Genomic DNA, 284,282 nt, shown 5'->3' on the forward strand with positions numbered 1-284,282 from the left:
TAGTTTTCCATTGTGTGGGTGTACCGTAATTTATTTAACTAGGCCCCTAACAATAGACATTTAGATTGTTTTCAAATCTTAATGTCTGTAAAGTTTTAGCAACCCTACCGTTACTCCAACCCCCACATAGCTAATCTCAAATAAAGAAATGCTGTTGGTATTTTTGCTGGAATCTTAATTTATAGACAATTTCAGGGATAATCACCATAATGGGAATCATTCTAGCTTTCATTCTTTAAGCATGTCACTAGCTTATGGGTTGAGAGAGAACTCAAATGTGAGTTCTCTTCTCTGTTTTGCTTAGAGAAAATGTTGGGGAAATACTCTTGGTGGTCCCTTCCCTGTAAGTGAGAGACAGTCTGTTGGGATTTGAATTTCTCTCTTTGCTGTCGCTACCCTATCAATTGGAAATTGGCCTCAAGATTCTTCTCTCAAAGTAAGGGTTACTCCAAGTGAGTGGGGATACCTAGGCTCTAAAGAGAAGGACTTTTCCCTACCCGGGGAGTCCAGTCTTTGTGGTGATTGTGTCATCTCTGACTTTGATCAGGATGAGAGAGGCCAGGTAAACTTTCCAACCTGCTCAAGCACTGGGTTGTTAATAATTGCTTCTCCCTATGAGGAGCAGGTTTGGGAATGAGGGGAAGGGGCTGGTGTGTTGATGAGAAGGACTGAAAACACAGTTGACTTAGGGGAAAGTTTGCTGAATTGCAAGTCACCCAGACCTGGGCTCAAGTCTCAGCCTCTGTGATCTTAAGCAAGTCATTTTCCTTCTCTAAGTCTCAGTTTCCCATCTATATAATGCAGATGATGATATGTCCTTACAAGGTTGTAAGGTTCAAATGAGAGGAGGTGTATAAAGGCTTTTGGTAAATTTATAAACATTTGAGATTGAAATTCTCTTAATATTTATTAGGTACCTGCTTAATGTGTAGCACTGTGCTACAGTCTTTTTTTTTAAGAGCTATTTTTTCTCACTCCCCACCCCCCCCCCATTGTCTGTTCTCTGTGTCTTTTTTTTTTAAAGATTTATTTATTTATTTCCCCTTCCCCGCACCCCCCCCCCCCCGTTGTCTGTTCTCTGTGTCTATTTGCTGCCTCTTCTTTGTCCGCTTCTGTTGTTGTCAGTGGCAGGGGAATCTGTGTTTCTTTTTGTTGTGTCAGCTCTCCGTGTGTGCGGCACCATTCTTGGGCAGGCTGCACTTTCTTTCACGCTGGGCGGCTTTCCTTACGGAGTGCACTCCTTGCGCGTGGGGCTCCCCTATGCAGGGACACCCCTGCGTGGCATGGCACCCCTTGTGCGCACCAGCACTGCACATGGGCCAGCTCCACACGGGTCAAGGAAGCCCGGGGTTTGAACCGCAGACCTCCATGTCGTAGACGGACGCCCTAACCACTGGACCAAGCCCGCTTCCCATGTGCTACAGTCTTTAACACACTTTTTAAACCCTTAACAATAGCCCATGAAACTATGTCCATTAGGCACATGAAGAAACTGAGGCTCAGAGAGATAGTGGTTTTACTAAGGGCCCAGGGCTTGTCAGTGACATTGCCAGAATTTCCTCCAGGCTTTTCTTAGTTCAGGTCAAAAGAGTCCCTAACACCACTGTTGCCTCTGCCAAAGGAGGCAAATACATCCATAATACCTACTCAGCTGTAATAGGAGTTTGGTTTTCTGAATATTCTGCCCAGCATAGGACAAGATTCCTCCAAACACAGGTGAGTGCACCGCTAACCTGATCTGGTATGGCAGTGGCACATGAGGTATCCAAGACTTTTCCAGGGCAGCTGCAGTTTTGGAGTGAATCCTGGGGCTGTCTGCCAGAGTCTTACACCTTTACCCTTTATGCCAGGGGCTGGGAGGAGAAAGCCTGTACTTTTTAAGGAATGATAAGGGGGACCCCTTCCTCCCTCTTCCCCATCATTCCTGGGAGGCTCCTCCTTGGTTTCTATGTAGTGCAAAGGAAAGTTATTTTTCTAAGGCTGATACCTGGTCCAGCATATTAGGGCCCCAGCCTCAGCGATTCCAGTCCAGTTACGGGGGGAGGAGCCTGAGTATACGCATTCTTAACTAGTATCCCTGATTCTGTTGCAAGATCAGTCTTCAAGGAATAGCCTTAATTCTGAGAAAAAGAAGAAGCAAAGAGAGATAGCTGGGTAGAGCAGCCACAAAGATTGCCCTTCTCTGGGGAAGAAACTGGCCTTAATTTACTCATTACTCCCCTCGTTCCCTATTTCTTGCTTTCTACCACTCAGCTATTCCGGGCTGTTTTGAGCGGGTTAGTGATAACGTATGTATCATCTGCCACATCATATTCATTCAGAGGCCTCCCTGTGTGCCCAGCACAGAACTAGTTACAATCAATACAAGGATAACTAAGAGTGCATAATTTAGTAGGTGACGCAGATAAGCCCATTGTGAGGAGTGCTATCGTGGAGTGTGCAGGGAATGCAGTGGATGGACAGAGTGGCTAAATTATTTTGTGGGTTTTAGTGGGGGGCAAGGAAGAGGAATGTAAGAATATTTTTCCAGCACCTTAATTTCAGGGAGAATCCTCTATCTGGTCTCTAGTAGAGTAAGTAGGAGAGGGTGGTCAGCTTGGCCCATTTGGCCATCTTGTGAGCAGGGAGACAAACACTGTGCTCTGGCTCGCCTTCCCGATTCGAACGTGCAGAGTCGTTCTAAATTCTCACAGAGAGCCCAGACTCATAAATCCACTTCTCAATTGCAATCCCCACAGTGCATTTATAGGCAGCAGCTGACTTTTATCAGCTAGTTTGTTCTTTCATATAAGCAGAGTTTTATGAGGGTCTCCTGAGCTGGCTCGTAATGTGATGAAACGTCTGCAAAACTCAACCATAAATCCCCAGCACCTGCCAAGCAGAGGATGCTGTTTTCCAGGCACATTTTGTCCATCTGGCAGCTCTGTCCCCTTGCCCAGTTTGCATTTTTGCACTTGTCTCTTTAAACTTGGATTTGTTTTTCAGCTCTCTGCGGCTTCTTTAAAGGCAACTGAAAAATGAAGGGTAGGAAAAAGGAACTAGAAAGTTACGTCTGTGCTAAAAATTACTGCCGGCTTATGTTGCTCTGAAAGCTGGTTTTGATCCCATTGCTGTAACAGAGACATCAGGCTTCCCAGCCACATGAAGCTCAGGGCGGGGGACTGGAGGACAGTGCCAACCAAGCCCGTTATTAATACTTTGATTCTTTTCTGGGCCATCACCCTTTGTACTTGCCAGAGGCCCCTAGCCTTGGTTGTCAGTTTCTTAAATTAAAGGAACAACTCCAGAGGCCTTTTCCCCACATGGTCTCCAAGCATGACATCTTTTCCTAGCATCTCAAGCTCTCCCAACACAGAGATGAGGTTTAAATGCCATCTCTCCTCCAAATAAGGCAAGACTGCAACTCTTTGAGGATGCTGGTTGGCTGAGGTGGACTGGTTACTTGCAAATGCTGCAGACACGAGCTGAGCGTGCTGTGTATCTAGGAAACGTTGAATGTGGCACCAACTGTGCCCTCAGGATCATTCACCTATATTTTTTTCTTTTTAAAGATTTATTTTATTTACCCCTTGTCCCCATTGTTTGCACTCGCTATCTGCTCTCTGTGTCTGTTTGTTGTGTGTTTTTCATGTCTGCTTGTTTTCTTTTTTTAGGAGGCACCAGGAACTAAACCTGGAACCTCCCATATGGGAGGGAGGCTCCAATCACTTGAGCCACCTAAGCTCCCTGCTTGTTGTGTCTCTCATTGTGTTTCCTCGTTGTGCCTCCTCATTGTGTTGTATCATTGCATCATCTTGTTGTATCAGCTTGCCATGCCAGCCTGTCACATCAGCTTGCTGTCTTGCTCATCTTTAGGAGGCACTGGGAACTGAACCTCAGACCTCCCTTGTGGTAGGTGAGTGCCCAACTGGTTGAGCCACATCTGCTTCCTATATTTTTACAGGTTCTCTTTGTTTGGGGCAGGAGACTCCAAGACCAGAAGAAGATGCCTGTGGCTGGCCTTCATGTGGCTTCATCCTTTGTTCATGTTCTCTAGACCCCACTTCAGGGATGGCTTCATGAACCTCTATGTTTGGTTTTATGCTCTGCTGTCACCCTCTTGAAACTCTGAACAGGTTTTGAACAAAGACCCCCCCATTTTCATTTAGCACTGGGCCCTGCAAATTATGTAGCCAGCCCTGCCCTGCTTCCCTCAAGTCCTAGTGCACATAGCTGCCCCAGAGCTGTGGATAGACTCTGGTCCTCTCTCCCCCTGAGTCCAAGTCCAAGCCTGCACAGAGCAGGTTTCTTGACTGGCAATGAGGGATCTGGCCTTGCCCTATTCCCAGAAGCTCCCTGTAATCCAGTGTCCTGGTTACAGCCGGCTCCTACTATGTGATAGTATCTCTAAAGCCCTAAAGAGATGCCTGCCAATCCCAGCACATTAAGTCCTTCTCAGCTGCTCCTGGCTCCTTATCACCTTCCAGAAAAGACTTCCACTTAACACGTTCTACTCTGAGGAAGCTGCCGGCTCCTGGGGTCTCTGCTAGAGAAAATTACCCTTAAACCCCACCTCCACCCCAAAGGCAAGACACTGTTCCCTGCAGTAGGAAATGTGACACTTTCATTTTTCCAAGCCCAGTTCAGACATCATCTACTCCTTGACGTCTTTTCTTATTTCCCTAGTCAGAATAATCCTTTCATAGCAAGTTACTTGTATTTCTCTTTAGCACTTGGTTTTTTCTTATCCATCCTTACTTTGCAGGCTTAGTGAGGGAGCTCAGCACATCTGGGAATGGAACCAAGTGGCAGACATGGTGCAGATCTCTTTACAGCTGCCTGGTTTGGAGACAGCAATCCTGCCTTACCTGGTGGTGATGGTGCAGGGGTGGGGGTGTGGTCTTTAGCTGAGCTGGCTGGCTCCTGTGGCCTCCTGTAAAGCCCTGGTGTCCTGGGAAGATCACAAGCTTTGACATAATCCCAACTCTCCCACCTGGGACTGGGACCTTGGACTTTACTCCTTTTACCCCTAGAATGGGGATGATCATGCCTATTCATTGGGCTATTATCAAAATTAAATGAACTAATTCATTTGGAGCACAGAGGAAAAGCCCCAGCATACAGGAGGTTCTTAAGGCATTGCAGATTTTATTATTTCCCTTCACCACTCTCTGGAGGAGGACTTGAGCCTGAGATCCTGTTTCCTCCTCTGCCAGGTACCTGCTGAGCTTGGGGCATGGTTCCCTGGCTGGCTGGACCAAGGAGCTGGGCCAGAAAACGGAAGTGAAGCAGAGGGCAGGAGCAGACCCCTACCCCAATGGCAAAAAGCCACAGGCCTTGCCAAGCAGAGCATCCTCCCTACCCCAACTGCGCCTGGCTTGGGCTCCCTCCTGACCAGGCTGGTGGACCCAAATCCACCCAGCATTGCCCCACCAGCGGAAATGGTGGTTGCTGTCCCAGCCAAACCCTAGGATTGTGGCCACAACCCAGACTGGGCACAGCCACCACATCAAGGACACAGCTCCACCCTCCTTTCAGCACCCCCTCCCACCCTGGGCTCCCCCCCCTCTTTCCTTCCCAGAGAATCCAGGGCGGAACCTCTCCTGGAGGCGGGGGTAGTCCACAGGCCTCTGTGGCTGCTGCTGTGTAGTGGAGAACGTCCTGGGCAGGGGCTCAGGATATCTGAGTTCCTGACCCCGTTTTGCCATTCACCCCTGTGAGACCTGAGCATGTGACTTCACCTCTCTGGACCTCCATGTCTTCAACTTAAAAAACAAAACAAGAAAGAGGAGTGCATAGACAAAAATTTCTACCTCAAAGGGCTGTCACAAAAATTAAATGGCCTAATAGGTGTAAGAGAACTTTAGATCATTTTAAGCAAATGTAAGTATTAATAATGTTCCTCTGAGAAGCAGTAGGGTATAAGAGAAAGAGGAAGGAGTTGGGAGCTAAACAGTAAGAATAATAGTATAATTACTATTTATTGAACAGTTTCTCTGCTTCAAGCTTACTGCTGAATGCTTTTATATGCGTTACAATAACTCTGTGAGGTGGGCACTGTTTCCCCCTTCACTGATAAGGAAACTGGTTTAGGAGGGTCAAGTGACTTCTCCAAGATCACATAACTGAGCTGAGATTTTAACCCTGGATGGATGCCAGAGTCCCAATATGTGACACAGCTAGGACAGGTGTCCCTAGGCAAGCCACCCAACTTCTCTGTGCCTTGGTTTCTTCTCCTGCACTATGGAGAAGCTCTCCACTCTTGCAAACCTCTGTGATGAAATGAGGCCATGTGTGGAGGCACCTGGACCAGTGCTGGGCACATTTCTCCTCTCTCTGGGTGCCAGGAGCTGCTAGGTGCTCTAGCCTCCAGTGTTGCCTTGGGTTGGATAGTGGCTGGTTCCAGCACAGGCCTGAGATTCCCTGAAGCAGACAGCGTTCATGTGACTGCTCAGTGGAGGAAGCATTGCCCAGGTGACATTTCCTGGTTATACTTGGCGATACCTCAAAGGTGAGGCAAGGGAAACGGACTTGGCCCAGTGGTTAGGGCGTCCGTCTACCACATGGGAGGTCTGCGGTTCAAACCCTGGGCCTCCTTCACCCGTGTGGAGCTGGCCCAAGTGCAGTGCTGATGCGCACAAGGAGGGCCCTGCCACGGAGGGGTGTCCCCCTTGCGCATGGGGGAGCCCCACAAGCAAGGAGTGCACCCGTAAGGAGAGCCGCCCAGCATGAAGGAAAGTGCAGCCTGCCCAGGAATGGCGCCGCCCATACTTCCCGTGCCGCTGACGGCAACAGAAGCAGACAAAGGAAGAAGACGCAGCAAATAGACACAGAGAACAGACAACAGGGCGGGGAATTAAATTTAAAAAAGAAAAAAATGGCGAGGCGAGGCTGGCAATCTAGGGACCTGCTTCGTTTCTCTCTCTGCCCACTGAAATCATCATCATTCCCCACAGGTCACAAAACACAGGATTCCACACCACTGCATGGGGGAAGTGCAACCCACACAGCAACGCAGCAAGCCCTGAGAAGCGCTTGTGAGAATGACCAGAGCCACCTGTGTGAGCTACAGATTAGTCTCTTTGATCTAAGGCCTGGGGACTGAGGAGGGTTGTTCTCCCCCATCCATTAGCCCTTGGACCTGGTTGCCTGGGCCAGTGGATACAGGCAAACCACCACCATTCATACTCTGTCTAGCTATGACCAAGCAAGGAATAAAGTGTGTTGCCACTGGTGGGATTTAAGAATTTAGGTCCCTGGTTCTTGGTCTTGGCTGCACATTGGAATCACTTGGGGAATTTTATTAAAATACTGATGACTGGGTCCCAGTCCCTGAGATTCTGGTATAATTGGCTGGGATGCAGGAATTTTAAAAGCCTCCCAGTGAATTTTAACATGCAGCCAAGGCTGAGAAAAACTATTTTTATACCATTGATTCAATTGAAAATCTTGTTTTGAGTCTCTGTGTCATTCACTTTGCAGGGCTCCAAGGTGAACAAAAGAGTCAAGATTCCTGCCCTTAAGGAGTTTGCATTCTAGTGGGGAGTAACAAACAAACAAAAAAAAAACACCAATAAAAAGAAAACAAACAAGAATAAAGTATAGAAAATAAAAGTAGTAATGGGATAGAATGACTGGGGTGGAGTGGCAGATAAGAGGAACAGAAAAGGCTTTCTGAGGTGACGTTTGTGCTGGAACTTCAATGAAGGGGAAGAATGAGATGTGTGACTATCAGGTGCAGCTGTTCTCATTGTCTTGTCTGGGGACCCAGGGCTCTTTCAGGGGATCTTCAAGGTCAGAATTTGTTCTTTCACAAGTGTATAGTGGAGTTTCCCAGAAGTTTAATGATAAGTGGTGACATCACTCTGACAGCTAATGAGATATGTGCTAGTGCATTCTTTTTTTTTTTTTTGGTTATTTTTTTCTTTGCTTGTGTATTCTAATGTTTTAAAATTTTCTCTAATTTAATTTCCATTTTGGTAAATATCAATAGGTATAACCCACATGAGCACAAACAGAAGCTCTTTGGGTCCTCAGTTTTTAAGTGTGCATCGGAATCCTGAGGCCAAGCATTTTGAGAAATGTTCATCTGGTGGAAGACTTCTGGAGGGTCCTGAGGTGGGAGCTAAGTTGGTGTGTTAAGGAAACAGCTGCAAGTCAGGGTCCCGAGAGGAGAGTGAGCAACAGGAGAGTCGTTGGCAGAGGCATGCAGAAATGGAGGGAGGGTTACTCCAGGCAGAGGAAGACTGGGAGGCTGTCCAGGTGTAAGATAAAAGAGACCAAATCAAGGCAATAGCAGTGGGGATGAAGAGAAGTAGATTACAGAGATTTGGAAGGTGGAATCAACAGGCTCTGGTGAGCAATTGAATCCAGGGAGGACAGGAGGAGGTCTCCTCCAGGTTGTTGAGCATTTACCAAGATAGGGGCACACTGGAGCTGGAACAAAGTGGGAGGAGAGAAAGTAAGGGGCATTCTGGATCTGTTTTTTTTTTTTTTTAAAGATTTATTTATTTATTTAATATCCCCCCCTCCCCCGCTACCCCGGTTGTCTGTTCTCTGTGTCTATTTGCTGCGTCTTGTTTCTTTGTCCGCTTCTGTTGTCGTGAGCGGCACCATTCCTCAGCAGGCTGCACTTTCTTTCACGCTGGGCGGCTTTCCTCACGGGCGCACTCCTTGCGCGTGGGGCTACCCCACGCGGGGGACACCCTTGCGTGGCACGGCACTCCTTGCACGCATCAGCACTGCGCATGGCCAGCTCCACACGGGTCAGGGAGGCCCGGGGTTTGAACCGCGGGCCTCCCATGTGGTAGACGGACGCCCTAACCACTGGGCCAAAGTCCGTTTCCCTGGATCTGTTGAACTTGAAGTGAGGGAGGACCCATTGAGGCTGGGTTTCTGGATAGATGGATTGGAGATCGCTGGTGCAGACAGGGCTGAAGTGATTTGGGAGAGTGTGTGCAAAGAGAAAGAAGGCATCTGAGGAGCTTTGCTGGGGAATCCCAATCTTTTAATAACAAGGCCCAAGGAGATGTTAGAGAGATCCAGCAGGTACCAGAGGCCAGGAGCCAAGAAAGAAGACAGTTTCAAGAAGGAAGAAAGGGTCTGGGGCGACAGAGGGGTCACTTAAGGTGAAGCCTGACCTGCACAGGCTATAACCTCAATAAGAATAGTTTCCTGGCGATAGAGGAGGCAGAAGCTAGCTCCCAGTGGGTTGAGGCATAAAAAGAGGTCAGGATATGGAAATGATGGGTGTAGAGAACCTTTCAGGAAGGAAAGGGAGAAGAAGGTAGTAGCTTGAAGGAGAGGCAGGGAGTCTTAAGATAGAGGAGATGTGAATCTGTTTTGTAGGCATAGGAAAAGGAGAGGGTGGATACGAAAGGGGATGGTTGACAGTGCCGAGTCCCTGTGCACAGGGGGAAAGGCTGACTCAGATAGTATCACAGCCAGTGTGAAGAGGGTAGGGAATGGAGAGCATGCCTTGTGGACCGCAGAGAGGAGGCAAGGTCATCTGCAGAGGCGGGATGGGGTGGGGTGGATGGCTTGAAGAGGGGGAATGTTTGGAATGGTCACTCAGGATACTGGATGAGGAAGCTACCCTGGGCCATTTCACCTCGTCCTGGACAGGCATGGGTGACCCCAGAGGCAGCACTGGCAGTGGGAAAGGGGGTGGGAAAGTCTGCTAAAAGGAGAGTGGGGTGCAGAGGAAACTCACCCTGTGAGTTAGGAACACTGCGTGTCAGGACCCAGAGTGAGGGCAGGTAAGTGAGAAAAGGGGTACGTGATATCAGCTGCGGGGCTGACCGAGTTTACCAGAGGGGTTGTTTTTTTTATAATTCTGCACAGAAGGGGTTGGAGATATACTGTATCTGTGTGGAGATACACTGACAAGCTCATCCAACTTAGAACATCCCAAGCTTGTCAGTCCAGCCTAGAGCAGAGCTGCATTTGCTCTGGCTGAGAAGGGTGGAGACTTTGAGTCCCTGTCCTGGCCCTGGTAGCAGGTAGGAGAGATCCTAAGCCAGAGTCTTTGAGGCAGGGAGTGAAGCACCGGTCATAGATGTTCCCTGGCAGTCTGAATCTGCAAATGCTAAAACCACCATTTCTACTACCATTAAGTGTCTTCTGTCACAGATAGACATGCAGCTGGGCTTGATGGGAAGCCCAGGCTTGGGACTTTGCTTCTGCTCCTCCACCCGTAGTAGACTTGGCGAGTTGAGAAAATGTCAAATATGCTGGTTTTAGACAGTGATTCCCCTTCCTCTCAAAGAGCTCCCACACCATCCCCCAATGCTTCCCAGTTATCTTCTCCATAATGGGAGGAGTGGATGGAAGAGGGGAATTGATGTGGGGAAACAGATGCTGAGAGTTGAGGCTCTTGTAACACTTTGGAAAGCAGCCGTGATGGGAACCCAGAGCTCCTGACCTTGGGGCTGCCGGGGCAGGACCTTCCCCCTGCTCCTTCTCAGAGGTTCTCTCTTTCACCTTCCACCCAGGCTCAACTCTGGAAACTCTGGGGTCCTCCTTGACTCCCCTTTCTTGGCTCCCTGTTTGCCCCTCTCCTTGCCAGTCAGTCGCGAGGTGGTAAGACTGTCCCTCCTTTCCCAGTGCCTAGTCTCTCCAAACAGCTGCCTACTGGTCTCAGCCTCCAGCACCTCTCCATTGCTCTAAAACATAAATCGAACCAGGCCATCCTCTTAACCCAAAAGTCTTTCAGAGATTCCCAGAGTCTCCAGGGGAAGACCCACAGCCTCCAGTGGTGGTCAAGGCGCCGCATCAGCTTGTCTACCCACTTTCAGCTCCCAGCACTCCTCTCAGGCAGCCTCTGCCTCTGGGCCTTTGTGCATGGGGCTTCTCCTGCCAGGCATGTCCTTCTCCCCTTCTCCGCCTGGGGAGCTTCTTTTCACCCTGTATGCCTCAGTTTAAACATCGCCTCCTCTGTGAGGTCTTTCCTAATCACCCAGACCTAGTCACCACCTTCGTCTGAGTGCCCATGGTTCCATGTGCTCTGCTATAACAGCTGGTGACACTTCATGGTAGCTGGCTGCTTTATATGTTCATCTCCTTTTCCTGGACTGTGAGCTCCTCAAGGAGAGGAGCTAGGTCTGATCCTCTCTTCTGTCCTAAGCAATGAACAGAGTTTGGAGCCTTGCGGCGCCAGAATGAATGAATGAATGAATCAGTGTTCTCCTGGATCCTGTGTCTTCCATGTGGGAGGCGCCACTGTAGCTGTGTTTTTAAAGGTGCCCCCACAGAAGCTTTCCACAAGGACATTAGCCAGAAGTCCCACTGGGCCTCTGGACAACCCAAACCCAAGAACCACAATGGCCAGGAGGCCCAAGAGAGGTAGCAATCTCTCATCAGCTTGGGCTGGCACAGATCGGCCCTGCTCAAGGCAGGGGCCTGCATGGAATGAACCCTGCTCCAAGAGGCTCTGTCTCCCCAAGCCTGCGTGACAGCCCAGACAGTCGAAATGGTTGTGTATAGTCACATCTGCAGGTAATTTCTTCGTCCATCTGCACTGGAACAGATCTCATCCAATTAATTAGAACAACACCCTCTGTCCCAGCGCCATCTCCCAGGCAGGAGGGGCCACCGTGTCCCCTGGAGAGCACGTTGCTCAGGCTCTGGGTTGGAATCCTCTGTCTCCTCGTGGACTCTAATTGCATTAGGAGTAACTATGAGGTCAGCGGGCATGCTCATTACGGGCAGCCTGGCCTCCAGCCGCCAGGGTGCGTGCGCAAGGAGCTCCCAGGCCGTGCTGCCTGACATTTGCAATCATTTAATGGGAATAAGTTCCATCTTTGAGCTCTGCTCAGCCTTTCATACAGCAGCCAAACTGTCCGCCCCTAACAGGACATAAATCTTGCTGGCGAGTCACAGGGCCAGCTCTCCTCCTGAAGCTGCTTCCTTCCCCAGGCTTACCAGGGGCAGCTGTTTTCACCCTAGTCTGGGAAAGGTCCCAGGGAAGTGATGGGGTGCAGGGGCTAGAGAGCACTGTATTGGGAGCCAAATTCCAGAGGAGCAGCTCCCATGCTGGGCAAGTCACTTAACTCTCTGAGCTTTAATTTCCTCATGTGTAAAGGGGATGATTTCTGCCTCTTGGAATTTTTCTAAGAATTCCTGATACCCTGTAAATACACAGAAAGTACTTTCTTTTTCATCTCTGTACTAGCTGTGTGTCCTTGGGCAAGGTACATAACTGTTTCAATGATGGTAAATGCCCATCTTGCATGGTGGTTGTAAGAATTAGGGGAGTTAATGTGGGAAATGATCAGAACGGTGCCTGGCACATGGTAAGAAGCACTCAGGAAACGTTAGTGGCCACTGTTTCTCTTCCTTTGTAAGATAGGTTATGGGCGAGAGACCTGGTACTGTATCACTTGGGCTGGTTTGCGGGCAAGGCTAATCATCTTTTTTTCCCCTTATTTATTTATTTATTTTTAATGTTACATTAAAAAAATATGAAGTCCTCATATACCCCCCACTCCCCTCACCCCACTCCTCCCTCATCAACAACCTCTTTCATCATCGTGGCACATTCATTGCATTTGGTGAATACATTTTGGAGCACTGCTGCACCATATGGATAGTGGTTTACATCGTAGTTTACACTCTCCCCCAGGCTACCCCGTGGGCCATGGTAGGACATACAATATCCAACCTCTGTCCCTGCAGTACCACCCAGGACAACTCCAAGTCTTGAAAATGCCCCACATCATATCTCTTCTTCCCTCTCCCTACCCTCAGCAGCTACCGTGGCCACTTTCTCCATATCAATTATCAATGCTACAGTTTCTTCAATTACTAATCACAATAGTTCCATAGTAGAATATCAGTAAATCTGCTCTAATCCATACTCTATTCCTCCAGCCTGTGGACCCTGGAATGGTTATGTCCACTCCCCCTCTATATCAGGAGGGGGTTTAGATTCCACATAGATGATGGATGCAATTCTCCTGCTTGCAGTTATAGGCACTCTTGGCTCCCTGGTGTGGTGGTTGATCCTCTTCACCTCCCTGTTAGTTGGCCAGGGTAAGTCCAATAAATCAGACAGTAGGAGTTGCAAGTCTGCTGAGGCTCAGGGCCTGGCTGTCACATGGGCAGTCCGGAGATTCAAGTCTTTGATAGGTTCTAGATAGAAGCAGGCTAGATTGTAGTTTTGGAAGAAAGGAGAGAGCCCGTGGGAGGGCTGAGGACCAGACTGACCAAATATTGTGTTTATTTAAATATATATTGAGGTCCCATTGTGTGCCAAGCACTGAGCTAAAAACCTAGAGCTGACAGGGACATGTTCTCAGGGCACTGGCCATCCATGTGACCTGGTGAGTTTACTTTCCCTTCACAAGGTAATCTGTTTTTCAAAAGTCACCAATTGGGAAGCGGCTGTGGCTCAATCAGTTGGGCTCCCATTTACCATATGGGAGGCTCTGGGTTTGCGTCCCACGGCCTCCTTGTGAAGGCAAAGCTGGCCAATGTGCCGCGGAGAGCTGACGGCCCAAGAGCTGGCGCAGCAAGATGACGCAACAAAAGGGAGAGAAGCAGATAAAGAAAAACGCACAGCGAATGGATACAGAGAAGAGACAGTAAAGAATGGAACAAGCCACAAAGGGAGAATAAAGAAATAAATAAAAATAAATCTTAAAAAAAGAAGTCGCCAATGAAGGAGTTAAGGTGCCTTGGAGTGTTACCTTTCATAAATCTATGAGTTTTCTGCAATTTGTTCTCATCTGTTAGTCTAGTTTCCAAGTTACAGACTCACAATTCATTTGAGAGTGAGTCAGTCTCATTATTTATTTCTCTGACATTTCATAATGAATAGGTAAAATATAATGAATCCTATGGGTAACCATAATGAAGATAAACTCTGTATAGTTTTCACAAAATAATATTTCTGAATTACTCTGCTTTTACTGTTTTCATATTAGATATTTAACAAGAACTAGAGAGCCAAGTTTTCTGAGGCACACAAGTCCTTTACCAATGATAGATAAGGCCCCAGGAGTAATCTCACTTGTGCAAAATAGAATTTTTGACAAGAAATTATTTGCTGATAATTTTACAACCTTCATTATAGATAGTTATGGACTCCTTACTCCAAGTCAAAATTCAAATTTTAAGAGTGAATTCTGTACTCATAACAGTGACTTAAAGTTCTACCCTAGATTCTCAGTTTCTGGAAGGCAGTCTTTGTACCCAGTGCCTGAACAAAGGAGGTCCTCCAAAAGTGTTTACAGAATTGAATTATGGTCAACTGTCGTTGTGTAGTATATTTTAATCAACAACAGCTTATTGTATGCCTGACATTCTGATAAGAGCTATGTATATTAATAAACAAAAAAACAAGCAAAAAAAAAAGGTGCCTTGGCCCTACCCCAGCTGAACCTCTGGGTGTGCCTCAAGGGCACAGACCTGGGTGGCATCTTCCCATGATCTAAGAACCCAGCTGCACCCTCTGTTTACCACTGTGCCATGTTTTCTGGTCTTAGCTGAGACATCTCTTCCTCTAGGAAGCTTCTCCCAATCCCCTCCTAGCCTGGCAAGGTATCCTGTCCTTAGCACCTCATTCTTTGTCACAGCACAAACAAGACACTTAAAAAAATAAATAAATAAATTTTATTGATACATATTAATAAAGAGTAAATCCATCCAAAGTATACAATCAATGATATTCAGTATAATCACATAGTTGTACACTTATCACTTCAATAATTTTTAGAGCATTTTCATTATTCCAGTAATAATAATGCTAAAAAAACAAACTCATCACCTCTCAAACTATGCTTCCCTTTCCATAAATAGCTGCTATTCTGTTTCCTTCTCTGTTTTATTTGTATATATCTTGTAAAAACAGTCTTGTATGTGCAATATCACCCATATTTGTATTTTACATGAGGTTTCACTGAGGTTCACATGAGGTTTCACTGTGTTATACAGTCCCATGATACATTTTTTAGCTATCTGTCTAGTAATATAAATGTCTTCAGCTACTGTCATACTCATATAATAGCTCTGCTAGTCACAACCACCATGAGGTGCTCTCACCATTTCCATTCATTTCCAAAAATTTACAAACAACCGTTTAACCAATTCTGCACAGATTAACCCTCAGCTTTCCATTCTATACCCTCATTCTATTTTCTGGTGACCTATATTCTTATTATTAATTCCATGAGTTCATGTATATATTTAGTTCATAATAGCACAATCATACAGCATTTGTCCTTTTGTGAAACGAGACACTGTCTTGAAGTGGCCTGGCCCCTCCTTCATGGCCTGGATGGCTGGATGCTCTCCTCCAGAACTCAGCATGATGCCAGCCAGAGAAGACACCCAATGTATGTTTGTCACAAGAGGGCTGAAGCAGGGACTTTGGGCCTGGGGCCTCCAAGAGCTAACCTGCCTCTGCCTTGGCTAGCCCTCCAGGCCTCCTCCACCCCAGGCCCCAGAGCAAATGATTCCACTGTTTCCTCTGGCTCTTGTTCTAGGTTCTAAGCTCCTGTCGGTCAGGGTGTTCGTCCCAACATCTGCCTAAATCTCCAGGAATCACGTAAGCTTGTTGTCCTAGGGTCTGATTTCTGCCCACCAGGCAGCGTGGAGGCAGGCGGGGTCCTCACTGAACACCATCCCCGTGCTCCTCCGAGGGAGGGATACGCTAGGGACCAGAGCAGGAAAGTGTGTGGGGATGGGGGGCAGGGAGCAGGTTGAACTGGAACTGACAGATGTCAAGCACATGTTCCAGGGGAAGTAGAATGTAGTTGTGGTGAGCGAGGCTTGGCGCAGCAGGCCTGTGTCCGACAGAACCTTAGAGCTCGTCTGTGGCGAGGGCTGTCCTAGCGGAGAGGTTGGCAACTCTCAAGTCATGGACATCCGGGCCTTCCCCATGGTTGGCAGGGGCATGAGGAATCCTGGACTCCTGCCCAGGATGTGGTGGGGAAGCAGTCAGGGTGAGAGTCTGCAGGCCCTCTGCCTTCCTGGGCCCGCTGAGGTTGAGAGGAGAAACCCTGGAATCTGCGGGAACACCCGTGGAGGCTGCCTGGCAGGAAGGAAGGACCCCATCTGCAGCCTGGGCCAATCCCAAAGGCAGGGGACCCACCCCGCCCTGCTGCCCGCGCCCCGTGCTCACCACCGCCTAGTCTACGTAGCCCTGGGCTGGGCCCAGGGAGATCGAACACCTCTGTCATGGCCTGGGAACGCCAACCCAAACCCTTCCTCCGCCTTCCTGCTGCCTAAAGGGCTCTTTCCTAGTCTCTCTGGTTTCCCTGAACTCACGCTGGTCAGGCCAGCAGAGGGCGGTGGGCCCAGCTCTGGGCCAGGAGGCAGGTGACTTGCCGTGTGTGACCTTGGGCAAGTCCCTTCTCTCTAAGCCCTGAATTATTTCATCAGCACGGAGTGGGGGAGGGGCAAAGGGCATGACCCATGACCTCTGAGGGGCTTCTTGGCCTCTAGCTCAGTGGTGGCTTCTAAGAGGGTTAAGGTTGGGAGGCCCAGGGGCTATGTTACTGGCTGGAAGGATTTTGACGACTTGTTCAATACTGGGGCAGGGGAAGTTCAGCCCATTGCATCTGGCTCATGAGAAGACCTGTCTCAAACAGAGCTAGCTTCCTGGGGCTGGCCCTGGCCCCAGTGGAAGGAACTGTAGGAAACACCTGCCTCCACCTGAAGCTGCACGTGGACGGAGACAGTTACCACGAGGCTGGTGGGGACACAGTGGAGGCAGGAGACAGATGGCGTGGCCTCCCAGGGGCCGGCACCATGAGCTGGGATGGCAGGAAGCAGGAGTCGGGGATAGCTCCTAGCGTGACCCCTCCCCATTTCAAAGAGCTTGAGTCTTCCGGCCCAGACTTGCTCTCTCGAGAGGAAGCAGACTTTCAGAGCACCAGGCCAGGTCCCGCCTGCAGCCTCTGCGCGGGAAACCCCTCATTCCATAGTGTCCGCTTAACCCCTGCTAGCAGCAGACTAACCTCCCGCCTCCGTGGCCTCACACCAGGCCCGCCCCAGAGCCTCACAGGCCTCTTTCGAAAAATAAATAAATACTTTACCCATTATCCCATTAGCAGCTTCACAGGTTTTTCTGCTATTATTTCCCAGCTCCAGCGAAAGTGGAAACACGTGTGCTAAAGAGCCTCCGCTTGCCCCACTAGCGCTCCCGGGCTGGTGCTAAAGTCAAGGTGGGAGCTATACCTGTCCCCTGCACCTGCCTCTGTGTGTGGGCAGGGCTCAGAACAGCTCAGTTCCCCACGAGCTCTGCCAACTCCGTCATACACCAGGGGTCTCCACACACCGACCAAGTGGCTGGGAGATACAGCTTCTGCACACTGCTTCTAGGAACTCTGTAGCTTCAGGCAAAGCTCTTTACCTCTGTGGACCTCCATTTTAAAATGGAGACTTATAATCCCTGTCTTGAAGGGACGGAAAAAATGTGAAGGGAAAAGGTAGGGTTTCAAATAGGCACAAAATGCTTTGCCAACTGGGGAGAGGGACAGTATTTGGGAAATATTTTACTTTTCTAGCCTTTGCTTCCCATTGACCCTCTTACAGATACAGGAAAAGCCTTCCCTCACCACATTGCTCTCTGTCCAAGAGAGGCCTTGGCAAGCCCATCTGTCTTGGGTTGGTCTGTGTGCCTCCCCTGCAGTGCCCCCTGCACTCACTGCTCCACTGCCACAGCCCTCTGAGGAGGTTCTAGGACACCAGATCATTGGCTCTTCAAGGGGGGGCAGGGACCTGCACAGTTGGCATCATCTAACACCCGCAGAGTCCCCCGCTCTAGCCTTGGCACAGAGCAGTCAGGCTGGGAGCTGGGTGTATGCTTGTCTCCCCATTCCATCTCTTAGCCCCTTCTCGCTTCTTCTGGCCTGGAGGGGCCAGGGAAAGTCAAGTCCAACCCATGAGCCCAGGTGTGCAGCAGTGGGGGCCGTTTCTGGCCATGGACGTGGGCGAGTGGACAGACTGGAAGCAGCTCTGTTTAGTCTGAACAGCGCCCACCAGCAGCCTATCTATCGGTGGAGCTTGTGCAGCCACCATTCTCCTCTCCTGCAGAGTAAGTCCTAGCTCAGGCCTGGCCTCTGAAGCCCTCTGACCCTTGGCTCCCGCCCCTGGTGGCTGTTCCATCCCCAGAGCCCCAGCCTGCCTTTTATCTTCTCTAGTCTGTAAGTTTATTGAGACGGGAAGGGTGTCTGAGTTAGCCCAGGACCAGCCAGTGCTGCCCGACCTTGGAGTCAGCCATATCCTTGGCTGGCCATGCAGTCTTACAGTAGTGACTCAGCTTCTCTCTACCTCTAATTCTCTTTTCTTTAAAGGGCAGATCTAGTGAGATGATGCATTCACAAAGCACTGGGAACTTTGTAAGCCCTCAAAAGAAAAAGCTGTTAGCATTACTCTCCCTGTATCTCTAGCACTCAGCAGGAGGCTTGGCCCGCAGAGTGGAGCAAATGAGTGTCAGTCCCAGGCCCCGGCTCTCCAGCCCTTCCCTCCGGTTCTTGGCCAGGTGGGTGATGCTGCCCGTTCTACCAGAGTGTGTCTTCCTGACCTAGGAAAGGCTGTTCCGACACCTGGGAGCCCCAGGATGCCTATGCCCGGGCCTCTGCCCGCAGCCTCTCTGGGCAGACAGGAACCTGAGGCACTCTTGGGTGCAGAGCTGGATTTGTCTACCTGCACCACCGGACTTGGCCTCAACGTCTGCCTCGTGAGTTGGCTCAGTCTTAGCAGCCCTGCTGCTCCTCACTGTTGATCAATTTCAGGGGCACAGCAGCAGCTAGACTGCCTTTCTGGGAAGCCCCCCTCACCTGTCCACCAGCTGCTCCCCCCTTTGGCTGGAGGTTAGACCAAGGCCTTCTTCCAGCTCTGACCTGCTGAGCTCTCCTGCCACTGTCTCGTTGGAGGGTTCTATTTTGGCCGAGGCTGGTCCTCAGGAAGGCGGAGGCTGAAGGGCTGAGCCTTCTCCCTTCTGGGATGCTGGGCTCTCTCTGGTCACAGGCCATGTTTGGAGAGGACCTTGGCGCCAGCTGAGCACTTTGGCATCCGGTGCCCTGCAGGCCATGATGCGGGTGGCAGGCACGGCCTTCTCTCGCCAGATTTTGGTGGGGGGCTGGGCCCGGCCTCGTGGGGAGCTGGCCCGGGCTGCCTGACCTCCTGTGAGCCCAGAGCCTACAATTCTATGATTGATTCTCCCTCCTGAGCAGCTCTCCTGGGAAAGCCGGGGTCTGGGTCAAGGGGAGGGAGTCTGCTCTGGACCATATTCAGGGCCGGATTAGCTGGGGGAATTGCTCCCACCAGCAGGGAGGGCAGAGATAAAGCCTGTGAGCTGGAAAAGGGGGGCTCAGCCCCGAGTCGCTTCCTCCCCCGACCCCAGACCCGTGCAGAGCTGGTGTCTGTGGTGGGGGAGGGGGCCGCCCCCTTTCCCAGGGTAGTGGCCGGCAGTGGAGCCCAGCACTTTCTCAGGCCCTTTATTAAATTTCTCAGGGGTAAGAGGGGAGGTTATCCCTCCCCCTTTTCCCTGGGCTCCCCTCCTTTTGTCTCCCTCCCCAGGAGGGTCGGGAAGGAGCTTTTCTCATTACTGTGGTTATTAAAAAATAAATGAGCCAGAGACAGAGACACAGAGAGAAAGACAGAGAAAGAGGCTGAGAGACGGAGGCAAGCAAAGAGAGACAAAGAAAGGGAGAGAGATAGAAGAGGGAGCTGGGAAGACAGACATGAAGAGGGAGACGGAAGGACAAGAGAGACGCATGGAGGAGAGATTCGCGAAGCCTTGTGCGGTAGGAAGAACAAAGGCTTTGGGACTTTCAGCTGCCTGTCACATCACACCTGGCACTTAGCCGTGACCCTTGGCAAGCTACTTCTTCTTGCGCCTCAGTTTCCTTGTTTATAAAAAGGAAATAACTCTTACTTTATTACAACTGTGAAGTGTTCAAATAATGTCTGAAAAAAATAGAGTGTCAAGTCTGGAACTTCGTAGGTGCTCACAGCATGGCTTTCTAGGTAATACACCTTGTGTGTGTGCATGCATGTACACACATATCCATACGTAAATACAGAGCACGCGAGGACAATGGGCAGAGACCACAGTGCCTGCGGCAGCCCCACTGCCCACAGGCAGAGGTGTGAGTGCCAGGAACCCTTCTCTGGGGAATGTCTGGTTCTGGGATCCAGCCCCTTGCCCAGGCCCTCACTTCTGTGAGCCAATTCTTGGCTACTGAGTGGAAAAACAGCCTGGAGTTAGAGGATGCCCGTAACACATGGCTTTCCTTCTCTTATCTCCCAAATTAAAGGACTTGAGCATGGTCTTTCGAGGGTAACAAACGTGGCATTGAACTCTAGAAATTTACTACAAATTTTTCAACTGCTTTGTGCCTCGGTTTCCTCACATGTGCATAACAGCTTATGTTTATCTCAGGTCTTTTTTGAAAAATAGCTTTTTTGAAGCTTAAAAGACACCAGTAAAATTCACCCAATTTTAAGTGTATGAGCCCATCAGCTTTAGGAAATTTATAGAGTTGTGTGACCATCAGCACAATCCATTTGTAGAATATTTCCTTCACTCCAGAAAAGTCCTGTGTGCTCATTGTAGCCACACCCCTTTGCCACCCCCAGCACCAGGCAACCCCTAAGCTATTTTCTCTGCATATATATAGATTTGCCTTTTAGTGGAATCATACAATATACAGTCTTTTGTACGTGGCTTCTTTCACTGAGCATGTTTTGGGGTTCATCCATGCTGTGGCATGCATCAGAAGTTGGGTCCTTTTCCTTACCGAGCAGTATTCCATTGTGTGGATGTACCACATGTTGTTTATCCATCCACCAGTCTTTGGAAATTTGGGTTGTTCATAGGATTTCTTCGGGGTTAAAAACATATAAAGTGACTAGATCAGTAAATATCAGATAATCTTAAATAGCTTAAGGAGAGAAAAAGAAAGAGAAATTTCTTTGGAGGCTTCCTATGTGCTGGGCACAGTCCGAACCACTTTACAGGTCGTTACAATCTCACACCACCACTGTGGCGTGGGCAGAATAATTATTCCTCTCCATTTTACAAAGGAGGAACCGCGGTGTCCGAGCTCACACCCGGTAAGCGTGGGGCCGGGAGCCTAGCCCAGGCGGCTGGATGCGGCCCTGCAGCGTCAACCCCGCCCTCCCCCGGCAGAGTGGGAGGGAAGGACCTTAGACTTCGGTCTCCCTGGGGGCCCAGACCTGCCCACCGTCCTGGGGGAGCCTCTGAGGCCGAGCTGGACCTCGCGGGGCCTCTGGTGCCAGCCCCGTGCTCCCCTCCCCGCCCAGGGCCTCTGCTGCCTCAGCTGCTCCTCCTCCGCCTGAGCTAAGAAATTCCCCTGCGGTCTTCTCCTTCCTTTGCTTCCCAGGGGAGCTTCCCTGGGTGGAGCACCTACTGGGTGTCAGGCACTGCTCCCCAGGGATTGTATTAATGATCTTAATGCTTTCATCCTTGGGGCAACCCTTCGTCCTGGAGCTGTTGGCATGAAGGCGCAGAAAGCTTCGGAAACTTGCCCAAGCTCACACAGTTCGTGTGCAAGTGGTCGAGCCCAAATTCCAATGTCTACATCTGTTTGACTCCAAAGGCCAGACTCCCTCGCTCTCCCCCGTTCCCCTCCCTTGCGGAGGCTGGAGCTCCACATCTGGCTCCCAAATGACCCCCCCAGGAGGGAAGGAGAAGCCCGGAGCCTCTGCCATAGAAGAGTGGGGCACCGCAGGGTGGGGAGGGCAGAGGGCCTGGCCGGCCTCCTACCCTCGGAGCTCGGAGGCCCCCTAGCGAGGCGGGGTGCTGGGAGCTGCCCACGGCTAGGTCGCCCTTTCCTCTCTCCTCAGCCCCTTCTGGGGGACAATGTGCTTCTCATTAGGCTGGCACTGGGTTTTGCAAACCGCACGTGTAATTGTGAAGGCTGGCGGGGGGGTGAGTAACTAAGCGTCTCGTGTGAGGGGGAGATCAATCAGGCCGCTTTCGATCCCCGGGCTGACTCCCAGCCCATCTGGAGACAGCTCAGCCCCAGCCTTTAGCCAGTGGCACCACAGAGGGGGCAAGGTGCAGTCACCCTCAGAGGAATCTCTAGAGGAAGGGGCAGTCAGGGTTCAGCCCAGTCCCCAGCACCTTGATCTGCTTCCTGGGGGCGGCTGAGCCATCCAGCTCTATCGCCTCATCTGGCTACCTCCCCTCTGACTAGCTCCCCGAGGCCAGGGCTGCCTCCCCAGCCAGGGGACCCCCAGGGCTGGGTCCCTCCACCCGTCTTCCCTCAGCCTCCCCATGCCCAGCAGCAGGGCAGCTTGGGGCTGCAGAGCCGGGCGGGGGCACGCTGCACCCTGCCTCGGGCCCAGCAGTGTTGGGTTCACTGTGGAGAAGCTGTGTAATGAGCGTGTAACTGAGTTAGGCCCACGGGAGCCTCCAAAGGCTCTGGTTTCCTCCCCACCCAGCGGGTCTGTCTGGGTGACTGCGAGGGGCCGGGATGCCGACTTCTCAAACGTTCCGAAATCCTCGCTGAGAGTCTGAGCCAGGCCCGGGGCAAGGCAGGGGCCGCCAGGGAAGAGTAGGGTGTGAATGTCAAGCTGCTGGAGCTCCCCGTCTTGTCCCACTCTGCACAGACACGCCCATCTCGGCCACAGGGCACATGGAGACCCACGTGACACCCCCCCCCCCCCCCCCCCGCTCTGGTGCTGACCTGCACGCCACACACTCTCACTCACCCTCTCCCAGACACCACAGACACACAGATGTCTACTTCTAGCCACACACACACACCATGTAGTGACACACAACCGCACACAGAGGCAACCCCCTAGGTAGGCACTTGGAGCCCCGCACTGACACACACTTGTGTGGCATGCATATGCTGATATGCACACTCACAGACACACACATGCTGACACACACCCTCGTGGCTTGGACACGTTGTTGCAGGCACACTTAGGCCCACAGGGTTAATGCAAAGAGCCCTACGCTTCCAGGGCTGGAAGGGAATTTGAAAGTGTAGTTGATCCGTCTCTGCCTGGACGCGTTCTCATCCAGCCCTCCTATCACCCAGCAAGAGACCCAGCTCTTGGTCCAAGGCGCAAGATGCCCCCTGTCAAGGAGTTCTCATAACCTCTGACTTCTGCCCTGCATGCTGCAGATGGACCTTGTTGATCTGGTCCTTTAGGAACCATCTGCAGTGACTCAAACCTCAGGTGCTGGAGCCTGAGCCTGGCTCTCAAGGCAAGGGGCCCTAGGGAGGGATAGGAAGGAAGGGTGCCTCTTAGGGCGCCCCTGCCGAAGAGAAGCGTTGGTTTGGATTAGGGAGGACACCTTGTCCCATGCCGCTGAGAATGTTTGCTTGTTTAAACCAAAGGAGGAGGAGCAAGATGTGCAGCTGCTCTGTCCCCCGTGCTTACAGCAGCCTGGGAAATGCATGGGCAGTGGGGAATCTGGGTCTGCCCCTCCTCACAGGCTGCCTTCTGGGGGTGGGGGTCCTTGGTTTTGAGGAAGAAGATGGAGAAGGCCTGGGTCATGAGAAGGAAGAGAGGCCTTGTCCTGTGGGCAGCAAGAGTCACCAGAGCGAGTACCTTGAGAAGAAGCTGAACAAGATTTGCCTCTGCTGGGGCCTGAGGGACAAGCTCTAGGTCATCTGGGCCCCATTCATTTACTCACCTCATTCATTCCTGGTTAGAGTCATTCCTCGGCTCCCCAGCTTCTGGCCTGCAACTTGAATTGTAACCAATCACCTGCCTCCCTCACTAGAGGGTGAGCTTCCTTTATGTCATCCATCCATTCATTCATTCATTCCTAGTGCCATAACCTGGGACAATTCGTTATCCTTTCTAAAATATGAATAAAGCACAGCTGAGGACTGCCAAGAAGATTAAAGGAGGGAAGCGAATGTGGCTCAAGTGGTTGGGCTTTGGGCTCCCATCTACCACATAGGAGGTCCAGGGTTCAATGCCCAGGGCCTCCTGGTGAAGGCAAGCTGGCCCACGTGGCGAGCTGGTCTGCACAGAGTACTGCCCCACACAGGAGTGCTGCCCCATGCGGAGAGCTGGTGCAGCAAGATGACACAACAAAAAGAGACACAGAGAGATACAGCTGATCAGGGAGCTGAGGTGGTGCAAGAGAGTGATCACCTCTCTCCCACTGCAGAAGGTCCGAGGATCGGTTCCCGGAACCGCCTAATGAGAATACGAGCAGACACAGAAGAACACACAGCAAATGGACACAGAGAGCAAGAGAGCAGACAATGGGGGGTGTGGGGGAGTGGAGGGGGCGGGGGGGAAGGGATAAATAAATAAATCTTAAAAAAAAAAGATTAAAGGAGTTACTATGTGCAAAGCTTGTAGGCCACCACCTGCACAAAGTAAATGCCATGTAAGTGTAAGCATAAAAAAATTAACAACCACCTTCCATACACCAAGAGGTACATAGGGAGGGGAACACAGTAGTGTGGGATTTTAGGGGGACCTCAGACAGGGGTTCCTGACCCCGGGGTCTCCTAGGCGGGGTCGTTCATGGTGAGATGGGAAGGGTGAGTAGGGGTGGCCAGGTGCAAAGGAGGAGGACGGGTGTTCAGGCAGCGGAGCAGCATGTGCGAAGGCCTGCGGGCAGGATGTCTAGGTCGGCGTGGACGCTCCAGGGTCTAGCCCAGCGCCTGGCACAGAGTAGAGCCTCAGTGGCTATTTGCTGAGTGGCGCATTGACTACCTACATCCCCTAGCAGCGAACACTCACACCTCATCCCACAGAAACTTTGCAGCAACCTTGTGAGATTGGGGTAAACGTACCCCCATTTCACAGAGAGGGACACTGAGGCCCAGCTGCTGACATAAGGTGGCCAAGGTCACACGGCCTGTGGGTCAGTGGTAGAGTCAGGCCTTCTCTTTCATCTGGGTTTGGAGGTTCAGGGGAAGGTTTCTTTTTTTTTTTTTTTTTCAAGGTTTTATTTATTTATTTATTTAATTCCCACCCCTTCCCCGGTTGTCTGTTCTCTGTGTCTTTTTGCAGCGTCTTGTTTCTTTGTCCGCTTCTGTTGTCATCAGCCGCACGGGAAGTATGGGCGGCGCCATTCCTGGGCAGGCTGCACTTTCTTTCGCACTGGGCGGCTCTCCTTACGGGGCGCACTCCTTGTGCGTGGGGGGCACTCCTTGCGCGCATCAGCACTGAGCATGGGCCAGTTCCACAGGGAGCAAGGAGGCCCGGGGTTTGAACCGCGGACCTCCCATGTGGTAGATGGACGCCCTAACCACTGGGCCAAGTTAGGGGAAGGTTTCTTCAGGGCTTCTGTGGAGGATTCCTGAACAAAGAGCCAAGGGTAGCCCCTGAGGCCCTCCACTTTGAACCGCAGGCCCCGCGGTCTTGGAGATCAAAAATCCATGGAGCCCCATTTCTGGCAGATTCTTGCCCATGACGAGCCTTGGGGGCTGCTGCCGGGCCCCCTCCCACGCAGCCTCCTGAGGGCCTGCGGTGGAGAGTCGGGTGCCCTGGGCCCACCTCTGCCCCTCTCTCCCTCCTGGCGCTCCTGGGCACTACATCCGGCTCCCGTCAGAACGAGGCCTCTGGGCCTCTCTTCTCTGGGTGTCCTCGGGGATGCACAGCTGCAGCTGCCGCAGAGGGGGGCCTGGGGCGAGGCCACTGTGGGGTGGGGGCGAGGCCTGCCGGGACACCCCGTGTCCACACCTAGCTGAACTCCCCTCTCCAGGCCCCCAACTACTCCCGCCAGCCCATCTGTGATCGTCTTCCCAGACTCTGCAGACCAACTCACCTGGGGTCAGGAAGGAGGACAATGGCTCTCCTTTGGAAAGTTCAAGGACAGTGAGCTCTGGGGGCCAAGAAGGCCTCCTGTGTGTCTACTGGGGGTGGGGTGGGAGTGGGGGCGGGATTGCGGGGGCCACACCCCAGGAGAGGCAGGGCCAATGACGGAAGGCAGCAGAGCCTGTGTGGGGTTGATCAGACCCACCGTCTAGCCAACTGTCAGCCTGTTGTCAAGGTAAAAATGCTTCTTCCTGAGGGTGCCAGCCTCAGAGCCCAGAACGAGCACCACGCGCATTGCATGGATGGGAAAACTAAGTCCTGTGGGTCCTCGGAGGGGCTGCGGCAGGCCCATCCTCCCGTCCTCCCAGGCAATCTGTCCTCCTTGGGAGATGGGGAGGCCAGTCTGTCAGTTCCTCTACCCACCCACCCTTGGGTCACTCTTAACCCCCAACCACTCTAAATGCTCCCTGGAGCCTGTCCCCAGCGACCCCCTTCCAGGGAACGTGATGAAAGGTCTATTTATTATACTTCAGCTCGGACAGTCATTTCAGATGTTTCCAATTCATCGGCCTGCTCAGACATCTGTTCCTGGTTGAAGTCAGAGAAGAGAAGAAAAAAGGAAAACCCGATGCATTTCACACACCCTCACTCAGATGCACACCGACTCACACATCCACTTCCTGTCTCACTGTCTTGCCCGCAGACTCGCTTGATGCTCTCCCCAGCCTCACCCACACTCAGCCGTCTCTCACCTTCATTCCGACACACGTGTGCCAGGGTGCACGCTTGCCACGGCTTCCACCTATGGGCTCACACCCCTGAACCATCCAATCTACACAAATCCCTAACGTGCACACACTCACACCTGGGTGTCCCCTGACACCACCCGCTCGGGGCCTCACACGCCCTCCTCCCTCACTCCCTCATGGAGGCTGGCCCGCAGGGAGCATCCCAGGGCAGAAGGTGGGGGCGGAGTGGGGAGGCCTGGGGGGAGTCTTGGATTCCAGTCCAGACTACGGCATCTGAGTCACGTGTCCTTGCTAAAGTCCTCTGAGCCTCAGTTCCCTTGTTTGTATATTGGGGTAAGCACCTTTGTTACCTCCCAAGGCTATTGGCAAGAAGCTGGTACACGAGGAATGCTGGTCATTGCCACTGCTAATCCACTCACACATATGCATGGACATACACCCACATACAATTTGTTCCTAGGCTGGGCAGGATGGGACTGAAAGACCTTTAAATACTTGGATGCAGGGTACAGTTGAAAGGCATCTAGGGCCGCCAGGAAACTTGAGGTTCTGTGATTCTTGCCCCCACACATGTACACAGCTGCTTGTGCATGAAAGCTCAACAACCCAGTCCAACATGCATATGTGCAAATACACACACATATGAGCAAATACATGCACACTTAGAAGCAAAACTCCTACATACATTAAGGGAGAAGCACACTCCCTTAAAGCACCTATACACACTTACCTACACACTTGCACATAATGCCATTGTGTACACTTTGACTTGCACTTTCTCACTCACGCATGGGATACTCAGGGAGGGGCTGTGGACAAGTTAGGGGAGGGTCTGGGTTCACAGGGACCAAAGCTGGACTTGCTGTGGTAACTGGGGGGAGGCAAACACCCCCCAGCTCCTGAGCAGTCTGAGTGGTTACTGCAGGGAGCCAGCCCACCTGGCTCTAGGCCTGGGGTGGGGGCTCTTCTGTTTGGTAGTGCCCCCAGGCTACAGGAATCCCCGCATGCCCCCACCTCTGGAGGAGCTCCAGGTGGAGAGGGTTTTGGGGAGTGGGAGACTCAGTGGGTGAAGTCGGGGTGATGATCCCTCTGCCCAGATCATTCACTGGGTGGCAGCTCCTAACCCTCAACCCCAGCCCCCAGATCCGGGCCTCAGCTTGGAAACCAGATCACCACTCTCACTCTCCTCGCCCCTCTCCCAGTTCCCACCATCCACAGGGGGCTTCCATCCTGGCTCTATCAGACCAATCTGGGACCCCTTCTGCCTGGGGCATTCCAGGTGGGCTCAGGTGACCCCTCCACCAGGGCCTGGAGCCCCAGGAGGACTGGCATGGGGGAGCACCCCTACAGGAGCTGAGACTCTCCTGAGAACCAGAGAGCAAGGAGAGGGGTCCTCGGCAGGACCCACCCCGCCCTTTCTGTTTCCCCCAAGCATTGGGGGTGACTGACCTTTCAGCTTCATGCCCCCACACCCGCTGCCCTGAACCTCCAAAGCAGGTGGGCAAAGGGGTTTTCCTTGTGTTAAATCTGCCCAGAGGGAAGCGGACATGGCCCAGTGGTTAGGGCGTCCGTCTACCACATGGGAGGTCCGCGGTTCAAACCCCGGGCCTCCTTGCTCCGTGTGGAGCTGGCCCATGCGCAGTGCTGATGCGCACAAGGAGTGCCATGCCACGTAGGGGTGTCCCCCGCGTAGGGGAGCCCCACACACAAGGAGTGCACCCATAAGGAGAGCCGCCCAGCGCGAAAGAAAGAGCAGCCTGCCCAGGAATGGCGCCGCCCACACTTCCCGTGCCGCTGACGACAACAGAAGCGGACAAAGAAACAAGACGCAGCAAATAGACACAGAGAACAGACAACCGGGGGTGGGGGGGGGATTAAATAAATAAATAAATCTTAAAAAAAAAAAAAAATCTGCCCAGAGATAAGCTTCGGAACAACTGGGGAACCCCCTTCCCTGCCAGCCAGCTCAGTATATGTGTGTGTGTGGGGGGAGGGGAGTGCTTCCCCAGCTCACTTCCTTTCCCCTGCTTGTGCGTTTGGCTTTTAGGAAAGTAGGGTCCCCTCCTTCCTTTCTTCTGTGTTCTTGGAATCAGAACAGACTTGAGATCAGCTCTTCTCAGCTGTTGATTTGCTGTGTGACTCAGGGCCAAGTATTTAACCTCTCTGAGCTTTGGCTTCTTCCCTTGTGAAACAGGCAGGATATAGGCTTTGTGGTGAAGATCCACTGAGGCAGTGGCCACAAAGGGCCTAAGGCATGGTGGGTGCTCAGTGAACATTTGTTGACTCCATCCTGGAGCCAGGTGGCCTATCCCCACTCTGGGGTAGGCTACAGCCTTTGGGAAATGCCCCCAGCAAAAGACTCCCCTTTGGGCCTTTGCTTCAGTGGGAGGGGTCTTACTGGGTGAGGAGGGCAGCACCTCCCCACAAGACCAGGAACTACCTTCTTGCCTTCCCTACCCGCTCCAGTTTTCCTGTCAAATCCCCTGCCTCCTAAAGACCACAGGGCCCCTGGTCCTGCTGGGTGACAGGGGGTGACTGGGGTGACACTTGGAGCTGCCCAGTGCCCTCGGTTGGAGATCTCCTCCCAGCCACCAGGGGAACCCTCTTCCCCTCCTCATCCCAAGGCCAAGGACAGCACTTGCTGTTGCTATGCTTTTAATTATTGCACATCTGCAGTGTTTGTAGTCAGGCTGCCCCCCCTTCTCACCATCGAAGGAAGACCCGGAGGCTCCTCTGCAAGTTGTTTGGGCTGGAATCCTGACCTGCAAAGGGAGAGACAGGAGAGCAGAGGGGCTCCTGCTGCACCCTTCCCCCAGGAAATGAAGCCAGGCGGGAGGAGAGGGTAAGAAGTTACCATCTACTGAGCACCTACGGTGTACCAGACTGCATCAGGACAACGTGCATGTTAGTGCTGATGTGCCAGAACATCAGCTCTGTGAGGGCAGAGATTTTTCTGTTTTGTTCCCTGTTAAATCCCCAGTGCCTGGCACATGGTCTTTCTCAACATGACTCTGCGAGTGGGTTCAATTATTATTATCTTCATGTTACATGATCTTCACCTGAGGCTCAGAGAGGTTAAGTGGCTTCTTCAAGGTCGCACAGCCAAGTAATTGGCCGTAAAGCCCTTGCTCTGGCTACTGTACCCCTGAGCAGACTCGGATGACCAGGGCTGCTTTGGGTGTGTGGGAAAGTGCCTGGTGTGGGAGTGTCATATGATGGGGTGCATTGCCCTCACAGGCACATGGACACACAGAGAAGTTCTCATGTGTTCTTGTGCCCCAGTGCACTCTTCATACAGAAACCTGCCTCTCTGCCAGGCCCAGTTTACCTGGACACCCACTGCATGTGGCCACAACATGGGCGGCAGGATGTAGGGCACACGACAGGGCCCCCAGGCCTCTTTGGGGTGCACCATGCCCTACTTGACTTTTTCTGTCTCTCTGGGGCCAGAGCCCAGAAGACATGACTGTGCGTGCATATTCACTCTCCTGCAGGGTGTGCATGTATGTGCACACGTGTTTGTGCACGTGCATGTGGGAGGGTATGTGTGTATGCACGTGAGCCTGAGTCGCTTCTGCCTGAGGGCCCAGGCCTGCCCCACCTCAGGGTCTGACTGTTCACAGGCAAAGCAGGGTCCTGGGAAGGCTGGACAAAGGAGCTGGAAGCAGACAGCTGGTGCAGCTGGGTGCCCGGGAGGGCATCACAGAGGGGGCTGCTGGGGGTGAGGACAAGTTGGGTGACCCCTGGGGGTGGGGTGGGAATGATGCTTGGGCCTGGTGAGCACACCCCAGTCCTTCTCAGAGGAGGAGGGCCGAGGATCAGCCCCAGGTGTGAAGTGAGACCGCACACACACTCAGGTACACACAGGCACATGAACACATGAGGAGAGCACCACTGGTTCACACACATGAACACACAGACACATGTGGATTCATACCCACGTGCTTGCACACACACGGACACAGGCTCTTTCCACACAGGACAGGCTCATATGACTGACAGCAGGTGGACACACACACACACAACTGACAAACGCACAGATTCACAGACAGACACGTCACAAAAACAGTCAGGCTCAGCTGGAGCCCCTGCCTCACTCCTCTCCCTCCCCCTCCTACCCTGCCCCTCCACCAAGGCCTGCCTGTCCCCCACCTGAGCTGGGGAAGGGCCCTGAAGTGAACCAGAAGGCTGTGCTAAGCTGAGCAGAGGGGTGGGTGGGAGGCTCTTCATTGCCCACCCCTCCCCACAGAGGCCGGGGCCTGCAGCCTCTGAACCGAGTTAGCTGTCCAGCCTGCGCTGGGTAACTCCCGCATGGGGCCAGCTGACAGGAGAGGCTGTCGTGCAGAGCCAAACCCACAGCAGAGCAGGCCAGCGCTCCGGCTTGGCCTGCAGGGGACCCCGGGACCCAGGCTCCACCCTGCTGCCTGGGGCCCCTGCTTCTCCCTGCCCTGCTTACCCGCCTGCTGCCCCCGCAACTTGTCCTCCACACTGCAGTGAGGGGGCCTGACTCTCACAGAAATCTGACCTTGCTATACCCTTACTGCCAAATAGAGGGTGCCTACTTGCCCTGAGGACAAGCAACTCAGCCCTCAGCGCGGCTCCCAGGCTCCTTGGCCCGCCTGCGTTCCCAGCATCTGGGACCTGGGATGCAGGGGTGCCAGTCACCTGCAGGACTTCCCGCTGGCTCTGGCCCTCGGCAGGAGCCCTCCTCCCCACTCTTGCCTGAACCAACTTGCACCCTTCCGGTCCCAGCTGACAGGCACCGTTTCCAAGAAGCTTCGCAGCTCGTCCACCTCCGCTCAGGCCTCCCACTGCCTCCCACACATCCCAGAGGAGCATCCTTCCTCTGAAGTGTAATTGCCGCGTCACTCGCCCCTCTCCTCCACCGCCTGCCCCCCCAAGGCCAGGGGCCAAGTCTGTCTCGTTTACCATTTTTTCCTAGTTCTTGTTTTGTTTTAGTTTAGAACTTGGCACATAGCAAGTGCTTAATAAATATTCATTGAATCCTTGAAATGAACGCATGAGAACTTTGCCCCGGTCTCCTCATCGACACCTCGGCTTTGCATGGAGAGGCTGAGATTAGGAGATGGATGGAGTCTTCGGCTGGGGGCGGGACCCCTGGGCTGCAACCCCGAAGTTGCGCAGTGACCTACAGCAAGTCAGCTGCCCTCTTTGGGCTCCCTCCTCTGTGAGGTGGGGGAGAGCTGATGCCACGTGCACCCTGAGGCCCTTTCAGCTCCGCCGCCTCCTGTGCTGAGAGTCTAGAGCTTCCCAGTCACCGGCCCTGCGTTGGGGTGGGGCTGGCCCTTGTTTTTGGCAGGGGGTGGGGGGGGCAGAGGACATTGATGGAGAATTTGTGTTTCCTGTTGCCTGCACAATAAAGTCTGACTCTCTCTGGCTTGGCATTGAAGGCCCTCTGCAATCCTCTCATCCCAACTGCTTCCTTATTTCATTCTTGCCCCTCAGCACATGCCACACACACACACACGCTCAGAGACCACTCGACGAAACAATCATTAAGCAGAGGCTATACGTACAACTCAGCAAGGAAAAAGGCCTGGGCCCTGTATGAGCTGGGCTTTCTCCTTAACAACGTGGCATGGCAGAGGAAGCATAGGATACAGGGGCAGACAACTTGGGTTCAAATCCAGCTTGGTCACTTACTTGTGGGCAAGCCAGCTACCCTCTCTGAGCTTCAGTGTCCTCAGCAGCAGAATGGAGATGGCAATACCTTCCCTGAGGCTGGCCTTGATAAAACAGATGGGGGAGTATCTACAAAACACACTAAATGGGAGCGATGTAGCTCACGTGGTTGAGCACTTGCTTCCCACATACGAGGTCCCGGGCTGGATCCCCTGCACCTCCTAAAAACAAAACAAGTAAACAAAATTGAGAAAACCAACTTGGGGGAGCCAGTGCGGCTCAGTGGTTGAGCACCAGCTTCCCACATATGCGGTCCCAGGTTTAATTCCTGGCCCCAGTACCTCAAAACAAAACAAAACAAAAATACTAAATGTCATGTGAGCACAAAGAATGATTTACTACAAATTCTCTTGGTGCTTGGGCCCCTGGCAAGGATCTGAGAAATATGGGGAAATTCTGAGATCCAGTTGCTGCCTACTTTTTTGAGCCTTCTGGTCTAACTAGGAGAATGATTGTACACTTGGGAGCTCAGTGGGACAAAATCATGTCCTCTTAAGTAAAGGGCACTCAACAGACTGGGGAAATCATTGCAACGAATACGACAAGAAAACAAATGTGCCAAGCAAGTAACTAACATCCTTGCCGTAGAGCGAGCTTATACAACCTAAGGAAAGAAAAAAAGAAAACACACAAAGACTCCAGTAGACGAATGGGCAAATTATATGAATACATAATTCATGGAAGAGAAATTATAAATGTTTAGCGGTAGACGTTTGTATGACCTATTCCCTCTTTCCAGTAATCAAAGAAAGGCAAATTAAAGCAATGATAACGTTTCTGGCTATCAAATTAGCAAAGGTATTTTTTAATGAGAATCAGCAGTGAGGTGATAGCATAGTGAAAAAGGCAATCTCATACGCTGCCACCTTTTTAAATTCATCAATTCCCTGTTTATCTGGCATATGCTACGTGCTGGGCACTATTCTGGGTGCGGGAAAGCATGTGGGGAGGAAGAAGGAAGAGTCTTCAAAGTATTTGCAGCAACGACACAACAGAAGTTGAGCTGTTGGCCCTGATGTGGCCGAACAGTGTTATGGTCGCAGAGAGCGGCTCCAAATGCCCTCTGCCGTCGGTGACTGTGCCACCTCGGGGGAGTGGCTGAACGGGCCATCCATCTCCTTGCTGCGCGAGGGAGACGATATCCAGCTCACGGCATTGTCGCCAGCACTAAGTGAAACAGCAGGTCTGAAGTGAGTGCTCAGTCAGTGTCAGGACCTATTGAATAAAGATGCTCATTGTGCATAATTTGTCATAGTGAGAAAAGTCCGAAAGTGACCACCCAAGCCCCTAACAGTGGAGCCGGGATAAACGTATGTTGTTACATTCACCACATGACCTATATAAGCCATTCAAAATGAAACAACAAAGGATCTTTATTTTATTTTATTTTATTTTTATTGACTTTGTAATAATATTACATTAAAAATATATATGTGAGGTCCCATTCAACCCCACCCCCCCACCCCCTCTCCCCCCCCCCAGCAACACTCCCTCCCATCATCATGACACATCCATTGCATTTGGTAAGTACATCTTTGGGCACCTCTGCACCTCATGGTCAATGGTCCACATCATGGCCCATACTCTCCTCCATTCCATCCAGTGGGCCCTGTGAGGATTTACAATGTCCGGTGATTGCCTCTGAAGCACCATCCAGGGCAGCTCCATGTCCCGAAGACGCCTCCACCTCTCATCTCTTCCTGCCTTTCCCCATACCCTTTGTCCATTATGTCCACTTTTCCCAATCCAATGCCACCTCTTCTATGTGGACACTGGATTGGTAGTGTCCATTGCACCTCTATGTCAAGAGGAGGCTCAGATTCCACATGGATGCTGGATGCAATCCTCCCACACAAAGGATCTTTAATGACATAGCCAAACACTTGCAAAATAACATTTGACACAGATTGTATGTGATGTGTGATCCAATTGTTGCAAAATCACAACTGACTCAGTCTGTATGTGATGTACAATCCAATTGTTGCCAAGCAGCATACCTGGAAGGACTGAGTTCTCCCACAATACGAGGGGGTTAAGGGTGATTCTAATCTTCCCTCATGTTTTTTAAATAACCATAAGTTGTCTTACAACTAGTTATATATAATGAATACTATATAATATATATAATATAATATATATAATGAATATTATATAATATAATTAATGGTAAATGTATGGCCAGAGGGACCTTGTCAGGCAGGGGATCAGAGGGCTATTATAGCTAGGGACACAGACCTGTCCAGAAACCTCAGGTTTCTTAAAGCCAGGAGCCATGTCTTATTTGCCTTTGTCTTTCTTGCACATTGCTGGCACCTAAATTCATGATCAATCAGTTGATAAATCAAGTAAATGAGAAAGCATGTGTATGCATACTTCACGTGCTTATGCTAATCCTCAAAACAACCTTATAAGGCAGGAACTATAATTAGCACCATTTTACACATTAGGAAACCAAGGCTTAGGAAATTTAATAGATATGCCAAAATTGAAGTGGCAGAGTTGGGATTTGAACCCAGTTTTGTCTGACTCCAAAGTATTGGGCTTACCCCCTTTGCTCTTCGGCACTGTGGGTTAGGATGCTCAATAACTCTTCATTGGTCAACACAAAAGGTGGTGAAAGGGAAGTGGCCTTGGCCCAGTGGTTAGGGCATCCACCTACCACATGGGAGGTCCGCGGTTCAAACCCCGGGCCTCCTTGACCCGTGTGGAGCTGGCCCATGCGCAGTGCTGATGCGCACAAGGAGTGCCCTGCCACGCAGCAGTGTCCCCCGCGTAGGGAAGCTCCACGCACAAGGAGTGTGCCCCGTAAGGAGAGCCGCCCAGCACGAAAGAAAGTGCAGCCTGCCCAGGAATGGCGCTGCACACACGGAGAGCTGACACAACAAGATGATGCAACAAAAAGAAACACAGATTCCCGTGTCACTGACAACAACAGAAGTGGACAAAGAAGAAGACGTGGCAAAAAGACACAGAGAACAGACAACCGGGGCGGGGGGTGGGGGGGAAGGGGAGAGAAATAAATCTTAAAAAAAAAAAGAAGATATAGGGAGAAAAAAAAGATATAAAGACTTAAAAAAAAAAAAGGTGGTGAGAAGACTACACATAGGGGAAGAGGACAGGGAGGCATGGACCTCTTCCAAGGCCCAGAGATGGGTGATGGAAGATCCAGGGGTTCAGAGCTGAGAAGTCTGGAAGAAGTCAGGCTTGCGTCTGAGGCAGGAGAACTAGGGAGATGAGCTAATTCCTGAAGGAAGATTTACATGGCTTTTTGTAAGCTGACTTTGAAGAGATGGTGGGATGCACATTGGAAATATACTGCAGGTCCCTTGAAGTATCGAGTGGTGTGAGGATAAAAGCTGGAGGTATATGTTTGGGAGCCAGAGGATTACAGGCTTGTAGACTGGAAGGGTGGTTGGGAAAGGGAGAAGGAAGTAACGTGCCAGGGACTGTGCTAGATGGTTTGCACTGTAGCAGACTTGTTCAGTCCAATTTCTTTGGAATTGTTCCCCGATCCACAAGCCCTCCTGAAGGTACAGACCTGGGCGGTGACACAAACCTCATGACCTCACCGTCCCACCTCACACCGATGGCACCATGCATCAATACCTGACTCATTCTGGGTCAAGTGGATTCTCTTTCTCTGGAATGGAACTTGGGACTCTGGGAGACTGAAGCAGAGTGTGGAGAGTGGAGGCCAGTGACCACGCTGAGCTATGAATGGTAAGGTGTGAGCAGAAGACAGTCTTCAGAGAGAGGAGAAGGTACAGCTGTACAGAGAGGAGTAGTGATAAGGGAAGAGATGGAGAGCAATGTCCTGGGAACCAGAAGGTCCCATCCCTCCTGCGTTTTGTGTCCTTTCCTAGGATGCCTACTAGATTGTCTGTTGTATCCTTACAATGAGCTTCTTTTTCCTAGACCTGACTTGAGAGGGTTTCTGTTCCTTGCAACTTAATGACTTTGAACTAAGAAGACATGAACATCATGTCTTAAATGAGAAGTTTTTAAAGCAATTCCTGGCCCATTATTGGCAACTAAAAGTGATAGTTATTATCTCTTTAATTCTGAAAGTAAACTAATGAGATAGGAAGTATCATTATACCCATTGGAAAAATGAGGAAATTGAGACTCACTGATTCATTCAACAAATACTAGTTGATTCCAGTGCTGGGAGATATAGAAGAGACAAGGGCCTGGCTTTTGACGATACCTACATCCTTATGGGGGACCCAGACAAGAAACAAATAAATAATTAAACAGGAAAACATCAGGTAGAGATAAAGTGCTCTGAAGAAAATAATACAATACTATCCATTTCAGAGTTACTTTAGAAAAGAGATGGCCTTTCCAAGGAGGTGACATCTGAGCTGAACTGGCCAAGAATATACAGATCTGGGAGAAGAACATTCGAGGTGGAAGGGGAAGCAAGGGAATGGCTTTAAGGCAGGATTGGGTTTGGTGTATTGAAGAGACAGTGATGAGAGGAGCGGATGTGGCTCAAGCACTTGGGCACCCACCTCCCACGTGGGAGGTCCAGAGTTCAGTTCCCAGTGCCTCCTAAAGACGACAAGCAAGACAGCAAGCTGATGTGAAGGGCTGGTGCACTGAGATGACACAATGAGATGACGCAACGAGGAGACACAATGAGAGACACAACAAGCAGGGAGCGGATGTGGCTCAAGTGATTGGGCGCCTCCCTTCCACATAGGAGGTCTGGGATTCTGTTCCCAGTGCCTCCTAAAAAAGACAAGCAGACACAGAAAGCACACAAAGAGCAGACAGCGAGTGCAAACAACAGGGACGAGAGTGAGAAATAAATAAATATTAAATGAAAAAACAAAACACAGTGATGAGGACACTGCAGGCTGAGTGTACAAGCAGGGGCAAGTCACTGAGGCCAGGTGAGATGTTTGGCTTTTCTTCTAAGTTTTGTGGAGAACTACTGAAATGTTTTAAGAGTGCAGTAGTAGGCAGAATGGTGATCTTCCAAAGAGGCCTACGACCAAATCCCTGGAACTGATGGATACATTACTTTATATGGCAAAAGGGAATATTGCTGCAAGAAGGGCAAGGCAGCTGAGGGTCTGTGCAAAGGCCCTGAGATGGGAGAGAGTTTGGAGTGATCACAGAATTGAAAGAAGCCCAGTAAGGCTGAAGCCAAGAGAGAGGTGATATATGGAACTGGTGGGATGTGACTCTATAAGGGATGGTGTTTGGATTTGATTCTAAGTGCAGTGGAAACACGCATTAGCACATTTGATTAAGTTAAGGCTCTTTAGATGGGAAGATTATAATGGATTATCCAGGTAGACCCAATGTAATATCAAGGATCCTTGTATGAGGCAGGCAGGAGGGTCAGAGGCAGAGACATTTAAAGACACTTCATTACTGGCTTTGAACATGGGGGAAGGGGCCCAGAGCCAAGGAATGACGGCAGCTTTTAGAAGCCAAAAAGGCAAGGAAATGGATTTTCCCCTAGAGCCTCCAGAAGGAACACAGCCCTGCCAACCCATTTTGGATTTCAGCCCTCCAGAAATGTGAGAGAATCCCTTTGCACTGCTAAAAAGCCACTAAGTATGTGTGCAAGCGCCATGATCTGGTCTCTAATTTTAAAAATTCCCTCTGGTTGTTGCAGATTGTAATGGCAGAAGGGGAAGCTGGGAGACCGTCAAGGAGTCTGAGTCATCACCCAGGCAGGTGGACGAGGGTGATGGTGGAGGGGCTGGAGCCCAGCACGTGGGTCCAGGACACGATCTGGAGGTAGAATCGAAACAACTTGCTGGTGCAGCAGACACGAGCAGTCAAGGAAAGCTAGCAGCCAAAGATGGCTCTTGGGGTTTCAGCTCAAGCAGGTACAAGTGGCAGACCTGGGACCAGAACCCAGGTGTGCTGATTCGGAGGTCCGACTTGTTTGGATCTGTGAGAAATGATCTCACTGGGGAAAAGAGGTTTTTTTTAGTTGAGACTTACTGCCTGTATTAGCTCAGCATTGAAGAGAAGAGCAGTCCAGGAACAGCTCCGGGATTGTCCACAGTTAAGAGCTGGTAGGAGGGGTAGCAGAAGTACAAGGAACAGGAACCAGGAGAGTAGAAAGAAGAATCCTTGGAAGGAGGAAGATGTCAAGTATTGCAGAGGATAGAGAAGGAGGAAGACAAAGAGACTACAGAATATGGAGACTAGAAGGTTCATGGTGACCTTGGCAATGGATCATGCAGGATGTGAGAAAGACATGGAAAGACAGAAGAGCTCTTCTACGTGCAAGTACTGGGAACTTACGTCTAGTGAGGGAGTCGGCAACAAGCAAGGAAACGATTGCACAATACATCATATACTAAAACAGAAAAGGAGCTGTGATAGACAAGAATGGGGAAACTATTTAGATGGAGAAGTCTGGAAAGGGCATTCTAACAAAATGATGTTTAAACTGTGATTGGAAGGAAGAAAAGAAGCTACCCATGTGAAGAGTCATGGGAAGGACAAGCCAGCCGAGGGCCTGTGCAAAGGCCCTGAGATGGGAAAGAGTTCAGAGTGACCAAAAAAATTGAAAGAAGCCCAGTAAGGCTGAAACTCAGAGAGAGAGGCGATATATGAAGCTGGTGGGATGTGACCTTATAAGGGATGGTGTTTGGATTTGATTTTAAGTGCGGTGGAAAATCACTGGAAGGTTTGAGCAGGGGAGTGAGTGATGGGCTGTGCTTTGTGATTTCGAAAGTTTATTCTGGCTACTGTGTGAAGCACGTTGGTGGGGGGATAGAGTGAAGCAGGGGAATCAGGAAGGAAGGCCCCGCTTACACTAGCTCAGGTAAGCGGCAAAGGAAGCTTAGAGTAGTAGCAGCGAAGTGAGCAGTAGATGGATTTGGACAATGTTCTGGAGGTAGACTCAGTAGAATTTGCTGATGGAGTAGATGTGGGAGGTGAGAGACAGAGAGAGAAAGAGAAAGGAATGAAAAGCAATTCATTTCCTGCTTTCTCAGGTGCATTGCTATTTACCAAGAAGGGAAAAAATCTGGGGAGAAAGGTTCTGGCAGGGCTGGGGAGGGGGACCAAAATTCTAGTTCCAGGGGCAGGAAACTGTAAAAGGGGACCCTGGGCTGTCTTGATGGTGAAGGCCGGGGGTGAGGAGACTGGGGCCCAGGTGGTTGGAAAGGTTGGGGCAGGGAAGCCAGAGGGGCCGTCGACAGTGGTGGCTGAGGGCCCCGCTGAGGCTGGCTGTGGCTGTGTAGCAGAAGGCAGAGCATTTGCAGGGCAGTTTAGATGTTAAGGCAGGGCCTGGGCAGAAATCATTTTCCATAGTCAGAATGTCAAAGAACTGAATAAGGAGGAAGTGAGCAAGAGATCTGGAGCAGGAGGTGATGGTGGGTGCCCGAGGCTCCTCGAGCCTATGACTTCCACAGAACGGAAGGCTGAAGTGGAGTGGACTAGAACACTGACACTGCCCAGGCCTTCGAGGAGGTGTTAGGTGTGGCACACATGGAGAAGGAGGTCCCCCAAGATGATGCCTGAACTTGCCGTGGAGAAGAAGACACCTTGAGGCAGATGGCCAAGTCCGGTGTGAGCAGAGAAGGCCCCAGGGGGAAAGCTGTGGCTAGAACCCAGGTGAGGAGAAGAGGGAGGTAGACGAGCACGAGCAAGAGACTGCAGCGTGGTGAAGGTGTGGGAGGGGGCCAGAGCGGCAGGAAAGCTGGTCTGCAGCTCAGGGAGGAGATGAGGGGCTCTTGCCAGCGTCTGCCAGGTGAGGGGTGCAGTGTCCCAGCACGAGCCAGGCAGGACAAGGCGGACACCCGGGCGAGTGTGCTTGCGGGGGCACTGGGCTTCCAGAGGGCACAACGGAAGGTTGAGAGAGAGGGAAGGATGGTGCTGAGCACTGCCGTCAGGAACCTCCAGCTGCGTTTTCCCTGGGGCTTCTCACTCCCTCCGTCTCCCCGTCTCCCCGTCTCCCCGTCTCCCCGTCAAACCCAGCCTTCACAAGAGCTGCCAGGTGCTCCTTCGGAAGCACGGCTCCCCGCCTGCCTCTTGCCTGCCTCAGAAGCCCTCCGGGGGTATTCACTGCCCTCAAGGTCTTGCTCTTTAGCCTGATCCCGAGGCCCTTCCAGAAAGCCTTCCCCCTCATCGGTGCCCTCCTCCCCTCCTCTTCCATCCTAAACCCCCACAAAGCAGAACTGCTTACGCCTCTACCGCACCCCGATCGTCAGGTCTCTGGGTCTTTGCATGTGCCTGGAAAGTCTTTTTCATCTCGTATGCTAGGAAAGCCCAAAGCATCTTTCAGGCATCTCCTGGGGAAGCCTTCTCTGACTCCCTCAAGGAGCCACCATCATGCCTTCCTTTGTGCCATCCCTCTACCTTACCTTCCTCTTCTTGCTGACTTTTATGAGCCTGTCTCCTCGACTAGCTCTTTAGAAAGACAGTGTGTCATAGCTAATAAGAAGGGCGAGCATGCACTAAGTGCTCACTGTGCGAAGCTCTTTAAATGCATTATCTTATATTATCCCCAGAAGAGCCTTGGTAGGGAAGGTATTATTCTAATATCCATTTTACAGATGAGGAAACTGAGGCTCAGAAAAGTGAAATGACTTGCCCAAAGATGCTAAGCTAGTTGGTGGTACAGATGGGCTTTTAACTCAGACCAGGCTAATCCTGGGTCAATGCATGTCGTCACCTATTTTGCCTCCATGAAAGAAGGAAGAGATCCCAGGGGACAACAGGGTCATGGAGACCTTGGTTTGCAGTGGAGTCTGTGGAAAATTGACAAAAACAAAGCCACCTTTTCCCAGAGTAACAGTGATGGCCACAGTTGCCGTTGGTTGCCTACCCAACAGCCCTTTCCCCTCCTTTGGTGATGACAGAGTTTCATCTGTGAACACCTTCTCCCAGGTAATTCAAGCACATCAGACCTGACTGGTCTAAACTAATCTTACTGGCACTCTTGTCTGTGATTGGTTCACTGGTGGGCATGTAGCTCTTGAAAAGAAAGGTGGGCTTGCTGCTAGGTTTGGGAGTGAGGATGTGGTGCCTGGAACTGCTGCAGCCAGCTCATGATCATGAGGTCAGTAGCCAACACACTGAGGATGGCAGAATGAGAAGATAGAAAAGAACCTGGTTCTTGGCAGGGTTGCTGAGCTGTTAGATTATTCTTGTCTCAACCCTTCTGGAGACATGAGATAATAAGTCACCTTATTGTCTAAGCTATTTTGAGTTGGACTTTGATGCAGTGACAATGAAGGTGATAGAATAGTTCTTGCCTGGTAAAGGGTGGCATGAAGATAAAGATCTTTGCTAATCTGTAGGTGTTACTGCCCTGGCTCAGGTGCACTGACCTGTGGCCTTCTAAGAGAATGAGGGTCCTGGGTGAGAGGTGACAGTGAGCTGGGATATCATCTAAGAAAGGTGACTGTACCTACAAATGGTACAATGCTGGCCTCCTGGGGTCCCTGGGGCCAGGCCATGCTGGATGGTGGGTCATAAGGATGAATCGGACACAGTCCCTGCCCTTGAGAAGCTCACAGTACCACGGGAAAGATGATGACAGGCCAGTGATGAGTGATGCACAGGTCTACACAAGGTAAGAGGCCGGCTTGAGAGATGACTGGGAGAAGCTTCCTGCAGGCGTTTTGAAGGATGCTAAGAGAAGGGCAGAGAAAAGGCATTTCTAGGCAGAATGAACTGTATATGCAAACTCAGGGCAACATGGCTCCCTGGTTATCCTTTAACCAGAGTAGGGCTGGCCACTTATAGGCTGTGTGTCTCTGAGCAATTCACTTAGTCTCTGAGGCTCTGCATTTACATTTATAGAAAAAGGGAGAAAAGAAAAGAAAAAGAAGAAAGAAAGGAATAAAGAAATGAATAATATGGTTGTGAAACTAAGTAACAATGCAGGCAAAGTACCCAGCACAGTGCTTGGCCTATATTAGGTGCACAAGTAATGCTCTTTACTATCCATGCTCGTTGTCACATGGTTCTAATTCATTATCTGCCCTGACCCAGGTGGCTTTCTTCTCTCTCGCACTCATTCCTGAGCCTAGTAGCAAGGCCCCCCAACTCCCACAGACTTTTCCTCAGGCAGGAAACCCGAGCCCACTGCCTGACCTAACACAGCTTCTAGGGCTGGGTGGTTTGTATTATTCCTTCTTTTTTTTCTCTCTCCTTCTTTTTCCCTAAATGCAACAAAATAAAACCAAACAAAAAGCCCAGTGCCTGGCGTGGCTTGTCAGGGAGTTATGCAAGTGTGTAAAAAAAAATAAAATAAAATAAACATGGAGTTTTCGGCATTTCGGGCTGTTTGATTAGGCACGGCACAGAGCCAAGGGTTGGTGAGATGCAGGGAAAGCTCAGGGCAGAGGGGAGAGGAGAGGGGCCTGGGGGGGGTGGAAGAGGGTCCGGCACCAACTCGGAAAAGGCTGTTTGCCGCCTGCAGGCTTGGCAGCCCTCTGGCTGAACGAGCCCAGGCATTGGGCACTTGGGGCCCAGCTGCTGCGTTTCCTGTGGCCATCCACTCCGCCTGGGCCCTGGTCAGCAGGACGCTCCAGGGATCATTTTGTCCTTTCCGCAGCCACTGGAAAAGACCTGTGCCCTTGTCTCGATAGTCAGGGCACTTCCCTCCCCTTCTGAGAGGGAGATTCCACAGCCTGTCTTGATTATTCACCCCCGCCCCCCCCCCCAATCAGTACATCTTTTCTGCTCTAACTTAACTCTCCCTCACTACAGTTTTACAGTTTAGTCCGTTTTCCTTTATCGATCTGAAGTGAAGCTGCGCAATTGCTGTTTGACCCCCTAAGGGGGAGCCTCCTTCCCTCTCCTCTTCAGGCTCGGCTTCAACATCATCTGAGTCATCTGCACCTTCAGGACTCATTCCACAACACAGATTGAGCCCCTACCTTTCAACACGCATTTGCATCCTTCACCTCACCCAACCCTCAAAACAGATGAAAACAGTAAGGCTCAGAGACGTTAAGTAACTTAGGCATGGCCACACAGCCAGAAGGAATGAAGCGGGGATTTGGAATCTAGGTTTTATTCCAAAATCTCCCTCATTCTCTGGCATCAGCTGCTAGGGGAGGTGTCCTCACCTGGGTGCCCAGATCTTAGAGCCTGGATATTTCCCCTGAACTGGGAAGATGTGCTGAAGCCTTGATCCTGAAGGTGGAAAGGGGGTGCCCATAGCCAGAAGGCCCTGCCGAGCCTGTTGCTTGCCACTTTCCCCAATGGGGCAAGTGATGTTTGGGATGGTCCTCGGCGCTTCCGGACCCCGAGACCCGCGGAGCTGCAGCTCATTTTCTGGCTGCATGCAAATCCGGGGATGCCGGGGTAAGGCAGCGGGTCTGCGCCAGGGTCCCGAGGACGTGTCGCGCTGCCAGCCACGCACTCAGAGCGCAGCATCCCAGCTGCGGTCAGAGGCGTGCGGGAGGGGGCTGCGGGCTCCCGGGCCCGGCGCTCCAGTCCGTTTTTTGCTGCGGATCCCGGGAAGGGGGGCCGGCTCCAGGGTGGGACTGGGAAGGGGGGAATTCCCTCCCTCGTGCGAGCGGAGGACTAGCCCCTCTCCGGGCTGGGAACTCTGGCCCAGCGGAGGCGCGACGGAGAGCCCGGGTCAGGCAGCCAGAGGAGCGCGCTGAGACTCGTGTGCGGCCGAGAGTGAGGGCCCGACAGAGCCGCCCCCAAGGACCGATGCACCGGGTGGGGCGCGGGCCCCGGAGGGCGTGAGCCGCCCGCAGATTGAGCAACTTGGGAGCTGGCGGGCGGAGCGCCGGCGAGCAGGGCGCGCAGGACAGTCCTGCGGCCGCGAGCGAGCGGGCCGCGCCCTCGCCCCTCCCGGCCTGCCCCCGCCGCTACCGGCTGCGCGGAGGTGAGTCCCTTCTCAGCCGCGGTCGTCCTAATCCCTAAAGCCCCCTGTGCCAGGACCTGGGCCGCCGCGGGCCCTCCCGTCGGGGCTTGGCCGAGCTGAGTGCGGGGTGGAGAGTGGCGGGTGGAAGGTGGAGGGTGGAGGGCGGATGGCGGGGCGTGGGGGTGGGGGTCGGGGAGACAGCGAGAAGAAGAGGTGTCCGACTGCGCCCCTCTCCTCTCGCAAGTCCTGCTGCCTCCGTCATCCCTGAGCCAGCGGGCACCCCCCTCCGGGTTGCTGCTCTGGGTCTCCCCAACCACGCAACCGCAACCCCCGGTGGCCGCCCCCACTCCCAGCTCTGAATTCCCCCAAATTCCCCTAGTCCTGTCCAGTCCCGGTCCAGAAGCTCTGGATCCCTGGTCCCGCAGCCTCGGCTTTCCCTGAGCCCCACGCCCCCGCGTTACTCCACCACCCTAGTCCCGCAGCCCCTGCCCGGGTCCGACGTGGCAGGCGGAGCGCGCTGCGGCGGGGTGCGCTGCGGGGTGGCGCGGCTCCCCGGCCCACCGGCTCGGGCGCTGCGGAAATAATGGTATCGCTTGGGTGGGGAGAGGTGGGAGCTGGCTTCGCCCGGGGCTCCCAGACTAGTCAGTACGGGGGAGGGCCAGGGCAGAGGTCCTCCGGGGAAAGCGGCCTCTGAGACCTGGGAGGCTCTCCTGGATCTCGAGGGGCACCCAGAGTGGCGTCGGGTCCGCCTCCCCTCCCCCGGCACCTGCTGGACCTCTCCGGAATAGGAGGGAGGGAAGAAGAATCTGCGCATTTAGGGCGGTCGTGGAGCTGCGTGCCCGTGGTGTTGGCGGGGGCGGGCTGGGGGTGGATTGGGAGCGGGCGGCCCCAGCACCTAGTTTGGCTCTGGCCATCACGCTAATCTCGACGCGACGGGCCGGCGCGCACATATTTGGTCCCGCCCCCGGCCCGGCGATCCTGCCGGGGCCGCTATCTCGGCCGCCGCATCCCTCCAGCCCGGAGTTGGTCTGGGAGAGGAGCGTGAGAAATTACCGGGATGGTTTTCACTGGGGTCTGCATCTGGCCCCAGGCGCTGTACCAATTTATCCTGATAGTGTTGCAGAGCTAGGTCTGATCCCCACCCTGGGCCCCTCCCCCAGCCATGGCCCCTCCCCCGACCTCCTAGCACCTGTAGCCTCTCTCCTGGGCTGCCCCAGCTCTGCTTCTGTCCCCATGCCCTTCCCCACTTCCCCCAGTCTCTTCCTCCATCCTGGTGCCACCTCATGTCACCCAATCCCGGGAAGCAAAACCATTAGTCTCTGACCACATCTGTACTTGGAGACCCTCAACCTCTCAATGCCAGGTTTCCCTCTCTGGAAAATTGGAGGAGCTCTGCCTTGCTTCTTGAATTTTAGGGGGCAGTAAATGAGGCCCTAGCACGTGGCCGATGTGAATCCCTGACCCTGACAGCGATGTGGACACCTGCCCTTCTTCACCCGAGGACACCTGAGGTCTTGGGCGGCATCCTCATTACTGCCTCTAGTTGGGTGTGTATGGGGGCGGGGGCATAATGGGCTGCAACAGAGGAGCTGCCTGGGCCGTAGAGCCCCAGGCCCGGAGGAGGTCAGACAGAGGCAGCCACTTAGGAGCACAGTCCTCGGCTTCTCTCCCCTCTCAGCCCTTGCCCAAGGGTACGGGTGGGTGCTCTGCGACCAGGACTAGTGGCCCTCCGGGGCTCGGTGCTAGGCCTGTCCAGCATTTAAAATCAGATCTCGCATACAGTTCTGAATTTTCAACTCTTTTTAAAACATCAGAAGATCTGGCCACATTGGGCTACAAGGTCTGTCTGTCACCAATGGGCTGGAGTTGAGTCACACAGGCCCCCTTTAGATGGGGCATTTGCCCTCCGGTTTGCCCCTTCCATATCCAGCTTTGGTGACATAGCTTGGACCCCCCTGGTGTAGATGAACCCTTAGCTTTTCAGGGCTGACTCGATCTACATTTATATTTTTAAAAAGGGTTTGAAACTCTTCCCGTCACCGCAGGGAGGGAGTCCGATGTCACCTGCTCCAGTGAACTTCAGATCCTTCCCATTTTCCAGCTGAGGTGGTTGCTCCCTGGAGATTCAGGTGGGAGCAGGACAGAAGGTCCTTGCTGGCAAGGACTGGGTGTGTGTGGCAAGGGTAGTGCCGAAGGCCAAGAACTGGGAGATCTGAGGGGGAGTGGAGGGTGGAAGAGGGAGGGAGTAATGTTCGCTGAGCACTAAGCTCAGCATGCCAGGTGTCTTGTCCCGAGGGGTGCAGAGAGGCACCGGAAAACTTTCTTCCCCAAGGGTCCCAGGGAAAATGGTCTCTCAGTGAGCCCCAAGCTCACAGACCTGGGACTGGACCCCAGGTCAGAACTCAAGGATCCCTGAGAATCTCAGGCCTCGGTTTGAGGAATGCTGCACTTAAAGGTAAACCATATTGTTTTAAGTGATTACTTTGATGCCCAGACAATCTACCAAACAGATAAATGCAAAACATGGAAATTACATAGCAGTTCTCAGTATTAAGGTTAGTATCCAGATAATACAGAAAATATTTAGATTGCTTTTCAGATGACCATGGGAATGTAGATATAAAATGGAGCCTTGCTTATAGAAAATACAATAATAGTATGTGCTAGGTGTCGTTCGTAGCACTTACTTGTATTAATTCATTTATGCTATACAAAAACAACCACCTCTTGTAGATAAGGAAACTAAGGCTCAGAGCAGCTAAGCAGCTAATCTAAAGCAACACAGCTTATGAGTAGCAGAGCTGACATTTGAAGTCAAGCAGTCTGACTCTGAAGTGTATGCCTTTAAACATGTTATACAGCAGACCTCTGAAACGATATCATTGGGGCCAAAGAGTTTGAGAAACGCAGCCAGACATCCACGCTCTGGGGTGAAGAAAGTGTGTGGTGGGGGTTGGGGAGGATGGGAAAGCATGGCAGGTCGTGCGGGGAGTGCTGGAAGGGAACGTAGGGGCTGGCAGCTGGCGGGGCATTTGGGGGTGGCTGGGGGCATCTCTGCTGGCTCTGGCTGTGCTACCAGGTGGGATCCATCAGTCTCATGTAAACACTTCTCACAGGCAGCTTAACCACTTGAGTGTGTCTGGCCTTCAAAGCTGGTGGGAGAGGCTGCGGAGGAGGTGCTGAACTCCCTTGTGGGATAATGATTTATCTCCCATGCAGGTGGGCTCTAATGGGGCCTGCCTGGGAGGTAAGGGGCAGCCTGGCCCCTGAGGAGCCTAGAGGGGAAAGGATTGGGAGAGGGGGCGGAGGAGGCGTCCCCTCCAGCATTTCAGGTTTCTCATTAGTAGGCCCAAACTCACCCTATTGTCAAAGCAAGTCTGTGAAATAGGCTTATTTCCCCCCAAGTTATAGAGTAGGACACTGCAGTTCAGAGAGGTTAAGAGAATTCTCCAAAATCACAAAGCTAGCGGGAGGAGGGTGATGCTGCCCTGGCACCTACAAAGATTCCCGTGCTACAAACCCGAAGGCTTGCCGCGTCCCCTGCATGGTATGGACGTGCGTGCGTGGAAGTGCGTGGGGTGATGAGTGGGCGGGCCTCTTGTGAGAGTACAGCGGGCACCTCGGAGCGTGCACTTAGAAAAGCGTGAACTGGGGTTTTGGGCCCTGAGGCTCAGATGTCCAACCTCCTAGACATAGCTCCCTGGGGGAGTGACCATCTCCCGCTGCCCCCGTCACCCCGGCCAGCAGGTCCAGAGACCTGGCTCTCGCTGGGCTGGGGGATTATCCCCATTCTCTGTGTCTCTGGCCAGGATGGGCATCACTGCCTCTTTTATCCTCTCACAAAGGCCAGGCCCATCGGGCCTGCTGTGTCAGAGTTTCTGTGGCCCCAGAGAAAGCCTTACTTCCTTTTCTCCCACCAAGTCCACAGGGCCATGCAGAGTCTGCCAGTTTGCCGGGTGGCCAGCGCTCTAGCTCTAGGACAGGTGAAAGGTGCAGGGATGACTCAGCACTGGGAAGAGAAGGCTGAGGGGTCACTCTGAAAAGGACAGAGAGCACGCCTCCTGAAGAGAGAATTTTACTGCAGCATGCAGTCTGTAGGGTAGACTTAAAGAAGGGCTTCCAGTTAGAGATGGCCGGCTGAGGTGAGGCCAGCTGGTTCCTAGTATTAAGAATTTACTGGTCATTCTTAAGTTTAGTTTGAATGTCCACCACGTCTCAATTGCTCGGGTAGCCAGATTTAGTACCAGTGAGGGAATTCTGCAAAACAGGAAAGGGAACAGATTTCCTTCTGCAGAGCTGCCAGTCGGGTAACTTGCAGCACCCAAACATTCTGAGTTCCCACACTCCCCTGAGTAGAGGACGCCAGTGAAAGGGTAAGAGGTTGGGGGAGGGGTGTCCCTCTGGTACCATAGACTTAACCCTTCTCTCTCTTCCCCCAACAGGTTGGTTTTTGGAGTGGTTCCCACTGAAGTGACAAAGAGTTCTCCCATGTGACACCCCAAGGTGCCTTAGAAGAAAGCTCTCTGGACCTCCTTATGGCTGATGGAGAACTGGGCTCCCCACATGCCCTCTGTCCCCAGCTGAGATTATGGTGGATTTGGGATACATCCCAGGCCTGGGCCCCCTGCTGCTGACCCAGCCCCGGAGGCGTTAGCAAGAGCCCTGTGGCCCACCCCCCCCAGAGCCCACCCCCCTCCCAGGGGCCCGGAGCTGGCGAGTGACTATGCGGCTTGGGCTGTGTGTGGTGGTCCTGGTTCTGAGCTGGATGCATCTCGCTGCGGGCAGCCGGGGCACGAAGGGCAAGAGGCAGAGGAGGAGTGAGTAGCCAGGGGGCTGGACAGGGCCAGCCTTGGGAGTGGGCGGGGGCTGCCGGGGGGCCTGAGGGCCTGAGGGGTTGTTATTCTCAGTGGTGACCCTTGCAGATTTCGACTTTCTCTTTTACAGCTTTGTAGATTGCTCAGTAGATTATCCTGTTGGTGGATTATCCAGTGGGTGCATTAATTTGTTGAGATTACCCACCCTGTAGGTTAACCCCGTTCTTGTGAGGATCCAGTCTGTGCATTACGCCTTTTGGCGTAACACCAGCTTTGTGTGGTATCGTGGTATCCATGGAGATGCTCCCACACCGGGCCCCTGCCCAGCATGGTCGGGGGGCTCGGGGTTCCTTTCTTCTAGTGGCTGGAGCGCAGGGGCTCTGCACAGCTTGGCTGTGGGCAACAAGTCTTCCCCCACGAAGCAGGGAGGCCTTGAGACTGTCCATTCTGTGGTCTTTAAACCAGGCCTGGTAGGATCCAGAGAGCTACAGTGGAGGTCAGGGGAGGCAAGGGGGCAGGGGGCCGGCCCCACCAGCCTTCAAACCCGAGCAGCTTCACTTCAGTTGTTTTCAGTAACGTACCTCCATGTACCATGTTGTTGGAAGAAAGGGGTCTCGCCACTTTAAAAAATATTACATTCTATCATTGTACAGTTGGGGAAACTGAGGCTAAGAAAGGGGAAGAAACAAGCCTAAAGGTACATAGTCAATATTGGAACTCAGGGGTCCTAATTTCTGTGAGCCTTGTTTCCTTGAAAACCAAGTTTCATAGAATGTACAAGACCACTCTGTCCCCAGCCCCTCCTCTGTCCTCAGACTCCTGCCCTTGGCACTCCTGACGGGCCCTTTGGCCTCTGCCTCATGTCTCCAGGGATGGGGAGTCAGAACCCCCCAAGCCTGCCCATTATGCTGTGGAACGGCCGGGGCCGGTGCGTGCAGAGGCCCGCGCTGGGAGCGGGCAGGAGCCTGTGCCACAGACACGACGCTGGAGACTCCCAAGGCCTCACCTTTCTGTACAGATCTGTCATGCCTACAGGCAGGAGGTTCTTCCTCAGATCTAACCAGACTACTGCTCGCTTCTCTCTGGAGGCCTTTCCCTTCAGGCAGAGGCCTCTGGTGACGGGGGAGAGGCAGTGGGGTCTTGTTGGGTCTCCGCCGGAGCTGCCAAGGCCAGAGCTCTGCCTGGGAGAGAAGCTCAGAGGACTGGTGAAGCTGAAAATCCCCGGCTTAACAAACAATTAGAGACGGTTAGGTTTAATCAGCAGCAAGGCCTTGATGTTCTCCCTTCTCATCTGCTGCGGCTGGTGTTTTGGAGTCCCCAAGCCAGATGCGGTTTAGCGGTTTGTAATCATTCTCCTCCATTTCCGAGATGAGAGAGGGAGAGATACTGAGAGTTGCTGCTCACACTCACACAACACACACCCGCCGGTGTGCTTACACTCACAAATACGGGGTCCGCACCTGGACCGGGGGCGTTCGAGACTGCTGCTGCTGCTGCAAAAAAAAAGTACCGCCCTGGCCATCAGAAAGGGCCTGTCCCTGCCAGGCCATTACTTCATCCAATCCAGAACAGCAGTCTTGATGGGGCCACTTTTGATACAGCCACATCCAAAAGCCTCCGCTAGCTTGTAAACCACGGTTTTTAAATTTTTATTGTGGCAACATATACAACACAAAATTTCTCATTTTAACCACTTGCACGTGTATAGGTCAGTGAAATTAATTACCTTCATGATAGTGTGCTGCTATTACCCTCATCAAAACTTTTTCAGCCTTTCTTTTTCTTATCATATGACGTGGGCAGCAGACATTCTTGATGGTGAGAAATGCTGGGTATGGGAAAAGACTCAGGTACAAGGAGAGTCCAAAATGGTCCCAAGGTTCAGAGAGGGATCAGATTATATGTGGCTAGGTGATACTTACCAAATAATAATCTTAATCCTGAAGTTTAAAGTGTAATTGTATAGGACTAGAGTAAAACTTCCATGATGAGATAATGGATCTATACTTTTTAAAACCTTTGTAAAATATCCAGCTCTGCGTAGACCTGGGCATGCATATCAATGCTCTGTAAATAAACAATGTATGACCCATTGTGCCCTAGGGTTTCCCGGGCAGCGGGCACAGGAAGGAGGAGGGCTGAGACGGTTGTGTGTGGCACAGAAGGGCACCGGGTGGGCTTGCTGTGTGTAAGAACCTCAGGTCTGTGGGCTCTGTCCATCCTTCCGATGGCCACATGTCTGTAGGGTGGCCAGAAGCCACCCAATATAGCTCTGACACTGAGCTGTAGACTGGTTTTGGCCCTGGAAATGGCTGATCTTGGGGTCCCAGTGCTGGTCTTGCTACATGGATGGAGAAGTTGAGCAAAGACCTTTTCTTTATCTCTAAGTGATGAGCCCTGGCAAGGCACCCTCCACCTCCTCCACTCACTGAGGATGCACCTGAGCCCCCTCCTCCCTTGTTAAGCCCCTCCCCTTCTCATAAAGCCCTCAACCCCTTGTGAATGCCTTTCCCTGCCTGGATTCCCTGCCCCTCACTGACCCTCATCCCCTCACCGTCCCTTGCACTGAGTATCCCTGTCCCCTACAGAGACCCTTCTCCTTTCAGATTCCTGGGCCCCCTCAATCATCCTATCCCCGCTGAAGCCCCCATTCCTTCACTGAGCCCCAGCTCCTCCAGAAACTTGGATGCCCTTTGTGTCTCTCCTCCATCTGGGGCCCCCAACCCCCACCCCCACCCCCACACTGATCGTCCTTAGAATCCCTCTTCCCTTCCCAGATCTTCATTCATTCCTTCAGTCATTCAACAAATGTCCATCGAGAACCCACAGACCCTGGCCCTGGTTTCCAAAGATGAACCTTGAGAAACCCATGGTCAAGTGTAGGAAAGAGACCATTTCAATCAGGGGCAGTGAAACCTGGGGAGCTGGGAGAGCCCAGAGGGAATGACTCCTGAGTTGTACTTTTTAAAAAAATGTAGTTTAATTTTTTAATTATCTTTTTTTAAAGTTAATAGATCACACAAAACATTACATTAAAAAAACATAGGAGGTTCCCATATAACCCTCTCCCCACCCCCCACTCCTCCCACATCAACAACCTCTTTCATCATCGTGGCACATTCATTGCATTTGGTGAATACGTTTTGGAGCACTGCTGCACCACATGGATAGTGGTTTACATTGTAGTTTACACTCTCCCCCAGTCCATTCAGTGGGTTATGGCAGGATATATAATGTCCAGCATCTGTCCCTGCATTGTCATTTAGGACAACTCCAAGTCCCCCAATTGCCCCCACATCACATCTCTTCTTCCCTCTCCCTGCCCTCAGCAACTACTGTGGAGTTGTATTTTTAAAGATGAGTAGGTGGTCTCTAGGCAAGGCACAAGGGGGTAGGTGAGGGCAAAGGCCATTCCAGACAGAGGGAGCAGCATTGCCCAAAGATGTGGGAGCCAGGAGGAGGCATGGAGTGTTTGTTCAGGAAATGGGGTACAGCCGAGAGTAGCCGTAGGGTGTTAACGGAGTGGCTGTGCCCACATATGTTGGGATCTTGTCTATGGAAAAGAAGCGTTCTGCTGCTGAAAGCAAAAAGCCTCACAACCTCAGGATAGAATAGAAAAAACTGTCTGAGGCAGAGGAAGGGGGGGTGGTCCGAGGAGATGATGCTGTGGTAGTGGGTAGAGGCGAAGCTCTCTGCTTTTGCCAGGCCGAGGAGTTGGGTCCTGACCTGACTTGATCTGCAGGTAAGGAAGAGCCTCAGAGAGGTTTTGATTAGGGGAATGGCATTGTCCAGCTGCAGCGGTGATGGAGGCAGACACTCTGTTCCTTGGCATGGTCATTGTCCATCATCATCCCCTTGTGTGTTGTTGTTCTGGGTGACTCCAGTGAAGTGGAGAGTAGGTGTTGCAACTCGGTTGAGGCAGAAGGCAAATGGACAAGTTTAAAGACATATTTTGGCCCTAGTGAGAAAAAAATTGAAGGTCTAGACTAAGCTTATGACTGAGAGAGAGAATCGTGGATCTTCCCGCGGGACGTGCTTGGCTTGTTGAATCTGCAGCCAATGAGTTTGGGTGCCAGGAAGCTGCAGGAACAGACCCAGCTCCTGGGAGGCAGCAGGCCTCAGGGCCCTTGCCGCTTCCTGGTCTACCCCTGAGGCCCCACCCCCAACTCCAGCTAAGTCAGGTCTCTCTTACCAAATCTAGAGCCTCTGAGGCTAGAGACCACCCCCAGCACAGGGTCCTCACTCCCCTGTGTCATGGCAAGTTCCTCTCTACCCCACTGACCCTAATGCAGCCCCACCCGAGCCCCCATGCCTATCCAGCCCCACCCTCTGCACTAGTGGGCACTGGTTGAGCGCCACCCCCTCCCTGCACCTCTGTCTTACTCCCCACATCCTTGACCCTGCGTGTTGGAGGATCCCTGTCCCCTTGTGGAGACTCAACTCTCCACCTGGACTTTCAGAAATGACAGACCCTATTCTCCAAAGCTCTTTCTAGTGAGAGGAAAAAGCATGCTAACTGACAGTAACACAGGAGACAAGTTCTGCCATGAGGGATTCAAGTACTGGGGGCCTGGGAGCCCTCACAACACTCCATCCAGACTCTTTGGGAGGTGAGATCAGGGAAGGCTTCATGGAGGAGGTGACTTTGGTTCTGAGGCTTGAAGGAGTTGGTCAGGCTCAGAAAGAGTGTTCCAGGCAGAAGGACCAGCTTAAGCAATGGCACTGAGGTGCACAGTAGTGTGGTGTATCCAGAGAAATAAACAGTTCAGTGCAGGAGAAATGGGTGGGATCTGCTCATGATAGTTTTCAGGCCAAATGAAGGAGCTGGGCCTTAATTCTGTAGGCCATAGGGAGCCATTGATGGATCTTAGGCAGGGGTGTGACATCATCAGATTTTTGTTTGTAGGAAGATTCCTGGAGATGAGGAAGCTGGGAAACTGGGAGAAGTGAAGGCTCTGGGGATGAAGGCAGAACTGGGACTGGGGGAGCGGGGAGGGGGAGCTGTGAGCCAGAAGCCATTCTCCAGGGAGTAGAGTGCATGGTCTACTCCGGGGTGTTCCCCAGCAACTTGGAGGTGAAGGGGTTTTAGACAAGGATGAAGGAGGCGTAGAAGCGGCAGAGGGGAGTGGTGGAGGGCACAGTGGCTCCTTCCTGGCTCAGGGAGTGAGCTGGGGTGGCGGGGAAGCAGAGAGTGCTTGGGAGCAGTGGGGTGCAGGTGGGGAGAGGGGCTGGGGAGAGGGGGAAGACAGCCAGGTGAAGAAGGTGGGAAGGTGCCTCATCCCCAGCCACCCCCCACCCCCCACTGATCCCACCCACCCTCCACCCTCCTAGAGGGAACTTTCTCAACTGTAAATCTGATCGTATCACTGCCCTTCTTAGAGAGTTTTTTCTTAATATATGCTTTAATTTTTTCCCCAAAAGATACTTAAATTATATAGATGTTACATAAAAAATATGGGTGATTCCCATATGCCCTGCTCCCTACGCCTCCCATATTTTCCCATATTAACAACATCCTTCACTAGTGTGGTACATTTGTTACAATTGATGAACACATTTTGGAGCATTGTCACTAAGCATGGACCATAGTTTACATTTAGTTTACACTCCCACAAAATTTTGTAGTTATGGTCAGATATATAACGGCCTGTATCTGTCTATTGGAATGTCATTCAGAACCATTCCCAAGTCACAAAAATGCCCTCGTAGTACATCTTTTTTCCCTATCCTCCCCTCAAAACCTGTGACCCTGTCTCCACTTCAGCGATATAAATTCTTCCATTGCTAGAATCACAGTATGTCTATAGTAGAACACTTAGAGTAGAGTAAGTCTACTCTAGTTCATTATTTAGTCCCCAATCCTGAGGATTCTGGGATGATGATGCCCACTCCACCTCTAATTGATAGTAGACTTAGATCCCATGGGGCAGATGGATGGTACTATCTTGCTTGCAATTGCAGACACTTTGTTCCTGGCATGGTTGTTGTCCATCATCATCTCCTTATTAGTTGTCCTGGGTGAGTCCAGTGAACTGGAGGATGTAGGTGTTTCAACTCTGTTGAGATTCAGGGTCCAGCTGGCAAATGGATGGACCAAAGATTTAAATCTCTTGGACATATACCTATCAACCCTAATACTAACTATAAGTTCAAATAGAAGGGGCAGAAGAGCCATGTGTAGGGAAACCACAACTGAGTCCAACTCTGTCACGCTGGGGAGCATAAATTCCAGGGTAGGGTCCACTGGCTGGACACCAAACTCATGAGCTATCTGCCCTGACCGTAGTGTCTCAATGTCCTTCCGGGAGCCTTTTTGTTGTCCCCTTCTTCACCAATTTAATAAAACCCTATTTTCCATTCCATGGATACTCTAGGACATCCAGTGCCTCTGAGCCTTGCAGAGACTGTCCCTCCCGCCTAGCACGTCCTCTTCAGCTGGCCTGCTGGCTCAGGGAGAGCCTTCGCTTCCTCCATGAACCTGTCCCCTTCCCTTGTCCCAGGGTGGGCCTTTGCCGCTGGACCTCCACATCCCTAGCTCCTAGCAGGATTGGCCCTGTGTTAGTTGTGCAGTGAATGTCTAGGGAATGAATGGACCTCTGTTTTTCCATTGAACCATTATTTACCCTGCCCCCTCAAAAGCACACCACCTTCTTTGGATACACCATTCAAGGCCACATACCTGTGACTGAGCCCCATCTTCCTTGGAAAGCTCCCCCCTACACAGAGGCCCCTCCCCTCTCCATCCCCATCCCTTCCTTCACTGCCCACTCATTTGCCTTGCTAAGCCGAGCACACCCTTTGCTTCCTACCCCCTCAGCAAGCATCCCTTTCCTTGTTAAACTGACCCTTGCCCGTCACTGCCTGCTCTTCCTTTCTGAGCCCTCCCTACCCTTCTTGACCCCCCAAACACCTCACTGACTCAGCCTCCTCAGTCCCCTGACCCTGATCCTGGGCTCTGGTCCCTCCCCTAACCAAGGCCAACCCCACTGCCTGAGCTCTGTGTCATTGCCTTCCTGTATGCTTGGGGTCTTCTCTCCATTTATTTACTTAGCCTCTGGGTCTCCTCGCATGCCCCTCTCAGCTCCTCTCCTCTAAGTTTCTGTTTTCTGACTTTCTGCCCCTCCTCTTGAGTTATCCCCACTCCTTTCCTTCCACTTTCATCTCAGTCCACCCACTTTGGCTTCGATCCCCATCATTCTACCCAAACTGCCCTTCACAAGGCCACGCCATCATCTCCCAATGGCCAAGTGTCATATATTTGCCTCCGAGCTCACCGGCCTTGACCTCCGCCCAGCCCTTGGCACTGCAGATCTTTCCCCTTTTGACTTGCTCTCTGTTCTTCCTCTCCTTCTCCCTCTCCCTCTCCCTTTTTTCTATTGGCAAAGAAGGAACCACAAAAGGCTCCAAGAGGGGCAGTGGTACAGTCAGATTTACAGTTTTAGAAAGTTCCCTCCAGCTTCTGTGCCTTAGTAGGATGGACTCTCTCTCTCTCATCTCCCAGCTCTCTGATGATTCCATTTCAACTTCTCTCTTGCATCTCTGCTTGCCTGATGAGTGCAGGTGTTGCCCAGGGCTCAGCCCTTCTCTTCCTGAGGATGCTCACCCCTTCCACAGCCTGAACTTCCAATGGCAGCTCCCACTGACTGGCCCCTGAGTTCGCACCTCCCCTGCACAGCCAACCTGAATGAGCCAGCTCTTCGTCCTCTTTCTGCTCCTTACCTTCCCTTACTCCTCAACCACTGCCACTGGCTCTCCACCCCACCACCCCACTACCCCACCAACCCACCACCCCACCAAAGATGTCCTCACCAGAGTTGCCAACAACCAATTTGTCAAGAATTCTTTATGTGACACTTGGCAGCATTAGGCACATTGATGCCTCCCTCCTCCATGGAATGGACTCTTCTCTTGGCTTCCAGGATGCAATATGCCCTTGAGTGTCCCTTACCTGGCTGGCTGCGCCTCCTTGACCTCTTAGCCGGCCTTTCTTGTTTATCGTTCTCTTACGTGTCTAGTTCCTCTTCTCTCACTCTCTGTATCCAATGCTCCTTGCCATCTCATGAATGCCCATGGCTGGATGGCTGTTCTCATGTTGAAGACTCCCTGTCTCAAACTCTAGCCAAAATGTGTCTTTTGCACTCGAGACTGACCCTCATGTTCAAAGGCTTGATAGACTCTCCCCTGCATGTCCCACAGGAACCACAGACATATCATAGCTAAAACATCACTACTCATTTTCCCCGCTCAAACCTCCTCCTCCTCCCTTGGACCCTCTTTTGGTAAAGGGTCCACAGCCATCCTGCTACACTGGCCAGACACTTCGTGTCATCCTTCACTGCTGTCCCTCCCTCCCTCACCCAATTCATGGTCTTATTGATTCTACCTTCTGATCTTCCCATCTTCTTAGCAAAGGTTCAAGACCCTTCCTTGCCTGGCCCCTGGTGCCCTCGCCAGCTTCATCTCTGGCCACTCGCTCCATTCACCAGCTGTCCTGAATGAATATCAGATCCCCGAGCATTGCCACACTGTCTCTTGCATGATATTGGTAGAACCAAAGAAAAATGCACACAGAATTGGTGCTGGTTGAATGGGAAGTGGGCCTCAGGAGTCTCCCTTTGAAAATCTGTGCTTAACAAAGATGATTAAAAAGGCATAAATGAGTGTGGGAACACAGCTGTGGAGGCCTGTGACCAGATCACTAAATCCCGTCAGTTGTTGAAAATAAGGCAAAAAGCTAGAATGAGTATTCATTTCAGTAACGATATGAATGCTATATTTAATGTCTTTGAAGGAGAAGTGGTACTCAAAGTTTGCAATGATTTGTTAACTTATAATGCAGCTGAATAAAAACCCAAAGGGGAAAAATCATTCCAAGGATTCCCTCATCACTTCAATAGACCATTTGGAGTAGTTTTGCTCTTACAATGACTAAACCAAGAAGAATGGTAGTAATTCTTTAATTTATTGATTAATTAAATATTAAGTTGACTCTGTACAAGTAAATTCTATATTTAAAAAATATCAGCTAGCCATTCTTCCAGCCTTCTGTTTCTTGTTCCACCCTTGACCCGCATATATTTTGTTCCTTTTGCCTGGAACGCTTCGCTGACAGTGAAACTTTGATCAAGTCATTGAATCTCTTCATTTCCTTAGGAAAAGGAGGAGAATAATAATCACATCTCCTTCACAGGGTTCTTGTGAGGAATAAATGAGTTAATTCTTGTCCAGTACTGGAAACAGTGCCTGCCATGTAACAAGCGCTTGGTATTGAGTCACACTCTTGCTGCTGTGGTGGCGGTGGTTGCATTTGTCATTCTCCTCCCTCCTGCTCACCTCCTTAACTCTTACTCATTCTCCTGTCCTGAAGTGGGGAATCGTCCTTGGAGTTTCTGCTCCGCAGTAGCCATCTGGGGGGGGGCGGGGGGCATCCTCACCTCCTTCTTTCAGGGATGGAGAGGTCCCCATGAGGTGCAAGGTTTTGCTGGGAATTAACTTCAGGTCCAGGTGCCCCTGCAACCTGAGCCCTGGGTTCCCTGGGCTGAGCCACCTGCCACTTCTGTTCTGATCTCCCCAAATCTCTGTCTCTAGCCAGTACCTATGGCTCCTTGCTGCCTCTTTCCTCCCAAAGCAACACATACTCTTCTTCCTCTCCTTCCTGACTCATTCAGCTTCCCATGACCTCTTTCAGAAACTCTTTTCAGAAATGCCATTCCCGCATTCCCTAGCTCAGAAACCTGGGAACCTCCCCCGTGTCCCACCCCACTCTTCCTGTGGGTCTCCATGCCCGATGGATTGCGTTCCCTGAACATCTCTCAAGTCTGTCTTTTTCTCTGTCTCCACTGAACAGAGCACTGTTTAAGAATTCCTTACCTTTCTCACCTGGATGATCATGTCAGCTTCCTCCCAACTGGTCCTCTGTTTCTGGTCTCCACCCCAGCTGCCAGAAGGATCTTTCCAATAAGTAAATCTGACCAGATCCCACCCTGGCTTAAAACTTTCCAATGGCTCCCTGCTGCCTAAACAGCTCCAAGGAACCCAGGGACCAAGAAAAACTCGCTAAAACACTTGGGTTCTGTGACCAAAATGTTTAGGAAATGCAGCGCACTCTATCTCTGTCTTAGAGACTTACTCTGCACAGAAGCACAATGAAAGCTGGGAGAAGTCCTGCAGCAAAGAATCCTGTCTAGATTTGTCTGATACAGCGGGTCCTGGTCTTACTTGATGCAGTGCCCTTTTTCTTCACATCTTCCTGTTAGCATTTGGGGGAATCATCTTTCCAAGGAAGACTCTTTGGGAAATGCCGCCTGTCAGGATAAGTTCAAGTTCCTTAGCATGACATAAAAGGGCCTTTAGGATGGGACACCTTATTTTTCACCGCTTCCCTCCCCTCCCTCCTCCACCCCATCTGCCACACCCCTTGTGGCTGTTTTACACCTGCATTGCCCTGCTCCTTAGAGTGCCCTGATCTCTACTTCCTGAACCTTTACTCACCTTCAAGAGGTGGCTCAAATAGCACCTCCTCTCTGAAACCTTTCCCCCTCTTCTTTGTGGTTCCACTGTTGCTTAGCCACATGGCTGTGAGAGGTACCTGTTTGTGGATCTGTCTGCTCCACTGGAAGAGCCAGTCCTCTCTTGGGTGGCTGGGCTGATTTGCCTCCATGTCCCCTGCACTCACCTGTGCCCCATCCTTGGGAAGGCTCAGCAAGTGTTGCTTGAGCAAGTGAATGAGAGGATAATATCAAAGGTCCGAGACTCATGCTAGGGTTGGAGACTATACTGCCCCAAAGAATGGCTCTAAACAGGTGTCTTGGACATTTTGAACAAGGTAATTCCTTGTTGGGCATTTTCCTGTGTACTGTAGGATGTTTAGCACCTTCCCTGGCCTCTACCCACTAGATGCCAGAAGCCCTTCCCCTCCTAGTTCTGACAATCAAAAATGCCTTTGTGTCCTGGGGGCCAAAATCATCCCAGTTGAGAACCACTGGTCTAGACATAGGTTATTCCAGTTACTTTCCTGTCTCTGGGCAGGTGCAGCCCCAGCTGCTTCCCTGGGGATGGTGGACAAGCCTGGAGGGTGAGCTTGTGTTGTATCTAAGCTAGGGATGGATGGAAGCTCTTGGTCCAATTGTCTGTGCTAGTTCCATTGAGAGAGACTGTACTGGAAAGATTTCTAAAGCCGCCTTGCAGAGAGCTGCTGGTCTGGCCTGTGCTTTCTGAGAAGGCCATTGGTGTAGAATGGAACTCAAGTGATGCCCTTTGGGAACCTGGGAAAGATGGGGGTCTCTCCTGTGGCCTTCTCACCCTTGCTCCACCCCTGCAGTCAGTGTGGAGGGAAGCCAGGCCTGCGCCAAAGGCTGTGAGCTCTGCTCTGAGGTCAACGGCTGCCTCAAGTGCTCGCCAAAGCTGTTTATCCTGCTGGAGAGGAACGACATCCGCCAGGTGGGCGTCTGCTTGCCATCCTGCCCTCCTGGATACTTCGATGCCCGCAACCCCGACATGAACAAGTGTATCAGTGAGTGCGGGCAGGGCTGGAGAGGGGCACCAGAAGCTCTGGGCACTGGGGGAGGGTGCTTTGAACGGTTTGTGCTGGAGGGAGGGGTAGATGGAGCCCTGAAGAGGGGAGAGGAGGCTCCCTGAGCTCCTGATTCACGTATCCAGCCCCTCCCCAGATATCCCACCCACTCTTACAACTCAGAGTGTCTATGTCAGAACCCCATCTCCTCCGTCCAAACCTGCACCTACCTCTATCCCTTGTATTCTCAGTGATCCCAACCTGTCACCCAAGCCAGTCTTGTGCTGTACCCCCCCATCCATCCGACAACCCGGCCCTGTATACTCCACCTTCGTTCTATTCCTCTGCCCCTGGATGACGCAGGTTCCATGATGTCTCTCCTGGGCCATGGCAATAACCTGTTCATTTGTCCTCCACCCCATCTTGTTCCTTTCACCTGCCCTCCATGCTGCCGTCAGCAGGATGCTTCTGAGATGCACAACCCATCCCATCCCATTTCTACTTAAAAACCACTGTGGGCGCCACACTGCCTGCAGGGAAAATTCGCGTCCCTACTCAGTCTGGTCCCTGCTGCTCTTCCACCCTCTCTTCCTGCTTGGTCTTCTCCCTTGCTCTCACTCTCCCACACCAGCGACAGCTCCTCACATAAGGCTTGTGCTGTCCTATCTCCATCCCTGTCTCTGTAGCCATCGCTGTGACACGCTGGGGGACATGCAGTGAATACGCTCGGGTGAGCAGTGCCAACGCTTCTTCCCACATGTCCTGTGCCTTGGAGTTTAGAACCCCTTTCCATATCTAATATCATTTGAGCCTCACAGCAGCCTTTAGAGGGAGACAGGACAAAAGTCATGATATCCTTTTTGGAGCTGATAACGTGGAGGCTGATGATACTAAGTTGCCAAGTCAGCAAACTTGGGCTCTAATCTCAACTCTGCTACTTATTCAGTGAGTGATCTTGGCATGTTCCAACCTCTCAAAGCCTCATCTTTAAAATGGGAATATTAGATTTTCCTCCCTGGAATTGTTATGAGATGCAAATATAAGGCCCCGAGTACTTGGCACTCAAGAGCTGGTAGCTGCTCTTGTTCTTATTTTCCCTGCAACTGAACCCAGGAGTCAGAGCACCGGGGAGGAAGGTGAGGCTGAGATAAAGCCGGAGAGGCCCAGAGAGTAGGTGGGGATGCAGAGCTCATGAAGATGGAGGTAGGGCCCTGGGCCTGCCCTCCTGGTCCTCTCGGCATTTGGGGTAGGGAGTACCTGGCTGTGCCAGCTCCTGGGAAACTGGCAGCCTGGGCTTCAGGTGCCAGAGGCAGGGAGGAAGTCAGCTCTGCCCACAATATGGAAGGTGGAGATTGTGAAAGACCCTGGTTGCTTTCAGCCAAGCCCAGCACAATCCACCCTCCTCCAGTTTCCCAGAGTGGGGAGAGCTGGCAGGAGGGCATCAGGGAGGGACCCAGGTATCCAAGGTGGTTCCAGGAACTCAGCCTTGCAAAGAGAGAGGAATTTGCCCTGGGATTTCCACCCCCCTCTTCCGAGCAGATTCTCTCTGCCCCTGGCAGGAGGAGGGCCAGGATTTGGGATGTTGTAGTTATCCTGTGGTGGAGGAAGAGGAGACCCACAGACACTCGCAGGGGGTCATGGTATCCCTAGCTCACCTCTGATCAGGGCGGTCCCCTGGGATGCCATCGGATGCTGTGACACTCCTCTCCTTCCCCCATGAATTCCAGAGGGCCCCAGCCTCCTCCTCTGTCACCTGCTCTCTAGGGCCTCACCTGGGGCCTGGGGCCTGCCATCGGGTTTGGGTTAGGGTTGGCTGACTGGCAATGTTCCCCGCCAGCCCTCAAGAGCAGCCACTCCAGCCTCCTTCTCCCTGCCCTGCCCTTCCTTTCCCTCCCCTCCCAAGACTCCTCTGCAGTAATCGCAGCTCTAGCCATTCTCCTGCCCCCAGTGGAGGTGGGCATGATGGCTGGGTGTTGGGATGGGGATGAGGGGAAATGTCCCCTTCCAGGCTGAACCAGAGGCCCCCAATCTGGTCCTCTCCTCAGAATGCAAGATCGAGCACTGTGAGGCTTGCTTCAGCCACAACTTTTGCACCAAGTGTAAGGAGAGCCTGTACTTGCACAAGGGCCGCTGCTACCCAGCCTGTCCCGAGGGCTCGGCAGCTGCCAACGGCACCATGGAGTGCAGCAGTCCTGGTAAGTGTGGAGGCTGCTGCAGGCGGAGGGCGCTGCTGGAGGAGGGTGCTGCAGGCGGAGGCACTGCCGGGCAGCGGGTGCAGGACCCGTGGGGGCGGGCCTGGGCCAAGGCACTGTGCGACCACCTTCCTGCTTTTCTCTCAGGACTTTCCTGCTCTCTGGACTAAAGATGCCTCTGGCCTGAGTTCCAGGCAGAGAGCAGGTGGGAGAGGGTCTCCCCTGGGCTCTTCTTGGCCAGCGGAGAAGAGGTGACACAACCTCCCCTCCCTCTCTTCCTCTCCCCTCCCTTCCTGCCAGCACAATGTGAAATGAGCGAGTGGTCCCCGTGGGGGCCATGCTCCAAGAAGAAGAAGCTCTGTGGTTTCCGGAGGGGCTCCGAGGAGCGCACGCGGAGGGTGCTCCACGTCCCCGCGGGGGACCATGCCATCTGCTCCGACACGAGGGAGACCCGCAGGTGCACAGTGCAGAGGACACCGTGTCCTGAGGGTGAGCGGCAGGCAGCCTCCCAGGGGTGGGGATCAGGCACCAGCCATGGGGTGACACCTCTGCTTCCTGCCCATTGCCCAGTAGAGGGCCTCAGAGCAGATGGGGAGTCCCTAGCTCAGGACCCCACGCTGCTGGAGCAGGGTGCCATGTCCCAGCAGGGTGCAAGACATAGGACTCCGAGTGGCAGGGTGCAGAGTAGCTGTGGTCACTATCCCTTCAGTCTCCCTGTTTCTTCTGAGTCTGTGGATGCTGGAGCTAGAAGGGCCCTTGGAGGACAGAAGGGGGAGGGAAGGGGGCACCAAGACCTAGAGAGGTCTAGTGATTTGGCCAAGGTCACACAGCCTGCAGCTGGCAATGAGCTTACAGCTTCTCATGGCCTCACTCCGGATGGAGGTGCTGGGTCGGAAGTGGGGAGCTGCACCGAACACCTGGGACGTGCCGTTGGCCCCTTGGGACCAGCACGGGGAAGAGAGGATCTGGTGTGCCTCCCAGGGTGGGAGGTGGGAAGGCTCTCGGCTCGCCTTCTTGGACCCCGAGTGGGTGTGGAGAGGTGGTCTGCAGGTCAGAAGAGGCCTTGCGAGAGCCCGACTGCCTGAGGTGGTTCTCCTGGCCTCCTCCCCGCTCCCCCTGCCCAGCTTCCTCACCATTCCCCTCCTGGCCACGCCCAGGGCCTCCCTGCTTGGGGCAGGACGTCCTCCGTTGATTCTTCCTGCTGTTGGGGTTGCAGGGCAGAAGAGGAGGAAGGGAGGCCAGGGCCGGCGGGAGAAGGTCAACAGGAACCCGGACAGGAAGGAGAGCAAGGAGGCGGGCACTGGCTCTTGGAGGCGCCAGGGGCTGCAACAGCCGCAGCAGCAAGGGACGGCGGGACCTGTCACATCCGCGGGGCCCACCTAGGACAGTGCTCAGCCTCCAGGCCCGCGCAGAAAGTGTCCAACGCCGCTCTGTGAGGAAACCTTCACTGAACTGGAGCATCTGGGGCAACGTGCACACACACTCCACACCTCCTCGCGCTCCCAGAGAGACACATCCATGCAAAGCCCACGTCCAAGAGTGTGGTCACACACGCACGCACATGTGCGCATGCGCACACGCACACACCGTCCAGGCCACCAGAAGAAACTTCCACGCCTCGGACACCACCGTGTGGAAAGTGAAGGAGGTGGAAGGGTCAGCTCTGCTCTGGCAACGGGTCCTGCAAGTGGTTTAAAATGCTTCCAGGGGACGTGTCGGAGAAAGCATCTCCCAGCATCCAGGCCGGAACCTGGCCAAGTGGGAGGCTTCTGGGGGAGCACGTGGGGTCCACTGGGTGTGGCAGATGGGAGTCACGGCAGCTGTGCGACTTTATCATTGGAGAGTGTCTGTTACACACCCACCGTGGATGGGCTGACCTGACTCTGAAAACTGCTTAAAGATTTATTTCAAATTAAAAAAAGGAACAAACATAGCGGTCTCCGTAGACACCACGCCCCTGTTCAGGGTGCATGGATCGGTGGGACAAGCATGGGAGCAGGAAGGGCAGAGCTAAATTTCATGAGACTCCTAATGGCCTCTTACAGAGGGTCCAGAGCAGGAAGAAAACTTTGGGAATACTCAGAGTGGAAACCAGGTTCTTGGCAGCCTTGTTACTCAGAGTGTGGCCAGTGGACCGGCGGTGGCATTATCACCAGGGAGTTTGTTAGAAATGAGAATCCCAGATCCCATCCCAAACTAACCCACCAGTGCCTACATGTTTAATACAGTTCCCAGGTGAGGGGCATACATGTTAAAGTTTCGGAAGTGCTACCCTGATGACCTCTAAGGGTGGAACTAGAGGGCCTTGCCCAGCTTGCTGGAGGAAGGGAGTCTGATTCGCTGTACAAGAGGACTTGCTGTCTGGTAGAGATAGAAGCTATAGATTCAAGGGCTACAGGGGCACTCCTGGCGGGGAGCCCTCTGACTCTCTGAGGCAGTTGGGACCACCCTACCCAAAGGCAGTGCATTGGATGTGTCGACCTCTCGTGGCATTCTGAAGTGTTCGGGGACAGCCTTCCTGCACAGGCTCTGGACCTTGTGTTTGGTTTCCAGTGGGAAGCCAGGCAGATATGGGCCTTGCTCACAGAGCTTAGAGGTTGGTGGGGAGATGGGCATGAATCAAGTAATCATATAAACAACTGTATCATCACAAATGGACAGAGGGAAGGGCAGGCGACTGCTGGCACAGGCATGTGGCTATGAAATGAATAAAAGCACATAAAAAACAAATAACTCAGGGAAACTTCTCAGAGGAGCTGATATTTGAGCCAAGCTCTGACAGAGGAGTAGGAGTTAAAGAGAGGAGGAATGGGCATTCTAGGCCAGCACTGTCCAACAGAAATAAATGCAAGCCATCGATGTAATTTAAAGTTTTCCAGTAGCCACATTTGAAAGAGGAAAAAGAAACAGATGAAGTTCATTTTAATCATTTTTATTTAACCAAATATATTCAAAATATTAACTTTTCTACATGTACTCAATATAAAAATCATTAATGAACTCTTACATTCTTTTTCCAAACCAATGCTTCAACATTCTGTGTGTATTTTTACACTTATAGCATATTTTGATTCGGACACTACATTTCCCACCAGAAATTCTTGATCTATATTTATATTTTATAAAAATTGGAAAAAACTTTTTGAAAAAGTAGATTCACATATGCAAGTTTTTCCAGGCATACTTAACAGTTTTCCCACAACTAAATTGAATCCGTTTTTTTAATTTTAAATTTAATTAAAATGAAGGGGAAAGGATGTGGCTCAAGCGATTGAGCTCCTGCTTCTCACATGGGAGGTCCCAGTTTTGATCCCCATATACCTCCTAAAAACTAAAGGAAACAACAAGCAAATAAAGGAAACAACAAATTCAGGAAACTATGTGGCTCAGTGGCTGAGCTCTGGCTTCCCACATAAGAGGTCCTGGGTTCAATCCCCGGCCCCATTACCTCAAAAAAATTTATATATATATATATATAGGGGAATGAGCATAAGTCAGTGGTTAAGAGCCTGCTTTGCATATACTAGGTGCTGGATTCAATCCCCAGTACTTTCTAAAAGAAAAAAAAATTAACAATTCAATTCTCCAGTTGCACTAGCCACATTTCAGAGCTCAATAGCCACAAGTGGCCAATGGCTAGTGTCTTGAACAGCAAGTACATTTCTGTATGTATAGCAGAAGCAGCACATATAAATGTCCTGTGGCAGAAAGGAATATGGCTGGTATAGTTGAAAGACCCAGAGGGTAAGTGAGGCGAGGTGATCCCAGAAAGGTTTCCTGGAGTTGAGTCTTTACTCTCAGAGCCAAAGGACTCTACTAAAGGGTTTCATGCAATGGCCAGCATGATCAGATTTGAATTTTGCAAAATTCTCTTTGGCTATAGTATAGAAAGTAGTTTGGAGGGAGGCTGGTTAGGAGGCCATTGCCATCATCCATGTGAGAGGTGATGAAGGCTTGAACTAGGATGGTGGCAGTGAGAATGGAGAGAAATGTGCAAAGCCATTTAGGGATAAAGTTGACAGAGTTTGGTGAGAAATGAATATGGGAGATGGGAGTGAGGGAGGGAGAGGTGTCAAGACTGACATCCCAGTTTCTGGCTCCAACAACCAGACAGATGTTGATGCTGTTTTCTGAGATGGGGAAACCGTGAAAAAGACTGGTTCAGAAGGAGACAGAAGAACATAGGTTTGGTTTTGATCACATTGAATTTGAGGTGCCTAGTGAAGATGGTGAGTAGACACAAATACGGGTCCAGAGTGCCTAGGTGATGTCTGGCCAGAAATACAAATTAGTGTAGAGAAGATACCTGAGGTGTGGGTTAGGAAGAGACCAACTGAAAAATGAGTACTGGGTGAAGGGAGGGCTCAGGTCCCAGCTCTGAGGCTCTCCAAATATAAATGGAGGATGAGATGGTGAAGGAGTCAGAGGAGGAGCAGGCAAAGAGGTAAGAAGAGAACTGGGAGAATGTGATGTCCCAGGTGCCAGCAAGGAGAAGTGGAGATCAAGAGCATCAAAACCTGCTAAGAGATCAAGTAAAATAAGGACTGGAAAACGACCATTGGGCTTAGCAACATGTACACCCATGGTAACCTTAGCAATAGCTTTTTGGGAGAGCAGTAGGGCCAGAAATAAGTATATACCAAGGGTTCTTAACCATTTTTGTTCCATGACCCCTTTGCCAGTCAGGTGAAAACCATGGGCCCCTTACTAAGTCCACACTATACTGTGTATTATTTAATAAATATATCATACCCACACCAACATGACCCAACAAGAATAATGATTTTTTGAATTTCAGTTCAAGCTCACAGACCCCTTACTAAGAACCTGTGGAATAGACAATCCCTTCAAGAAGTTTAACGTGACAAGGAGGAGAGAAATAGGACAAGGGCTGGAAAGAGATGTGGGGCCAATAGAAGATATATATATATATATAAGAGAAGGACTTGGACATGGTTAAACCTTCCTGGGAAGGGTCTGGTTGAGAGAAAGAGATTGACTGCACAGAAGATAGAAGGGGAAATCAGTAGTGGAAAGTTTCTGAGAAGACGGCAGGAGCACAGGGACTGCTTTCCAAGACACAGGTTGGAGGTCAGCCTCAGCCATGCTATAGGAGCAAGGAGAGGATGGGGCAGGTGTGGGAAGGCTGATGGTTTGAAAGGCGAGCCATCTCACCTGTGCACCTGCCACTCCACATGTCCTGTCCCACCACATCTGTGAACCCCTTCACTGCTGGAGTCAGAGTGGTCACCGGCTGCCCACAACCAGCTCCTACCTCTCTCCCTTCGCCCCCACCTTGCCCCTCTTCCTGACTCTGGTTCTGTCATTGTTAGTCTCTCTCTCAGGTTTTGGTCTCTCTCTCTTTGTCTCCCTCTGTCCCTCTCTTTCCCCTTCTCTGTCTCTCTTTCTGGTCCCCTGTCTTTCTCTGTACCTCAGCCCCTGACTTTGTGTTGCCATTGCTTCTTTCTGCTTTTCCCTCTTCCTGGGTACTAATCCTCAGTCTCTGCAGGCCCTGACTATCTCTGGCTATGATTTTCCCTATTCTTCCAGATTCTTTTGTGGCCAAGGGACAGCAACCATGGCATCATTTGGGACGTTGTTAAAAATTCAGACTCTCAGGCCTTATCCAAGACCTAATCAATCTGACTGCCTGGTCATGAGACCCCCAGGTAATTCATAGGCAAAGTATGAGAAGCACTACCTCTTTCCTCTAAAATAATAACATCAACCAGGAAAATTCAGAATATTAGCCACATTAAAGAAAGAGGCTTCTGGTTCTCTGCATCTCACCCTTGAGCCTCCCAAGCCCTTGAAGCTCTAGGCAGCCAAGCAGAGGAATACAATATGGGCTCCAGGGTGTCCCAAGTCCTCTGATATTAGACACCTCACACCTCCACTTCCACATCTGCAAAATTTTTGGTGGGAAGGCATTCTGAGTATTCTGGGTGCTTCCAGGTGAGCTCCCAGGGCAGCTCTAAAAACATCCCACCTGGACCTACTCCTAACTGTCTCCCCCTGTCCTTTTGAGCCTAAGAATGTTTTTTGAGCTTGTGGGTGGGTGGTGGTAGATTCAGGGGGGCAGCAACCTGCTCACCTGTGCTAGAAGTGTCCCACCAGAGGCAGGAGGCAATAGGCTGAAGGCAGCCCAGAGTTGGTCCAGAAGTAACACCTTGTGCTTTTCAGAGCGAGTGAGTGTCGGAGAGTGAGAATCCTGCTCCCAGGTTTAGGCGACTGCAGCATATGATTTGTATGTGGCTGTTATCTGCCCACATTGTTATTTGGAGAATGTCCGCTTTTTCCTCTACAGGGTCAAAAACTTGCCCAGACGAACACATTTCTGGCCACCTTACCCAGTTCCTGCTCTGGTATGTTTCAGACCAAGTCTCCAGAGAATGGATTTGTTTTCCATTTCAATATTTTGGGTGACAGGGTTGTGTTTTCTGGATTTGTTTTTCTAAGTGGTTTTTCCCCCTGGTTTGTTTGGGTTTGGTTTTGTTTAAGAGGACTGAGAGGGAATTTAGGAAAAAGGTCAGTGTCCTGGGCCCTGATGCATGTTTCTGATATGGAGCCAGGAACTCAGGTGCTGGCTTTTTTGCCCCTGACTCCTCCAGCTGCAGGTCAAACAAGATTTAAATGGTCACCAGGCAGAAACCTTGATGAAAGGTGGGGAACTAGGAGGAAAACAACCAGAGAGAACAGTTTTCAGTTTGCAGGACTAGATCGATTCATTGCTAAGGGGTTAGAGTACAGGCTGGCTAGTGAAAATGAACCGGAACAAAAGCCTAGTTATAGGGGAGTAGAGAGGATCCGAAGGGGCTGCTGAGATGGGAGCATGCCAGAGTTGGGTGCACCTGCTTTGGCTTTCCCCAGGGAAAGAGCCAATCCAAGGTGGAGAATAAACAGGTCTTGGCTAGAGACTTGGTTGATGCTCCTTCCGCATCAAGAGAGTTCTACACCAAAGAGCCCCTTGGGGGTGCAGGCACTGACAGTGATGGTGAGAGAACTACCTTGCTCTGGCATTCTCTAGCCTACCAGGTTGGTGGAAAGGGGGATAAGAGACCCAGGCCAGGGCTGGAGAAGGTGGATTGGGTTCTGCCCTAGAGCCTTCCAGAACTTAAGTAGGAAATTGCGAAACAGGGCTACATTTTGAAAGAGAAAGTATGTGAAAAATGGTTCCTCCCTCGCCTGTTTGCTCTCCCGGAGCTTGGTGCAGAGAGGTGGGTGAGATGGATTTCTGGCTGGACTCAGTCTTGTGTGGGAAAGAGGGCAGAGCCAAGCCCCCTGAGGGCCCCTCAGGCCAGACCACGGCAGCTGCCAGCCTTTGATTATTGATTATTGTTATTGGGATGCACTTTTTCCATCTGTTGAGCATCAGCTTGGCCCATGGAGAAGGCCAGCTCCTTCCTCTGGCTGAGTTTTGTCTCCTGAAAGGACCGACTTCTGAGGGCTCCCTCTGCAACCCAATATGTACCATGGGCTGCTGATTAAATACTTGGAATGTCTTCAGGTCGAGCCAGGCTTGTCCATAAAATGGGAGGCATTTTGGCAGTTCCAAAGCCCCTGGCACCCAGTCTTGGCACTGGCCTGGCTGTCTTCTTCAAGGACCTGGGGTGGGCCTCCCGCCAGCACGCTTCCCTGGGAAACATCGAAGTGAGTTAAAGTCAACAATGAGTTCATCTCTAAAAGGAATAAGCCGGCAGCCTTCAGGGCAGGGGAACAGGAGGAGGGGGAGCAGGGATTTGAGGCAGGGGAGGGGGTTAGGAGATGCTGGAACAGCCTGACTAGATTCAAGCCTGTCAAGCAAGCTGGCAGCTCAAGGAACACATGGGGATGCTTTCCCAGGCCAGCCCTGGCAGTCTCACTGGGCAAAGGTGGTGACAATGAGAGTTCCACAATCCCAGGGGCCATGGGAAGTGTCCTCTCAGACTTGGGAGCTGGAGCAAGACACCAAGATAGGAAGAGGCTGGGGCTGTTGGGTTGGTGTGAGCTGTGGTTCTGCCGGCCCCAGGTCTACCTTGTGGACACATGAGGATGGCCATTTGGGCAGTCGAACTCCACTGTCTCATCCTGGAGGATCCTCAGGGGGAGGACTTAGTATCAAGGCCAAGTGAGGAAGGCCCATGGTTGCAGAACCCAACATTTTAATCTGGACATCTGCACCATTCGATTTCTCTCCGAGGGCTTTACATTCAGATAATGATTGTTCCTGATTTGAGCCAGTGTTTTGCTTCTGTGCTCGTCACCATCTGAAACATGAGGAAACCACATCTTAGTGTCCTTAACTCACGGTGGAACTCTGGAGACCAGAGCAGAGCAAGTACAAAGGGAGAAGTCCCTGGGACTGGCCTGAGGCCAGAGCCATGTCTCTGTGGCCACCTTGAGGGCTGGGCCAGGGTGGAGGGAGGGTGTGGCACCTCTCCACGATGGACGGACGAAAACACCTGATAACGGCCCAGTAGCTGCTTGTGCCAGGTTGAGACACACAACCCATTTGGTTCAGACTTTGGATATGCCCTAGGGGCTTAGGGACTCTGGCAACAAGTGCTCTGAATATATACTTGGCCTTTCTCCCATGGGCAGGACCATTGCTAATAGACTGTGCTTGATTTCTCACATGCCCTCACATAGGCATTTTATTGTGCAAAGTATTTGCCTACCGCACATATTTACCATTCTTTTCACTCCACCAAACCAACAAAATGTCTACAGATATTGCATCTAAATTCTCACAAATTTTCCCGTGTTTTATTCTTCTACTGTTTCCCTCCTCTCTCTCTCTCTCTCTCTCTCTCTCTCTCTCTCTCTCTCTCTCTCTCTCTCTCTCTCTCTCTCCCCGCACCCCCATCCCTTCCACCACCATCCTTTGTCTTCCTTTTGATGTGTGGCCACTGGTTCTTCACAGCCATGGCTTGCTTTGTCCATATGTCCCCTGGATATTTGTCCAGTTGCTTTTGTCTTTGTTTTCACAGGTCAGATGCTTTTTGAATGAAGAAAAGATGAGTGAACAAATGAAAAGGTCTGCTTGAATGGGTTTATTCTCATATTGCCCTGGAGATCAGAGTTATTGATAGTGTTACTCCTTTCTCCTTTTGGGAGGAAAAATGAGGCCAGCATCAAAGTTCGCTGGGGCCTTGGGGCAAAAGCATCCTGACCTTCATCTTTTAGTCATTTGACCATAATTGGTTGTGACAACCGAGCTTTCCAGGGTCATCTCCTGCCCCTCCTACCCCCCACCCCATCTACTCTTCTACTCAGAACTACTCACTGGTGCCCAATACAAGGAACTTTTAAATGTCAGTGCCATCACCTATGCTGGGCCCTCTCCCTAAAATGCTCTTTCCCATTGGTGCAACTTCTACTTATATTTCACACCCAGATCAAATTGTTCTTCCTCAACAAAGGAACTCTTCTCACCAGGAGTTGCTCCCCTCTCAATGTTTCTATGGACAGTCAAAGGTGAGCTCTTGAGAGCAGGGACTTGTGGGAGTCACTGTGACATTCCGGCCCTTCCCAAGTCTCAAGAGCCTTGTGGGTACAGTTGGAAACATCCTTGTAGCAATTGTGGCAAACAGTGTGCCAACACTATCCTAAGCCCTTTACTTACATTACCAGTCCTGTGGGTGGACAGGCCAGTGCTGCTTCCCCAAGACCCCTTTTTCTCCTTGAGCACAGGCTCCCTTTGCCCCCTCCCCATGAAATTTAACTTTTGCCAAGTGCCCCCTGCTGGCCCATCAAAGCCTCAGCTATGCTCAGATGTGTAGCTTGGGTTTACTCTGGACCCCTGCATTTGAAACCCTAGGGCAGAAAAAAATGAAATCCTCTTCCATATTGTGCTAGGCCACAGAGGGCAATGGAAAATAGACAATCTGCTAATATTCTGTTACACGCCTATTCAACATACAGAACACACACCAGAACCCAAGACAGGGGTCTGCAAGCATTCTCTATAAAGGGCCTGGCAATAGATATTTTAGGCTTTGCAGATCATGCAATGCCTGTCACAGCTACTCATTTCTGTCTCTGTAGCAGAAAAATAGCCATAGATGACACGTAAACAAATGAACATTCCTGTGTTCAATAAAACTTTATGGACACTGAAAGTTGAATTCCATGTAATTTCATTTCACAGAATATTCTTATTTTTTCAAACATTTAAAATGTAAAAACCATTCTTAGCTTGTGGACTATACAAAAACAGGCAGCCTGCAGACTGTAGTTTCCCTGCCTCTGCCCTAGGAGATAGGCTACCTGGTTCATGCCTGTGTGTGTGTGGAGGGTGGAGGGAGGAGATACGGCAGAAACCTGAGTCTCCAAGTCCTGGGCACTGTGGCCAGTCATCCAGGGGATTTGCTGGAAGCAAACACCTCTTATCTAGAAGGAGTTAGAAGAGTCTTCCAATCTGGGCTACATGGTAAATTGAAAGAATTGCTTTTTCCTGGGATGAGGGAGTGGTAATATAATAGAGTTCTCCTGGGAAACAGAACTAACAGGATATTTATATATTAAAAGGTTTATTATAAGGAATTGATGCATACAACCATTGGGGCTGGTAAGTTCAAACTCCACAGGGAGGCTGCAAATTGGAAATTCTGATAGAGGTGATGGTGGAGTCCTCGGTCCGAACTCCCCTGGGAAAGCTGGCTGGCTGGAAATAAGTGCAAGAGCTAATGCTGAAGTTGAAGCCAAAATTCTTCTAACTCCTGAAACCCTCAGTTCTGGCTTTTAAGACATTCAACTGATTAGATGGGGAGACTACCCACATTGCTGAGGGCAATCTCCTTTGTTGGTTGTAGATACAATCGACTGACTATAGATGCAAATCTCATCCACAAAAGACCCTTACAGTAACAAGCAGGCCCATGCTTGACCAGACAACTGGACACCATAACCCAGTCAAGTTGACACATGAAATTAACAGATAGACTGGTGTTTTTCTAATCAGGGCTCTAAAAAAAGGACATAAGTCAAGCATTCAACCTGTTTTCCTTTGCTGCTTGAGAAATATTTGTCCTACCTTTCTTCCACACCTCAGCCTGAGTCTCCTTTATTTTTGAAATAAGATTTTGTCCCTAGACTAGACTGGAAAAGGGAGCAAGTGGGAGAGAGGAAGCAGGGAAACCTCGGTGTCTTGCTGGGCAGAAGATGCCTCTGGGGCAATGTTGGCCCTTCTGAAAGACAGAGCTCCCCTTGACACATCGGTTTCAGGAGTTGGCTTTTCAAATTTGTTCAAGTGACATTATCATTCTGGAAGCAAGCCAAGGGACCCGGTGAACATTTTTAAAAAGTGTTTTCCTAAGGAAAAAGGGGAGAGGTGGGCAGGAGATGAGGGAGTAAAGAATTACACAAAGATTTAGTCTAACAACTTAAAAATCGAAAGGCTCCCCAGACTGAGCGATATCAAGTGTAATAGGAAACACGCTTGTCCTGGGAAGATGACTTAATATGGGCCCTCCAGCCCCCTTGGACTTTAAACAATTAGCTACAATTTGGAATTGCATTTTAAGTTCCCACGATGGTGTGTGCTCTGGATTCATTCCTCAGGACACAGCCAGTAATCTTGAGTTATCTAAACCAGGCTGAAAATTAGAGGCCATTAATAGCATATCATAAAATTGCTTCTCAGATTTTCTTAAGAGGGATATGCTGAGGACCACAGGGCTTTGGTGATGGAAAGGAGGAAAATGCTGCTGGTGATTTTTTCCAAGGCTTAATCTAGGGATCTTTTTGAAGCACTCCTTACCCTACAATGAGATGAATGCCAAGACTAATAAGACTGTTTTTCCCACTTAGAAGTGGTGACCAGATACAACATCTATGGAGAAAAGTTTAATGGAGTTCCCAGAGGTAAGCCTTTCAGCCACTTCTCAAACTACCCAGCTCACTAGTGTGATATATCCTTGTCCAAAAACTTCCCAGTGGCCCGGAAGGACACAGGCACCCTAAACTAAAGACTGAAGGCAATCCGACCCATGATGCTCCACTTTGATACACCTTTTTTTCTTGTATTTGCTTGTAAACCTTTAAGGTTTACCCTGAAAATATATTCCAGGTTTTTCCCTATTTATCCAAGCTCCCAGAGCCTCCTGCTTTGGGACTAGGAACTGTTTCCTATTGAACAACAGCCACTCTAGGGACCCAGCTGTGGGCCCCTGCCGGCAGGGGTCAGTTCATCATGGACTTGCCATAGGAGAGACATAAGGGGAAGGAATAGAGGAGCCTCTGCTCTCAGTTCAACTGGGAAGCATAAACCAACAAGCTGGCACTAATTAAGAGCTGATGGCCTTACAATGGAGCGGTGCCAAAGGATAATGACCCTCCAGCTACAGCATAAATATCAAGGCATTTGGGGCAGAGCCAAGACATATATTTTCAGAGTGTATTAGACACTACTACAGGCCTCCTCACACGGGACCTGCTGAGAAGAGTGAGAGGATTTACAGTAAGTGGGAAAGGAGCTGGATCTTCTCTGGTTGCCTGCTGCTCAGCTGGTCAGCAAGCCTCAGGGTGACTTTTGGGAAAGACTTTGCTGTTCGGAAAAATCTCAAACTTTGTGTTAAAAAGAATCACCTGGGGAGCTTGTTAAACTGTAGACGCTCTGGGCCCCACCCCCAGAGGGTCTGATTTCCAGAGTTTTGGGGTACAACTCAGGAGTCTGCATTTTTGACAAAACACCCCAGGCGATTTTGAGGCTGGTGGTCCTCAGATCACCCTTCGAAAAATGCCACTTTATATATTGCTGCTGCTTGTCCATTAGACTCTAATAACAAAGGTTTTACTGCCTGAAGAAGAAAGTGAGGTCAAGATTCTCTGCCCCTTGTGAACACACCAGTCAGCTCTTTCCTGTTAGTGCATGGCTCAGGGTTGTTTCAGGAAGGTGGCATTTTCAGCTGATCAGTGCCTGGGACCTTCCCATTCAAACAAACTTGTGGTTACTGGGAACAAGGGTCCAGCAAAGGAGGAGCCAACCAGGGGCAGGAGAGCACACCGTACCTGAATGGTGTATATTGTACCTGCAATGCTTTCATGTACCATGATTTACCTGCTCACTACTGTGAGGTTTCGGGGCAGTCAGATGATTATGATTGCTCTAAAGCTGAGGAATTGAAGGTCTGGAGAGTCTCTTGCCTCCTCTAGGTAGCATGACATCAGGAAGGAATATGAAAAATAGTCACTGTAGCACAATTGAGGTAAGCAGGGCAGGCAAACTAAACCAATAGCTTTAGCTTGACCTACCTCCATCAGGCGTATTATCTGCTGGTAGCACTGACTTGAGTTGCTGGGATTGGCAAATACTGTTGTAAAAGGATTGATGACTCAGATAAAAATAGATGGAGAGGTTGTATGATAAATATAAGCAGAGTATGAGAATAGGAGAGAAATAACCCACCATATCATCTGGGAAAATGAAACTCCTTGGCAAGACTTCACAACAGGCTGATTCGAAATTTCATAATGAAATTATGTCTGTGATCAAAGCCTGAATGAGCTCATGAGCTGATTTTTTGCCATTTGTGTTTGTTCTGTTTGCACCAAGATGAGGCATCAGAAATACATTAACTTCTTCTTCTCTCTGGGGTTGGGCTATTGTACCCTCTTTTGGGGGACCAAAGAGACAATGTGGAGGAAGGGAGCATAGTTGGATCCTCACCAAGCATGAAGTTGTTTCTGACCAGCTCTCAGAAATGTCTTGGACACCGGGTCAGGGTCAGGGTCTTCCTAGCAAAGTTGTGTTTAATTTCCTGATACTTGCCCTTGGGGCAATAAAAGTGAGACTCAAGGGAACAAAGATCTTTCCAGCTCATGTCTAGGACATGGCCTGTTTTTGCTCTAAAAAGAATTTTTGAGTATGTTTGCTTCAGAGTCAGAAAAATAAATACGTAGTCATCCCTCTCTCAATTAGAGCACCTCACTTTATAACAAGTTGTTTGTTTTATGGAATAAGATTCCAGGCCCGAATCTACCCTTCCTCCTGACTGACCATTTCTTCTCTGGCCTGGTCTAAGGACACAGTGATGGGCACTTCTTAACACCTTGAGGTACCATAAAAGAAGAGAGGGCTTTTGTTTGGAACACTAGCATCTAAAGACTTTGTTTTGGCTAGTATAAACAGAACCCACTGGATCCTATTGCCTTCATTCCCCCCTCAGTTCAAGAGGCAATTCCATCTATAAATTTCTTCATTCAACAAATGTTTATTGAGCCTTTACTGTATTGTGTGCAGTTTCAAGTACTGGGGACATAGCAGTGGACAAGCTTATAAGGTCCCTGCGCTCAACAAGTTTGCATTCTATTTTAGGAGAAGCAGCTGGTAAACTTGCAACCAATAAAATCTCAGCTAGGGATAAATGCTATGAAGTAAATAAAACAGAATAATTTAACAGAATAACCGTGGGAGGGTAGTGGTGGCTGATTTAGACAACTTAGACAGGAAGGGCTTATCCCAGTAGGAAGAGCTGCCATATGAAATACAGGACGCCCAGTTACATTTGCATTCCAGATAAACAACAAATAATTTTTTTTAGTGTAAGAATGTTCCATGCAATATTTGGGACATACTTACATTAAAAATTATTTGTTGCTTATCTGAAATTCATATGTAACTGGGCATCCTGTATTCTTATTTGCTAAATCTTACCCTATCAGTAGGTGATATTTGAGCTGAGAACTGAATGAACAGAAGGAATCAGTTATGCAAAGATTCAGGTCCTGATCCTGACAGAGAGCGTAGAGTACAAATGTCAGAATAACCGGAGGGAGGGAGGTACAGATGAAACAAATAGGCAGGAGCCAGATCAGACAGAATTCTGTAGGGATGGTAAGGAATTTAGTTTGTTTTATTTTTCCTTCTTCTCTTTCTTCCTTTCTCCCGCCCTCCCTTCTAAATTCTGAATGATGATGAGCTGATGGAGTTTTAAGAACAGTGATTAAGTGGCGCTATCTGATTGATACTTGGCTGTGAGGTAGGTTACTTTTACAAGGGCTTAGAAGACAAATTCAAAAGATAATTAAACTTTAGCTTGTGCCACTGGCCTGGCAAGACGCTTCTTTGTTCGGGGGTGGACGAAACTAGGAGCGCTGAGCCGCGCGTCCAGGGTTACTAGGCGGTTGCTATGGAAGGACAGCTTGGCGGTTGCTTGGGAGAGAGGGGCGGGGACTAAATGCAAGACGAAGACGAAGTAGCAGGGGCGGGGGCGGGGCCAGGGGTGTGGCGGCGTACGACACGCACTTGCAGGAAGTGCACAGGAACTGGGGATGGAGCGAGCGGAAGTGACGCGAGCTTCTGCACACGAGGTCCTGCGCGGTTTACGCGGGTCCTTTCGGCTTCGTTTGCTCTGTTTACCCGACGTAAGACAGACACAGCGCTCTGCCCCGGCTCGGCCCTCCGTCCCACCGGCAAGATGGTGAAGCCTAAGTACAAAGGACGGAGCACCATCAACCCCTCCAAGGCCAGCACAAACCCCGGTACAGGCGCGGGGTGGGGGGGCGCGCCGAGGGTGGAGCTTGGAGGAAGCCTGGAGGAGGGCTCCAAAGGGAGCGCGGGGGAGGAGGGGCACCTCAGTGGTCCTACTTGGCGTGCGTCGAGCTGGGTGGCTACTGAGGATGAGAAGAGAAAGGAAAGTTACATTTAGGGTAGGAACACAGGAGGGTTGACATCTTGCACGCCTGTCAGGCCGAGGCGCAGACACTTGACGGGCAAAATGAGCACCCGGACTTTTCGGTCTTGAGGCCTCCTGGCCTTGAGATGCAGAGATTGGGAAAAGCTGCACGCGGCCCTGTTAAACCTGCCCTCTGTTTATGTTCCTATATTGGGTCAGGGGTCGAAGTCCCTTTGCCCGGTAGATATCAGTGTTAGATGGTTCCAGCTTTCCTCCTTGAGGAATTTGCCAGATGTAAGTTAGGTAAAGTCTGCTTTAAAGTGTTGTAGGCCAGGCCGCAGGCCTTTTACACACAACACCTGGTCTGTCACCTTAACTTTGATCGTCTAAATGAGGAGATTGTAGATTTGGCTCTTGGAATCATCCATCCACACATAGAAAACTCTACAGAACAAATATAGGAAAGATACTTTGAGGGTTGTGTATTGGTTTTGACAGGGTTCCACCCAGAGGATGAGTGGATGAACAGATCTCCTTTGGGGAACAGTCCTTTCCATTCAACATGATTTAAAGTTTTTTCCACATGTTTTCCTTGCTTGATGAGTATTCAGTTTGTGTAGACTGGAATCTTAGGATGTAAGGCCCAGGAAGGCCCTTAGCAATTATTGTTTTATAGATGAGGAGACTGAGCCAAAATAGGGGAAGTGAGGAGCAGAGCCCCTGGCTCTCCTGTCAGTTAGCCTGCTTTCTGAATAGATGAGTGTTTTGAAGGGCTCTCAGAATGAGATACCAAGCTAATGTGACCTTGCTTATTAGTCCTCCTCTCTCTGAGATGTAAGGCAAGAATTGCTACCTATTTAACAGTTGGTTAAACTAAAACGTATACCTTCATACCAAAATTGGAGTCTCCACAGTGCCTTTGCACATAGCACATCCTCATTATCTTTAAGTGAGGCAGGTGGGTCGCTTCATGATTATGAACACAAGTGGTGACCGACCAACTGCTTGGGTTCAAATTCTGGCTCTGCCATTTAGTAGCTCTGTGATCTTGGGTAAGTTATCTGACTACTCTGCCTCAGTTTCTGAGTCTGCAGAATGGGGATAATCTATCCACCTTTTTAGGATTATTGTTTAGAGTAAATGAGACAAGGCCTACAATGTGGGTAGCATAGTGCCACAATTAGTGCCCCCAAAATACTAGCTTTTGCCATTACCAAACACAATCCCATTAAGATAAAAGATTGTGTCATTTTTGTAGTACCTTGTAGCTTTAAAAATAATTTTTTGGGAAAGCGGATGTGCCTCAACGGATACAGCATCTGTCTAGCACATGGGAGGTCCAAGGTTCAGACCCAGGGCCTCCTGACCTGTGTGGTAAGCTGGCCCATACGCAGTGCTAATGCGCACAAGGAGTGCTGTGCCACGCAGGGGTGTCCCCTGTGTAGAGGAGCCCCACGCGCAAGGAGTGCACCCCGTAAGGAGAGCCGCCCCATGCCAAACAAGTGTAGCCTGCCCAGGAGTGGTGCCGCACCCATGGAGAATTGACGCCCCAGATGATGCATCCAAAAGAGACAAAGATTCCCAGTGCCGCTGACAAGAATGTAAGCAGACATAGAAGAATACACAGTGCATGGACACAGACAGCAGACAACAGGCAGAGGGGGGAGAAAGGGGGAGAGAAATAAATTTAAAAAATAAATATTTAAAAATAAATGAAAATAAAAATAATTTTTTGGAGCAAAGTAAGGAGAAAGTAGAGATTTTGTGGTGAGGGGGCAGCTTGCCAGGTTTGGGTGAGCTAGTTAGTATGTTTTAAGCAATGACCATGGTTAGTCTTCTTGGTTGTCAAATTTCTGCCTCTCCTAGATCGAGTGCAAGGAGCAGGAGGCCAAAACATGAGGGACCGGGCCACAATCCGCCGCCTGAATATGTACAGGCAGAAGGAGCGCAGGTGAGCATTGGCTGCTGCTGTGCTTTTCCCCTTTCCTTCATGCCCTTAGCTGAGACCTTTTGATGTTCCAACCTAACAGTCCCCACATAGAGTGGTATATTTTCAAATATCATTACCCCCAAAGTTGTATGTGGGTATTATTAAACTGTTAATTGTTGGTTAAGGACACAGGTAGTGGGTGGTGAAAAAGTGATGGTGTCACAATACTCCATAATAATGGGAGGTTTCCTTCGTCACAGGGTTGGCCTCACCAATGGCACATTAAATCTCAAGGTTAGATACTGTCAGATTCAGATTTGTTTTTCTTTAACAAAGATTATAGGACTGTATTACAAAAGCAACCGGAAAACGTATTCTTTTAATGCAAAACTTTAGATCACAACTTTCTGGCAGTTGGATACTCATTGCAACTCTGGAGTTCTGCTGAGGCAGCCTCTAACAGGGACTTGCTGAATGTGGCATTTTACTGGCTGCTCTTAATTTGTTTGATAATTAGATTCTTCAACCATTCTAAAAGATGTGTCTAAACACACAAACGTCAATGAACTTAATCTGCCTTAGTCACCTACTTTGCAAGTTTGTTTTAAAATTTTGAGTTCTATCATAAATCATCCTCTACTTAAAATTCATTTAAACCAGTCATCATATAATTACCCAAAAAACTCAAGTATGTGATTTTCTTTTTTTAAAGCAAACAAACAGTAAACAGATTTTTAAACTCAGCATTATTTGTTATTCATCTCGCAGAAATCATTATGTGCTCTGTTGCAAGAAGTTAAATGTCTTTTGGGCAATCTGTTTCAAATATAGAAGTACTTTTTTGTTTACTGAAATCTGTATTTCATGATCATTTTTTTTAAAAGTTCCTTTTGATGGAAAGCGTTTTCTGTAAACCAAACTTTGCTGTTGCCTTTCTTCTGTCTTCAACCAAAATCTGTTATTTCCTCAATTTAGGAACAGTCGTGGTAAAGTGATTAAGCCCCTGCAATACCAATCAACAGTGGCTTCTGGCACAGTGGCAAGAGTGGAGCCGAATATTAAGTGGTTTGGTGAGTATTGTGCCCTGTTGTTTTTGTTCTACAAAACATGTGCTTTATGGCAAAAAGTACAATGTTCCTGTATTTAAAGGGCAGGAGTTTTCGATGATTGAAACTGTCAAGGATTATATGAGAAAGTAATGGGGTTAGTATCCATAGTGAAAAAAGTGCTGAGAAAAGTAGTGTAGGTGGATTTCATAAATAATCTCTTTTTGAAGAGAGCTCATCGTTGTTAGTCTTGAGATAAGGCCATCTTTAATGACTAGCATTAACAGACCTTGGCATTTTCATTTCTTAATTTTGGTTGTTTGGAGAGATTACCGTTTGAGAGGTGGCATTGCAGGCATCTTCCTGCCTTTAGTTAGCAGAGTAGATGCATTAGCTTGAAGTTCTTTTGGAACACTTTTTCTTAATGGGGCTATGTTCGAGCTGAGTGACAGGATCTCCAGAGGTTCAACTGGGATCAGGGCTTGTTCCTTTGGAAGCTCAGCCTTCATTTCATTCTGGCTTTTGACCTTTTCCTTAGTCACTGCTAAGTGTGCTGGCACTTCATCTTTTCATAGGATACCACCCAGCACATTGCAACACAGAAAAGTGTCAAAAAAAATTCCAAAGACAGGCATTTTGCATGGTGGTTAGGAGCTCTAACTCTAGATCCAGACTGCTTGGGGCTGAATCCTAGTTCTGCCTTTTAAGTGACTGTTCATCAATTTCTTTACCTCTAAAATGAGGATAAATATAGTATTGTTTAACAGGACTGTTATGGTACTTAAATGTGTTAATACATGGAAAGTGCTTAGAATAATTCCCAGCCAATAGTGAGTACAATATACACATTAACTTCTCCCATTATTACCACCACCATCATTATCATCCTAATGTTTTGCATTTATGATAAGCTGTTTAACTGAATATATATTTTTTTCAGGATCTCAAATTTATATGGAATTCTCTGGGTAGTATTATATGTCTGGATTTTGTTCCCTTGCTTAGATTTTTGGTTACTTTAATAGTTCCTTCAGGTCCTCAAAACCCTAAAATAGTAATTAAGACTTTGCTTAAAGTTTCTGTGCTTCAGAATTCTCTGTCCCTACTAACCATTCGGCTGTGATTGGCTCCAGATATCTCTGCCAGATCTGGCAGGAAATAGGACATTTGTCAAATCTCATTTCCATTCAGTGATGTTTATTTTTCACTTTCATCCAGTTAAATTGGGCTAGGAAGCCTTTTGAAACCTTTTGTGTGTTTGGTTTTGGTAGATTGGTTCATGGTGTATGAATGCAGGAGAGGCAGTTTTTTTTTTTCTCCTCTTTAGTGTGAAGTAGGGCGGATGGATCAGGTGTTTGGATGAACGAGGGTAATTTAAAATTGCCTTTCACTGTGTCCTTGTGAACATAAATGCAAAACTAAGAATGGATTACTTATTAAATGGCAACATTCTTTATTTGTGAAACAGGCAACACACGTGTGATTAAGCAGTCATCGTTACAAAAATTTCAAGAGGAAATGGATACAGTTATGAAGGATCCATACAAAGTTGTCATGAAGCAAAGCAAGTTACCAATGTCCCTTCTCCATGATCGAATCCGGCCTCATGTAAGATGTCGAGTGCCCCTGGCAATGGAATTTCTTGGGGGCACCCCACACACATCTCCCCCTAATATATTTGTCTTTTGTTTTTCTTTAAAAGAAAAGTGGTTTTACTGTAGTAGGGACAAATTTTTCTGAGACTTCTATTTTCACCTTTAATAGGGGATTCACCATTAGTATGATTCACCTTTTGTCAGAGCAGTGCAGTAGCCTAGTGGGTAAAAGCAGACGTTTTGTGGGTCAGACTTGAAATTCAATCCTTGCTCTACCCTTTCCTATGGCCTTAGTTAGGTTTCATCCTGAGCTTTAGTTTCCCCAATTGTATAGTGGGTTAAATGTCTGTAAAGCACTTGGCCCATAGTAAGCACATGGCATGTCACAAGATAAAGAGCTAAATAGATACTAACTACTAGTGGTAGTGTTGTTTCTTATTATTTTTGAGGGGGTTTGCCAACTTGTTTCATTAAATGGTGATTCCATCAAACTCTCAGAATAGGAACAATTAGGATTGGGTTGGTAGGAGACCTTTGGAGTTGTGTGCTTTCAGCTTTCATCAGGTCCTTGGTCTTTCCATTTGAAGGCAAGGGTGCTGTTCAGCTTGGTTGTGATTGAAATTCAGGTACAGTAAGGATTGAATCTGGCTTGCATGGAGTTTCACAGGGAACCAAAGAAATGGCCTAATGTTTGCCTGCGTGTTTTTACTTGGATTGAATCATAATTCCCGGAAATGTAGTGAGTACGTAAGCTTTAGTTCCATTATAAGGAGCAGAAGGAAACATGTACTACATACATGGATTAAACAGTTCAAAGAAAAGTGTTTACTTGCAGAACAAAATAAAAATCAAGGCCTGATTATTGCGTCAGGTTTTGTCAGTTATGCTTTTGTTTTATGATGAACTAGAAGAATGGCACCTATTAGTGGAATGACTGTTTTCTCTCAGGGAAACACATGAGTGTAATTCATGAACCACAGACAAGTTGCTCATTTCCCTTGTTCTCTTTGTCTCTTCTCCCTAAAGCAATATTTTGACAAACTATTGAATTCTGTTTATGAGAACAGAGGTTCTATATGAATTTACTGCTTTGTTGCCCCTTTTAGTTGTTCAGTGCTTGTAGATTTCAATGCTTAAGTAGCCCATAAGTTTCATGAAGCAGTGGTCAGCTAATATTTTGTTACAGAAAGGTACTCAGAGTGAAGTTTGCTGCTTTGACAGTGAAAAAAATCTTATTTTAGTGTGCTATTACGCGTTATAAAATCTAATTCTGAGACTTTTTGCACAATGGAGTCAAATCAGATATGATTTTAACTTTTGCACAGTTAGCTATATGTGTATTATAATTCCGTATTTCCATAGCCATATAGTAAAAATACTGTAACATTTCCATATATACATTATTATTATATATTAGTGTATTACTACATTGTACATATTAACATATAGGGTTAAAGACACAAAACCATGTATAGTGTACATTATAGGTTATTTAAGGGATTTTTCCAGGATAATTTTGATTATACTTGTTTTGACCCAGTGACATTAGAATCTAATTGTATTGTGAAATGTGATTCTTCTGTTTGGGGACATTCCTTAGATGGAAGGGTAGCAAGTAAAACAAAACTTAAGAGCTGGGTTGGAGATCTAGCTGAGAAGACATTACTGGCTTAAGGATCTTTAGATGTTGGAAAGGGAGTCTGTTAAAGTTCAGCAGCCGTGGTGGTTGCTCTTGCCTCCTGTGTTTAGTAGCTGGTGCTTACAGACGAACTGCTACCCAGGACCAGAGGATTCTTTTTTTGAGGATCTTCTCTGCCGGCTGTTAACATTCTGTTACGTGATAGATCCTAACTCAAACTTTGACTTTTATCCTGCTTCAAAAATTCCTATGCCTATAACTCCTTTACAGGCACATCAAGTTCCAGTTAGTATCAGGTTCCTTTTATCACATCTAAACCATTATTTTGGACTTTTGCTAGATGTTTTTCATTTGAAGACTTTCCATGTGCGTTTAATAAAAATGTTACCTAAATTAGGAAAAAATGTTATCTGAAACTAAAATGCATCTTACAAAACAAGCAATTCCTTTTAGCCATGAAAGAAATGAACTTCCAAGAAAAAGCTGGCATTTACAGTTGGTTTAAAAAAAAAACACAAATTTGAGTATGATTGTCCTTGACAAAATCTGTGAATTTGGCGAATTTTATGCACTTGTTTGAAAGCTCAAAGAAGTGATCAGAAAAGATAAGTTAATTTTCATCATTGTAGCCTTAATTACATTTGACTGAAGTTTATGATAAATGAAATAAAGCAGAGTTTTTGGCAGGTCTTACACAACTATTCATATTTGCTTTATTTGCATTGCTTTTGTATTTTTCCAAGGAGGCTTACAGAACTTCATAATAGAAGAACAAGTGCTTATGTTATTTAAATAAGCATTTCTGATTTGAAACCAGGCTGAATCCATGTTTTTATAGATTTTGGTATGGGTTGAGCTTTGGGAAAAATAAAAGCAGAAAGCCTTTCCCTGGTAGGTTTTAAGTTTTTGCTTTTCCCCAGGGCTTTCCTTAGTTTTACCTATAATTCTCCTTTTCTCTTTAGAATTCAAAAGTGCACATTCTTGATACTGAAAGTTTTGAAACTACATTTGGCCCTAAGTCACAGAGGAAGCGACCAAATTTATTTGTGAGTGATATGCAGTCTCTTATAGAAAATGCTGAAACGTCATCTGAGAGTTACGACCAGGGCAAGGATCGTGATTTGGTGACTGAAGACACTGGTGTGAGGTACAGTTTTAAAGTTCATGCAGATCTCCTTATTTGCTCTTCTACAACAAAACCTTTTCTTTTCTTTTTTAGCTTAAATAATGGGCATTTATTAGCTCATGGTTTTATAGCTAAGAGAAAGTCCAAATCAAGGTGTCATCAAGGCCATACTTTTCCCCCAAAACTGGCGTTCTGGGGCTGGTTGCCAGTGGTTCTTGGTCCTTGGCACCTGTGTCACATCATAAACCACATGGCCTCTCAGTTCTCTTCCAGGTTCCGTTGAATTTTAGCTGCTTGTTTCCCATGGCTTTCTTTCTATCTGAGATTCATTCTGCTTGTAAAGGACGCCAGTAACAGGATTAGGATTAAGACACATCCTGGGGCACACCTTAACTGAAGTAATCACATCAAAATGTCCCTTTAACATGGTTTCCAGTCCACAGGAATGGATTTTCTTTAAACTTATTTTACCAGTGTGAAGCTCAGCAATTTAACTCATAAATGTAGAGTTAGTCTCTTTCCTGAAACTAAAAATATTGATGATATAGGAGCAGGCTGAAAATAATTTAAGGTGGTTTGTTCGCCATTTGTTTTTATGATAGGCTTGATCAGAGACATATCAGAAAATAGTTAGATGGGAAAATGCAAGAAAAAAAGAATAACAATTCATAATTCCTTAACTGGGTGGTGTCTAGAACTGTAGGGGTTCATGTTTGGGCTTTGAGGTATCTGAAGATAAAATAGAAAATTTATATTTACCAGCATAAAGTGGTGGGTTTTAGTTGTTTAGTTTTGTTTTGGGAGAGGGAGACAAAGAACCATGCTTTCACCATATTCTCGTAGGGATCTATACCCAAAAGAAGGTTAAGAATCACTGATCTTTCTTACACTCGTTTTTTATTTAAAAATATAATATCTTAAGACAGTATTTTAACTTGCCTTTCGCTTTTATATATTTTCCTAAACTCTTAATATATTTCCCCTTCAGGAAATAATAATGTAATGGTTAATGTCTGAATAGTATTTTATTGTAGCTGGTTCATTGTTGGACATTTATTCTGTTTATAGTTTTTCCCTATGATAAACAGCACTAAGGTGAAATGTTAAAGGGACTGAATCTCATCCTTAATGATGCCTCAGAAATTCTTATGGGGAAATTATTATATCAAAGAATAAGCATGTTTTTTTGATAAGCAGCTCCTACATTGTCCTCCAGAAAGGGTTTACCTATTTAGTTTCCCACTAAGCGTGCTGGAGAGTCCCTATTCTCATTCACATATTCTTAAATGATACAAAGGTTTTACCCTCTTAATGAAGAGACATTGTCTGTTGACTGCAGATGTGTTCTTCAATGTTGTCAGCTCATCACAAGCTTTGGGCTTCTGAGAACTAACGTCATGCCAGACAAAAAGAGGCGCAAGTTTATTTGTTCTTAGGATTATTTGGACTTTCTTAAGTTGGCTTTTCAGCTTTGTGCTGATTTGAATTTTTTGCTTTTCTAAAAGGGTCCTGTAGATTAATGGGGAAAAAACAAAACTATTTTTTTATTTCATTTTTCTGTGGGTAAATGCCTTTGAGGCTAGTAAATAAATAGATTATAAGCCTTATCAGAAAAATTTCACTTTCTTTACATGGGAGCTGTAGAGCATAGGGTATGGTTCAGATTCTGCCAATTCCATTTCATGAGTCTCTGTGATGTATTGTGTAATTATAGTCACTTAAATTCAGTTTGTTTTCAATCTAACACTGACTGGTTTTGATACTCTTTACCGAGGTACCTGGTTGACTTTTCCCTAAAGCATCCTTTTCATCTTTTGTTGTTGTTGTTGTTTGTTTGTTTTTCTTTTTTTTCTTTTCATCTTTATAGTGTTTCAGTTGCTCATTTTGGGTGCTTTCTTATTTAGAAATGAAGCCCAAGAGGAGATATATAAAAAGGGGCAGTCTAAAAGAATATGGGGTGAGCTCTACAAGGTGAGGCTCTTAAATTCTTGCTCATTGAGTGGTTCCTTTCATGTCCTTATATGAGAAAACTGATTTTGACTTTTTGAAGCTCTGTCAGATTACCTGTTAAAATGATGTACCTGTTTAGATGTATCATATGTAGTTAGAACCATATGAGAACTGTTATTTCATCCAGCCTTCTTAATTCTATAATGTTAAAGGAAAAAATGGTTAATAAGGTTGATACCTTACCCACACTCACCCAGTTTGTTAGTGGAAAAGGCTTTGTATATGCTGAGACCTGAACCAGTGCTCTTCACATGGCTGAATTTTATGTCCACACGCTAATACAGGCATACCTTGGAGATATTGCAGGTTTGGTTCGTGACTACCACAATAGAACAAGTCACACACATTTTCTGGTTTCCTGGTACATAGAAAAGCTATGTTTACACTATACTGTAGTCTATTAAGTATGCAACAGTATTATGGCTAAAAAAGCAATGTACTTACCTTAAATAAAATGTGACACTGAGACACACAGTAAGCATATGCTGTTGGAAAATTGGAGGCAATAGATTTGTTCAACACAGGGCTGTAACAAACCTTCAATTTGTAAAAAAGCACAATATCTGTAAAGTGCAATAAAAAGAACAAGGTATACATGTAATATTTTTGGAAACTAAGACCTTCAAGCACAGACATAACTAAACAGTAACATAATAAAGAAAACTAGTACCATAAAAGTAAACTATGTTTTCTTATAGTACACAGACTTACACAGGAGAAACTTTTAGAAGTTAAAGAACTAAATGATTCAGAGCATAGTATTCATGGAGTAGAATAGTTTTCATGTAAATGAGCTAGTTTTCCTCTTTGAAAGTCAACACGGTTCACATACCCACAGGATGAAAAGACGTTTAAATTCTGATCACTGGGCATTGAGATTGGCCACAGCTTACTTTCCTCAAGACTGTTTTGAAATTGTCTCTAAATATTTTCTTTTTCCCAGGCTCCCTTAAATATCATCCCTTTTTCATTTTATATTTGTTCTATAGCAAACCATTTTGCCTCTCTGAATTTGCAGGTGATAGATTCATCAGATGTTGTAGTTCAAGTTCTTGATGCTAGAGATCCAATAGGTACCCGTTCCCCTCACATCGAGACTTACTTGAAAAAGGAAAAACCCTGGAAGCATCTCATTTTTGTTCTTAACAAATGTGACCTTGTTCCAGCCTGGGCAACAGTAAGTAAAGCTGCTAATCCAAATCCTGACTGTGGAAGCCAATCAACCCATGTTGACTTTGAATTATCAGTTAATAAGTCAGATTCATGGTTTCTGGGATTTGGGACATTAAAGTGTTGCACTCTTGAAATTGGTTTCAGTTATTGGAGTGTTCTCAATGAAAACAAAACTAAAGTGTGTTTTGTTGATGATAGGGAGAGGCACTTTCTAATCCCATAAAGAGACAGCTGTCACAGCCACTGGTCTGTTTTATGTTGTGTTAAAATAATTGCATTTACCTAGCAATGAAGGCATTTTTAAAATATTGTTTTGCTTTTATGAAGCAAAAGATAAAGTATTAACTGTCATACTTAAAAAAACATTTCAAAGAATTATAGCTAACATTTTCCTTGGACAATTGTTTATTTGAAAAAATATCCTGTAATTCAAGCTCTCATTCTTCCATGTATTGTAAATAAACAAGTTATAGCAGTTTACCAACATCATCTTTTTTTCCCTTTAGAAACGTTGGGTTGCTGTCCTCTCCCAGGATTATCCAACACTTGCTTTCCATGCAAGTATTACTAACCCCTTTGGCAAAGGAGCATTTATTCAGCTTTTACGGCAGTTTGGAAAGGTATGAGACCTGTTCTGTTTCTCCTGGAGTTGTGTGGCTGTGGTGTGTATAAAAATTGATCTTGGCCATCTGTGTGTCAGAAAGTTACCATCCTCATTTTCCATATTTTCTTTGTATTGAGAAATGTGTGTTTTAGAGATGCAAAGGCTTGTAGAGCCTCAGATTATAAAGCATTCTGAAATGTTTTCTAGCTCGACCTTTCCCTACTTCACGAACAGCATTGCTTCCCTTGGCCATCTTCCTAGCACCTGAAGGACCAGCCTTGGGTCCTCCCCTCCAGGCCTGCTGCCTTAGTCCACTTTCTGGGGTGGCCTAAAGCCATCATTCTGGGAATTTCCCATGGTTCTTTTCCTATATTGGAGCCATGGCTCATTGGATTCCTTTTCTTTGTTTTTCTTGTTTTTTTCCTTCCTATTGATGGAATATATTTTCCAAAAGCTTCCTGAGAAGGGGTGTTTGGAAGGAATATTTTTGAGACCTTAAATTCTGAAAATTTCTTCTTTCTACCCTCACATTTGATTGGTGGTTTGGCTGAGTGTAGAACTTCAGGCAGGAAATCATTTTTCCTCACAATGTTGAAAGTACTACATTGTCTTCTGGTTTCTGGTGTTGTGGTTGAGAAATCGGAGCCTACAGTCTGAAACCTGACCCTTTGTGGCTGTTATCTTTTTTTAATCCCTGTTCTGAAATCTCAGTGATATGCCTTGGACTGGGTCTTTTACTTCATTGAGCTAGGCATACAATGGGACTTTCTTATGTTATTACTTTGAAATTTCCTCTTCCCCTCCATCAACTTCATTCTCTCTCAGGAGTTTGACTTTACTTCCTGGTTTAATCCTTCAGTTTTCTTATCTTTATTTTTGTATGTGTGTGGCATTTTGCTTTACTTTCTAAGCGATTTCCTTGCCTAGATTTTCCAGCCCTTCTATTGCAAATTTTATTTTGCCCATCACTTTTTTTTTGGAAGTACCATGGATTGAATTTGGAACCTTGTATATGCGAAGCAGGCGCTCAACCACTGAGCTACACCTACTCTCCTTGCCTATCATTTTTATCTTTAATTATTGAGAGCTGTGTCTTTAACTCTGAATTGTCCTGTCCCCCTTTGCAGCTGTTCTTATTTCAGGAATGCAGTGTCTTCTTTGTCTCTGGGAGAAGGTTAATGATATTAAGTTTTGAAATTTTTTTCTCTTCCTACAATGATTGTTTCCTGCAAACTTTTTTTTCTCCATCTTTTATGTTGGAGTCACAGTTTACAATGCCTGGTTATCCATTTCTTTCTTTTTTTTTTTTTTTAGGTTCTGGGGCTAGAGAATGAAATCGGGTCCTCATATGTCAGAAACTGGTGCTCAACCACTGAGCCACATTGGCTTCTGAGTTGGTTTTTTTGTTTGTTTTGCATGGTTTTTTTTGTTTCTAAGGAGGCACTGGGAACTAAACCCAGGATCTCCCATGTGGGAAGCAGGTGCTCTCCTCTCCATTCATATTTAAAAGTGAGGCACTGAAAAACAAAGCTGATAGAAGTTTTATGCCTGAGGATTTGCTTGTTGACTATAGACTTCACTGTGGGAACATGGTTGGAAGATACCGTAGGTGTCAGTGTCTATACTTTTGGTTTTGTTTTGTTTTTTCCCTCTTGGACCCATGAATTTCCCCAGAAAGGAATCTTCCGATATCCAGCTTTGGGGGCAAATAAGCCTGGCTACCAGGGTTCCAGAAGCGTGAGTAGGGGGCTGGAGCCTCACTGTTTAATATTTAGACTTTCAGTTAATCTTTCTTGGAACTCATGCCATCAGCTACTGTTATCTTTCAGTCTAGGCTCCCTTTAGAAACATGCAAGATTTGGAAACAAAAGTTATCTAGCAAGTGCCTTTCTCAGGAAGCTTTGGGAAGATACTTTCATGAAAAGGAAGGATTAAGCTGTGAAAGAGAAGGAAGAGGGACCTAAGGTTCTGGTTTTCTGTGGGAGGAAGGTATAGAAGTGTGTGGCTGTTTCTGCAGACTCTCCCAGTCCCCTTGTATTCCACCCTTCCCCCACAAGTATCTGGGACTTCCAATTCCTGAAGTTTTGTGCATTCATTGGCATTATTTTGTTTGATTTTTGGCTTTGAAGCCACTGCGCTTTCATCTTTAGTAGTGGACCAAGTCAAATACATCTTTTTAGCTTCTAATTTTTAGCATTACATGTTAGTTTTTATTATCTCATCTCCAGCTTGTTCTTTGACCTGTTTTTTTTGTTTTTTGTTTTTTTTTAAGATTCATTTTATTCCCCCTCCTCGTTGTTTGCACTCACTGTCTGCTCTATGTGTCCATTTGTGTGTGCTTTCTGTGTCTGCTCTTCATCTCTTTAGGAGGCACCAGAAACAGAACCTGGGACCTCCCATGTGGGATAGTGGCACTCAGTTGCTTGAGCCACCTCTGCTTCCTTCTTTGTTTGTGTCTCTCTTTGTGTCTCCTTGTTGTGTCATCTTACTGCGTCAGCTTACTGTACCGGCCTGTTGTGCCAGCTCACTGTCTTGTTAGTCTTTTCTAGGAGGTATTGGGAATTGAACCTGGGACCTCCCATGTGGTAGGCAGGAGTTCAGTCGCTTGAGCCACATCTGCTTCCCCTAACATGGTTTTATATGTGTTAATTCTCATTGCTGTTATTCGGGTGGAATTTGGAGGAGTGAGTTAAGCAGGTACGTTCTTTCTGTCTTTAAACAGAAGTCCCCATCTGTTTGTGGACTCCTTGAGAAGAAGATGATCTCTGCTTCCTTGAGGCTTTCTGCCAGTGGTGTAACTTTCAGTATGACTCTTTTTTTTCCAAAATGTATGAAGAAAGGGGTGTCTTTTGAAATGGGTCTTGGATTTTTTAAGGTTATCTCCCCTAAAGACATTTTATTAGATGGTGTTCTTCTAAATTGATGACTAAGAAGCTGTTCTTTTGTTTTTCGCCCAGCATACATCAGGTTTGCACTGTATTCTTTACTTGGAAAGTGAACACAGTCTGTCTGTGGGGATATTCAAAACTGCATGTATGCCCTATATATTCCTTTTTTCAACAGTTGCACACTGACAAGAAACAGATCAGTGTTGGGTTCATTGGCTATCCAAATGTTGGCAAGAGCTCTGTGATAAACACATTGCGTTCCAAGAAAGTTTGCAACGTGGCCCCTATTGCAGGTGAAACGAAGGTACGTCTGGCTTGGGGGACTCTGATTTACTTCTACATATTTTATTTCTGTGGATGGTGATTGTTTAAGACAGAAACTTCCAACTGTTTCTCTTGATTGAAGACCACCAATGGGAGTTGAGCTCTCTAGATAGTAGTTTGGAATGCACCACAACTATTCTACCCACTTTGATAAGATTAAGAATACTTGGGGGAAACGGACTTTGGCCCAGTGGTTAGGGCGTCCGTCTACCATATGGGAGGTCCGCGGTTCAAACCCCGGGCCTCCTTGACCTGTGTGGAGCTGGCCATGCGCAGTGCTGATGCGCGCAAGGAGTGCCGTGCCACGCAAGGGTGTCCCCCGCGTGGGGGAGCCCCACGCGCAAGGAGTGCGCCCGTGAGGAAAGCCGCCCAGCGTGAAAAGAAAGTGCAGCCTGCCCAGGAATGGCGCTGCCCACACTTCCCGTGCCGCTGACGACAACAGAAGCAGACAAAGAAACAAGACGCAGCAAATAGACACCAAGAACAGACAAACAGGGGAGGGGGGGAAATTAAATAAATAAATAAATCTTTAAAAAAAAAAAAGAAAAAGAATACTTGGTATGCCAGTGTGTGAACTTGGCATGATTTGGTAATTGCTGTTCAAAGTCTGTTTTAAATTGTTGTCCAGCCAACCTTTTATGTTGCTAAATAAAAACTAACCCAAGAATATTTGAATCCTGGGTTAGGAAAGGAAAACTTAACCTGAGGAAAGATTCTGTTAGTTCGGGGGTTCATACCTGGAACACAAAGTGTTTGGGGAACAGTGTGGTTCTCCTTAAAGGGAGAGAGGCCAAATTGAGTATTAAGCTTCCAAGAGTAGTTTTTAAAATCAGGGAAAGGTTTACGACTGTGTATTACTGCACAGTGCTAGTTGGAAGTCTTGTCTCTGCATTATTTTTAGACTCTCAGCTGACGGAAACTGTAGTTTATACTTAGTGGAAATGTCTCATGTGTGGCAAATAGAAAAGAGAGAGTAGCTCAGGTACTCAGCAGGTTAGAATTACTTTCTAACTTCATGCATGAGTATCAGGTGTTTGTGAAATTAGATTCTTTGTATTTGACAAAGGGAAATCTGACTCTTTTCTGTCTTTAGGTCTGGCAGTATATTACACTGATGCGTCGGATATTCCTCATTGATTGTCCAGGTGTGGTTTACCCCTCAGAGGACTCGGAGACAGACATTGTGCTGAAAGGAGTTGTGAGTTTTGGGGGCCTGCTAGGCTCTGGTCGGGGGCGGGTGGCGCGTTGCTCCATGGGGAACCCTGGATACCTTTGCTCTTGACTCATTCAGAAAGCGGTTTAGGGTCAGCCTGTCTGACCGCGCTTTAGGACGTGATGCTGAACAGGGCTCCTCTCCATTCCACTTAGGCCTCTTTGAGGAGTTAGTGGAACCATGGGCATATCTGGTCAATGTCATCTCACAAAAGAGTTTTTAGTTTACACACAGGATCCAGAGGGAAGCAGGGCCTGTTTATGTTTAGTGATAATTCATCTTCGTGGGTTTATGGGTTGAGTCATTTTGGAACCTAGTCATTTCCTCACTAGTTTCTGAATATGACTGAAAATGTTAAATGGTTCCACTTAACCTGAACCAGTGCTTCTGGCTATACATCCTGTGCACATTCCTCCCTTCCTTAAACTCTTCCTTTCTTTTTCTGTCCCAGCATTGGCAGGCTTTTAACGATTTCTCCTAGTGAGTAACATGAAGCATTACAAGTTTAAATGACTTGGGAAGCCACGCAGTTCGTGGTGAGCTGGAAATAAAACTTGAGTTCCGGGCTCCCATGGCTGTGGTTGACGCTCAGTGGCGCTTCCTTCCACCGGTCGTGCCTAGCCATCTCAGAGACAGGCTCCTGCCAGACTCCACTGGCTTGTGGTGTTGAAATCTATTTTTAAATATGGTTACAAAGAACTTTGGGAATGTCACTGCTTTCATAATAAAGTTTGTAGACAAAAAGATTTCCTATTAATATGTAGGTTCAAGTTGAAAAAATTAAGACTCCTGAAGACCACATTGGTGCGGTACTTGAACGGGCAAAGCCGGAGTATGTCAGTAAGACATACAAGATTGATTCTTGGGAGAATGCTGAGGATTTTCTTGAGAAGCTAGCTTTCCGGACTGGGAAGTTATTAAAGGTGAGCCAGGATTTGTGAGCCTTTAAACAGGTGCTTTCATGTTGTTATGACCAGCTTCCTCAAGCAGCATGTGTGTGTTATGGACTTTTTTATGTGCATTGTGTGTGCATCATGACACTTGTCAAGTTGGTGATGGACAACTGGGACCACTGAAATGCCTCCAAACTGGGTGGTGATTTTGTTCTTTGACTCTGAGTAGAAGCCTTTTGTGACATTACAGGGTGGAGAGCCAGACTTGCAGACTGTGGGTAAGATGGTCCTCAATGACTGGCAGAGGGGCCGGATTCCTTTCTTCGTCAAGCCACCCAATGCAGAGCCTGCTGCAGCGCCCCAGGTAAGAACAAGTGGTCCCCCCTCAAGGAGAGGATGCTTCCTGACCTACATGTGGTATCTTTTTTTTTTTTTTTAAAGATTTATTTATTTATTTAATTTCCCCCCCTCCCCTGGTTGTCTGTTCTTGGTGTCTATTTGCTGCGTCTTGTTTCTTTGTCTGCTTCTGTTGTCGTCAGCGGCATGGGAAGTGTGGGCAGCGCCATTCCTGGGCAGGCTGCTCTTTCTTTTCACGCTGGGTGGCTTTCCTCATGGGCGCACTCCTTGCGCGTGGGGCTCCCCCGCGGGGGACACCCTTGCGTGGCACGGCACTCCTTGCGTGCATCAGCGCTGCGCATGGCCAGCTCCACACAGGTCAAGGAGGCCCGGGGTTTGAACCGCGGACCTCCCATATGGTAGACGGACGCCCTAATCACTGGGCCAAAGTCCGTTTCCCATCTTTTGACTGCCTTCCTTTATGGAATACATTTTTCCTTTATAGTAGGTATTTTAAGTACATTGTGTCTCATTCCAGAGTGCCCTTGCCCTGATCTTTTTTAGGGGGAGTGACATTCAGAGATTGATAAAGAGATGAGATGGATGATAGAAGACTGAGCTTAGAAACCAGTCTTTGGGGCTTTGGAAAAAGAGACCTTATTAAATGTGGATGTTCTTTTGGTACCTGTATCTTTTCTTTTCCTTGAGAAGCAGTCATTCCCAAGATTGTTTTGTTAACAGACATTTAGTAGAACCAACCATGTGTCAGCACGGGAACAGTAGGGGTGAATACCCTCAAGAAGTTTGTAATTGAGTGAGAAAAAAGAATGGTGCTGCTGATTTGGGGGGGAAAGAAGTCTGAGATATGGGGCTTCTGGGCTGGGTTGAGAAGCGTCCCTCCTGTTCCATTTCCTTTACCCTGGTGGTGGACTTCTACAAGGTTCCACCTTTAGCACTTTGCTTTACTGTTACCCCAGTGTCTTTTTCAGAGCTAAACCAAGTCCCTTGAAGAAGTGCCTTCCAAGTTTCACTTCTGTGCTAATAGCTTTTGTGTCCACAAAGCTCTGGTTTCCTCTTGCTCTGGTCTCCATTCTCGGAGCTTCACTAATCAGCTAGATATTTCCAGTTGAATATTTGCTCCAGCATTTCAAAATCAACATACCCACAACTGTAATTAGTCAACTCTCCCCTCCCCCTCAAAAAAACTCCACCAAACTACCAAACAAAACATTACTTCTCCTGTCTTCCTTTATATGTTAACTTATTCATTCATTGATCCACTCAAAACAACAAAAATGTAGTGAGCATCCATTATGTGCCACTACTTTTCTAGATGGTAGAGGAAGGCAGTGAGCAAATCAGCCAAGCCCCCGTCCTCCTGAACTTGTATGCTAGTGAGAGAGACAGTAAATAGATAAATAGGTAATGTCAGGAAGTATGGAGTGGTGTGAGGAAAACTAACCTAGGGTAAGGTTTTTGAGGGAGGCAGAGCAGTGCTTTTGTATGGAGGGTGGTCAGGGAAGACCTCTGACATTTTGGCATATACCTTAAGGTTGTAAGGCAGGGGCCATGCAAATGTCTTAGGAGAAGATCAGGCAAAGGCAAAAGCACCTGACGCCTGGCATGCCTGGTATGTTCAGAGTACTGAAAGGAGGCCCTGGGGCTGGAATGGAATGGGCAAGGGAGAGAATGGTATGATGGGAAGCTATTGGAGGGTGCTGGCTTAGCCAGCAGCTGGATCTGACATGCTTTTAAAGGATTGTTCTGGGAGTCTGTGTCCCTGTTCTCTCATACCCCTGTATGAAAACTCTCTGGGTGATGGAATTATCTTTAATGCTTATTTCATTAGATAATTCATTAACTAATAGTTGGGTAATTCTTAAGAACTGTGATTCCTTTCTTTTTCTTTTCTTGGCAGGAAGGGCAGAAACCCCTTTGAGAAACTGAAAGCTAAAGATTGCCTTACTAGAAAAATAAATAAATGCTTATGCAAATTTTATGTTGTTTCCTGGATTATAAGGATTCTGATTTATTCAGCACTTACAAATAACCATTCTTGACTTTGGGAAATCATTTAAGTTCTGTGACTCTTTTTTTTTTTTTTAAAGATTTATTCCCTCCCCTTCCCCCTCCCCCGGCTGTCCACTCTCTCTATCCATTCACTGTGTGTTCTTCTGTGTCCACTTGCATTCTTGTCAGGTGGCACTGGGAATCTATGTCTCTTTTTGTTGAGTCATCTTGCTGCGTCAGCTCTCCGTGTGTGCTTTGCTACTCCTGGGTGGGCTGCACTTTTCTTGCGGGGTGGCTCTGCTTGTGGGGCACACTCCTTGCACAGGGGGCACCCCTGCGTGGCATGGTACTCCTTGTGCGTGGCAGCACTGTGCGAGGGCCAGCTCACCACACGGGCCAGGAGGCCTGGGTATCGAACCTTGGGCCTCCATATGGTAGGCGGATGCTCTATCAGTTGAGCCACATCCACTTCCCAGTTCGTGACTCTTAGTTGCAAGAATGAAATATATTGTGAAGCACCCATATAAAGCTTGACGTTTACTTATCTGTGCACCATTATCTAAAACAGTTCAGTCTTTTCAGTGTACCCAAACTCAGAGTGCTAATTCTGAACTCTCTTCACTCATGAAGTTCCCCTCCACTAACATTATTCCCTTCCTTCAAGGTGCCTTCTCAAATGCTCCCTGCAATGCTAGTGCTGTTTTGTGCCTTAGCATTCATCTTTGCTTTCATTTTTATGTAGTTGCGTTTGCTCATTTTACGTGTACTTAACAACCAAATTGTACTTTCTTCCTATTCCATACAGCAGTCACTAAAGTTATAGGGAATCTTTCCTGTCTGCAGTAAATGGTTGGTCTTAAACACTCTAGAGTTGCCTCATCCTTTGGAACAGCAACTATATTCTTTTATTTCTTTAATAGTGGTTTTCTGGGTTGAATGCATGTTGGATTAGAACAGTTTAACAATATGACTCAAATTTAGGTGTTTTCAGTACTTCCCTTAGACCTTACTCCTAAGAAGAGGAATATCTCATTGAAAGCAAGATAAGCATTGAAAAATTCAGTTTGTTTTGTTTATTTTTAATTGGATTTCTCTCCCTGCCTTCCTTTTTGGCCTCAATAGCTTCCATCCTCCTCATCTCTGGAAGTTGCCACAGAAACAGTCCAGAACAACCTAGGAGAGGAAAACACCGAAACTGTAGGTGAAGAGTCAGTGTCTGTCACTGAAAAGCAAAAAGGAGAGAACCACTGTGACACCAACTTAGAAATGCAACAGATTCTTGCACGTGTCCGACAGAACTTTGGCAAAATCAATGTTGTGCCTCAGTTTTCTGGGGATGACTTGATTCCTGTGGAGATGTCAGATATTGATGAGGAGCTTGAGAACCTTTCTGCAGAGGAGGAAGAGGAAGAAGAACAAAAGCCGCAAGGAGGTGATGAGGAAGAGTCTTGCCAGGAGTCCCAGGAAGAACATGTGGAAAACGACACCAAAGCCGTTATTAAAGCCCTGGATGAAAAGATTGCTAAGTACCAGAAGTTTTTAAGCAAAGCCAAAGCTAAAAAGTTTTCAGCAGTCAGGTAAGTAGTTTCATATTTTCACAAATTGTAGTTTTTTCCCCACTTTCCAAAAAATTTGCCTTGAGTATTGGTGCAGTATTTACAAGGTAGTTACTGCTGTCTTTTAGAAGAATAAATACTGAAAATTTCAGCCATCAGAAGTAGGAGAAGCTTAGTTGTTCATTCTTTCAGAATGCCCAGGGACCTGTAAAAACTCTTGGATGTTGACTTCTATCAAAGTTATAATCATGGAAAGAGAAGTGAAGTCTCTTTATCAGTGAGATTTCTTCCTGTCTCCACATCACTGTGTGATTTGGGCAGTGGAGGGAAACGCTGGGCTGCTTTATTCCTTTGCTTGTTTTGTTGTAGAATATCTAAGGGGCTAAGTGAAAAAGTCTTTGCAAAAGCTGAAGAACAAGAAGATATAGAAGAAGATAAAGGTAAAGTTAAATTATTCAAATAATTTTGGTGTGATTTGTGTCTTTAGAACTTTGGAAAACTTAAGCTCAGTCTCCAAAATATCTTCTGTACTCTCATTATCCACACAGGTATTTATCATATCTGGCAGATTACTCTGGTTCCACATACTATTTATCTTACAAATTGGATTACCTTTTAATTCTACAAATTTTTCTTGGAATTAAATTGGCAATTCAAGGAAACTTCCTCTTAAAAATAGGGTACCATTATTAACTTTATAATCCACGGGTGGTTCCATGGCCAAAAATATGAACTGAAAATTCGCATTTCTTTCTGTGTGTGTTTGTGCGTTATTTCCAGTACCTACCAAGAAGGGAAAGAAGAGAAAGGCACAGCGAGAAGAGGAGGAACATCCAAATGAAACTCGCAGGACGCTCACATCTAAGGAAGTAAGTGTTTTTGGTTTTAAATATCATCCAGGTATAAAAAGTTGATAGAATCCAGGTATAAAGTAGAGAGGAGAAATCCAGTTCTCAAAACCCACTCTTTTAGAAACTAATGGTCTAGGGCTGAATCCCAGGAGCCTCAGTTCTAAGTGGCTTAGCTGAGATTAAATGAGGATCAAGAAGTAACCCACTGGGTGAAGGTCCTTGAGTTCATGTCTTATGTTTTAGGGGCTCATGATCACTATCCCCAAATATGTGGACTTTGATCTAGAGGAGTAGATTTGTTTTAAGTGGTCCAAAAAAGTGGCCTACATATGAGCAGAGAATATGCACATAGAACCCTGGTGTCTATGAAGAACATCCTTCTGGTTGAGCTGCTCAGAACTGGAATGAACTCTATTGGGAGGTGTATAGTTTGTTACTGGAAATGTTCAGGGAGCAGATGTCGCTCAATTGGTTGAGCACCTGCTTCCCATGTACAAGGTCCTGGGTTCCATCCCCAGTACCTACTGAAAACAAACAAAAAAACCCAACTCTCACTGAAGTGCAGATGTAGCTCAATGGTCGAGTGAGTGCCTGCTTCCCACATATGAGGTCCCCAGTTCGTTCCCTGGTACCTCCTTAAAAAAAAAAAGTGTTCAGTATGAGACCAGAGGACCACTTGAAAGGAATGCTGTAGTAAGGATTCAAACATTGGCTGAGGGGTGGACCAAATGAAAATTTGTAACTTGGAGTTGTTGACAAAAGTCACAATTAAGAAGTAAACTTAAGCCTGTGAGTTGAACACTCCTTTGCTAGCACTGCTTCCAGCAGCTGAGTAGTGGCATGAGAATTGTAGCAGAGATGAGAAGCAGCAGAGCCCTGTTTATAACTTGCAGTATTTGACTGCTTTTTGCCTGTTTCTGCCCCCCTTCATTTTTTGCAGCGGAGGCGAGCAGCTCGGCAGCAACAATCTAGAAAAGTTGGTGTACGCTACTATGACACACACAATGTGAAAAACAGGAACAGGAACAGAAAGAAGACCAATGACTCAGAGGGACAGAAACACAAACACAAAAAATTCAAACATTCTCAGTAAATGTTTAAAAAGTTGTTTATTAAATTATATAAAAATATGCAATTAGAAAATTGTATTCATTTTCTTCATATACAATTGGCATTTCTAAGATCATAATGCATTTTTTCTGAGGTTTGACAGTTGAAGTGCAAGGGAAAATAAAGAAGAACCTGCCTCACATCAAGTGGCACTTGAGACACTTGAATTAGCCCTAGCCCTCTTAGTTCTTCCAAAATGTAAATCTATTGTGTAAATGCATGGTAGACACAGGAGATGATGTCTGTGAAATGGAAAGTCTGGTATTTCTTTTGTACCAGCAATTAGCAGTCAGAAGAGAAGCCTAAAGAATTGTAAAAAGAAGAAAACTCCAAGGATGTAGGGTACATGGCTTAGGCTTTCAAATATAAGGAAAAGGCTACAGCAACCTCATTTGTTCCTCACTGAGTCTCTTAAATGGACCCATTTAGGACATAATGTTTTACTCTCAAGGTGGTGTGGAACTGACAGACTTCAGTGAGCAGAGTTCTTTCCCATTAAAGTGACAGAACACAAACAGATCATTTTACTGGAATCTTAGAATTCTTCTGAACACTTGGATAAGGGGAAAAGCTCTCACTTCAAAAGTGACATTAGTGTGGACTGTTTGTCATCTTGGTGGGACAAAGCACTTCTTGTCAGATAGCGGTTCTTCCAGGTAGCATTAAAGCCCCATGGCTTGTGTCCATTCAAGAACAGCTTTGCTAAGGAGTACTGAGTGCTTCAGCGTTCCATGCACGTGAAAATGTTAATGCCTTCTCAGCTATGTGACTTGTGAAACTTGGCTGAAGGACAGAAGTCACCCCAGCTTGCTGCCCTAGCCCACCTTGGTCTGCCCTGAATTAAAGATGTATGTTGCCAATTCAGTTTTCCGGACCTACACAAGCAGGAAGGTCCTGAGCCTCCAACTTTTTAGTTTAACTTAAAGAGGAAATGCAGTTGCCTTACAGGCCATAGCCTGGTAATTAATAATGAGAACTGCATGTGAGTTTTAGTTCTCTCTCCAGGTATTAATTAAACATAGCTAACTTGAAGGGTGTAGGGTCAGGGTTTGATTTTCTATAGAATATGGTGAGCAAATCAGATCAGTGGAGGAGGAGCTGAGGTACAAGCAGGTCATGATAACTTGTCTTTCCAGCAACAACTGACTTCCTCAAAAGCCATGGGTTTGACTCTGTCATTGTTTCCTAACCTAGGCAGTCTGAAACTAAAGAGGAAGGGGTACAGTTAACTTGGCAGGTAGGGGTAAAATGAAGACCCCAGAATGAGTTACTAGAGCTGCATTGGAGTAGGGATGAAAAGTCATTGAAGCCAGAGAAGCCCGTTAAGGTAAAAAATAAGTTTGGACCCAGAAAATGGAGCGTGAAGCAGTTCATTTGTCCAGAAGGAAGTGGTGAAAAGGAATGATAAAGAAGCAGTTGCTTCACCTGAGAACAGAAAGGAAGACAAAAAAAGAACTACAAAAAGGGGTAAATTCCAGGTATGAGAAAATCCCAAAATTGGCCAGTAAGCCACATCCTGAGATACCACCTTCTACTGCCCAGCCAAGAACCTGGATGCCAGACCTTAGGTGTTTCATGACACCAGGGCAATAGTGTGACTTCTGACAAATATGTAGATGGTGATCAGGGGGGTATGGGGTATTCACATATGAAACTAGCTTTTTATTACAAAGGGCTTATGATGGGGTAGTAGTGCTTGCTGAGACCCATATATGGAAATCATCACTTCTTTGGTGCAATAATGCCTTCCAGTTGGGCCTGGAAAACAAACAAACAAAAAACTCCATTAATATTTGAAACTTCCAGTCTAACACACAAATAGCTGAGGTGATAAAAAGTCTCTGGGAAGAAGAATCCAAATGCTGCCACTCCAAGCGTGTTTTTCTTTTTTTACTCCCAACTCCATATTTTCTAGATTAGCTGGTTTCTGGCTTGGCATACAGTCTTGCTACATTAGGAGAAACCAGAGCTGCCATGGTTTCCATACAATAATGGCTCAGTGTATAATATAAAGCACCGAAAAGGAAATTGAATAAAAGTTGTTAAAATAGTGGTTTTTTCATGGCTCAGATTTCAGGCCTGAAATCGTCTGCTAAGTTAAACATTGGGCTCTTTGGTTTGGGATCCTGGGAGCCCTGTGCTGGGGCAAGAGGTTTGGGAAACAGCAAATTTTCAGTCACTGAGAAAATAAGACACTCAATTAGAGAAAATTGCTACCAGTGAGTAGGGAGCTGTCCATCTGATATGTAAAGATTGAGACACTTAGGAGTTATTTACTCTGCTCCTCTGGCAGCCAGTAAAATAATTTACTGCCATAGAGTATGGACAGATCTTTAAGTAGGTCTATCCTAGGGACTGCAAACACTGCTTTATTTGCAGTGCAGCTTCAAGCCAATAAAAATAACACACTTTTAAAGAATCCTTCACCCTGAGGATTACAAGTTTGCTTGTAAATGTTAGAGAGATGCTAAAGTAGCCACTAATACTCTTAAGAGCAACTAAGGAGCTTAGGGGCTTAGATAAAGGCAGATGAGGGAAGCAGCTTCAGAGACTAAGTAAACAGATTTGCACCTGGTTGTCTAGCTTTCCTTTGTTTCTGATAATTTTTAAGCAAAAAGAAAATCTAGGTCATCCTCCAGTCTACAACAGTGATCCACAAATTTTTAACAAGCCTCAGAATCACCTGGAGACCTTTTTAAGAGATCACTGGGCCCCAATCCCAAAATTTCTGATCCAGTAGATCTGGGGTGGCCCCCAAATGTGCATTTCTAAAAGTTGCCAGGGAATGAGAACACCTGGTCTGGGACTCAACCTTTGAGAACCTTTGGAGTGGACAGAGACCCTGAGGTTGCAGAGGCCTGTGGCCTGGCTTCCTGAATAAAAAATATGCTTCTGGCAACGGGCTTCCAGGGAAAACACCTATGGCTGGGTTCCTCTAAAAACACATGGCATAGGCTTCTGATTTGGAACAGTGGTTCCCACTCAAAGGGCCTTCTCCCATACTTACGCCCCAAATGCAGTGCCACAAAGGTGACTGCCAGAAGGAAAGCACTTCTAGAAAGTGGAAGAGATCCAGCCTGCTCAATGGTAGCTTCAAAATATCAGCAGTGATGGGTAAGAAGATCAACTTTTTGTCTTATTTCCCAAGGAAAAAAGTCCTCCATTGGAGAGCCAGGCTGAGGTGTCATAGGGATTCAAAGTTGAGAACAGAGGCCCCATTCAGAGATAGATGGAGAATCTGGGTAACTGGAGCCTAAAAAGTCAGCTTCCTTTACACTTTGGCCGTGCTTATGGACAATTATTTCAAAGCTATCAGTGGGAAGAGGAACAAAGTTCTTAGCCTGCATGGAGTGAGCAGTTTCCACCTGGGCCTGGGCCTTGAGTACCTTTAGCTGTTGATTCGTCCTCTTTAGGAACTGAATCTCCTCATTGTGCTTCTTCTCCTCCACCTGTCGCCTCTCACTCTCCCGCTTCTCGGTGGCCTCACATTTTGCCTTCTGCTCATTCACTTGCCTCTCCAAGTCTCTCTTTTCTGTTTCCAATTCTGCAATCTGAGGACAGAGGAGCCCATCATCCTAGAATGTCACCAAGTGAAAGGGACGGTGGGAGTGCCTGGGCAAAAGGGACTTAGGGAACAGCTGTCCCACCCAGGGCCTTGTGAGGGTCTGCACTGCCACCCAGTGGGATGTTGTGGACTGGCATGGACCATGCACAGGGGAGGCTCAACTCTGCTGCGGCCAGGGTGGCTGCTACTTTAAACCAGAGGTTTTAAAAAGAGGTCCATGACCTTGAATTAAAATACAAAAAAACATTATTCTTGTGGGGACATGGGTGCAGGTGTGATATATTTATTAAATAATGCACAGTATAGTGTGGACTTCATAAGGGATCCGTGGTTTTCACCTGACTGGCATAGGGATCTGTGGAACAAAAAGGAGGGGAGTGGACATGGCTCAAGTGATTGTCTTCCATATGGAGGTCCAGGGTTTGATTCCCGGAGCCTCCTGGTACAGGCAAGCTGGCCCACACAGCTTGAGTGGAGAGCTGGTCCATGTGGAGTGCTGGCCTGTGCAGGAGGGCTGGCCTGCACGGCAAGCTGGCCTGTGCAGAGAGTTGGCGCAACAAGATGACGCAACAAAAAAAGACACAGAGGAGAGACAATAAGAGACAGAGCAGACTAAGGAGCTGAGGTGGCGCAAGAGATTGAGTACTTCTCTCCCACTCTGGAAGGTCCCAGGATTGGTTCCTGGTGCTGTCTAAAGAGAAAACAAGCAGACACAGAAGAATACACAGCAAATGGACATAGAGAGCAGATGGAGGGGTAGGGGGTGAGAGGGGGGCAGGGAGATAAATAAATAATCTTAAAAAACAAAAAAAGGACCCCTGCTCTAAACTGAGGGATGCTCACTGAAGGATGAGGCCCAGAGGTCATGAGTGCTGGGAGAGCACCCCAGGAGGTCAACCATGTGGCCCCAAGGTTGGCAGAAGAGTCTCAGAGGGCCAGAGGCTCAGGGTAAACCCACTCACTTTCCTCTCCATGTCTGACTTCCCCTGCTCGGCCTGCAGCGCCTTCCTCATGCCAAAGGCAACGCTGCTCTCATACAAGGTCTGGTAGGCGGCAATGGTCATGCGGATCTCGTCCCGGACGCGCAGCAGCAGAAGTCCCCGCTCTGCACAGTTGATGGTGACCTCACGAATCAGCTCATCTTTCAATGCACACACACAGCCAGCTCAGAGGAGGGAGGAGGGAAATGCGCCGTGTCCACTGCAGACTACGCTTCCCACAGGGAAGGACTCTAGATAGGGTCTATCCTCCTCACTTGGGGGCAATGTCTCAGTGGCCCAAGGAACCTTGCCCTGCAGCTACCCCACTGAATTTGACAAAGGGAGGAGCAGGCGGTCAGCAGGCTTGATTTGGCCAGGGCAGAGGGAGACAGGAACCCCAGGTTTGCTCCTGGCAGTGCCCTCCCTCCCTTCCATCCTCAGGCACAAACTGGTGGCAGTTTTAAAGCAGCAGGGAAATCCGGTGTGCCCTCTTGGCTAGACCAGTTTGAGGTGGTAAAAACAGGGTTCAAAGCATACCCACACTGCTCCCTAAATGCTGACCTAGAAGGCAAGCCATAATCCCACTCAGACCCTGCACTGCCTGAGGGTTTGGAAGTAGTTTGCAGATCAGAGCCACATGGGCCAGTGAGATCAGGCTGGGGGGCAAACTGCACTTGAAAGGAGCTGGATCTTAATCTTAGGTCCCTTGGCGTCTGCCCATCAACAACAAACTATCTTGAAACCCTTTTCTGGACCAAGTGCTGGATGTTGATGGATGGATATAAATACACAACATTACTTTTTCTGATTAAGAAATAAACACATGCTTAATATATTACTGTGGAAAAAAAATACAGATTTTTCACCGAAAAGTTCTCATCTTACTCCAAAATCTGCAAAGGGGTGAGGAACCCAGGTTATCAGGAATACAGTGATGGCAGGTGAAAGTCAGGCAGGAGAGGTGGGACTGGGAGGAGGGAAGAGAGTATGTTCAGCAGTTCCCGGGTAGGTCAGGTAGAGAGAGAAGAGATGATTCCAGGGTTGGGTGGGCTTTAGCTTGGGGGTACTGGACTGGAGGAAGCAGAAGAGTAGGTAATGTAGAGTGCAGTGTACCTGCACCCAGTCCACTCACCAAAACACTGAGAGTAGAGCTCCCTGCGGACAGGGCAGATGCCTGTCTCCCTGGCCTGCCGCTGCTGCAGCTTCAGGTCCAGCTGCTCCTGGAGGTGTACCACGTCCATCCTGGTGCTGGGGGTGCTGGACACCTGCTGGATCCATAGCTGAGTGTCTTCCACCCACTCCCTGTAGCATAGACACAGCCAGGCTGAGCCAACCTCATCACCCTGAGAGCGGCCCCTGGACAAGAGCTCTCTGCCTGAGCAGGAGTGAGGACACTTCTGCCATGGACCCACCAGAATCCTCCATCCCTTTCTCACTTGGCTGGGGGTGGAGATGTGTCTCTAAAGCCACACCTGCTCTGCTACCTCTACAGGGATCCTACCCTGGGGCCAGGTGGACATCCCTATACCTCAAGGTTCCTCTAAGAAATTATTGCCCACTGTTCCATAACTTACCCTCCTAACAGATTTATGGTTAGTGTTGCTTGATCTCAACAGAAGATCCAGTGGGAACCCCCCCACTGGCTTGTGAGGTGGGAGGCACTGGATACCACAAACCTAATACAAACCAGGAAGAGGTGAGTGTGTGTATAGAGGGAAGAGGTGGGTACTTGAAGGTATGTGTCTGCACAGCTCCCCCATAAGGAACCCTGTGCCAGAGGCACGGCTAGGTTCTGGAATCACAGGAAGGAAGGCTGAGGGGAGAGGCCTGAAGGGAAGAGACTTCTACATCAATGATGGGAGGAAATCAACTGAAAAATCATCTCCCCCCTTTTCACCTTCGCCTGTGAGTAGGCCCCAGTTTTTCTGTTTCCCCTTCTCAGCATAGCCTTCAAAGCTATTACAGTGGTATAGATTGGTGGTTGAGTGCCTGCTCCTTGATTTTGAACTTTGAGCCTCCAAACTTTGAGCCCATAAAATCCTGTTGTTTAAGCCAAACAGTTTGTGGTATTTTGTTATAGCATCCCTGGACAAATTAAGACAGACCTTTACTTGTCTGTGTTTCCTTTTAGACTGAGCTCCTGGAGAACAGGGTTTTGTCTAAATTAGATTTTCCTTTCTGTATCCTCAGCACTTAGCATTACGTCTGTTTACGGCAAGCAATAAATAACTAGTATACCAAATTGAGAGAAAATAGGAGATACAAAGAAAAAAGTTGGTAATTATTCCCAAACTAGAACACTCCACCTGCAATGCCAGAAGCCCATTGCAGGGATCCTAAATCTGTAGGTCTTGAAAGGGTACATGCAGGCTTCCAGATCTACCTCATGGGAGGCAGTCTACCATGGCAGACAAGGACATGGATTTTGAATTCAAACAGATCTGGAGTCCAGCTCTGCCTCTTCAGCTATTGTGCACAATGCCAGCATTCACGGATATCCAGTTCTCCTCTCCTTCCAGGCCCACGGGAAATTTATACTTCCTCCTTGAGATCTGATAGGGCTATGTGATTTGATTTGGCCAATCAAACATGAAGGTGTCCTTCCTGAGTGGAAGCATTTAGTTGCTGAGGCTCAACTCTCTGCTTCCCTCTTCTCAATTCTTGGTGAAAATGAAAAAGCTATAGGTACATATGGACACCTAACCAGGCAATTACTTGTAAATCTAACTGCTGTAAGTGAATTCCACCTTTTCCTAAAACATCTAAAAAAACCCAGAGATACTTTATCTATCTGAGATTTGCTGAGGTTCCATCTCTCTCAAGCCAAAGATTTGTGCTTTTGGAGGAAACACTTGTAAGGAAATGACTCTTCCAATTTGACATGACTTGCCTTCTGATGTGTTGAGCATTTCAAGTTCATTCTTTCATTAAACAAATATTTCTGAATTCTACTCTGTAGGTATTAGGGATAGAGCAAAGTCCCTATTCTTATGGCGCTTATATGCTAGTAGTGGGGGAAGGAGGGACAGACCATGACCAATCAATAGTTACATGTCAGGTGGAGTGGCAGTTTGAGATTATGAATCCCAAAAAGAGAAAGACTATGTTTGCAAACTAATCTATTCCTCTGGGTGTGATACCCTTTAATCATATTAAATTCAGTAGAGAGGCCTTTGATTAGATTACATGTTAAGATTGCTTTGAGGGCTTTTTGATTGAGCCCCCACTTTCTTAATGGGTCTGATATAAATGGACTCTCACACAGACACACAGGAAGAGAGAGATCTGTCATTTTTGATCCTGCCATGTGACAGAAAGGAGAAGGCTCAAACAGCTGAGGCCCCAGGGAGAGATGAGCCATTTGTGGGATGGCTTAAGTGAACCTTGGGAAGAGAGCAGCACAGCTGAGATGGATAGAGAAGGCCCAGTGATATTATTGATGAATTCCAAAAAGAAATATTGGATTATGTTTGTAAACTGGTCTTTTCCTTTGGGCATATTAGAGTGCACTGGATTTAGAGATTTTACTTTTACTTGATTAAATAATGATTAAGGCTTTGATTGGGCCATGCCAGTAGAGAAACCGAACCGCAGAGAAGGGAGGTGGGAGTTTTTGAGCTGGAGCCTGGGAAGTGAACACACAGAAGAACACAGAGGAATAGAGATGGCTCCTTTGACATGCCAGAAACCCCGGGGAGAGACACAGAGTCATTCCCCTAATAGTCTACAGCTGGCCTTGTGGAGAGAGCACAGCAGATGAACCCAGAGAGAAATAGAGCCCCGGGAAGAGAGGAACCCCGGAAGCTTGAACTCTTGGCAGACTTCAGCAGCCATCTTGCTCCAACATATGGAAACAGACTTTGGTGAGGGAAGTAACTTATGCTTTATGGCCTAACTGTAAGTTCCTCCCTTACATAAATACCCTTTATAGAAGCCAACACATTTCTGGTATTTTGCATCAGCACCCCTTTGGCCAACTAATACACCCAGAAAGAAACTAGCTCTTTGCTAGGAGAGAGAGGACTACAGGATCACTTCAGCACAAAGCCTTGAGGCTAGGCCCATGGAACCCCGAGAGGAAGAAGAAGGCTAGAGGGGCAGGCAGAGACCAACCAGAGATGGCAACCATCTTGCTTTAACATGTGGCAACTGACTTTGGTGAGAAAGCAACCTTGAGTTGAACTTTTTTACAGCCTTGTAACTGTAAGTGTTTACCCCATATTTATTTATTTTTTCAGAAGGTACTGGGGATTGAACCTGGGACCTTGTACATGCAAAGCAGGCGCTCAACCACTGAGCTACACCTGCTTCCCTAAGTACCTTTTATAAAAGCCAACAAATTTCTGGTACTTTGCATTGGCAGTCCTTTGACAGACTAATACAGGTGGTGATAAATATTGTTGCAGAAGAATAAAGCAGAGTAAAGGGACCATGATGGAGAGAGGTCTTCATTATACAGATGCTCAAAGAAGGCCTCCTTGAGGAAATGACATTTGAGCAAGATTGGGGTGAAGAAATGGAGGGAACCACAGGGATGTTGGGAGAAGTGCATTCTCGGCAGTAGAAACAGCAACTGCCAAAGCCCTGGCATGGGAGAGATTGTGGTGCTTCAGAAACAGCAAGTGGAGGCTGTGTGGCTTTAGCACAGTGAATAAGAGGAGAGGAACAGTAGATAAGATCATTGACACATCATGGGCCAGATCACACCAGGCCTTGCAGACCATGGTAAGGACTTTGGATTTTTAGTAGGCATGAGATGGGAAGCCATTAGAGATTTCTGGCAAAAGAACGGCATGAGCTGTGTATTAGTCTGCCAAAGGGTGCTGATGCCAAATACCAGAAACCTGTTGGCTTTTATAAAGGGTATTTGTTTGGGGTAAAAGTTTATAGTTACAAGGCCCTAAAGGGTCCAACTCAAGGTTGCTTTCTCACCAAAGTCAGTTGCCATGTGTTGAAGCAAGATGGTTGCTGATCTCTGCCTCATCTCTCCTTCCTGGGCTTCCACTTTCAGTCTCAACTCTTTTCCCAATCTCAGCTGTAAGGTTGGCAGAGGGCTTGTTTCTCAGGGCTTCATCTATCAGTCTCTGGCATAATGCTCATTTCTTTCTGGGCCTTCTTAGCAGCTGGCTGCTCTGTTCTCTGCAAACGATCAGGCCAATGGCTCATCTCTTCCGGTGGCTCCAGGATTAAAACTGACAGAGCTCTCTCTCTTCCCTTGCATCTTCTTGAGTGAGTGTCTTTTTATATCTGCCCACAAAGGGGGCAGGGACTCAACTGGAGTCATGCCTTTTTGACGTGGTCAAAGCAAAAGCCCTAAATTGATTTAATCAAGTAAACTTAAATCCTTTGAATCTAATACAGTCAAAGGATATCCCATGCAGAGGGATGGATTAGTTTACAAACATAATCTTTCTCTTTTTGGGATTCATAAATAATCTCAAACTGCCATGATCTGATTTATAATTTAGGGGAGAATAGGTTGTAACAGCAAAGAGTTGAAGCAGTTCCTAGCTAGGGGGCCATGACAGTAGTACAGGTGAGAAAATATAACTTGAAACAAGATGCTGGAGGCAGAAGTGGTGAGAAGTGGTAGGCTTTGGGCCATAATTTGAAGGTAGAACCAAAAGAGTTTGATGAAAGATCAGGCATGTGGTGTGAGAGATCAAAGCAAATGAAAGATGGCCTAAGTGCCTAGAGCACCACTCACTGAGAAGGGGAAGATAGTATGAGCAGGTTGGGAGAGGAAGAAATTGCGATTTATTTGGACATGTTGAATTTGAGATGCATATTGGATAGACATCTTCATGCATCTAATTAAGAAGTAGAATATAGTGGTCTGGAGTTTAGAGGAAAGGAAAGGGCTGGAAATACACAGTTGGCATATAGATAGTATTTAAAGTGGTGAGATTGGAAAAGAGTAGATAGAGAAGAGGTCTCCCCCCACCCATCCTCTCAGGATCCAGGTATCTGAAAGCTCTAGGTGCTCTGGGGTACTGGGGGGAACCCAAGCTAGGAACAGAGGCAGGTGTCTTTCCCCACATTCCCAAGTCCTGGGATGTAAAAGCCTGGGCCTTTTCTCAGCCACTGCTCCAATTTTCTTTGTTTTTGGTGCTTTTTTTTTTTTTTTTTTACCTTGGGGGCAGGATGGCATTCAAGATTTCTTCTGCCTGCTTTGCAGGGTCTGGGACACAAGAAGTTGAGGGGAGCTTGGTCTTTGGTGGCTGTGGGATTGGACCCGAGGGTCCAGGCTGCTGGGGACTGACTTTCAGTGGTCGAGCCTGAAAAGAGAGACAGGTTAAGGAAGAAGGTGATCCAGGCACTCAGCTCCACACATCCTGGCCGCCTGGATTGCTTCTGTCTCCTGCACATCCCTCCCCTATTCCTAGCTCTCCCTCACCTTCTGTCCTCTCAGCAAAATTATGTCTCTGAGTGGAAGGAGCAATCAAGAGCCTCTGGTCCCACCCCAACCCAATGCATGGGTCCCCTTTAACAACTGTTTCTGGCAAGGGTGCTCAGGCCTCTGCTTTCACAACTCTAGCAATGGGGGAAATCAATACCTGATCTAATTCTTGGACCCGGCTACCAAGAAAAAGAGTGAGCCCCATCCTAAATTTGCCACACCCAACATCTGGACGTGTACCGCTTTTCCACCTTCCGTCCCCGGTCCCAATCTCCTTTAATCCCCCGTCGCTGCAGCTTCCCTCCCTCGGTTTTCCCGATCCTCAATGAGAAGATCTTTCTCCATCGGAACTTCGGGCTCCCGGGACCCCCAAGAGCCGTCCTTACTTTGGGGCTCCGTTTCTCCGTGTTCCGGCTCACCAGCACCGGGGTGTCATACTTGAGCAGCGAGTCTGCCGGGGGGATCATGGCGGCAGCAGGGGTAGCAGTCCAGCAGCGGCCCCTCCAGTCTGGGCCTGTTTGTCGTCACCATGGAAACTCAGGGCATTGCCTGGGCGGGGCTTCGGTGTGGGGCGGGGCCAGAGGCGCGCGAATTTCATTCCGCTTCCCAGCGTTGGTGGAAGTTTTCCTTGAGCTACCCTTTTCCGGCCTTCTGCTCACCCGCTCGCCCCCGGGGCTTTTGGAAGCACAGAAAGCTTGGGTTCGAGTCCCTGCGCTGCGTTTAGTTCTTGATTTGAATGAGGGACCAGGACGCCTTCAACGAGTCCCAATTTTGTCACCTGCAAAATGGGAGTTATCTCCCACTGAAGGGTTGATTGGGGAAGATTCCTGTTGGAAGATATGCGGCGTTCCCAGTCTTCTTTTTTCCTTAAATTTTTTTTTTAATGAAATAGACAAATGGCAGCATGACAGAAGGCTCAAGAAATAGGGAAAAATACTAATGATTTCTCAAGGTCCACCATCTATGACTGCATATCCTTTTTTTTTCTTGAGGTGTTTCTAAACGTAAATCAGTTTGCACCGAATTTTGTATTCTGCTTTTTCCATTTGCCATATAGTTTGTAAACAGCATTGACAATGGCGACATGACATTCCATCAATGGGCTAATCAATTCCTTACTGCTTGACATTTAGGTTGTCGCAGAGTGCTGTAATTATTAATAAGGCTGCAAAACCTCGTGAGTATGTAGCTTTTTCCAAGTTGCTTTTGAAACTTGAAACTCCCGCCACCTGAACCAGTTTGCCAAGGCCCCGACCGCGGGGGGCGGGGCTGTAGTCAAGTGTTTAGCGTCTCCGCCGCGAGGGTTTCTGGGAGAGCGCTCGCCCCGGAAGCAGAAATCTAGGGTTCAAATCCGTCATTTCCTTCAGCAAGTGGAACTCAACGGACCTCTCCTTTCCCTCATCTTAGATCGCGGAATGAAGGAGGTGAAGAGCGAGCGGGAGAGGGGGAGCCGGCGAAGACACCGGGACGGAGACATGGTGGTGGTGGCTGCGGCCGCGGTGGTAGTGAAGCAGGAGCGCCTCAGCCCGGAAGCCGAGCCTCCCGCCCACCGCCGCCCGGAGTCGTCCGGCGGAAGCCCGTCTCTGCCGGCCAGCGAGCCGAGTCGCCAGGGTCACCACGGGAACCGAGTCCGAGGAGGCAGCCGGTAAGTGGGGAGTCATCCGGGATAGATCTTGGAGTGGGCTTGTTGAGAAGAGAGGACAGGGCTGGCGTCAGAAACAAATCCTAAATGCCGGGTTCAGCAGCTTGGGCTTGATCCCGGAGGCTGTGGGAGTGACTCAGATTTGCGTTAAACTTTTACGCCGGCATCTGTCGCTTGCATTGTAGCCGGGCATTTAGCACCCGATGGGCAGGATTCCACCTCTTCATCTCTGTGTCCCCAGCGCCTAGCATAGTATGGGCCAGGAGATAGCATTAATCGTTTTATTAATTTATTAAGTTGAGAGATTTTACCCATCCACCTGTAAAGCCAGGTGTAGGCGTTCTTCCGATTATCTGCCCCAAAAGGTTCCCACATTGAGGGTTTAGGAGATGTACCTGATGGAAACTCTGGGGGAAAAAAAAACTTGGGAGACTCAATCATTTAGTCACTTAGCCAACCTATTTTTATTGAGCATCTATACAGTTCTAAGTACTGGGGTCTCAAGAGTGAACTAGATAGTGGAATTGATGTTCTCTGGCCTTGGGATAGACGATAACAAGCAAATAAACGACAGTTTTAGCTATTAACAGGTATTAGGGATAGGTTGAAACAGTAGTGTGATGGTGAGGGATTGGAGGGAAGAGGGAAAGGCTTTTCTGAACAGGTGCCATTTGAGCTGAATCCTGAATGATGAGAATGATCCAGCCTCCTTAAGATCCAGGCAGAGAAAACAATGCAAAGAACCTTGAAGTGGAATTTAATTTTGATTGCTCTAGTAATGAGGGGTGAAGGGAAAGCCAGTGTGGGCAGGGTATAGTGATCAAGGAGGAGGGTGATAGGAGTGAGGTGAGAGAGGAGATTGAACTACAGGACTTATTGACGAATTGAATGTGATGGCGGGGAGGGTTACAGGAAGAGAGGTTTGGTAGTGAGGCAAAAAGTAATCATGGGTGACTTCTATTTTTTTGGCTTGAGAAACAGGTGCATGGTGGTGTCAATTACTGAAATGGCCAAAGACTAAGAAAGGAAAGGATTTTGAGGGGTAGGAAATTGAGAGTGTTATTATCTAAATGAGAAGGCCTGCTAGGCAATTATATATGTGAGTCTGGAACTCAAGGATGACATTAGGGCTAGGAAGGTGAAGCTCCTGACTTCTTTTCTGTGTTCAGCACAGACCTTCACAGGTGTGTTTCTGTTAGTAGGTAAGCCTGATATTTGAAGCTGATTTATATGGTGAAAGGGAAATTGAGATAAAATCTTGTATGTACCATGCTCTGAAAAGGTCCCCAGCCAGAAAGAAAAGCAAGTCCTCAGGGAGAAGAAGCAAATCTCCTAGGAGTAAGAGAAGCCGAAGTCCTCACTATTCAACAGTCAAAGTGAAGCAGGTAAGTTGAGTTGGGGTATTTTTGATGTTAGGTCCAAATCTAGAGCTTTTCCCTTTTATACCTCCAGAAGATGTTTCACCTGAGCAGCAAAGGTCTTTTCTAAAACCTTTTTTTTTCCCTGCTTTTTTAAAAAAATTAAACTTGTTATTTTGAGATATTTGTTGATTTACGTGCAATTGTAAGAAATAAGAGGTTACTCTTTACCTGGTTTCCCCCAGTCTTGCAGAAATATAGTATAGAATCACAAACCAGAATATTGACATTGATAATAGTCAAGATTCAGAGTATTTCCATCACCACAAGGATCCCTTATATATATATGTATATATTTGTATGTGTATATATAAAAATATACATGAACGTACACACACATAACTTTTATAGCCACACCTATATCCCTCCCACCCTTTACCCTCTCTTTAACCCTTGACAACTGCTACCCCTGACAACTACTAAATTTTTCTCCACTTCTATAATTTTGTCATTTCAATGCTACAAAGAAAAGAATGTTATGTAAATGGAAATACATAGTATGTAACCTTTTGGGGTTAACTTTTCTCACTCAGCAAAATTCTTTGGAGATTAGTGATAGTTCTATCTAGCAATAGTTTGTTCTTTATTCTTTCTGAGTAGTATTCCATGGTGTGAATTTTTCCACAGTTTAACCATTCACCCATTAAAGAACATCTGGGTTGTTTACAGTTTTTGCCAGTTATGGAGAAAGCTGCTGTACAAACATTTGTGTACAAGGTTTTGTGTGAATATAAGTTTTCATTTTTCTAGGATAAATGCCAGGAGTGCAGTTGGTGGGTTGTATGTTAGTTGTCTGTTTACCTTTTTAAGAAATTGCTAAATTGTTTTCCAGAGTGGCTGTAGTATTTTACATTCCTACCAGCAATGTATGAGTGAGCCAATATCTCTGTATCCTCACCTGTGTTTGATGTTGTCACTGTTTTTAATCTTAACCCTTTTGATAGGTGTGTAATAATATCTTATTGTGATTTTAATTTGCTTTTCTTTAATGGTTGATGATGTTGAACATGTTTTTGGTGCTTATTTCCATCTGTGTATTCTCACTGGTGAAATGTCTCTTCATGACTTTTGTCCATTTTCTAATTAAATTGTTTGCCTTTTTACTATTGAGTTTTAAGAGATCTTTGCATAGTCCTTTGTTGGGGATGTGGTTGCACATATTTTTTCCAGCCTTTAGCTTGCATTTTCATTGTCTTACTAGGGTTTTTTACAGAGCAAAGGTTTTTAATTTTTAAGTTCAGTTTATTCATTTTTCCTTTTATGGACTGGGCTTTTGGGTATCCTGAGAACTTTTTGCTGAGCCCTGGATCCTGAAATTTTCTGTTTTTTTTTTAAGATTTATTTTTTATTTATTTCTCTCCCTTCCCCCCCAGTTGTCTGCTTTCTGTGTCCATTCACTGTGTGTTCTTCTGTATCCGCTTGTATTCTTGTTAGCAGCACCAGGAATCTGTGTCTCTTTTTGTTGCGTCATCTTGCTGCATCAGCTCTCCGTGTGTGCAGCCCCACTCCTGGGCAGGCTGTGCTTTTTTTGCATGGAGGGGCTCTCCTTGCGCATGGACTCCCCTATGGGGGGGACACCCCAGTATGGCATGGCACTCTTTACGCTTATCAGCACTGCGCATGGACCAGCTTTACCACACGGGTCAGGAGGCCCTGGGTTTCAACCTTGGACCTCCCATGTTGTAGGCGGATGCTCTATCCATTGAACCAAATCTGCTTCCCTGTGTTGTTTTTTAATAGAACTTTTTTTTTCCTTTGCTGTTTTTAATCTTTATTTTGCACATTTAATAAATGAAGCTATAAACATAAATAAAACATCAGAAGAAGATACAGTTGAATAAAAACATACATTTCTCAATTAAATGTACTGGATATATATAAAAAATTTATTTGAATCATACAGTATGTTATACAATATGTTTGGTTCATAGTAACGCAGTCATACAGTATTTGTCCTTTTTTGTCTGGCTTACTTTGCGCAACATAATGTCCTCCAGGTTCATCCATGTTGTCATATGCGTTATGACTTCATTTTTTTAAATTTTTATTTATTTAATTTCCCCCTCCCCCGGTTGTCTGTCGATTTGCTGCATGTTGTTTCTTTGTCCGCTTCTGTTGTCGTCAGCGGCACGGGAAGTGTGGGCGGCGCCATTCCTGGGCAGGCTGCACTTTCTTTCCCGCTGGGCGGCTCTCCTTATGGGGCGCACTCCTTGCGCGTGGGGCTCCCCTATGTGGGGGACACCCCTGCATGGCACAGCACTCCTTGCGTGCATCAGCACTGCGCATGGGCCAGCTCCACACAGGTCAAGGAGGCCCGGGGTTTGAACCGCGGACCTCCCATGTGGTAGGCGGATGCCCTAACCACTGGGCCAAGTCCGTTTCCCATGACTTCATTATTTTAATAGAACTTTTATGTTCAAGTCTATAAGCCATTGAGTTCATTTTTATATAAGGGTGAGACTTAGGTTGATGTTCACTTTTTTGCCTGCTAATGTCCAATTGCTCTGGCACCATTGATTGAAAAGCTTTATTTCCTCTGTTGGATTGCTTTTACTCCTTTGTCAAAAATCAGTTGGACATATTTGTGTGGGTTTATTTCTGGATTCTCTATTCTGTTTTATTGATATATATGTTTTTTCCTCCACCAAGACCACACAGTCTTAATTACTATGGTTATGTAATAAATATTGAAATTGGATAGGCTGGTTTTTTTCAGTTCATTCTTTTTCAAAATTGTTTTAGTTATTCTATTCCTTTGCCTTCCCATAGAAACTTTAGAATAATCTTGTCTATATATGTATTTTTTTGTCTTTTTATTTTCTTTAATGTCTATATTTATAAAAAAAAAATCTTAGGATTTTTTTAGGGATTATGTTAAACCCATTTTTGTTTGCTACAGGCTGCCAATGCAAAGTACCAGAAATGGGTTGGCTTTTATAATGAGAATTCATTAGGTAAAATCTTACAGTTCTGAAGCTGTGAAAATATCCAAATTATCAGAGGTGCCATCTTACCAAAGGTCAGCTGATGGCAACCCTAGACTGCTGCCACATGGCAAAGCAAAATGGTGGCAGGTCTCTGCTCCTTCAGGCTGAAACCTCTCTCTCAGCCTCGTGGTTTCTTTTTCTGTGACTGCAGACAATCCTGGAATCCTCTCTCTCATTGCAGGGTAAAATGGCCAACCAAGGATTGAACTGGGGCAATCCAGCATGAAGAAATTGAGGAGAAAGGAGGAAATCAGCAAAGGGAACTGGGAAAAGGGAAAGGCCGGAGAGTCTGGTGACTTAGAAGTCATGATACAAGTGTGCAGAGTGATTGGGTCTGTCAAATGCTGCTGCTAGTTAAGTAAAATGAAGACAGAGCATTATTTAGAGAATTTAGCAAGATGGAGGATATTGATGGTCTTGATCAACAGTTTTACTGGAGAGTAGAAGGGTGAAAACTTGACTAGAAGGGGGATCAAGAGAGGATTGTAGACAGTGATTTAAAAAACAAAAACAAAACTTCTTGAGGAATTTTACTGCACAGGGGAGGGAAGAAATGGTGTAGAAGTTGGCATGAGAAGTGGAGTCTAGATGAGCATGTTTCTATGCTAATGGGAATGATCTAGTACAGAGGGGGGGAATAGATTGTGTAGGAGAGAACTACTGGAATACTCTTGGTGAGAAAAAGGGGAAAAAAGAAAAAAACATTCTTGGCGAGAGGGGATGGAGTCAAGTTCCCAGGTGTAGGGATTAACTTTAGATAGAAGCATAAATAGTTCATTTATGATCACAGGCAGAGTATATGGCTGCAGATACTGATAGATGGTAGGTGTGGAAGATTCCTTCTGACTGTGTGAGAAAGGGAGAGGGAAGAATGTATTGGGGGTTTGAGGACAGAGAAGAGGTCCCAGTCATCTGGGAGAGTGGATGGATCAGGGAAATGTAGGGTGATTGTGGGGCATCATTAGGGAGGTTTATGGCTATGGATCTAAGGTGGGGCCTGTCAGAATGGTTTGTTTTTCTTGAGTCACTTGAGCTGCTTGGTACAGGTTGTGGTTTTGCCAGGTGAGTGCAAAAGACTGACAAGGAGGCGAGGGGTTTTGAGTGTGTGCATACTGCTTGACCATGAGATTTACCTAGACAAAAAGGGAAGAGGATGGGGAAACAGCTGTGACTCAATCAGTTGGGCTCCCGTCTACTTTATGGGAGGCCCTGGGTTTGTGTCCCAAGGCCTCCTTGTGAAGGCAAGCAGGCCTGTGCGCCGCGGAGAGCTGGCGCAGTAAGATGATGCAATGAAGGGAGAAAAGCAGATACAGAAAAAACACACAGTGAATGGACACAGAAGAGACAGCAAAGAAAGGAACAAGTTGTAAGGGGGGAGTAAATAAATAAATAAATCTTTGCTTAAAGATTTTTTTTTCTCTCCCTCCCCCCCCCCCCCAGTTGTCTGCTCTCTGTGTCCATTCACTGTGTGTTCTTCTGTGGCCACTTCTATCTTTATCAGCAGCACCGAGAATTTGTGTTTCTTTTTGTTGCGTCATCTTGTTGTGTCAGCTTTCCTTGTGTGTGGCACCATTCTTGGGCAGGCTGCACTTGTTTCGTCTGGGCGGCTCTCCTTACGGGGCGCACTTCTTGAGCGTGGGGCTTCCCTACACGGGGGACACCCCTGCGTGGCAGGGCACTCCTTGCCCACATCAGCACTGCGCATGGGCCAGCTCCACACGCGTCAAGGAGGCCCAGGGTTTGAACTGCGGACCTCCCATGTGGTAGGCGGACACCCTATCTATTGGGCCAAGTCCACTTCCCAATCTTTTTTTAAAAAAAGGGAAGAGGATGAAGGCTGTGCAAAAATGATGGGATCAAAGGATTGGATGTCTTATTAGGGTAGAAGAATTGTTAGAATTAGGGTAAAATATGACCTGGAAAGATTAATGGTGGTTAGAAAGATGATTGTTTGAAATTGAGATTATAAAGGTTACAGTTATTGACAACGAAAGGATCTGTGTGTAACCATGGTAATGGGTACCAAGGTGGAGGGAGGACAAATAACATTGGAAGAAAAGAGCTCAAATACAGAGAGTCTAGTGTGTTGGAAGGGCCATTTGTAATTCAAAACACTGGGTGTAACGATGCATACAGTGCCTTAAATTAAAAGTAAAATTGGTGAGAAATGAGGGGGAAATAATTTAGGGTTGTTAATGACAGCAACAATGAGAGTAGTGGGTGATAATAGTCCTGTAAGAGGGAGCAGATGTGGCTCAAGCAGATGATCTCCTGCTTTCTACATGTGAGATCCCAGGTTCGGTTCCTGATGCCTCCTAAAAAAAAAGTCTCATATGAGGTCCAAAGCTAGGGTGTTTTTAGGGTGTTTTAGGGAGAGTGGAATGAAGGCAAGTGTTCCAGAATCAATAGTAAAAAGCAAGAACACCTGCCTCATGTCTAGGCCAGAGATGGGTGGGCTGTGGGGGAAAAAAAAATAACAGCTACCATTTGCAAGAGCTGCAGAGAAGGAGTGTTCTCAGGGCAAAACGAAGGTTCTGTTGGTGCAAAAGGTGACGGGAACTGTCAGAAAACTTTGGGAATGTAGGTTTTGCTGATCTTTCAATACCAGGGGACGTAGTAATATGACTTCTGGAGTTGAAAAAAGGGGATTTGGGGACAGAATAGTGTATGTACAGAGGCTTATGGAGATTAGAATACAGACGAAGTGGGGGTGATGGTTTCTTGTGAGGACTCATTTAATCAGGGATAAGGGGCATACTGAGATTAGCTCTGATGGACTGAAGGTAGATAGTGGTAGCAGGCTTATTTTGGGGTAGGGAGGGATAGGTGTCTGAAACTTCCTTTTGACACTTGTCTTTGAAAGCGAGGAAGTCTAGAGAAACTGGATTTTATTGTGGGAAGCAAGCCCTCCCTCTTTCCCTGTGTCTGGCAAAGAGAAACCTGGGGTGGGGGATGGGTAGCTGTATTAGTCAGCCAAAGGAGTTGTGATGCAAAATACCAGAAATTGGTTGGTTTTTATAAAGGGATTTATTTGGGGTAGGAGCTTATAGATACCGGGCCATAAAGCATATGTTGCTTCCCTCATCAAAGTCTCTTTTCACGTGTTGGAGCAAGATGGCTGCTGACATTTGCAAGGGTTCAGGCTTCTTGGGTTCCTCTCTTCCCAGGTCTTCCTTCTTCCCAGGCTCAGGGTTCCTCTCTTCCTGGGCTTGCTTCTCTTTCCTCTGTGAGCTTACTTCCTGGGGCTCCAGCTTAAGGCTTCAGTATCAAACTCTAACATCAAAAAACCCCCAACTCTATCCTTTGCCATGTCTTTTATCTACCCTGGTGGGTGGGGACTCAGTGCCCTAATGACATGGCCCAATCAAAGGCCTAATCATAATTTTAAGCACGCCCAGGTACAGACCAGATTACAAACATAATCCAATATCTATTTTTGGAATTTATAACCATATCAAACTGCTACAGTGGGGTTGGTTGTAGAGGGAGCAGGAACAGTTTCAGTCCCAGTGCTCAGGATTTCATGTTTACCCCTTGCCCAAAGAGGTGGCCTTGCTCTTAGTGTGCAGGATTCTGAAGATAAGAGTTAACATCTGGGGAAGCCAGGACGTAAAACTTTCGATGCTGCTTCTGCTCTCTAATGAGGGTGGGAATTCTCTTTTTTTCCTTTAAAAATGTTTGCTCTGTTCTGCAGTTTTGTTACAATGTGCCTAAACAGTGCATTTCTTTATCCAGTGTGGAATTTATTGGGTTCCTTGAATCTAAGGAAGGTATTTGTATTAGTCAGCCAAAGGGGTGCTGATTCAAGGTACCAGATATCTGTTGGCTTTTATAAAGGGTATTTATTTAGGGTAGAAGCTTACAATCACAAGGCAATAAAGAATAAGTTACTTAAAAAAATAAAATAAAATAAAAGAATAAGTTACTTGCCTCACCAAAGTCTGTTGCCACATGTTGGAGCAAGATGGCTGACGGTCTCTGTGAGCGTTCACTCTTCCGGCTCCATGGTTCCAGCTTCTTCCTATTTCAACTGTAGGCTGGCATAAGGCTCATTTCTATCCCAGCCTCAGCTGCTCTGGTCTCTCCACAAGGCCAGCTATAAACTATCAGGTGAATGGCTCAGCTTTCTCCCTGGGTCTCCAGCATCAAAAAGCTAAGTTCTCTCCTCTGCCATGTGCTCTGTTTTCTCTGTGACTGTCTGCCCACCAAGGGGGCCAGATTCAACGTCCTACTGACTTTGCCAAATCAAAGCTCTAATCTTAATTTAATCAAATAAAAGCGAAACCTCTGAATTTAATACAATCAAAGGGTATCACTCCCAGAGGAACAGACCAATTTACAAACATAATCAAGTATCTTTCTTGGAATTCATAAATGATATCAAACTGCCACAGTATTTTTCATGAAATGTTCTGTTTGGTTCTTTCTTCCAGTTGTCAGGGCATTTTTGTTTAACTTAAAAAAATTTTTTTTTTAATTGGAGAAGTTGTAGGGAAGCAGAGGTGGCACCTGCCTACCTCATGGGAGGTTCTGGGTTCAGTTCCTGGTGTCTCTTAGAGGAGGTGAGCAGTTCCTGGTGTCTCTTAGAGGAGGTGAGCAAGACAGCGAGCTGATGCGACAGGCTAGTGTGTAATAAGAAGACACAAAGAGGAAACAAAATGAGAGACACAACAAAGCAGAGCATGGAGGTGGCCCAAGCAACTGGGTACCTCTCTCCCACATGGGAGGTCTTGGGTTTGGTTCCTGGTGCCCCCTAAAAAGAAGACACGCAGACACAGAGCGCACAATGAATGGACACAGAGAACAGACAGCGAGTGCAAACAACTGGGGGGGGGGAAGGAAGAAATAAATCTTTTTTTAAAAATTGGGTAAGTTATAGGTTTACAGAAGAATCATGCAAAAAACACAGAGTTCCCATATATACTCCCCTACAAATACCATTTTCCCTGTTAATACTTGGTGTTAGTGTGGTATCTTTGTTACAGTTGATGAAAGAATATTAACATTATTGTAATGTAATTGTACTATTAGTTTATATTAGGGTTCATTGTTCAATGGTGGTTTTTTGTTTTTTCTTTTTCTTTTAATAACATATGCAGCCTAAAATTTCCCCATTCCCCCCTGGTTTTTAATTTTGATGAAGTCCTGCTTATCTATTTTTTTCTTTTGTTTCTCATATTTTGGGTATAAACTCTAAGAAACCACTCTCTACCACAAGGTCCTTAAGATACTTCCAGTATAGCCAAAGGCTGGTTGTCTTCAGTGATGATTTCTGGATTGTTATCTTGTTCCTTTGGATGGACCATTATTTCCTGCTTCTTTCTTTGTCTTGTAATTTTTTGTTGCACATTGCACATTATAAAATTTTATGCTGTTAATTCTGGAATTTAGTCCTTGAGCTATGTGTTCCTTAAGTTGGTATCTAGTTAGTGACATGACAAGAGATTTCTTTGAGTGTTAGGAGCTAACAAAAACAAACCAGTGCCAAAACACCTTTCACAGTCTTTGCAAATTGGTTCTGCATTAGCTGGTGCTGGTCCTTCAGAGTTTAGCCATCCTATCAAGAAAATGAAGCCTGTGTCTTGTCCTGGACTTGTTCTTGTGTGTGGTTTTAGGACTTCCACTCCCATCCCAAGCTCTGTTGTATGACCTTAAGTAGGTAATTCTTTGCCCCTGATTGCTGTGACAATTTTAATTGTTTCTTACTCTGCTTTAGCTGTCTGCAAGGTGCTTCTGCCTACAGAGCAAGTTCTCTGAGGGTGATCTGTGGATGAATTTCCTGATTCAGCCTTTCAGGCTGCCACCTGATAGATTGGCACATGATATACAGGTACCCCAGTAGGTGCATAGGGGTTACTACTTTCGCTCTAGAGCAGGGCCTGGAACCTATAGTAGGAGTGTAGGGTCACTCTACAGCCTTCCTGGGGAAGGGGTCAGCAAGGATGCCACAAGCTTCTTGTACCGTTTTTTCAAGCTGCATTTTCTAGAGTTGGCACTTGCCTGTTACTCCAGCCCTTTAACTGTTTTCCGGGGTCCTGAGGAAGACTGCTCAGCTGGATTTTGCTAGTTGTTCAAAGATTATGTTGGAGAACGGCACCTGGAACGTCTTATGCCTCCATGTTGGTCTACAGGAAGCCTTGTTAACTTTTCATTGTGAAATAGTTCAGACATACTTAATGAACCCCCATATATCTATCACCCAGCTTAAAACAATTAAGAGTGATCAGTCTAGTTTCATCTCCACTCTTTCCCACCTCTCTCCTTGACCCCCACTGCCCCACATTGTTATAACATCATTAAATAACTAGTCAGTGTTCACGTTACTATGATTAGCTCATAATTTTTATGTAAGTTGATCTGTTCAAGTCACCATCTTGTAGGTAGGTGGTGATTTCTTGGACCTTAAACCCAAAGCATGTGCAACAAAAGAAAAAATAGATAAATGGGACCTCCTGAAAATTAAGCACTTTTACATCTCACAGGACTTTGTCAAAAGGGTGAAAAGGCAGCCAATTCAAAGGGAGAAAATATTGGGAATCACATATCTGATAAGGGTTTAATGTGCAGGATATACAGAGATGTTCACAACAATAAAAAGACAAATGACCAAATTAAAATGGACAGAAGACTTGAATAGACATTTGTCCAAAGAAGAAATACAAATGGCAAAGAAACACATGAAGAAATGCTCAACATCACTAATGATTAGGGAAATGCAGATCAAAACTACAGTGAGATATCATTTCACACCTATCAGAATGGCCACTATTAAAAAGACAGGGAACCACAAGTTTTGGAGAGGATGTGAGAGATAGGAACACTTACTCAATATTGGTGGGAAATTCAGAATGGTACAGCCACTATGGAGGACTGCTTGGCAGTTCCTAAAGAAGTTGAACATAGACTTGCCATGTGACCCTGCAATACCATTACAGGGTATATACCCAGAAGAACTGAGAGTGGTGACACAAACAGACATCTGCACACAGATGTTCATAGCAACATTATTCATGATTGCCAAAAGTTGGAAACAACCCAGGTGCCCATCACCTGATGAATGGATAAACAAATTGTGGTGTATTCACATGATGGAATATTATGCAGCTGTAACAAGAAATGAAGTCATAAAGCGTATGACAACATGGATGAACCTGGAGGACATTATGTTGAGTGAAGCAAGCCAGACACAAGGACAAATACTATATGATTGGGTTAGTATGAAACAAATATATTGTGTAAAAAATTGTATGATAAAAAATTATATGTATCCAGTACATTTAGTTGACAAATATATGTTTTCATTCAACTGTTTTCTTTTTAGTTTTTAATTATTTATATTTTCAATTATTAAATGTACAAAATAAAGTTAAAAAAAAATTTAGGTCTACACATTGCATTTAATTGGTCCTTCTCTCAAATCTGTTTTATCTGTTAATTGCTTGTCCTTCTCTCTTTCCTTGAAATTAATTGTAATTTGCGTTCTTCCGTGGAGTCATCTAACATGTTCCTCTGGCCCCTGTATTTCATGTAAACTCTAGTTAGATCTAGAGTCTTGTTCAGATTCTGTTCATTTTTTTTCCCAAAAAAATTTTGTGCTTTTGTTTGGAAACATTCAGTTTCTGGTTGTCTCTCTGCCTGGTCGTTTTTGAAAGTCTCTTATTGCTTGTTGTTTTAAAGCTTTTAACCTTCATTTCTGTAAACATTTTATGCATAGATTTTTTTTTTTTTAAATAATCTTTATCTTATTAGTACAATATCTGAAGGTTTAAAATCAATAGAAGTTGTTTCTGCTATCTCCCATTTTCAGTGACTTGTTAATTTGTATTTCTAGTGATCTTTGATTTTTTAAGCTCATGTTTAATCTTTTCTCCCCTTAGAGATTTCTCGTTTTCTATGAGTGTTGGGTTATGGTGGAAAGACCCCCTCTCAGAGTATCTGATCTTTCATATTGGTAGAAGTGGAAATTTCTATTTTTATTGTGAAACTTTCCCCCTTTTTTGTCCCCTCTTTTTAATATATTTTAGATATCACTGTGTCATTGTCTCATTCTTTTTTACAGTTATGAAGTATCCCTTTATGTGAACATAACAGTCATTTATTTAACCATTCTATTGAGGAAATTGTTTTCAATTTTCTTATTACAAACAAGGTAGCTGTGAACATTCTTGTATATATCTTCGTGCATTTCTGCTAGTATTTCTGTAGGGTAAAGTCTTGTAAGTGGGATTACTGGTTTATTAGTATTTTTTCAAGTTTTCAAAACTTAAAACTTTATTTCTTCAGTAATGCAATGGGGTACACAATCCTCTTGTCACTTTATGAGTTGGTTTTGAAACAGTTCAGTGTCATACTAGCTGGATGATTACTGATCTCTCCATTCCTTTGGGGTGACTCTGTCAACAGGGGACAGGTTCTATTCTGTTCCAGTTTGTGCCGCTGTGTATGTCCATATAGCAACACAGCAAGGGGCTCCAGTAGCTAATAAAATATAGCATTACTATGTTATGGAAATCAGAGTGTACGTTTCTGGTGGCTGTGCCTTGCCATTGTTTGCTGAATGCTTTGAATTCTGAGATGACTGCATTTTTGGCCAAGGGAAAATCATGAAGTTGTAGATAGAATTGCAGCAACTGCTAACTTGTTGCAGTTTTGTGCCTGGAAACCTTGCAAAGTGGTTCATTAAATTTTGATTAAATACTGCCAAATTGTCCTAAATAGCCTGTACCAGTTTATACTTGCACCAGCAGTGACTGAGAATATTTTTCTGTACCTTCTTTTGACACTAGGTATTATTGATCTTTTTAATTTTGCTAATTTGAGAAATCATATAAGTGTGCCATTATATATTTATTAAACATTTTGTTTCTTCTGAAAATTACTAATTATGTCCTTTGCCCATATTTCTATTGAATTGTTTGTCTTATTGATTTCTTTTCCTACTCAATATGTTATATATTGTAAACATTTTCTACTAAGCTGATTTTTCAATACTGAGTGTTTTTTAACGAGCCATGGTACGTTTCTCCATTTTTCAGGTCTTTAAATGTCTATTAGAGAACACACAGCAAATGGACACAAGAGCACAGACAACTGTGAGGGGTAGGGGGGGAGAGAAATAAATAAAAAATAAATCTTAAAAAAAAGTCTACTAGTACATTTTTACAGTTTCCTTCTTAGATGTCTTACATCTCTCAAATTTGTTCTTAGAGACTGAGTAATTTTCTTACTCTTGAATTGGCATCTTTTAAAATTACTTTGAATTATTCATTGTTGGTAAAAGTTGGGAAAGCTAGCTCTTTTTCTTTACATGATTACTTGTTATGGGGATGATGAAACTCTTGTGTATCTTGATTTTGATGGTGACTACACAACTCTGTGACTGGGAAAACTCGTAGAACTATACACTTAAATGGTAAATTTTATTCTAAAAACAATCTTAAATTTCTTTTTTTAATATTCTTTTTTATTAAAGATTTTAACAAACACTTCACCTTCTCCCCACTGCCATAACCTCCATTCTGCTTCCTGTTTCAATGAATTAGCTATTTCTGGTTTTCTTTTATGAGTGATACCATACAATTTTTGTCCTTATGTGCTTTGCTTATTTCACTGAGCACATTTTCAAAGTCCTCCCATGTTGTGGCATGTCTCATAACTTTGTTTTTTTTTATGGCCAAATAATATTCCATTTTGTGTGTATATCTCAATTTTGTTCCTTCATTTGTTGATGTATTCTTGGGTTGTTTCCCCATTTTTGGCTATTGTGAATAATACTGCTATAAACATTGGTGTACACACATCTGTTTAAGACCCTCTGTTTACTCTCCGCAAATGGCTTTTTGGAAGCAGCTTGTTCATAGACTATGGATAATGTTAGTTTACTGAATCTGTTTGAATTTCAGGAACGTGAGGATCATCCCCGGAGAGGACGGGAGGATCGGCAGCACCGGGAACCATCCGAACAGGAACACAGACGGGCAAGAAACAGTGACCGAGACAGACACCGGGGTCATCCTCACCAGAAGAGAACTAACGAAAGGCCTGGCAGTGGGCAGGCTCAGGGGAGGGATCGAGACATTCAAAACCTACAGGATCAGGAAACAGAGAGGGAGTTTTATAATGCTAGAAGACGGGAGCATCGCCAGAAGAATGAAATTAGTGGCAGTGGTAATGAGTCTCAGGAGTTGATTCCTCAGCCTGCCAGCAACAATAAAGTAAAAGAGGTGCCTGCTAAAGAAAAGCCAAGCTTTGAACTCTCTGGGGCACTTCTCGAAGATACTAACACCTTCCGGGGTGTAGTCATCAAATACAGTGAGCCCCCAGAAGCACGTATTCCAAAGAAACGGTGGCGTCTCTACCCTTTCAAGAACGATGAGGTGCTTCCAGTTATGTATATCCATAGACAGAGTGCTTACCTCCTGGGTCGACACCGCCGGATTGCAGACATACCTATTGACCATCCCTCTTGTTCTAAGCAGCATGCTGTATTTCAATATCGGTAAGTAGACATTTGCAGAAAGAAAGTGAAATGCTAGCAGAAACTGAACATCTTAATTAGAATTACTAAGAATTCTGTATATGTGCCAAAGAATCCCAGACCCCATGTATCTGGTATTAGTCTTAAGGAGTTTTAATAATCTGACTGCCCTTTGAATAATCCCGTATTTGCCACTGTCATTCACAAGGCGTTTGACTTTGGACAAGCTACTTTCTCAGCCCCAGTTTATACTTCACAGGGCTATGATGAGTGTTAAATGGGAATGTAACTTAAAATGTTTGATATATGTGTTAGCTAAGTCTGAATCTTGATATTTCACATAGTGCATCTTTTGTCATCTGATTCTCACTGCAGTTCTGTGAGGTGGATAGAATAGATACTAATATCCCCATTCGACAGATGAGAGAACTGAAGTTTAGTAAATCCAAGTGACTTGCCTAGTAATTGATAACCGTAATAAAACTCTGGCTCATACCCAGCTCTCTTTGACTCTGAAATCCAAGTCCACTGCCTTTTCCCATTTGAACAGGAGCTAAAATATGTTGAAGTATAGAAGAAAGGAGCATTATATTGTTTATAAACACAAAAAATGTATGTTCATAACCATGGCAAAAGGCCTTGGATTCAGATCAGAACTTGAGTGGTTTAGTTTTGGTACTCCTTTTTAAGCTTTTGATTTGCCATGGATTTGTTTGTTTTCAGTGGCCATTTCTCACCTCTTCTACTAATTGTATCTAAACTTCCACCTGACTTCCTGATCCAAGGCCATTCCTTCTCCTTAATTTCCTAGAATGTTCAAGCTGGGTTATTTACATCAGGGGTTAGCAAAGAGCTTTAGAGAGGTTGGATGGTTTTAGCCAGTCGTTTGCTCACAGATTGTTTTTCTTTATCTCTGCTAGTCTTGTGGAGTACACTCGTGCTGATGGGACAGTTGGCCGCAGAGTGAGGCCCTACATCATTGACCTTGGCTCAGGCAACGGAACCTTCTTAAACAACAAGCGCATCGAGCCTCAGCGCTACTATGAACTGAAGGAAAAAGATGTGCTTAAATTCGGATTCAGTAGCAGAGAATATGTCTTATTACATGAGTCCTCAGACACTTCTGAAGTAGACAGGAAAGAAGATGAGGATGACGAAGAAGAAGTTGTTTCTGACAGCTAGCAAACCAAGACACAACCCAAACTATTGAGAGACCTTCCTTTGTTGGAAAACACCGGGATTGATTCAGAGCACCATGGTGCTCTCTGTAATGCCTCTTATTGCCTTAAGTCTTTCCTCTGTTGCTGACCAGCTTATGTTACAGTTTAAGAAAACAGACTTACGTTTGGTTGAACTTTTTTCTGTGGCATGTTGGCCACATGCCTGTGGGCATTTGTTTTGGAACAGTCTCACCAATTATAACACATGGTGTTTTAGTAGAAGCACTGTGGCTGTAGTTGGTGCTTTCAGAATGGCTGCCTAGAAAACTATAAACCCTAGATTAAAGGGGAAATTGTGGCTTGTTCTCTTTGTACAGTTACTTTATTTATATAGTTGTTAAGCTTTGTGGACCAGGTTTTTTGTTTATTTGTGTTTTTTTTTGTTCTGGGGCAAACCCCTGAACAGAGAATTTTACTAAGCTTTGGTTATTACCAAAATAGCCTCCATTATATACCAAAACTTTGACCTGGTTGAGCTCTTGAGTCATAGAAGTTGATTTTGCACTTAGTGTTCTAGTGGTGGAAATTTATCACATGACCTCATTAGAGACTGTTTAGCTTCAACAGATGCTTTATGGAGCCTGCGTTAGCATATGACTGGACAGTAAGATCATGGCTGCTGCCAGCAGGTGCTGATTTAATGTCATGAGAAGCTGAAATGAGTGGTGGATCTGTTTCCTATGAAAGAATTCCTGATTTCTCCATGGAGCATGTATATAACAATTGTGATCATTTTATGTTTTTCAACTTTGCATTTTTTATTCAAATGTTATCTCCTTTTTCCCTCTGAGAAATACACTGTCACTTATATGGCAGGGCCCTTGCTTTATTCTAGCAACGTGTACATGTTTAAAGGCGGTTGTGTAGTTTACATGTTTCATCTTTGAAAACCACATTCAGATTTATAAGTTATTTCTCTGATGGAAATAAGGCAATTACCCAGCTTGCTAATTTTCTGCCAGAGAAATATGTGTAAGTAGAAAACTATTAGCTACTTACATATATTGTGAGTGTATATATACAAATGTGTGTGAAAGAACTGCATACTGATTTTCTTATGAGAATGTTTTGTGATGTAAATGTAATACTACTACATTATAGGCAAAGGCCTCCCTGCATCTGAAGAGCAGATTTTCATTTAGATGTATTTTTGGGATAAAAAAATAAAAAAAAAATTGTAAATACAGCCCCATTTCAAAGGGTAATACTTTCCTAGCATAGAGGACCTTGTGTTCATAGGTCTGTTTGCTGCTAAAGGAGTCTTCATATCAATGTTTTTGAGGTGAAAATAGGTAGTTGTGTAGGGTGTCTTGGGGAGACACTGGAAAATACTGAGAAATGACACCTGTACTGCAATCCTGACCTGAGTGAGTGCATGGTGGTCATGTTGAAGCAGCAGTGCTTTGTGAATTGGCAGTGAAGAATTTTTTCCTTCCCTAAATAGAGTGTGGGGCAGGGTTATTCATAGTTGGTCTCACACCAGTTTATCCCTATCCCTTCACTCCCACATGGTAGAGGGTGGAGAAAGGAGAGATGATACAGTTCGATGTGTGCTGCTGCTAACAACTCTTGAGGTGAAACTTATGATACTATTACATCGTTTTCCCTTTTTCCCCCTATTTTTATTACATTATGGTCTCATATACCCACATATACTCATGGTAAAATGTTGATTTAGGGATGGGCAGCCGATTAATATTCATTCAGAAGGATGTAAAAGATGCCTTCGAAGAGTGAACAATTAGATGAAAGGTAAGATGAAGGGGGGGAAGATAGAGCACTGTAAGGGCGATTAGCACCCTCTGCCCACCCCCATATGTTCTAGGTTGACCTCTACAGCTGCTTTTTTCTGAATTTTTATATATGCCATAGATCACGAATTACATTTGTGTAGGCCTAAAAAGCAGAGTTTGTTTTGATGAATTTTTCTCTGCTTGATCCAGACTGATAGTTTTCTCTTTCTGGGATTAGTCCTCAATCAGCATCTCACAAGGGCTTCCTTGTTCAGTTTTTGCTGCTGTCACTACTTCCTGGTAACCTTGGATTTTGTTTCAAACACCATCCTGATGGGCACTATGATAGCTGACCTCTTTGCTTATGCTTTTCAGTAAGAGATCCTAGTTGTATAAAAAGCTTTTGTATTAGTGGAGGAATACCTTCCTGGATTAAGAGATTCTTTATATCAAACATCTGGGAAGGGTTTTTTTTGTTTGTTTTGCTTTTTACCACTCTCCTCCCTTTTTGGGGGGGCAGGGAGAAAACGGGTCAAAGGTAAACTATCACAAAAACCAGCTATCATCAGCTTTTTAAAAATTAATTCATCCTGTTTAGAAACTCCTGTTCATCTTAGCTATTTGCATCTCTTCTTTCTCCACCTCTCTACCCTGGCTGGCTTGTCTTTAGATCATTACCATAAAAGCTAAGCTAACTGCAAAACTGCCCTTTGCTTCTGAGCCCCTCCCCCAAGGCCTCTGTGGCAGTCCACAGTTCTGCTAAGATATGGGATAGAATCTTCAGATTTTCCCACCACACCTTCCTAGTTATCTAGTTCCCCCATTCTAACATTGACATAGCTAATTAAGTGCAATATGTGACATGACTTTCAAATTTTATTGTGGTTTGGTAGTAAGTGAAAGCAGAAGTAATCAATTCTGATAACAAGTATTTTAAAATTTGATTTTTATTTTTTATTATATTGAGTATATATAGAGAAAGTGGTTTTAAAAAGCTTAGAGCTGAAATACATTTCAGGTTGATATGGTATACAGACTTTTAAAAAATATTCTACCCTTTGTGGAAATTACAGATCACTCATTGAATTGAAATATGCTATATTAATCAGAGACTAAGTGTAACACATAAACAACATGCCAGCATTGCCTGCTTGTTAAATAATGTTCTGAGCACACAATGTTCCTAAGTATGTGAGTTTTTATCAAGTGAAAAGGCTATTCAGTTTAAATTAAAGTTTTGGAATTTAAATTTTATTTGGCCTCTTGGGTAAAGTTTCCGGTATATTTATCAAATGGGAAAAAGTTTAGAAAAATAGTTAGTTTGTTCACATTTACTCTAAAGTTGAATTAATTCATTCAATCAACAGTTGCATAAGCCTACTATGCTAGGGTATGGTTTACAAGAGTGAGTTAGTGGGAAGCAGATGTGGTTCAAGTGATAGAGCGTCTGCCTACCATATGGGAGGACCCGGGTTCGATCCCTGGGGCCTCCTGGTGAAAAAGAAGAAAAGAAGGTATGCCTGCGTGGCAAGCCGGTGCCTGTATGAATGCCCGAGTGGTGAGCCAGTGCCCACATGGCGGGCCAGTGCCTACGCAAGGGTCTCCAGGATTAAATCCCAATGAATCCTAGAGGAGAGAAAATGAGAAGACAACCCAGCAAAAACAGCAGGGTGGGAGGAGGGGAAGGGGGAAAATATATATATATTTTTAAAAGTGAGTAATAGGGAGTAGTAATTTGGAGGTGGGCAGAACCTTGTGGAAGAGATGGCTTTTGAGGTAGGCCTTGAAAAATAGGTAGCAAGCAGAGAAGCACTTTGTGCCTGGGTAGAACAATATAGAGTGGAGAAAAGCAGGACTAGAGTGGAGTATATGAAAAGGGTCCTATTTAACACATTTGCCTAAACTCCCACAGCAAGTTCAAGTCAGTTCCTATTCAGTGCTCTTTACTCAGACATTGCTTTGTAGCAGACATTAGTGGAGAGATTGAAGAGGCAAAGGACACCTGGCTCATTAGACTGCTGGATTCATAGGAGGCTAAAAGGAAATCACAATGGGTGGGACCTTTGGGGGTTGGAAAGTGGCTTATGCAAATCCTCACCTCATCAAGTCATAGCCAGAGCTTCATGGAAATCCTCATGATGATTCATAAGAATGGATAAATATTCAGTAATTGAGTGCCTATGAAGTACCATGAACTGGGGCTTCAATAATAAAAATGGCTAATACTTAGGAGCATTTCCTAAGTATGAGGCCCAGGTCTAAGCATTTCACATCCATTATTTAATTTCATAAGCCTATGAGGAGTTTCTATGATTCCATTATACAGATGAAAAAACAGGTAGGGTTTAAAGACACGCAATGGTAGGAAGGACTGAGATTCAAATCCAGTCACTCTAGCACCAGATGCCACATTCTTAACCACTCTTACCATCCCTCACAGAAAAATAAATCAGTAGCCACAGGATAGTGCTATATAGGAGAAGCACTGGGGATTGTGTAAGCACAGAGAAATGGAACTTGACAAAACCTAGGGAGTCGGGGAAGAATGAGGAGAGGCCAGGGGGGTGAGGACAGAAAGGAACGTTTTTAGGCAGAGAGACTGGTTCTCAGAAATGCTAGAGGTGACAAACTAATGAGAGACTGGAGGAACGTGAACTTTGTTAGGGGAAAGAGGGTGAGTAAAATTTCTTGTTCCTGATAACAGTAGGCTGTTATTTTGATTAACCTTCCCACTGAAAACAGCTAAAAAGAAATCTGATAAAATATAAACTAAATGTTAAAGCATCTAAGAACTGACAAATTAGTAAAAGCTATTAGAAGAAATGGAGTACAGATGCATGGAAACCACATTTGATCTATAGACAAACCATATTGATTCCAGCAAATCAGACCTTCCCCTAGGCTGAATAGGACAGAAATTAAAACTCAAAGCCCAAATACAATGAGTCTCATAAATGATTTCCACAAAAAGCAGGCATACCAAATGGCTACACCTTTTGGAGTAAAAGAATGAACCAGAAACAGAATCCTCCCAGAGACTGCAACCTGGGAGCTCGGGAAACCTGAAGCCTTTAACTTGGTTTAAGATAGACCTGTACTATTAGTGCCCCCAGACGTCTGATAGGAATAAATGTATTCTTGTCAATGGCATCGGGAATCTGTGTCTCTTTTTGTTGTGTCATCTTGCTGCATCAGCTCTCCATGTGTGTGGCGCCACTCCTGGGCAGGCTGCACTTTTTTCACACTGGGCAGCTCTCCTGATAGGAATAAATGAAATTACTTTTTTGGAAATTTTTTCTCAGAGATTATTTTTTTCAAAGTACACAAGAAAACAAGGCACCATAGGTGTGAACCAGTAGAAATAACAAGACAGTAGAAACTAATTCTCAGAGGCTTCAGATACTGAAATTATAATGTAAAAATTATAATATGTTCCTGGTTACTATTTTCAAATTGATAAACTTGAAAATATGCACATGAACCAAGAAAATGGGAAAAAGTGAAATGGGAAATTATTTTAAAAACCAACTAGGGACACAACCAATCCAGTGTCCACATAGAAGAGGTGGCATTGGATTGGGAAAAGTGGACATAATGGACAAAGGGTATGGGGAAAGGCAGGAAGAGATGAGAGGTGGAGGCGTCTTCGGGACATGGAGCTGCCCTGGATGGTGCTTCAGAGGTAATCACCGGACATTGTAAATCCTCACAGGGCCTACGTGATGGAATAGAGGAGAGTATGGGCCATGATGTGAACCAATGTATATGAGGTGCAGAGGTGCCCAAAGATGTACTTACCAAATCCAATGGATGTGTCATGATGATGGGAACGAGTGTTGTTGGGGGGGGGGGAGAGGGGGGGTGGGGGGGGTGGGGTTGAATGGGACCTCACATATATATTTTTAATGTAATATTATTACAAAGTCAATAAAAAATAAAAAAATTAAAAAAAAAATAAAAATAAAAAATAAAAGGCAAAAAAAAAAAAAAAAAAAAAAAAAAAACCAACTAGAACATTTAGAAATGAAAAATACACTAACTTTAAACCCATCCGTTGATGGGTTTACATCAATGGATGGGTTTAACAGATTAGATAAGGCATCAGTGAGAATTAGTGAACTGGATGATAGGTCAAAAGAAATTAGCCACACATAAATTTGACAGATGAAATGGACCAATTCCTCAAAAAACTCACCTGGTGTATATAATTTTAATCAGGGGCTTGGAATTGAACCAGGGACCTCCCATCTGTGAATCAGGTGTTCAACTACTTGAGCCACACCCACTCCCAGAAATAGGTAATCTAATAGCCCTATAACTATTAAAGAAATTGAATTTGTAATTTAAAAACTTCCAAAAAGAAATCTCCAGGCCCATGTGGTTAGAATCCTACCAAACATTTCAAGAAGAATTAACACAAATTCTATACTATCCCTTCCAGAAAATCAAATGAGACAAGTACTGTTCACTAAAAAACAAAACAAACCCTCCCCACACATACAAAAAACAAAACAAACCCTCCCCACACATACAAAAAAACTGGAGACCAATAGCTCTTAGGCACTTGGATGCAAAATTCTCAATAAAATCCAACAATATATAAAACAAATTATATGACCTGGCTAAGAGGGGCTTATACCAGGTATGCAAGGCTGGTTCAGTATTTGAACATGATTCTAGGTAATCCACCCTATGAATAGGCTAAAGAAGAAAAATCACAAGATCATGTCAATTGATTCAGAAAAAGCATTTCATAAAATTCAACACCCATTCATTACAAAAATTTCAGCAAATAGGGATGAAAGGAGCATTTCCTCCACTTGACAAAGAGCACCTACAAAAAACCTACATCTAACATCATACTTAATGGTGAAAGACTGAATGCTATTCCCTAAGATCAGGAACAAGGGCTGTATGTCCACTCTCACCATTCTTATTCAACAGAGAAATTCTAGGCAGCACAATAAGACAAGGAAGCAAAAAAGAAAGCAGACTGGAGCAGAATAAATAAAACTCTTCCTTATTTCAGAGTTCATTAAAAAAAAAAATCTCTAAGTATCTACCAAAGGCCTTGTACAATTAATTAAGGAGCTCAACAAGGTCAGGAAACAAGATCAACATACAAAAAGAAATTATCCAGAATACAGCACAGAGAGGCAAAGAGATGGGAAATAAAGAGAGTTCAGAAGAAAAGAGAAAATGAGGCAGAGGCATAGCTGCAGAAAAATGGCTGAGAATTTCCCAGAATTGATGAAAGATGCTAATCTACAGATTCTGGGAACCCAAGACTCCCAAGCAAAGAAAAACATCCCACAACACCCAACACAGTGAAACTGCAGAACACTAAAAAATGGTTAGTTGAGGCTGGATTAGTCAACAGGGTCAAGAGAAAACAAATGGAATGGTATTAGACATAAAGATCGATGCTAATATTTACATAGTCCTTATTACTTGCTAAACCCTTTCTATACAATAAGTGCCTTACTCCCTAAAGCAATTGTATTAGGTAGGTACTATTACCTCAGTTTTAGAGATGAGAAAGTTGAGAGAAGTGAAATTTGGTTACTTGCCCAAGGTGGCAGTTTATAAAGGGGTAGGATTTTGAACTGCGTAGTTCTGGCTTCAGTTTGTGCTCTTAAACAGTCACATACTTGTCACTCTCAAGGGCAACGGAAAGCTAATGAAAGGCTTTATAACCAAGGGAGCAAAGTCAGATTTGTTTTTGGAAGATTACCCTAGCACTACAATGGATAAGAGAGTGGAGGAAGATAAGGGTGGCAATAAGTAGGCTGTTGGAACTATACAGTGAAAACTAGGGAGAGTCTGGATTAACTAGGAAGGTGGCACAGGGGACAGACATAAGCAAATAGTTATACAAGCTCTTCCGGAGTCGCGTCCGCGGTCTTGGATTTGGGATCAGATGATCCCACGTTTCTGACGTGGGCAACTGGGATGGTGAAAATCATTCCCTTAAGAAACGACTTACAGAGGTTTACGGAGGAATTTGTTTTTAGAGATGGTGAGTTTAAGGTGTCTGTAAAGCCCGGCCGTCAACTGAACGGCAGAACTGCGGCTAGGACCAGAACCAGAACCACAGAGCCCGAGAACCTACCGGCAGAACCTGCCAGAACCAATGGACTAGAGACAGGCGCCGCGCACGCGGCTCCGGAAGCCGCTCGCGCAGGCGCAGTGCGATAGCAGGGCGCCCCCTCGCGGGCCCGAGCCAGCGTGCCGGGACCGCCCCCAGCCTCGCGCCACCGCCGCCCGCCTCAGCCCAACATGGCGATGCACAACAAGGCGGCGCCTCCGCAGATCCCGGACACTCGGCGGGAGCTGGCCGAGCTCGTGAAACGGAAGCAGGAGCTGGCGGTGAGGGGCTGGCACCGGGGGCGCCCCCAAGTTAGGGCCCCGCTCCTGCCCCCCGCCTCCAGGCGCCAGCCCGGCCGTCAGGCCGTTACTCCGGGGGCGCAGTGGCGGGCTGGGAGTCCGGCGGCCTCAGGTCGGGCTGCGCATTCCGTGGCCCGCGGGCCCCTCTGCTTTCCCGTGGTGCGGACCCGGAGCTGGGTGCTGGGAGTCGGGGCCGGGCCTCAGAGCCTGGGGGCGGGGCGCGGGAGCAGGGAAGAGAGGGGGTGGAGAAAGGAGGGGGCGTGGAGGAAGGACGGCGCCTTTGGGGAGCGGGGCGGGTTTTGTGTGCGTGCTCTAGAATGGGCGAGTAACTGTGAGCTTTGGGTGTACGTCCGGGCGTGTCCGTGCCTTTGGGGGTGAGTAAGGGTGGGCGAGTCTGTGATCTTTGGGGGGGGGGGGCGGCGAGCGCGTCCACGGGCTGTGGGGGGTTCAGGTTTGCCCGTGGATTTTGGGGAAGTGGGGCCGGAGGCGGGTGAGGGAAGGGGATCCAGTCTGGCCTTTGGAGGGTGGTCGGGGGCGTGTCCGTTTGGGGAGGAGGAGTTCATTCGTTGGATGGGGCGTTTGATAAGCAGGAGTGTGGAGTGTTTGGGAACATCTAGAAGGTGACAGGCGAGGGAAGGGGACTCAGTCTGTGGAATTCGCAGTTTGTGACTTACACCCAGGGTCCTGTGCACCTGGAGGCTAAGATTTCCCTCCCCTTCCTTCCCCTCCCCTCCTTTCCGCGTTTGACTTGGGCTTGAGGGAGGCCTATCTCGACTGAAGCTGCCCTTCCAGGTTTCCATAGCAACTGGCAGCCCAGTGCTGGCGGCCTTTCTGAGCCAGCCGGTAGGGAAACTAGCTCTGGAAAGCTGCTCACTCTTCCCTCTCCCTGGTGGAGATACCTTTTGTGCGTGGGAGTGGAGCCTCCCCCGGTTCTGCTTTAACTGGGGTCCTTGAATTACGGGTTCCAAGGACCCCCTGAAATATGCGCGCCATTTTGCATGTGTATGCATTTTTTTTTTAAACTGAGGACAGTCTCTACATTCCATTCTCTTCTCAAAGGGATCAATCATTTTCCCCAAAAAGGTTAAGACTGACTTAGTCTGAAACTACCTGCCCCTCTGTCATTATCACTCATCTCTTTATCATTCATCTCTCCACAAGAGTGGTTTAGTATGCTTGAGCTGAGATCTATATGCCTTAATAAGATTTCAGTTTGGTCTGACTTACTGTTTACATTTAAAAGGCATTATCCATTTCCATGTTTGTCATCTCCCAGGAAACACTGGCAAATTTGGAGAGACAGATCTATGCTTTTGAAGGGAGCTACCTGGAAGACACTCAGATGTATGGCAATATTATTCGTGGCTGGGATCGATATCTGACCAACCAGAAGTGAGTATCAGAAGCCTGTTGTGTTCTGTAGTGCCCTCTTTACTAACATTGTTTTTAGGACTATATTTTTCTCTGGTAGCAACTTTATAGCTATAGTGAGGCAGTAGTAAAGTGGTGGAAGTGGAAAGAGGTTTGGGCTTGAAGTGGACTCTGGCTCAGCCACTGCCTCCCTGAGTACCTTGGACACATCCTACATGCGTAAAATAAAGCAAGTTGGGCTTATAGCACAGGGTCGTATGAGGCTTAAATGAAATACAACATATGAAAGTATCTTATACAAAAGCACTGCTCTACGGTTCCCCATATTTTAATCAGTCGAGAGTTCCGCCCTCACAATTTTTGCCATATTTTGATATTATTCTTTAAAATTTTCACTCAAGCTTTTTGAAGATTTTCAAATCAGAAAAACTGAAGGAATAGTGCTTGAACACTTTATATTCTTTACCATCATTCAGCAATGGTAACATGTTTACACATTTGCTTTCTTTCTATCTAATATATGTAAAGATTCATACCTATATCTATACTTTTAAAAATATACATATTTTATTTTGAAATAATTATCAGTTCACAGGAAGTTGCAAAAATACTAGAGAGAGGCTCTTCGTATCCTTCACCCAGTTTTCCCCAGTGGTTGTGTTTTATGTAACTGTAGTACAATATCAAAACTGGGAAATTGACATTGATATAATACGTGTATATAGTTCTGTGCCATTTTATCACATGTGTAGATTCATATAACCACCACTGCAGTTGAGATTTAGAACCATTCCATTACCACAAAGATCTCTCAGGTTACCCCTTTATAGTCATACCTACCCTTCCTCTTTCCAGTATTTTTTTTTTTTTTTTGCTAAGCCATGAGAAAGTTAGTTGCAGATATCCTGACATTTCACCCCAACATATGTCAGTGTGTACATTCTTTGAGTAAGAACATTTCTCCTACCTAGCCATCATTATCACACTTGGAAAATTAACATTACGAATTAAAATCACATTAATATATACTTTTAATTCAGATTTCCCCCTTTCCAAAAAAAAATGCTTTGCTACTTTGTTTTGATCCAGGATCTGGTCAGTGTTTGTGCCTTGCATTTGGTTGTTATGGCTCTTTAGTCCTTTTTAATTTAGGAGAGTCTCCCATCCTTTTTTGTTGTTGTTATGGCATTGTCCTGTAGAATGTACCACATTCTGGATTTTTCTTTTTGTGACCTCATGAAAGATTTTTATACATTTTTGGTAGAAATGCTGCATAGGTAATGTTGCATACCTCAGGTTGTGTTTTCATTCTTTTTTTTTTTTTTTAAAGATTTATTTATTTATTTATTTCCCCCCCCTCCCCCGGTTGTCTGTTCTCTGTGTCTGTTTGCTGCATCTTGTTTCTTTTTTTTTTTTAAAGATTTATTTATTTATTTAATTCCCCCCCTCTCTTGGTTGTCTGTTCTTGGTGTCTATTTGCTGCGTCTTGTTTCTTTGTCCGCTTCTGTTGTCGTCAGCGGCACAGGAAGTGTGGGCGGCGCCATTCCTGGGCAGGCTGCACTTTCTTTTCACGCTGGGCGGCTTTTCCTCACGGGCGCACTCCTTGCGCGTGGGGCTCCCCCACGGGCTCCCCCACGCGGGGGACACCCTTGCGTGGCAAGGCACTCCTTGCGCGCACCAGCACTGCGCATGGCCAGCTCCACACGGGTCAAGGAGGCCCCGCGGACCTCCCATATGGTAGACGGAAGCCCTAACCACTGGGCCAAAGTCCGTTTCCCGTGCATCTTGTTTCTTTGTCCGCTTCTGTTGTCGTCAGCGGCATGGGAAGTGTGGGCTGTGGGCGGCGCCATTCCTGGGCAGGCTGCACTTTCTTTCGCGCTGGGCGACTCTCCTTACGGGGCGCACTCCTTGCGCGTGGGGCTCCCCTACGCGGGGGAGCCCCCTGCGTGGCAGGGCACTCCTCGCGCGCATCAGCACTACGCATGCGCCAGCTCCACATGGGTCAAGGAGGCCCGGGGTTTGAACTGCAGACCTCCCATGTGGTAGACGGATGCCCTAACCACTGGGCCAAGTCTGTTTCCCTGTTTTTTGTTTTTAAAAGATGAAGCTTTTTGTTTTTAAAGATTTATTTTTATTTGTTTCCACTCCCCCCCCTTGTCTGCTCTTTGTGTCCACTCGCTGTGTGCTCTTCTGTGACCACTTCTATCCTTAGCGGCACAGGAATCTGTGTCTCTTTTTTTGTTGCGTCATCTTGCTGTGTCAGCCCTCCATGTGTGCAGCGCCATTCTTGGGCAGGCTGCACTTTCTTTCACGCTGGGCGGCTCTCCTTACGGCGGGTACTCCTTGCGCGTGGGGCTCCCCTAGGCGGGGGACACCCCTGCGTGGCAGGGCACTCCTTGCGCACATCAGCACTGCGCATGGGCCAGCTCCACACGGGTCAAGGAGACCCGGAGTTTGAACCGCGGACCTCCCATGTGGTAGGTGGACGCCCTAGCTTCTGGGCCAAGTCTGCTTCCCCCAAGTCTTTTTGTAGAGATGTCTCTTTCTCTCTTCAGTTTTGCCAGTGAATGCCTTATGTATCTTGGGGCACCTAGGTTAGGTGCATAAATATTTAATATAGTTATTTCTTCTTGGTGAATTGCCCTTTTTATTAATATATAATGACCTTCTTCATCTCTTATAACAGTTTTGCACTTAAAAGCTATTTTGTCCAATATTAGTATTGTTACTCCAGATCTTTTTTGGTTACTATTTGTGTGGAATATCTTTTTTTAAAAAACAAATCAATTTTACAGGTACATATTAATAAAGCATGCAATTCATCCAAAGTGTACAATCGGTGGTATTTCGTATAATTACATAGTTATTCATACATCACCTCAGTCATTACTAGAGCATTTTCATTATTTCAATAATAATAATAAACAAAAACCAGACAAGTAAACAAGAAAATTCTTATCCTCTCAATCTCTCTGTTTCCCCTGCTCTACATATCTGCTATTCCTGCTATCTTGCACAATTATTTTTTATGTTTTATTGAGATATATTCTCGTACCATATGCTCAATCCAAAGTATGTAGTCAGTGGCTTTTAATATAATCACAATGTTATGCGTTAATCACCACAAAAAATTTTAGAACCATTTCATTACTCCAAAACAAAAAACTTCACACCCCTTAGCATGGCTTCTCTAGCCCTGCATAACCACTAATCTATTTTCATATTTATAAATTAATTTATATTTACATTTTATATAAATGGAATCATATGATATGTTTCACAGTGTATTTAGTTCATAGTAGTGCAGTCATACAGTATTTGTCCCTTTATGTCTGACTTGCTTCACTCAACATAATGTCGTCCATTATGCTGTTATATCATTTCTTCTTACAGCTACATAAAATTCCATCATGTGAATATACCACAGTTTGTTTATCCAGTCATTGGTTGGTGGATACCTGAGTTGTTTCCAACTTTTGGGAATCATGAATAATGCTGCTATGAACATCGGTGTGCAAATGTCTGTTTGTATCACTCTTCTCAGTTCTTCTGGGAATAGGCCCAGTAGTGATATTGCTAGGGTCATGTGGCAAATCTATATTGAACTTCTTCAGGAACTGCCGAACAGTCCTCCACAGTGGCTGTACCATTCTACATTCCTACCAGTGGTGAATAAGTGTTCCTATCTCTCCACACCCTCTCCAGCCTTGTGTATTAGTCAGCCAAAGGGGTGCTGATGCAAAATACCAGAAATTGGTTGGTTTTTATAAAGGGTATTTATTTGGGGTAGGAGCTTACAGATACCAGGCCATAAAGCCTAAGTTACTTCCCTCAGCAGTCTTTTTTCACATGTTGGAGCAAGATGGCTGCTGAAGTATGTGAGGGTTCAGGCTTCCTGGGTTCCTCCCTTCTAGGATCTTGCTTCTCCCTGGGTTCAGGGTTCCTCTCTTCCCAGGTTTTGCTGCTTTTCCCTCTGTGCTTAATTCCTGGGGCTCCAGCTTAAGGCTTCAGCATTAAGCTGAAATTCCAACTCAAAAACCCTCCAGCTCTATCCTTTGCCATGTCTTTTATGTGAACGCCATACAGGCACAAAAGGTTTACCTGATTATTTAATCAAGTAAGCCTCTGAATCCAATATTATCTAATATGCTCAGAGGAAAAGATCAGTTTATAAACATAATCCAATATTTCTTTTCGGAATTCATCAATAATATCAAACTACTACAACTTGTAATTCTCTATCTTTTTAATAGTGACCATTCTGATAGGTGTGAAATGATAACTCATTGATTTACATTGCCCTTATCATTAGTGAGGATGAACGTTTTTTCATGTGTGTTTTTGCCATTTGTATTTTTTCTTTGGACAAATGTCCATTCAAATCTTTTGCCCATTTTTAAATTTTTGATCAGGTCATTTGTCGTTTTATTGTTGAGGTTTTTTTTTTTTAAAGATTTATTTTTTATTTATTTCTCTCCCCTTCCCCGCTCACCACCCCTCCCCCCACATACACACACAGTTGTCTGCTCTCTGTGTCCATTCGCTGTGTGTTCTTCTGTTAGCTTGTATTCTTGTCAGTGGCACCCAGAATCTGTGTCTCGTTTTGTTGCGTCATCTTGCTGCATCAGCTCTCTGTGTGTGCGGCCCCACTTCTGGGCAGGCTGCACTTTTGTCACACAGGGCGGCTTTCCTTACAGGACGCACTCCTTGTGTGTGTGGCTCTCCTATGCAGGGGACACCCCTTAGGGCACGGCACTCCTTGCGCACATCATCGCTGTGTGTGGGCCGGCTCACCACATAGGTCAGGAGGCCCTGGGTTTTAACCTTGGACCTCCCATGTGGTAGGCGGATGCTCTATCCGTTGAGTCAAATCCGCTTCCCTACTGTTGAGTTTTAACATCTCTTTATATATCATGGATATTAAACCCTTATCGGATCTGTGATCCAGATATTTTCTCTCATTGGATCTGCCGCCTTTTTACCCTTTTGACAAAGTCCTGTGATGTACAAAAGTGTTTATTTTTGAGGAGGTCCCATTTATCTATTTTGCATTTTGTTGTTCATGCTTTGGGTGTAAGGTCCATGAAACCACCACCTACCACAAGGTTTTTAAGATGTTTCCCTACATTTCCTCTAGTAGATATATGGTCCTGGCTTTTATATTTAAGTGTTTGATCCATTTTGAGTTGATTCTTATATAGGGAGTGAGATAGGTGCCCTCTTTCATTGTTTTGGTTATCTATATCCAGTTCTCCCAGTACCATTTGTTGAAGAGACTGTTTTGTCCAGTTAACATGGACTTGATAGGTTTGTCAAAACCAGTTTTTCTATCCTTTCACTTTCAACCTGATTGTGTTTTTACATCTGAGGCGAGTCTCTTGTAGACATCATATAGTTGGCTTATACTTTTTTTAATCTTTTTTGTCAGTCTGTATCTTTTATTGGGGAATTCAATCCATTAACATTCAATATTATTACTGTAAAGGCATTGCTTACCTTGTCCATTTTATCCTTTGGCTTCCTGTTGTCATCTTATTGTTGTCTGTCTTTTTACCCTTTAAGTTAGCCTTTACTAATAATCATCCATTATAAGTCTCTTGCCCTTGTCTTTTTTCTTTCAGTCTGTAGCACTCCCTTTGGTATCTCTTGTAAATCTGGTCTTTTGATGACATAATATCTTGGTTTTTGTTTGTTGTGAAGGCTTTAAACTCACACTTATTTTTTGAAAGACAGTTTTGCTGGATAAAGAATTCTTGGCTGGCAGTTTTTCTCTTTCAGTACCTTAAATACATCATACCTCTTCTCACCTCCATGGTTTCTGATGAAAGATGGGCACTTAGTTTTATTGAGGGTCCCCTTGTATATGATGTATTGTTTTTCTCTTGCTGCTTTCAGAATCCTCTCTTTACCTCTGGTATTTGTTATTCTGAATAGTAGGTGTCTCAGAGTAGGTCTGTTCTGATTCATTCTCTTTGGGGTGCATTGTCCTTTTTTTTTTTTTTTTTTTTTTTAAAGGATTTATTATTTATTTATTTCTCTCCCCTTCCCTGCCACGCCCAGTTGTCTATTCTCTGTGTCCATTTGCTGTGTGTTCTTCTGCGTCCACTTATATTTTTGTCAGTGGCACCGGAAATCTGTGACTTTGTTGTGTCATCTTGCTGCATCAACTCTCTGTGTGTGTGGTGCCACCCTGGGCAGGCTGCACTTTTTACGTGCTGGGTGGCTCTCCTTACGGGGAGCACTCCTTGAGCATGGGGGCTCCCCTACGTGGGGACACCGTTGTGTGGCATGGCACTCCTGTGCACATCCGCACTGCACATGGGCCAGTTTATCACACGGGTGGTCAGGAGGCCCCTGAGTTTGAACCCTAGACCTCCGATGTGGTAGGCAGATGCTCTATCCATTGAGCCAAATCCACTTCCCATTCTTCTTGAATATGGGGATTTATGTCTTTCATAAGGGTTGGGAAGTTTTTGGTCATTATTTTCTCAAATATTCTTTCTGCCTGTTTCCATTCTCTTCCCCTTCTGGGACACTAGTAACATGTATGTTTGTGTGTTTCATGTTGTCATTCAATTCCGAGACCCTGTTCCATTTTTTCCATTCTTTTCTCTTTCTGTTCTCTTGTCTTTTCAAGTTCAGATACTCAGTCCAAGGCACTAATTCTGTCTTCCATCCAGGAGGCTCTGGGGATTGAACCCTCTCCATATGGTAGATGGACACTCTTATCAGTTGAGCCACTTCTGCTTCCTTAATATATTTTTTATCTTATCCACAGTGTCTTTCATTCTCATAAGCTCTGTTGCTTTTCTTTGCAGGCTTTCAAATTGTTCTTTATGCTTACCCAGTGTCATCATTTTTTTAAAATAAAATTTTATTGAAGTATATCATTCACACATGAACGTAGTAAAACTTGTGAATTCACAAAAAAAAACATGTATATTATCATACAAGCTTTCCATACATCTCCCCACCATCAACACCTTGCATTGTTGTTAAACATTTGTTACAAACTATAAAAGAGAATTGCCAAAATATTACTAACTATAACCCATATTTACATTTGGTATATTTTCCCCAACCTACCCAGTTCTTTTTTTTTTAATTTTAGTTTTTTATTTTATTTATTTATTTTTTAGAAGATACTTAGATTACATAAATGATACATAAAAAATGTAGGGGATTCCCATATGCCCCAGTCCCTACTCCTCCCACACTTTCCCACATTAACAACATCCTTCTATAATGTGGTACATTTATTACAGCTGATGAACACCTATTGGAGCATTGCCACTAAGTGTGGCTTAGAGTTGATATTAAAGTTTTTTTTTATTTTTTATTTTTTTAATTTCTCTTCTCTTCCCACCCCGCCCCCCCACTTCCCCCAGTTGTCTGCTCTCTGTGTCCATTCGCTGTGTGTTCTTCTGTGACCACTTCTATCCTTATCAGCGGCACCAGAAATCTGTGTTTCTTTTTGTTGCATCATCTTGTTGTGTCAGCTCTCCTTGTGTGCGGCGCCATTCTTGGGCAGGCTGCACTTTCTTTTGCACTGGGTGGCTCTCCTTATGGGGTGCACTCCTTGCGCGTGGGACTCCCCTATGTGGGGGACACCCCTGTGTGGCACAGCACTCCTTGCATGCATCAGTACTGACCACGGGCCAGCTCCACACGGGTCAAGGAGGCCTGGGGTTTGAACCGCAGACCTCCCCATGTGGTAGGCGGACACCCTATCCATTGGGCCAAGTCCGCTTCCTTACATTAAAGTTTAAACTCTCTCCCACACAATTTTGTAAGTTATGACAAGATATATAATGGCCTGTATCTGTCATTGCAACATCATTAAAATGATTTAATGATTAAAAGCTGAAATTCACCAAACCCCTTTGTACATGAAAGTTATGATTTTTTTTAATTGAGGGCATATTCTGCTTCAAAAGATAACAGCTTTTGCAAAGGAATCATAGCATTTTAGAGCTGGGAGGACCTAGGGTAGGTTAACTGCATACATTTTGAAGTCAAACAGCCTTGGGTTTCACCCTACTTGTTCTACTTTAACTAGGTGTGAACTTGGGGACAAGTTACTTAACCCTTGCTGAGTCTTTTTCCTTATTTGTAAAATGGGAATAAGATCACCTACGCTCTTAAATTGTAAGAAATATGAGACAATGCCTGTACACTACTTATTACAAATTCCATCACACAGTAAGTACAAAATTATGGTGACTCATTTTATTTTTTAATCTAACTTGTTTCAGATAAGGAAACTGAGGCCCAAAGAGGTTACATGGTATTAAATGGAAACATAGCTAGGTACTCAATGAATCTTGGGATAGACTCCAAGTCTTCTAACTCCTAATTTCTTATTTCATCTCTTCTGTTGCATAGCTTCCAATAGAAACCATAGTACTCTCCATTTGTCATTCAGACTTGTCATTTTTGAGAATCAATTGAGAAAAAATAACCATAGTAGAAATACAGTCATCAGTTTATTCTCAGCTTTTCAGTTTAACTCACAACTCTTGATTCCAAGGATAAAATTTTAGGGCCACAAGATCATCCTTTGCTTATGTAAATAAATTCCATCCTGGAAATCTATTTCATTCCATTCAGAATGAAGCCACTAAAGAGTTAAGAATATAGGCTTGAGCTGTTGGGGGAAAATGATTAGTGACAATTTTGAAGTCTAAATGCAGGGTAGGATGGTGAAGAGTTAGCACACCAATTAACATTTCTGAATCATTCTAACTCTTGTGTTCTTATTTTTCTTCCTAAAGCTTTCTTTCTCTTTACTTCTTTTGTATTTCTCACCATGTGTTCACAGGTCTATCCCCACATCCCTACCTATTTCCTTTATCCATATCAGGGTGTTTGTGAGTTCTCAGCTACCACTCAATTCTAACTTTGCTTATTTCTTTTTACCCTTTCTCAGAGATCTATCTGCTGCTTTTTTCCTGAATGTGGGTATAGATCTGTTTGCTTTCATCCCTCTCTCCCTCTCTTGTGTGCATGTGTCTCTGTCTTTTCAGTCCCCCCTCCCTCTTTATCTGTTGTCTGAATCTCCCCATCTCTCCAATTCAGGACTATGTATGAGTATCTCTCTGTTGTCCACCCCTTCCCCTCTGGGCATATAAGTGTGGCTGTAGATTTCCACTTCTCTGGGTAATTGTGTGTCTTAGGTTATGTCCCTCCCAGTTTTGGCAGGCTTTCCATACTTCTGTGTGTGTATGTATTCCTTCTGAATAAATTTGTTGTCTATATAAAACTGTATAAATGTTTTGCCTTTCTTTCCCAGTATGTTTTCACTTAATCTTTATCTGGCTTCCTTTTTGTCTTTTTAACGCTTTTTTCTTTCCCCTGCTCTTCCTTCTTCTTTTCCTCTTTCTCTTTCCTTTCTGTTAAATGAATTTTTATATTCCTTGTTCTTGATTGTGAAAACAGGTAAACTGAGTGTTTTTTGTTTTTCAAAGAAAGAAATCTGATCTGAAATTAACTCTTTCTTGTGAGTGGCCTGTAATTGTGGTAGCATTCCTGTGTGGAACTTGGTAGGAAAAAAAAAAGAGTTCCTTATACCTGCCTGAGGCATCCCCAGCTTGAACCATAGATGTTTATAATGAGTTTATAATGGTGTCTATAATGAGTTTCTTCTGTGTGTTTTAGAAACTCCAATAGCAAAAATGATCGAAGAAACCGGAAGTTTAAGGAAGCTGAGCGGCTCTTCAGTAAATCCTCAGTTACTTCAGCAGCTGTAAGTGAGGTAGAGGGGGCAGAGGGTATCTTTCTGTTGCCCATTGTTAAGGACGACCACAGTTCCATTTCTGTGAGTTTTCTCTTCCCTTTCTGCCCTTGCTATGTGAGTGCTCACCTGAGATGTACGATAATTTTTCTGGTAACTGGTGGCTTTTTCTTTTAGGCAGTAAGCGCATTGGCGGGAGTTCAGGATCAGCTCATTGAAAAGAGTAAGTTAATTTTCCACTTTTTTCATCAGTTTATTTTTAAGCTAACATCATTCCTATATTTAAGTCCTATCTAACCGTGTATCTGAGAACTGCACCTATTATACTCCTGCCTCTTCTTTCTAGAAGTCAGGAACCCTTCTGAGTATCCCTGATCATGTCTGACTTTTCAGGAAGAAGCTATCATGTCCTTCCTGCCTCTTATTTCACACAGAGATTGACTTTAGCTGCTCAGAGACAGGATATGTTATCACTTTTCAACCTCCACAAATTTTATAAAATCTTAGGGAATACCCTCCCCTCCAACTTTTAAAACATAAAAAATAAACTCTTACTATTTCACACATACCTAATAAATCCTAAAGAATCCATTATCCAACTTCAATAATTGTTTTTAGGAAATTCTGTGCCTTTAAATAGACTGTGCCTGTGTGTTCCTAAATATAAAATGGAGATCAGATAGTATTTATTTTGCAGATTAATTAATTATATCATTCTGTATATGTAAACCATACAGTAATTTTTTATTCTGATCTGCACATTTTCTTCCTGAGTCAGACTCTGTATAGCTGTATTGGACAGTCTCTCAGTGCATTGGAGCATTTTGAAATACAACCTTTCTTTGCACCATAACCTATACTTTCAGGTGGTATAGCTTGTTACGGAAACCATTCTTTCGTTTGCATTGAGGCAGTGGTTTGAATGGGATTTTGGTAGTTTGAGAATTAGAAATACTCAGTGACTTCAATTATTATCTCTGTATGGATTTCTAAATCTCTGACTCCATCCCTAATCTTTTTCCTGAATTTTAATCATACATTTCCTTCTAGATATTTCCATTCAGATGTCAAACTCAAACAATTGGTCTAAAACCAGACTGTTCCATTTCCTTCAAAACATGTCTGCCCAATTTTTCTGTTATCGTACTTCTGTTCTCCCTCATTCTAAACTTTGTAGGCATTTTTTACTCCTTTCTCCACAATCTAATCAATCATATCAAGCCCTTTTCATTTCTCTTTCACTGTGACTCTCAACCAAATCTTATTTCTTTTCAATTGTACCACCACTACTATAATGTAGAGCCATATCATCTCCTCTGTGGAGTAATGAGACTGGTTAAGGAACATCCTGGACCTCACTTCTTTGAGTTAAGATGGAATGACTTTCTGTTCAGGCAGGTGTCCTTGTCTGATGCCTCAGTTTTCATGAGAGCCTTTAATCCTGCCCTTGTCTTATGGCTCTGTACCTGACTACCCACATGGAATAACTGAACCTAGGTATTTGTAGAGAAGGGACTCTTAAAGTCATTGCTTTCAAGTGAGACAAAACGTATGTATTAAAGATTTTCTAAAGCACATACAGGCCATCCATTCCTCTAAAATCTTCCCCCTGCCTTGAGCCACACCCCTGGAATGCATCATATTGGTATTCTTTGGTCTTTCCCATAAAGTTACTATTGCTAGATTAGACTTTGGTCCTGTAAAATGTGTTTAAGAGGATGTTGCCGGGAAGCGGACTTGGTCCAGTGGTTAGGGCGTCTGTCTACCACATGGGAGGTCTGCAGTTCAAACCCCGGGCCTCCTTGACCCGTGTGGAGCTGGCCCATGCATAGTGCTAATGTGCGCAGAAGTGCCGTGCCATGCGCGGGTGTCCCCGGTGTAGGGGAGCCCCACGGGCAAGGAGTGCGCCCTGTAAGGAAAGCCGCCCGCACGAGAGAAAGTGAAGCCTGCCCAGGAATGGCGCCGCCCACACGGAGAGCTGACACAACAAGATGATGCAACAAAAAGAAACACAGATTCCCGTGCCGCTGACAACAGCAGAAGGGGACAAAGAAGAAGACACAGCAAATAGACACAGAGAACAGACAACTGGGGCGGGGGGGGCGGGGGGATGGAGGGGGAAGAGAAATAAATAAATCTTTAAAAAAAAAAAAAAGATGTTGCTGATACTTTTTATAATCATTACCAAATATCCTCTCCTTTAGGAACAATTGTTTCCCTTAACACCTGATTGGTTTTTACTGAAAATCTTGTAATTGACTCTTTCCCTCTTTGTATGGGTGCTAAAATGCTTAAGCCAACTTTGTGGTTCTCTGTTTGAGTGAAATAGGGATATGTAGCATGCATTTTGGGAATGAATTTTAGTGCTGCAGCCAATTCTTTTCTTCTATTTCTCTTTGCTTTCCTTTTCTAGTTTTAAATTTATTTCATTGGGTTTTATTTAATGAATCTTGGTACCCTTGAATTCTTTTCAGTATAATGCAGAGTATAGAGAATTACTTATCTGTTGGAGTTCAAATTACCATTAATTCAAATGGTGAGAGCCTCTTTAAAGTAATCTTCCTGCATTATATCTCACCATCTACACTATCGCCTACCATAGCTATTTTTTAAGATTTTATTTTTGTCTTGTTTTTCTGCAGTTCCCTACGATATCTCTGAGTATGGATTTCTTTTTATATATCTGGCTTATTGAACTTCTTGAAACTGGTTTGGTATTTTTCATCAGTTCTGAAAAATTCCCAGGTATTATTTCCTCTCCCATTCTCCTTCTCCTCTTCTTCTGGTACTCTGGCTTAATGTATGTCTAACCCTCTCTTTGTATCTTTTAGGTCTTTTACCATCTCTTCTGTATCTTCTACCCTTTTGTTTCTTCATGCTGCAATCTTAATGGGTTTTTTCCTAATCTACCTACCAGTTTGCTGATTCTTTGGTCCTCTGTGATCTGGTGTTAAACATTGCCAGTTTAAAAAGTTTTGTTATTGTATTTTTTTTGCCTTTATTTATTTTTTTAATCAGAGAAGTTACGAGCTTACAAAATAATTATGCATGATGTGCAGAATTCCCATATATCACCCCTCCACCAAAACCTTACATTATTGTGGAACATTTGTTACAGATTATGGAAGGAAATAATCAGGCTGTTACTACTAACTGTGGTCCATAGCATACAGTTGGTATATTTTTTCCATACATCCCCTATTATTATTATTTTTTTAAAGATTTACTTATTTTTATTTATTTCTCTCCCCTTGCCTGCCCCCCCCCCCCAGTTGTGTGCTTTCTGTGTCCACTTGCTGGGTGTTCTTCTGTGACCGCTTCTATCCTTATCAGCGGCACTGGGAATCTGTGTTTCTTTTGTTGTGTCATCTTGTTGTGTCAGCCTTCCATGTGGGTGGCACCATTCTTGGGCAGGCTGCACTTTCTTTCGTGCTGTACAGCTCTCCTTACGGGGCGCACTCCTTGCACGTGGGGCTCCCCTATGCGGGGCACAACCCTGCCTGGCAGGGCGCTCCTTGCACGCATCAGCACTACCCATGGGCCAGCTCCACATGGGTCAAGGAAGCCCGGGGTTTGAACCGCGCATCTCCCATGTGGTAGACGGATGCCCTATCCACTGGGCCAAGCTGCTTCCCCATCCCCTATTATTAACACTAATTATTAGTGTTCTACATTTGTTATAGTTCATGAGAGAACACTCATGAATTTGTACTATTAACTACAGTCCATCTTCTACCACATGGTTCACTGTGTTATACAGTCCCATGCGTTGTACTCTATATCCAAAGTGTATACTCAGTGGCTCTCACTTTCATCACAGAGATGTACAGTCATTGCCCCAGTAAACTTTTGAATGTTTTCTTTAGTCCAAAAGAAAAAAATCCCATACCCATACCCTCATTATTGACATTTAGCCTTGTTATAGTGCTTTCTTTGACATTGATGCAAGAATACTACAATATTGCTGTTAACTATAGTCTGTAAGTTACATTAATTGTATTTTTCCCATGCAGCACCACCTTGTAATAGTGATGGGCATTTGTTCCAGTTCATAGTAGAACATTCCTATATTTGTACTATTAACCACAATCCTCATCCACCTCGCGGTTGTTATTGTATTTTTAATTTATAGAAACTCTATGACCTTCTTTTTAAAATCTGCTATGAAATATTTTAGTGGTTTTCTCTGATTATTTTTGAACTCGTATTTTATTTCTTAAGCGTAGTAAACATAGTTGTCCTATAATCTCTGTAGTTCTTTAAGGGCCTGTGTATGAGTCAGCCAAAGGGGTGCTGATGCAAAATATCAGAAATTGGTTGGTTTTTATAAAGGGCATTTATTTGGGATAAGAACTTATAGTTACCAGGCCATAAACCATAAGCTACTTCCCTCACCAAAGTTTATTTCCACATGTTGGAGCAAGATGGCTGCTGACTTCTGTGAGGGTTCAGGCTTTCCAGGTTCCTCTGGGCTCAGCTCTTCTGTTTCCTCCACAATGTCAGCTGTAGACTACAAGACTCTCTAGGCTTTGCCTCTCTCCACAAGGTCAGCTGTAGACTATCAGGTGAACAGCTCTGTCTCTTTCCCCAGGGCTCCAGCTTAAGACTTCAGCATCAAACTCCAACATCAAAACTCCAACATTAAGAACCCTCGACTCTGTTCTTTGTCATGCCTTTTATCATGCCCCACCAAGGGGTGGGGACTCAATGCCCTAATTATAACAATCATGTCCAGATACAGATCAGATTACAAACATAATCCAATATTTCTTTTTGGAATTTATCAATAATATCAGACTGCTACAGCCTGTTTGTGTTATCTGTTGTTTCTGCTGGTTATTACTTTAAAATCTAATTTTCCTGTGTGCTTGGTTATCTTTTGCTATATATTGGTTTTGTACTTAAAAGTATTTGTAGGAATAATTTGAGGGCTGGGATGAAGGTACCTTCTTCCAGAGAAGACTTATGTTTGTTTCTGTCAAGTGTTTGGACCTCTTTACCCAGGTTCAAGGTTTGAAGTTCCCTGAAAGACTCAGGTGATTGAAACCAAGCCTTAATTCCGTTAGAGGAATGGTCTCCTTCTACCTTTCACTTCTTTTTCTTTCTACAGAATTCGTCCAATGTCTCAGAATTCATGTATATCCAATCTTGTGGAATGAATTCTGTATTTCAGTGCCTTTGATTGCAATGAAGGCAAATATTCTTTTCTCTTGGAATTTTGATTTGTATATTCTTAGATCCTCAAGGATTTTGGAGTTTTGCATTTCTGACATTTTTATTTCAAACCACTCTGAAAATTTTCCTCAAAAAATGCGTTACTTTCTGCTTTTTTTATTTCATATATCCCAAATTAAAATGATAGCGTGGATTAGCATGGTCCCCAGCGGGGAATTTTATGCAGATTTGTAAAGCATTATGTATTTTTGTAAAAATAATAAAGTAAAAGAAAAACCAAACAAGACCTATTAATCCAGTTTCCTATCTAGCACAGTCACCACTGTTTGTTTTACCAGTCTTCTCTGAAGCTTTCATCAAACCAAATCTCTCTTCAGCCTTTGCATCATGTCAGTGGGTAAGTAAATGACAGCATTGAAACATTGTTCTGAATATCTGTCCTTGCTCCTTTAAATGTCAGAAGGTGTTGCCTTGACAATATTTAATATCAATCCCTTTCTTTTAATAAGTAAATTGTCTTATTTGTAGATTTGTTAAACTTAGTCAAAATCTGACATTTTTTTGCTTCAAAAATGAGTTGCTCATTCTTATGTCTATAAGAAACAAATATGTATCTTTCCACAATAGCAGCATTATAAGATTGACTAATTGACTTGTTGCTACACTTTAAAATGTTGTTACGCGCCTATTCTTCGATTACTACTCTTTTGCCTTCATGAAGCAAGGAAATTTATTCTCATTTTGTGGTCTCACTTCGTATTTTAATAGTTTTTATATGATCTCCCAGTCTCCAATCCCTTTTATAAACTGCTTGTAGCCTAATAATCTTAAAACACAGGTTTGTACAGAGAATTCAGTAAATATTCATTTTTAATGTTCACTCCTGTATTCAGAAATTCTTGGTGGCTTCCCCTTATTTTGTCCTCCTAACAACCATTTTGCTACAGTCTACAGTTCATTTAGACTTTGACTTGTATGTTCTTAGAACTCAAGGATATTAGGATTTGAACACTTAATGTGTTCCATACACTAAGCAAACACCTTACTTGGCATTATCTCATTTAATCCTTAGGACTATACCTTGAAGATGGGTATAGATTATAACATCCATGAAAATAGAGAACTTTGCTGTAGCCCTAGTGTCTAACCTAATGCCTAATCCATTCAAGATATTCATAAATTTTGACATATGATGCAAAAATTTGTATTTTAAAAATGAGGAGACAGGCTCAGAAAATTTTAAGCAACAAGTCTATTTTCTGAGCCATCACCTCATACCACCCCCATCCCCAAAAATCCCTTGGCCAGACACATTAATACATATGTAAAATACCTAGTACAGCACCTGACTTGTAGTAAGGACCATATGTGTCCTTACTACACATGTGGTCCTCGTGTTATCATCTCATTCTTTTTTTAAAAAATGAATTTACTTTTAGTTGTGGTAAAATATACTTAACATAATTATCATTTTAACTGGACAATTCTTTGACATTAAGTACATTGACAATACTGTGTAACTTTTACCACTAAAATTTCTAGACTATTTCATTATCCCAAACCAAAAGTCATACTCATTTAGGAATAGCTCCCCATTCTCCCCCCACCCCAACCCTGGTTACCACTTTCTGCTTTCTGTCTCTATGAATTTGCTTCGTCAAAGTATTTCGTATAAGAGAAGTCATTCAATATTTGTCCTTTTGTGTCTGGCTTATTACACTCAACATGATGTCTTCAGGGTTCATCCATGCTGTAGCATGTACCCGCACTTCACTGCTTTTTATGACTGAATGGTATTCCATTGTACAGATACCAAATTTTGTTTATATAATTTGAATATCTTCTCTGGAAAAATGTCCATTCAGATCCTTGGCCCATTTTTTAACTGGATTGCTTGTCCTTTTATTGTTGAGTTGTAGAAGTTCTTTATATGTTTGGAACATTATGTTAAACTCATACAAGATATATGGTTTCCATATATTTTCTCGCATTCTCTTGGTTTTCTTTTTACTTTTTTTTTTCTCCTTATTTCTTCCCCTTCCCATCCCCCTCCATTGTCTGCTCTCTGTGTGTTTTTCTGTGTCTGTTGAATTCTCAATTAGGCAGCTCTGGGAACCCATCCTGGGACCTTCTGGAGCGGGAGAGAGGTGATCATTCCCTTGCGCCACCTCAGCTGTCTAGTTCGCTGCATTTCATATTGTCTCTTCTCTGTATCTCTTGTTTGTTGTGTGATTTTGTTGCACCAGGCGGCACCACTCCTGGGCAGTCTGCACTCCTGCACAGGGCTGCATTCCTTGCACGGGGGCCACTCCTTGCGTGGGGTGACATTCCTTGCACGCAGCAGCATTCTGCATGGGCCAGCTTGCCACATGGGCCAGGAGACCCTGGGTATTGAACCCTGGACCTCCTATATGGTAGGCGGATGCTCTATCAGTTGAACCACATCCGCTTCCCTCTTTTTACTTTCTTGATTATGTCCTTAGATACACAAAAGTTTTTAATTTTGATGAAGTCTAATTTTTCTTTTGTTGCTCATGATTTTAGTATAAAATCTAAAAATCCATTCCCTACTACAAGGTTCTAAATACACTTCCCTATATTTTCTTGTATTTAAGTCTTTGAACCATCTTGAATTAAATTTTTGTATATGGTGAGAGGTAAGGGTCTACATTCAATCTTTTTTTTTTTATTTTAAGATTTTTATTTATTTTTTAATTTCCCCCCCCCTTACCTCTATCCTGCCCTGTTCTTTTTGCTGTCTGTGTTGTCTTCTTATTTTCTCTCCTCTAGGATTCACCAGGATTTGATCCTGGAGACCTCTGATGGGGAGAGAGGTTCCCTGTCAGCTGCACCACTTAAGTTCCTGGTCTCTGCTGTGTTTCACCTTGACTCTCCCCTTCATCTCTCTTGATGCGTCATCATTGTACTGCTTGACTCACTTGCACAGGGCACTGGCTCACCACACAGGCATTCATGCGGGCACTGGCTCACCACGTGGGCACTCATGTGGGCACTGGCTTGCTACGCGGGCACACTTTCTCTTTTTCACCAGGAGGCCTCAGGAATTGAACCCAGGTCCTCCCATATGGTAAGCAGAAGCTCTATCACTTGAGCCACATACACTTCCTCTCATTTACTCTTTTGCATGTGGTTTTCCAGTTGTCCAGTGCCGTTTCTTGAAGAGACTATTATTTCCCCACTGAATGGACTTGATACCCTTTTTGAAAATCAACTTACTATAAATGTGTGGATTTATCTCTGGACTCTCAAGTCTCTTCCATTGGTCTAAATGTCTTATCCTTATGCTAGTACCACAGTGTTTTTTTGTTTTGTTTTGTTTTAAGATTTATTCACAACCCCCCCCCCCCCCCATTTTTGTGCCCACTGTCTACTGTGTGTTCTTCTGTGTCTGCTTGTCTTCTCTTTAAGCAGCACCAGAAACTGATCCTGGGACCTTCTGGAGTGGGAGAAAGGCGCTCAATCCCTTGCACCACCTCAGCTCCCTGGTCTGCTGCATCTCATATTGTATCTCCTCTGTGTCTCTTTTTGTTATATCATCTTGCTGCACCAGTTAGTTCTCTGTGCGAGCCAGCACCCTGCACAGGCCAGCACTCTGCATGGGCCAGCTTGCCTTCACCAGGAGTCCCTGGGAATTGAACCCTGGACCTCCTCTGTGGTAGATGGAAGCCCAATTACTTGAGCCACATCTGCTTCCCAACACACTGTTTTGGTTTTTTCTTAAAGATTTATTTATTTATTTATACCCCTACCCCCATCCCCATTGTCTGTTCTCTGCATCCATTTGCTGTGCTTTTTTCTGTGTCTACTTATCTTTTCTTTAGGCAGTACTGGGAACTGATCCTGGGACCTTCTGGAGTGGGAGAAATGTGCTCAATCTCTTGTACCACCTCAGCTCCCTGGTCTGCTGCATCTCATACTCTCTCTCCTCTGTGTCTCTTTTTTTGTGTGTCATCTTGCTGCACCAGCTCTCTGCTCAGGACAACTTGCCGTGCTGGCAGACACTCTTGTGCAGGCCAGCACTCCGTGGGACCAACTCACCATGTGGGCCAGCTTGCCTTCACCAGGAGGCCTGAGAATTGAGCCCTGAACCTCCCATACAATAGACAGGAGCCCAGTTGCTTGAGCCACATCCACTTCCCAACCACCCTGCTTTAATAGCTTTGTAGTAAGTTTTTAAATCAGGAAGTGTGAGTCCTCAAGTTTTGTTCTTTTTCAAGGTTGTTTTGGCTATTCAGGACGCCTTGTAAATCCATATGAATTTGAGGGTCACATTTCTGCAAAAATGACTGCTAGAAATTTGATAGGGATTGCATTGAATTTGTGAATCACTTTAGTTAGTATAGACATCTTAATCTTTTTGAGCCCATGAACATGAAATGTCTTTCCATTTACTTAGGTCTTCTTTAATTTCTTTCAGCAATGTTTTGTTGTTTTCAGTGTACAAGTCTTGGTTTACCTCCTTGATTAAATTTTATTCTTTTAGATGGTTTGTAAATGGAGCTGTTTTCTTGATTTCCTTTTCAAATTTTCAGTATTGGTATATAGAAACCTAAATGATACAAGCTGACTTCTTGTATTCTTGTATCCTGCAGCTTTGCAAAATTTATTAGTTCTAGTAATTTTCTTATAGATTTTTTGGGATTTTCTACATATAGGATCATGTCATCTGCAAATAAGGAAAATTTGACTTCTTCCTTTGCAATTTGGATGCCTTTTATTTCTTTTTCTTGCCTGAGTGCTTTGGCTAGAACATCCACTACAATTGAATAATAGTGATGACTGTGGGCATCCTTATCCTGTTGCTGATTTTAGAGAAAGGTTTCAATCTTTTACCGTTGATTATATTTGTCATGGTTTTTTAAATAAATGCCCTTTATCATGTGGAGAAAGTTCCCTTGTATTCCTAGTTTTCTGAGTGTTTTTATCATGAAAGGATGTTGGATTTTCTAAATGCTTTTTCTGTATTAATTGAGATGATCATGTGTTTTTTTCCCCCCTTTATAACATTAGTGTATTGTATTTCATTGATTGATTTTCGTATGTTGAACCATCCTTGCATTCCTGGAATAAATCCCAGTTGGTCATGGTGTATAATCCTTTCAATATAGTACTGGATTTTAGTTTGCTAGTATTTTGTTGAGGATTTTTGCATCAACATTCATAAGGAATATTGGTCTGTAATGATCTTTTCTTGTGTTTTCTTTATTTGGGTTTGGTGTCAGAATAATGCTGGCCTCATAGAATGAATTAGAAAGTAATCCCTCTTTTGTTTTTTGGAAGTCTGAGAAGGATTGGTGTTAAATTTTCTTTAAATGTTTGGGAGAATTCAGCAGTCAATCCATCCAGTCCTGGACTTTTCTTTGTTAGTAGAAATCTCTTTGTTATAGGTCTGTTGAGATTTTCTATTCCTTCTTGTGTTAGACTAGGCAATCTGTATGTTTCAAGGAATTTTCTAATTACTTATCATATGCCAACAAATTATAAAATTATGTAATTGTTCATAGTACCGTCTTATAATCCTTTTTATTTTTGTACTGTTGGTAGTAATGTCCCCCTCTTTTATTCCTAATTTTAGTTATTTGTATCCTTTTTCTTTGTCATTCTGGCTAAAAGCTTGTCAATTTTATTGATCTTTTCGAAAAACCAACTCTTGGTTTTATTGATTTTCTCTGCTGTTTTTCTGTTCTCAATTTCACTTATCTCTGCTCTAGTCTTTACTATTCCATTCCTTCTAATAACTTTGTGTTTAGTTTCTTCTCTTGTTCTTGTTTCTTTAGGTGTGAAGTTAGATTATTGATTTGTGATCTTTCTTCTTTTTTTTTTTTTTTTTAGGAGGACTGGGGATAGAACCCAGGGCCTCGTATATGGGAAGCAGGCACTTAATCACTGAGGTAGACCTGCTCCTCTTTTCTTCTACTTTTTAAAAATGTAGGCAATTTAAGAATTACAAATGTCCCCCTGAACACTGCCTTCATGGCATCCCATAAGTTTCAGTATGCTCTGTTTTTGTGTTTTGTTCTGCCTTGTTTTTGTCTCAAGATATTTCCTAATTTTGTTTATGATTCCTTCTTTGATAACATTTTTTTAATCTGAAAAATATCCCATATGTGGTTGTGTCCTTCTCTGTTGGTGATTATTCATATTATTTCCATTTTTTCCCCTTTTAAATAATGCCACCGTAAACTTCTATGTACATATATGCCCTTTGGTAAAGGAATTTTGATTTTTTAAAAATTCTATTAAGGTAAATTTTGGATCTACACAAATATATGCAGAATAAAATAATGAACCCCCATATACCTGTCACCCTGCACCAACAACCGTCAAAGCATGGCCAGTCCTGCCCTTTGAATACCACATCCATTTTCCTCCCAACCTGTCATATCATTTTTAAGCAAATCCCAGATAGTGTACAATTTTTTTGGTGTACGTGTTTCAGAGTGTATTTCTAAATGATAAACTCTTAACATTGTTTAAAAAAATAAAAAAACTTTCTTAATATCAAATATCCAGGCAGTGTTTAAATTTCCAGTTGTCTCATAAATATCCTAAATGAGTATTTTTTATGGTTTAAAAAAGAATTAGAATCCAAATAAGGTTTTTTTTTTTTTCAGATTTATTTTTTATTTATTTCTCTCCCCTTCCCACCCCCCACCCCAGTTGTCTGTTCTCTGTGTCCATTTGCTGCGTGTTCTTCTTTTTTGTCCGCTTCTGTTGTTGTCAGTGGCACAGGAATCTGTGTTTCTTTTTGTTTCATCATCTAGCTGCGTCAGCTCTTTGTGTGTGCGGCACCATTCCTGGTCAGGCTGCACTTCATTTTGCGCTGGGCAGCTCTCCTTACAGGGTCCACTCCTTGTGCATGGGGTTCCCCTATGTGGGGGGCACCCCTGCGTGTCAGGGCACTCCTTGTGCACATCAGCGCTGCGCGTGGGCCAGCTCCACACGGGTCAGGAGGCCCTGGGTTTGAACCCTGGACCTCCCATATGGTAGGTGGATGCTCTATCAGTTGAGCCAAATCTGCTTCCCTGATATGTCTTTTAAATGTTTTTAATATGTAGGTTTGTGCTTATGCTCTTTTTTTTTTTCCTTTTTCTCCTTCATTTTTCTTTTCTTTTTAAAAACAGATTTATTGTGATATAATTCACATACCATGCAATTCACCCACTTACAGTGTACAATTCAATGGTTCTTGGTATATTCACAGATATATATGCAATCATTGCTACAGTCAATTTTAGAATATTTTCTTCATGTCAAGAAAGAAACCCCCGTACCCTTTAACTATCACCCTTCTAGCTCCCCTCCCCATTCTTCTTTTTTTTATTGGTTGAAGAAATCAGATTATTTTCCTTTTTCATAGTCTGAATTATGCTGTTTACTTCCCTCATGGTATAGTTTACCATGTTCCTCTGTTCTCTGTATTTCCTGAATACTGGTATTTGGATCTAAAGGCTTGATCAGATTCTGGTTTGATTTTTTTTTTTTTTTTTTTTTCCTTTTTTGACAAGAATTCTTATTCTATCAGGAGATACATGATGTCTGGTCATTCTTACTTGTGATGTTAGTAGTCCTCGTTGCCTTTACCACCAGTCTCGGTGTAGATGCATCCAGATATTCTGGTTGTCTGAAGTTCATTCCCTAATACATTCCTTAGGAAGGGCTCATGGGGCCAATATTATCCACATTCTTGCATGTTCATAATGATTTGACTGTGGCCTTTATACTTCTAAAATGATTTTTTTTCTTTCATTTCTAATTCCTGTCTGCTTGCTTTCACCTAATTTCCAAGTTTTCTGATTTACATTTATTTTTCACATCTGGAATCATTTTCTTAATTCATTTTAATTCTAACTATCAGGTTTATAGGTTCACCTGTTTGGTGGGTTGTCTTTCTGGCATTCTTTGTAGAATTGTTATTCTCTTTTTTTCTTCTGTTAATCCCATCTTTTTTTTTTTTTTGCTAATTAAAACATTTTTAATACCTTTATTCAGAAATAGTGTACTGTACAAAGTACATGCATTTATAGAGTACTGAATTGTGTGTTTTTGTGTACTCACAGGCTGATTTTTGAACAGTTTCATCCCCTCTAAAAGAAACTTTGGGCCTGTTAGCAGTCACTCCCCATCTCCCACCCACACCACAGCCCTACATCTCTATAAATTTGCCTGTTCTGGATGTCATGTAAATAGAATCATACAATATGTGGTCTTTTGTGACTGGCTTCTTTCACTAAGCATGTTTTTAAGGTCCATCCATGTTGTAGTATGTATCAGTCTTGATTTATTTTACCAAATGATATTTCATTGTATGGACGTACCACATTTTACTTACCTGTGCATCAGTTGTTGAACATTTGGGTTGTTTTCTTTTTTCGGCTATTATGAAAAATGCTGCTATATCATTCATGTCCAAGTTGTATGGATGTAAATTTTCATTTCTTTTGGACATATACTTAGAAGTGGAATTGCTGCATCATATTGGTAACTTTTTTTAAAAAAGATTTATTTATTTATTTATTTCTCTCCCCTTCCCCACCCCAGTTGTCTGCTCTCTGTGTCTAGTCACTGTGTGTTCTTCTGTGACCGCTTCTATCCTTATGTGGTAACTTATTGACGAGCGGCCAAACTGTTTTCCAAAGTGCCTGCATCATTTTTCATTCCCACCAGTAATGTTTGAGGGTTCCAGTTTTTCTATATCCTCACCAACACTTGTATTTATCTTTTTGTGTATAGTCTTCCTAATGGGTATAAAGTGGTATCTAATTGTGATTTTGATTTGCATTTCCCTGATGACTAATGATGTTTAGCATCCTTTCATGTCCTTATTAGCCATTTGTATATTTTCTTTGGAGAAATGTCTTTTCAAATCCTTGCCCATTTCTTACTATTTTTTTTTTTTTTTGTCTTTTTACTGTTTAGTTGTAAGAGTTCTTTATGTATTTTGGATACAAGTCCCTTATCAGATATGTGATTTGCAAATATTTTTTGCCTGTCTTTGGTTTGTCTTTTCACTTTCTTGATGGTATCATTTGCAGCACAAAAGTTTTTAATTTTAATGTAGTCCAATTTATGTGTTGTTTTTTTTTTGTCACTTGTGCTCTTGTGTCTAAGAAAACCCATGTCTTAACCCTTTTAAGTTTTTGATCCATTTTGAGTTAATTTTTGCGTGTTATGTGAGTTAGGAGTCTGGCGCCATTCTTTTGCATGTGGATATCCAGTTGTCCTAGTACCAGTTGTTTTGTTTGTTTGTTTTAAGATTTATTTATTTCTCCCCCCCCCCCGTTGGTCTGTTCTCTGTGTCCATTCGCTGTACCCTCTTCCTTGTCTGCCTCTGTTGTTGTCAGAGGCACAGGAATCTGTGCTGCTTTTTTTTTTCGGTGTGTCATCTTGTGGTGTCAGCTCTCTGTATGCGGAGCCATTCTTGGGGCAGGCTGCACTTTCCTTTGCGCTAGGCTGCTCTCCTCTCAGGGCGCACTCCCCGCCCGTGTGGCTCCCCTACACGGGGGACACCCCTGCGCAGCACGGCACTCCCTGCGTGCATCAGCACCACGCATGGGCCAACTCCACACAGGTCAAGGAGACCCGGGGTTTGAACCGCGGACCTCCCATGTAGTAGACGGACGCCCTAACCACTGGGCCAAGTCCACCGCCAGTACCAGTTGTTAAAAGACTATTGTTTTCCTTTGAAATTGTCTTGGATCCTTCAAAAGCAATTGACTGTAAATGTGAAGGTTCGTTTCTGGACTCGCAGGTCTATTCCACTGGTCTGTTTATGTCCATTAATCTATTTATATAGAACCCTATAGTACATTTTTTAAGTTCTTTTGCTGATTTTCATATGAAATCAGTTTTCCTGAACCTTAGAATTCTGGGCAGGATTGGTGAATATACTTTTTCTAGCTTCATAACTCTAGAACTCCCTCTCCTGTTGCTTTTCTGAAGTGTTTAAAAAAAAATTAGGGTCTCATGATTTCAGAGATCTGGCTTTGTTTCTTCTTCTTTTATTTGGGCTCTTTCCTTTATTTCTCTTATCCATGTACTGTCCAATTTGGAATCTCTTCCCAGCAGTTTCTAATACAGAGACATAAAAAGAAGATAATGCTCCCTGATCCTGCTGCCTATATAACCTCTTTTGACAAACACAGATAATGTATTTATTTAGGAACTTTCAACAGTTCAGAAAAGTGAAAGTGTTTCACCATCCTTATTTAAAGAGTTCCAGGGAAACGGACTTGGCCCAGTGGTTAGGGCGTCCGTCTACCACATGGGAGGTCCGTGGTTTGAACCCCGGGCCTCCTTGACCCGTGTGGAGCTGGCCCATGCTCAGTGCTGATGCACGACGCAAGGAGTGCCGTGCCACGCAGGGGTGTCCTTGCATAGGGGAGCCCCACGCGCAAGGAGTGTGCCCCATAAGGAGAGCCACCCAGCGTGAAAGAAAGTGCAGCCTGCCCAGGAATGGCGCCGCACACACGGAGAACTGACAAAACAAGATGATGCAACAAAAAGAAACACAGATTCCCAGTGCCTCTGACAACAACAGAAGCGGACAAAGAAGACAACGCAGCAAATAGACACAGAGAACAGACAACTGGGGCGGGAAGGAAGAGGAGAGAAATAAATAAATAAATCTTTAAAAAAAATAAAGAGTTCCAAGGAATTCCTTTCAGGAAACAAGTATGCATTTACCAAAATATGTATAATTATATTCTTAAAATACATATTTATACAAGTTATTCTTGACCTTGCTTATTTATCTAAGAGATATATTAAAATTGGGAATATGTGCCAGCTGAAGAGTATTGTTGCTGTGTCTTAAAATTTTTTTTTTTTTAAGATTTATTTTTTATTTATTTTTCTCCCTGCCCCCCCATTTTCTCCTCTCTGTGTCCATTTTGCTGTGTGTTCTTCTTTGTCCACTTGCATTATTGTCAATGGCATTGGGAATCTGTGTCTCTTTTTGTTGTGTCATCTTGCTGTGTCAGCTCTCCATGTGTGCAGCACCACTCCTGGGCAGGCTGTGTTTTCTTCACGTGGGGCGGCCCTCCTTACGGGGTGCACTCCCTGTGTGTGGGGTTCCCCTATGTGGGGGACACCCCTACGTGGCACGGCACTCCTTGCGCACATCAGCACTGCGCGTGGGCCAGCTCACCCCACGGGTTAGGAGGCTGTGGGTCTGAACTCTGGACCTCCCATACGGTAGGCAGACACTCTATCTGCTGAGCCAAAGCTGCTTCCCTTAAAGTATTCTTTTTTTTTTTTTGTCTTTATTTATTTGTTTAATGTTACATTAAAAAAATATGAGGTCCCCATATACTCCCCACCCCCCTTAAAATATTTTTAAGACTTTTCAGAATAATTCAGGAAATGGGACTCTTCCTCTTCTTGGGCTCCTTTTCCCTGATGGAAAACTTGCCTTCTTATATGGTTTGGGGAAGGAGCCAAGGCCAGCGATGGGCAATTTTCCCAGAGTCATCTTTCACCTCCTGGAGACCGATTTAATGTTTTCAGTAATGCTTTTAGTATGATTTTTAATCTCCTTAGTGTATTCTGTGTTTAACCTTTATACAATGAGGCTGTTCTGTTTCTGTGCTCCCATCTTCCTGCTGTCCTGAGATCTGTTGCCTCTAGTTACACTGTTTCAGGTTATAGGTTTTTCAGGAACTCTGATAACTTGGTTGTTTTGACTGTATCTTCTCTGTCAATTAGAATCTGTGGTCCTTGAGGATAGGGAATACTCCTTCTATATATTAGTGCTCAAAATGTCTCTCCTGGCTGACAGGCAGATTGCTTGAGGAATACTGATGATGCCTCTTGTGGACTTGTTTTTATTCTCTCCAGGGGAGCCAGGAAGTGGGACAGAAAGTGATACTTCTCCAGATTTCCACAATCAGGAAAATGAGCCCAGCCAGGAGGACCCTGAGGATCTGGATGGATCTGTGCAGGGAGTGAAACCTCAGAAGGCTGCTTCTTCTACTTCCTCAGGGAGTCATCACAGCAGCCATAAAAAACGAAAGAATAAAAACCGACACAGGTCAGTGGCAGTGATACCACTCCCCACCCTGTGAGCATCCATGCTGAAAAGTGACTTTCCTAGAATAAAAGCTTCAGGATTATTGCAAAGTATTTCTGTTGCTAATGTGAGGAAATTCCTTTGGTCCCTATGAAATGGGCCAATTTTCTCTCTAAGGGAGAATTGGCAGACATTAGTGTAACCATGAAGGAGGAACTCGTGGTATCCTTCTCTCTCTTTCCGTAGTAGGAGAATTTTATTCCATCAAAACTTTGTTCAGTGTGGTGAATTTGGAATCCTTTTAGATGAGAAAAAGGGGGAATAAAATCTGTGTTATAGTGTTTGAAAAATGCCACTGAAGCATGTTGGGAAGCTGTGAAATGGGATAAAGTCTTCTGCTTATAATCCTGATCCCTGCCTACTCTTATTCTGTTGTGGATGGAGACAACTCATTTGACAACCTTCTTTCCTTTTTAAATAGACAGTTTTGATTGCTTGTGATTTCTCTGTTTTTCTATTTCTCTGTAATATGCTGACTGCAGATATTGAGAAACGATGTAAAGTCTATAAAATATAAACATGCCTTTTTAGATAACATATGTCCACCATGTTTTTTTGCAGTGTGTAATGAGATAGGAATGACAGCAGTGGACAGAGAGGTCAGATATCACCCAGAGAGGATTTTAGCATTCACTCTGCTTGGGTTTGTATGGTAATGCTGGGACCTTATACCTAAGACAATTGGAAATCCTGTTGATATGCTCAGGGAGGGTCTTGCACATTCTCTTTCCCAGGCCTCAAACCTTCCTTGAGGCCTGGAAACCAGGATAGGCTGGCTTTTTTCCATTCCTTTTGGAAGCCTACATGCTGAGGAGGTGAAAGGGACATGCAAGAAACGGAAGGGTTCCCTGCCCTCCAGTTTGCTTCTGAATTGGGTGGCTTTGCAAATGTATAGAATATTCCTTTGTGCACCCTAAGTATGAGAATTGTTAGCTTCCTAGGCATGGCACAGAGACATAATGTGGAATTAACTCTGGTTTGAACCTCTTTAGCATCAACAGATACTTTTTCTTTTAAGAGTTTTTCTTCTTTATGATAGTGTTCTTTATATTGCAGAAATAGTATTTTTTCCAAATAGTACATAAGGACTGTAACTTGTTAACGTTTTTTTCTGCAAACCAAAAGTTACTATGCTAATATAATTGTAGTAAGAAATGGTAAAATTGCATGCCTTTTTTTTTGCTAGGGCTACTGGTTATTTGATCATTTAAATAGGACTGATGCTAACTTACCACAAACAGTAGCATAGAAACATATTCTTAACATTATTAAAATGTTTTTCAAGATAGTTAAATATGCTCTGTTTTGCTTTTATTAAATTTACTCCAGGGTCATTTTTACATAATGATTACTTCCCTATTTCAGGGTGTCTAGAGTAGAGAGGAAAATTCCTTGAAAGTTTCTATGACATTTTTTTCATTACTGATACCATATACTCTTTAGCTAGCTATCATTTATTTCAGGTAATGCCTCATATACATTAATAACATGATCAGTTGATGACTGATAAAAGAGAATTAGAGCAGCATTACCCTTAACTTTCTTCTTTTAGGTTTTTAGTACATTTCATAGAAATAGTACTTCTTCCTACCTTTTTCTCTCCTGCTGTAGGAGCTAACTCCTTCCAGAAGAATCCCAGGATTTAAAGATCTTCGATGTTATTACTTTCAAAAATAGTGTTTCCTGTTTGGAAAGCAGGATCCTGGTTTTTACAGCTGTTTTTTTATCTTCCCCCTGGTTTAATATCTGGCTGGTCTGCTCCCTTGGTCTTAGGTACTAGTGGAAATAAATGTGGTACTTTAGCAAAAAGGAATAACTTTTGAATTTGCCCTCTTCAGGAATGCGAAAAATAATATTTAGCCTTCATAAGTGAACACAGTGTTCTTATCTTTTACAAGGATATCTGAATAATAAGTAAATTCCAATGTCTTGAAAGAAAAAATGTTTAAATAATTTACGGTGTTCTTATAGGATTGTACTACTATTCCAGACTCTAGAATTCTTCTAGGTAGTTTGTGAAGTTTTGATTAGCTAGGTACACTATTTTGATTTAGTGAACAAAGTTAGACTGAAAGTGGAATATGTGGTAATTCCTGCTTTGTGTATGTACCTTATACCCTATCTTAAATGTCTTAAGTGATGCTATTGCATAAGGAATATTGAAGTTAAGCTTTCTTCCAGCTTCACTCATGCAGACATTGGCTGGGAGTTAAATTGCAGCTGTTTGCATACTATTTTTCCACCTATCTGCAGTCTGAAAGGTGGTGGAGCTTGCTAAGGAGCCAGTGTCATGCTCCAGGTTAATGTTTGCTTTGGACGTCTGCCCTGACCCTGGTCCACTAGCAGGGATGGCACGAAATGGCCTCCTCCTCTCCGCTGCTCCCGTCCAGATACCTGAGGCTTGGGATGCTTGTGGATGTCAACTTCCCTTTGTTTTAATAGGGGCTCTGCGGATGCTGGTGTTCCTTAATTGTAGCCCTGACATAAACAGCTAATTGCCATCACCAATTCAGAGGACAGAAGAATATTATTCTTCAGTTTCTGGAACAAGACTCTACCACTGAAGTTTACTCATTCAACCCTTGGCTTCTAGGATCAATGCGTAGAAAAGGGAACACATATTCCCTGGACACGTTTAGAACACACAACCTGAGTAAAAAAGTTGTACAATGTTTTCTTTCTTTTTTTTTTTTAAGGTTAGAATGTTGTCATTTCTTTGAGTAATAGATTATGCTCAGTTTTTAGTACTGTCGTCAAAGTCCTTTTCATATTATGACTAAACCCTCTCTCTCTGTTTCTTCTCATGCCCTAATTATATTTTTTCATTCAATGAAATATTTTTAAAGTTCTAACTCTGAATCTGACAGCTAATAAAAGGGCTTCAGGTTCCTATAGTTTTCTAATGTAATAACTTTTCCTTTCATGGTCTATTCTGATATGAAATCCATTAAGGAAAGAGAATCTCCTGACCCCAGTCTCTTTGGTGCTTTGATGTTTGCATTTTTATGGCTTAAGATTCTTAAAGCTGATTTTATTTCTATAAATCTTGCTAGGGTGGCTAATCAACTAATTTATTCAATTAGTATATTAATTTCTATTGCTTTCTTCCTTTCAAATGCTGCCCCTCAGCCCGTCTGGCATGTTTGATTATGACTTTGAGTAAGTTTGATTTGAATTAGTATTTGTGCTGTGTTGTTTAGTGTGTAGACACCAATATGCCTTTTTGAGACCTTTCTAACCCATAGTTTATCTGTTTAATTGTAGGTATGTATATTAGGTTAGGCTGGGAAGTTTTTTTTAAAAACAGAAAAACGTGATGGAGGTAACATTTTATTTAATAACTTAAGCAAAATTAAGTAAACTTCACTATTTTATGCATTTTAATTTCTTTTCAAATAGACAATCTTTACTTTAATTCATATTTAAATTGATTTTCTGGCTTTGCTTCATAAGGAGATTTAATAGTTTAAGATATTTTGCTTTGGAAAGATTTAAACATTGAAATTCATTTAATTTCTTTCATGCTTCATGTCCAGAAATACAAACTCCTAGTCTCTTTCCTGATTTTAATCACCTTGTGTCTCAGTAATTATCAGTGATATAGTTACAGAGCTAACACATTAACATAGAGCATGCCCTCTTAATCCAATTTCTTTAACATATAATTTTGGAATAATTTTTAAAATTTATATGACTTTCATAACTGTTGTATGTTTCTTTTTGAGTCATCTAAGTTTGCCTGGTGCCAGAAGTATCTGCTCTTATTTTTAAACTGATAACTTGTTTAGTATTATCTGGGTAAACAACTAAGTATGACATAGCCTAATGAAGAATGTGGATTTTATTTAACCAAATAGTCTTTGTTATAGCTTGTGCCCTATGCAGTAGCTGATTCTTGGGCTCTTTTTCTGTAAATTAAAATGCAAATATCTTTTATCTTTTTTACCACAGGATTGATCTGAAGTTAAACAAAAAACCACGAGCTGTAAGTATCAGCCAGGCCATTTCAGAGAGTCTTGCAATTTTGTAGATGATTAAAAAAATTCATTCTAGTCTTCAGAACTTGAGTGTTCCTAATCTGGGCCTGGGGTCACAATTTTAGTTTTAAAGTCTAGGGTGTCTGTCTGGATGCAGTTTATTTACTTTGGATGTTTTGAAGAGAGAAAGAGGTAAGTTACACACGTTTTTAGTGACGAAAAATTGCCTTTAATTAAATTAAAAAATCGTTAGTACTAGTTTATTTTTTTTAACTGGTGAACTCAGGTGGTCTAATAAGAAAAAGAATTAATGTTTCAGTCCCTTTAGAACTCAGAAGACACATTTTCAGATGTGAACTATTGTAAATTCTATTGAAATGTAGAATCTTTAGCTACAGAATAATCCCTTAGCAGAGTTATTTATGAGATTTTTTTTCTTGGGTTCAAACCACTGTTTTACTGAAAGTAAGACTGGACTTTTGTTTTTCTCTTTTTAGGACTATTAGAAGACTCATGCAGAAGCTTCCAGGCTGTAGAGCCCTGCTTCCCTTACCGACTTCACAAAGATAAACATCCCTTACCTGAATGTGTGGCCGTTCACATCTGCTTTCCCAGACCCAGTGCCTGTGACTCTGAGTAGTTGGTTCTGAAATGTGATGACGAAAGAATCATTTCTGTTAACCACATCGGATCATTTACTTTGTATCATTTTTAGTAACAAAATTGCAGGAAGACGAAGACATGGTTATAATCCCAGCAAGTTGCTAACTGGCCATTTTTCCCTTCTTGGAATGGATGCCTCCCTGCAAACTGGTTGGCATCAGCTCTATCTGTGATACCCATCCAGAAATGGTCTCTGGTTTTGTTTTATACTGAAAGTAGAATCACAAGTCACATTTCAGATGAAGTCTGTAAATATCTGGCATTTTCTTAATGTGCTTTGTGTTTTATTATTTTTTTACTATTGTTTTTATCATCTTATTTTCTTTGGGGACTTTTTAAAATGCAGTTGTACAGCTCATACCTTCCTGCTCACATATCTGAGAATCTTGTTTTGTGCAGTTGCCAATATTCTCAACTGAAAATACTTTGGGTTACCACAAATAAAATGGGGAACTTGGCTATTTTGTTTTTGCAAGGGTAAGGTAAAAAGTGTTTATTTAATAATTACCTATCTTAAATCTTTCTGAGTTGGAAGCAGTTTCATGCTCAAGGAACAGGAATAGCTGAAAATTGTGAGTTTAAATTAGCCCTTTTAAAGTAGATATTTTTATTCTTTTGTATAAATAAAATTTCACAGGCTTTGACTTCTCATACTTTACTTTTAAACTTGAGATTATTTTTCCTTTTATTTATTCATATCATGCCTTATGGATATTTCTTTTTTTTAATCTTTAATCTCATTGCTAGTACTTGCCTGATTAAATATTGCTCTAAAAAAATCACTAAGGCATATGGAAAGGCTCAAAGTTGAACCTAAAGCTGTTAAGTCCATAGTTTTTGAGCAGAGTGAAAGCTGCATCAGCAAGAGCCAGTGATGCCCAATAGACCTCCCTTCCTCACTGGGGCGGATGGGCGGAGGAACTTGCTGATACTTGTTACATGTCTCTAGAGCAGTGGTGAGTTTCCTCGGCTGCACATTGAAGTCACCTGGGAAGCTTAAAATACTTAATGCTTGGGTCCAGCCCCAGAGACTCTGACTCGGATACAGCCTAGTCACTGGGATTTCTTTCAAAGATTTCCTGGGATTCTGATAGGAAGCCAAGTGGAGAACAATGCATTATTAGGTGACTGCATGATTTGACTGAAATCCTATGTTGTGAATTGGTCTAAGAGATAAGATTTGACTCTATTTAATCATAGTCCAAATTTTTGTCAGAAAAAAATATGTTCCATTGTGAAAATATTGGTAGAGCCAAATATGGATGGCAGTCTATTATCAAAACAAGCCTACCTTGTCAGATGCACAAAAGCTTTCACTCTTGTTCTCAAATTTACTTTGTTTTTTGACTCTGTGGCTGTTTAGATGTCTTTGGCTATGTCTTTGGTAGCAAACCTCCAAATATCAAGAGTTTTTGGAGAAATAGTTTCTTATATTTAGATTGTTCTTTAAAAAGAAAGAAAAAAATCAATGGAAACCGGAAATGTTCTGTATCCTTTGTCAATTTGTCTCTTTTTTGGGAGGAAGGGGTGGGGTATGTGCCGTGTCCTAAACTCTTAGGAAGGCAAAGAACAAACCATGAAGTATTTCTGACTCTCATAATTTGACATTTGTAAGAAATCTAGTAGTAGTACTCTTAAAAAGGATGTTTTATTTATAGATATATCTATGTATTTGCACAACACCATGTGTATAGGTAATCATGGTTAAGACAGGCTGCTTGCTTGATGTTTATTCTCTCTATAAAGTTGAATCATTGATTAGGGGACTCCTGATTTTCTGTATGTTGGTCAGGCAGGCTGGAGATATTCAAGTCCTGAGGTATTGCTTTACCCAAAGGCACCAAGGGACCCCTGCCTACCATGCTTGTAATATTTATAACTTCTTCGGTTATAAACTAAGTTTGCTTGATTTTAAAGAGGAGGGAGGTAATAATTAAGTGTATCACCAATCCAGAGGACAAATGTTAACACAGAGGGAAACATTAACTTAAGTGGCAGTTGCTCTCCCAGTCCCTGTGGATAGCACGCGTTAGGGAGAGTCTGCTAGATGCCTGCATCCACGCATCTTAGCACCCATGAGTGCTCACTGAACTGGAACGACGGCCTGGACCAGGGAGTGCTGCCTTTGGGCATGGTGCCTTCACTGGTTTGGTTTGGTGCAGTCTGGTACTGTACTTTCCTTCAGATATTAGGGACAGATAATGAATTAATTTAAGCAACGAGAGCCGAATCACAAGAAGCTTTACTCTCATGGTACTTTTCCCTCCTTCCTTTTCCTGTAACCAGAGGGACAGGAGGAAATGGGAGGACCGAGGGGAGCCACAGCAGTTTAGTTCTGCCTTCTAAGTAAACTTCGTTTTTTACTTTTCTCATTTCTAATATGGGAATAGGACTTTTCTGCTCCCTTTGGTAAGACATTAAAAAAAAAAGAAAAAAAATGTCCAGCCTCTTTGTGGTTAACCTTTAATAAGCATATAAAAGGGAGGATGGTGCCTGTGAAAAGCTTCATGGGGAGTCCCAAGTACACTCTTCCTTGGGGCTGTGGAAATAATTAATCCTACTTACTTTTCAGTTTCTTAGTATTTTTTTAAATTAGAGAAGTTGTAGGTTTACAGAAAAATCATGCAGAAAATACAGAGTTCCCGTATTAATTATCACCCCACCTCCATTAACAGCATGTGTTAGGTGGTACATTCATTACAATTGATGAAAGAATGTTGTTATAACTACTAGTAACTATGGTCCATCGTTTACATTAGGGTTCACTATGATCAGATTTTTAAAAATTTCTATTCATGTAACATACATACAACCTACAACTTCCCCTTTTAAATATATTCAAATACATACTTCAGTGCTGTTAAGTTCACAATGTTGTGCTTTCCTCACTCCAAGTAGAAACTCTGTACAGTGTAACCATTAACTCCCCATTTCCTCCCCACACCCTGGCCCCTGGTAACCTGTATCCTAGTTTCTGAATGTGTGAATTTGCTTATTCTAATTAAGAAAATAGTTTGTTCTTTTTAAACATCATCAGACCCTACAAGTTGAAGGTGGAGAACAGAAGCAACCCTCAAAGGAAAGGACAAAGGGAGGAACTGCGCAGAACCGTTATGAATCTGGGCCTGGCCAGTGTGGGTTGAGAGGATGAACTTAAAAAGCTGTTGTGCTGCTTGGGACAGGCCATATATCTTAAGGGCCTTGGGAGTGCTTTAAGAAATTAGTTTGAGTTTATACCATTTGTGTGGAAGATCCTTTTCTTTGAAGGAGCAAGAAGCAGGCATCAGAATTATTTCCAATTCCAAGCTTGAGCCTTTGGATGGAGTGATATAAGTATTGTAAGTATTCTATAAAGAGTATTGGTGTGTTGACCTATGCAGTAAATAAGGGAATTAAAATAAGTGTTAAATGGCCAGAGCTTGAAAGCAGTAAATATGTTGTTTGAAACATTCTGTGACTTAGTCTGCTTTTATTCTGATTTCTTTGCTCTTCAACTTTATTCCAGATTACTGAGGCATTATAGGCTTAAAGATTGCCATCTGAGGCCCCTTTTAGGGTCTGCTGCATTGGTTTGGGTGAACTGTGAAGGAGAGGGACCCGTGCTTCTTTGCAAACATTTACTCTCCCGGGGTGGTATCATATTCTATGTATAGGAAGGCGATGTATATGTGAGGTGCAGAGCTGAGGAGAAGGGATTGAAGTGCTCATTCCTGGGTCAGTTGACATGAAATTAATGGCATCATGCCTGAATTTTAAAAGTGGTAATCTTCAGGATTTGAAAGAAAGTTTTCACTTTGAAAACACTGCTTCTGGAGAAGGAAAGTTCTCCCCACTGAAGTGGGCTGTGGTGATTTGATGCTGACCCTTGCTGCATTGGGCAGTGGCTCCCAAGAGATAACGCAGGGTGGCTGTGGGATATGGCAAGAAGCTGGTAGACCTTTGGTTTATATTTACTTAAAGGTTCAGCCTTATTTATGTCTCATTTTAAGTGTTATATAATATGCATAAGTGTTAGTTCAGTGATACATATAGATAATTTATAAATAAAATTAGGTTGATCCACAAGAAATTGCTGATACTCAACTGTTGTGATCTACAAAAATGGCAGTTCTCATGGTTTAATGATATATACATGGGTGGGTATGCCCCCAGTCTTCACTGTTAGTGTATAAGAATGAACTTCAGAAACGCCTGGCCATACACAACCCTCTTCACCCCACACCATAGCTTCTATACCCCAGAGAGGGACTTGAAAATATTTACCTAATTTGAATAAGTAATAATGCAAATAGCATAAATTCAAATGGTACTGAATTGTATTCAGTGAAAAGTTAGTCCACTTACCCTTCAGGCGCGCAGTTTCCCTTCCCAGAGACAAACACTATGGTTCTTATGTATCTTTCCAGTGGAATTTCATACATATATAAGCAATATGAACACAGACATAAGTGTATTTACAAAAGTAGTGTACTATATGCACAGTTAAACCCTTGCTTTTTTCATCTAGTTATATAGCTTAGAAAATTGATGTATACAGCCGCCTCACTATTTGTGTTGCCTCCTTCAACATTCTGTTGAATGCAGATACCAGAATTTAACCAGTCCTCTATTGATGATGTCCATGTTTCCCGTCTTGCAGTTTCAGGCAGTGTGATACAACAAGGAACCATGCATACAGCATTTTGCAAATGTAGGAGTAACCTGTAGACCATTTTAGCAGTGGGAGCACTGGGTCAAAGAATATGTGCACTTTAGGTGGCCTGGAGCTACAGGTGGCCTTCCCACCAGCAAGAGGCCAGTGTCTGTTTCCCTACACCCTGCCAAAATGACAGGGTTAGAAAAGTGGAATCTCATGATTTGTGTTTCCACACCACTCCTTAATATCAATACTCATTATTTTTTTCCGTCCTTTTCCAATTCTTCAAGTTCCTGTGAGTTTTTGTTGGGTATTTTATTACCTGGAATGGTTGGAATTTTCTGCAGCTTTCAACTTTGTAGGACTAACTGTGACCTATGGTTTTGCTTTCCAGGGTGGAGCTATACATGCTTTTACGAATACCCTGCTTTTGCCTTAGCCATAGACTTTCCATATTACTCTCCTTAGAGTCTTGCTTTCAGGTCCTGCTGGAAGTGCTTTGCTCTAGGCCCTTCATTCCACGCCAGGGCTGGCGTGGGAACTAGACAGCCCCCATCCCCCACCCCCACCCCCTTGCATGGGCAGATGTATCAGGGGTACCAGTAGTACCAGGAGGTGCCGGCAGGGGGCAGACAGGGCACCACGAGCACCCCTGGCATTTTGGCAGGGCTCCTTGGAGAGCAGCCAGCATCTGAGCCTTTGGACCGTTCCCGGTGACCTGACCTCTCAGCAACATGCCCAGCTCTTTGGGGTGTGGTGGGTTGCCTGATCCTTCACTCCCGCCTAGTTTTCCAGTTATTTCTTAAATGGGTGAGCAGTTAAAAATCACCAGCAGCTGCTTGCAGAAGAACGTCAAGAGGCCACTCCCCCTCCAGGAACTACCCAGAAGGATTTACATGCCATGGCCTGGGATGGCTTGAGTTTCCTTAATTGTAGGGCCCCACTTCCTGCCTCTTTCAGCCAAATCTCCCACACCCTTCCCCTGAACTAGGAGGTCCCCATAACAGGCTTACTCACTGCCCTCTACTCCACCCACTGTGCTATGGCCAAGAAAAAAAAATGAGCCTGAGATTTGAGAACCCTCAGGGCAAAAGTACTAGGGTCTTTGGCCTTTAGGGATAGGAGCCCCAGGGAACCAGCTGGGAAAGGGATCAGGTTGATGGCACCTCCCTACTCCCACCTCCAACTCCTAGATAATGTCTCATTGAATTTCATTTTCTGTTGCTTGCGCTCTCTCCCTGTTTCTGATAGACGCCTGCCCAGCACCTTCCAGAGAGCAGGGGTCCTGCTAGATAGGCTCTTGGGTTGGAGAGCCAAACCCTACCTTTTCTAGGACACAGGACGGAGAAGGGCAGAGAAGTTTGCTGGGAGGAAGAGGGAGGAAGTGGCAGCTGCAGTCACATACCTCTCTCTGCCACTGCAGGAGACTAGCTGTGTTTGCCGGTTAGACAATTTGGCAGTTAGCTACACTGGGTGGGCCTTGGGAGAGCTGCTTCCCTGAAGTCCCGAAGTCTTCCTGCTCCTAATTTAGAGAAGCAGGATGGTCAGGCGGGGGATGTCCAGAGCTGGTTATTTCATCAGCTGTGAGCCTGTTCTTTGCCAGGGAAGCTGTAGTTCTGGCTTCTGCTGTCTGGGTCTCATGGGAGGTTAATGTGGAGACAGGACTTGGAAGAAAACTCATGTCAGGCACCTGCTGGCAAGAGTCATAGGGAGGGGTGGGGGTGAGGAGCCTGGGGGGACTTGGGGGATGGGGAGGGATGGGCAGGAGGCCATCCTTGTGAGCTCCACAGGATCATTTCCCAACAACGCGGGGATTTGCATATTCGCTGGTTTCCCCATCAGCTTCTCAGTTCCCGGGAACCAGGAAAACAAGAGGAGGAAAGAGCAAGGAGGCAGCCACCCAGAGTTTGATCCCTTCCAGTGCCTGCGTGGCCTGAGTCTCAGGATTCACATTCCACCCCTGCTACCCTCCTTCACGACCTCCACCCCAGGAGCCCTGGTGAGGCAAGCAAGGAAGCTGGGGCTCTGAGCCCGTGAGGAGGTGACTTTGCAGGGCTATGCAGCAAGCGGATGGGATTGAACCTGGACCATCTTACTCTCAGGCTGTCACCAAATGAATGGAGACATTCCCCTGTCAAATCTAGAGTGAGGTAAAGATCACTGTTCTCAGTGGGAAAACTGAGGCCCAGGATTGGATGCCACCTACATAAGATGTAGGGAAGGAGGTGATGGGGCGAACCGTGGGATTAAAACCCATCTCGTAGAAAAGAAACAGCCTGGGCACTGAGCCTGGAAGCCTCTGGTGGTTCTGCCCGGAAGCCACATTGAGAAAGGTCTGCAGGGGAGGCTGCAAAGCCTGGCCGGCCTGGCCCAAGCAGGCCCAGCCTGCCGGGAAAACACAGGATGCAAGCTCAGGCTGACGGGGGGGCGCGACTGAACTGAGTCAGCCCCAGAGCCCAGCCCCAGCCTGGGCCTGCCCTTGTCAGGACCTGGCAAAAAAGCAGCAGGGCCAGACACGGCCTCCAACCTTAGCCACAGCCAGTCTGGGCCTGTTGCACCCCCACATGGAAACAGAAGCAGCAAATAACCAAGAATTCAGCTATGGTCAAGAACGAAGTGAGCTCCCAAGTCTAGCACCAGCATGCTGGTGGGATGAGAAGAGGGGTGAGAGAGCTCCCTACTCAGCTCCTTCCAGACAACCCCCGGGGCCTCGTGGCCTCCAAGCTCCAGCGTGGTGTGCAGAGGCAGAGGAGGGCTGCCGAGGGGCTACCCTGTGCAGGGAGTCCTCCGCCACCCTGTTAGCAACCTGAGAGGGCTGTGAAATGTGAGGCTGGGGGTCCCCGCAAACGAGTGTCTCCAGCCCTCTCCTCTCAGGTTGGTGGGGACAGGGGACCTGCACTTGAGGCCCTGCCCCAATCTGTCCTCATTGCTAGGCTCTTGAATCTCAAACACAGTTCTTGATGGGGAAAATAATGTCATAAATAAGGCAGCGTTTCTTCGTGCAGACAAAGCCTCACAAGGAGGGTGGGAGCAACAGGCCTAGGACACCTTGAGGAGTGTTTTGCGAGGGCCTTTGAGGTGATGTTTGCTGCAATTACCTCTGTACTGCACATTGATTGCTGCCTGAAGTGCAGGCTTCTAGACAATGTTCAGGGTGAGGAGCAAGGTAGGGGCCTCGTGCGCAGGGGATTTGCCAATGTGGCATTTTCTCCAACACGCTGCACAGCTGCTCTGCGGTAAAGCAGTTTCTAAAAAAAAATACTATAAAAGCTTTACCGACTAAGTACAAATTAGGTGAGATGTTCAGAGTTAACTCTTTAAACTATATATTTTTCATTTTCCCCTGCTGATGGTGCTTGTGTGGGGCTCATCTGACTACCCAACCTTTTGGTTAAATGATTTGACATTCACGCCCCATTATTCCCTCTGCTAAAAAGAAAGAACTACCTTCCTGCCTGGTCTCTTTCCTTCTTGAGTCAGAGAAGGTGCGGAGGTTGGAAGGAGGAGCCCTTTGGACCCAGGCTCAGCGAGTGACACCAGCCACCCCCGGGCACTCGCCGTGTGCCAGGCATTGGGAAGCAGTGCAGCATCCTGACAACCACCCAGTGTCTGGGTGCTGGTATTATCACCGTTTCATGGATGAAAGCTCTGAGGCCAGCAGGAGTGCTCACTTGCCCCAAGTGACATGACAGAGCAGCAGAGCTAGTTCTTGCATTTGGGGTCAGGATGCTAACCTCTTGCTCAGAAGTCACCCTGCCTCCTCCTGTGGCTGTCCATGGCCCTGGCGTGACCTCTCCAGGCTGCTCCTGCCCTGCTCTGTGAGCCTGGGTCTAGAACACAGCGTCTGGGAGTGCCGGCAACAGCTGAGTGCCCCAAAGCTCCTCCACACACTCCAACGTCCCTTGGAAGCCGCCTTCTCCGTCAGGTGGTTTCCCATTCTCCGCTCTTGTCACAGCACAGAAAGAGGGAAGAGACCCATCGCCCTCCCCCACTTCCACCCCCTCCCCATGCCAGCCCCAGGATGCCAAGCCCTTCTGCACCATGTCCTCCTCACCCAACAATCGAGAGAGATGCCTCTGCCCTTCAGGACTGAGGACTCCAGAAAAAGGGTCAGAGAGCCAGCCAGGGGCTGCTTGCCCAAGGTGGAAGGTGGGCCGGTGGCACACACCTGCTGGGCTTCCATCACCCAAAGGCCAGCTTGAGCCCCAAATGCAACAAAGACAAGTCATTGCTCAAAAGAGCTCATCATTGACTTTATTGATGGTGTTACAGGAGGTACAGACTTTCCACTTGAAATACAATATACCTGTATATACAAATACACACAGTCCCCTAGCCCTTGTGCAGGACGAGATGACTGAGTAGAGGAAGGGGTGGGAAATGGGGGTGAGGGCAGACGGCCACCCCCAACAGGGGCGATGGATTATGCCAACAGAGTGAGGCAGGAGGTGGGTTATTAAGAAGCATTTTGCTTACTAACATGAAGCCTCGGGCCCAGCGAGAGCACGGATGAGGCCTCATTGGCTTTGAGGAGGGGCCCTTGGAGGGCAGGCACATGGTGCCCAACTGGCCAGCCAAGGCCGGCATCCCAGGGACGGGGCGGAGGGAGGGGCCATACACAGGGCCCCCAACCCAAGTCTCTGCTCCCCTGCCTCCCTCCCCGTCCTCCGAGAGAAAAGAGGGTTTGGGCCTCAGCCATGGACCGACGGCCGTTACCGGCAGCGTCGCCTTAAAACTACAGAGATACAATGTGCATCAACAGGGTGATCACTTCTGATCCACTCGGGCAGACGGATAGAGGTGCCATGTGGGCCAGAACCAATCCTACAGGATCTTTGGTTTGTGGGCTCCCTCCCCCACTTCAGTCCTCTCTTTGCCCAGCTGCCACCGCGGGCCTCAGGGTGGGAAAGGGCCGCTCAGTGGCCCGAAGCTGCCTGGCAGCTCTCGGAGGCTGCGGACGCTGCCCCTGTATGCTCCAGGGCTGGCCTACCCACTGAGGTGCTGGGACTTGTAGGAGAGGATCTTGGCAGCCAGCTTCTGGGGGTCGAGGAGCTGCGGGTGGCGCCCCATCACAGCCTCCACCAGGTGCGGGGGGAAGACGCCGCACAGCTTGGTGTACACGCTGGCCCGCTCCTTGGCGAGGCCGCCCGCCCCGGCCCACGGGCCCCGCTCGGGCCCCGGGCTCTGCACCTGGGGCTCCGGGAGGACTGGGGTGGGTGGGGGCAGCTGGTACGGCTCTGACCAGTAGTCTCGAGGTGGGTAGGCAGGTGGCGGGGGTGCGTAGTCAGCAGGGACGCTGAAGTGGCCAGCACCCAGAGCGCGCCCGAAGGCAGAGAAGGCCGGAGTGGCTGGGAGCTCAGGACCATAGGGAGCATAACCAGCGTAAGGCCCCCGGGGTGGGCCCGGCTCGCCGGGGCCTCCTCCCCGAACGCCCCACAGTTCGGACATCTGGCTCTCCAGGGAGCCGATGCCCGAGTCGAGGCAGTCCTGGGAGGTGTAGGGCAGCGAGTCCAGGGGCTGCGGGAACCAGTCCGCAGGCCCGAAGCTGCCGCCGCCGCCGCTGGGGGCGAGGCTCCTGCCTGCGGGCGCAAGGGTCTGCGTCAGGCCCTCCTGGCGGGGCCCCGGGGAGGCCCGAGCCCCCAGGCTCTTCCCCTCCAGGCTGCACGCCTCACCCTCTGTGGCCAGAGAGCCAGGCTGAGGCGAGGACGAAGGTCCCCGGCCACCCTTGTCCTTGCCGGGGGCCCTGGGGGGCGAGAGGCGGGCGTTGGCACGGAGCTCATCGGCCACGGAGCGCTGGGGGCGGCTTGGCCGCTCTGGGTGGAAGAACCGGCACTTGATTCCATAGGTGCATTTCCTTCCTGGGAGGGAAAATAAGGGGGGCTCAGCTTCAGAAGCAGTAGGGGAAGGGGGTGGCATGGAAAACTTGGGGTTCAGGTGGTCCCAAGGAAAAGAACTCGGGGGCACAGGCAGACACGTGAGAGGGGAAGAGGGGTGAGGAGGGCCATGGAGGGCAGGGCTGGGCCTTACCGTACGGACACGGCTGCTTCCTCTGCTCGGAGGCGAGTGGCTTCTTACGCAGGAAGTTGTCCAGGCTGGGCCCATGCCGGCCCAAGGGGTCATCAGGAGGCATGAACCTGCAGAGGGAGATCACAGCTCTCAGGAGGTGGGAGACACGTGGGGGGACCTCCGATCAGAAGAACAGGGAGCAGCTCCTAAAACCTGTGGCTGCCCTCCACGATCCCCGGAACAGTCCTGCGCTCTCGGTGGGATCCCTCCAAGGTAGGAAAGGAGGGTCGCCCGGTCAAGAGGGCCACAGCCCTTGGGCACCTTCAGGGCAACTCTCATGCTGGGAGCTCTGGGAGGCGGTGGGGAGGCTGCCCCCCGGCCTCAGCTGCCACGAATCCTCCTGCTCGATCCTCCATATTAAAAAGCCCCCTGTCCAGCCGGTCCCCCCGACCCCGCTCACGCTGCGGAGATGGACCCCCAAGGCCACTGCCCCCACGGCCAGAGGGCGTGCCGCTCCCCTCCGGGCCAGTCCTCCCGTGGTGGCGGTGCGGGGACATACTTGTCGTTGACGAAGGAATACATGAGCAGCCGCTCCTCGATGAAGCGCTTCCACTCCAGCCGCTCGCTCTGGAGGTCCCGGTAGGTGTCGTTGGAGACCACGACCCCGTCGGACTCGAAGGCCAGCTTCACGATGAAGCGGTCGTCGTAGCACACGACGCGCTTGCCGCCCACTCGCCGCGACGGCGTGAACACCAGGATCTTCTTCTTCTCCAGCTCCCGCAGGATGTGCTGGTCTGGGAGGAGGTGGGGGGTGGAGGGTCAGCTCCCAGCCTGGCGCCCAGAGGGAGGACTGCAGGGTCCCTGACCTCCCTCCACGCTCACGAGGGCGGGAGGAGGGCTGCCGAGGCCACGGCTGCCCCAGCCACGCCGACCACAGGGCCTGGCTGAAAACCAAGGACAGCTCCGGGCTGGACCTGCCGCTCGCGGCTCTCAGGAATAGAGCTGCACCTGCCCCGTTTTTCCTACTGGACTCAGGGCTGCTCAGCCAGATGTGGTCTGGGTTTCTGCTTTTATCCAGCCCAGGGCTGCCTCCAGGAACCCCATTTTGAGCTGGGGTGGCCGGAGAAGTGCCTTGGCTCCATCCCCTGCCTAGCTCGGAAGAGGTGACTACACCCCACAAGAAAGGGGTGACGCGACCGCGAGTGGCAGGCCCAGCCCAAGTGCCCCCACATCTGTCTTGCTCCCAGGGGTCAGGGGGTCCTTGCTGGAAGAACGAGGCAGTTTACACCCGTGCCAAGCGCTCTGCTCAGCACTGAGCAGTAACTCGTGTCATCCCCACCGTGCCATTACCGCCACCGTTTTACAGATGAGGAGCAAATGGCTCAGTCACTTGCCCAGGGACACAGAGCCAGAAAGGGACAGAGCCAGGACTCAAACTCTGAGAGTCGCCGCCGCAGGCCCAGAGGCTCAGCCACTACACTGCCCTGCCTCTGGGGATGCTGGAAAAGTCACCCACCCTGAGGACGAGGGCAGGGCCCCGGTCTGGAGGCAGAAGGCAGGGCTGCTGAGGAAGAAGAGGAGAGGCCGAGAAGTTGCCAGTCTCTCTTGCGGACCGCCAGGGTGGCGAGGCCATGCTGCCCCCAGAGGCGGCACTCACCTGTGATGGGCACATCGGTCCGCGGCTGCTCCTTCCTCCACAAGGGCACAAACACCGTGATGTCCGTGTGGCCCCGCTCCAGAAACCAGTTCACGGCCAGCAGGATGCCCTGGCAGGAGAAGACCTCTTTGTTGCCGTGGCTGGAGGGAGAGGAGAGACAGGGTCAGCCAGCCAGGGCGGCCAGCCTTCGGTCCCCAGGCTGGCTGGAGGGGGCGGGTCGCTCTTCCGCCTCCCCGCGGTGGCCAGGGGGCGGTGGGCTCAGCCCCCGGCCTCCGGCTGTGGCAGCCCCGCGGCCTCCCTTCCCTGACCCTTTCCCGCAGCGCCTGGGATGGCCCGGCCAGGGATTTTCCCTGAGGTTCATCTCCTGAAAGTGAGGAAACACCCAGGAATCCGGCAGCACCCGCTCCCCACTGCGCGGGGAGGGCCAGCACTTGCAACACACCTGGGGGTGGGGGCGAGGCGCCAGGAGAGTTCTGGTTCCTGCCCCACCCGGGCAGCTGCCGGGACCACAGGGACACGCGCGCCACCTGAGTCACCAGCCCTCCTCGCGGCAGCGCGGGGTGGGGGCGGGGGGAGCACCAGCTCTGGCTAAGTGAAGAGAAACCAGCTTGTTCCGGATTAAAGTTCAGTCCTCAGGCCACGGGTGAGGGGCCGGTGATTCTGACCCTAAACACGGGACCAGGGTGGAGGCGGCTCTTCGGAGCAGTTCACTTTGAAAGTGAAAGGAAACTGCTTTTCCTCCCAAGACCGCCAATTCCCCCAAATGCCCTGGCCATGCCCCTTGAGACGCGGCGCTCTCCTTCCCCCTCCCAGGGAGGCTGTGGCGGGGGTGGGGGCGGTCAGGAAGACGCGGGGTGGGGAAGCTGGAGCAGGGAAGACTGCTGGCAAGGAAAGCGGGGAACGGGGCAGCCCTTGCCTTGGCCGGCTGCCCCCCGCCCCTGCGCCCCCAGATCTGGCTGGGCTCTGGGGTTCCTCTGGTTCTGTTCCTCTATCTGAAACACGGGCACAGTCGCCTGCATCTTCCTTAGGAAGGGCTAGTGTCAGGGGGAAAGCCTTCCGGTTTGCTTGAGGCAAAAGGCGGTCGCAGGACTTTCGGATCTGGATTTCCTGGGAGTTGAGGGTGGGAGGGGCCAGGGGGCTTGGGGCTCCCAGGTCATAGTGGGTGGCATGGAAGGGCCCTTTGGACCAGGCTGCGGCTCCTCGCTCCCCCCAGGCCCTCTCTGCCCCCTCGGTGAACAACTCAGACTCACTTTTGGCAAATAAAAGAGAATAAGCGTTACGCAAAAGAGGCAAGTCCACGACCGACCACATCCTGTGAGAGAGGAAGGCGGGGCAGCTGGGGGGCACGGAGGCTGTTTGGGGGTGAGGTTGGGGCTCCAGGGTCTGAAGGTCTTTGTCAATTACGGGAGGCAAAGTCCAGCCATCAGGCAGCAGCTCTTCCCTGGCTGTCAGTCCTGCTTTTAATAAAACTTTACCTTTACTGAGAGCTGCGAGCCAGGCTCGAGGCTTAGTCTTCAGTAAGCTATAAGGAGGGGGCTGTCATTATCGCCCCCTCTTCCTTTTTTTCAGATGAGAAAAGTATAGCCCAGGGAGGGTAACTTAGTTTCCAGGTCTCAGGCCAGTAAAGGTGGAGCTGAGATGCACTACAGGTGCGGCTGCTCAGACAGGTACCCTTCCAGGTACCAAACCTGCGCCCGGGGAAGGAGGAGGGAATTAACGCGCACCGAGTGTCTCCTGGAGGTCAGGCGCATCACGGACCTCCTGGGCTCACCCATACAAGGACTCCACCAAGGTGCCGTGACCTGTCCAAGGTTACCTGGCTGGTGGTAAGAAGACTTAGCACCTGAACCCGAGTCTGGGGCCACTAGGTTGCCTTTCTGTTCCTAATAGCAAAACCTGAAGTTTATTTGGGAGAAAAGAGCTCCCAGATTTGAGTGTGAACAAGAGCATGAGTATCAAGAGGGACAGGCAGGCTGGAAACAGAAGGGCTGCTTCTCCCAAACTCCTGCTCCTCCTGCAGGAGCCCAGTGGTGTGTCACCGCCTCTGAGAGCCTTCCCTGACCTGCTGGGATGGGTCAGGTCATTGGTCTGTTTCCTCACGATGCCTGGCACTCCCCCCATCCTGGGACCCCTTCCCTAGGTCTTCTCTGTCTCCCCCCAGGCTGTGAGGGTGTAGTCACCTCTGGCCTGGCTCACGCTGCCCACCTCAGGTATTCAATCTGCACATGCACCCACCTGCCAGGCCTCCAGGGCAGGGTACTGCTTCCGGGCACCACAAACCTTGGTTGGGGACAAGCCTGTTGTCAGCAGCCCCAGCCCCAGCAGTGTTCCCTCAGCAGGCAGAGCTCTACTCTTTTTTTAAAACCTTTTGTGGGGGGTGGGGGTATCACTGAATTATTCTTTATTTACAGACTAGGCCTTCTCCAAGACTTTTTCTTTTTTTTTTTTAAATAGAAGTAATATATACACCTGGTTTGTTTGCTTTTTTAAAAAACAAACAATATAAGGGCATAAAGTTTTCACTTCTCCCTAACTCAGCTCTACTCTGCAAATTCAAAGAGGTTTTTCCTATAAACCTGCAAAAGATTTTAATGCATATTTTCCCACAGAGATCTATATATGTAAATAGATAATATAGACTTAACATAGATGTACCCTTTTTTTTTTTAAGGGGGTACCGGGAATTGAACCCAGGACCTCATACATGGGAAGGTGGCACTCAACCACTAAGCTACAAGCTCTCTCCAAGATTTACCTCATTTTTAACAACTGCATAAATATTTCTTTATATAGAATTATCATAATTTAACAAGCAGCTTATGGATGGATATTCTTTAATCAGAGTGATTTTATTTTCTTTACTATAACAAACAATGCTCCAATTAATTTCTTTGTAAACGGTACCTTCTCTATAGGCTACATTCCTAGAAGGAGAATTATTGAGTCAAGGTTATGTATATTATATATGTTTATAGATACCACCACATTTCTTCCCAAAGAGATTCAACCAGTATTTTCTTCTAGCAACAGCCTGAGTTTACCTGTTTCCCTGGACAATACTAGAGGCTTCATCAACCTTTAGCTTTTGCAGAGTGCTATTTTGGGAGAAATGGAAAACATGCTCTAGTTCCTCAGTCGAGCCTGGACACTGCCCTCCCAGGCCTGCAGCACCTTCCTACCGCTTTAGTGCCTCGGGCTGAGGGGCGGAGGAAGCCCCGCTCGCAGAGGGAAACCAGGCACCCTGCTTTCCCAGCAAGTCAGGACCCCTAGCCCGGCCAGCACGCACACTGAGGAGCGTGGGAGAGGAGCTCGACGGGCCAGCCCCAGGACGGAGGGCAGGCCGGGCGGGCCAGGCTCTCCAGGTGAAGCTTTGCCCTGGCTAGGCCTGGCAAGTGGAGAAAAATTCCCTTAGAAGGAAACAGAAGGTGAATTTCCCCACAATTTGCATAGGGGGGGGGGGCTGGCCCGCCTGCCCTTGGGGGGGAGGGGGCAGCGGGGCAGGAACCCAATAGCAGCTGAGACAGGAAGTTTGAGGCTGGAATTCCCCTCCTGCCACTGCCCTAGCTTAGAAACCCCCGGCGGCTCTGCCTCTTGGGGCACCTGTTCCCCTGTACTCCTCCCTCCACCACCCGCCCCTCCTCCCTCCCAGGCCCCTCCTCCTTCTGCCAGGATACAAACACACGCAGCACATGGCCATGGCGGCCCCAAGAGTTCCACCACTCCCTGCCCGGGGCGCCCAAAGGAGCCTGTCCCAGTCCCTTACCGGTCACACACTGCTGGAGCCTGAAAAGGGACCCCTAACCTCTCAAAGCCTGGGCTGTGATCAGCTGCCCTCTGGCATAGAGGAGCCAGTTTTTCTCAACATCCTTCCAGGTTCGGCCCATTTCAGAGATGGGAAGACTGATCTGGATGGCAATAGAAGTGCTCAGCAGCAAGACTGCAGGGCTAGGGCCAGCCAGAAAGCAGACTTGCCCCAGCAGGGCCGGGAGTGGGAGGGGCCCGTTATGTCCACCTCGGGCAGCCCAGCTGCGAGATCCCAGAGGGAAGGGGCCCTCCCCTGCCCCCCACCCCAAAGGCTGGGGTCTCCCAGTCCACCCCAACAGGAACTTTTCCTTGGGAGAGATCCACCCAGCCCTGACTCACAGGTGGGCCACAAAGGGAACCAGGAGAAAGCAGGGCCAGAGGGCGGGGGCTAGAGCAAAGGGAGAAGTCTGTGCTCCCTGGGGCTGGCGGTGCCTCACCCTCTGCCCCCAGCCCAGCCTGTTCCCTGTGACGGCCTGTGTGGGGGGCAGGCTGGGGGCCCGAGCCCTGGCACTGGCCTGGGGCGCCCTGCAGAGCCTAGCCCAGCCCGGGCAGCTCTAGCTGAATCAGAAGGACCCAAGTCACAGCTCCCTTGAAGGCGGAGCACCCACCCACACCCCCCAGCGAGAAAGCCAGACTGGGACTCGAGGTCACTCCCAGTCACAGCCACGAAGGCACAGCCACTGGGCCTGCTTACACGGGGGCCTCGGAAGCTCCAGCACCCAAATGACCACAGCCGCTCGCGTGGCTGACACAACTCGCTTATCGCCAGGCTCTGTGCCTCCACTGCTCACAGCAGCTACCTGAGAAGTGGCTGGTGCTCTTCTCTCACAGAGGAGACGAGGCCTGGAGGGCTATGTGACTGGTTCCGACACCAAGGAGCTGGGATTCAAGCCCAGGTGGCCCAGGACAGGAGCCACAGTCTACCTGGCTAGATCACGCCGCCTCCCATCACGGCAGCAGCCGTGAGACTCAGAGTGGGGGCACCAGGCGACCTCTGGAGACAGCGAGACCTGGGTTCAAGGCCACCACTCAGCAGCAGAGAGACCGTGGACAAGCCTCTGCTCCTCTGTGACACATCCCCCAACCCACCTCGAGAGCCGAGCGGCACAACGCAGGGCCCCGGAGAAGGGAGATCAGCCCCAACCTGGAGGTCTCTCTACCAGGCCACAGAGACACGTGGTCACCGTGCCTGGCAACTGGCCATGAGCCTCGGTCACAGAAGTGACACTTACCTCATGGCCACATTACTCCCATCGATGACCACGGGCCTCAAGTCGCTGCCCTCCTTTTCTTCCTCAGGGGGCTTGGTCTCCAGGGTGGGAGCCTTGGGGGCGCCGCCACCCCGCGGAATCAGGGGCACCGGCGGGCAGGGATCCGGCAGGGCCTGGCGTTCCCGCTCGGCGGCCGAGCCGTGCTTCACCAGCTCGCCCAGCACCGTGTTGGTGTCCGCCTGGACCCCCAGCTTCTGCAGGACGCCGTGGATCTCAGCGGACGAGTAGCCCAGCTTCCGGAAGAAATCCACCTTCATCTGCAGCTCTGCAGCCGAGGCCTCCTCGGCGGCTGGTTCGGGAGGACCCTGCCAGCTGTGGCTGTCCCCATGTTCCCACAGACTCATGATGGGGCTGGCTGCCTGGACAGGCCTCTCTCCACAGGGGGCACTCATAGCTCAGGCTCCGGTGGAAGCTCCTGTGGGAGGACCACAAGGGTAAGGGATGGGAAGAGGGGCCCTCTCCTGCCCCTGCCACCCAGCACCCCCTGGTGGCACTGTGCAGGGCCATCTTCGGCTGCTACCTCGGGTGGTCCCCTCAAGAGCTCTCCCCTCTAGGGATTGCCATTCCCATTACAAAAAAAGAGGAAACTGAGGCAGAGACAGGAAGAACTTCCTCATCGCCAAACAGCTGTCGACTTGTGGCCCGAGGATCTGAATTTAGGCATTCTAACTCCACCTCCCACCCCACCCCCGCGCCAACCCAGGGACCCAGAAGGCCGCGGGGGCCTCGGAGGACCTCGCCGCGCCCCCCACAGCTGCGGGGCGGGGCTTTCGGCTGGAAAGCCGGGGTTGGAGGTGCGCGCGGAGTCCCGGGGCTTCCCCGCCGCCGCCTCCGCCCCCGCCCACCCGCCCCGCTGCGAGCCAACTGCGTAGTGCCCGCAGGGCGCGCGGCCGGACTCCGCGGCCCGGGGACGGAAGTTTCTGGGGCGCCGCACCAGGGCGAAAAGTTGCTGGGAAACTCTAGTCGGCTGCCGGCGCCGGCGACACGGCCGCATATCCGGCCGGGACACCCGCGCTCCTCGGCTCGCCCACCCGGACCTGGCTCCCCGACCCCGGGCTCCCCCAACTTGGGCTAAGTTGGAGGGGGTCCTGAGGAATGGCGAGCCCGGGGCAGGGCTGTGAGCGGCCCCACGTCCTTTCCCCTCCGAGGGGACCCAGCCGGAGCCCTCTCCACGTCCCTGCCTCGGAGCCGACCCCGAGGCCCGCGCCCCCTCCCCGCCGCGCGCGCCTCACCCCGCCGTGCGCCCGCCGCGGCCAGCGGCGTCTCCATGGGGCCGAGTCCCGGGGACCAAGCCGGCAGCGCCTTTATAGAGAAGGGTGGGCGGGCAGGTGGCGTTAAGGTCGGTGACGCGGAAGCCGGGCACAGGAGGCGAGAGCCGGTCGGGGGAGACGACGGGCGGGAGGGGGCGGAGCGGCCGCCGCCCCTTCCTGCTCCGCCCCCCGCGCCGCCCCGCCCCCGCGAGGGGAGTGCGCCAGGCGGCGCCGCGAGCCCGGCCAGAGCGGCGGGGTGGGGGGTGGGGTGGGCCGGGGCTGGGGGGACGCTGCGGGGCGGGGAGTGGGGGGGGCGGATGCTCGAGGCGCAGGGGGCTCTGGGCCGGAGCCCCAGGGTGATGAGACTAGAAGGGAAGCAGTGCACGGCCCATAGGCGTGAGGTAAACACAGGCTGAGCCAGGTACACAGAGTCAGGTCCGGACTGATCAAGGTGCGTACAGCCATACAAAGAGGTCCAGCCATATCTACTCCAATCTCGGAACACTTGGCAGGTTCACCCCGACTGAGAGAAGTATACTTAGTTACACCTCCGTAGACGAAGGTACAGTCAGGTACACAGTAGGTGAATCAGGTACATAGGTAGGTCCACCCATTGCAGGAGGTAAGGCCCTTGTTATAAAAACAGATACACCCTGACTTTTCAGATTGAGACAGGAACACACCACAGGCACACCCTGACTGAAACAGGGTACCCAGAGGTGGAGCCACACCCAGGGTCAGGTAGACTTTTTCTGAAATAAGTACTGGAATAGAAAGGCAGGTGCAGCCAGCAGGTACATTGTAACTGAGGCAGAAAGCCAAGCAAAGGTAGGTACATTTTACACCAGCACCAGGTGAGTGTTCACAGAATACTACTACACTACTACAAAACTAGCTACAAAACTCAGACCCTGCCCCCCTCCCCCCCGGAGACCACACCAATCACCTTAGGTTCCAGGTAAATCAGGCACGACTCCTGACATGAGCCCAGTGCCTTACAGTATCCACCCATGTGCTTACGTGAGGGAGACAGACATTATTAGAACCATTTTACTGATGAGACAACACATTCAGGAAAGGCTACGTTGCCCCAGCTAGAAAGAGTCAGAACTGGAATCAGGAGTTCCTAGTCCAGTACACCAGTTGCCACTTTGGCCACTTTTGTAACCATCAGTGAGGTGGGACAGAGGGCAGACTCTTCTGGTGGGAGGGGAGGGCCTGGCACCTGCCGTCGGGAGGCTTTGTGTGTGAACCCCCAAGCTAGAGGAGTAAAGCTTTTGCAGTGCTACCAGCTCACTTTGCAGATGGGGCAACTGAGGCCCAGAGAGCCAAAGCCCTTAAAACTGAGTTCTTACCATGTGCCAGGACTTTCCATGCAGGATTTCTGCCTAAATACAGGCATATGCATTCGTATTCCAATCACATTTATTTAAATTGTAAATAAGGCACCACCTATACAAGTATATACATACAGCTTAAGGAATTACAGTCATAATAATAAAACATCCATGTGCCCATCACCTAACTTTAAAAAAGTATACGGGAACCAGGCCGGTGGAGGGCTTCTGGGCACCATCCCCCATTCAGTCTCCTCCCCCTAGTCCTCAAGAGCTACTTTCCTGAATTTCGTTTTAATTGTGCAAATCAGTCCCTTGATTTTCTTTTAGTTTTATCACCTCTGAATGGATTCCTAAATAAGAGTTTAGTTTTCCTTTTTATTTACTTTTTGGCTTATATAAAAGGATTCATTTTGTAGTTCTGTGACTTCCTTTTTTCACATATTGTTTTTTAAAAAATCCTCTGTTTTCTATGTAGCTGTAATTCATTTATTTGACTACTGTATAGTATTCCATTTTATGACTACTTATCATCCTGTTTTTGGATGTTTGAGACATTTCTAGATTTTCTTTTTTTTTATATTTCCAAGAGTGGGCTTTGGTTAGTCTTATATGTGTCATAATGCAACTCGTAGAGTTGAGGAAACTGAGGCGCAGAGATTCAGAAAGGTGAAGAGACTTGCCCAGGGTCATGGATCTGGTGGCGCTGGAAGTCACACAGCTGTGTCCAAGGCAAGCCTTCTCCAGGTCTACACCCCCTTGTTCCGAGAGGCCACAGGGGACCCCAGGAAGGACCCCCAAGAGGACCAGAGGAGGCTCTCCCCGGCCTGGCCAGGTTCCTGTTTTATTGCCTGGTCCAGGCACAGCAGCTCCAGGGGCAGGCAGGCCGAGTTGAGAGGAAACACAAGCCCCTACCACAGGCGGGCCCATGCACAATGCTGGGCCCTTCACACACACCGCACGTCGCACGTCACACACGTCACAACGCTCCCGCTAAGCCCTGTCCACCCTGGGTCTCTAATCTGCATGGCAGTCCCTTTTATAAATGAGAAGAGCTCAGTGACATTAAGCCTATATTCATTACAGGAACCGCCTTGAAGATAGTAAATGTATTAAGTAGTGTGTTCAGGTTAATCATAATAACGATTAATCAACCACAGTAATAATACCTCACATTGACAGCGTGGTCCCTAGGCGGCTGGCACTATGCCAGGGGCCTCCCGGATTTTGCTGTGCCTTTGCGCCTGCTTTTTCCTCTGCTAGAACTGCTCTCCTCTCCTTCCCCCCCTACTCCTGCCTGGCCAATTCCATTCATGGTTTTGATGATGTCAACCCCTCCAAGAGGCCTGCGGAGACTTCTTAGATGGTGAGTCGCTTCCTCCTCAGCGTTGCCACAGCGCCCTGCCTCCATTCCTACGTGCCGTATTCTAACTGCCAGCCTAGGTCCTCCTCGCAGGCAGGACAGGGCTGGGATTCCGCCCGTGTTCCCAGGCCCTGGAGGCGGCGGGACCCAGCGATGAGTCAGCAACTCCCTGCCCTCGCAGGGTGAACCACGGTCTCACTCTCTTCCGGCTCGGGAAGGCAGCTCCTTCCAGAGAAGCTGGGTCTCTTCTGCAGAACCCACAGCTGCTCCGGGAAATCCCTGCTCTACTTCCCGCTGGATTTGCCTACGTTGGCCCCAATGCCCTCTGAAGTCTAAGGACGCACCTCCTGTCTTGCCTGCCCATCCCAACTGGCTGGGTTGCCAACTTCCTTCCTGGAGCCTGCCTGCCCTCCTGCCTGCGGCCCCGCCCGCCTGGGTGAGGTCTGCAGAGTCCCAGGACTGGAAACTTCCTGCAGGAGCAAGGGAGGCTGGAGAGGGAAGGGCCTCTGGAGTCGCCTTTGCCTCCTCTTCCTTCTTTGGGCAGTCCAGGCTGGGGAGGGGAAGGGTGGGCAGGTGACCCCTGAGCCGTAACAAAGTGAGTAGAGGTGATGGTTACATCCATGAGGACCTCTTGGAAGTGGAGACAGGACCAGGATCCCCCTTGCTTTGAGGTTCCTGAAACATTTTAAAAAGAACGGTCAATGCAGGGCTACGAAAGTTAAGGTGTGTGTTAAATCATACTTGAACAGATTACCTCTTTTCATCATACGCACAACTGTAGTGCAATATATTTAGACTATTAACAAGATAATTGGAAGTTTTGCTTAAAAATAGATTATTTCCTGTAGAAATGACTGATTCTAGGGCCAGGGCAGGGAAAAGATAAGCCTGGAGCATCTTATAGTTCCAGAGAGTGAGGGAATGCTCAGAAACAAAAGGATGGGGGCTTTACAACGAGGCCACAGGAGCCAAAAGAGCTCCCAATGGTCAAACCGGGACAATCAGAGCAACCAAATGAATAACGTAGTATTGGGTTATAACCCAGAGTGAAAAATAGATATCCATGAGTCCATACTGATATAATTATAGAATACATGAAAGAACGAGGGAGAAGAGACAACTCTTCCAGTAGAAGTCCAAATATTATATGTAGAAACGCCCCCATCTAGGAGGTGGAGCTTAATTACCTGCCCTCCCTTTAGTGTGAGCTGTACTCAATGACTTGCTTCTAAATTATAAGAGTCGAGGATGGGAAAAAATAGTTAGTCCCTTTACTGCGGAGGAACCTGACAGACGGCACCTTACCCAGTGGTCAAGGCCAGTAGCAGGACATCGTGGGTCTCCTGATAGGGTGTGATGCAAGGGAACTTCTCATCCAAGATATTTTTTCCAAAGCCCATAACCCCAGAGAAAATCATCAGACAACTCAAACTGAAGGGCATTCTACAGAACACCAAGACTCCTCAAAACTGTCAAGGTCATGAAAAACAAGGAAAGACAAAAAGGGAACCCTTGGAGCATGCTGGCGAAATGCAGTGTGGTATCCTGGGTCGGACCTGGAACAGAAAGTAAGTACTAATGGAAAAAGTAATAGAATTCAAATAAAACCTGGTTTAGCTCATAGTGATGTACCAATGTTGGTTTTTTTTGGTTTTGTTTTGTTTTCCATTGTGATTATGTAAGATAATAACATTAGGGGAAAATGAAAGTGGATGTGGGGTATATGGGAACTCTCTGTACTGTCATTGCAACTGTTCTGTAAATCTAAAATTATTCTAGAATAAAAAATTCATTTAAAAGTCATATATATAATTTCGTGGGCCTTATGGGTGCTGCGGTTCAGTACTGGGACCTAACGTCTTTGTCTGGGCATCTCGGTGAATAGCTGTCCTGTGACTAGGTATGCTCCCATTTGGAGTTAACCTTCACAGTCTAACTTTGGGGCGACGACCCTCCTGCCTCCTTTCTCCCCTGTGCCTCCATCTCCCCCCAGCCCACCCTGCTCCCCCTTTAAAGAGCCTTGAATGCTTGCACAGCAGAGAGCGGGAGGAGCCAGGCTTCTTCCCGCTAGGCACACGCTCTGGTTCTAGTCCAGCTTGCGGCCGAGATCGGCATGGGATCCACTGGTGCTTCGAGTCCTGGTGCTTTACCTGGGGACCTGAAAAGGGCAATGCTGAACTCCAAGGATGGGGAATCTTGGGCATCTGGTGGAGAGAGTGGTTTGGAGTAGAAGTTTTCCCTTTGGCCTCACGGGTACTTCCTTGACAAGTGACTCAGCTCTGGAAGCGGTGCGCAAAAGGTTGACTCTGTCTGCCTCCTTCCCCCGCTTCAGCAAACGGGCCGAGAGAATTCTGCAAAGCCCTGAGGATGTGAAGAGGGACGCTTCCAGTCTGAGGACACAGTTTTGGTGATTTGAGGCTCTGGAGACTAGGGGACTGAGCTGGGTGGTCCTGAGGCTGAGAGTGTTGGGGTGGGTGTTCCTGCGCTCTGACCTGGTATGGGGAGGGGTCTGCCCTTGACCCCAGGGTTCCTGCTGCCTTCCTCACTGGACTGTCCACACTGCACTATGGTGGTGGGTGGGTCTCAGTGCCTCCCAGAACCTGGGTCCGGAGCTCTGTGCCATGCCCCCAGAACGGGACCTGTGGTACGTGCTTGGTGAATCAGTGGACCAGAGGGCTGAGGTGGTTTAGATGTTTTGCTGAGCACACCTCTGTTGCGTCCTCTTTGACAAGGACAGCTCACGAATGTCTCCTATATCTGAAAGAGGCATGAGTTTGAGAATTCAGAGCTAGAAGGTAGCTTGAGGCTCACCTGAGGTCTCCAGTCGAGCCATCTGGGAAGATTCAGCGAGTGGAGAAGTGAAAATTGGACTCAGATGAACTTGCAAGTAGGCCAGATCTAACCAGGATCACGTGTTCGTGAGGGACTGGGATGACATCTCACGTGGTCACCAACGCGGGCTCTCGTGGTCAGTGTGGTCACGCACAGATGGGGTGTTCATAGCAAACGCTTTCTAAGATCCTCTCTGATGTACAGCTCGCATGCTGTCACAAGTTATAGTTGACTTGCCGGTTGTCTCTCCAGCACCCTTTGCCCCATTCTTTCTTCCAAACAGTACTGGGGATTTCCCAGCCCTGTGATCTGGGCAGAAATGACCCCATTCCAGAGGTGGGGCCTAACTGGCTTAAGTAAATCAGAATATCTCATTCTCCTGCTTGTAGTAATTGGTTAGGAAAAGGCACACCACCCAAATCAAGCCATCAGAATTAAAGAGTCTCAATTTTGGGTCTTTTCTTTGAGCTAACAAGGAAGCAAACTCCTTGTTTCTTGCATCACAAATGAGGAAAGTTTAAGTAGTGCCAGGAGCTTCTTACAACATAGTGTAGGAAGTAGAGCCAAGAGACTGAAAGAACCTAAGACCTTGGCGATAGCTGCTAGATCAAGCCTTGCCTGAAGCTATCCTCACCTAGAATTTTCAGGTAGGTAAATTTGTCAATTCTATCACTCATAATCAAAAATTTCCTTTATAATGATAACAATAATTGCTTAACTATTAAGTACATAATAATTACCTAAATACAATGTAGGAGCTAAAATCTTATAAATTATGAGGTCTGTGGTGATAGTTTGGGAAAAAAAAACAGACTCCTGGTGGTGGAAAGATCAGCAATTTGCACATGGTAAAACTAAGGCCCAGAGATGTCTTGAGACTAGCTCCAGGTCTTTAGCTGATTAGCAGGGCCTCCTCTCAGCAAACTAATTCGTGACTTCCCAGTGAAATCATCAGGACAGGTTTTTCTCTCTCCTTTCATCTCTTTTCCAAGAGCTAGGGAAGGAATAGCAGTAATTCTCTTCATTGTGTAAATTGGAAGGCAGAAGCGCAGAGAGGCTTGAAGATTTGCCACAAGGCAGTGGTAGAGATGGTCCCAGAGTCCAAATGGCCTGCCTGCCATTTGGGTTTCAGCTCTGGCTAGTCCACCTGGGAGCCAGCCACCTCTGTCCCCATTAGAGTCTGAGTAGAGGACAGATTAGAAGCATGAACCAGTCCCCCTTCTGCCTTCCTTCAGCTGATGGGTGATTAAAGAGGACTTTGGGAAATGCCCAGGGCCAAGGAAGTGTTTGGGGCCCTAGCAGATGAATTTCCTCCCTCAACCTTAAGAGAATGAAGGCTGTTTTGCTCAGAAAAAGCTTGGGATAATTCTGTTGCCAGAGCCTCCTAAAGGGAGGCTGGCCTAGAGAGGTGGGAGGCTGTATGCATAAGCTTCTGGCCTCATAATCCATGTAACCCCAGCTCTGACACCTCCCACCTTTACTCCCAAAATTTCTATGCCTCCCCAACACTTTCAGCAGCGCAAGGCTGCACAGATGGTGCATGGAGCAACTTGGATTATGGTCTGAATGGCACCCCCTGGAGTTGTACAGTTCACAGATTGCACAAGCAGACGTGGTAGGTCTAGGCTGCATTTCTCAATATTTTTGAGCACTCAAATCCTTTTCACAGCAATTAATGACCTTGAAAACACTTTTCTGAATAAAAAAAACAATTTCACCATTTTTGCAAGATGCCAAATGTATTTTGAGAACATTTTGTTTTATTTTAGATCAGTCCGATCTCAAAGATTGTATTAGAAAGTTTGTATTTAATGCAATATTTAATAGGATTCTTATTTTTTAAAGGCGATTTATGTCCCTTTTCCATTTAATAAGTGGTGCCTACTGTTTAATATAATTTAAATTAATTTTATGGGGAAAAACAAGATTTAGAGACAAATGAATTAAAAAGAATTTGTCAAGCTTGGTTTGGGGACTGAATGTATACTGAAATTATTATTATAGATTGAAATTTATGCATGCCATGAATTAAAAAATAGACATATTTGCTTTCAATACATGGAGTTTAGGATTGTTGCATTTTGTGCTTCATTTTGTGATTTATTTATTTTAAAAACAACTTTTGTGTTTTCTTTCTAAATGAAGAGATAAGAGAGAAGATATCATCTTCTCAAATAACCCATTTCAGGTATGAATAGCTGTTATTTCCAAAAGATGAAAAGCTGAAATAACTATATTTTCTCTAAAGAGTGTTGGTTTTTGAAGTACTAGAGACATCTTGATGTTATACATAAGATTTTTTGGGAAATAGGTTATACATAAACAATGCAAAATGTTCAAAAGGCACACATGTGTTTATAATAGCAACAAAGTCTCTTTTCTATGGTCCTTAAAGAGGGTCTGCTCTCCAGGAACTACCAAAGGTAGCAGAATCTATGCATCTACAAGCAAGTATGTGCACAAATACATTCTGCTGTGCTTCTCTTTATTTTTATACAAATGAGGCCCCCTATACAACCAATTACATCTCTGTTTTCTCACTAACAAAACTTTGAGATCATTCAAATCAGCACACGCCTCCTTCCTGTTAGCAGCTGAAAACTATTCCGTTGTAAGGATGTACCACAATTGATTTAAGCAGTTTTTGACTGATGGACATTTAGGGTGTTTCTCTTCTTTAGCTATTACAAACAGTACTGCAGTGTACACGCAAAGCTTTGTACCGGTGCAAAGACAGAGCAGGAAAAATTCCTTTTGCCGGCTGTTTTAGTTTCCTGGCTGCAAAAGCAAATTCCTGCAACGGGATGGCTTAAGCAACAAGAATTTTTTGGCTGCCAGTTTTGAGGCTAGGAGAAGTCTAAAATCAAGGCATCATCAAGGCAGCACTTTCTTCCAGAAGACTGTTTCGTCCTGGGCCTGGTGGCTGGCAAGGCTTGGTCCTTGGCTTTTCTACTACGTGGCTATGCCCCTGGCAGCCTCCTCTCCCGTCTCTTCTGGGTTCTGTTCACTTTCAGCTTCTGACTGCTCCCAGGAGCTTTCTCTCCCTCTGTGGCCTTCCCTATAAGACCTTCAGTAGTAGGATTAAAACCCATCCGATTCACTTGGGCCACACCTTAACTGAAGTAAGCTCATCCGAAGGATTATGTTTAAGAGCACGTCTTTGTGGGACACATAGCTCTAAGCCACCACAGTGGGTCAAAGGGCATGTGAGCCTTTCCCCTTAGAAAAATATTGCTAAATTCCTTTCCATAGAAATTGTCCCATTACCTTCCCACCAGCAATGCTTGATGAAGATGGCCAATGCCACCCACCTTTGTCACTGCAGTGGCCCATCAGACATTTTGAGCTTTGCCAGTCAAAGGCAACAGTGGCATCTCACTGTAGTCCAATGTGCATTTCACTTATAAGTGACAACGAGGGTTATTTTCTTATATTTAAAGCTGGGTTGTATTGTCTTTGTGGCCAATTGTTTATCTCCCTTGTCTGTTTTTCTATTGACTTTTTGGCTATTTTTCCTTATTGACTTGTAGGAACTCTGTAAAGGGAAGGAAATTAGCTCTTTGTGATTTGTTTACAATATTTTCTTCTCCTGATAGTTAACTGTTGTTTGACTTTGTACATGAAGTTCTTATTTCTTTCCTTTTCTTTCTTTTAACCAGGGAGAAATTTCCAGTTTTATGTAGTCAGGCAGATCATTTTCTTTTATGGTTTTTGGGTTTTCTGTGGTCCTTCGCAAGCCTTCTCCATTCTAAGATTGACACAGATTCTCTCACTTTTTTCTAATACATTTATGGCTTCATTTTTTTATGTCTCTTTTTTTGATCCATTGCAATTAACTTTGGTGTAAGGTGTGAGATAGGGACCCAACTTGTTATCCTGATGGATCCTTGGTGGTCTCAACAGTGTTTATTAAATAAAATGTGAGAACTGTGATTAGGTGTAAACAATGTGAAAATATGGGGAATTTGCAGAAATGATTCCATTTTAAAAATTCCCCATTATTTTGTATTTAAACTTCATTGTTAGAATTTTTTTTTGTCGAGTATTGTTACTAATGAAAGCTATCCCAATGACTGACAGTGGTCAGCCCTGTATGATACAAGGACTGAGTAACTGTGACTCTCCATTTCATAAGTATGCATTCCTTCTTAAAGTGTTCTATTTTAAAATTTCATAAATATGTAATTATTAGTTGATTAAAATAAGAAAATAGAAATGATGTGAGCCCTGCATATAAAGACATGAATCCCCTGGGGAACTTCTAGAAGTCTTGGGGTTCATCTGAGGGAGTTAAGAGTTCAAATCCTAACTTCACCATTTGCCAGTCCTGTGACCTAGAGTAAATTGCCTGACTTTTCTGTGCCACATTTTTCTTGCTCTGTAAAATGGGAATAATAATAATAATGGCAGATTTTTTAAGACCTGAAACTTGGGGGGACCCCTTACAAATTACAAATATAAAACTAAGCACTCCTCATGCAAAGATCTAGGAAGGGTCCCTGCAAGTGAGGGGCTCTGAAGCTTAAAAACTTCATCAGCTGCAAGGCAAATCCACCTCTGACAATGGTGTGTATTTCCAAGGGCTTTCGGGAGTACAGAAGGAGGTGATGTGTCTAAAGGACCTGGCACTTGGCATAGGGCTGGGGTCAGACTCTTTTGACTACAAATGCAGATATGCAAGAAAATCACTTTCTTCATGTACCACAACCAACCTGAATTTCTGACTCAAGCCCTTAATTCCGCTGAGTAGGCAAACCTTCACTTCCGTCATTCTTGAAGTTTTTTCCCACCATGCTCTGAAGCAGGGTCAAGGCATGGGGTAGGAGACTGATTTGTTTGTTCTTGATCATCATTTGACTTTTTTTTTTTTAAAGTTCCCTCTTCCATCTTTAGTGCTCTTTATTTTTAAAATTTATTACAACTCCTCCCTCTTGTTCCCCTGTTGTCTGCTCTCTGTGTCCATTCGCTGTGTGTTCTTCTGTGTTTGCTTGTATTCTCATTAGGTGGCTCCAGGAACTGATCCTGGGACCTTCTGGACTGGGAGAGAGGTGATTACTTTATTGTGCCACCTCAGCTCCCCTGTTCTGCCACGTCTTCTTATTTTCTCTCCTCTGTGTCTCTTGTTGCATCATCTTGCTGCGCCAGCTCTCTGCGTAGGCAGGCACTCCTGTGTGGGGTGGCTTTTCCTTGAGAGGTGGCATTCCCACGCAGGGCGGCTCTCCTGTGCAGGGCCACGTTCCTGCCTGGGCTGGCACTCCGTGTGGGCCAGCTTGCCTTCACCAGGAGGCCCTGGGCATCGAACCCTGGACCTCCTATGTGGTAGATGGGAGCCCAATGGGTTGAGCCACGTCTGTTTCCCATCATCATTTGACTTTTTTTTAAAGATTTATTTATTTATTTCTCTCCCTACCCCCCCCCCCCCCCCCCCCGCCGTTGTCTGCTCTCTGTGTCCATTTGCTGAGTGTTCTTCTGTGTCTGCTTGCATTCTTGTCATGTGGCACCGGGAAACTGTGTCACTTTTTGTTGTTGTTGTTGTTGTATCATCTGCTGCGTCAACTCTCCGTGTGTGAGGCACCTCTCCTGGTCAGGCTGTGCTTTTTTCACGCGGGGCGGCTCTCCTCATGGGGCGCACTCCTTGCGTGCGGGGGACCCCTGTGCGGGGACACCCCTGTGTGGCATGGCACTCCTTGCACTCGGCAGCTCTGTGTGTGGGCCAGCTCACCACACAGGTCATGAGGCCCTGGGTATCAAACCCTGGACCCTCCATATGGTAGGCGTCTGCTCTATCAGTTGAGCCACAACCGCTTCCCATTTGACTTTGATCAGCTGTTCACAGAGGTCATGGCTGAGGCATCTGGGTTCCCTTTCTGAAAGTCCCCTCAATCCTTCAGCTCCCCACTGCTCTGAACCACGCATGCATCATGGGGATCTTGGAGGGCGCACTCAATAGTGTTGTTTAGCATCTTAGAAGGAGGTCTCTACTGGTGGGCCCAAGGGCTCTGCTTTAGGCCATATCAAAGATCCTGCTCTATATGGGAGGCAATAAGTCATTGAGGCTAAAAGCATGGGATTGAGTGCCAGACAGAACTTGAATCAAATCCTGCAAAACCTTGTTTTCCTCATCTGCCAAACGAGGATGATGCTCACAATACCTTCCTTAAAGAATTCAATGTCATGCTGTTTGCACAGGGCTTCCAATAGTGCCCGGCATGTAGTGCATGAAATCTGTTAATAGATGTCGTTTCTTCACTCTTAATTATTAAATGGGGAAACTGAAGTCCCAGGTGTACTGGCTAGCTGGGTTAGGGCCACAATCCAACAAATCTATCAACAGCTGGGAATATGCTTATTCAATTTGCAGATGACCAAAAACTGGAAGCAGGAGTTGGTATTTTAAATGCCCAAATCAGGATTCCATAGCACCTAAAATGGTTGAAATGATAGGCTAAATTGATTAAAGATGTATGTAAAATGCAAAGGTGTTGCATAAAAAAAGGTTTGGGGGTTTTGGCTGATGTGTCAATATAATCTGATGTTAAGATGGCTGCCCCCAAAACTATTGTGATCCCTAGTTGTATGTATAGAGGTATGGGGTTGAGGATAAAGGAGGTGACTGCTGCAGGGCTGTGTTCAATTCCGTTTGCTGTTATGTTGAGAGCACAGGGAGCGACCAGAATCCAATTCGTGAGGGTGAAGATAGTGAGGAACTGGGGATACTGACTCAGAGGGACATTGGGAGGGGCATATGGCAGGCTCAGAGGGCAGAACCAACTCTGTGACCTTCAGAACTGTCCTCCATAGGTGCTGAGCTTCCCGTCATGGTGTGCAAGGTCAACAAGGCTAGACCTCCTCCCATTAGAGATATGAAAAGGATTCCTGCTTCAGGCTCTCAGGTGGTTCTAACAAAAGTATTAGACTCAACTGATAAAAATCCTTTTTGGCGTGTGTGTGCATGTGTGAGTAACTTATATTTTCCCCTATAAGATATGCCTTATTAATTAATATTTCTGAAATTGGGAGTATCTTGCAATCAATATGTACATTTAATGCAGCCTTCTTTCCTGAAAATTTGTTACTCAAGCAGCGCCATTTTCCAGTTAGCAAAGTGCAGTGTGATTCCGGAAGGTCTGTGACAATCGGTTTCACCTCACACATGTCCCTTTAGAATGGATGTCTTAATTTTTAAAAATTGCATCTAAATAAATATGTTTTAAAAACCCAACGTTCTCTTAGTGAAACCATACTCCATCTACTGAATCCATCAGCTGGTCTCATTCTGCCTTATTTCCATCCTGGCATTGAAATGGATTGGAGCGAGGCTATTAAACCGATTTTAGCAAATTCAGAGGTACAGGTTCTTGGATGGAAAGAAAACCTGACAACAACCTACTTACCAAGAGATTGTTATTTCTTCAAAGGATGAGAGCCCACTTCTTCATAAAGAGAATTTGGAGGGAGCTATTTTTTCCCTATGGGGACAACATATGGATTTGAATGTGTCCATCCTCAAAAGGAGATTTCTTAGAGTGGACCAAACTCAAAACACGCAGAATACAAGGACCGGTGCGTTTTCAGAGGAGACCATTCCTGAGACCTGCTCGGCCCCTAGTGACCGTGCCAGCGGGAAATTTGGGGGTCTGTGGAAGGATCCTTCAATCGCAGGTCGCTTCCTTACAGAAACCCTGCTCCCCCGTCTGCCCCCACCCTCCCCAGCCCCGGGGCCTTTGGAATGTGAATTCATGTACACAGTGGTGGTTTCTGGAGGCTCTCTGGATTACGCAGCTGCCAAGGACAGCTTCCTGTGAAAGACCATTTTAGAGAGGAGAAGGACGGATGACGCCAGGCTCTGAGCCTGGGCTTACTAAGGGTGATAGCGGGCCCTGGCCACCCGCAGCCCGCGCCGGTGGGTGCTGGGCGCCGACAGGCCTGGAGCAGCGAAGCGCTGGGGCCCGGGTTCAAAGTCCTGCTCTGCCAGTCACTTCCACGTGACCTTGGGAAAGTTGTGTAACCTCTGCGCCCCGCGACACCCATTCCTGGAGCCACAGCTGGAACAAGGCCCCTTGAAGCCCTGACATCAGAGGTGACGCGAGTCATCACAGGCAGTGACTAGGCAGAACGTGACGCCGCTCCCTTTTCTGGCCCGGGCGGGCGCAGGGCGTGTCGCTGCCGGCCAGGTGGCTCTGCCGCCTCCGACAGGGCTCCCGGCTGCCCCTCAGGCACGGCCAGACCCCCACTCAGTCCCCCGGGACTGAGCACTTCCGCGTACCCAGCCAGCCCGTCCCATGGGGTGGCCTGTGGCGCCCTCTCCTGGTGACTGCAGGGACGAGGGACACTCCGAGAAGTCCTTCCCACGTCTCTGAACAAAGGGTGCTGGGGTCTAGCCTCGCTCTCTCCAGGGGCCGCTTGAAGCTGAGGCGGCAACTGAGTGTAGCCCGCTCTCCCCTCCACCCGAGAAGGTAAAGTCACAGGGCGCCCAGGTGTCCGTGTCTAGCCCGGGCTGGGTCACCTTGGAGCCCAAATGGAGGAGACCACCTGAAAAAGGGTCTCTGCGGGATTTCTATGCAAAAGGGCCCTTCGGGGAGCAAGCCTGAGAAATGTTGTGCGGGTGGGGGGCATCTCAGCTGTGTGGGAAGGGCAGAGGGATCCCCGAGGAAAGGCAGCTGGCTGGGGCTGGCTGGAGGAGAAGAGGGCGGGCCGCGGAGCTAGGCGCAGGGGAGGGTTTGGGCACAGCCCCCAGCGCACCGACCTGGAGCCCGCTTCCCCGGCCTGCGTCCCATGGTCCTCCCGCTCGCCTCCCTCCATGCCTGGGAGCTTCATCAGTGTTTTCGCCAGTATTGACGAATGAGCCTTCAGTTGGCCATTTCTCGTAAGAATAGAGAAAGCAGAGAAAGCAAGAGGGATTAGAGCTGAATATGAAGCAGAACTTCCAACTGCAAGACCCCAGGCCCCAGAAAGGAAAGCAGAGGAGGGACCTTCCCGTCCAGGAGAGCGTCCAGGGGAGGTGGGATGTGGGCTAAGAGGAGGTGAAATGGCCCCCTGCAGCTCCCTATCTTGAGGGGTCTATGTCTTGGGTGTAGTCCTTGGGGTGCTGGGACAACCACAAAGAACATGGTAAGAGGCCTGGCACCCACATGGGCTGAACCTGGATGGGTGAGGATGGGCAGGGGAAGAAGCCCCCAGAGTCAGGGCCATCCCCACCCTGCTCGGCCCCTGCCGCGGTGCTGTCATTTCCTCCAACTCCGTAGCAGCAGGCTCCATGTCCGTCCTCCCTGCTGGGCTGTGTGCGCCTCGTCTCCCCCCTGCTCCCCCACGACTCTGTCCTGCACCCAGCACGCTGCCTGGCACGCCACTGGGGCACTGGGACCATCTGAGGACTTCAGGCGGCTTGGAAGCGGCCCCAGGTCTTCTGTGGGCTCAGCGTGGCTTTAGAAAGGGGTTGGCGGGTGGAGGAGGCAGGTCCTGAGGCTTGGTTGACGGGGGACCTGGGCAGTTCCTCCTCTCTCTGTGCCACCCCCTTTCAGGCTCTGAGTCCCCCTAATTTGGACACCCTCCTCACTCTGCCTTTGGCTCTGACACCCCCTGCCCAGCCAGGCCCCCTCGTGGACCCCTCCTCCCCTGGCTTGGGCTCTGATTTCCCACCATGGACCCCCTGCACGGCTGCCTGTGGATTCTGCCTGGGCTCTGGCACCCACGTGAGGCTGCCCCCAAGTGTGGATGCTCCCCTCCCCCGTCTGCACCCCAACACCCCAGCCCCCGTTGCCCTCCTCAGCCCTGCACCCCGCTCTGACCCTCTGTGGCTCCCCCAACCCCTTGTGGAATTCTCTCTGCCTCTGCTGCACCAAAGGGCTTCAGGACTGGGTGGCTCAAGGAGAGGCAAAGGGAAGAGGAGGAGCGATGGGTGCTTCTGAAAAAATATTTCAGCCGTGGACATTTTTGTGCAAGCAAAATCTTGGACAGATGCTCAGTATACAAAAGAGAGCTGCTCTGCTGGAAGAGAGAGTCAGAGACCAAAAGAGTGAGAACCCGGAGCCCCACCCGCTTGGCCTCACCCCCTCAGAACTCTCAAGCGGGTGTACAGTTTGAGAACCACTGGAAAAAAATTCTGCCGAGAATAGAATGGGCACCGTGGATATCCTCTCGTCGTTCTCCTGGGGCAGCGGGCCCGTCTTCCACCCCGCGGCAGCCCACGTGGCCGGGATCTCTGAGGAGGGCGGCCTGGGCAGGTGTCGCAGCGTCCTCCCCCCCCCGCGGGTGGCAGGAAGTGGGCCCGCCCGCCTGCAGGCTGTGAGCCACCAGGCCCAACAACCCCGCCCCCGCCTGTGCGTTCACCCCAGGAGCAGAACCTGGGGATTCTTTGGGGGCTGGAGCAGCCGTCCTTGACCTCCTAGTGATTCTCATCAGACTGTGCACCTCACCTTAACTCTCACAAAACACTTCCACATCTGGTAGCTCTTTGGTGAGGTAGTACTAAGTCCCCTTTGGGAAAGGAAGTTAAGCTCAGAGGCTGTGTAAGGAGCCCTAGGAGGTGTAGCTGGAGTGGGAACCCCAACACATTCCAAAATCCCAGCACCTTCCCGGCACCCCACGGCCTTTCACCCAGGTCTCTCCCCACCCGACTCTTTTTTTTGGCCTTGTCTTATATCCTTTATTATTATTATTTTTAAATGTATTTTTATTTATTTTGAAACGATACTTAGATTACATAAAATGTTATGTAAAAAATGTAGGGGCTTCCCATATGCCCCACTCACCAAACCCCCCCTCCCTTTCCCCCACATTAACAACTTCTTTCATTAGTGTGGTACATTCACTGCAATTGATGAACACATTTTGGAGCATTGCCACACAGCATGGATTATAGTCTACACTGTAGTTTACACTCTCTCCCACTCCATTCGGTAGGTTATGGCAGGATATATAATGTCCTGTATCTGTCCTTGCAATGTCATTCAGGACAATTCCAAGTCCTGAAAATGCCCCCATATTCCACCTCTTTTCCCCTCTCCCTGACTTTAGTACCTCCAGTGGCCACTGTCTCCACATCAATGATATAATTTCTTCCATTGTTAGAATCCCAATAAGTCTATAGTATTGAAGCAGACTGGTAAGATAAGGAATCAATAGACAGATCTGGAACCTGGCAGAGTCCACGTGGACATCAGAAACCCCCAAGATGGCTGCTGGAAGACCCCCACCCCCAGATTCTGCCATTCAGAACAAAGACTTCTTCTGGAAGCCAGGAGAAGCCCCAGATAGTCCCCAAGGACTTCATCATTGAGCCCTCATGGGGGATTGATGGGTGGGGTAATCAATCAAAACAGCAAACAGCTGGCACCCCTCCCCTGCCATTAGCAAACAGGTGAAATAATTAACAGTTCAAAAAGACAGGCACAGAGCCTAAGCACACTCTTGCTCTCTGCTCTCTTGCCTTTGGACCCGTTCCTGCCCTCTGCACACTGCTCTTGCCATTTTTCCACTGCCACGTGGCCATGCAAGTAAACCTGGGCATTTATAATCTATAATGGGGAATTGTAGCTTGTAAATCAGCCCTCTTTATCACGTTTCACCTCCCTTTTCTGTCTACCTGGGCCCCCTGATCTGTTATTTTCTCCCATTTCTCATCCCTCCCTACTTGAATAAATTACTGGCCTAACTCACCTGATGTGCTTTTGAAATTCATTTCAAAGAACCTAGATAAAATCCAGTAGCAGTAGAATACCGTTAAGTCCACTCTAGTCCATATTTTATTTCCCATTCCTGAAGATTCTGGGGGTTGATATCCACTCCCCCTTTAATTGAGAGGGGGGCTTCGATCCCATTTGGCTGATGGATGGGACTTTCTTGCTTGCGGTTGTAGACTCTCTCAGTTCCTTGGTGTAGTGGTTGTCCATCCTCACCTCCTTGTTAGTTGTCCTTGGTGAGTCCAATGAACTGGAGAGTATGTGCTGCAACTCCGCTGAGGCTCATGGCCCAGCTGGCACATGGACAGCCAGAGAGTCAAGTCTCTCGGACGTACACCTAACAACCCCACACCAACTGTAGGTTCAAATAAGAGGGACAAAAGAGGCATGTGTAGAGAGGTCACATCTGAGTCCAACTCTGTCACACTCGGGAGCACAAACTCCAAAGTAGGGCCCACCTGCAAGGCACCAAACTGAGGAGCCATCTGCCATTACTGTAGGACCTGGGTGTCTCCAGAGCCCTCAGGAGCCCCACTATTTGGGGTCATTTCTACTTTGGCAGTCTGTAAGCTCCTGCTGAGACGTGCATAAGCACCACTCCTCTGATGACTTCCCGACTCACTTTGAAGTCTCTTAGCCATGTAAACTCATTTGTCTTTACCTTTCCCTCCTTTTATTCAAGGTCTTTTCCCAGTAGGAAGCACTTAATAAGCTTCTAAGAGCCTATTTAGGGTGCCCTGGGAGGAGGGGGTGGTCTGGAAGGGGGTCGAGAGGCATTTTTCTGTGGTGAGTTTAGTCACCAGGGTCCCATGTGAATTTCGAAAGGGAACTCAACCTGACCAGGAGAGGTGAGGGGGGATCGCCTCACACAGGCTGTCACATCCTGCTGCCCTGGGGGGGAAAGCAGTGAAAGGGGCAGGGGCAGACTCCTCCTCAGCAGGAGTGCACACAACACAAAGAGCCGAACCTGCCCGGGGGGAGTGCCTGGAGAGCTTTCTGAAGAGCCCACTGACTCAATGGAAAGCTGAGCTCAGTGGAGGAGTTTCCATCTTGAGTGTACGACCCGAGGTGGATTCCTGGCTTCTCTGAGAGTAGTGATCCCCCCCTGGATATCACACATCCAGCTGATACTTTAGGACAGGGAAAACATAGACATTATTTTTGTATTAGTTTCTCTTGGGTCTCCTATTTTTCCTAAAAAAAAAAGGTTACTTTAAAAAAATTTAACTTAGTTTATTCACTAAAACCCTCTTCAAAACCTGCAGAGGGAAGGCTGCAGGTGGCTGACTGGTGAGCACCAGCAGCAGCCCGAGAAGCTTCAGGCCTCAGAGGGAAGGCTGTTGTTCCTTGGTTTTTGTTTGACTGCTTGCTTGTGGGTTTGTTTGCTTTTTTGTTTTCTTTCCTCCCCACCCCACCCCCAACTTAAAAAAAAAAAAATTAGGTGCTGCTGGTTTGTTTCTTGTTTGCTGTGTTTCCTCTTCCTGGAATTCCCCTGTTCTGTGTATACTGATTTTGTCTACCAACACTCTTTTCCTTCCTTCATCTTTCTATCTTCTGTTTTCTGTTGTTGCTTTTACGATCTACTTCTCTTTGTTTAGTCCTCATTTTTTCTGTTTTTTTATTTCTAACTCTTCTATTCTGTTTTCTTTCTTTTTAAACTTTTTTCCCCCTTTTTTGCCTTGTCTTTTCTCTTTCCCTCTCTCCTCATCATTCTGGCCTTTTAATTCATTCTATATACTTTTCTATATTCTGTTTCCCATTTCATTGTAGGTACTCCTCTTTTTATTCCTATTACTCTACACTGCTTCCATGAGTTAAATATTCATTTTCCTAGGTCTTTTGTGGATCCTCTTCTAACTTTTACTATTATTATTATTACTATTTCCTTTTTCTCTTCTTACCCCTTTTCCTCTCTATGGCCCTAATCTTTTTCCTTCAGGGGAACATACACAACAGCAAGGAAATAGAGTAAGAAAAACAAAGTGTCAAAGAGAAAACGTAACACACACAAAAACAACAACTAAATAAAACCATAGAGTAGAGAGAGGCTAATCAACTGAATAAACCCATCAAGATAAAAGATGACAAGATAGCAATAAAAAATTACAAACCATACCAAGAAACAGGAAGACATGGCCCAGTCCAATGAACAAACTAAACGCAGGAGGAGGTGCAGCACATCGAATGACTAATCAAAGCTGTCCAAACAAATATCATGGGTCAACTTAATGAAGTGAAGGAAGAATTTAAGGATATTAAGAAGACACTGGGGGAAGCGGACTTGGCCCAGTGGATAGGGCATCCGTCTACCACATGGGAGGTCCATAGTTCAAACCCCAGGCCCCCTTGACCCATGTGGAGCTGGCCCATGCACGGTGCTGATGCGTGCAAGGAGTGCCCTGCCACGCAGGGGTGTCCCCCGTGTAGGGGAGCCCCACACCCAAGAAGTGCGCCCCATAAGGAGAGCCGCCCAGCGGGAAAAAAGTGCAGCCTGCCCAGGAGTGGGGCCGCACACACGGAGAGCTGATGCAGCAAGATAATGAAACAAAAAGAGACACAGATTCCTGTGCCGCTGACAACAGAAGCGGACAAGAAGAACATGCAGCAAATGGATACAGACAACTGGGGCAGGGGGTGGGGTAAATAAAATAAATCTTTAAAAGGAAAAAAAAAGACGACACTGGGAGAACATTTTGAAGAAACTGTAAACATGCATAAAAAGATAACAGACATGATGATGATGAACAACACAACCCAAGAAATCAAAAATACACTGGAAGCACATAACAGCAAATCTGAACAGGCAGAGGAAACAATTAGTGATGTATAAGACAGTACATCTGAAATCAAACAGATAGATAAAAAGATAGAAAAAATCCAGCAAGGACTTAAGGTTTTGAACAACAACACAAAACATATACACATATGAATTATAGGCATCCCTGAGGGAAAAGAGAAGGGAAAGGGGATGGAAGGACAGTTGGAGGAAATAATGGGTGAAAACTTCTGTATATGTCCAGGAAGCACAGCAAACCCCAAAGAGTATAAATCCCAACAGGCCTATTCCAAGACATATACTTGTCAACCTGTCCAATGCTCAAGACAGAGAGAAACACCAAAGGCAGCAAGAGAAAAGAGAACCATCACATACAAGGGAAGCTGGATAAGATTAAGCTCTGATTTCTCATCTCAAACCATGGAGGCAAGGAGGCAGTGGTATGACATAGTCAAGATACTAAAAGAAAAAACTTCTAGACAAGAATTCTCTATCCAGCAAAGCTGGCATTCAAAAATGATGGGGAGTTCAAAATATTCACAGATGAACAGAAATTAAGAGAGTATGCCAATAAGAAACCTGCTCTTCAAGAAATACTGAAGGGAGCTCTGCAGAACCACCCAATTCTTTGTAATGCTCGTTGAGGTAAGGAGCGTCAAGCTTTGTATGCGTGAGCTGAGCTCTGCTTTAGGGCTCCCAGTCAGGGCAGTAGTTAGGTGGTTCTAAGGGACAGGTAAGGAAAACCCTTTCCAACCTCCCAGAGTCCAGCTCCGAGGCCCTTTACTAGTGTGGGATGACAATATAAGCTGCCATCCGAACCTGGACACTCTGTGAAGGAAAGGGAAGGCTGCCAATGTTTACTGCATGGCCTCAGCCAAAGACGGTGGTGAGGTCCCCTGCTGTGGAACCACTTGCCCCGCCCCTTCCCCACCTGCAACTAGCCTCAGACCCCAGAACCTGTCCTCACCGCTGTATCTCAGCCCAGTACAGAACGGTGGTCAGTCATGGAGCACTGATCTGTGCCAGGTGCACCACAGAGCTTGTTTTTTCAATCGTATGCTTTATTTTTTTTAAAAAAATTATTTATTTATAAATTAACACATTTTTTATTAAAGTTATAGATCACATAGAATGTTACATTAAAAAAACATGAGGTTCCCATATAACCCACTCCCCACCCCCACCCCATCATTTTTGTAAATTGTATTTTTTTGAAGATACATACATCACAAAAAAAGGTTACATTATAAAAAACATAAGAGGTTCCCCTATACTCCCATCCCCCCACCCCACTCCTCCCACACAGAGCTTGTTTTATTGTCTCCTTGTGACAACCTGTTGCAGAGCTGGTTCTTATTCCTGTTTTTTTTTTTTTTAAGATTTATTTTTTATTTATTTTTCTCCCCTCCCCCCCATTCACTGTGTGTTCTTCTGTGACCACTTCTATCCTTATCAGTGGCACCAGGAATCTGTGTTTCGTTTTGTTGCGTCATCTTGTGTCAGCTCTGCGTGCGTGCGGCACCATTCCCAGGCAGCCTTTCTTTCGCGCTGGGCAGCTCTCCTTATGGGGCGCGCTCCTTGTGAGTGGGGCTCCCTACGCGGGGGACACCCCTGCGTGGCAGGGCACTCCTTGCGCGCATCAGCACTGTGCATGGGCCAGCTCCACACGGGTCAAGGAGGCCCGGGGTTTGAACCATGGACCTCCCATGTGGTAGACGGACGCCCTAACCACTGGGCCAAGTCCGTTTCCCCTTATTTCTGTTTTATCGCTAAAGAGAGTGAGACCTGGAGAAGCTTCTGAGGAGATGGAGGGAGGCTGGCTTCTCTACTGCCCCATACTGCCTTTCTGGGAAGGAAGTTAAATACAATTTTTTTTTTCACTTAAAAAAAAATGTATCGAAATATATCACTCATACATAAACAATAAGTGTATAATAGTTGTGACCTTACAAAGCAAACATATATAACACCAAACAAACATATATAACATCTCACCCTATCACCATACAATTTTAATGAATTGATTTGGGCCACAAGACTTGTGCCATGGAATGAGGGTTCCCCGAGCCCCTAGTCAAACTTCTCCCCAATCTCTCTTAGCTGTCTGAAGCTTGAGGGTGTCATTGAAGGGACTTTTGAGCGGCAGGGAAGGAGGCGAATGCCCAGGGGCGCAGTGCACCGACTCCTCAGTGTGGGACGGTGTGGGAGGGGCACAGCCAGAGGAGCACTCACGGCTTACCTGACTCTGTTTTAAAGGTTTTCCAGGTATTAACCTACTTAATCCTCAAAATAAGCCTCTGAATTAAGTGACATTATTATTTCCACTTCATAGATGAGAAAATGGAGGCCACTTGCCACCACCGCACAGCAGGTGAGTGGCAGAGCCAGGGCTTACCGGGCAAGCAGTTGGTCCTCCAGGGAAGAGGGGCGCTGCTGGTCCCGGGGTGGGCTTCCCTCTGCCCTGCTCCTTCCAGGAGTCCCAGTTTTGGTAAGGCGCGGGCCCTGGTCCAGCCTCCTGGGGGCGCCAGCCACCAGCGTCCTCCCCCTCGCCGCGACGCCGTCTCCCGGTAGGGGGCGCAGACAGGGCGGAGACGCGGCCGGGTCTCGGCAGCCCTCCGCGGCAGCTCATTTTCATTCATTTTCTCTAAGTACTTTTTGCTCTGTTTTCAAATCTAATTTTTTCTGCCTTTTTTTTTTTTTTTAATCTTCACTCAAGTTGTTTTAATGAAATGAAAATGTATCTGTTTCCCTCTGCCGGAGGTGCCCGGGGAATTTCAATATAAAACAAACAAGTTGGCTTTTAAAATTAAAATTTTATGGGTGGCATTTCCTCATTTAATGGGAGGCACAAAAGGCTGGAGTAAAACCAATTAACACGGGGTTGGGACTCAGTGTTCAGCAAAATTAAACAGCAGGAGCGGGTGCGGTGCGTGGGGAGTCTGAGTGCCGAGGCTGGGGTGGGGTGTCGGGAGGAGGTCCACGCGTGTGTATGTGTGCGTGCGCGCGCACCCGGGACCCCCACCGGCACCCGTGCATGTGCAGCTCGGGCCTGAGCCCTGCCTCCGGGGCCCCGGGGCCCGGGTGCCTGGGAGGGTGCCTGCCCTGAGCCGTGGGGTGGCAGGTGACTATGGGCGTGGGAACACAGTGGGGGCGGGGCTGCTTTGGAGCCCTGGGTTTTGACCTGGGTCTGGAGAGGCATCCGGCCTCTGCAAGGGCCACAGTTCACACCCGCTGTCGTCCTGCCCATGATCCCATCCAGGAAGGTGGGGCCTCGTCTAGGCCACCGCTGTGCCCAGGCTCAGAAGGGCCAGGAGCCTAGGAGGTGCTCGACAGACACTTGCTGCCAGTGGGGTGACTTCATTCAGGAAACCGTTATTGATGGAACTCCCGCTTTGCAGCGAATCTTTCAGGACCATAGCAAGCAGTGCAGGAGAGACTCAGGGGGAGAAATGGTGAAAATGCTCCTGGAGATCCAGGAGGGAGGGGGCACTCCTGGGTGGGACCCCCAGGGGAGAAGGGCTTGGTAAAATCAGCCAGGGCAGAGTGGAGGGCAGCGGAGGGAAAGGTGGGCAGGCCCCGGGGGCTAGCAGGAGCCAAGGATCGGAGAGGAGAAATGGAGATGCTTAGTCTGGCGAAAGTAAGGTGTGCGGAGGCAAGATGACTCAGGGGGAGTCCATCTGGGGCCAGCTGTGAAGCGGGGAACCAGGAGCCTCGACTTCATCTCATGGGCAGTGGGGGGCCATTGGAGGTCCTTAAAGCAGGGTGACAAGATCAGAGGCGTTTTCTTGGCATCCTGGAGACTGGTGGGAGGGGCTGGAGAGGAAGAATCCAGCTGAGGGCTGTGGCTGAGGGTGTCAGGCTGAGTGGTCAGAGTGCGCTGCTGGTGGAGGGGAGAGGGGACCTTGGGTGAAGGGTACTTCCCTGTGCTGGGGAGCCCTGGAGGAGCAGCAGTGCGGTGGGTTGAATTGTGTCCCTCCGAAAACATAAGCTGAAGTCCCACGTCCCTGTGCCTTATTAGAAAACAGTCTTTGCAGGTGTCATGGAGTTAGAATGAGGTCACACTGGATTAGGCTGGGTCCTCATGCATTGCTTTGTGTCCTAGGAAGAAGGAGGGAATTTGGGCATGGTCACGCGTAGAGAGAAGGCATGTGAGGACAGAGACGGACACGTGGAGGAGGATGGCCACCTACGGATGATGCACAGACTGGAGGGGCGCAGCTGCCAGCCAAGCAGCACGGCGGCCTGCCGGTCCCCGCAGAAGCCGGGGGGAGGCGGAAGAGGTTCTCCTCGGAGCCTCCAGAAGGAGCCAGCCCTGCACACACCTCGGTGCTGGACTTCTGGCCCCCAGAGCTGAGAGAGAATACGCCTGCTGTTTTAAGCCCCCCAGTTTCTGGTGCTTGATTACAGCAGCTTTAGGAAGCAAATACAAGCAGGCTGGGAAACTGGAGGAATTCAGAATTCAGTTGTGGCAGCACCAGCCAACACTAAGACCCGACGGTGCTGAGGATACAAGAGGTAGAGTTCAGACTGACAGTTGCCACTGGGTCCTGAAGGTACAGACACTGTGCCCCAGCCCTCAGGCAGCGCCCCCGAGGCCCCCGCACGGCTGGAAAACAGGCCTCGAGGCTGTGGCAAAGGCCTTGGGCCTCCCCTGCTGCTCCCTTCACCTCCCTTCCCTCACCAACCTTCTGCCCTGATTCTGTGGGGAGGCCACTCTAGTTACTAGCACCCCCCAGCTGCCACGGGGCAGAGAATGGGTGTCCCCCTGTCTGTCAGGCAGGCCTGCTGGTCGCCATGGCCACCACCAGGGTCCTCGGTCCTCACTAGGCCTCTGGACCTGCAACTGACTGTACTACCTACAGGGCCCTGTGGCCAGACAGACCTCCAGCCTGGGCGCAGGCCGTGGGTACCAGGCCTGGTCTCTCAGCACCCGGGGAGGGTGTGTGTGTGGCAACATCTGCGCTGAGAGGAAGGGGTTACCTGCTGCAGGTGTGCACTTGCATCCATGCCTGCGGAAGGGTCCCTCCGAGGCCTATGCGAGGATCTGGGAGAGGGTCTTGGTGAGCAATCTGAGGACCTGTCCGAGGTTATCGCTAAGTCTCTTTGAGGCCTGTTTGAAGGCCTGAAGGCAGTTTGGGTTGGCTGGAAGGCTGGTAGTATAGAACCTTTAAAATTATCCTGAGGCTAGAGCAGACACTGACCCTTCTCCCTCCATATACCAAAAAGAGTAAATCTGCCCAAGCTTGAAGTAGGTTCTTATGGTCAGGGGACAAGCAGAGCAGCTGGCATTTTCCCTTTGGTGATGAAAGATGTTTACCCCAAAACACAAAAGTTTGCCAGAACCCTCATTTCATTCCAACAGCCAGCTGGCTGACCTCGCCAACATCTCCTGAGGACCACACCACCTGTCCACAGCCCTCTGGGGAAAGAGGCACAATTGCACCCTGTCTGGAATGGGTTTTTAAGTATAAATAGGAGTTTACCTGGTGAGTAAGATGGAGACGGACAGTACTGAGTGAAGGTCATCAGGCAGGAAGCAGAAATGTGAAATAGTTCTCCGTGTCCACTACCTCAATTTTTCTGGAGCCTAAGAACTTGCCGGAGGTAGGCATATGAGTATCACATGTAAGAGAAAGGGTCTTGCAAACTGTAGAGTGCTACCCAAAATGAGGCACTGCTATTACCACTCATCTGCCTTGTTTGTTGTGGGAACCAAATGAGTGGAGACATATGAAGTTGCATTGTAAATTGGAAAAGTGTTTTTTAAAATTATTAATGTGTTAAGAGAGTAGGTAGATTAAGTGTGACAATGTGGAGAGGGAGTAGACAATTAAAATATCTGCCAATTTCTCTCTTGAAATCACATTTTAGGAAATGTTTATAAACTGAGAATTCTAATTACTTTTCTCCCTCACACCTCTTTTCAGATGAATACGTTTTAAGAGACTTATAGTATCTGTTAAGACTATTGTCAGTGTATCATTTGGGATTCCTGACACAGCAAGAAACAGAGGACTCACTGCAAACTGGCTTACCCAATGAAGGGAATGCGTAGTTCATGTGACTTCAAAGACTAAGGTAGGAGAGACTTCAGGATGCTTAGAGCTCCCTCCTCTTGACGCTCAGGCCGACAGCTCCTGGGCCTCAGTCTTCTTCCTCCAAATCTTGGGAGAGAGTAAGAACTTCCCTTTGGCCAATCAAAAAACAAAATTCCTGCACTTCACTCTGATTGGAACAAAGTGGGTCATGTGTCGGGGAGTGCCAGGGCCTGATTGGCTTAGGTCTGGGTCACATGCCATCCTTAGGGCAATCACTGTGGGTCAGGGGAGGGCAAAGCAATGCCCACCATACCTGGTCTCTCAGGGACCCCAAAGCTTCAGGTGTGCCGACCTGGAGTCCTGTTTGGTTTCCTGCCTTCCTTGCTGGTTAGTCACCTAAAATCTCTCTTCTGTGTAGCTTGGCAGGCATGATACTGGTCCAGGCCTTCATCTCTTCACTCCCCATGCAAAGCACTGTGCTTGCTTTTTGGCTCTTCACTCAGTCACTATATTTTTTTTCTATAAGCTGCTCAATAATAATTTAATCATTACAAAGAATACAGGTTATTACTGATATGATAAGACAGAAAACATGATTCTAAAATTTAACTATGGGAAAATTATCATTTGCTGAAGATAAAATTTTATAACTAGAAAACCCAAAAGAATTAACTAAGAATGATTAATGATGATTAATTTGGGCCAATAAACGTGTTTAGCAAAATGTCAGGTACAAAGTAATAAAATTTCAAATTTAAAGCTTTTTTCTATACCAGGATTAATTTAAAATACCAAAATAGGTTATCTTGAGAAGAAGGTGTTTTGTTTTGTTTTTTTTAGGTACCAGGGGCTGGGGATTGAAAACCCAGGATGGCGTATGTGGGAAGTGCTAAACCACTGAGCCACATTGGCTCCACTGAGTTGGTTTTTTCTGCTTGTTGTTTGTTTCTGTTGTTGTTTAGGCAGCACTGGGAACTGAACCCAGGACCTCCCAAGTGGGACGCAGGCACTCAACTGCTCCAGAGAAGAAGGTCTTTACTTAATGAGGAACTTAAGTTGGGGCTAATTACTTGCCATATTGGTTACTAGAGGTTCAGACAAAGATGACCTTGAATTAGACTCACTCCCCCAACTCTTTATAAGAAAATCACCAGGATAGGCCCTGTAAAGCAAGTACTATCTGTTTTTTTTTTCCAGGAAGAGCTCTGGAAGAGAGAATCTAAGGGCAGGAACACAAACTGAGATGTTAAATATTCTGTTTCATAATGACTGCATTTCAAGCAGTTTGCTCTGGATGTGACCCGATTTCGTTGGCTGGGGTAGAAGCAGGAAACAGCAAAGATTTCCAGGTGTGTGGAGGCCCGAGGAGTCTTTCATTGGTAACTGTGCTTCTCCATGCAACGGGGACCCTGAAATTGGGGGTACATTCTGTAAACCCCAAAGCAACTCTGTGTAGCCCTGGAGGAGCCCCAGCTGCTGCAAATAGAGGCAGAGGGAGGAGAGAGCAGGGAGAGAGGGGAGCCCAGGGGGGCCGCAGTGGGACAGCGAGGTGAAAAGCAGCCACCAGGCCTGTGTGTGGGACACAGGAACACCCTTCTATCTAGGTTCCTCGGAGGTGAAAGCATGATTCTCAAAATGTTAAAAAACATAATTCTCACGCAGTACATATTGAGCAAGATCAAAGTGTTATTTAACTCATTAATGAGAAAACCTTTGAACAAAGCTGGTTCAAAGGAGAATAGGAAAGCAACGATGGAATGAGATTTTAAAATTAGATACAAAATTGGTTAGTATCTTACAGGGCAATAAAACCATAACCTTTGGGGATTGTTTTCTCTACTAGATGGAAATCATTTGCAACATAGCTGTTTTCTACAAGTGAAAATCTAACTTTACAGAGCCTGGGTTCTAATCAATAGTAATTAGAATGCCAAACAAAGCTACATCCCTGAGAGTATCAGCTGATCCTTAGCTTGCTGGCCACTGCATGCGACAGGACACCCAGTCATCTTTTTGCGTTACTTCTGGGTTTTGAATATTTTTAAAAAATTATTTATTTATTTATCTCCCCCTCCCCCATCGTCTGCTCTCTGTGCCCATTCGCTGTGTGTTCTGTGTCTGCTTGTATTCTCATTAGGCAGCTCTGGGAACTGATCTTGGGACCTTCTGGAGTGGGACAGAGGTGATCATTCTCTTGCACCCCCTCAGCTCCCTGGTCGGCTGCATCCCCCACCCTCTCTACTCTGTGTCTCTTTGTGTCATCTTGCTGTATCAGCTCTCCGTGTGGGCCAGCACTCCTGCGCGGGACTGTACTCCGTGTGGGCCAGCTCGCCTCATAGGCCAGCCTGCCTTTGCCAGGAGGCCCGGGGCATCGAACCCTGGACCTCCTCTATGGTAGACAGGAGCCCAATTGCTTGAGCCACATCTGCTTCCCTGAATATTTTTTAACATAGAAATGACTAGGGGAAAGGAACCTTAGGAGGAATGTACTCTGTGTAGTTTGAGTTTTGGGGGCTCAGAGTCCTTATAGATGGACCCTGAAAAGAAAGATGAGCCAACTTTGGATCCCAACATGGTGACATGGGGCGTATAAAAACAGGATCACTGGGTGCCAATGGCTTGATGGGCTCCACACGGGGTGGAAAGATGGCCTCTATCTACCCCACGCTATTCCTTAGACTTAGAGTCACATCAATCGTTTTCTTTTTTCTTTCTTTCCCTGAACTAATTTGTTTTTTTGCTTTTTTCTTTTTTAATTGTAAAATTAAGTACATACCAGAAAAGTCGAGTTGTATAACAAACATCCACATGCCAAACACCTGGAATAAACACATAGGAATGCCTGGAAGCTTGATGTTTAGTCTTCTCTTAATTAAAGGAGCCTCCCACTCTTACTGAAATATTTCCATCGTCTTCAGTCCAGGGTATCTCTAGCAGGCCCCAGTTGCTTGGGCCCCTTCAGCAACACACCTAAAACCTCCACTTCCCCTCCGACCCCTTCTGATATTCTCACTTCCTAATAATTGGAGTTCCTAGGAACATTTCCACTTCAGAAGAGGGAACTTGCTTGACATTGCATAACTAAAAGAACAAAAAGAACAGTCTTCCTGAAAGAGAAATTAAGTCTCTACTTCTTACCTGATGGAAACAACTTGCAGCTTTTTTTTTTCAGGTATTTTGTCAAAATTTTTTTGTCTTTATTTTTTTAATGTTACATTAAAAAAATATGAGGTCCCCATATACCCCCCCACCCCACTTCTCCCCCCATAACAACAACCTCCATGAGACATTCATTGCATTTGGTGAATACATCTCTGAGCACCGCTGCACCTCATGGTCAATGGTCCACATCATAACCCACACTCTCCCACAGTCTACCCAGTGGGCCATGGGAGGACATACAATGTCCGGTAACTGTCCCCGCAGCACCACCCAGGACAACTCCAACCCCCAAAAATGCCCCCACATCTCATCTCTTCCTCCCACTCCCTACCCCCAGCAGCCACCATGGCCACTTTCTCCACACCAATGCCACATTTTCTTCGATTACTGATCACAATAGTTCGTGAATAGAATATCAGTAAATCCACTCTAATCCATACTCTATTCCTCCATCCTGTGGACCTTAGAATGGTTGTGTCTTTAACTAATAAGTTTCTACCTCCAACGGCACCTCCACCCCCTCTCCACCCCTCCAGAACACACATACAACTGGGTTGAAAGACTTTGGTCATTTAAATTAATTGTTGAGCACCACTGATTATTAGAAAGTCCTATTGAGGATTCCTCCCTCTGCCTAATTGATCAGGAATAGCCATGGCTGTTGCAGTCTAAATGAGATCAATTTAGACAGCGACAGTCTAAATGGACTGTTCCAGGACCCAGCATAGAATAAACGAGAAAACCCATGATTGCGACTGCTTCTTCCTGCCACATGGTGTCGCTGTTGAAGACAGGTCTTGCACAATCTGATGGGCTGCGTTCAGTCCAGTGCTGTGCTGATGTCTGTTGATTCGAATCCCCGTACAGGTTCTGCTAGCACTTCCGGAGGAGACAAAATGCCTTGGCTAAGATTACAGCTCTCCATTAATTGGACAAATATTTATCGAGTGTCTCCTATGTGCTGATCTACTGAGTGTCACTGATCTAGACTCTGGAAAAATATCAGAACAAAGTAGGTAAGGATCCCTGCCCTGTGGGTGCTGGGAAATAAATAAAAAACAACCATAGATAGGGAAACTTCAAAGCATGTTAGATGGTGATAAGCATAACAGTAAAATAAGAGTTGAACAGGGTAAGGGGGACTGGGAGTGTGAAGTCGGGTGTCGGGCTAAGGGTTGCATCATTTAGCAGATGACCTTTGGATCAAGTCTTAGAGGAGGAGAGGAGCATTTGGAGGCAGAGAGCTCCAGGTAGAGGTGCAGCGCACTGGCAGGAGTGCTCCAGATGGACGGGCTGAGGCCTGAGGAGCCGGCGAATGTGTAGCCAGAGGGGAGCAAGCAGGCCCTTGGAGGCCACTGCAAGGACTTTGGCTTTTACTTTGAGTGAGATTGGTGGGTGCGGGTGGGGCGAAGTGTTACCCACTGCAGGATTTTGAGCAGAGGAGTGACGTGATCTGACTTACGATTGACATCGACTGTTGAGAATAAACTGAATGGGGCTGGAGCAGGGTGAGACAGAAGTGGGGAGATCAGCTAGGAGGCTACTGCACAAATCCACAGTCCTGGACGGTGCAGCTCACAGGACCGCCACAGCCTGAAGCTGGCCCCCTCCCCAGCCCCCTTGGCAAGCTCTGCTGCGCTACCCCAGTCAGTCTCTGCAGAAGGATTGAAGAGAGCCACTGGTTAGTGAGGCCCTACTATGTGCCAGGCATTGCTTTGGTGCTTTGTGCTAATTATCTATTTCATCTTTGCAGCGGTCCCATGAAGAAACCTATTTCACAGCCTGTCCTACTCACGAGTAAACTGACACTCTCAGATGTTAGTGACCAGATCTCCCAGCCGGGAGGTCTTAGAACCCTGGGCTGGGTGTGGCCTGAGACAGGGGAGCCAGAGGACAGGGCTTCCGGGGAGCTTGTGGAGCTGGCTGCGGGCACCGAGGCATCACAGAGGGCCCAGGCCATGTCTCAGGAGTGACCTGGCCTGGTGGGCACCTGCCTGGGCGGTGGGGGGTGGGAAAGAAAGCTCTGCCTTGGATGTGCCGTTTCCCAGGGATGTGGCCCCCTTTGCTGTGGAGAGGGCCCTCCAGGGGCCCTGCTGAGGCCCCCCCTCAAAGCCTCCACACCTGTTCAAACTGGTGATCCTGGGGGGCGGGGGGCGGAATGGAAGGGGGAGGGGCCGGTTCAATCCCGACACCCTGGGGCCTGCTCAAGGCTCACTCTCAGAGAAGGTGGTGAAGAGGGCACAGTTAATGACAGTAATTGCTTTAATTATTTTTTTGGTTTGGAGAGTCATAAATGCAGCAGCTTGCTCAGGGCTAATCACGGCGGTTAGGAGGGGCTGGGTCCCAATGTGGCCAGCCGCCGGTGACGAGGGCATGTCACGCCTGCACAGGCACAGAGACGGGCTCGGCCTCCTCTCCCCTCTGCCCCGTTCGCCTCTTGTCCCCTCTCCTTGCCCCTCTTCTCCCTGCCCTGCCTCCTCCCCCTGAAGGACTGAAGGACAGGGGTGGTGTGGCAGTGACGCTGGGGTGGGGGCCCGACTGGCTGTAGGGATCCAGGGATGGGCTCGGGTCTGGGGGGAGCAGTTGTTCTGAGGAAAAGAGTCGAGGCGCAGGCAGAGTGTGCCCCTGCCTCTGGCGCTCCTGTGATGCTCCTCCAGGCCGCGGGCGATTCCAGACCGTCCCTGGTGGACCCAGTGCCTTGACCCTTGTGGAAGAACCAGGAGGGAGAGCAGAGCTGCCCGGATGTGAGGTTGGGGAGGGCCGCCGAGAACGGAAGGGGGCGCCTCCTCATTTCATTTTAGCTTGGCAAGCAGCACACACTCAGCCAACATTTCCTGAATACCTACTATGTGCCAGGCTGGGGACTCAGAGGGAATCGAGCTCTGCTTTATTCTCGAGGAGCTCCTGACCAGGGGGGAAATGGACATGAAAGAACTACCAACAATCCGAGGCAGCTGTCATAGCTGCCCAGCTCAGGCTGGAGATGCCAATGCTGGGAAAGTGAGGGGAGGCTTCCTGGAGGAGGTGGCAGGGCCAGCAGAGAAGACTTTCCAGAGGAAGCGACATTTGCAAGGTGAATAATATTTTCCAGGATGTGAGGGGTGGGAGGATTCTAGGCTGAAGGGGCAGGAAGAGGGTTCAGGAGAGGGGAGGGTGGGAGATACAGCTGGAGAAATCTCTTTGGACTAGACTGTGAGGGGCCATGGAATTTAGGCTTGATGCGCTGGCCTCTGAGACCCCAGGTATGTGGGGTGTGGGAAGGGGGAGGAGGGGAAATGAAAACACACAGGCGAAGCACAGCATCATGTGGATGCTCAGAGGACAATATTGGTCATGAAGTGCGTGGCTTCAGTGACCCCGCTGCAAACTTTTATGGAGCACTATCCTTGCCCCCCTTTCGCAGATGGGAGTGTGGAGTCTGCCTCCAGGAGCTGGAGGGCTTCTGGGGGGAAGTCATTCCGTGGAGCCTCACAGAGGAAGTGATCTGGGGCAGTGAGGGGCTGCAGGTCGGTTCCCGAGCAGAGTCCAGGACACACCAGAGGCTGAGGGTGGGGGCAGGCCCTTGTCCATACGGGAAGCTTGTCAGAGCTGGAGGTGGGCAGGGGCTGGGCTCCCACCTCCTGGCCAGCCTCTGCAGATGGAGCCAAAGGCAGGTCTTGAAGGGGACGACATGTGTTCCTTGTCTGCTGTGTGTGTGCACCTGTGTGTGCCCTGGGCCCCCTCTGGCTTCTAGGAACACTGGTGCTGGGATGCTTGTCAGGTGCAGGCATTTGACCCAGGCACGATTCATGGCAGAGGGGGCTGAGGGGAAGCTGTGGGGAGCCAGGCTCCGCAGTGTGTGTGGAGGGAGGGGCAGTGCCTCAGTACGACAGCAACGCCGGTGAGAAGGGGCAGGCACGCAGTGCCACAGACACGCGGCGACACAGATGCACAGGGACACAGATGCACACTGACTCAACAAACACCGATGTCCTGTGCCACAGGTGTGGGCTCTCAGACACAGGCACACTGTCATTCACACACCCACCTGCTCACACTTAAACTGTCCCACAGTGATATCTGCTGTAACATATGTATATCCTAAAATTCTCCTTTTAAGCCACACTCAGTGTAATTCCATGGTATTAATACATTTACAATGTTGTGCTACCATCACCACCAGCTATTACTGAAACTTTTCTCCACATCTACTCCAAAGCTTATTTTCTGTCTTTTAAAAAGTAGTCATTCTAATGTGTGTGAAATGGTCCTCATTGTGGTTTTGATTTGAATTTTCCAAGTTACTAATGAGTTTGAACATCTTTTCATGTGCTATTTGTGTATCTTCTTTGGAGAAATGAATATTCAAGTCTTTTGCCCATTTTAAAAATTGGGTTATTTGTCTTTTTGATGTTGAGTTGTAGGATCTCTTTATATATTCTGGATAATAAACCCTTAAGAGATATGTGGTTTCCAAATATTTTCTCCCACTCAGTAAGTTATCTTTTTACTTTTATGATGTAGTCCATTGATACACAAAAGTTTTACATTTTGATAAAGTCCCATTTGTCTATTTGTTCTTTTGTTACTCGTGCTTTTAGTGTAAGTTTAAGAACCCATTGCCTAATGCAAGTCCTAAGATGCTTCTTTATGTTTTCTTCCAGGAGTTTCATACTTTCGGTTCTTATATTTAGGTCTTTGATCCATTTTGAGTAAATTTTTTGAATACGATGTGAAGTAGGAGTCCACCTTCATTTTTTTTTTTTTTTTTTGTGTGTGTGTATATGGATATCCAGTTTTCCCAGCACTATTTGTGGAAGAGACGATTCATTCCTTACTGAGTGGACTTGGCATCCCTGTCAAAAATAGTTCACCGTAGGTGTGAGGGTTTATTTCCAGACTCTCAGTTTGATTCTATTGGTTGGTTGAATTTGTAAATCACTTTGGGTAGAATTGACATCTTAACAATATGTAGTCTTCCAATCCATGAACATGGAATGTCCTTCCATTTATTTAGGTCTTCTTTGATTTCTTTTAGCCATGTTTTTCTGTGTATATGTCCTGTACACCCTTGGTTACATTTATTCCTAGATATTTGATTCTTTTAACTGCTATTGTAAATGGAATTTTTTCTTGACTTTTTCCTCAGATTTTTCATTACCAGTACACTACTGATTTTCATGTGTTGATACCATGTATTGACATTGCCAAATTTGTTTACTAGATCTAGTAGCTTAGTTGTGGGTATTTTAGGATTTTAAAAAATATATAGGATGATATCATCTGCAATAATAGGGAAAGTTTTACTTCTCCCTTCCCAGTGGATACCTTTTATTTCTTTTTCTTGCTTAATTGCTCTGGCTGAAACTTACAATGTTGAGTAACAATGGTGACAATGGGTATTCTTGTCTTGTTCCTAATTTTTGAGGGAAAGTTTCAGTCAATCACTATTGAGTTAGGTGTGGGTTTTTCATATATTTCTTTATCATGCTGAGGAAGTTTCTTTCTGTTCCTAGATTTCTGAGGGTTTTTTTTTTCAGCTGCTAAATTTGTTTTATTTCCTCCACAGAAAACACTAGAGAAACTTTGAGCCAAAAATGCATTCTGATTTTCTACAGTGTAAAAAGTATTTTTATTATGTGTAGCAAATTAAGTTAATAAATCTTTTATTTACAGAATTCAACATGTGGTCATTCCACTGCTTAATTATCAAAACCAACTTAATTCCTCTGAAGCTTGAAACAAGATTTATCTTCAAAATAGCCTCTTGAAAGAATCCACAACTGTTTCCAGTCAGCCTTGTCATAATTCTTTTAGATGGGCTTCTTTTCATCTCCACTTGTGTGTGGACAAACTGATGTAGGCTTCATTCAGAAACACCCCACCTATTTACTTAGAATAATAAATTGGTGGCTCTGCATGGTTCAAAATTTCAGACAACCTAGAGAAAATGAAGAATTTATTCTTATTGATGATTATACCAATCTGAACAGTACTGGAAAAACTATGGAAATACTGTATCAATAGAAATACCAGGTTTAACATGCACAAAGCCAGGAAAACCAACAATGCCAGATACTGAATTTCTATAGCACTGTCTTTTGAACCTCCCAACAGGAAAAAAAATGCTGAGTGCAGATACCATGCAGTGCAATGAGGGTTTTTATCAAGAAAGAGTTCTGGAATTTGTCAAGTGCCCTTTCTGTGTCAATTGAGATGATCATATGCCTCTTTCCTCCTGCTTTTTAAAAATTAAACGTATATTACATTACTTGATTTTCTTATGTTGAACTACCCTTGATACCTGTGATAAATCCCAGTTGATCATGGTGTATTATTTTTGTTTTAAATTATTTTTATTATTCTTTTAATGTGTTGTTGGATTTGGTTTGCTAGTATTTTGTTGGGGATTTTTGCATCTACATTCATAAGGGATATTGGTCTGTAATTTTCTTTTCTTGTGGTCTATCTGGTTTTTTTTTTTTTTAAAGAACTGGGGGTTGGGGATTGAACCTGGGACCTTGTATGTGGTGGGAAGCTGATGTTCATCAACCAGAGCCACATCAGCACTGCGCGTGGGCCAGCTCATCACAAGGGTCAGGAGGCCCTGGGTTTGAACCCCGGACCTCCCATGTGGGAGGCGGATGCTCTATCTGTGGAGCCAAATCTACTTCCAGGGAGGTTTTTAATTACTGATGAAATCTCTTTACTTGTTATTGGTCTGTTGAGATCTTCTATTTCTTCCTGAGTGTAGGTAGTTTGAATGTTTATAGGAAATTTAACCTAGTTATCTAATTTGTTAGCATACAGTTGTTCATAATATCCTCTTATAATTCTTTTTATGTCTGTGGGGTCAGTAGTAATGTCCACCCTTTCATTTATGATTTAGTTATTTGCATCCTCTCTCTTTTTGTCAGTCTAGGTAAAGTTTTGTCAATGTTATTGCTCTTTCCAAAGAACAAATCTTTAGTGTTGTTGCTTCTATTTTTTTTTTTAAATTCTCTAATCTTTATTTTGTTCCTTTTACTCACTTTGAGTTTAGCTTGCTCTTCTTTTTCTAGATCCTCTAGCTCTGAGATTAGGTATCTGATTTGAGATCTTTCTTTTTTTTTCATGTAAGTATTTAGAGCTATATATTTCCTTCTTGGCACTGCCTTTGCTGTATGCCATAAGTTTTGGTATGTTGTGTTTTCTTTTTCATTTGCCTCAAGATATTTCCTAATTTCTCTTGAAATTTCTTCTTTGACTTATTGGTTGTTTAAGAGTGTTGTTTAATTTCTGTATATTTGTGAATTTTCCAGTTCTCCCTCTGTTAGTGATTTCTAGTTTCATTTCATTGTGGTTGGAGAAGATAGTTTGAGTGAATTCAGTCTTTTAAAACTTATTGAGACTTGTTTTGTGACCCAACATTTGGTCTATCCTAGAGAATGATCCATGTGCACTTGAGAAGAATGTGTATTCTGCTGTTGTTGGGTGAAGCATTCTACATATGTCTGCTAGGTCTAATTCATTTATGGTACTGTTCAAGTCCTTTATTTCCTTATTGATATTCTGTCTAGGTATTCTATCAAGTATTGAAAATAGTATATTAAAATTTCCTATTATTAATGTAGAATCATCTATTTTTCCCTTCAAATGTCAATCATGTTCTTATAATTGTTTATATCTTCTTGATGAATTGACCTTTTTAATAATATTTAGTGCCCTTCTTTGTCCCTTATAACAGTTTTTGACATAAAACCTCTTTCCTTTGTGGTTTCCATGGGGCTTACATTTAACATCCTAAATCTATAGCAATCATGTTTGACCTGATACCAACTTAATTTCAATAGCATTCATATATACTGTAACCCAGGGGTTCTTAACCTTTTTTGTTCCATGGACACCTTTGCCAGTTAGGTGAAAACCAAAGATCCCTTCTCAGAATGTAGCAGCAGATATAATAGTTTTATGACACTCAACTAGCATCAGGTCTAACAACTACTGTAATTTTGAGGTATGGATGAGTGTAAGCAATTTTTTAAGATAGTCAACAACTGTAATGTGATATGAAATGAATACTACCATAATTTATTGTATATATTCATAAGTGAAGGAAATGCTAGATTTCAGTTAGAGGTCAGAGAAAATAAAGATAATAAGTTGATTTTTTTCAATTCAAGCTCATGGGCCCCCTGATATCTTTCCATGGAGCCCTGGTTAAGAACCCCTGCACTAGTAGCTTTGTTGTAGATTTTTCAGGATTTTCTGGGTATAGGATCATAACATCTGTGACAGAGTTAATTTTACTTCTTTTTTTCTAATTTGGACATCTTTTGTTTCTTTTTCTTGCCTGATTGCTCTAGCAAGAACCTCTAGCACTATATTGAATAACAGTGGTGACAGTGGGCATTCTTGTCTTGTTCATGATTTCAACGGGAAAAGTTTCAGTCTTCCACCATTGTGTACAATGTTAGCTGTGGGTTTTTCATATATGCCCTTTACCATGTTGAGAAAATTTTCTTTCATTCCTATCTTTTGGAGGTTTTTTTTAATCAAGAAAGGATGCTGGATTTTGTCAAAGGTCTTTTCTGTATCAATTGAGATGACCATATGATTTTCTTCTTTAAAGTATTAATGTGGTGTATTATGCTGATTGATTTTCTTGTGTTGAACTACCCTTGTTGGCCTGGGATGAAACCCACTTGATCATGATGAATAATTTTTTTAATGTGTGGATTCAATTAGCAAGTATTTTGTTGAGGATTTTTGCATTTGTATTCATTAGGGAAATGGGTCTGCAATTTTCTTTTTTTTGGTAATATCTTTATATGGCTTTCGTATTAGGGTGATATTGGCTTCATAGACTGAGTTTGGTAGTATTACTTCTTGTTCAATTTTCTGGAAGAGTTTGAGTGTGATTGGTATTAAATCTTCTTTGAATGCTTGGTAGAATTCACCTGTGAAACCATCTGGTCCTGGGCTTTCCATTTTGGATTGTTGTTTGATGATTGTTTCATTATCTTTAGTTGTGATGGTTTGTTGAGGTCTTCTATTTATTCTAGGGTCAATGTAGGCTGTTCCTACATTCCTAAGAATTTTTCCATTTTATCTATATTGTCTAGTTTGTTGGTGTACAGTCATTCAGAGTATCCTCTTATTATCTGTATTGTCCCCTTTATCATTTCTGATTTTATTTGCATCTTCTCTCTCTTTTTCTTTGTCAGTCTAGCTAAAGGTTTGTCAATTTTGTTAATCTTCTCAAAGAGCCAAATTTTGGTTTTGTTAACTTATTTTTTTTCAATTTCATTTATTTCTGCTCTGATCTTTGTATTTTCATTTCTTCTGCTTGCTTTGGGAATAATTTGCTGAACCTTTTATAATTCTTCCAGCTGTGTAGTTAGGTCATTGATTTTAACTCTTTTTTTTTTTAATGTAAGCATTGAGGACTGTAAATTTCCCTCTCAACACTGCCCTCACTGCATCCCATAGGTTCTGATATGTTGTGCTTTCACTTTCATTTGTCTTGAGATATTTATTGATATATCTTGCAGTTTCTCCTTTAACTCACTGATTGTTTAAGAGTTTGTTGTTTAATCTCTCTATATTTGTGAATTTTCCCTTTTTCTGCCTGTTGTAGATTTCCAACTTTATTCCATTATGATCAGAAAAAGTGCTTTGCATAATTTTGGTCTTTTAAAATTTATTGAGATCTACTTTGTGACTCAAAATATTGTCTATTCTGGAGAAATATCCATAAGCATTTGAGAAGAATATATATCCTGCTGTTTTGGGCTGCAGTATTTTGTATATGTATATTAGGTTTTGTCTGTTTATCATATTATTCAAGCTTTCCATTTCTTTATTGATCCTCTGCCCAGATGTTCTATCCAATGCTGAGAGTGTAGTGAAATCTCCAACTATTACTGTAGAGACATCTATTTTTCCCTCCAGTTTTGCCAGTGTTTGCTTCATGTAATTTGGGGCATCCTGGTTAGGTGCATATACATTTATGATAGTTATTTCCTCCTGGTTAATTGCCCTTTTTATTAATATATGACCTTCCTTGTCTCTAATAACAGCTTTGCTTTTAAAGTCTATTTCATCTGATATAAGTATAGCTACTCCAGCTTTTTTTGGGTTCCTGCATGTGTGGAATATCTTTTCCAGCTTTCACTTTCAATCTGTTTGTATCCTTGGGTCTAGACGAGTCTCTTGTAGACATCATGTAGATGGCTTATATTTTCTTATCCATTCCACCAGTCTGTGTCTTGAGGAATTTAATTCATTAACATTCAATGTTATTACTGTAAAGGCAGTTCTTTTTTTTAAAAAAAGATTTATTTTATTTATTTCTCCCCCTCCCCCGCCCAGTTGTATGTTCTCTGTGTCCATTTGCTGTGTGTTCTTGTCCACTTCTTTGGTTGTTGACAGTGGCATGGGAATCTGTGTTTCTTTTCATTGCGTCATCTTGCTGCGTCAACTCTCCGTGTGTGTGGTGCCATTCCTGGGCAGGCTGCACTTTCTTTCGCGCTGGGCAGCTCTCCTTACGGGGCACACTCCTTGAGCATGGGGTTCCCCTATGTGGGGGACACCCCTGCGTGGCACGGCACTCCTTGCTCATCAGCACTGCGCATGGGTCAACTCCACACGGGTTGAGGAGGCCCGGGGTTTGAACCGCGGACCTCCCATGTGGTAGACGGATGCCCTAACCACTGCGCCAAGTCCGCTTCCCCAGGGCAGTTCTTATTTTGTCCATTTTGATCTTTGGGTTTTTATCTGTCATATTTTGTTTTCACCACTGTATTAGTCAGCCAAAGGAGTGCTGATGCAAAATATCAGAAATTGGTTGGTTTTTATAAAGGGTACTTATCTGGGGTAGGAGCTTACAGATACCAGGCCATACAGCATAAGTTACTGCCCTCACTAAGTCTTATTTCTACATGTTGGAGCAAGATGGCTGCCGATGTCTGTGAGAGTTCAGGCTTCCTGGGTTCCTCTGGACTCAGCTCCTCTGTTTTCGACACAAGGTCAGCTGTAGACTATGAGGCTCTCTAGGCTTTGCCTTTCTCCACAAGGTCAGCTGTAGACTATCAGGCTCTCTCTCTCTCCCTGGGGCTCCAGCTTCAGCATCAAACTCCAACATCAAAACATTGACATTAAAAGCCTCAACTCTGTCCTTTGCCATGCCTTTTATCTGTGAGTCCCCACCCATCGAGGGACTCAACGCCCTAATGATGTGGTCCAATCAAAGCCCTAATCATAACTCTATGACGCCCAATAATGGACCAGATTACAAACATAATCCAATATCTATTTTTGGAATTCATAACCATATCAAGCTGCCGCAACCACTCTTTTTATATTTTTAGTTACTTTTACTGATGTAATTTGCATATCTAGATTCTCTTCAAACTTCTTTCTCCTCTCTTTTCTTTTCAGTCTATAGCACTCCCTTTAGTATTTCCTGCAAAGTCAGTGTCTTTGTTATACACTTTCTCAATTTCCATTTATCTGTGAATTTTCTAAACTCACCCTCATTTTCCAAAGACAGTCTTGACAGAGATATGATTCTTGGTTGGCAGTTTTTCTCTTTCAGTATCGTAAATATATTATACCACTGCCTTCTTGCCTCCATGGTTTCTGATGGGAAATGAACATTTAATCTTATTGGGCATCCCTTGTGTGTGATGAATCGCTTTTCTCTTGCTTCTCTCAGAATTCTGTCTTTATCTTTGGCATTTGACAATCTAATTAGTATGTGTCTTGGCTTAGGTCTATTTAGATATATTCAGATGGGAGTATGTTGTGTTTCTTGGACATGGATATCTATGTCCTTCATTAGGGTTGGAAAATTTTCTACCATTATTTCCTGGAATATTCCTTCTGCCCCATTTCTCTTTTTTTCTTCTTCTGGGACATCCATGACGTATATGTTTGTACATCTCTTGCTGTCATTTAGTTCCCTGAGACCGTGTTCAGCTTTCTCCTCTTACAAGACTGGGTCTCAGAGTCATCAGGGTCCCCCTCCAGCAGGCGAAGGCAGAGGTGGGGGTGAGCTCAGTGTGGAGCCCGGAACAGGTAGTGCATGCTAATACCTGCTGTGGATCCTAAGAAGAGCCTTGCAACAGAAAGAGTGGCAGTTAGGTTTCAGGGGGGCACTTTTGGATTGTGAGGGGCTTCAAAGGACAACACAGGAGTGAGGGGAACCAAGAGGAGCAAAGATGCCCCTGGGGATTGTGAGGGACTATTATTCCCCTCTTGCCCAGTGTGGGGAGAAGGAGCTTACTGTGTGCCAGACGCTGTTCCGAAGCACTTTACAGGTGTTAACTTGTTTAATTCTTCTAATGAGCCCAAGGTGTCATTGGCATCCCACTCTGCAGACGGGGGGGACTTAGGTACCGTGTGCAATTCACACCGCTTGCAAGAGGCCGAGGCCGACTGGAGCCCAGATACCTGGGCTTCAGAGTTCGGCTGCATCAGAGCACTCCATGCCGGACTTCGGCCTTCTGTCTGCCTGTTTCTCCAGTCCGGGAGCTCCTCGAGGGCCCTGATAGTGACGGCTTCATCCTTGTGTTCCCAGTAGCCGGCATGGGGCAGGTTCCTGGTAGTTGCTTGACAAGTCTGGGTAGAAGGAATAATGAAAGGAAGGTGGGAAAGAAGGAAGGAGGGAAGGAAGGAAAGAAAGAGGGAAGGAAGAAGACAAGGAAAGAGGGAAGGAGGGGATGAATATAAGGAAGGGAAGAAATGATGGAAAGAAGGATGGGAGGGAGGGAGTGCTAGAGGCAGGGGCTGGCCCTGAGAGTTTCTGGGCATCTCGGATCCCCAGTCCTGGCCCCGTCCCTGTCAGAAGCCCCCACTCCTGGCGCGGCCCTGGGATCCTCCGGGTCTCCTGGAGCTCAGCTGCCTGCCTGTCCAATTCCATTTCCTCACCAGACAAACAAGGGCCGTATCTGCCTTCCCGCTCACACTGACAGGCTGGTTGTCAGCTGCAGTGGCATCTGTTCTTGTCAGAAAAATTAAGAAGGAAGTGAAAGAAGCTGCAGCCGTAGAACTGTGGAATGGGCAGAAGCGCCAGCCTCTCCTGGGAAAGCCCTTCCAGCACTCCACAGGGGCCCCTGGGAGGGCACAGGTTCTCAGCCAACATTCTCTTCCCTTGTGTGGAAAGTGTGGCCTTTGGAGAGGACACCTGGGTGGAATCCCATCTCCAGACTTACTGGCTGTGTGAGTTTGGGCAAGTTATTTAACCTCTCTGTGCCTAGTTTTCTCCACTCTAAAAATGCAGATAATATTGTTGCGAGGGTGAAATGAACTAATATACACACAATACTTGGAACAGGATATACGTTAGGCACTTAATAAGTGTCTTATTGTGTCTATAGTTACTAGTGTTCTCCTCGTTGCCCCAGGAATTGCTCCTCTGAGGGACTGAGCCCGCGGGTGTGGTGGAGCCAGAGGAGGCAGAGCTCCCAATGGACTGGGCAGGAGAGGGCTTCCTTCATTGGTTGATTCCCGGCCCCTGGCCCCTGCCCTGGGAATCTCCCAGTGCGGTGTGGGGAGCAGACGCACCGACAGGGAATTATCGTGCGGGGAGGACGGGAGGCAGCTCCCCGTTCCTTCCTCACTTTCCCTCTGGCCGCAGCCGCCAGGCCTGGCCGCCCAGGTCACTTACAGGCCGCCGTTGACGGGTCCTGGACGGCGTGATGGCCCAGGCCCGGGACGGCTGGGAGCAGGGGGTGGGGTGGGGGTGGGGGGCTGGGGCCCAGCAGGAGGGCGCAGAGCCGAGGGTCCCCAGAGCCGAGGGTGCCCAGGACCCTGCCCTGGCGGTTCCCCCACCCCGCCAGCCCGGGCCGCGGCGGCAGCGGGCACGGCGCGCGCGGGCCAGCAGGGGGCAGCCGCAGAGCGCGGATGGGCGCCCCCTGCCCGAGCCCGCCGGCCGCGGGGCCGCCACTTAGGGGGGTCTCTGGGGGCTTGGACCCGGGGCATTGCGGCGGGAAGGGCGCCTTCACACCCTCAGGGCCTGGTCAGCCGAGACCGAGGATACAGGGACGTGGCACCCAGAGGCCAGGGGGTGGGGGGCGGCAGGAATTTGCAAGCCTAGAAAAACATCAGAATCCCCTGCGGGGCCCTAGACCCCTTCCCAGGCTTGGCGCGTACCCCAGGCCAAGGCAATGGGAGCCTCTGCGGTGGGGCCCAGGCATCAGTGACTTAAAAACCTCCCTTGGTGATTCTAATGCCCCCTGAATTACCTGTTACAGGGAGTTCAGAGCAAGAACGCACACCGCTCAGGGCGCTCCTTTCCCTCCTGGGCGGTGGGTCTGAGTCTCTTACACCTCCTGGCCCTGACGGTCACAGGAGTGGCCCCAGGACCCTTTGCTCCTGACAGGACACCTTGGGGCTGGAGAAGGGCCTGCGCAGGAACTCGGGGGCTGCTTTGTCTGTGTGGCATGCGTGCTTCTGCCTGTGTGCCGGTGTCTGCGTGGCATGCGTGCTTCTGCCTGTGTGCCGGTGTCTGTGTGCCTACGTGTACATGTTGCTCTGTGTGCTCTGTGCTCATGGCTGTGACCCGTCTCTGTGCCTGCACACGTCTCTGTGTAAACGTGTCTCTGTGTACATGTGCGTCTCTTTGTATACGTGTGTCTCTGTGTATACACGTGCCTCTGCATGTCTCTGTGCACACGTGCCTGTGTACACGCTGGTCTCTGTGCACATGTGTCGGTGCACATGTGTCTTGCACACCCTTGTCTGTGCACATGTGTCTGTGCACATGTGTCTCTGCATGCACGTGACTGTGTGCATGTATGTCTCTTCATACATGCATGTCTCTGTGCCCCAGCGTCTGACCTGTGACCCTGTCTTTGGGCTCACCTGTGCGTGCACGTGTTCTCGGGTCTTTCGGAGCCAGTGACAGGTTTGAAGCTCTGCTGTTTGAAGGTTTTTTCCTTCTTGCTTCCTCTCCTTCCAGTCTGATCGATATGCTGCTCCCGTGCAACCTTCCCAAAGATCACACACAGGTGAATTTTGTGTGGACAGAGTCAAGTGTGGGCTTAGAAAAACCAAGCGCAGCCCCTCCGGGCGCAGTTTTGGCCTTCAGGCCGGAGCCTGTCCTGCTGGCGGGAACGTCCTCAAGGCTGGTGCAGCCAGCCCGGGGCACTGTGACCCTCCGGGTGCGCGATGCCCTCGTCCCCTCCCCGCCCACCATCTCAGAAAGGCCGTAGGACCTAGGCAGGGCCAGATGGAGACAGGAGGACCTCCAGGTGGGGCGATTATTTGACGACACATTGTATCAGTATTCTTTAAATATTTGTTCAATATTTATTTAATGGAGGGGGGTGTTTGATATTCTGTTAATAAAAATGGTGTATCCATTTATGGTAAAAACAAAGGATTAATTGCATGCATGGGGCGTAACACATTTTAACTTGGAGCTGGCTTTGACATCAGAGTTTTTCTGTCATTTATAATTGGAGATGGGTTGCCACTCACTTCGGGGATGGGGTTAGCTTAGAAAGATGTATTTACAAAGACGACTTCGTCAGGCATTATTCGGCTTAAGAATTTCAGCTGGTTCTGCAAGGCCACACTTAACCCATACACTGCCTTTTTGAGAATTAGGAAAAGCCACCTGTCCAGGAAGTCCCAGTCTTGGGGACACATGGCTTTGGGAGCAGAGTTTGGGTGGGATTTCAGCCCCACTCAGCCCTTGGCCTCGCTCAGCCTGTGGTTGGGTGGTGTGCATTTGGTGTCCTGGGTGGTGTGTGTGTGGGCACTCGCATGTAGGACTGTGGCAGGGCAGGCCAAGTTTCTACGTACAAGGGGTGGGTGGTGTGTCCTGGGCTTGTGTGTTGCCTGTGTGTTTTAGTGGGATGGCTGATGTTTGTGTGCATGGAGCATACGTTGTGTTTGATGTGGTTGGTGTGTGAGGTGTGTGGCTGGGTGGGGGTGTGCGTTAGACCGTGATGTCTGGATGTTTCAGGTGTGGTGGACAGTCATTGTGTGTAGGTGGGATCACTTGCCAGGGGCTGGGGGTGGGTGGCACGTAGGGGTATTGGGCTGGATGGGATGCGCAGTGTGGGGGGACCGTCATCGTGCATGTGTGTGTGGTACACACACCTCCCCTGGGCTGGGTGCAGGCGTGCCTGTATGTGCGGGGTGTGGAGTGTACTGTGTGTGTACATGCCTATGGATGGGGTTCCTGGGGGGGTTCAAGGTCTCTGCCCTCCCATTTAGCTTTGGAGTCAGCCCACCTTTGGGCAGGTCTCCCCAGGCCCTTCTCTGGCTGTGTTCCTGGCCTAGGGCGGCAGCTGTTGGGTGGTGGGCTCCCTCCTGCCGCCCATCCCACCGTGCTAGCCTTGGGGTACCACAGTGTCTTGTCTGTGGCCCGGAAGGGAACAGTCCTTTTAGTAGGAGGGATGGTCCGATGGCGGTGTGCGTGGCTTGGCGCTGGCCCCTGGCTGCCACCCCAGTCCTCTTCTGTGCCTCCGACCCCAGCCCTCAGCGTCTGAGCTATTGCAGTGGCTTCTGGCCTGGCGTCTCTGCCTCTGCCCCCTTTTCCTGCGCCTCCTTTCCTTCCCCCCTTGTCTGCAGCCAGGAGGCTTTTTCTGAAATTCAGATCTGAGCAGCCTCTCCTTACTGAAAACCCTCCAGTGCCTCCCCACTGCCTCCAGGGTGAAGGCCTGGCTTCTGAGCCAGGTCCCCAAGGCTCTCCTCGCCGGACTCTTAACTGTCTCTTTGCACCTCCCGCTGACCCCTGTTCCCTCCCATGCCCTCTGCTAAGGGCTTCTTATTTCCTTGCACACCAGTTTCAAGCCTCCAGCTATTTTCTTGGCTGGGTCGTTTACCCTTTGGGTCTGGGACCCCTCCTCCCCCCCCTCCCCTCCCTGGAAGCCTTCTCTGCCTTTTCTGGCTCACACCTCATATAGTAATGGTCAGCTTAGTCCTCATCAGACTGTGGGTTTCTTTGGGGCTATCTCAGGATGTCCCCAGCTCAGCTTGGTACCTCTGGGCTGCACTCCAACTGTCAGGGGATCCACCCTGAGCCCAAGTTCCCATGACCCACCCCCCCAGGTGGGTGAGAGTTGGCGAGTGTGACCTTTTCTTCCCTTTCTTCCGCTCAGGTTAGCAGCTGTTTTGAGCTTCCTCCGCTTTGGGGAGGTTTGCAGTCAACCAAGCAGGCAGGGAGAGAAGTTGTCTGCAGGACACTCCTCTGTTTGGTTTGGTCTTCCTGAAACTAGAACTTTTCCAGGGGCTTAAGTTGGTTGTCCTGGAAGGGAAGTTGAGAGGGAAATGAAGAGATGGAGGGACTCCCTTGGACTAAAAGGGAGACTTAGAGACTCAAGAGACTGGGAGGGGTCTTAGGTCTGGGGGTTTCTGGGCAGAGGGGCTTTGTGCCTGGTCCCTGGTTGGGCCTCAGAGGAGGTAGAATTTCCAAGGGGCCACGTGGTTCCCATCCTTGCCAAGGAGGCTGGGGGAGCTGAAGGAGTACTGGGGCAGGGACCGGGAGAGCTTTGGCAGCAATTATGGCTGGATAGTGGCCATGGCCAGGGGGGCCTCTCCAAGGCCTTGGTGCTGCGTGGCCACCTCTAGCCCTGGGGCGCAGTGGTGATGGCAGGCAAGGGTATGGTGGGAAGTGGGCAGCAAGCAAGCCACTGCCTCTCTCCATGCCTCATCAGTCAAGTGGAAATAATAATAGGATCTCCCTTGTAGCACTGATGTCAAGATTAAAAGAGAAAATGATGAGTCAACTGGGAAATAGCACTTCCTATCCAAGCACTGTTCCAAGGACTTTACCCATCAGACTCCCTGTAACCCCTGTAACAACCCCGTGCGGCAGGTATCTTAGTATTCCCTTTTTACAGAGTTGGAAATGAGGTATTAACTTGCTCAAGATCTTAACTGGGGTCTGAGACTGGTAATCTGGTGCCCCATTGTCTCACTGGGGATGCAAAGTCCCTGAATGTTAGCATCTTGAAAGGAAAAATGTCCACTTTCGGTGGCACTTGCTTGGGAGCTATCAAAACCGAAGGCTGCGTCAGGAAGCAGCTACAGAAGAATGACCATTGCCCTTCAGCTCCCCCTTGAGAATAAGGGTGTAAACTCTCTGAGGGGGGAGTTGAGGCAGGTTAGTACAGGGAGAGAGGGAAGGCGGCTGGGACCCAGCAGAGAACATGGCCGTGAGACCCTGCCTGGAGAACCCTGCTACCAAGAACAAAGCCGGAAAGACCCCACCGAGACCCTGGCCTGAGATCTCATTTGGAACCTTTCCAGGGTCAAGGGGAAGCCCCAGATAACTCCAAACAGGCCTCCCATTTGTCCCCTGAGAGCCAACAGGCAGGGATCATGAGGCAACCAATCAGAACGTCAAAGAGCAGGGGCCCCTCCCCAGCATTAGGAAGGGGAGGAGGAAAGGCCTTAAAAAGGCCCAACCTGGGGCCCCACGTGCACGTCTCCCCCTGCAGCATGCCTGCAACCATGTCTAAGGTTGTGTACTGTTTTCCTTTTCTTATTTCTTAATAAATTCTTCCATGCCTAAAGAAAAGAAAAGAAAAGAAAACAAAACAAAAAAACCTGAAGGCTATGCATCACCATGTGACATATGCCAGACCCTTTCTGGACTGAACTGGAAGCTTTCCAGACCTATAAGCAATGAGACTTATCTAACCATACACAGACCAATGGACTCAACCCTCCTGCTCTACGCAGAGTGCAGCTTTTCATCCTTAAGTAACATAGCCATCATGATCTGCCTCTCCTTTGAGCATTCATAAAACCCCCTGAATTTTTCCCTTCAGCAAACTTCTTTTTTTAAAAAAGATTTATTTATTTATTTATTATTTATTTATTTATTTTTCTCCCCTTCTCCCCCCCACCCCAGTTGTCTGTTCTCTGTGTCTAGTTGCTGCATGTTCTTTGTCCACTTCTGTTGTTGTCAGCGGCACGGGAAACTGTGTTTCTTTTCGTTGCATCATCTTGTGTCAGCTCTCCGTGTGTGCGGTGCCATTCCTGGTCAGGCTGCACTTTCTTTCATGCTGGGCGGCTCTCCTATGGGGCGCACTCCTTGCGTATGAGGATCCCCTGTGCGGGGACACCCCTGCGTGGCACGGCACTCCTTGCACGCATCAGCACTGTACGTGGGCCAGCTCCACATGGGTCAAGGAGGCCCGGGGTTTGAACTGCGTACCTCCCATGTGGTAGACGGGGTCAAGTCTAACCACTGGGTCAAGTCCGCTTCCCTCAGCAAACTTCTTGATGAATACCTTTACTTGGGTAGGTACCCTTGCCTCACAAATTAAACACTCAAGTTATTATTATTATTATTATTATTACTATTTTATTTAGCTCCGCTGGTCTTTGTTTTCCTCCTTGATGGTTCTCAATAAGTGTTAGTTATTATATAGGAATCTCAGTTTGCATACTTAGGTGGGCAAGAAAACCACATTTTCCCCCTGTTTCAGACCAATTTGACTATCTAACACTGAGCCTCATTCCATTCCTTCCTCCAGGGATAAGGGAAACTCAGCTGCAGTTAGTCTTGGGGCTAAGTTGGAGATGTCTGTGTGTGGGTGCACAAGAGGGCTGGAGGTGGGGGGTTCCTGTACCAAAAGTAGCATAAAGTTGACTCCCATCCAAGCAGGGGCAGGTAGAGGACCAAGGGGGAACCCACTGATGATAGTCCCCGTGGAGAGGGCAGACAGGCGGGAAGCAGAGAGTTGGTGCAAGGGGCTGGGGCTGCTGAGCCCTGAGCCCTGAGTCGATGGTCCTTCCCTGCCGATGCCGCCTGCCATTTTTTCCTGGGATGTGTCCAGGATGGCTGTCCCAACTTGTCCGTCGGAAGCATCTTGTTCTACTCTGACTCTGCCCCCACCCAATCGAGGGCACTGACCACAGCCTGTCTTGGGCTGCTGACTCTGTACTGGGTGCTGAAGGTAAAATAATGAGCAAATTAGCCTTGATTCCTGCCCTGTGGAGACTGTAGTTTAGTGGGGGCTGCAAGGTAGACACATGATTAAAATACAAAATGCTGCAATGAGGAAGGGGTACCGGGAGCATCAGGCAAGGGTTTCTAACCCAGACTTGGGGTGGGAGCCAAGGCAGCCTTCCCAGAATGCAGTGGGATGAACGGGATAAGGGGGCAGGAGGAGGCGTTTCAGGCAGGGTGATGTGGAGGGGGGCCTGGAGGCCAGAGAGCGGGGCCTGGAGGCCAGAGAGCGGGGGCCTGGAGGCCAGAGAGTGGGACCTGGAGGCCAGAGAGCGGGGCCTGGAGGCCAGAGGGCGGGGGACTGGAGGCCAGAGAGCGGGGGCCTGGAGGCCAGAGAGCGGGGGCCTGGAGGCCAGAGAGCGGGGGCCTGGAGGCCAGAGAGCGGGGGCCTGGAGGCCGCTTCTCTGGGCCACAGAGGAATCTGGAAGGATGTAGGCAGGTGGCAGGGGAGGAAGCCAGAAGGTGGGCTGCAGCCAGGTCACGCAGGGCTTTGGAGACCTTGTATTTCAGAGTTTGGACTTTCCTTATGGGCTGTGGAGAGCTGTTGAAGGGGATTGACACCACTGTACTGCAGTCCTAAAAGAACACCTCAGCTGTGGAGCGGGGGTGGTTAGAGGGTGTGCTGGTAAATGCTTAACAACTGGCTGTCTGGGAAAAGAGCCCCTTGTCGTTTACTGTGGTGTAAATACTCCCACCATGGCCAATTTCAGGCCAGTTTCGGCGCACTGTTAGATGGAGGGGAGCAGGGAGGCTTTATTTCTCTTACTAGAATGAGCGCACGGCTCCTTTGTGGCCAGCAACGCTCTCGTTTCCCTCTCTCTCCTCACCCACCACAGAGTTAGCATCGAGGCCCAGGAATATTCTGGAAGGGCAGAAGGACCCTCCCGAGCGTCCCATCCCACTCCCTGAAGGGAGCCCTGAGGCTCTGAGGAGGGAGCGGAGGCAGGAACTGGTGCCCCACACGATCAGGTTTCAGGGCTGAGGACGCCGGAGAGCATGCTGGGATGGGAGGCTGATGAACTGATGATAATAATTATGACAATTATGCAAAATACACAAATAATAATTACAGAAAATCATGATTATCATTTGTGGGTGTGAGATGGCGCCAGCTTTTTGGAGTCGCACAGAGGCGTCGGATGCCCCTTTTCCTGTGGGTGTGTGAGTGGCAGAGCCACGCCCAGGCGCGGGGTGGCAGGCGCTGCTTGACCTAGGGGTCTGCATCCCTGCCCAGATGGCTGTCCTGCCCTGGGGCCTGGTGGGAGCTGCCTTCCTCAGCGAGGGCGGGCCTGGGCGGGTGAGCTGGGCCGTGCGGGTGAGCTGGGCCGTGCGTCTGCAAAGGCAGGGCCTCATCTCTGGCTCCCACTGCCTCACTGAGGACCGGCCCTGGCTGGGGGCCATTGGGGAGAGAGTGATGGCTGATCTAAAGGAAGAATTCAGGGGCTCGGCAGCCGCGGGTCCCTCTGGTGAGCTGGAGTCTGGTTCACGGCTGGCTAGTCAGCCAAAGGGGTGCCGATGCAAAGTACCAGAAACCTGTTGGCTTTTATGAAGGGTGTTTATTAGGGGTAAAAGCTCACAGTTACAAGGCTGTAAAGAATCCATCTCTAGGTTGCTTCTCACCAAATCCACGTGCTGAAGCCAGATGCTCTCTGATCTCCGCCTGGTCTACACTTTCCCTCCAGGCCTCCAGTGCTCTCCCTCTCCTGGTTGGGGCTCGTCTCGCAGGGCCTCCTCTCTTCCCAAGGTCAGCTGAATGTGACAGGGCTCTCTTTCTTCGGGTGTGTCTTCTTGAGTGAGTGTCCATTTATATCAGCCCACCAAGGGGGTGGGGACTCAACCTGCGTCACGTCCTACTGACCTGGTCAAATCAAAACCCTCAATTGATTTTATCAAGTAAATCCTTTGAATTTAATACAATCCAAGGGTATCATATGCAGAGCAACAGATTAGTTTACAAACATAATCTTTCTCTTTTTGGGATTTATAAATAATCTGCCACAGCCCTGGTTCATAGCTGATTGGAATCCTGATCTGAATGGGGTTAATCAGATTCTCTTTTCTGGAAATTTAGAACTGGAACTGTGGGAGGGCAGAGGTAGACTGCAGAGGGGGAAGAGAGAGGGGGAAGAGAGAGAACCCACCTCTTGGTGGCCTCCGCACTTTAGTTCCAGTTTTCTCGCATGAAAATCCCTGTATATTTGTAGTAAAAGGCCCCACCATGTCAGCTCCAGTTGCTTTCTGTTACCTAGAGTCAAGGTCCTGAGGAGTGCTGCATTGCCAAGAGCCTCGGATGCTTTGGTTTAAGTTAGACCCTGGGGATGTGATACGGGCTCTTTTATGGGCATCCAACAAAAGGAGCTATCATAGGGCTGGAGATCATGGGAAACTGAGGCAGATTCTGGGTTTTAGATGGTGCTCAAGGGAGCTTCAGGGAACTAGATGGATTCTCCCTCTCTGAACACAATTCATGCTCATCCTTGTTATCAACTGGCCAATTCTTCTCTTTATTCTTCTGGTTCAAAATCCCTAGAGAAGAAATCTGATTGGCTCAGCTGGTGACATTGTCTCTTTGTAGAGTTTTTTGTGTTATTAGATTATTAGGTCGCCTATGGGTGGACTGCCCTTGTGTCAGGTGCTCCTTCATGGTCCAATCACATGTCAGCTCTATGTAAAAAGAAGCCCAGCACTTTTCCCTGAGCTGGAAGCAGGATAGTTTCAAAGAGAAGACGTTGATTGCCACAGTGTGGTGGCGGCTTCTTCTGTGTGAATGCAAGACCTGGCACTTGATTGGGTAGTCATGGGGAGTCCCTGAAAGTTCTTGAGCAGGCTGTTATGTGATCAAAGCTGGGACCTGGGAAGATGAACCTGGTTGCAGTGAAGAGGATGATTGGTGGGGAAAGTGGGGAGGCAGGAAGACCAGGTAAGTGCTGCCGCAGTCACAGGAGAGCCGAGGAACCTAAGCTAGCCTTGCAGCCGAGGGTGGGGATAGGACCAGGACTATGGCACACAAAATTTATGGAGGCCCCTACCCTGAGCAAACCTGAGAGTACCTCCTTAAATTTTGCTTGGCTCATCTCACCCTGGTCCTGGCCCTAGGTGGGAGGTGGAGAGGAACTCCTGAATTTATGAGGCTAGGTAAGTGGTGGGTTGCAGGTGGTGGGAGACAGAGACCCCACCCTTTCATGGGTGAATGCTGAGGCTTTGGTATTGGGAAGACTGGGAGACTGGGGGGAGCAATAGGGGAAGGGGGAAGGGAGGGGCAGGTTTATGGAGGAGGCTGATGAGCTCTCTGTGGGGTATGCTGAGCTTGAGATGCCTGTGGGACGTCAAGGGTGAGATTTCTAGTAGAGGGATGGCGGGGCTGAACCTGGGAACGGGGTCAGAGCTGGAGAGGTGGCCTTCGGAAGTGTCGGCAAGGAGTTGCTCATCAGTGCCACGCGTGGAATTCGGAGCTTAGAGCAAGAGCTGGGGAAGTGTTGGCAAGCAATACTTGAAGTCCTGGGAGTGGGTGTGATCCTCCAGGGAGTGCTGTCGGGAGGAAGGGGTCTCTAAGGTGAAATTTCAGGCAGCTGACAAGGGCCTCTGGGTTAGGTGACTTTCCCAGGAAGGAGGAGCTGCTCTTGGGGCCCTTAGATGGCCCCATTCAGCTACCCACCTACCTGCCCCTTCCCCGAGGATTCCCCAGTGGGAGCACCCTGGTTGAAGGGTCCCAGGATCCTCCCTCTTCTCTGACTCCTAAGATGTGGCCTCTTGGTCATCACCCAGAGGTCACTGGTGGACCTGATATCATAACCCCACACCTGCAGGGCTCTTAGGGTTTTCAAGGTGATTTCACATTCATGAATTTGAATTCTCTTTCTCCCTCATGAAGGAAAGAAAGCAGAGCTCATTGCCTGTTTTACAGATTAAACAACTGAGTGTTGGGGTTAGGTGACTGGCTAGCTGAAAGTCACACAGCTGCTCAGGAAAGGTGGATAAGAACTCAGGTCTACTTAAAAAAATACCACCGCCTGAACCTGGACGTCCTCACGTCTTCTAGGCTTTCCTCAGGTGTGTGATAAAGCGATGTCGCAGCAATCCAAGTGGCTAATGCTGGCTAAGTCCTTACCTGTGCCGGAGACTGTGTTGCACTGTAGTTTACGTTTAAACCTCATGACAAGTCTATGAGGTAGACGCTGTTGCCTGTCATTTGGGAAGAATGAAAAAGATGGAGAGCGTCCAGTTCTGGCTACAATGGGGGGAGAGGGCTCTTGCGTCCATCATTGGGGAGTGAGAATTGCTGTAAACATTTAGGAAGCAAACCAGCAGTAGCAATTCAGATTTAAAGTATGAACGCCCTGTGAGCCACAAACCTCTCTTTTGGGAATCTATGGGAATAAAAGCATCTGAATATAAGGATAAATGCACAAGGACATTTCTGAAAGCACTATTTGTAGTGCTGAAAATGAAACAACGGAACGTCCAGCGAGAGGGAAATGGTTAAATGACTCCTGGCTCAGTTATGCTTTCAGCTGGTAGCGAGGGAGTTAGGTGCAGATGCACAGACCCGGAGGCTTGTCCGTGATATATTAAGCAAACAAAACAAGTTCAGAGTAATGTGAATCCTATTTTTAAAAATTAAATAAATAGAAAGAAATAAAAAGAAAAAAGTGCACATATGTTTTGTGTTTGTACGGGCCTAGACAATCATATGAAAGGATATGCACCATCTGTTGTGACCTCAGGGAGAGGGGGATGAGGGAGGGAGGGAGAGAAAATGAACTTTTCACACATTTCTGTGTAACTCAGCTCATGTTGCCTGGGAGAGTCATGGGTGGTACCTTAATTTTCCAGGTGCTGAAACAAGCACCATACGATGGGTTGGCTTAAACAGTGGAATTCATTGGCTCACCGATTTTGCGGCTGGAAGTCCAAAGTTGAGGTGTCAGTGAGGTGGTGCTCTCAGACAAACACCGTGCAATGGGTTGGCAGAAGCAATGGGAATTTATTGGCTCACCCATTTTGAGGCTGCAAGTCCAAAACTGAGACTGTGGCTTTCTGGGGCCGGCTGCTGGCAGTCCTTGGGGTAACTTGGCTTTTCTGTCACTTGGAGATACCCTCTACGTTTTCTTCTGGTTTTGTTGGCTTCTGGCTTCTCCTGTGACTTTATTGATTTATTTGTTTGAATTTCGTTATGTTTAATCCAGTAATCTGGATTAAAGCCCATCCTGGCTCAGCGGGCCACGGCTTAACTAAAATAACCCCTTCAAAAAGTCCTGCCTACCACTGGCTCACGCCCACGGGGATGGGTGAAGATTAAGGACATGTTTTTTCTGGGGTAACTAGGTCCAAGCCACCACAGGTGGCTTTGTGGAGGTGGTGGTGGTATTTGTGTTGACACTTGACGGATGAATAGGAGTTTGCCAGGCAATGAGTTGGGGGGAACATTTTAGGCAGAGGCATCGAGATGTCAAAGTGCATGTATGTGGGGTAGGGGGATGTTTTCCTGTGGCTGCTAACTTAATAGCCATGGGACCTGAGCCTCTGTGAAAAGGGTAACTATGAATATTAAATTGAAATAATGTGTGTAGAGCACCTGGTGCAGAGAAGGTCCTGCCAAGACCTCTGGATCTCAGTTTCTCCTTCAGTGAAATGGGCAGTCTAATTCTTGCCATGTATTGGAATACGGGCCAAGGATCATGGGTGCCAAATGAGGTAAATTGCAAGGGATGGCGCTGTGGTGGGGATGTACGTGGGTGGGGCCTCATCCTCTGTCTTGTTCTCTAATCCTTCCTCTTTTCTTTAGCTCCTCCTGTTTTCTTCTCCAGTCCCCTTTTCCTTCTCCTGCCCTCCTCCCAGTTTTCCTTTGCTCCTTCAGTTCTATGTCTACTCCCCAAGGAGGCCTGCAGGGGGGTATGGCTGAAGGGGTGTCTTACTGCAGGGAGTCAGCTGGACACACTGTGACTCTCCTCTTCCTCTTTACCTCCCTGATCTGGGCCACTTAGACAAGGCGACTGCTGAGGAGAAATTAGTTCAAAGACTGTGGCCTGGGATGCCACATCGCCCTGGGTTCACATCCCAGCTCTGCCACTGACTAGCTGTGTGACCTCAGGCAATAGGCTTAACATCTCTGAGCTGCAGTTTCTTCATCTATAAAATGCTCATAAGGATTCTTCTCTTTATGGAGTTGTGAAGATTAAATGAGAAAGTGTTTTTATCTAGCACCGGCTTCATAGCTCCAGACACAAAAATAGTTTTTTATTTCTCAATCTTCTTTCTGCCTAGACTTGGAGGTGATTCTGGCAAAGCCTCTGAACCTCTGCTGCCTTTTCTGTTGAAGGGCCTTCCTTCCTGCCTAATACTGGAACTCAAATTATGATGATCTACCGTCAAGGTCCCGTTCTCTGCATGTTTCAGGGTTTCACTTGCCCTCTCTTCCTCTCAAACCCAAAGAAGCTAGTGAATCAAAGCCACTCCAGGCACAGAGGCCAACGTTGAAGAGGGAAGTCCGGGATGGCTGGAGCTGTGGCCGTCTCCCTGGGGTGGCGAAGGGGCAGCTGCAGGGAGCAGGGGGCAGACAGTGGAGGATTCAGAGGCTCCACCCACAGGCGAGAAGGGTGTTTCCCCCCTACCCACCAGAGCCCCTCCCTGACCCTCGTGACTGTGCGAGAGGCCTTGCAAAGGGCCCATTAGTGGTGATGGAAAGAGTTAGGAGTTATTAATGGCGTTCGTGGTTGTAGGCGCCGCTAATGACCGTAATCATGCACATTGTAATAATGCGTGTAATGAAAACGCTAGCAATGAATTAATAGACCAGTTGTGACTTTGATGACCATGCTGAGTGTGAGCTGAACATGATTTTATGTTAACAGGCCTGGACACAGCCTGGCAGAAGAGGGGGTGCACGATGTCAGGAGAGGGGCTGGAGTTAGAAGACTGCCTCGGAATGGGCAAACCACGTATGTGCCTCTCTGTTCGCTGTCTTAAGAGCGTGTGACTTGGCAATGTCACGTTACCTCTCTGAGCCTTGGTTTTCTCATCTATGAACTGGAGAGGATAGTAGTCATCCCACAGAGCTGTGCAGCTTAAGTGAGAGCACGCGCCTGGACTGGGGAATGCCTCCCCGCTCCGCCCTCGCTTACCCTCTCTGGCTCTGCCCGCTGCTTGGCTGCTCCAAGAAATGCCACCATGTGCCTGCTGCAGGCCCTTTGCACTGGCTCTGCCCACAGTCTGGCATGCTTTCCTCCCAGATATTTGTACAGCTTGCCCCTCCTTCCCCGCAGGTGTGTGCTCAAATGTCACCCCATCAGAGGGCCTTTTCTGATCTCCTTATCGAAAAGAACACCCCACACTCTAGCCTCTTTAATTTATTTTTCTTCCTAGTTCTTGGCATTCTAGGTAGTGGTTCATTACGTTATTGTTTGTCTCTCCCCTCTAGAGTATAAATGTCCCAAGAGCAGGGACTCTGCTCACTGTGGACTCTCCAGTGCCTAGAACAGCAGCTGGCCGCAGGAGGCGGCCAGGACGTGACCGCCCAGTAATGAGCGAGCAGCCTGTGGCAGGCATAGGGCAAGGGCTCAGGAAGTGCTGGCTGCCAGTGTTGGCTTAAGACACCAATGCAGTGAGAAACTGGGGAAGGATCTCTCCAAAGCCTGCCTCTTCGGAGGAAAACTCAGCCCTTCTGGTTGTCTGCTCTCCTCCCCTCTCTTGCCCCCCAGCTCCTCTCCATTGAGATGGAGGACCCCAAAGCCAGTGTGGTCTATTGAGAGTGGATGTGCCAGATGTGGGCTGGCCGTGTGTCAGTGTGGACAGAGGATGAGGTTTCTGTGCCTCAGCAGGGACGAGATAGGATCTTAGTGACCCTTCTCCCAGCCTCCTGGATTCTGTCTAAAGTGTCCCTGCAGGTGGGGTGTGCCCATGAGTGCGTGGCTGTGCGTGAGACTGAGGCGTGTCTGCGGGTGTGTGTGTTTATGGCTCTGCATCCTGTGTTTGCTTACTTGTGTGTTGTTGGGGCATTTGTGCATTGGTGGGTGTGTGGGTTTGCACCGATGTGTTATGTGTATGACCGTGTCTGGCTGTTTGGCATAAGTTGTTTGTGTTGGGTCAACAATTACGTGTGACTACTCGGGTGTACATGTGTAGGTTTGTGTGAAGTGTGACTGCGACAGAGGCTTGTGTGGGGGTGTGAGTCTGTGTGAGTTTGTTGTGTGCTTTTGTTGTGGGTGCCCTGGTGGGTGTGTGTTTATGAAGCGCACGGAGAGGCTTCTGTGCTTCCGTGTGAGTGGGCTCGAGCATGTATTCTAGTTGCAAGAGAGTGTGGATGATGAGTTCGTACGAGTGGGTTGTGTGTGGTGTGGGGGTTTGTGTGTTCATATCTGTGAATGAAACTTTGTGATTGATTATTCAAGGATTTCTGTGGCTAGGGGTAGTTTGTCTTTAAAACATTCCCCTGAGACTCGTGCTGCCAGATACGAGTTGTATTTGCTTGTGCTCATGTGACAAGATATCCTGGTGCAGAGCCAGGGAGAGAGAGGTGAGTCTCTTGGGAAGATTTCTACTGATTACTGCTGTTTCAATAGAAACACAATTATTTCATAAGGCTGGGCTGGCAGTGCGGGAAATAGCTGAGCGCGGAGCTGGAGCGATGGGACCACATCCCCATTTGATACTAATTGGTTTGATGATAATAATTGTTGTATTGCAGACGGTGTGACTATCTCCTAATTTAATGTAATCAATAAGGTAACAACAGCTCAATGCAAATGAGATGTGGGGAACTGTGGGGCCATTTGGATGTCATGTTCTTAATGCATTTTCCTAATTAGCTGAAGCAGGGCTCCCCTACCCTGGAGTGTGGGAGAAGTGATCCATCTGCGATCCCACACTTTTTGCAAACTTTCACCTTCAGAGAGGCGCAGGACGGGCTCCCCAGGAGTTCCCAGGAGCCCCGAGAACTGCTTGAGGAGCAGCTGAACTGGAATCAGGGAGCCGGCAATTCAAGAGGACACTTCCCTTCAGATTCTCGGCGTCCCCAGCTCCAGCCTCGGTAGTTTCACCGCTTCTTCCATCTGATCGGGAGGCTCTTAGGGCAGGGATTGGGCTTCTCCTTCAAACTGCTTCTCTGTCACTGGGACCCATGTCTCTTTCACCCAGTCAAGGAGGCTCCAGATGCCACTGCCGGCGATTCAGTCATTAGATCAGGGCCTTGCCAGGTCATGGGGTGGGGAGGGGTCTCATCCATCAAAACTGGGCATCCTTCCAGAGCAGAACTGTGCTTCTACTCAGTCTGGTACCTTGCTCAGATCCTGTGTGTGTGCACTTGTGCATGCCTTTATATTGCACCATGTCCCGGATACTGAGCCAGGGAAGCAGGACATAGCCTAGTAGAGTGGTTTAGGACAGGGACTCTGGGTCCAGCCTGCCTGGCTTTAATTCCCAGCCACCATCTGTTAGCTGTGTGACCCTAGACAAGTTACTTGACCTCTCTGTCCCTCAGTTTTCTTGTTCTATAAATGGGGAAAATAATGGTAAATACCTTGTAGGTCCCTGGTGAGAATTAAATGAATTAATATATGTAAAGGGCTAGAACAGGTTCTGGCCTATGGAAAGGGCTATGTATGTATTAACTAGGACTTTACTGTTATTCGCCCCTGTTTTACCACCTGAAGCTCTCTACCTGTGCTGTCTAATATGGTAGCTGCTAGCTAATTACATTTATTCATTTTTTTAGATTTTTAAAAAATTTTACTTCTCTCTCCCCCCACCCAGTTGTCTGCTCTCTGTGTCCATTTGCTGTGTGTTCTGTTGTGACCATTTCTATCCTTATTAGTGCTACCGGGAATCTGCATTTCTCTTTGTTGCGTCATCTTGTTGTGTCAGCTCTCCGTGTGTGCCGCGCCATTCCTGGGCAGGCTGCACTTTCTTTCGCTGTGGGCGGCTCTCCTTACAGGGTGCACTCCTTGCACGTGGGGCTCCCCTACGCGGGGGACACCCCTGCCTTATGGCATGGCACTCCTTGTGTGCATCAGCACTGTGCATGGGCCAGCTCCACACGGGTCAAGGAGGCCCGGGGTTTGAACTGCGGACCTCCCATGTGGTAGGCGGACGCCCTATCCACTGGGCCAAGTCTGTTTCCCCTAATTACATTTAAATTATTTGAAATTAAAAAGTTGGTGCTTCAGTCACACTAGCCACATCGCGTGCTCAGTAACCACATGTGGCTAGCGGCTGCAGTGTTGGACAGTGCCAATTTAGAACATCCCCATCATTGCCGAAGGGTCATTTGGTCACACTGTTGTAGACCCTTGATGTGGAATGAGCTGAACTCCAAGGAGGCCCCACACTTCTCCAGATCTGGGTATGGGTGTAGCTGTGTTTCCTCTAAATTATGATTCAGTGCATTGCACAAACTCCTCTCTTGCTGGTAGAAGGAGCCCAGCTCTGTGCCACCTCTTGTCACATCCCTTGCACCAGATGCCTGGGCCCGGTAACCCCCGGGGGATTTGGCACCAGATGGCCCGAGAGTTAAAGGGAGGCTCTGTGTATGTGCAGGGGTTGGGCCCATGTGCTGTGATCATCATTTTTGGACCTTCCTTGGGAAGTGACAAATGGCATGCAGCGCAGGAGCTCTGCAGTGGGGACCATCTCATAAATCAGTGTGAGAAGCTTTGGTCCCTGCTAAGTTGTCCCCATGGCTCTACCTCTTGCCATCCCTGCCCTGGCTCTCTGGGCTTGGTGGACATTGTGTGGGCTGGATGCCAGCAGCCCCAGGCCCCAGTCTTCGTTCTACCGGGAACCAGTGGTCTGACCTTGGAGAAGTCACCTTTTCTCTCTAGGCCTCAACTCTCTCATATGTAAAGTGGGAGGAAGGGAAGAGAGAGAGAATTATACAACCTCTAAAGTCTCTTAGAGATGTGATATTCGGGGTCTATAGTAAGTGCCAATTTCCAACCCAGAGTAAATACATAAGGCTGAGCCCAGGGCAGCCGGGACCACCCACATTGGAATAGTCTTGTTAAAAATTCAGATTTCTGGACTCCATTCTAGATCTGCTGATTCAGGATCTCTGTGGGTGAAGGCTTTGAATTTTCATTGAGTTTACCTAGTAATTGTTGTGCATGATAATGTTTGAGAACCTTTGACCTAAGGGCATAGGTCCTATCTCCAGTGCTCCTGCTTGTGGGACCGGAGTAGTTGAGCTGTGAGTTTGAGGAGATGGTTTAGCAGAGAGACTAAGGCAGGGGCGTAGGAAGGGGAAAGCTGGCCCTCCCAGGAGGGCCCTATCCCAAACCTAATTCTAGCTAGTTTGGGAGACTGGGAATTGGGTCTGGCTCAGAACAGAAGCACAGCCTAGGGGGCCTGATCTGAGGGACAGATGGGAGCAGAGACCCTCCTTTGAGGTGGGGCTTCTCCAGATTCCTGGAAACCAGGTCTGGCCCTGATGGAGGGGCCTGTAGCAACCAGGCAAGATGGAGGCTGGTTAGAGTAGTGGTTAAATGCACAAGCCACACAGAAGTGGTTTCAAATTCTGCCTTGCTGGCACTTTATCTGTGTGACCTTGGGCAAGCCATTTACCCTCTTCTGTAGACTGTATGACAATGATAACTGCCCACAGGGTTAAATAAGACAGCATGTGTGGAAGCCCTTGACACACAGAAATACTAGTGTGCTCTTCTCCCTCCCTAACTGGACTCATAGTATCTCTCTTGACTAAACTCACAGAGGTATGGAGAGCTGGGCAGGATTTGGGCAGCAACAGGGTAGTAGTCAGCCAAAGGGTGCTGAAGCAAAATACCAGATACTGGTTGGTTTCTATAAAGGCTATTTATTTGGGGTAGCAGCTTACGGATACCAGGCCATCAAGCAAATGTTACTTCCCTCACCAAAGTCAATTTTCACATGTTAGAGCAAGATGGCTGCCGACATCTACAAGGGTTCAGGCTTCCTGGGTTCCTCCCTTCCTGGGTCTTGCTTTTCTCTGGGTTCAAGTTTCCTTCCTTCCTGGTGCTGGCTTCTCTTTCCTCTGTGAGCTTTCTTCCCAGGGCTCCAGCTTAAGTCTTCGGCATCAAACTCCAACATCAAAACTCCAACATCAGAAACCCTTAACTCTGTTCTTTGCCATGCCTTTATCTGTGAGTCCCCACCCCTTAGTGGGTGGGGACTCAAAACCCTAATCATAACTCAGTCATGCCCAGGTACAGGTCAGATTACAAACATAATCCAATATTTCTTTTTGGAATTCATCAATAGTATCGAACTGCTTCAAACAGGAATAGCATGTTCTATAATTTGCACCATGTTCTGTACTTGACCAAGAGCTGTCATGTCCATTATCTCAGGATGGCTTTATGGCAATCCTGATGGGAAAACAAGTTCAGAGTCTCACTCAAGGTTTCTTTCTGGGACATAGGAAAAGGAGGGGTACACATCTGTCCTAACTGAGACCCCTGTTCTACGTTGGCCACTGACGGCTGCCAGTGGCAAAGCTTTCCTGAGCTCCTTAGAGACAGTGAATCTGTGGGGTAGGTGGGGTCATCCTAGGCAGAGCCATAAGAAGGTGCTGGGGAATTTCCACACCTGGGTTGATGATGAGAATGGCTTTCTGTTCTCAGGGAAGCCTTATCTGCCATCCTGTTTAGGGTGCTCTGGTGAGGGTGATGTATAGTGAGGCGGGGAGGTCTATTCTGTCTTTGGCCTTACAGCCAGGCCTCTGGGTGCCATGCCACGGCCAGTGACCTTCCCTGTGGCTGATTCACCACCTACAGCTCTGTGCTCAATCAGGCTGCCAGGCTGGGAAAGTCTGGGGTAAGCAGACCACACCGCAGGCAATAGTTGATGTAAGTAGCTGCTTGGTTCTGAGCAGGCAGCTGGCAGAGGTGTTAGCCCTGGGCAGGCCAGACATGAATTGAGGTAGGTTGGAGGGAGTCATGGCCAAACAAGTAGCAGAGCTAGACAGGCATTTGACTTGGAGTTGGCTGAAGTAGGTAGAGCATAGTGTGGGCCGGACAGCTTGTGCTGAGGATTGAGGGGACCAGGGGGGCGGCCTTCGGCAGAGGACAGCAGTGCCCTGGACAGATCTATGGTTTGTCACCTCTTCAGTTGGAATTTTTTTAAATTCCCAGACTCACTTAACATCCCATAGCTCTCTGGTTTTTAAAAAGCCTATGCAGGAAAGCAAATTTGGCCCAATGGATAGGACATCTGCCTACCACATGGGAGGTCCAAGGTTCAAACCCCGGGCCTCCTTGACCCGTGTGGAGCTGGCCCATGCACAGTGCTGATGCGCGCAAGGAGTGCCGTGCCACGCAGGGGTGTCCCCCACGCAGGGGAGCCACACACGCAAGGAGCGCGCCCCATAAGGAGAGCCGCCCAGCGCGAAAGAAAGTGCAGCCTGCCCAGGAATGGCGCTGCACACACAGAGAGCTGACACAACAAGATGATGCAACAAAAAGAGACACAGATTCTTGGTGCTGCTGACAAGAATACAGGCAGACACAGAGGAACACACAGCGAATGGACACAGAGAGCAGACAACTGGGTGGGGGGGAGGGGAGAGAAATAAATAAAAAATAAACCTTTAAAAAAACTCCAAAAAACCCTATGCAGTTCCCCTTATATTAGTCTCTAAGATGCCCCCAAGAACTTTCAAGCTCTGTTTCCAGGAGATTGCCATGATTTTGACTTGCCTGGGAGGTTCCCTGATGGAGGTCACATCCATCAAGGGCCCAGTTTGCTGGTGGGTGATCCTTGTCTCCCTCTGTATTTTTAGTTCAGGACAGGCCCAATCAGGGTCCCCCTCTTTCCATGAGCTGCTCACGAAAGTCTGAGCTAAGTTGGAGGCTTTTGCTGCTTCTCCTCCACTCAGTCACGCTCTCCACCTCCTCCTGTCCCAGCTAGCCCGTACAAACACATTTCCCAGCTCCTCGTTTTCTTCCTTTTGCTTGTGACTGCTTGCGTGAATAAGGGCCTAAGATCAGAAGTCACGAGTCAGGGAGCTTTTCCCGCTAATGAGCTCTCTGAGGGCCTCAGACAGCCCCTCCTGTTGCCCTGCCCTGCCCTGTTCACTTATTTATAACAAATGGCACCATCCCTAAAATTGCTGGAGGAAAAGGCCCAATCAGCTCGCGATGCACCAATCAACATTTGGAGGGAGGGAGAGTACAAGAGCATGACTCAGTCAGGGGACGTGTGCGGGGGCAAAGTGAGAAGAAGTATGGCTTTTATAATTTATCTCAGCATAATATCATTTAATCCCAGCCTGTCTTGTGGCAGTGAGGTGCCCAGAGGGATGAAGGGATTTCTTCAAAAGTGACGTCCTCAAGTCCACACAGCCAGTGATGACCAAGTCAAGAAGTAGAACCTACATCTTGTGATTCTCAGCCCAGCACTGTATCTACTAGTGAATGTCTTCTTTAGAATACATTTATTTTGAAAACTGAAGTGAAGCCTCTGTTTCAATCGACAGCTTGACATTTTTCTATCTGTCAACACTCTGGTAATTTTAGAAGAAATGGACTTATTTTGGCACATCTGGGGACTAGCAGAAAGATCAAGATTGCCACTGTGATGATGTCTTCACTCTGCCACCTTGAAACAAAATGGCAGTTGACATGAACGTTTTCAAAGAAACACGCTGTCTTTAATTTGTAACAGATTCCAACAAAATGTGACTTGTGCGTAGAAGTTACCATGGATATGTCTGTATGGACTGTGACCTGGAGATCACAGAGTCGTTATTCCTTCCCTAAGCTGCCGAGACATCCAGAGGAGGTGGAGAAGTCAGTCTGTATTTTGGGGGGCTGGTGTAATTGTTATTTATGATGATGGGCAGAGAGACATTTGATGCTAATGTCTTGATTGGATTCTAAGGACCAAAAGAAACAGAGTCTGGAACAAACCTATATAATAATGCCTCCCATCCTGGGAACCCATAACCACTTTTCCCATCCCTCTGGTCATTTTATTCTCACCCTCAAACCCAGGGGGATGAGAGATACCCAGATTAACACACCAATGAATGTATATTTACAAGTGGGCATAGGTGCTGTGAAGGAAAGGGGTGCAACTCCACGCATCCGTAAGGCATGGTTGTCCACCCAGTTCCTTACTGTTCCCAGCTGTGACCCAGCCCTCTGAATCTTCCATAAGATACAGCTTCCTGAGCCTAATAGTTTCCAAGAGCTTCCATCATTCCTAGATTCCAAAGCAATGTCCATAGCGTCTTCCTCATCTGCCACAGATTCCTGGGGTGCCATGACCTTCTTGTGTGGCCAATCTTAGCTACGCCCCCTGCATACTAAGGAAGTTTTATCACCTTCACTGCTCCCTATAAACCTCTCTCATTGTTTAATCACAGATCTCATTACTCTCCTTCGTCTTGAGCCATGGCTGAAGCCTCTTTTGGGCTTGGATATCTTTGAGAGATTGACAAAAACCAAGGACACTTTTTTTTGAGAAAAATGCCTCCCTGGACTCTCAAGCTACCCAGCACTGAAAAGTAGTTCTAACTTTGCACCGAAGATTTAAGGGATTCTTTTTAAGGCTAAGCAGCATGTACTAGCTGAGGAGTCGGGATAACCCTAGAGATTCACCTCCTACTGAGGCATAGGTGCTCTGCTTCATTCAAGCCAGCAGAAGTCACTTCAAGCTCATTACTTTCCTTCATCCTGAGAGTGGCTGAAACCTTTTTGGCGGGCATTGATCTCTTTGAGAGAAAAACTAAGGAGCTTCTTTGAGAAAAGGCACAAACATAATATTTTGCACATGATTTCTAGGGTTTACAGACCTCCCATTGTTCATCCATGAATTTCTAGTGAAGAAATTCTAATCTGAAATTCTCTCTTTCTCAGTTTTTCTTGACATAACCTCTGTATTCTCAGGCATCATTAATGCTCAAGCAGCTGGTCATTGTCTGGGGGATTCCATAGATTTCCCTGGAGGGTCTCTAAGATACCATTTGGGAAGCCAGGGGCCAGGGCAAGGTGTGTTCAGTCCCAGGGATAGAGATGCTGCCTCGTGCTCCTTTAGATCCCACTAAACTGAGATCCAAAGAATGTAGGTTGTCAACCTTAAGGTCTTCCAACCCATCTCCTGTGTGCATCTGCTGCTTTCTGTTAAGGGCTGGGATGATAATGAGAGAGACCCAAGATTCATCTTATTAAATTTTGATGGGCTACCTGAGTATGCAGCACAGGGAGAACAAGTATGTGCTACTCTTACAGACCCAGTGCCCATGACAAACGTCGGTAATCAATCACAGCTTTCTTTCACATTAGGCCCAGATATGGTTTTATAATCCTTCTCAAATAGTAATTTTAGGCAGACACCATCAATCCATCAGAGCTGGCATGTGGCATGAAATATATTTGCCATCCTGGGTGCAGGGGAATATGGGCTGGGCATTTGGCTCTAGGCCCACCTCATGCCAGTCTGGAGTCTCAGATGCTACATCCCAGCTGTCCTAGAGCCTTGGACCTTTGTTGGTCTTGGAGGATCCTCAGACACTGTCCACTTAGTTGGGCAAGCTCTACCCTGGCGGTGATCCTAGACTGCTTTTTTCATTCCTCCATATTAATTCACCCATTCCTCAGTTAAAATGTCTTCAGAATCTTTTGTTTCCCCCAAGCCTCACTTCAGGAACCTCAGATCAGGTCCTAATTACCTTTAACCTGTAAATGTCAGAAGTCATCATAGTCTTACAACCTGCAATTCATGGACCATGCTCCCTAAAACATGTACTGATCATAGCATACCCCTTCTGCAATCCTTCTGTACTTTAGAAGAGGAAGTCTACAAAGGCTACATTCTTTACCATGGATATACAGCCATTTACAATTGGATCTCAACTTCTTTTTCCAGTTTCACTTCTCACCATCCCCCATTGCTCTAACAAGATCTTATAATTCATCATTTCCTATATTTTGGGCTGTCATGACTCCTTGTCTGAGCACATTGTTCCCGTGGCCTGGGATGCCTGTTTTGACCCTACCTCTAGCCCTTTTCTCTGCCTGGTGAACTCCTGCTTTTCTTTCAAGACTCTTCTCAAAGATTGTTCTGTGAAACCCTCTCTGTCCCACACCAGGTTTGTGGTTCCCATTGCCCCCTCCTCCTAATTTCCCTGTGCATATCATTATCTTTGTACCTTTTACTCCATCTAGTGATTGCCTGTTAACTTGTGGGACAGCGCCCAACGCCTCCCTGTGTCCCAGCACTCAGCCCAAGATAAGGCAGAGAGCAGGGACCTTGTTGAAATGCACTGCACATCACTTGCAGTAGGTAAAAACCCTCAGCCTTCTCTCTTTGTCCCCCAAGGCAGCATTCGCTCTATCATCCTATCTTGCCAAGCAAAAGCAGCCTTTACCTTTTAAATGATGGCTTTCCTCCTCCCTGCAGAAAGGGTACCTCATTGAAATTCACCAGGAATGGTCAGTTTCTGACATGAGACTCCTGGCTAGCCAGTGATAAAGCTGCCAACACCCAGCACTCAGAAGTAGAAGGGTTTTGTACATGAACTGCAAGCATACCTTTTACCACTCCCCTAGAAAACAACCCTTTCTCTTTCCCCACTGGCTTCTCCCAGACCCTTCTGGCTTCCCTTTGCTTGGTTTGAGAGGCTGGGAAAGTAAGGGGGCTGGGAGCCCCCTACTGATGGTTGAAATGTGGGGTGTGAGGGGCTTGCTCAGTGATTGGGGGAAGAAATGATTGGGTGAGAGGGGGCTAGAGGTTTTAACGTAGAGCTTGGTTGGTCAGTCAGTGCAGGCAGCCCTCATCTACATCATTTGACAAACAGACAATGGGCAATGGGCTCCTTCTCATTGAACCCAAGATTGTCCATGGGTTCAGGGCAAGATAGTGCCCTTAGAGGTAGGTAACAATTAAAATAACACTAGTAAGAATAATAGTGCCTTGATTGTCCTAGTTTGCCAAGCTTTTATGACAAGTGCCACACAATGGGTTGGCTCACACAATTGGAATTTACTCTCTTACAGTTTTAGAGGCTTGAAGTCCAGAACCAAGGTCTCAACAGGCCATGCTTTCTCCCAGAGTCGGTAGCATTCTGGGACTGGCTTGCATGCAGTCAGAGTTCCCTGGGTCTTAGTTTCCCAGCTGCAATCACAAAGACCACAAAATGTATTGACTTAAATGATGGGGATTTACTAGCTCATGGTTCTGAGGCTAGGATAAGTCTAAAATTGAGGCTTCAGTAAATCGATGCTTTGTCCCTGAAGAATGTGGAGTTCTGGGGCCCCTGGAGGTCCTTGCGCCCTTGGCTTTTCTGTCAACATGGTAATGGACATGGCAGGGTCTTCTTTCTCTTCCAACTCCAGGGTTCCATTGACTTCCAGCCCCTGCTCCTCCATGTGGCTTTCTCTTCGTAAAGGTCCCAGGAATAGGACTAGGGCCCAACCTTTTTCAGTAGAGTCACACTTTGCTATAGATGACACCTTCAAAAGGTCCTATTTATAGTGGGTTCCCACCCACAAGAATAGACTAGGACTAAGACCATGTTTATTTCTTTTTCTTTTTTCTTTTTCTTTCTTTCTGGGGTACACAATTCAACCTACACAACTGGCTTGCGCCTTTGCCTCTTGTCACATGGCAGTCTTTCTCTCTGGCTTCTACTTCTGGCTTCCTTTGACTGACTGCTTCTGAATTTCCTTTCTTTATAAGGCCTCCGGTCATATGGATTAAGACCACCCTGATTCAATTTGGCCACAATAACTAATAACATCTTCAGAAGGTCTTGTTTACAAATGGGTTCACACTCACAGACAGGAAAATGGGTTAAGATTAAGCACACATCTTTTGTTGGGCTACATGGTTCAGTCTACCACACCCATTTATCCCTTACTCCGTGCTAGGCACTACTCTAAATGTTTCTCATATATTAACTCCTTTAGTCCTCACGGCAACCCTTAGTGGTAGGTTTAATTCTTAGCCCCATTTTGCAGATAAGAAAATGGGGACCCCAGAGAGATTGCCTTATGCTAACCTTTCTCTGGATCAATGGGGAGACAGAGGCAACCCAGACACCACTGGAGCGAGGCTGTATTGTGAGCACAGGATGAAGAGGAGTGTTGGGAATCCCAAGGACATTCTGGCTGCAGCCTTGAGACAGTTATCTCACTTCTCCAAGCCTCTGTCTTCTTATCTAAGCAACAGGATGATTAAGTCTTCCTGGAAGTTCCAACATAAAGACTGGAAGAACTAATAGAAGTAAAATGCCTGGCACATTGTAGATAATCGGTAAGGAATCACTATTATTATTAACTGCCTAATTGCTTCCTCCTTTGTGTTCTGTTTCATACACTTCTCTTCCAGAGCCTTATCAGATTGTATTTTAATTATCTTATCATAAGTCTGTCTTACTATTATACTCTGAGCCCCTCAAAGGCAAGAACCACCTCTTATCCACCTCTGGGCTCTCAGGTTGATAGGTGAGGAATTGAGGCTTTGGGAGGAAGCTTTTTGCCCAAGTACATAAGCTAGTAAGTTGCGGAGCCAAGGTTCTTCTCCCAGATGCTGTGCAGTCTATTTTCTCATTCAAGATACATAAGGAGGGTGGTGGAAGGTCCCATTCCAGGGCCTGGGGTTGCCCAGGTGGGAAGCTGCAGGTCCCTGGGGACTGCAAGAGGGAAAAATGGGAGTAAGAGTCAATAAGCCCTCTTGGGCCTGAGCTTTCAGGCATGGGGCAGAGGACCTAGACAGGGCACAGGGGCTGGGGTCTAGAGGAGGTGAATTAACCAGGACTTGGCGAGGGATCAGCTCTGTGGGTGAGGGAGTGAGAGGAATTGAGTTTGAGTCCCAGGTTGTCTTGAAATACAGGAGAGATACAGGACTTTGTGGATAGTAGGGGAAGATCATGGATTAGAGTCTGGAAGTGCTCGTGGGAAGTTGCTCATGGGATAGGTACCTAAAGGTCTCTAGCAGACATTTGCCTATCAGGGATTATTGTGGGATACCAACAATAGTTGCCACCACTTATGGTCCTATGATGTGGTATTACACTGACTGGCAAAATATAGCACTGGAGTTGGATTGTGGTCTCGCAACCGGGTCTACTGCAACTTCCTAGCTGTGTGATGACTTCTCTGAGTCTCTGTTACCCTTTCTATATGAGGGGAATGGTTAGAAATTACTTCCTAGTACATTGTCATGAGGATTAAATGAAATAAAGTAGGTCAATGATGGAACATAGTAAGAGCTAAAAAAATAATGACTGCTGTTACTGGCTGCTCCTTTTGCCAGATGGCTCAACCCCTTACCGCTGGCACCTGTTTCAGTCTTCTCCCTTCTCACCAGTTTTAGGCACCCCACTGTGCGAGGCCCTCCATTGTAGTGCTCCAAACTCTTTCGGAGTCCTTGGTCCTAAAGCATCCCCTCCAGCCCTTTTGGGCAACTGACCAAGGAAGAGCAGAAGCTGTGAATTATTGCTCCCCTCCAATTAGATATGACTTGAGTTTCAGCAGTGCCTTCAATGCCTTGACAGGTGTGACTAATTGTGGGAATGTTGGACAAGGTGATGGGCCAGGGATGCTATTATATTTTGGGGGCATAAGGATGTTTCTGGTGCTGGTCAGACCACATCACTCAGCAGTTGTCTACTATGCTGTCATGTCTGGACCTCTATAATAAGTCTAATGCTTAGAATGATAGAGGATCTGGAGCTTCTTCTTGGGATTAAGTCATGGGTAATTTATGCTGTTTTGATTGGGAGGTCTTTTGATGAGAGCTGGGGCCCTATCATCAACAGGATGCCCTGGTGTTATTCTGTTTCCCCCTCCCTCCTGCCCCCAGGTTCTGGGAAGGCAGGTAGGTAATGAACCATTGCCTGATATATATCATGTATTCAATAAATGTGGAAGGGAGGAAGAAGAAAATAATGACCTGAGGATTAGCAAACCCATGTTTAAGTCCTGCTCTTACCTTTACCAGGTGTGTAGTCTTGGACCAACTAATCCTCTTCTCTGAACCTTAGTTACCTGTGACATGATGATGATAATACCAGACTACTTGAGCAGACCAGACATTTAGGCCAATACCTTCACTTGGTTGGTGCGAAGTTGAAGGCCAGACTACAGAAGAGGCTTGCCCAGGGTCACGATGCCAGAGTTGGATAGCAAAACCAGGTCATGTGGAAGTGCTTAGTCAAGTGGTACAAGACAGTAATGGATTGTCCTGATTATTTGCTTAAATTCTCAAGGGAAAGATAATCTTTCTGCCAAGTCATTAACTGCTATACTTTCAAAGCCAGTGGGGGTTTCCTGGAGGTGCCTGTATAGCTCAGAGACCTCAATAGTGGGATGTGTCCCAGGGTCATGAGTCCTAGTCACATATAAGACACAGGTTGCCACTGAAGATCTTCTCAGTGACTCTCTGGAAAGTAGTAGGTCTCAACTAAGCTGCAAAATGAATGAACTGCTCATCTCTCCAGCACAGAGCACATTTGGGCCAAACACCTTGCTCAGTTTTATGGGACCAATACATCTGTAGAATCACTTACTTGTCACCCTGCAGACGGAATGCATTATTTTGGAAAACTTTCTTTTCCCTTTTCCCCTAAAAAACTTTATTCCCTGGCGGAAATGGTTTATCAACATCTTTAAAAAACCGCTCAGATCTTCTTGGCAACCCCTGATACCATAAAAAAGTGGCTGTACAAATGCAAATGAATTGGAGGGCATTAAAAAACCCTCTTGCTTCAGCAGCTGAAGTGGAGAACGGCCAGATGATGGATAGCGCATGGCTTTCTGCTGAGCGATTTTGCTCTTTTTACGGCTGCCAATGGCTGATGTATTTCATCTTTTGTTTCCTTTACTGCCGCTTAAGCAACCACCCTCAGGCTGGGGGTATGTCCCTGGGCACCCACTTTGTCTCCCTCCCTCTGGGGAGGGCCCCAGCCAGCTGTTTTGCACTGACTGCCTGATTCAGGGAAGGCACGGGCTGGCCCAGCTGGACGAGGTCCCCAGGGAGCACCCGCTCCATGACTGCTGAGCTCCGCCGGAGAGTCTGCTGAAGAGGCGGAAATCCTCTCTGCTCTCCCGAGGGGACACACACCCCATTCTATTCCACTCCACTCGTGCTTATTGAGGCCTACTGTGTGTCAGGCACCAGAAGCAAGGATACAAATACCAAGAAGCCAGGGTCACAGCCCTGCTCTCAATGATCTCACGATCATGTCGGGGAGGAAACTCACTCCCAAACAGTTATCACATGTACATGGACACAGCCAAATCTCCCCGCAGGCACCCACACTTACCCACATGCAGGCCGGCAGGCAGGCACGCGCTCTTGCTCCCCTACACACCATACAAAGGCAGTGGAGTGCAATTACCCAGCACAAATGTGAGTGTACACGCAACTACGCACCACCCACTCACAAACCTGTTATGTTCGCATATATGCACATGTAAGCACAAATGTATGCCCCTGCATATCCAGTGATGAGGCAGTTAAACAATAAAATAAAACTATGTTTGAAACATAGTCCCAAATGAGTAGGCAGATGAGAAAAAATTCAGAGGATGATGCACTGGAAATAATGCTGATGTAGGAAATTTGCCTTCTGGTTGTGATTTAGTCTCCTACCAGCTATGTGAACTTGGTAGTTTCTTGACTTCTCTGAGTCTCAGTTTCCTTCTTTGAAAATGTGACCCTTCCAGACACAAGATTCTTTGAGTCCATGAAATCAGAAGTTCAGAAGTCAATGTAGGCTGGAGTCATAATAGTAACAATAGTAATAGCTAATTTATATTGAGCATTACTGTGCGCTAAGTCCTGTGTTGAGTGCTTTCCATACTTTATCTCTTTTAAACACCACAATAATCCTAAAAGATGAGTATTATTATTAGCTGTGTTTTACAGGTGAGAAAATCAAGGCTCTGAGAGGTAAAGTTACTAGCCCAAGGTCACACAGCAGCGGTGGAGTCTGTATTTGAACCCAGCAGTTTGGCTGTAGGGTCTACAATTTTGTCCATGTTGAACATGCACTTGGTTGGACCACGCTGGGCACTGGGGACCAGGAGATGGATGGCACACGCTCCCTGCCTTCGGGAGGCCCACAGACTCGACGTACCGATGATCGCAGAGCGGGGTGTGCTGGCTGATGGGGGGAAGTTGGGCTCCTGGAAACCCACCTCCGCAGGCTTGTGGCGGCTCTTGCTCGTGCCTCCTGTGGGCCAGGGCAGCTTAGCCTGCCTCCTGGTGGGAAGTGGAGTCTGGGCCCCTGGGTAGGGGATCGTGTGTCCAGAGAGTGAGCTTCCAGTCAAGCCTGAGAGGCCAGGGCTCTTCCACGAGTGAGTGGTGTGCCTCTGTGTCTCGGGTAAGGGCACGTGGCGAGGCCCTGTGGCCTGGCCTTGGTTGGGGTCTCCACAGCTCGTTGCCACATTAGGGAACGGCCTTTCTTCAGAGGGAGGCAGCCCTGCACAGAGCAGGGATCAGGCTTGCAGATGGAGGGTGGCTTGGACTTTGTCCCCTGCTCACCCTGGAAGGGTCTGAGGGAGGGAGGAGGCAGGGAGTGGGAAGATCACAGGGGCGGTTCCCTGCAGTGCGAGAAGGAATTCTTTTTTTTTTTTTTTTAAATTATTTATTTATTTTTTTAAATTACATTATGAAAAATATGAGGTCCCATTCAACCCCACCGCCCCTGCCCCCCACTCCCCCCACAGCAACACTCTCTCCCATCATCATGACACATCCATTGCACCTGGTAAGTTCAGCGAGAAGGAATTCTGTTGGTCTTTCAGGACAGGGCCCCTCTCACCTGGGAGGGATGTACACCTGGAGGAAGGGAGCTGGAGTCTGGCTGCCAAACCACAACCGCTGTTCTAGATCACACACCTCGGAGTGAGTGTGGAAAGTTAAGATTTGCACATGAGCCTGTCTGATTCCAAGGGTTAGACTCTCTGTGCCCCCAAAACTGTCCTGCGCACCTCCGTGCACTTGTGGGATGGGGTGGGGGTGTGGGACAGAGGACCTGTGGATGCTGACACACTTGCCAAGGGGGAGTGCAGGAGCTGGGGGAGGAAACGAGCTGCTGCAGTGGCTAAGACGCCGCAGTTTAGCTCGTGGTACTCTGCGGATTACAACCGCTTCCGCTGGAAAGGTTGGCTCGCCCAGTCGACCCCCAGCTGCACCTTCCTGCACCCTCAGCCTCTGTTCTGCCCACCTCAAGGGCTGTGTGCTCCAGGAAGGAGGGAGCCTCTGGCCCCAGGGCCTCCGGCACAGCTGCAAGTAAGTCTTCCGCCACCCGATGAGTAAGTCTAGATGAAGAATTCCCTCAAGACGTCCCATCCATCTTTTCTCCCACGGAACCTCTAGCCAGTTCTGGCCCTCCCTGTCCCTTGGGCATCTTCGTTCTTCTCAAGGGTATTTTCTGAGGATCCTTCCAGAATCCCATCCCTGCCATCTTCCTGCAGAAATCTCTTGTTCCTCCAAGGCCAGCTTGGCCTGCCGCGATGAGGCCCGATCGCGTGCCTAGGGGGCCCCAAGGAAGGACCCTTCCGGGTCTTCCCTGAGCCACTCACAGATCGGTTCCATCCATCCTGGGTCTGGGGCAGCCTCAGGTGTTGCCTGCAGTCCTGGGGGCGGCCCTCCGGGAAGGAAGGCCCTGGGAAAGGACCTGTGAGTGGGCACTGCTCTGGTCTTTGGCCGAGCAGCTGGGTGCTCCCTGGCCAGAAGCCTGGTCTGGGATCGTGCTCTCTGGGAACCAGTGGAGTCCCTGCTTTTCGCTGGCATTTTCAGCACAAAACCCTGCACAGACAAGGGGCTTGGCGGGGACGTCCTTTGATTGCTCTTTGCGCCATAATCGCCACCTCGTATCTCTGGGGTTCCCTCTGCCTCCTTCTTCTGGGCCCCTCCTGATGCTGGGCAAAGCCGGTTGGTTCTTCTCCCCAGCTGCCTCCCTCCTCTCAGCATCCACAGGATGGTAGTGGGGGCCGGCCCTCCTCGCGGGCATCCCCACAAGGCTGGTGGCGGCAGCGGCTGCTGCTTTCCTTTTCTTTTTGTGACAGACTTATTGAGATATAGTTCACGTATCCTCAAGTCACCAATTTAAAGCATACAATTCAGTGGCTTTTAGTCTGATCGCAGGGCTATACAACCATTACCGTAATCAAGTTTAGAACGTGATCATCCCCAAACAGACCCATGCCCTTTAGCCATCACCTCCCAATTCTCCCATCGCCCCCAGCCCAGGCAAGCAGCAATTGACTTTTTGTCTCTGTAGATTTGCCTATTGTGGACATTTCATTATAAATGGAACCAGACAATATGTGGCCATTTGCTTTCCCTTCATAATTTTCGAGGTTCCATCACACTGTTGCGTGTGTAGGTTCTTGGTTTCTTTTTATTGCCACTGTGTGGATATACCACATTTTGTTCATCCATTCATCAGTTGATAGACATTTAGACATTTGGGTTGTTTCCATTTTTGGATATTATGAATAATGTTGTCAGGCACATCCAAGTTTTTGCTCTTGGAGTAGAGTTGCTGGGTCATATGGTAATTCTGTGTTCAACCTCTTGAAGAACTGCCAGACTTTTTCAAAACGGCTGCACAATTTTACATTCCCGCCAGCAGTGTCCGAGGCTTCCGATTTCACCACATTGTAGCAAACCCTCGTTATTATCTGCCTTTTTGATTCTAGCCATCCTAGTGGGTGCAAAGTGGTAGCTCATTGTGGTTTTGATTGCATTTCCCTGATGACTAATGATATTGAGTATCCTTTTATTTGTTTATCAGCCTTTTGCATATCTTCTTTGGAGAAATGTCTTTTTGGATCTTTTGCCCATTAAAATTTTTTTTTCTTCGAGTATGAGTTCTTTATATATTCTAGATGCAAGTCCTTTATCAGACACTTGCTTTGCAGATATTGTCTCCCACCTCCAGCTCAGCGGGGGGGCTCCCTCCTGCTCTCCACACCTACTGACCTGTTCTCCTGCCTTTGGTCCTCTCCCCATCAGAGTCCCCGTTGTCACCTGAATGCCTCACAGTGCCCCTCCCATCAGAGTTCCTCATGTCTTACCGCAGTGGTTTTCAAACACCTTGCATAAGAATTGGAAATTTAATATGCAAAATGGACAAGAGAGAAAAGGGGCCCTGCTCAGGCTGATGTAGGGACAGAGGTTTGCAGCTCAGCCTCCAAGCATCCTCTCACTCCTCACAGCAACTCTGAGCATTGAAAATCACTGACTAAGGCAAGCCATCATATTATACGAAAGGGGAAACTGAGGCCAAGAGAAGTGAAGGGACTTGGTGAAGGCTTACATAGTAAGTTAATGTCAGAGCCAGACTGAAACCCCAGTCTTCTGATTCTTTACAAAGTACTTTTTTTTTCTTTAAAGGAAAAATTACAAAAGTAATATGTGCTAGCAATAATAATTTCAGACAAGAAAGAAGTATAAAATAAAAAGTGAAAGTTTCTCCAATCCTGTGTCTGATCCCACCAGCAAGAGATATTGCCAAAAGTTTGACTGTTCTTCCAGGCTTTTCTTCAGTGCACACATCCACCTACTCAGCCACATACACACCTACATGAATTTGTTGTTTGCTTATTTTTGCAAAAACAGAATTGTACTAGACTGCTTGTTCTGTGATTTGCTTTTTTTTTTTTTTTTGGTAGCACTTGAAGTCTGGAAGGACCAAGCACTTGCCCTTCAGAACTTCCAACTGAAGTGACGTACTACGGAGAAATCCAAGTATCTCAATCACATTTGTATGCCAAGGAAAGGAACCGGCAGGCTGGGGCTGGATTTGTAAGGCATGGGCTGTTTTACAGGTAGGCACCATCCTGAGCCACATTTCACAGTGCTGGCCAGTGAACTGAGCTGGACCAAAGGGCTTGTACCAGGGAGGTTAGAGGGGGCTGGGTTAAGGGAGGGGGGCCACGCTGCAAAGAGCCTTGAATACCTAGAAGTGGACATGGTGAGTTATCCACTAGGCAGTGGGGAGCCACTGGAAGAGAACAATGAAAGTGGTGCTTCTGGAAGAAGGAAGATCAGTCTCCAGTGTGCCTGTGTCCATGTGTGTGTGCACACACACACATTGTGCTTTGGAAAGATACCGACTGGGAGTTTAGATGGCATCAGCAGCAAGGAGCCAGGTGGGAATCCGTGGTTCCAGGAATGAACTGGAAGAATTCTCCAGACTGGTGACCAGTTGGCTATAGGGAAGAAGGGGAGCCAGTGAGAGGCAAGGACTTGACCTTGAGTAGACGAGAGCAAGGAGCGTGCCTCTGGGGCACAGGAGCTCAGGACTGGGTGGTGTCTGGGGATCCAGGTAGGGGCTCTGGATTTGTGTGTCCCTGGTCAAGGGGAAGGCAAATTTTCATTAGCTGTTCCTGGGGCACTGAATCACCTACTTCCTTGATTCTCAGTGGGGCAGGGCTGGGACTGGATGGCTTGTGATGCCCTCCGCCTCCACTCTCCCTCTCCGTCCCTACATTCTACGGAGGTTGTTCTTTGGGTTCCACTTTCCCCACCTCAGTCCTCTAAGGAGCTTCCCATCCCTGTCAGCTTCATTCTCAGGATTCTGTGAGCCAGACTTGGGAGATCAAGTGGTGAGGTGGGACTGAAGAGGTGGCAGAGGAGCAGTAGGTTCTTGCTGCTGGGCAAGTGTCATGGAAATTCGAGGTGAGGGAGAGATGAGAGTACAAAGGAGCCCAGAGCTCAGACACTACCTAAAGAATTGCTGAGAAAGAAGAGAGGGGAAGAGACTGGTAGCTGAGTGAGCTGAGAAGGGAAGGGAGAGAATTTTAAGGTTTGGAAGACGGGAGGCTCTGGGGAAAGGAAGAGAAAAGAGGAAAGAGGTTTTTAAGAACCTGCAGATCCCCTTTACAATGCGTTGAGAGATTCAAGTACAGCCTGGAATTCCTTTTTAATTGCTCTTGACTGCGAGGCTGTGTTTCTCTGAATGTGGTACCCAGGCAAGGCGGGGCCACATGGGGCAGAGGAATTCATTTGGATTGCATAAGCAGTGCTCTTCCCTGCATCTTCACCTTTTGTTTCTGTAGATGCTTGTGAAACTGATGTACGTACACATTATTAGTAAATTAATGATGGAATTTCAGATTAATAGTGTCAGATACAACAGAAAACATGCTAGTTAGCACTTTGGCTGAAGGAACAGAAATCTGCTCAAAGTAGCTCAGTCATAAGGGGAACTTTATTCTACAGACGTTTAGAGTTTCCTAGAGAGATGTAGCCGGTTTGCAGCAAAGGACCAGAACTGGCAGCTAGAGATCCAGCAGGGTCTCTCTTTGCCTCTGTTCCTCATTGGGCATCTTGACTTCCTTCTCTTCTCCGGAGACTAGCTTCCTTCACTTCTCTGGACCACGTGGTTGCCTTCAGCTCCAGGGGTGTCATGGAAAAATGCCAGATGCTTCTGAATGTCTCTCTCAGTGCCACTTCCAAATTCTTGGAGAACGACTCTGGTTGGGCCTGGCAGGTGAGGGAACTCCTCCCTCCACCACTGACCTGTGGCTTGTAGGGTGGCAGGCGGGAACCTGGCTGTTGGGGACCCCGCATGCCCACCCTTGTGGCAGGTTGGCGGAAGAACTCTTGCTAAAGAAGTGGATGGCTGGGCAGGCCACCCAGTAGTTGTTCATGGCCGATCTCTTCTTTTTTGAGTACTTAATTATACCCCTCCAAGAATGACTGAAAAATCTGATTTTCCCTGCACTTCAAGACAGAGCTAAGTCCCCTATGTCTCATCTGCTGTGCTGAAGGGGACCCAGGCAGAAGGGAGAGAACAGAGCCTGCTTTCTCCATAGCCAGCCCTGCAGCTCCTCTCTTTAGCTGCTGCCTGGGGCTCAGCCCCACCCTGGTCCCAGCCAGGAGGGGTTTAAGCTCTTGCACCCTCCGGCCTCTGAGTCCTCCTCCCTTTTGCTGGTCCTGCACTGCCCTGGCAAATGGATCCTCCTGGTGGGAGCCTGCCTGGCCCTGAAGCTTGGCTGGGAAGGGCTTTGGTGCTGCAGCCCCCTGCCCCTTCTCGGGGATGGACACTACTCCAAGCCCCAGGGCCCTGCTGATGGTCCTTGTCCCCATGGCTCGTCCCAGTGCAGTGCCTGGAGAGTCATGTGGCGCTGGCACCGTTGGGGTGGGAGTGAGCTCCTTTTGGGGTCTGGATTACGCCATGGGCAAGCCTGAGCACATGCTAGGGAGGCCTCAGAGCAGATGCCTCGGGAAGGGCAAAACACTCAGCTTTGATGAGCCCATTCAGAATTTTGCAATCCAGAAACCTAGAAAGCAGATATTTCAATTTTAACAAGCATAATGATAATCATGGACATTTCACTGGCATTCACAATGTGACAGGTTATATTCTAGGTACTTAATTTATATTGTCCCCTTAACCCTGGAAACCACCTGAAGGAAGTAGTCTGTTGCCATCATCTCCATTTCAAAGACGAGGAAACTGAGGCACAGACTGTTCAAGTAACTTAGCCAAAGCCAGGATTTAAACCCAAGCAGGCTAGCTCCAGAGCCCATGCCCTTAACCACTCTGCTACATGGCTTTTGTAATTCCTGTAAATTTTGTGTCATTTCAAAACAGCAAAATTTTACTTTGAATTTTATAGTGGAGGGGAGGGGCATGGGGCAAAAATCTCTTTTCAGTTTTTCAGGCATCTGAAACTCTTCATCTCGCCTGGCCCTTGTCTGGGTTCTCCCTCTTGCTCTCACCCAGCTTGGACTTTCCTGCGCTGGTCCAAGGCCCTGGCCCAGGTCCCATCCCCTTCACCTCGGGTTCTAGGCCAGCATCCCTGGGGCCTTGGCATTGTCTATTTCCAGCTTGGTGGTGACAGCTCACATCTCACTGTGGACACCAGGGCCTGCCAGATCCAACAGGTAGGTGGCGTGGATGGATGGAGGTCTAAAGCGGCCGTGCCACCCCCCTTCCCCTTCCCCTGCTGCAGAGCCAGCCATCCTTGGCAAGCCAGGAGCACAAAGCCCTTTCCCGCCCTGCGCCCGCTTGCTTCTCAATCGCTCAATCGCTCAATCGCTTGGGCTCCCTCCCAACAGCCCGGGGCTCGTGGCAGATGGCTCAGGCGGTGGTCGGAGCTCAGAGCCCGCTCCTTGGAGGCCCCGATGCATCAAAAGCAGATCTGACTCCAGGCGTTGGAGGGAGGAGGGCAACTGTCTGCGGGAGGGGTACGCGCGGGAGCTGAGCGGAGTTTATTAAACACCTCCGGAGCCAGCTGCTCCGAAGAGCTTTGTGCAGGGGAAGCCGGGAGAACAGGGTGTGGGACTGACTGCCCACATCCATCAGTGCTTTGGTGGCAAGTCGTCCCCGACCTCAACCTCTCATCTGAACTAGGCAGACAGTGGTCCCTAGGAAGTGGGGAGGGTGAGAGTTGCTCCAGGCAAGGACAATAATAACGGTGATGAAGGTGACAATAACCGCTGAATTGTAGTGAATGCTTACTGTGTACTAAGCTCTTAGTCCTTGGAGCTGTAGACCTATTATCTACTCAACAAATATTGGATGTCTGTTTACACAATATCAGGCATTGTTTGAGATGATTGGGCTAATGCTACAACCATTCAACTTAGAGCTTACTATTTGCCAGTACGGCTCTAAGCTCTTTATCTAGAAGACATTATTTGATTCTTACAACAACCTTACAAAGCAGGTATGACTATCTCCATTTATACATCTTGAAAACAGAGATGCTGAGTAACTCACGCAAACTCACATAGCTAGTACGCGGTGGCATGGCGCCAGAATTTAAACTCGGGAAGATTAGCTCTGGAGTTTGCATGCTTAAACCCTGCCCTCCGGCTGTGAATTAGCTGCCCTCAAGGATCTGATAACTGTGTTGAAGGAGGTAAGCGTTAAACATGTAATCAAACAATGTAATTTCAGATTACTGGAAATGCTGTGAAGGAAACAAATCAATGCACTAGTTTAGAGATTGGCCTAGAGTGAGAGAATATTTTAGGCAACATGGTCAGGCATCCCATCTTCAGCAGGTGAGTCGTTTTGCTAACCCATTTTCAGGATGAGCATAGTAAGGCTTCCAGAAATTAAGTGAGGAGCGGGGAGGGGCTGAGCTGGGACTCAAACTGGAGAGCTGCCTCCCGGTGCCTGCACTCCCATCACTGCTCTCAGGCTCCCATGTCTGTCCCAAGAGCTTTTTGCTAATTATAGGGCTTCGGGTGGGTGGGGTCTGTAGGTCTCTCTCAGAAGATCTGTCCTTGCTTCTTGTTCTGAAGCATCAAGAGAAAATTTCCCAGGAAGCAGATTTGGCTCAACTGATAGGGCATCCGCCTACCATACAGGAGGTCCAGGGTTCAAACCCAGGGCCTCCTGACCCGTGTGGTGAGTTGGCCCACATGCAGTGCTGATGCGTGCAAGGAGTGCCCTGCCACGCAGGGGTATTCCCCGTGTAGGGGAGCCCCACGAGCAAGGAGTGCGCCCCACAAGGAGAGCCACGCGAAAAAAGCGCAGCCTGCCCAGGGGTGCACACACGGAGAGCTGACGCAGCAAGATGACGCAGCAAAAAGAGACACAGATTCCCGGTGCCGCTGATGAGAATGCAAGTGAACACAGAAGAACACACAGAGCAGACAATGGGGGGGGGGGAGGGGGGGAGATAAATAAAAAATAAATCTTTAAAAAAAAATAGGAGAGAAAATTTCCCGTCTTTGACTCCCTTATTCTCAGCCTTCAGGGTCTGGTGTGTAGATGTGGTGTGTGTGTAAGTGTGTGTGTGAGTGTGCATGTTCGCTACTGTGTGTCTGCCTCTCCCCGTGGGCTCCTTCTCACACCGACCATCTTGACCTTTTATTAGGTCGCTTCATAATTGATTGAAATGTCCCAGGTACCTTTCCTTAACTCCAGGATGATTATGACAATTATGATGATTATCAAGTAAGAGAGAGAGGGCTGGGGGCTGGGGGCTGGGGTGCGCCTGAGAGCAAGGCAGCGCCGTCATTAAGCCACATTGTGTGAGATCGTTCGCCTTCAAAAGGCAGCTGTGAAAAGGAGAGTGTCTTAAAAAAAAAAAGTCCATTATGCAGGCAGTGCGGGGTGCTTGGCGCTGGCGGGAGGACTGTGGGGTGTAATTAGGGCAGTGACAGCCGGAATTACACGGTGTCGCTGCAGTGGTGCGGCCTCTCTTGGGGGTGGGGGCTGGGGGCGGGGAGCTGGGAGAGGGTACAGGTAATGGCTGGGAGGTTCTAGACCCTTGCCAGGAGCTACCAGGGTCCGTGGCAAGTCAGGGTGACCTGGGATTGGGCAGAAGGAATGGGCACGAGGGGATGCCAGAGCTATTTATCTTTACAGCGGGGAGGGGGCCTCTTATTTTTGGAAGCCTTTTCTGATGGCTCGCAGCCACCCCTTCCAGGCTTTTTTGTGTATTCTCACCCCAACAGGGAGCTGGCAAAGGAAAGCCAATTGTGTGGAATGGAGGATGCAGATAAATAATGTTCCAGCCCCCTCCGCTCAGGAGGCCACTGGCTGCTCGGGAGGAGGAGGAGCTGCAGCCTCCTGCTGGCCTGCCCAGTCCCTGCGGGCCAGTGCTTATCTGCAGGGCTCACTCTAGTCTCACTGTCCCAACTTGGAGTGGGATTCAACGGTGTCCCCAGGGCAGGTGGACATGCCGGGGCCCCACTGCCTTCCACAGTCACCCTGCTCTCCTCTCCTCCCTCCCAGGGCTGGGCTCCCTCGGGGCCCCTCAGCCCCTCAGCCCTCCAGGCTCTGGGGACGCCTCCAGGCCTGGGAACGTTCTTCTTGGAGAGTCTCTGGGAGCCCAACTGACCGGGTTTAAATCCTGCTGTTTAGTACCAGTGTGACCTTGGTAAGTTCTGTTATTTTGTGATTCAGGTGTTCCCTCTGTGAAATGAGGGTAAAAACGATCCTTCTGCTGCGGGGCTGTTGTGCAGAATCCACGGGGTCGTTGATGGGAAGGACTTAGCGGGTGCCCGGCACCCTGCGAGGCCTCAAGACATGCTCTCCTGGGGCAGCGCGGGCAGACTTCACCACGAGAAAGTCCTTTTCCTGGAGGGAACTCGCCTGGCAGTTTGTCCATCCTAGCGCCAGCTCCCGCAGACGCACGGTGGACACTTACCCTTCCAGGCATTCAACAGCTGCAAGGCAGGGGCGTCCGTGCCAGCTCTGTGCCCGCCGCGGGGCGTGACTGCAGTGTGGCAGGTGGGGCGGCCGGCCCTCCCCGAGGGGCGCTTCTTGGGGCCTGGTCACCCTCCGGACACTCTCTGGGTCTGGAAACACCCAGTAGAGAGGGACCCAGATTTGGTCGCAACCCTGGGAAGACCTGGTGTGAGAGCTTACCGGGAGGTGTGGGGTGTTTGGGGCAGGGATAAGGGCAGCCAGGAGAGGGGTCCTGAGGTCCACACCTTCCAGGAACCCTGACAGCCGTTGTTCCTGGAAGAGGCTCAGAGCCCCTGCTCCTGCTCCAACCCTCGGATGCCTGGAACTTTCCGGCTCTGAGCAAGTTGACAGATCAGAGGGGTCACTGCTCCCTGCCTGAGGGGGCTTTGATTTTTTTATGACTCTTGACTCTAAACAAGCAAAGTCAGAACCTCTGTTTCCTGGAACTCCTTGCGCTGTTGTTTAGATAAGTTTAAATGAGTTGTGATTAAGCTAATTTTGAGGCAATTAACTTGGGGAAGGAATCCTTCAGTTCTTAAAATTCTAAGTGACTGTTCATTATAAGAGGGAGCACTCGCAAAGGAGCCACGCAGCTTTCAGGAGCCCCCCTTAATTAAAACATAAGGAACTCAGCCATAGAGCAAGAGTTTACCGTCATTAATGAAAAATGAATATTCCTTATCTAATTACATGGCATAATTAATTGGAGTCTCCAGGCAAGGAGGCGGAGGGAGTTGCAGGGGAAGGCATGGGAAGGCACAGGCTCCTGTCCCCACAGCCCATGGAACGGTTCAAGTCTGACTCCAGGATTCCCTCCAGATCCGGGCACAGAGGGCGTGGCCGAGAACAGACCCCGCCCCTTCTTTGGCTCCTGGCAGTGGCCGGAGCGGGGAGCCTGCCTGGTCTCCGCGAATCTCGTTGGTGGCACTTTGAGCTCACATCAGCCATCCTGCATCCTATCTTTCATTTGTAGATTGGCTAAAATTCATTGAGTATCTACTATGTGCTAGATGGTGAGTAAAAAGTTTGAAGGGCCGCTCTTCTTAGGAAGCCTGTGTATGGGTCTGACTTCTGCTCTGCCCGCTTACTAACTGGAGAGCTGGGGCAAGTTCCTTGAGCTTCTGTGCCTCAGATTTCTTTTCTATAAAATGGGATTAGCAATGGCATTGATCTCCTAGGTTTGTTATGAAGATTATATGAGTTAACATTTGTCAAGCACTTAAAACAGTGCCTGACACACGTAAGTGCTCTGTAATGAGGTTTACTAGTAAATGAATAAAAATAAATAAATCAGGGTAGGTGCCAGGAAGAAGAGCAGGAGGTCGCACGACGGAGTAACATAGGCAGTTTGGCTTTAGGTTAAGAGTTCACAAGGAGGCGGTGTGGAGGGGATGTGGCAGCTTGGCTGTGCCCCCTACCCCAGCGTCACTGTTGCCAGCAGGTCTTGATGTGTGCTCTGGTGTCTCTAACTTTTTTCCTCTCTGGATATTCCTTCTGGGGAGTTCCTACATCAGGAGGAAACTCTTTGGTTTCCCCTCAGAGGGTCCCCCAAAACATTTTGCCCCAGGCAGGGAGTGCTGTCAAGACACCAGCTACCTATGTGAGGCAATCACAGAGTAACTATGAAAAGGTGTCTTGGAGATGGGCGCATCCAACCCATTTTACAGATGAAGAGACTGAGGCCCAGGGAGAGACTGCCACATGACTGGCCAGCACGGTGACCTGCCTCTCTTGCAGCTTTTGCTTCCACCTGAAAGTCCATTAGCGTGTTGCCTTCTCTCAGCCTGGATAAGCCGTCGGTTCCCCTGAGCCAGGACCAGTTCCAGGATCCCTTTGCCTGGGACCCTGGTGGATCTGCATCACCCGTCAAGGACAGTTTCTACTCTGGGCCCTGGCTTAGGATGCTCCCCCAGAACTTTCATTTTCTTCATTTCCCCCTTCTTCTCTCCCCCTCGTCTCACTTGCACAGAGCCAGAGGAAGCTATTGGGCTTACAAAGATGAATGCCAACTCCTTTTGGGCAGGTGCATCTAGTACAGTCCCATTCTCCTCTGCCTCCCTTGCAACCACGAGACCCCACACCTGATTCACCTTTGGTTTGGGGAGGAGCAGCAGAGCTGCTTTTGCTATCACAGTCTGCTGTGGGCATTCCGCTCCAGGCCACACCCACATTAGAGTCCAGGCAAGGAAAATACACACAATGGGGACAGCACGGGGAGGCAAGGCTCAGGGTGTCACCTGTCTCTAGGCAGGATGCTCCTCAACCTGTTTACTGGTTGGTCCTTTCTGGCCCAGCTCTGCTAAAATGATAGTGATGTAGGTTCTAAGGGTAGCACCCCCACACCTCCAGAAAGCCAGAGCCAGGCCACTGCTCTGGGGCTTTCCCCGGTCTTCCCCCCCACCTGACTGTGAAAGTATCTTTGGCATGGGAGCTGGGATGGTGGAAGGAGGGGCAGGAGGCTTCTGACTGAGCCAGGCTGATCACATTCTGGATACAGTTTTCATTTACTCGCTAAAGTGTTTTGCATTGCATTTGGGGAAGAAGGGGAAGGGGCGCTGGGGAAGGGTCAGGAGACAGAGAGAAAAGGGGGAGAGGGTTTCAGGAGGGGACATGTGGAGATAAAGCAGCTGATGGCTCTGGGGAAGAGGTTGAAGGGAGAATTTTGTTGGCTGTCCCCAGGAATCACTTCTCCAAAAGGATAATTTGGAACGCCCCAGCATTTTGGAAAGTCCTTTGCTTTTCCCTTTGCGGGGGAGCCAGGGCTCTGGCTAGGGGATGATTCTCCGTGGGACCAGGTCTTGGTGAGCCAGAAGGGGTCAAGGGCGAATGCACTCGTGACTGCTATGCAGAAATGATGCCAGGACAGGATGTTTCCATGACTCCTCCCGTGGCTCCTGCACAAGCTGCCTCCCAGGATGGGGGCATCTTCCCTGGCCTGGGGCTTGCGCAGACCAGGTCTCTTCCCCAAAGCTGTGGGCCACTTTCATGCCCCAGCTATTGCAGAAAAGACACAAATTTATTTCTGCAAAGCTAACCTGCAACAAAAAGGTGTTATATTGGCTGGAAGGGAGAACTTCCTGGGCGGGAAGGGTGGGAGTCCCCGGGCCCTGGAGAGCCCAGAGGCTTCTGAACAAGCTGCAGCCAGAGGCTGGGCTGAAACAGCTTCTCCAGTTTCCTGCCAGCTCCAGCTGAATTTGATGATTCTTGAGATAGCGGGGGAGCTCTTAGCTCCCTTCTCACAAGGATGGCTTTGAGTGAAACCAAATCGACTTCTAGCATCGTTTCAATCACCTGTCTGAAAGGCTTGATTTAACTCTCTGGTCAGGAAGATGGGATTCAGTTGCTGTTCATCCAAAAAAGTGCATTCTTCCTGAAAAATTACTTTGCATGTTATTAAATAACAGGAACACTCCCCATGTCCAAGAAACCCCAGGTGGCCTTTTGACAAGAGGCACACGACACACTGGAAAGTTGTGATTTATTTTGGAGGTTTCCTTGGGGTCCATTTTGTGGCTCTGTTGACAGATGGGACAAGTGGCCTTTGACTTTCCCAAAGACCGAAAAAGCAAGTGCTGGTGGTGGACGGGGTGGGTGGGGGTAGGATGCAGGCCAGGCCTAATGACATGAGAGTGCAGCCTGTCACGGAGCTGTCCAGATGAGGGTGGCTTAAATAAAGAAGGTCTAGTCAATCCAGACTGACCATGGGAATCTCCCCTTGGGAGACATAGCTATGGCCTTGGAATTGGTCAGAACTGGGTGTGACTCCTGCTTCTGCTGATTCTTGGCTCTGTGGCCTGAGAGAAGTTGCTTTGTCCCCCTGAATCTCAGTGTTCTGGATTCCTGTGGTAGAAAAGACATTTACTATAATAATTTGTTGAATGAATAGAATTTTTATAAAAAAAGAACATTGTTTAGCTCTGAAACTTTAATTCTTTTGGTTAGAGATGTGGTTAGAGATGTGGACTGTGATTTATAAAAAGTACACTGTGACACATATACCTTTGCTCAGGACCAGGGGTTGGCACAGCCTACAGACTAAATCCGTTCGGTTTTGTAAGTAAATCCTTATTGGGACACAGCCACATCCATTCATTGTGTATGGTCTGTGCCTGCTTTCATGCTCTAGTTGCATAACTGATTGGTTGCAGCAGAGACTGTGTGACCTGCAAAGCCTAAAATGTTTATTACGTGGTCCTTTACAGGAGAAGTTTGCTGACCTTTGCTTTGTCAATGGTTGTCAAGAGTTTTTTTTTTTTTTTAGGAGGTACTGGGACCTTTTAGGAGGAGGAACCTGGGACCTTGAACATGGGAAGCAGACACTCAAGCACTGAGCTATACCAGCTCCGCGGTTCTCAAGTTTTAGCTTGCATCAGAATCATCTACAGAGCTGGTTAACACACAGATGGCTGGTCCCACCCCCAGAGATCCTGGTTTAATAGGCTTGTGGTGGGACCCTGAGAATGTGCATTTCTAACAAGTTCCAGGCAATGCTGCTGCTGATCTGGGGGCCACATTTTGAGAACCACTGCCTTTGGCTGTTTCTCATGCCTGGAATGACTTTTCTCCCATCTTCCTTTCAAATTCCAGTCATCCTCTCAAGGGTAGCTCAAATGTAACCTTGATGACACTGTCACTTATTCATTCAGATATGAATCGAGCCCCTAGTATGTGTCAAACACTGTGCATGGCACTGAGGTCACAGTGGTGAAGAAAATGGACACATTGTCTTTCCTTGTGTAGCATACAGTCTGGTGGGGACAGGGACGATAAACCATTGAAAAACACAGAACAGTGAATCATGCTGGATGTGGTGAAGGCATCGTGGAAGACTGCAACAGAGATGCTGATTTACTTGGGCGGTCACAAAAGTCCTCTCTCAGGAAGTGACGTTTAAGCTGAGATCAGAAAGACCAGAGAAAGTCCATTATGCAAAGAATGAGGAACAGGCTCTTTCCGGCAGAAGGAAGAGCTGTGTGAAGGCCTTGGAGTGGGAAAGAGCTTGTTGCATTTGAGGCAGTGAAAAATGGGCAGTGGTTGAGGTGACACAAGGTGAGCCTGGAGATGGTAGGGGCTTGTCACAGATGGCATTAATGGTCCCAAACCTTTACCACTCCCTGCATTCTCACCCTTGCCACGACCCTTGTCCCCTGACTTTGGGGTTGATCATGTGACTTGCTTTGGCCAATGATATTTGTTCAGCAGTCCCAGGTCTAAGTCTTGAGGGAACTGGTATGTTTTCACCTCCTCTCTTGCACCCTGACATCATGATGAGAAAAACATGTCCAGGCTGACTTGCTGGGCTGAAGAGGATGAGAGAAATGTGGAAGAGTATTATCCCAGCCAAATCAGCCTAAATCAGTTGATCCAGCTGAACTGCGGGGATGTGATAATAAATTATTGTTGTTTTAAATCAGTGTTTTGTTACACAGTAGTAGCTTACAAATACAACCATGTTGAGGAATTTGGGCTTTATTCTAGGTGCGGTTGGAAATCATTTAAAGTTTTTAACTAGAGGAGCAACAAGATCTGATTTATTTCTTTAAATGATCTCTCTGGCTGCTGTGAGGGTGAGAGGTAAGGGTTGGGAGACTAATCCGAGACACATGTGTGGACCTTGAGACCAGCATTGTGCTCTGAAACTTTCTCAGCTTCCACCAGGCCGGAATGAATCTCACCCTTCCCTGTGCTCCCCATAGGCTCTCTTTGAGTCCTTCTTACCTGTGGCGTGATGGTGGCTGTGCTGCTCATTGTGCTCCCATCACTAGATTGTGAGGTTCTTTTTCTTTTTTTGAGAATTATTTATTTCTCCCCATCCCCTTGTTGTTTGCACTTGCTGTGTCTGTTTGTCTTCCTTGTTTCTTTAGGAGGCATGGGAACTGAACCCAGGACCTCTGATATGGGAAGGCATGCCTAATTGCTTGAGCCACCTCCCTTCCCTGCTTTGTTGTGTCTCTCATTGTGTTTTTCTTCTTGTGTCTCTTGTTGCATCATCTTGTTGCATCGGCTTGCTGTGCCAGCCCGTTGTGCCAGCTTGTCCCATTTAGGAGGCACTAGGAACCTCTGCTCCCTGCTTTTTTCTTTTTGTCATTATGTTTTCCTTGTATCTCTTGTTTCATCAGCTCGCTATGCCTGACTGTTGTGCAGGCTCGCTGTCTTCTTCAGGAGGCATCTGGAATCGAACCAGGGACCCCGTGGGGTAGGCAGGAGCTCAATCATTTGGGACACATACGCTTCCCGATTGTGAGGTTCTTGAGGGCAGGGACCTGCCCTGTCCCTTCTTTATGTCTCCTGAATCCTGTGTAGGCTCAGCTCAGAGCAGAAGTCAATAACAGCCCTGAAATGAATGAATTTAGATGCTCCTTCCTCAACTGCTACAAGATGAATTTTCACTTCAGTGGCCTCTAATGGAACCAGGCATTTAAGTGAGTTCTACCGGGTCACAGGGTGGCTTTCTTTAAAGCCTCATCAGCAAACAGGGATCGCTTGAGTGATTCCCCTTTAGTCCCAAGAAGTGTGGAAGTAGCATTGTGGAGATGGAGATCTGTGCCAATTGGCAAGTACAGAATATGGACTTAGAATCTAGACTAACCTGCTAATTGTAGTTATCTCAGGGGGTGGGAAATGGGGAAAAATCTCATGCTCTCTGTGACATTTTTCTGTAATACGCACTTTCATTTATTTTTTATTTTTAAAAAATGTTTATTTTTAAATTATTTCTCTCCCCTCCCCCCCCGCCCCCCAGTTGTCTGCTCTCTGTGTCCATTCGCTGTGTGTTCCTCTGTGACCACTGCAATCCCTATCAGCGGCACTGGGAATTTGTGTTTCTTTTTGTTGCGTCATCTTGCTGTGTCAGCTCTCCGTGTGTGCAGTGCCATTCCTGGGCAGGCTGCACTTTCTTTCGCGCTGGGCGGCTCTCCTTACGGGGCGCACTCCTTGCACGTGGGGCTCCCCTACGCGGGGGACACCCCTGCGTGGCAGGGCACTCCTTGCGCGCATCAGCACTGCGCACGGGCCAGCTGCACACGGGTCAAGGAGGCCCGGGGTTTGAACCGTGGACCTCCCATGTGGTAGACGGACGCCCTAACCACTGGGCCAAGTCCGCTTCCCATGTAATATGCACTTTTAAAATCATAAGCACACATGACCTTGTTAGACAGAAAATAATGATAAAGGTTTATTTAAAAAGTACAGTGTAAGTACAGTTTTTGTGACAGATTCTCTTTTCTAAATCCTTAGGAAACTTCATGCTCATAAGAATCCCCAAGCACACACAAAGGATATTTGTAATTTCCCCTTCTCTTTTCCTGCTTCTTTTAGTCCCCACCTTATCTAGAGTCTGAGAAAATCAATTGGAGCCTAAGTACAAATCTTTTCTAAATGACTCATGTGAATGCACCTACTGAGGTGGAAAACACCTGCTTGGTGGGGCTGTGTCTTCACATGGCTTACCTTCACAATCTCTGGAGAAAAAAAAAGGCAGTCCATATATACACAATCCAATTTAAATGAGAAGGTTTATTTTCTTTGATTAATTTTGATCACCCTGATTCTCACACAGTTTACCCATGAGGCTCAGAGTAGTTAACCAAAAAAATTCACGACTTAAGCTAGGATTGTATATATCCCAAAGGAGCAGGCCAGAAACAGTGATGGACTCTGGGCCCTTCTGTCTGAAAATTTTTATGAAAAGACAAAAGCGCTCATGTGTTGGTGGGTCTGGCTTCAAAGCAGAAACATTCCCCAGTTATCCTCTGATTAGCTGCCTGTTTCTGAAGGCGAATTTTAACCAACTCAACAGTTGGACTCAGTGCATCAGAATTTGCATTTGCTGAGCACCTGATGTGGGCCCTTTCCTGGACAAGGCAGCGATGGGTGTGAAGATGTCCAAATACAGGCCCTGCCCTCAGCAGGCTTAAGCCTGGAAAGGGCATTGGTGCATTCTTTTGAGCAAGTATTTGATTAAACTCAGTTTTTCTGACTAGACTGAGCAGGGGCTAGGTCTGCTTTCTTGGTAGCCCGTTAGAGTCTGCCAGCCCACTGGAGGTGCTCGAAAGGTGTTCGTTTCATCACGGAGGTGGAATTTATATACAGTGAGGCGAATGGATTTTACGGGTATAGCCTGCAGAGCTTTGACAAGTGTGGACCCCTATGCAACCATCACCCTAACCCAGGTCCAGAGCAGCGCTATCGCACAGAAATAAAATGGGAGCCACATACACAATTTTAAATTTTCTAGTGGCCACATTACAAAAGTTAAAAGAAACGTGAAAACTTAATTTTGATAGTTATTTAACCCAGTCTATCCAAGATATTATCACTTCAATATGCAATGAATATAAAAATTTATTAATTAGATATTTTACCTTCTTTTTATTTGGAAACCAGGGTATATTTTATACTTACAGCACATTTCAATTCAGACTAACCACATTTCCATGTTCAATAACCACAGTGGCTAGTGGTTACTGTGTTGGACAACACAGATCTAGAACATTTTTAATTTTTTAATTTTTTAATTTTTTAATTTATTTCTCTTCCCTTCCCCCCCAACCCGGTTGTCTGTTCTTTGTGTCTATTTGCTGCGTCTTCTTTGTCCGCTTCTGTTATTGTCAGCGGCACTGGAATCTGTGTTTCTTTTGTTGCGTCATCTTGTTGTGTCAGCTCTCCGTGTGTGTGGTGCCATTCCCGGGCAGGCTGCATTTTCTTTGGCGCTGGGCGGCTCTCCTTATGGGGTGCATTCCTTGTGCGTGGGGCTCCCCTATGCGGGGGACACCCCTGCGTGGCACGGCACTCCTTGTGCACATTAGTACTGCACATGGGCCTCAAGGAGGCCGGGGATTTGAACCGTGGACCTCCCATGTGGTAAACGGACGCCCTAACCACTGGGCCAAGTCTGCCACCAATCTGGAATATTTTTATCCCCATAAAATTCCCATGTTCTGTGTGCCAGTCAATCCTCTTGTCCCCAGAGGCATCCGCTGTTCTGACTTCTATCACCACAGATTAATTTTGCCTCTTCTAGAACTGTGTATAAAAGGACTCGAACAGTATGTACTCTTGTGTTTGGTTTCTTTCACTCAACATAATATTCTTGAGATCCATGTTGTGTGTATTGGCAATTCATCACCTTTTATTCCTGAATGGCATTCCATTGTATGCATATGCCATGATTTATTTATCTACCCTCAGTAAATATTTGTTTTAAATGAATGGTGGTACAACACGGCAAAAAACACAAGCAGCCCTCCAAGAAGACAAAATGTTCTGAGGATGCAGGGGGATGGTCTGGGTGGTGTTCTGATAAAAGGGGACTTTTGAGGTGGGCTTAGGAGGATACGTAGGAGTTTTGATGGGTGAAAATGGGCATATGGAAGGCACTCCAAGTGGAAGAAAGGCCTGGAACAAAAGCCTAGAGGTGGGTGGTATGGCTGTGTTTGGGGAATGAAGGTTACCTGGGGCTAGATCGGAGGGATTTGGAAGCCAGGGTAGTGGGGGCACACAGGAATATGATCAGTTGCCATTTGGGAGCAGGAGCACAATCACAGAGTGCAGGTCAGAAAGATCTTCCTGGACTAGGGGCAGCTGAACACCAGCCTTGAAGGATGAAAGGGAGTTCGCATGACCTTCCTCCTTTTCTACTCCTCCCCCTCTCAAGCCCAGGGGCTCCTGACCATCCTCCCAGCACCTCTGCATGTTCTCGCCTCCTTGTCTTGGTCCAGGTACTCTCCTCATCAGGTGCGTTAACCCAGGGCTGTCATGAACATCCCAGGTGGAGGCTCCAGGGATTCTTGGGGCTGGGGAAATGGCCCCAGATGTTCCCCTGCTCAAGCTATGATGTGTCTGTAACATCACAGGCTCTCCAGCCTGGGGAGAGAGAGGCTGTGGGTCACACGCGCAGATCTGGTAGAATTGCTGTTCAGCCAGCCATGCCGATTGGTGCATCTGGAGCTGAACAGGAAGTCTTCCTCTGTGTGGTCTCATCTACTTCTCAAGTCGACTCAGTGGGGGCCAGAAGAGCTACCTCCAGTTCAGGGCTGGAGCAGCTGCGCTCTGACCTACCCTGGGTTACTTACCCTGCAGAAAGGAACAGAGACAGGGTCTGGAACCCACGTCTCCTGACTCTACCTCCAGCACTTGCTCCGCGATGCCAGGCTGCCTCAGCAAGTGGCTTCCTGGCTTGGTGCCTGGTTTCTCTTGGGCCTGACTTTCTTTTAAAGTCCTCTCTCTCTGCGCTGCCCCAGAGGACGGCTTATTTCTTTAAGCCGCAAGAAGAGGCAAAAGACAAAGGAAGAGGGTGAAATAAATTTATTGCCATGTTAGAAACATTGGCTTGAAGAATTGATCCCTACGGCTAAGTAATTTCCCTCTTTCGTGCAAAATATAAATAAATCTGGATGGCTTATGCTGAGTGATGAGCCCGGGCTGCCGGCTGGCTTTCACGACATGAAATGCCCTTCAGAGTCTCGGGCTTCCTCTCCTTGACCCCATCAACGAGCTGTTCTAAATAGTCCTTGTGTTCTCCCTGAAGGAGGAATGTTGGCAGCTCCTGCGTCCTGCCTGCCACAGTTAGGCAGACTTGGGGACGTCTTACAGAGTCTTTCCATAGCTCAGCTCGACCCTAGCAGGTGTGCCCCGGAACTGCTGATTTTCAGAACCATAAATAGATCAGCTTAATTATTATTATTCTTTTCTCTAGGCTAAAGGGGAGGGGGTGGAAAGGAGGGGCTAGTGTCTCAAGTGTATGATTATGTAACACGGATCGCTCCTCTTCCCTAACGGTTTCATCTAATTTCTGGGAAGAGATGGCCAGTGTGGCATGTCCTAAATTAATCACAAGGGGAAGCTTTAGTCATCCTGCTCTTACTGTGCTTTAATTTTAGCGTGTTTCCCTGGGGTAGCCCTTTTTCCTTTCCTCTACCTAGTCTTAGGTAAGAACCTGGAAAGAAAGAGACCAGGTATTGGCTGGCATGAGGACAGAACATTGGCTTCTGTATCCCATGACACTGGTGTCAAGTGGGGTCCTTGGAATCTCAGGAAAGGATTTTTTAAGGGGCAGCGGCAGTCCAGGGGACACAGGTCTCAGGATTGCTGGGTGGTTTTTCCATCTTTGGAAGGGCCCAGGAACGCAGACAGATAGACTAAGGGGTCAGGAACCAGGACCCGAGGAATGAGTTCTGCTTCATGGTGGGGCAAGCATGGTTGTTTCCCAAAAGTCTTGATGTGGGATTGTGACTGTGGAGCAGGTGCTTCCAGGATATATGTGGGGTGGGCAGGGAGTCTCTCTATGCTCTGTGCAAATGCTTTGAGACAGTCTCTGCATCCTTTGTGTCCAGCTCCTAAAGGCTGGCCATCTGGGGTCAAGGGAAGCAGTGCAGGTCATCACATGGGTTCTGCCTTCTGTCCCCACTGGGAGTGAACAAGGACTTAAATCTGGAGGTGGGACCTCCAGATCCCTTCACTTTGCTGCTAGTGGGAGTTTATGGGGATCTGGCTTTGAAGGATCTTGGAGTCAGAGACCCTGAGGGACTTGCCTGTGGAGTGGCCCCTGCCCTTCTCTTTCTTCGAGCCCCACTGATGCCTTATATTTCAACACCCATCACTCCCAGTCTGGAGCTTGCTGCCGCATAAAACCAAGGGAGCTTTGACAAGCATGGAAATGGGTACCAGGTGCCAGGTTTCTTTGGACCACCTACAGTGGGCATATGCCATACTTGATGGCCTTCTAGCACCTGAACCTCCTTTCCATGTTTGAGAATTATTCCAGCTCATGAGTTTTGAAATAGACAGTATCAGTGGAGAACCTGAAAATTCACTTTCCCAACTGTCCTTGAAAGTCTGGGCTTGTGCCCTTGATTCTGCCAACCAGATGCCCCCATTCTAGACTTTGGCGAGGGAGTGAAGAAGCAAGGAACTGCAGAATCCATCCTGGCGGGGGTGACAACAGCAGTGACAGCTGCACCCACTCTATGGTGGCATCGGTGGTGGAGGTCCTAGAGGCAACATATGGTGTTTGTCGGGGGTGGCACCATTGGTGTCAGATGTGTGTCTATGCCCTGGGGCATTGGTGGCAGTGTGTCTCCTTGAGACATAGATTTTGGTGATATATTCTCCAAGCCTGGCTGTCTGGATCTCTTGGAGGTTCTGTGAGCAAGTCAGTATCCTTCAATGCATTTTTTTTTTTTTGCTCAAATTGGTCAGAGTTGGTTTCCAATGAATGAAACCCTACCCTGCCAAGAGAAGTGGAACCGATGGTGGTGTTGCAGGGTGGAGGGCAGTAGGGCTCTCCACCACATCCAGGGATGAAATAACAGCTTATAGTTTGCTGCAGTGAAACATCCAAGAAAGCATTCTTAGCAACCCAGCCATGTGCCCACCAGGTCTTGAAGATTTTCTATGCCTACTGTAGGAAGAGTGAAGTACAGGGCTACTTCTTTGACTTTAAAGGAGATGAGCTCAGGTCCCAGTTTTCTGCAGGGTGAGACCAATAAAGAAAAGTTGAAATCATGTAATTCTGTTGTAGGAAGTCTTTTCTGCCAGCCACTGGTTCTCTGAGAACTCTGAAGGCCAGGTCCAAAATGAATGCAGATTGCCAAATGGAAGCTTTGGCCAACCTCTCCATTGGGCCCTGTTCCCGTGCTCAAGGCACAGGGTATACCCACACTGCACTCCTTGGAAACTCTTCCAATGCAGTGTCCCTACTGGGCAAGGATGAGCTGCCCCTCCATTGCATGCACGTGTGTGTGTGTGTGTGTGTGTGTGTGTGTGTGGTGCACACAACTCAGTCCAATGTGAGTCCCTGGCCAATGTGCAAGGGCAGATTAGGATTTCCCATTGTTCTTGGGATAAAATCCTCAGTGTGACCCATGAGAACCTATAGGTCCAGCCACCACTACCTTCTCCAGACTCGAGTCTGGTTACAACATATTTTCTCTATTTAAATCATGTTAGCTTCCTTGTGGATCCTCAGAAGCAATTAGCATTTGTCTCTCAGATTCTTTGCCTATATTTTCAAGCTGCCTGGAAAACTCCCCTCGTCCTTTCTCCTGCTGATTCCAGGACTTTCTCTGTTCTTACATCCAACCTCTGCATAAAACCCAGTTTATCTTTCTGAACCCAATTCTCTGATTGCACAAAGCAAAACTGGTCCATCACCTCCTTTGGTGTGGATGTTATACCTCTATGAATGCAGTCTCTGAGCACCAAATTATTTTTTGTAGCATTGCCTCACCCATCCTCATAGCCTTCT

The 284,282-nt window shown here is 47.2% G+C and overlaps 6 protein-coding genes, 1 long non-coding RNA gene and 1 other non-coding gene across 14 annotated transcripts; 4 read left to right on the plus strand and 4 right to left on the minus strand.

Moving 5' to 3' along the window:
• Positions 1-43,737: 43,737 nt before the first annotated feature.
• Positions 43,738-67,240, plus strand: RSPO1 (R-spondin 1). Of its 2 annotated transcripts, none has more exons than XM_058303858.1 (6): positions 43,738-43,983; positions 48,405-48,779; positions 60,097-60,288; positions 62,334-62,483; positions 62,781-62,969; positions 63,697-67,240. In XM_058303858.1, the coding sequence occupies exons 2-6, from the start codon at positions 48,686-48,688 to the stop codon at positions 63,861-63,863; spliced, it is 792 nt and encodes a 263-aa protein (XP_058159841.1). In that variant the 5' UTR covers positions 43,738-43,983; positions 48,405-48,685; the 3' UTR covers positions 63,864-67,240. The 2 variants fall into 2 exon arrangements, with proteins under 2 accessions (XP_058159841.1, XP_012386006.2); XM_012530552.4 differs by lacking the exon at positions 43,738-43,983 and adding an exon at positions 45,985-46,091.
• A 10,491-nt stretch (positions 67,241-77,731) lies between these two features.
• GNL2 (G protein nucleolar 2) lies at positions 77,732-100,400 on the plus strand. The gene is made up of 16 exons (XM_023582738.2): positions 77,732-77,942; positions 79,943-80,027; positions 80,982-81,076; positions 82,521-82,660; positions 85,249-85,433; positions 87,317-87,383; positions 88,441-88,599; positions 89,102-89,215; positions 92,263-92,391; positions 93,505-93,609; positions 94,389-94,547; positions 94,768-94,881; positions 97,986-98,440; positions 98,789-98,859; positions 99,200-99,288; positions 100,211-100,400. The coding sequence occupies exons 1-16, from the start codon at positions 77,879-77,881 to the stop codon at positions 100,361-100,363; spliced, it is 2,184 nt and encodes a 727-aa protein (XP_023438506.2). The 5' UTR covers positions 77,732-77,878; the 3' UTR covers positions 100,364-100,400.
• DNALI1 (dynein axonemal light intermediate chain 1) lies at positions 100,361-111,863 on the minus strand. The gene is made up of 6 exons (XM_058303859.2): positions 111,712-111,863; positions 111,058-111,203; positions 106,058-106,227; positions 104,908-105,086; positions 103,767-103,931; positions 100,361-102,138 (listed from the first exon to the last, which is right to left on the minus strand). The coding sequence occupies exons 1-6, from the start codon at positions 111,790-111,792 to the stop codon at positions 102,103-102,105; spliced, it is 777 nt and encodes a 258-aa protein (XP_058159842.1). The 5' UTR covers positions 111,793-111,863; the 3' UTR covers positions 100,361-102,102.
• Positions 111,864-112,648: 785 nt separating this feature from the next.
• Positions 112,649-132,056, plus strand: SNIP1 (Smad nuclear interacting protein 1). Of its 2 annotated transcripts, XM_004472267.4 has the most exons (4): positions 112,649-112,970; positions 114,250-114,352; positions 127,275-127,870; positions 128,770-132,056. In XM_004472267.4, exons 1-4 carry the CDS (start codon positions 112,741-112,743, stop codon positions 129,029-129,031), a joined length of 1,191 nt encoding a protein of 396 aa, XP_004472324.1. In that variant the 5' UTR covers positions 112,649-112,740; the 3' UTR covers positions 129,032-132,056. The 2 variants fall into 2 exon arrangements, with proteins under 2 accessions (XP_004472324.1, XP_058159843.1); XM_058303860.2 differs by lacking the exons at positions 112,649-112,970; positions 114,250-114,352 and adding an exon at positions 123,089-124,583.
• A 4,705-nt stretch (positions 132,057-136,761) lies between these two features.
• On the plus strand, positions 136,762-173,648 carry MEAF6 (MYST/Esa1 associated factor 6). 5 transcript variants are annotated; one of them, XR_011649694.1, is made up of 9 exons: positions 136,762-137,171; positions 138,466-138,581; positions 148,218-148,305; positions 148,471-148,516; positions 165,328-165,520; positions 168,689-168,718; positions 168,824-168,881; positions 169,511-169,544; positions 170,034-173,648. XR_011649694.1 is itself a non-coding variant. In XM_004472264.4 (8 exons), exons 1-8 carry the CDS (start codon positions 137,082-137,084, stop codon positions 170,040-170,042), a joined length of 606 nt encoding a protein of 201 aa, XP_004472321.1. In that variant the 5' UTR covers positions 136,762-137,081; the 3' UTR covers positions 170,043-173,648. The 5 variants fall into 5 exon arrangements, 3 of the variants coding, with proteins under 3 accessions (XP_004472321.1, XP_004472322.1, XP_058159846.1); XR_011649695.1 differs by lacking the exon at positions 168,689-168,718; XM_004472264.4 differs by lacking the exon at positions 168,824-168,881.
• Positions 173,649-179,067: 5,419 nt separating this feature from the next.
• Positions 179,068-188,934, minus strand: ZC3H12A (zinc finger CCCH-type containing 12A). Its single transcript, XM_058303864.2, has 6 exons — positions 188,806-188,934; positions 187,535-187,988; positions 182,499-182,638; positions 181,401-181,635; positions 180,863-180,969; positions 179,068-180,693 (listed from the first exon to the last, which is right to left on the minus strand). Exons 2-6 carry the CDS (start codon positions 187,963-187,965, stop codon positions 179,822-179,824), a joined length of 1,785 nt encoding a protein of 594 aa, XP_058159847.1. The 5' UTR covers positions 187,966-187,988; positions 188,806-188,934; the 3' UTR covers positions 179,068-179,821.
• Positions 188,935-190,234: 1,300 nt separating this feature from the next.
• LOC131279794 (uncharacterized) lies at positions 190,235-193,481 on the minus strand. Its single transcript, XR_009187249.1, has 2 exons — positions 192,829-193,481; positions 190,235-192,198 (listed from the first exon to the last, which is right to left on the minus strand). It is a non-coding gene; the product is annotated as an uncharacterized lncRNA (long non-coding RNA).
• Positions 193,482-224,004: 30,523 nt separating this feature from the next.
• On the minus strand, positions 224,005-224,144 carry LOC111758828 (small nucleolar RNA SNORA8). The gene has a single exon (XR_002792982.1). It is a non-coding gene; the product is annotated as a small nucleolar RNA SNORA8 (small nucleolar RNA).
• Between the last annotated feature and the right edge of the window lie 60,138 nt (positions 224,145-284,282).

This window comes from Dasypus novemcinctus, chromosome 9 (assembly GCF_030445035.2).
Source record: "Dasypus novemcinctus isolate mDasNov1 chromosome 9, mDasNov1.1.hap2, whole genome shotgun sequence".
Taxonomy (NCBI): domain Eukaryota; kingdom Metazoa; phylum Chordata; class Mammalia; order Cingulata; family Dasypodidae; genus Dasypus; species Dasypus novemcinctus.

Coding starts and splice junctions, on each gene's coding strand:
- RSPO1 (XM_058303858.1), top strand. CDS start 48,686: ATGCGGCTTGGGCTGTGTGTGGTGGTCCTGGTTCTGAGCTGGATGCAT. Junction 60,289..62,333: donor CGACATGAACAAGTGTATCA/GTGAGTGCGGGC, acceptor TCCTCTCCTCAG/AATGCAAGATCGAGCACTGT. Junction 62,970..63,696: donor GAGGACACCGTGTCCTGAGG/GTGAGCGGCAGG, acceptor TTGGGGTTGCAG/GGCAGAAGAGGAGGAAGGGA.
- GNL2 (XM_023582738.2), top strand. CDS start 77,879: ATGGTGAAGCCTAAGTACAAAGGACGGAGCACCATCAACCCCTCCAAG. Junction 77,943..79,942: donor CAAGGCCAGCACAAACCCCG/GTACAGGCGCGG, acceptor TGCCTCTCCTAG/ATCGAGTGCAAGGAGCAGGA. Junction 98,860..99,199: donor AGATATAGAAGAAGATAAAG/GTAAAGTTAAAT, acceptor CGTTATTTCCAG/TACCTACCAAGAAGGGAAAG.
- DNALI1 (XM_058303859.2), bottom strand. CDS start 111,792: ATGATCCCCCCGGCAGACTCGCTGCTCAAGTATGACACCCCGGTGCTG. Junction 111,204..111,711: donor CGGAGAAACGGAGCCCCAAA/GTAAGGACGGCT, acceptor CTCTCTTTTCAG/GCTCGACCACTGAAAGTCAG. Junction 105,087..106,057: donor GCTCTACTCTCAGTGTTTTG/GTGAGTGGACTG, acceptor GTGCATTGAAAG/ATGAGCTGATTCGTGAGGTC.
- SNIP1 (XM_058303860.2), top strand. CDS start 124,221: ATGGTACAGCCACTATGGAGGACTGCTTGGCAGTTCCTAAAGAAGTTG. Junction 124,584..127,274: donor GACAAATACTATATGATTGG/GTTAGTATGAAA, acceptor TTTGAATTTCAG/GAACGTGAGGATCATCCCCG. Junction 127,871..128,769: donor CATGCTGTATTTCAATATCG/GTAAGTAGACAT, acceptor TATCTCTGCTAG/TCTTGTGGAGTACACTCGTG.
- MEAF6 (XM_004472264.4), top strand. CDS start 137,082: ATGGCGATGCACAACAAGGCGGCGCCTCCGCAGATCCCGGACACTCGG. Junction 148,517..165,327: donor GGATCAGCTCATTGAAAAGA/GTAAGTTAATTT, acceptor TATTCTCTCCAG/GGGAGCCAGGAAGTGGGACA. Junction 165,521..168,688: donor AAGAATAAAAACCGACACAG/GTCAGTGGCAGT, acceptor GCTGCCCCTCAG/CCCGTCTGGCATGTTTGATT.
- ZC3H12A (XM_058303864.2), bottom strand. CDS start 187,965: ATGAGTGCCCCCTGTGGAGAGAGGCCTGTCCAGGCAGCCAGCCCCATC. Junction 182,639..187,534: donor GGGAGTAATGTGGCCATGAG/GTAAGTGTCACT, acceptor CTCTCCCTCCAG/CCACGGCAACAAAGAGGTCT. Junction 181,636..182,498: donor GACCGATGTGCCCATCACAG/GTGAGTGCCGCC, acceptor ACCTCCTCCCAG/ACCAGCACATCCTGCGGGAG.